This window comes from Ptychodera flava, chromosome 14 (genome assembly GCF_041260155.1).
Source record: "Ptychodera flava strain L36383 chromosome 14, AS_Pfla_20210202, whole genome shotgun sequence".
In the NCBI taxonomy this organism is placed as follows: Eukaryota; Metazoa; Hemichordata; class Enteropneusta; family Ptychoderidae; genus Ptychodera; species Ptychodera flava.
The window spans coordinates 19,260,384-19,529,001 of NC_091941.1; the positions used below are offsets into that span (position 1 = coordinate 19,260,384).

The 268,618-nt window shown below is 37.2% G+C and overlaps 11 protein-coding genes and 1 long non-coding RNA gene across 18 annotated transcripts; 5 read left to right on the top strand and 7 right to left on the bottom strand.

Moving 5' to 3' along the window:
* Positions 1-713: 713 nt before the first annotated feature.
* LOC139149644 (uncharacterized) lies at positions 714-11,547 on the top strand. The gene is made up of 8 exons (XM_070721489.1): positions 714-1,234; positions 1,921-2,569; positions 3,026-3,366; positions 4,483-5,763; positions 7,341-7,712; positions 8,716-8,797; positions 9,842-9,972; positions 10,334-11,547. The coding sequence occupies exons 1-8, from the start codon at positions 874-876 to the stop codon at positions 10,804-10,806; spliced, it is 3,690 nt and encodes a 1,229-aa protein (XP_070577590.1). The 5' UTR covers positions 714-873; the 3' UTR covers positions 10,807-11,547.
* On the bottom strand, positions 11,496-25,376 carry LOC139149645 (WD repeat-containing protein 74-like). The gene is made up of 9 exons (XM_070721490.1): positions 25,225-25,376; positions 23,461-23,567; positions 21,383-21,568; positions 20,446-20,589; positions 19,690-19,791; positions 18,963-19,063; positions 18,146-18,344; positions 13,700-13,756; positions 11,496-11,740 (listed from the first exon to the last, which is right to left on the bottom strand). The coding sequence occupies exons 1-9, from the start codon at positions 25,277-25,279 to the stop codon at positions 11,558-11,560; spliced, it is 1,134 nt and encodes a 377-aa protein (XP_070577591.1). The 5' UTR covers positions 25,280-25,376; the 3' UTR covers positions 11,496-11,557.
* Positions 25,377-29,940: 4,564 nt separating this feature from the next.
* LOC139150616 (potassium channel subfamily K member 4-like) lies at positions 29,941-77,056 on the bottom strand. Its single transcript, XM_070723051.1, has 8 exons — positions 76,800-77,056; positions 65,475-65,621; positions 51,965-52,632; positions 44,477-44,821; positions 43,055-43,374; positions 34,149-34,515; positions 32,171-32,515; positions 29,941-31,253 (listed from the first exon to the last, which is right to left on the bottom strand). Exons 3-8 carry the CDS (start codon positions 52,266-52,268, stop codon positions 31,012-31,014), a joined length of 1,923 nt encoding a protein of 640 aa, XP_070579152.1. The 5' UTR covers positions 52,269-52,632; positions 65,475-65,621; positions 76,800-77,056; the 3' UTR covers positions 29,941-31,011.
* A 2,180-nt stretch (positions 77,057-79,236) lies between these two features.
* LOC139149646 (potassium channel, subfamily K, member 16-like) lies at positions 79,237-87,184 on the bottom strand. Of its 2 annotated transcripts, none has more exons than XM_070721492.1 (3): positions 86,730-87,184; positions 86,030-86,448; positions 79,237-84,466 (listed from the first exon to the last, which is right to left on the bottom strand). In XM_070721492.1, the coding sequence occupies exons 2-3, from the start codon at positions 86,331-86,333 to the stop codon at positions 83,670-83,672; spliced, it is 1,101 nt and encodes a 366-aa protein (XP_070577593.1). In that variant the 5' UTR covers positions 86,334-86,448; positions 86,730-87,184; the 3' UTR covers positions 79,237-83,669. The 2 variants fall into 2 exon arrangements, with proteins under 2 accessions (XP_070577593.1, XP_070577592.1); XM_070721491.1 differs by lacking the exon at positions 86,730-87,184 and adding an exon at positions 86,571-86,650.
* Positions 87,185-90,625: 3,441 nt separating this feature from the next.
* Positions 90,626-121,364, bottom strand: LOC139149648 (potassium channel, subfamily K, member 16-like). Of its 2 annotated transcripts, none has more exons than XM_070721495.1 (4): positions 121,342-121,364; positions 103,151-103,276; positions 96,579-96,945; positions 90,626-95,088 (listed from the first exon to the last, which is right to left on the bottom strand). In XM_070721495.1, the coding sequence occupies exons 3-4, from the start codon at positions 96,889-96,891 to the stop codon at positions 94,406-94,408; spliced, it is 996 nt and encodes a 331-aa protein (XP_070577596.1). In that variant the 5' UTR covers positions 96,892-96,945; positions 103,151-103,276; positions 121,342-121,364; the 3' UTR covers positions 90,626-94,405. The 2 variants fall into 2 exon arrangements, with proteins under 2 accessions (XP_070577596.1, XP_070577595.1); XM_070721494.1 differs by lacking the exon at positions 121,342-121,364 and adding an exon at positions 107,232-107,372.
* Positions 107,588-120,441, top strand: LOC139149647 (spermatogenesis-associated protein 7-like). Its single transcript, XM_070721493.1, has 10 exons — positions 107,588-107,746; positions 110,242-110,307; positions 111,753-111,842; positions 112,146-112,193; positions 112,642-112,769; positions 113,342-113,742; positions 114,617-114,976; positions 117,026-117,064; positions 117,553-117,688; positions 117,985-120,441. The coding sequence occupies exons 1-10, from the start codon at positions 107,710-107,712 to the stop codon at positions 118,045-118,047; spliced, it is 1,368 nt and encodes a 455-aa protein (XP_070577594.1). The 5' UTR covers positions 107,588-107,709; the 3' UTR covers positions 118,048-120,441.
* Positions 121,365-125,782: 4,418 nt separating the features above from the next.
* LOC139149649 (uncharacterized) lies at positions 125,783-139,809 on the bottom strand. Of its 2 annotated transcripts, none has more exons than XM_070721497.1 (5): positions 139,638-139,809; positions 138,219-138,260; positions 136,885-137,149; positions 131,230-131,384; positions 125,783-130,271 (listed from the first exon to the last, which is right to left on the bottom strand). In XM_070721497.1, exons 2-5 carry the CDS (start codon positions 138,256-138,258, stop codon positions 129,649-129,651), a joined length of 1,083 nt encoding a protein of 360 aa, XP_070577598.1. In that variant the 5' UTR covers positions 138,259-138,260; positions 139,638-139,809; the 3' UTR covers positions 125,783-129,648. The 2 variants fall into 2 exon arrangements, with proteins under 2 accessions (XP_070577598.1, XP_070577597.1); XM_070721496.1 differs by having other exon boundaries at positions 139,596-139,809.
* Positions 132,007-135,017, bottom strand: LOC139149651 (uncharacterized). Its single transcript, XR_011556129.1, has 2 exons — positions 134,954-135,017; positions 132,007-133,276 (listed from the first exon to the last, which is right to left on the bottom strand). It is a non-coding gene; the product is annotated as an uncharacterized lncRNA (long non-coding RNA).
* A 1,988-nt stretch (positions 139,810-141,797) lies between the features above and the next one.
* LOC139149652 (neutral alpha-glucosidase AB-like) lies at positions 141,798-178,660 on the top strand. Of its 2 annotated transcripts, XM_070721498.1 has the most exons (27): positions 141,798-141,906; positions 146,273-146,374; positions 149,310-149,546; positions 154,189-154,371; positions 155,891-155,962; positions 157,836-157,887; positions 158,383-158,551; positions 158,786-158,882; positions 159,263-159,364; positions 159,684-159,762; positions 160,140-160,313; positions 160,929-160,990; positions 161,436-161,513; positions 162,044-162,119; positions 162,579-162,705; positions 163,510-163,733; positions 166,013-166,109; positions 166,464-166,565; positions 167,193-167,251; positions 167,610-167,794; positions 171,104-171,168; positions 171,832-171,908; positions 172,170-172,244; positions 172,941-173,054; positions 174,060-174,169; positions 175,061-175,164; positions 175,748-178,660. In XM_070721498.1, the coding sequence occupies exons 1-27, from the start codon at positions 141,836-141,838 to the stop codon at positions 175,852-175,854; spliced, it is 3,000 nt and encodes a 999-aa protein (XP_070577599.1). In that variant the 5' UTR covers positions 141,798-141,835; the 3' UTR covers positions 175,855-178,660. The 2 variants fall into 2 exon arrangements, with proteins under 2 accessions (XP_070577599.1, XP_070577600.1); XM_070721499.1 differs by lacking the exon at positions 155,891-155,962.
* A 5,072-nt stretch (positions 178,661-183,732) lies between these two features.
* LOC139149694 (calpain-3-like) lies at positions 183,733-235,226 on the top strand. Of its 3 annotated transcripts, none has more exons than XM_070721565.1 (20): positions 183,751-184,177; positions 184,552-184,743; positions 211,586-211,655; positions 213,389-213,641; positions 214,195-214,447; positions 215,143-215,240; positions 216,062-216,139; positions 216,407-216,573; positions 217,138-217,310; positions 218,286-218,497; positions 219,104-219,149; positions 222,367-222,450; positions 224,591-224,668; positions 225,634-225,691; positions 228,705-228,763; positions 229,477-229,545; positions 230,383-230,461; positions 231,318-231,434; positions 231,779-231,837; positions 232,826-235,226. In XM_070721565.1, the coding sequence occupies exons 2-20, from the start codon at positions 184,576-184,578 to the stop codon at positions 232,850-232,852; spliced, it is 2,148 nt and encodes a 715-aa protein (XP_070577666.1). In that variant the 5' UTR covers positions 183,751-184,177; positions 184,552-184,575; the 3' UTR covers positions 232,853-235,226. The 3 variants fall into 3 exon arrangements, with proteins under 3 accessions (XP_070577668.1, XP_070577666.1, XP_070577667.1); XM_070721566.1 differs by lacking the exon at positions 222,367-222,450 and adding an exon at positions 222,073-222,129 and having other exon boundaries at positions 184,016-184,177; XM_070721567.1 differs by lacking the exon at positions 222,367-222,450 and having other exon boundaries at positions 183,733-184,177.
* Positions 235,227-239,499: 4,273 nt separating this feature from the next.
* Positions 239,500-257,723, bottom strand: LOC139149695 (axin interactor, dorsalization-associated protein-like). The gene is made up of 10 exons (XM_070721568.1): positions 257,196-257,723; positions 256,765-256,828; positions 255,871-255,924; positions 250,810-250,864; positions 242,508-242,574; positions 241,904-242,079; positions 241,473-241,598; positions 241,115-241,237; positions 240,527-240,644; positions 239,500-240,401 (listed from the first exon to the last, which is right to left on the bottom strand). Exons 1-10 carry the CDS (start codon positions 257,300-257,302, stop codon positions 240,305-240,307), a joined length of 987 nt encoding a protein of 328 aa, XP_070577669.1. The 5' UTR covers positions 257,303-257,723; the 3' UTR covers positions 239,500-240,304.
* Positions 257,724-257,941: 218 nt separating this feature from the next.
* Positions 257,942-267,235, top strand: LOC139149696 (peptidyl-prolyl cis-trans isomerase FKBP3-like). The gene is given in 7 exon segments (XM_070721569.1): positions 257,942-258,126; positions 260,767-260,982; positions 262,329-262,470; positions 263,939-264,003; positions 264,292-264,386; positions 266,990-267,003; positions 267,006-267,235. Coding segments are annotated over 7 exon segments (675 nt in total). The 5' UTR covers positions 257,942-258,021; the 3' UTR covers positions 267,044-267,235.
* Positions 267,236-268,618: the final 1,383 nt, after the last annotated feature.

The window sequence follows — 268,618 nt, forward strand, 5'->3', positions numbered from 1 at the left end:
TGTGGATCCAAACACTCAATTTATACGTTGTGCCTCCTTAACTGTATCATTACGTTGCAAATGTCAATAAAGAATTGCACTCGCTGCCTCCAGTCTTCCTTACACTCCTTCAACTCTTCACGGAATACGAGCCTTGCCGGCTCCGACTGGCAACCAAATGATCGACGATACCATAATAACCCGGTCACTTCACGTTGTTCACGTCAAAACATTAGTGGAATAAATGAAAAAATAGACGGGCTGAAGCCGGGTTGGGTTGGGCACCCAATTGGGTACAGAAGGTACCTTGGAAAGTTCAAAGTTTAAACCATACAGTTCTGCATCAAATAGGGGTTTAAAAATCTACATTTTGGCCAAATATCAAGGTCAAAACTGTACATTTCGTACAAAGTGGGCCTACGTGGGATCAAAAGTTGGCCATACGTCTAAATTTTATCAAACTTTCATTGGTCAAATTTCTACATATGATGTACACACTTCCTGAAGCAGTATCCCCGGTCGAAGAGGCGTAAGGCGTTCAAACTTTCATAACCCTATGAATTTTGCCGTAGGTTTACTGTGACAAAGACACAAGAAATGAAACAGCGCGAAATATCGCGTTAGTTGCGCGTAATTTCTTTCCTCAGAAGAACAAACGCCCGCCGTCACGCGCTTGATGTGCCGAGTGTCACGTGGTGTTGCGTCATCAATAACTTTCAACCAATGAACAGCGCGATCGTCACAAAACAAATCACATTGTTTTCGTAGGCCCAGCATCACTTTTCACCGGTACTTTGCGACAGCAACACGTGAAAACTACCATGTCCGCAAACGATTTATACTCTGCTGATACAGCAATATTCAACATGTGTGAGTACTCGGACCTTGTCCACAATGCCTAGCGCCGGCAGTACAGCGGTCGTGAACTTTCACGACTCGGCGCATTGGCGCAAGTACTCACCGCGAGACTGTGCGATCTTAGTCCTCTCGATCATCTTCGTTCTCCTTGCCATGCTCTTCGGGGCGGGCATCTTCGTCAAATACGAGAGCGAGCCCGAGTTGGAATATCGCCAGAACCTCTCCGCGACATACGACATCTTAGTCAACGAGTACAGCGTGTCCACTGAGGACAGAGACCTGCTAATCACGGATCACGACAATCGATGCAAGTTTATGGAACTGAACGAAGAAGAACATCTACACTGGGATTTTCTTGGCTCCTTTTTCTTTGCCACCGAAGTTATCTCAACAATCGGTAACTACATCGTTTCACTCAATCACGTTTGTTTAATTGATTAGTCCGCTTGAACATTTCTTATGAAAGCGGTTTTGACTTTGTTGTCTCCGCTAGATGACTGGGTGCCGTATATTTGTCGGTTCGAATCCGATCGAAAATCTACTGAATACACTTGATGCGGAGATCTGCGTCGATTTTGTTTCTGTTTTACCATTTTTATGCCATTTTAAGAAGTCGCTTTCGATTATTTTTTGTGTGACTAAAACTTATGACTGGCAACGCAATAACAGAGCGAAAAAGCAAACAAGGGTAATTTGAAGTTGTCGGTTACAGATACACTCTCACAAGTGTCAGACAGCTGCAATGATTTCCCCAAGCGTGCCGCGCCTTTCTTTTTTACGAATTGTCTCGTAGATTGCCAAGGCCTCATACATTATGACCAACATCCCACAACTCAGTTTCAAAGTCTCCGAGTTCACCTATTCAAATTAGTTCTATGATGATGCGATAAATGCAGCCATGCAATATTCTTCGCTACATGCTTGTTTATAACAGAATAGCATTCCACAGGTAGGCGAAATCTCTCTCTCTCTCTCTCTCTCTCTCTCTCTCTCTCTCTCTCTCTCTCTCTCTCTCTCTCTCTCTCTCTCTCATTCACAATAGTATTATTAATACAATTCGCCAATCATTTTCCCCGACTACAGGATTAGGACGCACGGCACCTCGGACATTCTACGGTCGCATGTTCACTCTAATCTACTGCATACCCGGCATCGCCATCATGATATTGCTCGCTGTCACCATTCTGGAACGACTGACCTCCCTTTTCACTTGGATCCAAAGCAAGCTACTGATCTGCATCAGACGTTTGCTGAAGAGGGACCCCGTCGCTGGAAATACCACCAGGACAAGAGCACCCTATGTGGTGATCGCCTTCTGCATGACGTACGTTCTACTTTGCTGCATGGCGGGGCTAGTTTACAATTACACCGAGGAATGGACCTACTTCGAATCGTTCTACTTTGCCGTCACCACGTACAACACCATAGGATTCGGCGACTACGTACCGATGAGTCAGGAACACTACGGCAGCCAAGATACACTTTTACACGTACTGAACATCGTAATGACGTTGGTGGGTGTCAGCATCGCGCTTTCCTATTTCACCTTCTTGTCGCGCCTCATGAAACACGGTACAATGGGACATATGATGTACAGGCTTTACACGAGGCCCAAGAAGCAGAGGTCAAAACTCGGATTCAGACAACGCGGAACGGACGACGATGTTAGCAGACGAGAGGCTGTGAATAGAGGCAACTGTCCAAATTGTAAACGGAATTATGAGGAATCGGCGTAAGTTTATATTGTCATTACTGCTACATGCTGTCCACAATTACCTAAAAGGCTACTTTCGCTGTACAATGTCACAACTTTTTACAGTTAAAAAAAAGAGGCTTTGGTCATTTCCTACAGAAAAATAAGATTTTTAAAGTCTAAAGAAATCTATCATATCTCGAGATTTCTTTGGGCCGTCAAGTGATGTGACGTGGTTCGAAAATCAAAATTCATTCTTTACCCGAAGAATTGGTATAAGAATAGATAGCTACCATTTCAAATATCGACACATAGGTAACTTTAGTGCTATCTGTTTCTTTAATAGGTGAATCTAAAATTTTGCATGGTTGGAACCCGTGAATTTTTCGTTCTTGACTATAAAAATAGATCAATAGACTGTCCATGATCTCCTAATGTGCGCTTGTCATATAAAACGCTCGTTTTTGAGTTAACGTCAGTTTCTGATTTCTATAGACAAAATATGGTGCAGGGAAAGAAGATGGGCTTCTATCCCTCAGTGGTCACCGAGGCGAACGTCCGATTGGTTGTTCTGATATTCTTGACTCTTGTCTTCTGTCTCATCGGCGCTTTTGTATACCGTCATCTGGAAGCACACACCGTCGAGGAGCACGTGGACGAGCACGAGACCGAACTCTCACGCCTGGCTGAACATTACGACCTGCCGAGCGATGTTGTTGAGATGATTCGTACCACAGCCCACGACGCTTGCCACCATGAGGTCTTTCTTTCCCAGCAGTTGAGATGGGACTTTGGTGGAGCGAATTATTTTGTTATCACCGTCCTGACAACCATCGGTGAGTGAGTGGCCTGGGGAAAAGTAACACAATTTATCAGAAAAATTACACCGCGGTGGCAAAGCATTCTAAAATACGCTTCGCTTGATAACTCCATCATTTTGTTATTGTTGTTGTAGCTATTGTTGTTTATTTGGGTTTTTTCACCTTTATTGCTATGTACAAATTTGATCATGGGAGTTGCTTCTAGATTATCGTTCAACTTGTCTCGTCGACGTGACGTGAGTACGAGTAGGGTGGACTTCTCGGCATCATCATGTACGGTTTGTTCCTCTGATTTGAGCCGCCGGGTCACTTTGCATTTCAAATTTTGCGAAAAGAGGAACTTGTTTTCGTTGTCGGCTAGCGGGCTATGGTAGAAGGTAAGGCTAGAAGGTACGTCGGGGACAGATATCCGGACTCTCAAATTTTTACAATACTTCTCTGACGCACCACGTGTGTGAGTTCAATTTGAAGCTCTTGGAATAACGAAGTTTTCAACGTCTCATTTTTGTGAAAGTAGAATATTTAATTTTTTCCCGTAGAGTTAACAGGGATGATGGCTACTTATGCATCTCAAAAATCAATAAATTTCAATCAGTTCGTTTCTCTGGTATAAGAATTTGCACGGTGACACCAACTTTTTGCTCTTGATATGGGAATTGTTAATAGTCTTCTTGAGGAAAGTTTCAGCAAATGTTTAAGTCTTTCAAATTCGAGGCGCATATTACCTTGATAAAGATTTCTTCAGTACTTTCTATTTCCCTTTCTATTTGTTTAGGCAGTTCGGCAAAAGATGATGTAGCCATGTTGACCCCGAATCAATATAATCTAGGATTGGTATCACGCTATGATCAACTAAATGTTACTGGAGCATAAAGCTTTCAAATTCAAAGATGTATAGTCTCCTTCATATCAGATGCAAGATCACTTTTCATCTGATGATGATTAGAAATAGATTATACTACACGTCTTTGATAGCTTATGCTCCAGTAACATTTAGTTGATCATAGCGTGCTACGCAGTTTATATACGGCAAGTGAAAAAGATCTTCGCACTATATGGTAAATGTCATGGACAGATTCAAAGTCACGTAAAAATGTTATACAAAACCCTGCTCGTATTTTTTCTTTGTAGGCTATGGAATGACCGCGCCACTTGACCCGAGATCCCGGGTATTCCTGATCTGTTACGCAGTGGTTGGAATCCCGCTGATGTATCTGTTTTTGAGTCTCCTGTCTGAGCACCTGGTCGTGCTGTTGGTCTGGTCGGCGAGATTTGCCAAGTACACGATTTGGCATCGCTGCCTAAAGCGTGGCAACCGGCCGGATGGAAACGACTCTGAGCGATGCGATATCAAAGTGATTGTCCAGGAAACGACTGACGATGGAGGAGTAGTTGAAATGACTGGCAGTGGCCAGGTGATCAGGGTGTACACTCCCAGACTCGAGGCCCGTGCCGGCGAAGAGGCTGGCACTTCTTCATCTTCGAGTAGCACTGAGAGCGCCAAGCAGGAATCAAGCTCTCAACTGACCGACTCCGACTCCGACTCCGACCAGATTGTCAGCATCGTCAATGTTTCTTCGTCAGAATCAGTGTCTCTGTCTCAGTACGGCATCAGTGTTGACAAAGACGACAATGTTTCCACAAGGGTTCTCCCTCCAACCCCGTTTGCTATCAGTCGATTGACTGGACTGAGTGTTGGCACAGACGATAATGCTTCCACACGGGCACTTCCACCAACTCCGTTGGCAAATGGCAGATTGACTGGACTGAGTGTTGGCACAGACGACAATGCTTCCACACGGGCACTTCCACCAACTCCGTTGGCAAATGGCAGATTGACTGGACTGAGTGTTGGCACAGACGATAATGCTTCCACACGGGCACTTCCACCAACCCCGTTGGCAAATGGTCGATTGACTGGACTGAGCGTTGGCACAGACGACAATGCTTCCACACGGGCACTTCCACCAACCCCGTTGGCAAATGGCAGATTGACTGGACTGAGCGTAGGCACAGACGACAATGCTTCAACACGGGCACTTCCACCAACCCCGTTGGCAAATGGTCGATTGACTGGACTGAGCGTCGGCACAGACGACAATGCTTCCACACGGGCACTTCCACCAACCCCGTTGGCAAATGGTCGATTGACTGGACTAAGCGCTGGCACAGACGACAATGCATCCACCAGGGCACTTCCACCAACCCCGTTGGCAAATGGTCGATTGACTGGACTAAGTGTTGGCACAGACGACAATGCTTCCACAAGGGCACTTCCACCAACTCCGTTTCCAATTAGTCGATTGACTCCAAAAAGCAACGGTTCTACCTTAGGTTCATCATCATTTTCCAGTTCAGATGAAGAGTGGGACCATCCATTCGCTGTAAATACGCATGATCCACGACGAACAGGTAGGAAGGCATAACAGCATCTTCGTCAATGATAATTTGGCAAAAATTCAAAGTCAAAGAGACTTTGAAGAATGTCTTTAGATGGCCACCAAATGTGCATAAGCTATACTAACTTTTGATATATTTTTCATTTATATTTGTGATGTTTGTCAATTCCTGTGTATTGTTCTAACTCCATCCTCGATAGACCAGTGCCGAGTTTGTATACACTCAGAATGAGCATTAGACTGAAAGATCCGTCGCACGAGGGCGCTCTCTACGCTCCCCTTCTTAGAGCGGCCTCGAGCGAAGGATCTTTCAGTCTAAAGGAGGTGCTCATAATGTTAAACAATATTGTTGACATTCCACTGAATATTAGTCCGGCCTAGAATTCATTTGTCAACCTGAAGTATTGCATATCTGTACGCAATGAACTGTGTGCTAAGGCAGTACAAGCCTTGGGGGCAGGTATTTAGACTCTAAAATTTTTACAATAATTCTTTTCTACTCTACCACTCAAGTTGTCGGGGCGGGGCTCATTTTAAAGCTCTTGGTGTAAAAAAAATCACCGTCCTACTTTTTCGAAAATCGCAAATTTTGCTCCATAGAGTTAACATAGGGATGGTGGCCATTTCGAATTTCAAATATCGGTAAATATTGCATTGGTACTTTGTCTCTCCAGTGCCAAAAATTGCACGCTGACCCTCGATTTTATTCTTGATTTTGAAAGAGAATGTTCAGGGGCTTCCTTGAGAAAAGTTCGAGCAAAAGTTTAAGTCCTTACATTTCGAGGCGCATACTACCTTCTACCTCTGACTTGTACATATACATTCGAGAGAAGAACAAAATTTCCTCGTTCTGAGGAAAAGATTTTGGAAACTACTGTCCGAACAGTTACAGCTATAACAATTAACTCGTTTATGTCTCCCAATGTCTGAAACAATGTTGAATAACTTGTCATCTGTCAATGTATTACGTTGGCTGCAAAAAATATATCTAATCCAAATTTTGAAAATGTACGTGTAAATTTCAAGTGAAAAAAAATCTGCAATCCCACTGTGAACTATACTTGTGGGATGCCTAGTGATGACAATAGGTGTACTCATCATTATAGTCGTAATTTGTTTTCCTTTGTGTGCTTTTCATCATTCGTCCATTCATAAATAAATAAATAAAATATATAAACAAATAACATTGGGACAAGTTCTGCATTGTAATACATCTTGAAAGTTGGGCCTAGCATTTTTAAAATGTCGCTTTGTCTTCCGTAGAATTTTTCTTTTAGCCAGTCCATTAATTTTAGGCCCAGAAGTTTCCGTAGAACCAACCTTTCTAATTAGCTCCGTGTACCTCTGTTTCAGAACTTTCCTTATTGTTGTGTTACTGTTTCATGTACCCATTATGTATAAAATCACCGCCAACAGTATGAAACGCAAGCTTAGGTCTTACCCCATGGTAACATTATCGACATGTAGTTCAAAGTGTGTCTTTTGAAAAACATTGGTTTTCTCGATTTTGTTTTTGTATTTTTTCCCTCTCCATGTTGCGTGGATGTCCCCATGTGACGTCCCTCCTACCTCAACGTCTCGACAACACAGACAACGCAGCCGGGACAGCAAATAAGAATGACGCAAACAGATTCGCTCCATCCCCCGTGAACCAGACAGGCAGACCAGTCATCCTGCAACCGTTGCCGCAGCCCAAAATTGCCACTGACTCCACCCAGGGTAGGAGCCCCACTCCGCTGCCACCAGTCGGTAACGTCAACGGAGATGTTATGCAGCCACGGACACTGACACCTCTTCCTCCCACAGGTAACATGAGCCCAACGCCGACAAGACACACGCGTCTGACCCCCCTGAAGGAAGCTCCAGTACCAATAGGGGTCCTAAGCGGGCCCAGTGGAATAGGTAAATTGCCAGAGACGACTTTCTTGAAACCAGTGCTTGGCGCAGAGCAAGCAAAGAAAGGTGAGTATTGCGGCTTGTAGACATCAGTGAAAGTCTCAAATTTTGATTATCTTTGCAAATTGAGGGTCCGGTATGGTAAATATTTTCGGACTGCAGCATATTTCAAATAGGTGAAACGTCTGATTTGAAGCAGAATAAAGTTACTCCTGTATTCTGAATGAGAAAAAACATCGCGGTAAAACTGATTCTCGGTATATTGTATACCTGCTTTTTCTTTTCTTTTCTGACATAAAATTTGGTGATGCTTGTAAAGAACTGTGGAACTAGTAGGGAAGTTGTTAAACGTCATTCACAAAAGGATCCAGAGAGAGGTTGGGGTTGGTGGCTGCCCGCAGCGCCCTCACAAAGTTACCAATGCCTAGTCCATCGATTCAACTTTCATCGTGTATAACCAATTGAATGAATTTGTCAAACATGCGCACAAATCCCGTACCCGAAAAAATTATACCTTCAGATGAGTTTAGCATCCCTAGAAAAAATAATTTCTGTTTGTCTTGTCGGTTACAGAGTTTTTCAGGTTGTACTTGCCTTGAAAGTGCAAGACTAACTTGTGCTCAAACTTCCTACAAACGGACTTTCAACCATTCTTTTACCAAATCGAGAATAATAATCAGGTGTCACCGTGCAAATTTTAGTACAAGAGAAACAAAGTACCTAACATTTATCAATATTTGAAATTCAAAATGGCCGCAATCTCTGTGTTAACTCTATGGGGAAAAAATAAAATTTTTGATTTTCGAAAAACTAAGAAGTTTAAAATTTTTCTTACTCCAAGAGCTTTAAAATAAGTCCCCACAAGTGGTAGGTCAGAAAAGAGTTGTAAAAATTGAGAGTCTGAATGTCTGTCCCCGAGGCGCATTCTACAAAATATCATCGTCAATAGAATATGGATTACACGCAAGCTAATACCTAAAGATTTTAACTGTCCAATAGATGAGGATCATTAAGGACACTCGATTAAAACTCTTACGTAATAAATGCATCTGTTTTCTCACATCTTCAGCACTGCCTAGAGGCAAAGACCATACAGTGATTGAGATGTTTTCAGCAACCCGCGACGACTTGGAGATCATCAGTGAACGAAGGTGAGAAATTAGGAACTGTCACATGTTTGTCACATGACACTAACAATTAAGACAGCGGCGCAGCTTGTCTAAGTTCAAGCAGCATTACAGCAATTTTTTACTCTCTCGGTATTTCTTTGAAGCGATCTTTCCATACTTTTGTTTTTAACCAAGTACATATTTTGTTAAGGAAATATGTACATAAAGATAGTCAGTCTTTAGAGCAAAACTTCAGGGATTGGAAGCATGCATGTTCAGATGCTACAGAAAAGGCATCCCAAATACTTCCTGCATAAAAACACTTTATTCATGTCAATAACAATGAATGAGGAGACGCTATAATAAACTTGCTGCCAACATAACCAGTGGTATAGTATCAGTAAGCTCAGGGACAAAAAAATAAAAGTTACAGGGTTCTTCACAAGGGGGTTTTTAGGGGTTGGCCGCTGCTGTTTTTGGAGCAATCTATTCATATGTTCATAACTGTACAAATGAAAACATTTTCACAACAAAAGAATATGCAAATGATGCATTGCTATGTTAAAATGGCCATCCCTGTTTTTCCAAGCTGTGGAGAACACTGAGAAGAGTGTTTGTTCAATTTGACATGAGGCAAACCACCAAACCAACTTATACGATGGATATATGAGGAAAAACGAAATTCACATAGCCAAACAACATGCAGCTGTGACAAACAGAACCGTGCATCCCCAATATTCTCTGAATATCGATGTGTGTCTGTGTGGCTTGTGTTGAAGCAGAATCAACATCTATTGTCTTTGAATAGGCTAACCTTGCAAACACGGTCAAACCACATTCAGAAAGAGTAACGCACATTCCATAAAGACAGATTTCTGTGCTATCTTGTCAATGAAGCTCTAATCACAGACGGTCAATGCACAACTGCTACACAGTACTACTGATTCAACACATCCCTGCTGAAAATCCTCCACAACAAATGGTTCAGTGCATGTGTTTCCGGATCTGCATTGTTCATAGTGTATGCAAATGAATGTCCTGGGTCTGAAATATTGGTGTTTGATATCAAACTATTTTTACCAACAGCGGGTCAATCAGTTTGTCAGCAGACGAGGACCGGTCTGCCATCGTCCAAGAAGAGGACGCTGTGCAAGAAGAGCAAGGCGGGGCTGAAAGAACTCAACCTGATGGTGGAATATGCGGACATATTTGCACATGTGAGTTGCATAGAGGGAGCGAGGTCCCACAGCACCACCATTTTTTTCTGGAAAGTACTGATGGAATCAGAAATTCAAATCCAACAGGAAGAACAAAACAATGTGTGTACGTGCATTCCCATCAGCAGTTACTGTGTGCACTAACTACAAATATGTCATTTCCTTTTTTGGGTTTATGTGCACGCAAGAATACAGCAGACAGCTTGTAGCTCTGGTATTGGCCTGTGGCCCGACATGTTAAAAAAGTGATGGGGATTTCTGATAAGCCAAAGATTATGAATTGCTGAGCCAGCAGTTCTGTAGATGCAGTTGACAGCGGAGTGAAATTATTGTTATTTCCTGTTTGTTTTTTTGTACACAGGGGAAATTATCCTGAGCGCCATGGTGCTCTTCCTGATCATGGTGATTGTTGGAACGATGCTGTACTCCAAAGCCGAGGGCTGGACGCTCTCAGAAGCCTGCTACTTCTCCATCATCTCCTTCACCACCATCGGTTTTGGCGACTACATTTCGGCGGCCCTCTCCTTGGAATTTTACAAGGCCAACCTGGGAGAAGCCCTTGCCAAGCACTACGGAGCGCTGAACGTACTTGTCCTGCTTGTCGGAGTCAGCGTCACCATTCTCCTCATCCAGTGCCTGGCTTTCCTCTTGAAGAAAGTCATCGATAAGGTGACCGACGGTGTCGTGTACAAGATAAACAAGACGCTGAGTAAGCGATCGGTCACCCCAGGTCACGCACAAGAGAATGCAAATCCGCCGATATGTCCTGAGTGTCATGATATGGCTGTTCGCATGCGATCGAGCAGGACTCTTTTCACAGCGTTCATAGAATAGTTTTGTTGCAAACAAAAATGTAGGAACTGAAGCAGACTCCTACAGAGGATTTCCTCACTGAAGGAACCGAACTGACTTTATACACAAAAATACATTTATATGCGCATCACACCTCGCCCTAATAGGCAGGGGAAAAAACCACTAAAAATTGCCTTTCGCAGTACAAATCAGACATTCACAATTAACGAATTGGTGTACAGAATCAGGGAAAGCCACTACCCAGTAAGATACTGTCTCTCATCGCCACTTGACGGCAGACATCAGAGCAGAGCGCTCTTCAAGCCGCGGAATCACAGAGAGAAGCAAGCCGCCTTTCAGTACCAGGTAGCAAATGACACCCGAGGCAAAGATGTGTTCAAATCTGTGAAACTTTTGAACAAAACAAGTCTTGCAGGAAATATAGACAGTGATCCTTTCATCCTGCTTGTAATCAGACTCAGAGATACCTTCCTCCTAGTCATCAGGATGGGCGTCGACACAGAAATTGAGTGACAAGACCAAGTCATGTTATTTTTTTCAATCCTGACAGCTACAAATACTTCTGACACAGAAATTGCGTGACAGTACAAGAAGACATGTTTCTTTTTTCAATCCTGACAGCAACAAATATATCAACTAGTAGTAACACCAAAAGAACACCACATAAAGTAACAACCATTTGATGAATGTAAGGAACACACAGGGAGAGCTTGACATCAAAAACTGCATTAAAGGTTTATTGATTTATTTACACATTAAAAAGGCTTCGTTCTCAATGTTTAGTTTTAACTTTTTTCCTTGTTGAAACTCTTCTTGGCTGTTTTGCTGGGGTATCCCTTTCTGTTACAGTGTCCATCTTATTCCAAACATCATCATCGCTGTCAGACTGAGCAGAGCCCTCCCTGGTATCAGATGCTCTTTTCCCGCCTGGTTGGTCGGACTCTGTTTTTTCGGGCTGTAGAGGAAGCCAAATATGTGGTTGTATATGATGTATGGTTAACAAGTCATTGACAATGACATAGTCCCCACTTGTAATAGGAGTATTAGTCTTGAGGGGGCAGGGAAATGAGGTCATAAGAAGTATCACTAAAGTGTATATGTTCAGATCTATGGACACATAGGTCTATGTCATTGTTCCCAATTTGAAACAAGAGGCATGTCTAAGTTATGGTTCTAAATCGGGAAAAAAGATCAGTCCTCTAGCTGTATTGGCCAGCCAAGAAATACAATATGTGCATAATAAATGAGGTACAAGATGTGACATCTTAAGGTCTATATATCCTATCAAAATTGAAGCGTAAAGAACTTGTGGTTACTGAGTTATGCATATATATGCATATTCAAGGTCAAAGGTCATCAAGGTCACGTGACATTTTGGAAAAAACATTGTATTGCTAATTAATCCATATATGCCAAAATTCAGACCTCTAGCTCTATTGGCTTGCCCACAATTATATATGGGCATAATTAACGAGGTAAAGCATGTGTTGTCATAAGGTCTCCCATCCTACTAAATATAAAGGACATAGCACTTGTGGTTACTTATTTATTGACATAATCGTGTATTTTAGGTAAAAGGTTATCGAGGTCACATGACATTTTGTCAAAAAATCTATCCTATAGTCTATCCCTATATACTAAAAATCATACATTTACCTCTATTGGCTTGTTCAAAATTAGATATGCACATAATGAATGAGGTACAATATGTGGCGTCATAGGTGTCCCATCATACCATATATGAAAGGTTTACCACTTGTGGTTACTGAGTTATGGACAAATATGTATATTCGAGGTCAAAGGTCACCAAGGTCACATGACATTTTGTCAAAGTGTCTGAGATATCTGCGTGAACGGATGGACTCACGGACTGACATGACCCAATCTATGAGCCCCCTGGACTTTATCTGTGGGGACTAAAAACTGTGTCACTGCATCCTTTTTGCAATATGAATACGATGAGAAACTAAATTTCTATTTATCTTGCCCTTATACATGGGAGCCTATGTACTGCCTTATACATGGGAGTCTATGGACTGCCTTATACATGGGAGTCTATGGACTTCCTTATACATGGGAGTCTATGGACTGCCTTATACATGGGAGTCTATGGACTGCCTTATACATGGGAGTCTATGGTCTGCCTTATACATGGGAGTCTATGGTCTGCCTTATACATGGGAGTCTATGGTCTGCCTTATACATGGGAGTCTATGGAGGTGAAAACTAAAAAGTCCTCTACCACGGCCAAATTTGATCGCATTGTGAAACAAATCGACGTGCATCTGTATGAGGTATGGTACTATCCTTGTACCAAGTTTGAACGAAATCGCTCCAGGCGTCTCTGAGATATCTGCATGAACGGACGGACGCACGGACGCATGGACGGACGGACGCACGACATGACCAAACCTATAAGTCCCCCGGACGATGTCCGTGGGGACTAAAAATTACAGAAAGATTTTAAAAACTTTAAAAATGGAAGTAAACATCAGTAAGATACAAGTGAAGATTTTCTCTGAAAAGCGCAACGCATTGTGGAGGAAACTTGTCCTGGTTTTCCAAATTTGGTTTTTACAACTGGACAAAAATAAAAAAATACTGAGACGGTAGCTTTGGCGGTATGGGAGCCTTTGTGTGTGACGGACATAACTCCGCACATACATACCCACAAATATACAGACATACAGACGCCACCGACTCATCATATAAGCTCTTTTTGGTATTTATATATAAAACCAAATATGAGCTAAAAAACCACCGAGGTATAGCAGATAATTTTGGTTGGCTTGGATGACATTTCTGTCTGACAGATACAAAAAACATCAAAAATTTATCTGAGGATTATTTGTAGTTCACCTCTGCGAGAACTGAGATGAAAATGTCAGAGTGTAAACAATTTGAATGGACTCACCGTCGGGGGATCTTGGCTAGAAAATAACAGACAGTTCAGCCTTGACTTGAGGTACACCTGAACAAAGTTAAAAATTTTGATTAGAAATGGCAAAGGATTGTGCTTTGCAATCAGAATCTGCACTACAAGCTGAAATTGGGCGCATGACACCATGAAATCAGAATCTGATTCTGATTCTGATTTCATGGTGCATGACACCATGAAATCTTAATCAGAATCAGAATCTGAAACACTTTAGATTTGAGATGTAATACAATATGTCGCTGGCTAAAAGAGCCCCTTGCAGTTGTCAGACTGGGAAATTTTGTAACTATGGAACCACAGACATAATTACCAGTACACCTTTTTCCAAGATATTGATCATGCGTTGGAGAAGTGTACCTCAGAATGAAAAACAGGATGTAAATTACTCAGTCCACAAACATCAAACAGTTATTTCTGTTACTTCCTTCAGCTTGTAAAGCTTATTCAAATAGAATGACCTGAAACCAATCAGATTTGATGCTGAACTTATACCAGCAAGGATAACAGTCAGATTCTGTTTCAAATACCGAGTGGTAACTGAAAATGATTCCAAAGCCAAATTTGTCTCCTACACTAGTTGCAAAACTTTGAAATCACACTCGGTGCTATTTGTTGATGGCTGAAACTCATTTTGTCCACTGTGTGATGAGGGAAAATTTTTAGATTCCTGTCTACACATCAAAGTCTGCATGATCTTCATTTAGCACAAATTCTGACACTGACCCTGGGGTTTCATTAAGTTTTGAAGTAGAGGGCTAAAATGAAAAAGTAGGTGGCTTGCAGCTACCATGACCACAAAGCGGTCGTCGTTGGGGGAAAGGGTCCTCCCGGCCGAAGGCCGGAAACCGTGGAAGATCAGTTAATTGTCAGTAGTGTTCCAGGACAATTTGTGTTCGTATCATAAAAGCCATTTTGCTGGGATATTAGGCCTAAATATGATAATTCATAATTAAAAATGATTATTTTAGGAGGTAAATTATAATAATAATTATTATTAATGATATAAATTTGATATTGTAGATGATATTATACAGCGTTACATCTTGACAGGGGGATGGGGATTCCCCCTCTGTTGAAATGTTAGCACCCTCAATTAATTTGTCAAGGGGGACCAACCCCCAAGAAATGGTGGCAGTCACACCTTAGAGGTACAAGTAGAACACTTGAACTGGTGAAGTCCCCCGAAATTTTCTGGTAAAGGGGAAAATCGCCGTTCTTGATGCAATCCTGGATTAAACACTGATATTTTAAGCACTGTAAACGACAAACTTTTCTGTTTTGCTTTACATAAGAACCCTGATGTTGGGTATGGAAATCTGTAGATGAAGAACTTTTATACCAGTAGGGAGGTAAAAAGGAAAATTTATTTATCAATAATGATAAAAAATGACAATTATTACCATATTTCGCGAAAGACCCTCAAGGTTATTTGACTCTATGTGTATGCAACGTACGAACCTTGATAGAGCCTAGGATATGAAAATATGTACGCTCAGAAGCTCACATTTACACATAATAATAATAATAATATTTATTACTTTAAAAAAAAAACGCTTTACATGTAAAAACATCTCAAAGCGCAGTACAAAACTGTTCTAAAAAGATCTAAAAATACTGTTTAAAAAGATGTGTTTTAAGATTAGCTTTAAAACTGCTAAAAGAGCAACATGAACGCAATAAAAATGGCAGCCTATTCCACAAACGTGGAGCACAAACGGAAAAAGCCCTGTCACCGTAAAAAGCTGTATTACAAATGGGTTGATAGAGCATATTTGTACCATGAACGGAAGAACGTAAGGCACGACCAGAAGAGCAAATGGTTAATAGTTCCTGAAGATATACAGGGGCCATGTCATGTAAAATCTTGTATACAATACAGAGAATCTTAAATTCAATACGTTTCTGTAGGGTAACCAATGTAATCTACTCAACACAGGGGTAATGTGATCTGATTTCTTTGTTCTGGAAACTACACGTGCTGCCGAGTTCTGGATTAACTGAATCTTATTGAGTAGATTGCAAGGCAGACCATAAAGAAGACTATTACAATAGTCAAGCCTAGATGTTACAAAGGCATGGACTAATTTTTCTGTCGAGTCTTGATCTAAAAGATGTCGGATTTTACTTATTCTCCACAAAGCAAATGACGCTGATTTACATAAATTGGAAATGTGTGGTTTCATAGACATACATGATCAAATAATACGCCAAGATCACGGACTGTAGGTGAAGAATGGACGACGACATCACCAACTTGAATGTCGCACTCCCGTGGTTGATTCCCCTTCACAAACTTAGAGGAAAATCTGATAACCTCAGTTTTACCTTCATTGAGAGCAAGCATGTTATTGCTCATCCACAGACGAATTTCCCGGATACAACTTTCAACCTGATCATAGCGGAAATTATCACGTGAGCAGACGACATACAACTGGGTGTCATCAGCATAGCACATAGTTTCCAGCTTGTGTTTAATTATAATGTCCTCAAGAGGTGCTGTGTATAAAGTGAATAACACGGGTCCAAGTACGGAACCCTGGGGGACACCACAATCAAGTGATTGTACTCCTGACACCACCGACCCAACACTCACTTTCATTGTTCTGTCTTGTAAATATGATTCAATCCATTTAAGAACAGTGCCATTAAAACCAAATCTGTGACGAAGTCTGTATATCAGAATTTTATGGTCGATGGTGTCAAAGCGGCTGACAAATCAAGAAGAACTAAAATAACATTATCCCGCTTGTCAAGAGCCCTCAATACGTCATTTTGGACCCTAATGAGAGCGGTTTCGGTACTATGACCTTCTCGGTAGGCTGACTGACATTTCGCAAATAAATTATTGTTGGCCAGATGTGAATTGATTTGAGTTAAAGCAGATTTTTCAATCAACTTAGATATGTATGGTAAGTTCGAAACTGGTCTGTAGTTTTTCAAAACATTTTTGTCAAGACCCGGTTTCTTCAATAAGGGACGTACAATGGCTGATTTACACAACTGTGAAATTCACCTGATATGAATGAGGTATTAATTATATGCATAATTATTGGCGATACCTGGTGTATACACTGCTTTATCAAAACTGTTGGTACTGGATCTACACTTGATGATTTGGAGGTAATGAACTGATTAGTTTCTCAACAAACTCAATGGTTACTGGTTCAAAGGAACATAAACCGAGTCTAGCGTCAACAGAAATGTCAGATGGTGGAACAAATGACATCTTCTCACGAATCTGCTCAATCTTCGAATGAAAAAAACTTAGCAAAGATATCAGGTAACTCAACAGGATCCAATTCCGGAATGGTTGAAGCTAGTGCACGCTTAGTGCCGGCAATGTCATCGATGATTCCAAACAGATCTTTAGTGTCAGCATTAGCAATACGACTACGATGAAACGATGAATGTGTTTCTCGCAGTTTGGCCGTGTACTGATTCCGAGCAGATTTAAACATTTCCCCATGGACAACAAGACCAGTCTTCCTCCACTGTCTTTCAAGCTGACGGAGATTCCGACGTTCCGGTAACAGATCTTCAATAAACCAAGGAGCACGAGCTTTATCCAGGACATACTTGTTAACAACAGGCGCAACCTCATCAATGGCCCATGTCATTGCATTGTTGTACATCTTCACATTTACACTTAACCTGACGATCGTTTTTGAAGTGAGTTTCGAGGTCTGATCGTATTTTAAACCACTCAGGGCGAGTTCTTATTGGCGTCGATAGACCGAAAAGCAGTACATACCATACCTCCAGCTGGTTATATACGTTCACATTTACGCCTACCAAAGTGAATGCGCGCATGTCGGCTTACTGAAATTCGAACTACAATCGGGAAGTTTTCGTGAGAATCAGGTCATTGCCTTCAAAAACAGTTTAAATCTACGTAATTATCCTTCTCTTGTTTCTTGGTGCACTTCAAAATAGAAGATCGTACAGCTATTGTGATCGCTTCTTCGTGTGTTCATCGGCCATTTTGAATTGAGGCTACGACGGCCGACAGGTGTAGTACGCACGTTTTCATTGACGAATAGAAAGGCCACCATGTAGGAGTCATTAATTCAGGTAGCCAATAGAATTGTCCGTTGCAATTCCGATTTTTATTGAGGTAGTATACGCAAGAACATAGAATTGTCCGTTGCAATTCCGATTTTTATTGAGGTAGTATACGCAAGAACATGTGACACCGTAGTACACGGCGATCGTAGTAGCTCGTTTTCTAAACTTTGTTTCTCATAAAAGCCGTTGAAAAGTTTGATTACACAGCGTGTGAAACTTGTCCGTATCATTTCAGAGGTAAAAAATATTTTAGCGATGAAAGAGTTAAAATTTTCCAAAAAAGTAGCCGGCGAAATCGTGAGAGTAACCGGTCAATTTCGCCGGCTGCCGGCTCTTAATGAAACCCCTGACACTGACCTTGTGTTTCAACTCTCCTGAGTGGACGTTATGTATCCTGAGGTGTCTGTCCAGTCCACACGATGCAACCAGTGGTTTAGTCTGATGGCACTGTATACTGCGTATACTGCCAGCGAAGCCTTTGAAAGCCTTCTGCACTAGACCTTTGCGCAGATCTATTTTACCCATCCTGCCTTGCGAGTTGCCCACTATCACTGAACTGCAAGGAAAGAGTGGAGACATGTTGAGAACCTATCCAATGATTTGCCAAGCACAGTGGCTTACACCAGGAGAATGCCTGATGGATATTATTAAGGGGGTTGTTGAACTTTTCTGGAAGGTGGCAATATTGCATGACATATTACACGCATCAAACAGCAATATAACATACGTAAAGGATGGCTAGACTGCAGCATCTACTTAAACAACCCATAGTGTGACGCTCAACTCTTAAATAGATTCCGGGTCAACAGCTTTTGTGCAGACTCAATCGAAAATTTACACAGACAATACAGTTTTCGTTGTTTTGTGATTGTAAAAACATAGCATACAAAACACAGAAGAGTGGCCATTTTGAATTTAACATCCATAATTTGGAGGTACATGTCCTCCTCTAATCAAAAGAGATGCATCGCGACACATAATTTGTGATTCTAGACAAAGATGAGACCATAGTTCAAGAGTTCTCTTGAGTAAAGTGTTCATGAAATTTCAAAATTTCCATTAATGACATTTATGTTTCTTTATATACACCCATCATTTGTTTCGCAGATACTTTCAGTTTCTCTATTGTAGATTTTAAGAATCAATGCATAAAAATGTCCAGAAAGTGACTCACTTCGCTCCAGGTACAAGGGATAATGCCATCAGTGGATATTCATCAAACTCAACACTCAGCACAGGGCGTCTTTGAGGTGTGCTGGGATCATACAGTCTGACCTGCGAAAAAAAATGCACACATTACAAAGAGCATGGGGATAGTATCAGCCTTATTGGCAGGGTATGCTGCGGTGTGTTGTTATGTGACCATGTCTGAATAACACATCCATTTTTTTTTTGCTTTAGTTTTATGCACCATTTAGACAATGAACAAAATCTTTACCAGCTTTACAGAGAAAAGGAAGATTTCAAAAGACTGGCCAGAACTTAACATTCATGATGCATATTAAGTATAACACACAAGTTTGATTCAGCTGGATATGGCGCAATTGTAGAATGACTGTTGAATTAAGATGAAAGATAGAGATGCCTTGAACAAGAACTTCTGAGTATTGGAGATACATTTTCACATGTATTTATTTTTACTCTAGAGTTTAGGGTTGTGTTGATAAATACCGTAGGGATATCTAGAATTTGCAAGATGCCCTTATTCCCGATAACTTTAGATGTTAAAGATTTTTTTTAAGTACTCCTCCAGTCTGCCCCTTCCCTTCAGAACGCTTATGAATACGGCCATTACAAAAGGTTAGAGTTCAAAGGTTAGTGAAAAATCATTCAAACAGTACAATGATGATTGATTTCAAACACTGTTGTCAGTATCTGTGTCTCTAAAGAAGACTGCTTACGTGATGATGTCCTGTGCAGGTTACAATTTTTGAAGATTCTGGCAGGAACTGCATGTCGCACACCCAGACTGGTACTCGGAGGTCAAGAAAGTCATTCCGAACCTTCGGCATGAAAGACAAAATATATATATGGAAAATGGCCTTCATATTCAAAGTAAAATGCTTACAGCTATTGCCATACCAGTAATATACAGGAAAGTTAAAAGCACGTAAAGTTATTTCTATAAAAGATATACATATGTTGGAGCTCAAATGGTTGAAACTTTTTCAATGTCATTCTGTTCCATCTTTTTCAATCACAGTAAGGCGCATTAGGTTCTCTCAGTGATTTGCACATCATATCTATTTAGAAATCTGAGAAATATGATGAGATGAGAACAGTTATGAAATTAAAAGCACGTTGCATGCTTTGCTGTTACAGTTCCTGATATGAACAAAAGAACAATTGAAGTTAACACCGGTGGCAGTCTAACACATCTTGAGCATGACCCATTGACTCACTGGTATGCGAGATGTACACATAAATTAATATCAGCAGCATATTCAGAGGCAGCAAAAAAGGCCGAGACAATATTCGCTGTGTTGATGGTATTAAGACAGCTATGATTATGCAAATCCTCCACTTTTGTATTCTAAATTTTTCGCCAGGAGAATGTAACACACGCAGGGAAACAGACACTGGGAGAAAGTGAGAGAAAATTTCACTTGTGAAAACATCACAACAAGTATCTGAACCAATATCCCAATAGAACTTACATTTTTGGCTTTAAATATAGGCTCTGAATAATTTTCAAGGTCCCAAATTTTGAGGTCATTTTCTTTTCCACCTGTTGCTAGGAGATTTTTCTTGTCAGGGTTTTGTCTCATCTTGCATATATTTTCCCCAACGTTGATTTCAATCTGAAAAAACAATGTCAATAAAAAAACATTAAGAACAAGGTTACGCTGGAATTTTGCTATGGGGCTACACATGCATGGCCAATATCCTGAAATGAAAGAACAAAGCAGTAAACTCACGACAGACAGATGACGTTTGTTGTTAATAGTGTTTTGACTATGCTAAATAATGAAATAGTATCTATCATTCCTGAACAGTGAAATAGTTGATGCACAATCCGATGTTGAGCAGGTGATATTTTGGTGGAGTAACTTTGATAGAAGGTTAGAAATGATCTAAATGAAGCTGGTTCTATATTTCTGCAGTCACAGTATATGTACAAACTCTACACAGTCACTATGTCTAGTGAGTAAAGTGCCAGCACTGGATTACTTGGGAGATCACACACAGTCGCCAAACATGAGCAACTGTAAACTTCTACAGTCTCAGTTGATATTGATATTGATAGGTATACCATACCATTTAAAACACTCAAAAAGTACTAACAGTAATACAGAAATTAATGCAGTACCATCCGAGGGTTTTTACAAAAGAGACAATATTGGTGATCCATGCCATACGTGCAACATGTTCCATGGTATATATAGGGTCATATAATACAGTCAAAGAGCAAGGTTAGCCATGACTCGACAACAATCTGGTCATCAGGTCTGAGAAGCTCAATAATCAAATGACAGTCCTTTGGCCGAATTCTGAACATGCACAACCACAAAGAAATCATGAAACAGATGTTGAATTTTCATGTATATCATACATGTAGATGTAAAAAGAAACAACGATAATACATGTACTTACATTCTGTTCTGGATCATCTTTCCAAACTGTCAATAAACCTGATTCGGTACAGGTTATTAAATGGTCATCTATCTTGGCGATGCCTTTAAATGACCCTTGACCTCCAGAACAGTCGTCTTCTTTCGTGTACTCACCTGCTTCCAGGTCAAAGGTTTTCACTACACCATTCCGTAATCCAAGACATATCTGTAGAATTTGCCGGTAATGAAAGTTATTACTGTACAGAGGAAATGCATTCTTTGACTGGGCCATCCAGCTGATACATGTTTGGTTGGTAGATAGCGGAGATAGGGTAAAATATTCGACTGGAGTGCAGGGTATCACATTGAAACCTTCCCAAACAAGCCCTGTGTTTTCCCAGGCCCTTCAAGCATCACGTCTCCGTGACGCTTGCCTTGATCGCAGTGACAATGCTACAATGCTGTGACACTTCAGATTTTCCCGACACCCTTGATTGACAGCCCCACTTGACAGCTCAGTGTATTCATTGGCATGGGACATCTGCCAAAACTAGCCTTATCAACATCGTTTTTAGTCCTGAATAGACTTTTTCGTGTCGATTGACGAGTTTACATTAACCAATTGACACGTACATAGGTGTTGAAAAACACCGGCCGAGCGGCACATCGGTGGCCGCGACTTTGATCATGTTGATCGAGCGCCGTGTCAATGGCCGTTTATCAAGTTACGTGGGGGATTACAGTGCCGTGAAAATGCTGGTGGTCAAAGCTATCGGTCAAAATTGCGACCCTCAAAAAAGTTTATAAGGCGTCTATACCTGATGACGGTTAATCTACATGAAATCTCCATGGCAGTATTACGAATGTGCATTTGTATTTTAATTGTTTTTCTGTTCTTGTTGTTGAGACAAACGGTGAAATTATCAGAGCAGGAGAACGCCAACGGCAGGGTTCGTGGGCTGCACATGTTTATGTGTGCGTCATATTACCTTACGCTGACTTGACCTAGTTTCTCGATGTTGGGGTCACTGTCATTTTACAAGGTTTTTGGCTAATTGTGCAATCGTTCTTTTGCGTCCTTGTCATCTTATTTTTTATTTCGCGCAAAGTTTTAAAAATATGATTTTGATTAACTTTGTCGCGAAATGATGTCTACAGTGCCATGTGACGTAAACAGGTCAGGCGATTTCCAAGATGGCAGTCGATGTGTGGGCGTTTAGCGTTTCGTGCTGTTTTCAAGTTCAGGTCTCGTTTCAGGTTCGCTAAGGAGGCAAGTTACTAAAACGACAGGGGTTTCATAAATTTTGGTGACGATCATTCATGAAAATACGTCTGAATTTTCTGTTATGGTAAACCGTAACAGTCCCTCTATTCATTGGGACCGTGACCGTAATGTGTTTATGTGCTCAAAAACTCACTGGGGTACACAGCCCTGTGATTGTGTGGCTTCGTTGCTCTGTATAATTTCGTAAACAAGTGATGCAATGTTTCATCGCAAATGTTTCTCCATGCAATGAGAGTACGAGTTGAATTTTTACAACTGAAGTTGGACTGCTGAAGAAAGCAAGATGTGACCGTTCAGTTTTCATGTATGAATTTATTGCAGTTCATGGTGCCAACTGTAAACTTAATTGTTTATTCCCCGGATATGTATGTTCATGCAGCAGTGTGTAAGTAAATAAAAGGCATATTAAATGACTACAATTTGCAGTGACTGTTTTATTTGTGTGTGTATTTAAATATATGTTAATGTATGCAAATTAATTATGTAAATTTTATGCAAATTTCCGACATGCTTGCCCTTGATCCTAGGGAGAACACTAAGGCCCTGTCATTCAGAGCGACTTTCAAACCCTTTTCCCCAGCATATCAATCATTTAACCCTAGCCCCTTCCCAGTCCTAGGTCAAAATCAAACTAAATTGCTGAAAATGGGCATTGTTGTATTGGTATTCTGTGATGACAGTGTCGCAGTAGTATTCCTGAATAGAAGAAAGCTTTCAAATACCACAACTGCAGCATCATTGGTTCTATTTGATGATGTTATAGCTGCAGCAATTACAAATGCACAAATGCAATTACAATGCACAAAACAAATGAACAACAAGGAAATGTCTACCTGGTTCTCCTTATCATCTCCCCAACACATGGCTGTGATTTCCTGCTCTTTGCTGAGAGTGGACAAGTTTGAATAATTCGACGCCAATTTCTTCTCCAGATCAATACCTGTAACACATATGTCATACAGAAAAAGGCAAATGTCATGAATAGGTAACTCCACCTTTAAACCCTGTCACAGGAAATTTGTGTTTTTCCTTCATATCCATAAATGGTTTTCGAATGGATTGGAGATCTCCTGATCAAAATTTCTTAATTGGAAGAAAATCTGCTGATCAGGTAACATCTTCAAAACACAATCTCACAATTAGGAAACAATTTTCCAGTCAAGAGAATCTCCCAATCACAATGTCCCCATCAGGAGACCTGTTCCACTCACAATCTTTTAAAGAAGGCAATCTCCCAATCAAGAGACATCTTCTGATCTCAATCTCCCAAACAGGAGATATCTCCTGATCACAGTCTCCCAATCGGGAGACAATTTCCCGTTCAGGAGACAATCTCCCCATCAGGGGACAATCTCCCCAACGAGAGACATCTGCCAATCAGAATTTCCCTGTGGGACACATTTTCCAGTCAAGATCTCCAAATCGGGAGACATTCTTCTGATCAGGAGACAAATTTCCTTATCAGCAGAATTTTCAGATCGATAGGAAAAATGATCCTGACAATGCTCAGCTCCTCTATGCTTATGCTTAACAGTTGGCTATGGTGGTAACTGATAAATTCATGCTGTGACCAAATGATGCAGTGTCACAGAAAAGATTTGTATTAAAATAACATTTGTAAATTTAATCAATAATGATGATATCTTAAGTGGAAAATATATACAGTGAAACCTGTCCTTACGGACACCTCTCTAATCAGGACACCTCTTTATCAAGGACGGACTTATCAAGCCAAAAGTTACACTTTGAATAGAATTTTACCCATCGATTAAGGACACCTCTCTGTTAAGGACACTTTTTCTGTTCCTGTAGGTAGTAGACAGGATTCACTGTACATTGTATACAGTGTTACTTGTTGGTTGCATGCAGTGTGTATTTTAGCCACATGGATAGACTCCACGTGCACTTTTACGTCAAATTCATGTCAAGGAGTTCAAATGTTGATATTTTCACAGTGTTTAGAGTTACACTTCCCGGCATTCTTAAAATCAGGACATTTTTTCATAAAGTGAGAAATTTGTATTCCAGGAAAAGGTAATCCCGACAGTAAATCCTGTCTATTAAGGACACCTTCAGGAACAGAAAAAGGGTCCTTACGAAGGAGTTCTTAATAGACAGGTAAAATACTATTCAGCATATAACTTTTGGCCTGATAAATCTGTCCTCAATAAAGAGGTGTCCTGATTAGAGAGGTGTCCATGAGGAAGGTTTCACCATGGATGTAAAAAATAGACACTGTATCAAAACACGTGTAACATGTTTAGGTTGTCTCACGATAAAGGCTGTCCCTCGCTTGATCCTGTACATGCAGTGTGCCTTGTTGGCCACGGAGTATACAGAGCCAAGGGGTGAAGTAGCTGCAGTGCTGTAGCTCGAGGTTTCGCCTGGGTTTAAAACGGCCCTCTGGCTTTGCTGTCCGAACCAAATTCCCATGCAAAACCTCGACCAACTGCCGCTTTTGCTGCAGTCAGATTACACCGGACAGATAGTGTTGTCGATGAAGTTCCCTTGGCAGTTGAATGTACCTTATTCGTTTAAACTATCAAATTTATCGAAAACAAACGTTAGATCGAATGAAATCTGTTTTCATGACTTGCCTTTCAGTATGCCCGTTTCTGCTCCGACCCACACGCTGTTCATGAACGCAGCCATGTTTGTTCAAGCGGAAGTGGCAGCGCTCTCACAGGGTCATATTTAATACTGCTTCCGTCTCTGTCAATAAAAACAAATGAATACAATAATCGTGACGAATGATTGTTGAGGGCGTAAGAATACTGACAAAATTTGAAGAGCCCACTGAGGACGACGACTCTTTTGGGAACTCCACCAACAACAGCATGATGAGTTCAGTTCAATCAAAATATAGTTCGTAATGCCATGTTATATAGTGTAAAGTGAATTCTTGTCGTTAAGTTGCACTGAGATGAAAAGTATGGTATTTCAGGACGAATACTCAAATATTCACGTGAATCTAATAATATACTCAGCTCTATCGTGAATTACTGTGATGTCCTTTCCTCAGTTCACGAAGCAAGACGTTACCCGAGACTCAGCGCAAGAATGATAAGATGTGCTCTGTGTAATATGTACGTGTCAGTGTGACAACAGCTTTACATATGATCACATCAGCAGAACTGTGTTTTGTGAAAGCGCCGTGCTCAGGCTGAACAACTTGGCACACGTACGTGTGTCGACAACGCATGCAGTGATGCACCGCTGTCGGAGAACGACGAAAGCGTGACCATAAATATTGCATAGATTTAGGCTACAAACAAGCATTCAGGATTTAATCTCGTCGTCGAATAAGATATAAAAAATTCATGGAAATGAAAACGGTCCACTCGGATTTCACTGAATTATTGAAACTCCAGTGGTGTCGATGTTATGCAATTCTCCCTTTTATAGGACATCGGTTAATTTCTCTCTCATTGTTAGCGAGATACAATTATATCACTGCAAGCTGTATCAGTGATGATATGCTCATCACGTAAGGGATATCGATCCAGTATAGTTTCTAAAAATAACAAAAACAAAACCTTTCGAGCAGTATTGCTGAGAGAATAAGAAAGGATCAATTTCTCATAATATTTTTTGTTGTTTCCATAGAGGATGCTCTCCAATATTGAATCTTCATTTATTCATACATTTGCTGTTCAAGTGTAGTAGCAACCACACGTCATTCAATGAGTACAGTAACATAACTTTAGTTGGAAACTTTTAATCATGAAAATAATGCGAAAAGATACAACCACTGAAGCTCGAACGTAAACAAATTGTCGAATACATATGAATTAAAAACGAAATTGAGAACAAAATCCCAAGAGAATCCGTACATCGGGATGTGATTAGTGCATTCTCATTCGTATTACATTTCCCATATATGGTAAACAAAATTTAATTATAATTAATAGGCAAAGTCGAATCGGCCATTTTTTTCAGTTTCACAAGTGGTTACGTCATCAGCTTTTGGGCTTGTATGTAAAGCAGAACATTTCTCGTTTAATGAAATGTTGTAAAAACATAGGATCATGGAAATAGAGTTTTGCACAGTCCCCACCACCGCACCGTGGTTTACGAGCATACATACTGTTTGTCTATGAGTTATCAGGTAACTAACTTCAGAATATACGCACCAGCAACAGGTCGTTGTGAAAACATTGGATCATGATCTGGCTACGCAATTGAAATAAACTGGACGAAGATTGAATCCACAAAACGATCCCCAAGGATTAATTTTGACTCTACCTTCGTATTTGATTATTATGAATAGTAAAAATCAAACGCGTGCCATCACTACAGGTTCCTGAGCGTATAGTACTGCCTTTCTGATAATTGTGTTCATATTGAGAAAAGAGAAATTTTCCAGAGTGGCTTTGGATATTCGTATATTGATGAGATACTATATTTACTAGTAAAACAGCTGTTTAGGACCCCTTTTTTAATTTACCGATTTGGATCAACTCTGAGTTATCAAGGGAAACACACTCGTCCTGTTTTCAGACTATAAAAGATAAGACTTCAACACAGATATCAACTTACAAAAACAACATCGTCTACAAGAGCTGCTGCTATTACCGCCATAATCTCAGATTTTCCTAGGATGGGCTGTAACGAGGCGAGAATAGATTTTTCTCTGTTCATATCGTGTAAATTTCCGATAGGCGCTTTAAATATTTTTTTGTTCGTCGTCCGCGTGCTGGTAGGTTTTCAGAGAAAATTAAGAAAACAAGCACAATATTAACACTATTACAAATAAAAAATATTATTTTTTCCAAGAGAAATCAAATAAAAATTGAGCTTATGTTAATACACTAGTGTTTTTTGTCTGTCTTTGTTTTTTCCCCTGGCCGGCTGGTAGGTTTTTCGAAAATCAAAGGACGGCAGACAAAGAATTTTCTTCAAATGGCCTTATTGGACTCTTGTGCACTGATCGCTTTCGACCACTTTAATTGGATTGACCATTGTTGTAAACACAGATTTTGTCTTGAACAAGCGCAATGGTTACGTAAAAATGTCACGTAATTTCGTATCTTAAGTCAGTGCGATTTTCGATTTCAGGTGTCACGGAGATCGCGGTCCCTCCACAAAATTTTGTGAAGGGACCGTGCGGAGATGACTCACATCTCCAGAACTTTCCTCGCTCATTATGTCATGTCGTAATTACGAATGTCAAGTCTTCATGTCCAAATAATCGCATTTTGCAACCTCATCATGTCATGTCGTAATTACAAAAGGCATGTCGTAATTACAAATGGCACAGCTTAATTTTGGCAGGCATTCAACGCCATAATGCTTTCTTGTAAACCGTCGATACATTTCACGTGAGTCAACTTTATGAGTTAAAACAGTCATAAATTAATTTAGAACAGTAGCAAACAGCACAGGTTGATAGTGAATTAACACCATGGTGTAAACCAATCTACATAAAATCTAGACATACGCCAAATTGTCGGAACATCCACAAAGACATCCCGAACACGTCTTCGTAAACAAGCTGAAAGTTTAAGGGTAGATATTTCTAATAATACATGTTGTTTTCAATAGTTGTTAATTAATTTACGAGAGTGCGCGAAAGTGTAACTTCGATGAATACTATCATTTATTAGGAAATGCAAATTATCGCCCGCTTATTATTTTTTAGGGTTATTTGTGTAGTCACCTTGAGTTATCATTAGATCGAAAATAAAGAGTATAAAGAAGTTATAATTTAGATAGAGAAGCCCTTTGCTCGGAGCAGCCTCTAGTCATTACCGGCCACTTCTTTGATGAGCGTTGTTAACGTATAACTTACACGCCTTGCTAGTGAGAGCATCTTTTCTGTTTCTTGCATGGTAACTCTCCCGATAGGAGACACTTAAGACAGAAAAAGATAACCTAGTTCCAACCATAACCCTGATGCCGACCGGCGATTCCTCCAGGAAGACAATGAGAACTGTAATATAGGGACTAGCTGCGATAATCTTTTCTCTTTGAAAATCCTTTCATAGTATGCAGTATCAAGACACAACCTTCAGGAACCGCTGACTCTCCTTGTGGTCTCTTGGATTTCCTTTAACAATTTTGCATGCATAAACGGGCCACACTAGCATCTCTTTCTAGAAGACGTGAGAATTTCTAGGAGAACTAGTAAGATACTCACATATAAAAAGAAGCAAGTATTTATTACAGATATGTTTATACCAATCTATTGTAGTATTCGTGGTCTTACAAAACATATTAAATTGGCGACACTTCCCATTGGCGATATGATACTTCTGATATGATCAGTACCAACCAGATATCATCATCATATGAATTTAAAGTTTACCTCAAACTCACTCCCCAAACTTAGAATTTCATCGGTAAAAATATGCGATGGAAAGAATTCTGAAACCCCACCCCCACGTACAGTAAATAACATCTGTTTTGTAAGATACGAACTTTTTAGAAGACAAAACTAGCAACGCTAAATTTTTAGCTTTTTTAAAATTCAGTAGCAATTATTTGACGTCCCTCGAGAGATTTCGACCTATTATGCGCGAATAATGACATTTTAATAACGACGATTGCTTCCCGCAGTGTCTTCTCACGCGTCACAACTGTAAACTTCAATTTTTTTAATTGCATTCTGATAATGGTAAATAGCCTCGAAAATAATTGCCAAGTCATTATATCGCGATCCACTAGGAATATATACGGTCATACATGGAAATTGTCCATTATGTTCTACGCAATTTCAGACAGGACCGAAAACACGAGTCGCACATTCAAAACCTTACAAACGTTTGTTTCCATCAATTAACGCAAATTTGAATTCGTAGTTCTCAAACTGTTATAACAATTGAATTGTCGTAGAATATATAAGCTGCAAATTCCGAAGAAAATGAAATTATGAGATCTCGCGTTTTCTCGTCTGGCATATGATAAATTGACATCATGCCATAAATGAGCAAATATGGACGGGAAATGTCTTGAATATAAAAAAAAATCAAATATGAAAACAGTCTGTAATGAATATCGTTGAAACACGAATCTATCGATTTAATAACAGTTAGCAGTATTCTTTGGTCAAAAATATCTCATATTCAGGCGAAACCCGAATTTTGAATCTGATTTTTTGTAAATGGAAAACTGAAAAACGAAAACCGCGATGTTGCTAATCAGGTCTTTAAAATGTTACGTGAGCGACACTGAAACTGCTGTAAGTGCTATCCGAAATAAAAAGAAGTATAAACATAATTATCACATTTTTCATCTTTACAGAGAAATTTATTACATATTACCGACCAACAACAATTACACGTACCAAGTGACGAAGTCATTCACGTGTTCAATTTTTCCTCTGCTTTTAAGCACATATAGTTTATTGTTTTGTTGCAAAGTGGTGATAACATCGAATAAGTAAAAAACACCAGAAAGAACACTTTATTACAAAAAAAGTAAAACAAATTAAAAACAAATCCCTTTGAAGGGTAAGTAATAGCAACTAAACATCACTGTTCAGAAACTCTATGGCCAAAAATTCCTTCTTCATGGCCGATCTCTTGCAAAAGTTGTGTTGTGACTCGATTTCGCTTATTTTATTTAAATTTCTTTTTCGTCTTTGTGTGTTTTTTGTTTGTAGCTGACAGTATCTCGTATTAGACCCCCAATTGTACAAAAAATGTTCCAGTGCATTGATCGGTACATACTACACGAAGCAAGATTACGGGACAACTTCACTTCAGAGCACAGTTGCAAGTGCGTATGGTGCATCTAGTTGACGCGGCTTGTCCGGATAGACGCTCACGAGGATGGAAATGATAAATTTTTCTTTTTTTTTTGTCTTGCAGCTCAGCTTTTCAGGACAACAACCTTTTCATGACAACCGCCGATCAACTTTACAATTGACATTGACATTGAATTGACAGGGACGTACTACTGACAGTATTTATTTAACGTATTGACGCAGGCTCGGACCGACCTTGAACGTCTTTTGTCCATTTGGTCGTAGCAACTTTTGCAGAGTGCAGAAGAAGCATTCTATGTCACAATACAAACGACATGAAGGCAATTGTGGGGTGAACTGATATGCGTATACTGCATGAATAAAATAGCAACGGCAGTTTACTCATAGACCCTCGTATTTCTCGAGGGTCTATGGTTTACTGTACTGCGCATGTGTAATAAAATCATATCGCAATATATGTTCAACGTAATATGATACTGATCGGACATTAGGAAACTCGTTCAATCTTTATGAAATAGGTATACGATCGAACAGAAATCAGTATTCAATATGATCCATCATATTATCATTTAGACATTCCTTCTTGATGCACGTCTTAAGAATCTTGACATTTTTTTCCATCGTTCTCATGATCGGAGCGCGCTTTCTCCTACCCTGTACAAATACCGTAACTGCATCACTCAACGTTTGTTATCACTACTCCGGGGTTCTCAAGCTTCAGAGCACCGTTATCCTGTCCATCCGGTGTCCGTACGGGGGCGGAAGTAAAATCGACATCACTGCCCGTCTTCTGGTCCCATTTCTGTAGAATGTCGCCGATCATGTTGATAACCAACGCCAAGTAGGCCAGCCCAACAATGATCCAGACGTACCCAACGACCTTGTACAGTGAAGGATAGCTTATGTCTTCGTTGTTAGCTGAGAATTAACAGAAGTAGAAGTTAATGATCTTTTAATGTGATTTTGAAGGCATATCGGTAAAGTTTCCCCGAGCAAATATTGTTCCACCTGATGAAATAAAATTCATGAGCAACCCAGGTTATTATCCATGAAATTGTTCTGCGAAGAACTGCAACAAGAGAAAGAATGCAACTCACTTTCTCGACGGTGTTTACATTTTCAGATTCATTCAAATCAACTTTCTTCAGATTCGAATTCTGTTGGGCGATGACCTCTCGTGAAAGAGATGCATCATTATTACACCTGTAATTTTTTTTATTGCAAGATTTCAATGAAGCCAAAACCAGCTTTTGCGTTATAGAGACTCGCATAAATGCAACTGTCATATATGAAAAAAGGCCTGTTGGTGTCTTCTGCGTGCCTATAACTCATCCACATCAGTTCACAAGTTTAATTTGATCAAATATTCCAACTCGCACGGCACTTTTTTAAAAGCAGATGTTGGACATTCGTCTTTTGCACACGTAGAAGTAGCTTATGAATATTTTTATGGTGACAAATTTTACAGACTTTTATCATTCTGTACAATGTCCGTTATTACTTCAATGAATGATTCAGGGTTTTTTTACTTCTTAAATGTCTTATGTCGATTTCACGGTAACATCATCGTCTTCAAGAAGTTGAAGTCTCTTATCAGATCTTCTTTTTCTAATACCTGTTATATACCTTACGAGTAATTCTAAGCCTTTGAAAATCATGTCTTTTTGTTAGATTGCAGTTGATTTTTGTAACTTTTCTTATTGATATCAATAAAATTAGAGTAGAAAATTATGCTTCTGTGCGTTCATCACTTATTCATGTACTCCTTTTTTGACTCGAGGAGTTAATAAGTTCTTGGGAAAACTTAGAGATGTACGTTTCATCATTGGACTTACCCATAACGAAATCTCCGAATCCTATCGTCAGCAAGGTAACAAAGCAGTAATACCAAGACTCGGGATATGTCCAACCTTCCACGGTTGAGATTACTATGCTTGGTAGCGTTATGAACACAATCGTTCCAAACAAAACCACCCCCGACAAGAAAACCAGTCGGGCTAGCCTGGGATACCTTGCAAAGCACTTCGACTCTGTGACGAATTTTTCAAAACGCCTAGCGCGATTGCCAAGTCGATCGCCGATGGCCTTCAAGACCAGACCACAGAGTGGAATGCCGACGAAAGCGTAGAAAACACAGAAAGTACGCCCGGCACGTGTGGACGGAGTGATGTTGCCGTAACCTACAGAAGATATCAACCGGTTACACAAACGTGGCATCATACTCAATGAATGTGCACGTGTTATGATTAAAGTAATTAGAGTTCGGCATATTTTAAGGTAGTTTGCGTCTTAAACTTAAAGCCTTAAACTTCTGTTCAAACTGTCCTTAAGGAATCTTTCAACCATTCTCTTTCAAAATCAAGAATAAAAATCGGGGGTCACAATGCAAATTTTGGTGATAGAGAAACAAATAACCCAAGATTTACCGATATTTGAAATTCAAAATGGCCGCCATCCCTGTGTTAAGTCTATGAAGAAAAATAAATTTTCGAATTTCGAAAAACTAAGTTGGTAAAAAGTTTTTTTACACCAAGAGCTTTAAAATGAACCCCCACAAGTGGTAGATCAGAAAAGAATTGTAAAAGTTTGGAAGTCCGAATATCTGTCCCCGAGGCGCGTTCTAAACCGTACATAAGCGACGATCTGTTTCAATCACACAGAACAGTATGGTTATGATTATTTATAATTAATTTGAGACAACGAGAAAACCATCTGCCATGACAAACAAACAATAGGGTTAAATTCTGAGAAGGGAAGACATATGACGTATGCGTTTGTAATGGACATAGAATAATTTATTGTTATGTAAAATGCATCGCAATAGGTTCTTTAGAAAAGACATAGCGTTAATTGAGAATTATATGACTACTCTGTGACCCCCGCTATCTTTGCCTGGCATCTCGCACTGTCCCGTTGAATATCAATTATGAAAATGCTGCATATTGGATTAAATTTTCATTCACCTCACCCTCAAATTTCAGGAGTTATCAAAACATAGCTCGTGCATATTTCAGTTCTCGTGACAGAAAGCTTTAACGCATCCGACTAATCCTTGTTTGTATGCTGTATCTGCTCTAACTGTGGCTATCCTGGATCATTATCCTTGCAGTTAACTACGTTTACATCGCTACACAGGTATAGAATGCGCTACGGGGTTTTAGTTTTACGAACACTCAGATTTTTAGATTACTTTCCCGGTCTGAAGCTCGTGTACACTCGCTTTGAAGCCTGTAGAGTGAGTGAACCTTTCACCGTCTCAGTCTCGTGAAAATTGAAAATTTATAAGATTTTCCCCGAGCAGGTAACATGTAGAACAGGTCGAACAGAGGCCATTTTGAATCATCAAATATTAGAAAATCTTGGCTGAGTTGTTTCTGTTATTCCAAATTACATTTTGGACGGTGATCTCTGGTTGCCACTCTTGATTACGAAAGGGAACAGTTTAAATCTTCCCAGATGAAAATTTGAGCAAAAGTTTAAGAATCTCTCGTTCGGGGCGCAAATTACCTCACGTAATAGACATGAAGAAATTATTTTGGACAGCAGCAGAAATTGTTGCTGGTACCTTTAGCGATGCCAAAAATATGCTTGGTGAACGTGATACTTCCAATGCTAGATGTTCTGCGAAACGCGAGAGCAATTATTTCGAATGTATATCTGAACTCCAGCTGACGTTTTATAGTTCCGTGTTTATTTTGACATGCAAAATTACATATGGACTGATAGCTATATACAATAAAAGTTCGCCATGCAGAACATGCGTGGGTTAATGGCGTTGGGCAACCGTACACGAATTCGTTTTTATGAGCTTACCTATCGTTGTAACCACCGTGAGAGCGAAGAAGAAAGCGCTGTCATAATCCCAATCAGGTGGACTTGTTTCATCGGATCTTGGAGACGCACTGACATTGACAGCAGTAAGGACATCTATTATCAGCCGGTCTATGGCATCGTCGTCAAGGCAGGTGTAATTGTCCCACTGTTTCTTCAGTTGGCTAAAGTTGACCCTCGAAAGCTGGTCCAGTTGATCGCCTCCGAGTCGACCAACATCGCTTTGAGCAGAACTACTGCCGTTGGTTGATTCTAGTGCCTGGAACACTGCCGCCCCGAGGAACAGGTAAATAAACATGGACAGCCCGAGAATTGCCGTCCTAAACCCATGCATCTCTGCTTCTGTAAAATACCGTTATGAACCCAGCCGTGTTGTACGCCAAGAGTGCAACAACCTGGTCTCCGTCAACGCTGATACCACGCTCGCATTTTTTTTTCAAACATCAGTGCTCCTGTAAAACAACTGTTACATCATAATTGTAAACGCTTGTTTTTCAACATTCGCGGATCCTGTAATAAAAACCCCGGCTGCATACAGTCGGTGTATCCTTACACTGAGAAGTGGCGTTATGATAATGCGAAATTAATAACACTGATCACCGGCTCTTTCAACTGGCATCGCCTGGTTACCTGCATAATCTTGTTTTGTCGATACACAAAAGCCGGCAAAATGACTTGTCACTAATTTGAATGGCTTGAAATACTCTCAATCATAATTAATGCACGTTTTTAATATTCATAAGTTGGCAAGGGCGGTGTGATACTAATGGCGGGGTGGGGTTGAATTATTCCTCTCGCACCGCTTGGATTGTCTAGCTCGGAATCAAAACCCGGAGGTGTACTCGATTAGAAGGGTTAAACGACTGCACAATGCAAAGAAGTCGGCTGTATCAAGGAATTGAAGTTTAGTCTAAAGAGAGTCCGATTCTAGCAATTTTAGAGAAGTAGGTTACGTTTAGGCAGTATCCTTGTATGCCTAGAAGACTTCAACAGCTACTGCTTGAAATATGTATGGTTGATTAAGCAGCCCGTATAATCTCTATATAACCTGGGAGGTACGCCCATACGGTTAATCTTCAGTAACATCTTCGGTCATTCAGCTCATTAAACAGCGAAAGATGGTGACCCAACCCATGACATACCCATAACCGTGACAACCCCGTCCCTATAATAATTAAATTGAATAAGTCGATGATGGCAGTGGTAGAAAAAAATGCAGTGAAGTTCATGGTGATTGATGAGGGCATGTTAAATAGGAATGTCATGCCTGTCAAAAACTAAACCATACACGGATACGCTGCCCTCCCCTGGATAATAGTGTCTGTGGTCCCCTTTCCCTTGGGAGTTTTACTCAAATAAAGGTATCCATCAAGAAAATTGGTGTATTCCCGAGACGCATATTATGAACTTTACCTGTCTGCGTTGTCAAACAATGGTAAGGCTATTTTGAATTTGTGATAGTCAGTCATCCGTGGATCTCGGCATATATCTTCAACACCTTAAAAAGGCATGCGGCAGGTTGAGAGAATTGAACATGACTTGCACAATTTTTGAAGCGCCGGGGAAAAATATCTTATGGAAGAATTTTTGCGTGAGAAAGGTGCCTTCCCAAAATGCCGCGAGAAGTACTGATGATAACAAATGTCTCAATCAATGCACGACTCTAAAATGTGCACGATACTGTTTTGGTCTACCACTTGAGGGGCTCACCTTGAAACTCATGGGGTAAATAAAGTCCCCCCTCTTATTTTTATAAAAATTGAAAACTTGTTTTAACCCATAGAGTAACGACTGCGTTGTGGCCATTTGAATTTTAAGTTTCGGTAAACAATGGGTAATAGGACCAAATTTTGAGAGCGACCCCTAATTTTTATCATTCTTGATTTTTAAAGGAAATGGTATCAAGTTTCCTCACTGTAAAGTTGGGCAAATATTTAATTATTTCAACTTTGAGGCACACGCCACCTATGTAATAGAATGACATAACGGTCAACAAAAGAGTATTACTGTAGAAATGTGTATGGATACTATACTAAGAGCATTGGGGAAAGAACTTACAAAACTTATCCAGTTATTTTCTATCACCTTTTGTTAGTTTTCTGATGTTTTAAGTTTATTCTGTGTATTTTTCGTCCACGACATTTCTATAAACAAAACTTGACAAAAATATCGCGAGACTACGTGCAAGTGAAGGGAAGCACGAAGCAACAATTGGTCTAGACCCTATTCTCCGCTTTTGACCTTCATCGGATTGTGGACCAAGGCCAAAAGCAGAGAATAGGGTCTAGGCTAATCAACAATCACAGGAGACTTGTTCAGTACGTGTGGTACAATGTGCTAAATTTACATGACTTGAAGTCTTTATTAGTTTGATATGCCTTCATTTATTACAGACACGATTGGAATTAATTTGGGATAATTGGATCTTCATATTTTTCAAATTTCTTAGAAGTGTTAGGTGTCCTATAGCTAAATGTTGGAAGATCACAAATTACTCATGAAAACAAGTGTGTAACTTAAAAAGAAAATCTAATGAGATTACGTTTGCAGATTAAACAGACATTACTTCACCATCCAATTATCCCAAATTAGTTCCAATCTTGTTTACACAAAAAAATTTAATTGAAGCCATAATTTCATACATACTAAAACGTAATAAGTAGTCTTCAATATTCATCTAAATAATGTATTTTGTTCAACATTGTTCACAACAATATGAACCAGATTGTCATAACAGAGTTGACACCATCTGGGCAAAATAAACAATTGGTATAAACGTCCAACACAAAGGATGTTTTGTTAAATATGTTTCATAGAATATCAAGTCATGTTTGCTTTAGCTTTCACTTTACAACGTCTATTCGTAAGATGAACTTTGGGGTCAGAATATGAAACTAATGTTATCATCAGACGGTCCTTGCTTATGGTACATAATTACTTATTTATTACTTCTGACTTACTATGCATGTATCTCCTTTTTTGTATCCTGTTACCTTGGTATAGAAATCGGGACAGCAGTACGCAAACTGAGACTCGTCGTGCGAGGGCGCGCTTGTATGACAGAAATTCAAAGCGAGACATCGCGACAATAATATCGTTCATGTAACCTTTATTCCAAGCATACGGTTAAATGCTATTTTGGGAGGAGGAAATATTGAAGTGTAATTCTGTCTTCATTTACAAGACAAGTAAGAGTTTGACTTAAACAGCTCCTGTCATTTGAAAGTCTAAGTAGGGGCCTAAATAAATATGCATCCGGAGACTTGTTCAGTGGTTAGTATGTTCAGAATTATCCACGCAAGACCCTCCGCAATTTAAACGCATGTGATGTAAAGTCAACCATTGTGGCAGCCTGGCAAACACGGCCAGTCATCTGAATGACAGACACCTGCTAAAACTTCAACAACCGCTTTGTTTCAAATCATTACGAAGTTTTTGTAATTTGACTGGTATTGACTAGTATTGAAGTTAATTTCCACAGCAACTGTACTCACGACAAACACATTTGCACAGTGTGTATCTACATACATCTGCCGATGAACACATAGATGAAGGCCGATATTCCCAGTATATACATTCTACACAAAAGTAGATGGCACATTTGTGGAATGTCCACCGGGAATGTCTAAGATTGCTTGTTGAAGGTCTGTTCTTTCGTCCTCTTCCATGATTTGATAAAAAATACTAAAGTGGGATGTGAACTAGTATTTTTTGTTCACTCTGTGCTATTAACCCTTTGAGTGCTGTAAATTTTCCCCGCCAAAATTTTTGTGCACGATTTTATCAATTTTTTTACGAATTTTGTGTAATTTTTGACACTTTAAGACCGAATGGACATTACTGTTCATTGGCTACAGTTTTTGATCAAAAATTGGGAAAAATTCTGAAAAATGTTTGTGTTGGTAACATGTTTTGACTTTGGCGCTCAAAGGGTTAAACATGTATCTATCTTGAAATACCAGTATTATGAGTATACTGTTTTGTCGAACTTCTCCATCGATTCTACCGTGTCTCTTCCTGGTGAAATCAAGAAACTATTACACTTTAGAAAATATAAATCACACACAGTCTCTTTGAAACCATAAGACCTTTATTTCTTCATGTTTCATTTGTTCTTCGAGGATGCATGATTTATTAATTTATGAATGAAATAATTTCCAACACTTTTGGACATCAAATTGCAAAATTTCTAACGGTATGCATAGTGACCATCATCACTTTCTCGATCATTGCATAATTTAAGGTCCTTAACCAACAACTGGCCTTTTTATAATAAAGTCCACGCTTGATGTATGTCTATTTATGTTTTGTTTGGCTGGAAAAAAAACAATCGCCAATAGCCTGAAGGCAGTCCTTCACGTAAATTCACTATTTAAGAATGGAGCTGATCTGTAATACTGCACCAGACTGCTTCTAGAATTGAGTCATTTGCAGTCCAGATCAACATGATTTGTTTTGTCTGTATTTTCCTTTCCTTGTGACTCGTATTTACTCGCAATAATCCCAAATCACTGATCGATATTTCAATTTTACGTCATTGTGCAGAATCACCTGTTGGCACTCGGTAAAAATCACACAATCAGTCTGGAACTTACTGCCTATCTTGTTTCAACTGTTACATACATTTACATGGCACATGCCAACTTGAATTCACATAGAGTAACAAGCCTCTTAAAATAAACAGGACATAAACAAAAACTTCACGAACTAGCCAAAGAAAAATTGAAACAGCACTCATTTCATGAATTTAACACTCAGGAAAGTGGTAAAAGTCTGGGAAGAAGACAGCAGTAAATGTTCTCAGATGACAGCCTTCAGACACTCTCAAAACTTGAGGTATAAAACTACAGTAGTTTGATCTTCAGATAACATTGACCAAAACAACACGATCAATTCATTAATGGAGGTAAATAAAAAAGAACTGCATCAATAATTGTGGGTAAAATCTGCTAATAGGAGAAAAATTTGAAAAATACAATATATTTTATACTCCAACATTTTAGTTATCAACTCGACTAAAAACAGGAGCGACCTCGAACCTCTGTCGTCAGAGGGCGCTCTTGCACTTTCCCCTATTTTCCCTGGCTCCTCACACGAACTGTTCATACGATTGTTCGAACTATTCATTTCATGGGGACATACTTGCTTTTCAACAAATACTGAATGACAATTCTTGTAAAATTCATGATGAAAAGATATTTTATTCTGCTGCAGTCTGTACTGACAAGGGAGTACATATTTCAAATCCATGATGGAAACTCGATGCTCGATATGTAAGGAACTATTTTAATTAACTCTTTGTGATTCCTATATTTAAAAGTAGTGGATAATAGTGCTTAACATCAAACAAGCAAAATATACTTCAAGTAAAACAAGAGATAGTTTTAATGGTAGAAAATAAAACATCTAGGTAAATGAAGTTGAAAAGAACTTAATCCCATGTTTTACAGATGAAAAATAAATCTTCAGTAAATCTTCTGATTTTGTAAGGTGTTCTCATCTCGGACCATTTCCACTGATATCAGGGTCTGTTCACTGGAACAATGCTTGCACTGATGAGAAATTACTTTTTTTGGTTTAATACCGTTGTGAATGTACAAATTTGATGAGAAAACCCTGGATGGCTGTCAACTCAAAACTGATGCAACAGACCCAAAAGTCAGAAATGATGTTGTTTCTAGAATTACAATTGGCTTGAAATCTCCTCACTGAAAGGAGCGATGAAGATATGAACATAAGCTACCAAAACAATATAAAGCTTCGTTGAAAGTTGTCTACAAAACCAACACTAGTCAACATATTTCAACGAACAAAACTTAAAATCCTTCGAACTTTATAAAATTTGACAGAAGTACTTTTCTAAAAACTTAAGACACTTTGGAATATAAATATACTGTACATAAAAATTCAAGTAAATACCGCCTTTCAATAAGGTGTCCTTAAATAATTTCAAGACAATGATAAGGAAGTGAACTATGGTATCGTTTGAACTGTATAGAAGTGATACTCTCACTCACACAGAGACGAAAGAAAACAATGGAGTTCAACTGTTTGCCAAACTAAGGCACTTAAAGGTACAATCTTGTCATGGGATACTATGTTGGGATGATTGTGATGTGATGGGACGTGATGTGACATGTTACGTGACGTAATGTGACGTGACGTGATATGTGGTGTGAGTGACGTGACGTGATGTATCCTGTGAAACACCATGTAACATACAGGCAGGAACGCACACCTACAGGCTATGAATGTAACGTGGTGTGGTGCGACATGATGTGATGTTATGTGGTGTAGTGTGACATGATGTGACGTGACGTGATGTATCCTGTGAAACACCATGTAACATACAGGCAGGAACATACACCTACAGGCTATGAATGTAACGTGGTGTGGTGCGACATGATGTGATGTTATGTGGTGTAGTGTGACATATATATGATGTGACATGACGTGATGTATCCTGTGAAACACCATGTAACATACAGGCAGGAACACACACCTACAGGCTATGAATGTAATGTGGTGTGGTGTGATGTATCCTGTGAAACACCATATAACATACAGGCAGGAAAGCACGCCTACAGGCTATGAATGTACAAAGTGCTAAAACAATGGGAACTGGATATTGGCACAGAGACTTCAAATCCCTCAATTAGTTCATTCAATGTTGGAAGGCCCTTTAGTTTTTTATCCCGTTTTTTGTTGAGTCACTGTAATTCCACCCTGTACTTTGTTTTAATGCGCCACACTGAATTCATCCATGAACTTGTTTGCATAAAGGCACATATCGGTGACGGTCAATTTCAGTTTGAAATTTACAGCACTGGTGGCAAAATCATCTAAAAAACTCATCGTTGATGACACAGTCCCCACTTGTTAATGGGTATTTTGATTACAGGTCCTCAGAGAGGATAGAGTCCTCTTCATTAGGTCTGTGATAAAAATACTTTTGAATAAATTCACTTGATACATGTCTGAGTTATGGTTCAGGACATGAAAAAATCGTAACAAAGTGGTCGCACAGTGGCCATAAAGGATCGCATCACAAAACAAATTGATGTGCATAGCTATGACATTGGTCGATGTCCTTGTACCAACTTTGAATAAAATTGGTCGAAACATGCAAATATGCCTGAGAAATGGCTCTGTACATGAAAAAATCGTAATAAAATGGCCGCCTGGCGGCCATATTGGATCATATCACAAAACAGATTGACTTGCATATGTATGACATAGGTCAATGTCCTTGTACCAACTTTGAATAAAATCGGTTGAAACGTGCCTGAGTAATGGCTCTGTACATGAAAAAAATCCTAATAAAATGGCCGCACAGCGGCCATTTTGGATCGTATCACAAAACAAATTGCCGTGCACAGCTATGACATTTGTCAATAAGCTTGTACCAACTTTGAATAAAATCGGTTGAAACGTGCCTGAGTAATGGCTCTGTACATGAAAAAATCGTAATAAAATGGCCGCCTGGCAGCCATTTTGGATCGTATCACAAAACAAATTGACGTGCATATCTATGACATTGGTCAATGTCCTTGTACCAACTCTGAATAAAATCGGTTGAAACATGCCTGAGTAATGGCTCTGTACGTGAAAAAATCGTAATAAAATGGCCGCTAGTAATGGCTCTGTACGTGAAAAAATCGTAATAAAATGGCCGCCTGGCAGCCATATTGGATCGTATCACAAAACAAATTGACGTGCATATCTATGACATTGGTCAATGTCCTTGTACCAACTTTGAATAAAATCGGTTGGAACATGCCTGAGTTATGGCTCTGTACAATGAAAAATCGTAATAAAATGGCCGCCTGGCGGCCATATTGGATCGTATCACAAAACAAATTGACGTGCATCTGTATGACATATGAAGTAATCCTTGTATCAAGTTTGAATGAAATCGCTCCAGGCATCTCAGAGATATCTGCGTGAACGGACGGACGGACGGACGCACAGACGCACGCACGCACGCACGGACACACGCACGCACACACGCACGGACATGACCAAACCTATAAGTCCCCCCGGACGGTGTCCGTGGGGACTAAAAACTCACAGTATAGTCTGTGATATAAAACTATGGGTCGAACTTGGAATTCTAACAGACCAAACTACAAAAGAAACCAGGTGCACAGACACGTAAAAAGTTTCCATACACATTTTTACCTGTTGGTTTGTGTGTACCACAATCATGTGATCTCTTGGGAGTACTGAATCGCTGAATACTGTGTGTCCGTTTCTTCCAGAGTAGAACCATTGTTGACAACTTAAGTTTGGTTTCAGAAAAAAATCTACTGCGATTATCAAAATCAATGGTATATATTAAGTCATCCATTCTGTGAAATATGTAGTTTTCCTGCATTTATGTTAACTATGCTTATTCTGAAAGATTGTTAAGAGTGAAAATGATATAAAAAGGGGACTTTGTGCACCCTATAGTTTGATATGGTGAATGCACCCTGTCTTTCAAGGTATCATGTGAACACCTGCTGTATAGCTGCATACATATTGTTAGCTTGTACCTACTGATTTGATTAGAATAGCAAATTATTCCTCTGTGCACTACGTATCAAAGTATGGCTGTGAGGATCTGAAGGTGCAGGCCATCTAACAAATAATTAAGAAATATGTTGATGCAACTGATAGGAACTCATCATGGCATTCATTCAGAATTTTTTTGGTATTCTTGAAATGCAATCTAGTGGAACTAGAATGTTGTATGTACAGTACTGAATGGAAGTGCTATGCTGGTGTACGTTTATTTCAGTAAAAAGACAAAACGTAATTTAGAATCTACTATTATTAATTGGTGAAAATTTTTAGTACATGCACCGATACTAAGGTATGTAAATGTCTGCTGCACTTTATTCAGCTTGGTCATTTTGGCTCGGGGTCACAGAAATCAACTCCACCGACTGATTCTGTATTTTGTCTGAGTTCTGTTTGGCGCCGTTTTGATAGCTGTCCACAATCATCGGAATGTCGTCCATCTCCGTCTCTGCAGGTTTGATTTCGTCTTTGGTTGTATTTGCAGAAGCATCTTTCTCAGTCTCTTCACCTATGTTAGTGCCCCACTTTTTCATGATGTTCGAGACCATGTCAACCAGAAGCGCCATGTACGCCAGGCCGATGATGATCCAGGCATAGCCGGCCCACTTGTAAATCACATGGTAGCGTATGTCTTCATTGGTTCCTGTTGGGAGTTATGATACAGGGGTAATCATCACATTCAGACCAATTTTCATGACTCATACAAGCACGGAAGATTATGTTTTTTAAGGTAGTGTGCGCCTCAAAAGTGAAAGACTTAATCTTTTGCTCAAATTTTTCTCAAGGAATATTTCAATCATTCTCTTCAAAATCAAGAATAAAATCGAGGGGACACCATGCAAATTTTGGTACTAGAGAAACAATTTACTCAAGATTTAATGATATTTGAAATTCAAAATGGCCGCCATTCCTGTGTTAACTCTACGGAGAAAAATGAAATTTTCGAATTTCAAAAATCTAAGCCAGTGAAAAGTTTTCTTACACCAAGAGCTTTAAAATGAACCCCCACAAGTGGTAGATCAGAAAAGAATTGAAAAAGTTTGAGAGTCCAAATATCTGTCCCTGAGGAGCACTCTACCTTAAATCATTATGTTTAAAAAAGTATGACATAATTAAGAGTGGAACTGAAATTTAATATTTTTGGGGGTACACATCTTTAGCTATGGTCCGGTGATGAATAATATTATAAGTTGAACTTGGACATGATCCTGGAGTGACCACTTAAGCTTTGTAAATTATGTCTCCAGGTAAGAATTTTTTTGGACCTGTACAAACAGTAACAGCATTGTTTCCGAAGGTACAGATCTACTTTTCATAGCATGTAAATATATAGCTACACTTTGACATCAGCACATCCGTTTCTTGTATGCAAATGTTAGAGTATACAGCTCAACTGCAGAACAGAAAAATTACTTAGCCTGATGAAAAAGGATACAAGGTCACAAATTTTGTACATTTCCCCATAACCACAATAATCATAATAATAGTATAATAAAGGTGTGTCATTTACTTCATAACTTTTAGCAAAACATGGTCTAACACTGCAGGAACAGAGCACAATGTGGATGAGGTATTGCTCAGAAAAAAAACCAAATGATATCAAACATGTACGTGATCCCATACTCCAACACAAAGGTAATTGCATCTTTTCAACTTTCACAACCATACAAACATGTGTCTATGGTTGTGAAAGTTGAAAAGATATTGTACTAGAATGTCAGAAAGAAATATATTATAACACTGACCCATTACATAGTCTCCAAACCCTATTGTAAACAGTGTAATTGAAGCGTAGTACCACGACTCTGAATAACTCCATTTTTCAACTGCAGCGATGATGAAACTCGGAAAAGTGATGAAGAACAACGTTCCTAGAGAGACCAAGAGCAGCAGATACAGCACACGGGCTGTCTTGGGATGTGTTGCCAGGCACTTCCATTTTGATACCCTGTCTTCAAGGCGCCGGGCACGCTCACCGAGTCTGTTGCCGATTTCCGAGAGGAATATACCGCAGAGCGGTATCCCGATGAAGGCAAAGACGATGCAGAAAGCTTGGCCTCCATAGGTTGATGGGGAGATGTTACCATATCCTGCAAAGTAAATGTACAGTGGATGAAATGAGGTTTTTTAATCATTAAGCAAAAATTTTTGATCAACATCAGTACACTTAAGTGCTGGTAAAGACTATGTGTACATTGAAATGTAACCCTTACATTGAATTAATATTTATAGAATAATAAATTTTCATCCTAAATTTATTGTATATATCTCTTTCATATATTTCACAAAAGTTGACCATTTATATTTCAACATATGTTTGGATCTTATTCGTGCATATTTAATTGAAGTGTTGACTGATTTGTAAAATTTAGCTGTGTCGGCACAATTCCTGTAGTTTGGTGTAGCTGACCATTTCTCCAACATCAAGAGGGCAAATGATCTCCTTCCTTGAGGGTATATAGTCCTTTGTTTGGGCTATATTATTTTTATTACCTGTTTCTCTTACAAAGTTTTCATTCAAATACGTTTGGGTTTATTTGCAAATGACAATAATATGCTTTATTTCCATGTTAGCCGAAAATCCGTATAATTAGAATGATAATAATCATCGTCGAATGGCGCATTGATAAATTTAAATCACTGTTATAGGATTTATTTATTTTTTCATGCATTATTTTCTAAAAACCAGATTTCCTTTGTAACCTTTAATTTGTAACATTTTCAAATCCCAAAGTTGTCAAGTTGAAAATAGTTCCACTTCACTTTCAGTCAAATGATGACCATGCAGGCTGTGATGTCATTGACCAGTTAACATTGAATCCTATGGAGTGCACAACGTTCAACATGGATGAATATGATGTGAGTGCTTACAATATAGCCTTAAAGGCAGTATATGCACCTCAAAAGTGAAAGACTTTAACTTTCCCTCAAACTTACCTCAATGAAACTTTTAATCATTCTCTCACCAAATCATGAATAGATCTGGAGTCATTGTGCAAAGTATGGCACTGGAGAAACAAATTACCAAATTTCTACTGATATTAGAAATTCAAAATGGCCCCCCATTCCGGTGTGGTGCATCAGAAAAGAATACTGATAGATTAAGTCTGAAGATTTGTCGTTGAGGCACAGTTTACCTTAGACTGGTGCAAGTTAGCATATTAGCCACACCCCTGAATTACATTTATCCATAGAAAATTCATCAATATGTAAATGAAGATAGATTAATTATGCATGCACAGTGAAAAGAAAACTGAAACCTTTTTCCAAGTCACACAATTTATTTTTTAGAATTTTTTTAACTAATCTGATACACACTCCTCTAAGACTTTAAACTGTTATCACCGAACCATTTCTCCACATCTCGGATGTCCGTCCCACACAGATTTCATACAAAAGAAACTTGGAAATGTCCACAGAAACCAGCACGATTTTACTTTCAAGGAAAGACATCTATAGCACAGACCATTTCTCAGAGATACAAAAATCTACCAGTGCATGTTAGGTGCATTTACAATACTTTTGAGGACTGTAGTTGCAACATGTGAAATCTCTCACAGGTAACCTTACATACATTGTACATGCACATATATTTTGAAACTACCTACTTTCACGTTGTCTCTTTCACACTTGTATATAATGTATAAAAAACAATCTTTTTTCATAAGCTCTCTTCTGTCATAGACACTGACATGAGTTTGAGTTATGGTCCATATACATCTACTGAGTTCAAGTGGCTTGCTGCGAGAGCTGACTGTGACCGGAGTGTAAAAATATACCTAAAGCTAACTATAGAGGGCAGACTTTTGGCTAGACTTGGTTCAAGTCTGTGATTTGTGAATGTTTGAGTGGAGTGAACGCAATGATTTGTATTTTGCTTTCATGTGAAACGCGCGCGTGAGTGGACGCGATGAGTGGGGTGAACGCGATGAGTGGAGTGAACGCTATACAGCAGAGTTTCACCCGGAATTTCCGGCAGAAACTAACTCACTACTGCGCAGACTCAAACGTGACGCATTCAATCGCTGGGAAAACCTGGCGTGAGCTGCCAAATTCCGGATAGGTTTGTACGAAATAGGAGAGACACAAGAGAAACTGTTACAAATGATTTTATTTTTTTAAAATTCACCGACTTGAACCAAGTCTAACTTTTGGCCTAAAGTCTTGTCTCATGCCATAATGATAATTGAATACAAGTAGAGCATGAACATATAGAGGAAATTATTAAAAATTCATTTTTAATTTTAAACGGCGAAATTTCTCTGACTATATAAAATATTGCAAGAAATGTTTACACTACTTGAAGTTTCATTTTCCCACCAGCTGTCAAATCTAATGATTTATCATGTACTAAATGAGTAAAAGTTATTAGGATATCAAAATCCAATTCCTGTGAAACATAATCTACCATGCTTATTGACTTTATCTTCGAGCCAGAGTGATTCAAACTGATCTAAAGTCTCAGCTGTAATAGAGTGAAAATGACACAAAATCTCCAGAGTTCTGAGTGTTGCCCAATAAGAGGCTTTTATCTCTAAAACATACGTCATCTACCTCACAAGTCAGCACTGCACCCAACCACAAAAAAATCCATTTCAATGACAATTTATTCATCAAAATTTGTAGTAATAGGAGCACAAGCCTAAGCCTGCATCAAAGCAAGATTTTTTGAAAATTTGATCAATCTTACAATTGAAGACATTTGTCGATAGGAGCCTCTCTCATGCTTTAATAATTCTTTTTCTTGTTTTGGTAGAAAATACATCGCACAGGTGCACAAGTAATACTCCGTGACGAATAAACAGTGTAAATAACATTCAACATTGATTTGTGAGACACAAACCAACCAGACATGAATAGATGAATTGATGACATATGCAAATTGGATGCACAGGACATATCAAATGTGTAAAAAACATAATACTTGAATTTGCTTGTACACTTTATCAAACATTTTGAAAAAAATTTTCGACAACAGTAAACCACTGAGTATGAAATTCTCAAAGTTTATATCAGATGCAAGTCTTCATTCACAGACACTGACGGCACATTAGGAGACTGGAAAAAATTTAAGAATTCCCTTTGATTCACAAACTTTTAGGGTAAATTCAAGGATTTCTTGAAATTTCTTTGCATCAGAGCTGTATCAGTATACATAAAATGCATAATTTTATCATGTCATAAAAACTTTGTCATTGGCACTTCACATTTGCCTAAAAGGGAAAGTTAATCACGTCTGTTCACTACTCATGGCTCTGTATCCATCAAGAAAAATTGCTTCCAGAGCATATCATGTCTGAGTTTTTTCTTTTCCTTAACGTCTGCACATGCGCATCTGATTTTTACACTTTCCTATTTCTCTCATCAACTACAGTATTTCAAAAGTTAGTTTCAACACAGAGGCCATCCTTTCTGTCCATGTCACAGTTAAAGGAGGTTTCGTCAAGAAATCTACACCTTCCGATGAACTGTTTGACATATTCAACTCCAAGTCCATGACCCTGATGGCTTATGCTTGCAGGCAATGCTGAGCTATACAACTTGGGCTCATTGCTGGTATGGTCCCGATGAAAACATCTATCTAACTTGGACAGGCCAGAGTCTATGGACATAGCTCTACTCATTCTACCGAATGCTTGAGACTTCTTCATTCTCTTGTTTCTCTTTTCGCCATCTTCTTCTCCTTCAATCTTCTTTTTCAATGACTTTTTTATCGACTTATAACTCTTCCGTTCTTCCTTTCTGATTGCCATTATGATGACAGCAAGATAGGACAGCCCGAACAGATACCAGACTGCGACAGAAATGTCGTAGAGCCACTGGTAATTATCGGAGAGCTTCAAGTCCTTTGACGCTACAAAATCGCCAAAGCCGATCGTTGACAAGGTAACAAAAGTATAATAGTGAGCGATGTGAAAAGGCCAATTTTCAATGTACATAAAAACAAAGGCTGGAAGGACCACAAAGAAGAACCAACTCAGCACACCCACTGTGAAGACCTGGACCAACCGTCGCAGCCATCTGGGTGTTTTACGCGGTAGAGACTGACTTATCTTTTTGCAGTGTCTCCGGAACGTCGCTTGCCAGTGATCGCCTATTGTGCCGAGCGTCCAACCGGTCAATGGTATTCCTATCAAGCCATAGATGATGACCGCATTGCGACCCCACCACGTCCTCGGAACAAGCTCTCCATAACCTAGACGGTGGTGGAGCAGAGGCAGATTGGAGAAAGCCGATGTGATGAGATGGGATGAGATGAGATGTGAGATGGGATGAAAACGGTGGTTGTCATGGTAACATGTCCACCAATGAATTACTGACTGAGACACTCTTGTACCAGTACAGCATGCACTTCACATGCAAGGCATCATGGGATTAGGTACATCACATGCAGATAAGAGTACTGTTAATCTGAGTTCATGCAGTGCTTGGGATGTCATCTTTGCACGAAACAGAAAGTTGCACCACAGTTCTTGCTGTTAAGCTGCCACTTGCCACTGCCATTTGAAAAAATAACGCAGGAATATGCAGCATACTAAAAATTATGTCAAGAGAGAAAAATTAACCTCAGCTTTCTGATTATGTTTTCATTATCTTTGTTCTTAAAAACCAGTCAATTATTTGTATTTTTCTCCCAAAATTATGTTACGTACTGTATCACATATCATCTTGGAAAACATATTTTGTAAATACATACAGTTGACGGATGAACTCTAGTCTTGACTTAAATTCAGCAATCAATAATGACATTGAATGTATGCCCTATATATAGACATGCTCCGTTGACGAGTTGGACAGTGGCCATTTTGACATGATTTGAGGGCAGAATTAGAAATTATAATTTCAAACACCTCAGAAGCGATGGAAAATACATCAGAGGTAACAGCTGTTGTCTTCTGAGGTAAGAACTCTCTGTAAAAACACAAAAATTATACCAAATGGTGTTCACATCGCACAGATTACCACTTCCAATGAGAAAATGTGTCATATATATAGAAGGAGAAATATTGACATTCTAGCTGGCTTAGGCTTTGATTTGGCAACCTGACTTTTTTTTTTAAATTCATGATATTACTGTATATTAACCAGAGCAAGAACAATCTCTGTAATATCATCCCCCTTCAAACTCTAAGCTTTCCATGTCATCGCGACAACTATTTAAGATTTGTGTTTACCACAGGCAACTGAGAAATCTGGTTGTTGTTGTTATTGTTTGTATTGTTGTTTATGTTTATATCAGTCATGTTGTTGTTGTTGACCAATTAAATTCCATGAACATAACTATTGAGTTGTTGTTGTTTCAAATGTAATGTAGATGTCATAAAAAACACAACTAGGATACTATCATTACTTGACCCAATGCAACTCTCTCCCAACGTACCAGTACACTCTCTGTTTAAGTAGAAGTAGAGAGTGTAAGTTGGGAGAGTGTTGCATTGGTTCAAATAATAATATCAAATAATGATAGTATCCTAGTAGTGTTTTTTATGACATCTACATTACATTTGAAACAACGACAACTCAATAGTTATGTTCGTGGAATTTATTGTTAACAACAACAACATCAACACAATGACTAATATAAACACAAACAACAATACAAACAACAACAATAACAACAACAACCATATTTCTGACTTCCTTGTGGAAGCTACATGTATTTAGAAATATGCATGTACCTAAAGCTTGCTTTATTATATTATATAGAGAGATGACATATAACATTGACCAAATTTGAATGAATTACTTTTGACATTTCAAACATGACAGCACTAGAAAGCAAGGAAAAATATTTTTTGAAAGAGATCGAGGGCAAATCAAAAATGTTTTCATCTACAGTTACTGTGCACAGATACATTTTTCAATTCTTAATTTTGACCATTTGAGTCATTTTATTTGCTATTTTACACTTTCATTGCAACAGATTCACATCTTGAATTCAACTGGTACACCAAAAAACCACTCATTGAAAGTGGTACATATCGACAATTTCAAGATTAGACTGTCAGGGGGATAATAGTGTACTTTATATAACAGTTCTTCTAACTATGAGGGCTGTACGTGACAGAACAAAAGCTGTCAATGCAATGTAACGATGAAAGGAAAATAGTAATAAAATTCACCGAACAACTGGAAAACATGAAGTGCAAAAGTGAGCAAAAGTAACATTACTTCCCAAAGAGCAAGTTTTGAAACTGCTGAACTGCGAAACAATGACAGTAGAGTCCCGAAAACCTTGATTTCCCTGATTTACAATTCTATAGCCATGACTGCTGCTCATTAAGCCGTCAAATGATAATTGAACTGTGCTCTGGTGTTGTCACTCTTACAGCACATTGGAGGGGGAGTGTGTTGCCCTTTTATTGACATGCCAAATACACCAAATCTGTGACACGAACACCGAAGAGTGCAGTTATTCAAATAACACATAATTTCACTTTATCAAAAGACTGATACCACATAGAAAATTTATCCAAAATTACATGTACATCACATTAATCATACATATATACACACAGTACAGGAATGAATGAAAATGGATGACTGATAAAAATAATATTATTTCAACTTTTTCAAAGAATAATTAATAAACCAAAACCCATCTAATTAATATCATTCTAACATTTAATTTATTTTCTCTATGATTTATCACAAAAGGAATTTCAGAATATTCACATATCGATATAATTTGTGTGCATCATTAATAATTGAGTTTTTAGTTAATCTACCACTGGTTCATTATAGCTAATAGATATTGAAGAAGAAATAATTGTGTCAAATTTTTTGTTTTTGAAATTTATTTCTTGGATATTGCCAGTGTATAAGAGAAATGACCAGTATTTGACCCAGTCATATGACCAGTGAATACATGTTTTCCATCCGGCTTTATCAGCTTGGCCCAGTGACCGCAATTTGACGCTTAATAATCGTGTAGCAACATTTGTGCCCATTCATTATTCTTAATGACTGGTTGGAATTTACACTAAGAAGAAAACATGTTTTAAAATTTGTCGTATAGTGCAATTTTGGTTGTCATTGGTCATTTTCTCATTGTGGCGAAACCATACACTCTACATGTGGAAATGATGATGAATAAAGCATATAGGCACCTTCGCAATTGCCTAGTTCAGCAACATCCACTTTTTTCATTTCACTTCTCAGGTCAAACATTTGTTTGCACATGTGGCTATTAAAGTGGATAACAATTGGCATTTGTAACAGATGTACCTTACCTATCGTTGTGACCACAGTTCCGGCGAAAAAGAACGAACTACTGTAATCCCAATTGGACGGACTAGTGGAATTGTAGCCCGGCGATACACCATTGTTGATGGCCGTAACAACGGCCGTGATCAGGCTCTCCATGGCTTGCTGATCAACGCAGGAATAGTTGGTCAGCCATATTTCCTTGAACCGCCGCATGTCCACGCGGGCTGTCTCTTCATTGTCTGACTCCAACGCCATGAAGACAGCGGCGCCAATTAGTAAATACACAAGGAAGGAAAAGCTCAGAATCAGCATAGATACCCAATGCATGGTTACAATTCTCTCTCCGGCACAGCTATGACAGTGTAACGGGTATAGGTCTGCCTACAGCAGGCTATCCACAGGTGTGTCTATGTTCTTACAAATTAAATTTAATATTCTTCACAGGCTAGACAATGCAATATTTTCCAACTCAGTGACCATGAATCCCATGAGACTAGATATAAACCATCAAGTGGATTAATTTGCATCAAGGGTTAGCAGTTTCTCTTCTAATTGGCTGATTAGGTCATGTGATCCAAGCGGCAGATGAAAGAAAAATTCTATACTTGTGTTGTACTAGATGCAGTATTCTGGTAGCGAAAAAGCTTAGTCTTGAGGGTCTCCGATGATATTTCTGATACTTTAGCCAGATCTGTGAAGAGAGGATAAATAAGTGAATTTTTTTGAATTATAAACAAGGTAAAATTTATTTCCTATTCTTTTAACAGTGTGTTTTTCATGACAGGTTTTGCCTGCATTGATGAGCAAGTTGTATTTTCAAGTATTTATCTAATTCAATGAGTTCCCAGCTACTTGGCTCTGTATTTTACAATTTAAAACAACACGGCCTGGTCTAAAGTCCCAAATTCCACTTCACATTATAATATTGCAGTTTTCAAAGAATGGTTTATCAGCACAAAATATCATTCATGTTGTACACAATGGAAGGATTTTACATTATCTGAATGTCACTCGAGATGGTTTAATTGGAAATGTGCAATTTAAAAGTTTCTTCACGGATGACAGACGCATGTTCCATGATGTCGTGAGCATTTGGCATTAAATTTAAATATACCAAAGAGCTGAAGATCATTCTCTTTTCCACTGGCATTAACCATCATCTCTTACAAGCGTATGTAGAAGGCTGGTATACATTTTATGTTAATCGTAACTCACAATATTTGCTGACTGACAACAGATGTCGATAAAGAAATTTTTATGAGGAAATTTCTTTCTGACATATGCAGTTGTAAAATAGGATTTTTTTTAGACGAGAGATGGAAAAGTACTCCTTTCAGGTTCAGAATTTTTCATCATCAACTTCAATACATTCTTGCCATGTTGTGTACACATAACTTTCAGATTTTCATCAATCAATATATGATTGCTTTGATAGGATTAATTACCTAAAAATATCTTGCATTGAATCAGGAAATTAATCAGCACTTACACATTCTTGTGGACGTAAACTGGCCACATTTGCTCACAGACTGATTTGACCCAAATTTGGTGAATCACTCCCAAAGACTGTCACATACGCTTTGCGGATCACAGGAAGCTTCAACACCGAAACGAATTCTATACACTCCACAATTTATCGCTACCCAAGCACACAAACTAAGGGCAATATATTGAATATTGTGTACGCTAACCAGCTATATTACACATAAATATTTTATGAGCTTTCTGAATGGTGAATGCCACGGTTGTATAGTCTGTGGACTTGACAATATACCATGAAGGTCAATGGCTCGGAAGCAATACAACTTCATGCGATATCGAATCAAGTGGCAAAGAATCTTGAAACAACTGATAATTGTAACAGCAAATTGACATTATCATTACACCTGAGATGCCGTCACTGAATGCTATAACTGATAAGCTTATCTACTTTATTGCAGTTAAATCAGGCGGAATTATTCCATGAAAATTCAAATACCTGTGAGTTCTTTAAAATTACAAATTGCACTGGTGCGTTGATATTTTTCAGTCCAACACTTGGGACTTTGTAACATAGCTTCTCTAATATATCAGTCAACCATCTGTTGTTCTCTCAAATATTTTGAATATTCTTGAAATGGAATATGTGACATTCACCTCAGTTTTATGTATTGATAATTTCTATAATTAAGCTATTAAATTTGCGCAAATTCATACATTTTAGCTATTTTTATCTCTGTGCAAATGTAATTTTGATATTGAAGAAATTTATGATCCACTTTATCCACATACATCTGATACTGTTTTTTTATTGCTTTTAATTCTGTTTAGCCTTACAACGATGTGTTTGTAGATAAGCATTCTGTATGCTCAGGAGTATAAGTGTCAAAGTGATTTATTAAAGACACATGCATATTATTTAAAAATGTTCATATCTTATACCGTGCCCATGTGTGGTTGTGTTTTCTTTTAAATGGAGATAGATATATTTGTAAGAAGCCAATTTGATGGCTCTGTCAAAAAAACAACCTGACTGTACAAGCTGAAATACACCAATTGTCTTGTTTGTAACATATGACTTTAGGCAGTTGTGGCATGATCATAGATATGTTAAAGGGACAAAGTCGCCCATTTTTCATGAATTTTGTTTGATATGAGATTCAATTGTTTGACATATTGAAAGATACTGAATGAATGAGTGACTATATGTTCGAACCCAGTTTTAGACAAATTAAATGAAACCAGCGCGAAAATGAATTAATGGTCATGACCATTAATTCATTTTCGCGATGGTTTCATATATCGTGTCTGAAACAGGGGTCAAACATATGCATAGTCACCCATTCATTCAGTATCTTTCAACATGTCAAACAATATAAGTATAGTATCTCATATCAAACAAAATTAATGAAAAATGGGTGACTTTGTCCCTTTAACAGGATACACACAAAATTAAAACATTTCAAGAAGAATTTGGTGCAGTGTGTGCATGAGACTACGTAAACGCAACGACAGAGAAAACTGACCACAGTTTGACCCTGAAACTGAACAACTTTAATGGAAATAGACATTATTTGATATGTCAGAGTTCTTTGATATTATTTGATATATGTCAGAGTTCTTTGATTTCAATTGGGATTTATTAGTATTTGTTGACAATAAAGCAATAAATTTGTAAGCTGGCACTAATCTACAAATGTGAACTATGATTCACAAATCAACTTTGCCGTCTGATAAAAATGTCAAACATGACAACCTTTTTACGCTGATTCTAAGAGCGATGACCTCATTTGAATACTCTCGTTGAAGTTCGCACCGATATGGAAACATCAACGTGCTGATCTAAATTCAAATACGGCACTTTAATCTGCCATCTGTACCAAAATTAACTTTCAAAACGAGTAATTTTTGACAAATTAACAATATTGAAACAGTTTCATCAGAAAGTATGATTTATTGCAGAAACTAAATAATTCAAACGTACACTCACTTGTGTTTTATTTTCTAATTTACTGTGTGCTCATATAGTTTCCATGGCATTTATTACAATCTCAGCTCACAACGCAGTTCCACTTCCACATTGACTGAATTGGTAATTATGTATCAAAGTCAGCAACCTTTCATAAAATCAGAGTTTTAAATGAAAAGTCAACAAACTTTGATGATGACAACTAATATATTAAAGCACCTGAAAATTTTGCCCCTTACACACATCTGCATTATAGTCATTTTGTAATTTCAATCATCCTTTGATAGTCATGTAAATTCAACAAAAAACTTAAGCTTTCTTTAAATGGTGTCCGATACATTATGCATTCTCAATCTATTCATGTTGTCAAAAATTACATTTGTATGTTGTCAGACAAATCAACTGAAAACAGTCACTGACAGTAACTGTCACGCTTCAACACAACCTGTACAGGAGTCAAGTCATTGACATCAATGGAAAAGAAACATACAGCTATTACAACACTAATATGAAGTTTGTAAACTCACTGCTGTATAATTTTAGATCGATAAATGGAGAATTAAACATGGATGGGGATGCAATCGGTCATATTTGTGGCACTGCTTCATTGCAGTAGGTCAATTTATTATCACAAGTAGAAGGTAAAAATATACACGACTTTCCTTTTAACACTCATATTCTATACATGTATTTCCTTTTAACACTCACACATACATAACAGTTACAATCAATCATGTCATGTTTTTGATTAATCTTCCTTTTTTCAAACCACATTTTAACATTTGGTCGGAGTGAAAAAAGTGATGATAAAATATTGCAATGTTGGTATCAGATATTTTTCAAATATAATCAAATCTAAAGGACAGGTATTAATATTTCTCAACACTTCTCTGATCAACCACTTATAGGGGCCCATTTTACAGCTTAGTTATATTCAGTAAAAGAAAATTCTTTGCTCCCTACAGAGTTAACACATGGATGATGGCCATTTTGAATTTCCAATATTGGGAAATCTTAGGTAATTTGTCGCCCTGGTACCAACTTTTGCACGTTAACCCCTTATTTTTATTCTCGATTTGGAAAGAGACTGGCCGAAAGTTTCATTGAGGAAAGTGTGAGCAAAAGTGTCACTTTCGAGGCACATACAACCTTAACCCTTTGAGTGCTGTAATTTTCTTCCCATCAAAATTTTAGTGCAACATTTCACAAATTTTTATGAACTTTTCTCTAATCATTTTGATAATTTTGGACCAGATGGACATCAGATTTCATTGCTAAAGCTTTTTATCAAAATTTTGGCAAAAATCTGCAAAAAATTACTGGGAAATACACGGCAGTTAACAGTAACCACACCCACACATTTGCAGTAAGTAGGATGACAGTATTCCATAATTTCCACAAACAACACTTTTATGATAAAATTCCTGCTGGATTAGAAGTTCACCTTATAGATGAGTACATGTACTGAAGATTAATCAACAAGGACAAGATACAACTTTCCTACTTTAACCAACAACTCTTAGGATTTTTTCCTAAACACAATTTAACTACTCCAACAGGTTTTCCTGGAAACTAAATTTAACATATTCAGGTCAAATGTTTTAATCAATGCAACAAAATGAAAATCATGTATTATTGCAAACAAAATGAGCAAAGAACACACATTTTATAACGTGCTTAAAATTTCCTTTGTGCTTGCAGTGTACTGGTACATACATGTATAGTTGTAATTATCTCATTGTGTTATTCAGAGTACGTAGTGATTTCATTGCCTAGGGCTAGTGGAACAAGCTTTTGCCATCTAATTTAACATAAATAAACAACCTCTTTTCTCAATAATCACCGAACTCCTCATTAAAACCACTTCATTCCAAAAAAAAATAATTCTCAGCATATTGCAAAGAAGTTACCCATAGCAAACAGGGAAAGATACATCATCTACATTGGCCACTGTGTTTTAAATTAAAGCAACTGGAGATTACATCAGATCGTGTACAGCATACATAATGAAAACGTATCAAACGCTATGGCAACACGTCGTAAAAGTTCACACACATGTACCAGCATAAAGGCTACAAATACAGCCTTATACAGTACCTACCTGCTATAAAATATTTAACACACAGCATAACTCATGATATTCACGTCGCTGCATTCACAAGACACAATGAATTAGTTACCTGCTGGTAGGGTAGATCTCACTGATGAAGCTCTGCTGTTTCTCCAAATTTCAGTTTCACTGTAACAAACACAATCCCTGAGCACCAATTCCAAAATATACTGCACCATTCTTGCCAACCTCGTGTCTTTGATATTGAACATGTTATGAGAATTTCCACATTAGAGCACAACAATATGTTACCATATTGTCCTTGTGAGACTGGAGCAGCTGTCGAGATCTGGCTCCACTACTTATTTGTCCATATTTTTTTTGCTCTAAGGTACATCTTACTTTTTCTCACTGCAGGGTATACTCCCCATTTTCTCTCATAGTTCTGTTGCTTTGGCAAATAAACTGCATTTGACATGTGTGTAGAGTACCTTGTAATGATCTGTCTGCTTCACAGACACATACACAGACTGATTTCTATGAGAAAACACCCAGTATTCATCAATATTTCATATGTAAAATGAATGGCTGTATAGCATGGGGAAAATATCAATGTTGCATCTGTTATATACAGGTCATATGCCCTGATTTATTGATCGGCTTTTAAAGGTCCATTAACGATGGCGTGCATTGACACGGCTAGACCTTTTATAGTAAAAACTCTTGAATTTGAACAAACAATGTTACACAGAATTGGCAATATTAGAACATCAAAATTGCAACGTTTATGGTAGAATCTTTTGAATAATTTAAATATTTTCAAATATGCATTTCAAATATCACCTGTTGAATATGTATACCCAATGTTTGCGTTCATGATCTACATATACTGACAAACTGTTAGCATTTCAAAATGTTGCTTTGTGGGTACATGCAGTTCATTGTGATTTTTGTACAATATACATTGCAGCACAGATCAATTTATCTTCCCGCATATCACAAATTGGAAATTTGAAAGAGAACTGAAAATTACTGCCAAGGAAGCAATGTCAATCAAAATGTTTCCTCACCGCCATATTTTATACACCGATAATTTTCAGTCGTGGCAATCAATCTCAATAAATGCTAATGAACAGCATGGAGGATTTTTTAAATTAGCATTTACACTACACATCAAAACATTAATGGATTTTCATCAACCAACTTTATGAAATTATGAAATCACGCTGATGCAGGGTATGAAAAGATCTTTTTAACACAGAAATGCAGTAGGTTAAGAGATTTTATAGAGATTTTGGGTTGCAACTGAAAGTACTTTATCTGTTCACTTTTCAAAATGTTGATGAGAAAGGGAAGGGTTAAGTGAAATTTGAATACTTGCAAGTTGTTTGATACCAGCAATGCAGCATTTCATATGGCAACAAATTTCCAAAAGAAAAAAAAATTCAGCTTGTCAATATTCCTGAATACAGTACATGCAACCTGTAAAAAGCCTTTCAAAGCTTATCCATACACAGCTCTGGCATTTTTAGGTAATAATTTCCATACTTGCAATGTGATATGCTATTGGTGTAGCTTTAGACAACATCTTTTTTTTCCAATAATGAAATTATAATTGAGAAACCTTCAGGTCAAGGAAGATGGTCACAGTGTTTCGATGAATATCATGAGATGTACTTCTGAAAGTAAAATTACGTAATTCATATTTTCCGTACCACACCTCATAGAAATATCCATCACAATAGCATAACTGAATATATAGCCATCTGTGCCAGCTAAATTCAATTATTACTCTATATATTTTAGACTGCATAATTGCATTCAATAATTGCATTCAATTATTGATTTTTGCTCGGTAAAATAATGGTACTTGGGATAACATTACTTGAGTGGCCGGATGTTTAATCTGTTTAAATAGACGTGAAAATATTGTATGTTTAAATGGAATTTTAATCTTCCTGAATGGCAATGACACTACTGCGTGAGTTGAGAATTAATCCTATTGTACAGTAGCAGCAACTAATAATACAGGCTGAGGCATCTGTTAATTACTGCATCCATTGTAACGCGTGGCAAAGTTTATTAACCTTTTTATGGCAGCACATTTCTTTACTTTCCAAATGAATATGCCCCCTGTTGTGGCTTGTCAAACTGTCCATAATTTATCGGTCCTTATTTCATAATTTGCTGATCAGGATTGACAGAAAAGGCATAAATGTTTATGGTTTCTTTTTCAATATCGTTAGAACATTTAGTAACCCAATGCACTGTAGTGATTCTTGCGGTAGCATTATGAATTGATAGCATAATGGACACAGTGTGCAGGTCCATCAATCAACTAAATTCACCATGGCATGCAGTCAAGATTGACGTCAATGAATTCCTAAACACTCATGATTACATTGTAATGGTATTAAAAGTCACAGGCTAGCATGAGGCGTATGCTTTTATTTCAATTTTAATTTCTGTGAAATGTACAAATGTACAACAATAATTTTGATTGATATTAACAACCATTGCAAATTTATATGGCGCCTAATATCAAAAGTTAACCAATACTCAGTAGAAGACACACACCTTGAATAATAAGAAAAATGAAAATGCTCTCTTAAGGATGTCTTTTTAAGTTTTTTTTGAAAGTGTTGACACTGGGAGAGGTTTTTATATCCATGGGTATGAGAGAGTTCAAAAGGACAGGAGCTGCTAGTGCTGAGGAGAATATGCAGTGACCGTAGGAAGTCAGATGTCATCTCGATGAGAGCAGAAGGTTATCTGATGAATGAAGAGCATGTGATAGAAAATGCTGTGTAATTAAGTTCCTGAGATACTGTAGAGATAGTCCATTGAGGGCCACTGTGGAGAAGATCTAATTGAGGATCTTGAAAGTAATTGGCAAAAGATGCTGTTTAATTGGTCTACTGGCTCCATTAAAAAGACAAAGAAATATAGTTTGATTTTCCCTAGCATTAAATAATTCCAGGAAAAGTCTGATAATCGATCAGCTAATTAGTCTGCATAATAATTGAGGTCATCATTAGGGAGCGTTCAGTTATTACGGCTGGGGTGCATGGGCCAGCAAAATCCAGGGGGGTCACCTTAAATTTGAAAACTGCAAAGGGGGGGTCATGTATTTTTCAAACAGCTCAGAGGGGGTCACTTAATTTTCATAAGTATCCGTCCCATCAAAAAGCAGTATCAGTGTTCAGAAATATTGTTGGAGATAAAAATGATTCGCTGCGTGATTTCATTCTCTGAAGTCATTTAACTGTAAATCTGAACAAAAGTATAATCATCTGTCACATGAACATCTTGCCCTGGCAATTCTGAGGCTTGTCTTACTCTAAATTGAGCTCACTGAGGGCAATGAACAATTCCTATTACTTACATATTAGAGATATAGCAAGTTTTGTCAGGGAAATTACTTAACAGTTACCTGTAGACTACTAGTACCATGAAAAGTGAAATTATACTTTTAGGTGAAATTCCAATATAAATATTGTTGTCAACATCTGAACTTTCAAATACCCTATTTAAATCAAGTTCATTTGTATCAATTGTCAAACACCTATAAAAGCACAAATTAATTTAGTTTAGCATTGTAAAAATGTTATTCATAGTTTACTCATAGACTCCAATGTATAGTGAATCAACATTTCGGTGAAATTCCAAAATCCAATTTCTTGCACAGATATCAACCTTTAACCATTCTAATCTAACTAAGTACTTTACAATAAATTATCAAATATCTATAAATACACAGATTTAGATAGTTTTGTATTGGAAAAAAATTATTCATAGTTTCTCATACATGTAGACTCCAATGTACAGTGAAATCCAATTTCTGGCGAACATATCCATTTGTAGCGAATACCTGTAACCACCCTAGTCTAATTAAGTACATTAATATTAATAATCGAGAGTACATAAATACACATGCAGCTTTACCTATTTTTGTATTGGAAAAAAAATTATTCATAGTTTCCTCAGAGATTCCCATGTATACCGGTGGTGGATGAACATTTTTGAGTGAAATTCCAAAATCAGATTTCTTGTACTCATAATATGCACCTTTAACCATCATATTCTAATCAAGTACAATTATGTTAATTATTCAACATCTGTATGTGCACAAGTATAGCAAGTTTTTTTCATCGGAAAAAAATTATTTACAATTTATCATAGACTCCCATGTATAGTGGATGAACAGTTTTGGTGAAATTCTAAAGTCAAATTTTTTGTCCACATACCAGTTGTAACAACCCTATTCCATTATCAAATATCTATAAATGCATAGATATAATTTTGTATTGAAAAAGTATTACATAGTTTTGTCACAGACTACCCCATGTATAGTGAATCAACATTATCAACAGCTGATTATCAATTTAATCCAAATATCAAAATTTTGTACACACACGCTTGCGCAAAAATATTGCAATCCACCTGTAATTTCTATCCAATCCTTTGAGGGGTAATGTCAAAATTATAGCAAGTCAGAAGGGGAAATTTGAACATAAACACCTTGTGAGTTTGTAAGGGGGGTCATTTGAAAAAATCTGAGAATTTTATTTTGATTCTATCGGCCCCCTCCAGAGGTGTTTGTGTGTGCAGCTTTACGCAAGCAAAATGGGAGGGGGGGGGGGTCATGAAATTTTTGTCATCTGAAAAGAAGGGGGTCATCATTTGGTGCAACAGGTAGGGGGTTCACTTATTTTGACTGATGCGCAGGAAGAATTTGTCGGCCCACCCCTGGCCATAATAACTGAACACTCCCTTAGGAACCTTAATATGAATCAAATTTGTAAATAATTAATTTGAGCAATTTCAAAGATCTTTTGACTAAAAGTCCTCTATTTCACATTCATTATAAAATCACAATAAATGTAAATTTTAAGTGAGTTCATCCCTCTAAACAAAACAATCTCATGGCTATTAAAAACATTTGACATATATTTGGTGGGAAAAGAAATGGAAAATCCTAAAAAACACAAATATAAATTTCATCACACTTTGAAGAATCTCAATAAGGTTGGTATCTACAGAAAATTGTTTATACTGAATTTCAGTGAAATTGGACAGGCAGGAGTTGTTTGTTCAATCATTTCACTCCATTTTTTTGCTGTTGCTGTGAATTTTCCAGTATAAAATTCGAACACTCTGACCTTGTTCACTGTTTTTTTCAAGCACTTAACCCAGCATAAAACCCATACTTGTCCTAATTTTCTAAGCCTTATTCTAACATCTCTATTTGGCAACCTTGAGCAAATTTCTTTCCCCACTTCCTCAGAAACCATGCCAAAGTACATCTTAAATTTCATGCTTTTCCTTCAATAAAGTAGACTTTTAACCTAGCTTGATAATTCTCAATCCACATGGGGCAGAATAATGTAACAGTTATACGAATTAACAACCAAACAGTTTTGGATGATTGAATATCAATGTATGATAGTTAAATTAGTCATGGTATCACTAAACAGAAGGGAGACGTAAATAAAGTATTTAGATAGCTCTTTAATGTCATCAAGGACGTAGGACATGCTAGTTTACGTCTAAGGTTTTTGCAAAAGATCCAACATCTAAGGAAAATCACCATCACAGGATTTTTGTCATAAAATCTCTGCCCTCAGATCTTCACACCTACTACTTGGCCAATAGTGAAACGTTCAATCCTTTGCCAGACATTTACACAGGCGTTCCATGACCTATAATCTGATATACAACATGACAATCTCTTCCTCGAAATCTCTCTCAAAGTGAAAATTTATTGCAAGCAGTGACGCTGATTCAATACACATGGTGCCACTTTAAGTACATACTGCTATTAGCCATAAGGATATTGCTGTCTACGATGCTCTAGAGGCTATTCAGTATCAATTGAATTTAAAGAGTATTACCTGCCCATTGAGCCCTGACCATACCCAGTACAATTTTCCGTAAAATCTGTACTGAAATCAACAACAGATGAAAGATTTACACACTCCCTATCAGAATTTCCAAGAGCAAAGTACACAGAATTTAACGGTGTACATAGAAAGCAACACCACCAGTATGAGAAACCAAGACTTGAACTTTTGTCAGTATGTAAATAATGGACAGGAGAGTCACTCACCATCAAATTCATGGTCCATCCCCGATATTCATTAGAAATTACAGACTATGATGTATTTTACATTTATTACTAATCTATTTATTAATCTCATTATTATTAGTAATCTACCAGCCAATTTTGTCCTCCTTATTTATTCATTATTCAGAAAGTAAGAAGGGAGAAGGTTCCTGGAAATTTATGGCTGTCTGTAACCATGGAAACAGTCAGTGTCTTATTTACTCTTTGTACGCCTTTCATCAAATCATTTCATCAGCTGATCACTCTAGATCAACAAGGGTGTGTCTTACAGAGATCTATGAAAAAACTAAGGGCATTAATTCTCTCTGAATAAAGGTACCAAATAAGCCTGGAAGTTGAATCTATATGGACATGTAATGTAAAGATGTTGTTTGTAGACGAATTCATTTATCTTCTGATGTAGTGTAGTGTACTTGAGTGAAATTGGTATTAAAGCAATCGCAGACAATTTGGAGGTAAACGGTTCTGTTACAGGACACACTCAGTGACTGTCCCTAAAAACTACAGAGAAATAAGATTGAATTTTGTTACAAAGTATGGTGCATGCATACTTTAACATTATGACAGCAATCTGAAACAATACATTTATTTTCTGTCACATAGAATACGAACATTGTAATCGTTCAACGGGGCACCCAAAAGTAATGAGAATGCATAATTTCAAGGTGTTACTTGTATGGCTGTCATGTCCTGCATACATACGTCACAGGCAAAGCTGTTTGCTATTATTTTACCTCACACAGAGGATGATGGATCTATCTGGACGGAATTCTTCATACCAACCAACATTTAGCCACTGATCGAAACAGTTAATTCTTTCACTTTTCATTTCATTTTCATTTCTGTGATACATCAGAAAATCATTACTGCTGCATTATGACGGCAACCCCTGCTGTTAATACGTCTTGTAATTAACTTTTGATAACTTTTGATAACTTTGTCCTTTTTAACAAGGTTGTTGGGATCTGATGAAACGGATTGAGGCAGGTGAGGAACACCGAAAGTGTTGACAAGCCTTCGCGTTTTAACTGTTCAATTCTATATGATGCCTTTACACTCAGGATGACTGATGAAAAAAGATTTGGAAAGACGACATTGAATTCCGTATCAATGTTTTTTTAAACGTGTCCAATTCTATATGATGCCTTCACACTCAGGATGACTGATGAAAATAGATTTGGAAAGACAAAATCAAATTCCCTAGCTGTCAATGTGCATGTTTGTAGTGGCCTACACCCCTTCCCTTATTTTGGGGGCTCTCCACACACTTGATACACAGGCAGTGATCATTTCTGCATACACGTGAATGCTGGGACTGTTAGTATGTACATGTGTTTGCAAATCTACAATCATGGATACAGCATTGTTGTGACCTAGCTAGTGTATGTGTACACACCTACTGTACTTCATCATCAATCTACCTGTTTGTACAGCTACATATAACACAATTGCAAAAAAAAGGCCTCTTGATTTCATCTGGAAGCTGTCCGACAGGTCCAAACAAATGGGACCAGTTCAGTTCTCTCAACAGGGAACAGGTTGATGGTGCAGTGGTACTTGTTTGGCGGAAGTTCTATCAAATTAGAGTTTTTTGGTGCTTTACCTGTCCTCATATGACTACGAAAAGCTTCGTACGAAGACAATGGAGGAATGGGCAACGACGCACAAGCAATTTTCAAGAATAAAACAAATTTTACAAAATCAAAAATTTAAAATGTTCCAGTACTTTCACTTTTTTCCCTGCATTTGATCTGCATCACCAATATTTCATTATTTCTGTAAATCTACCATCCTGAAATTCAACTCAATGTTATCATTATAGTGGAAAGTTGGTTAATCCTTCTGCTAGACAAAGTCGCACTGACACTTAAACGACGATGGACAAATGTGATTGTGAATTATACCTACCTTACAACTTTTGAAATTTCACAGCAAATTTTTCCTCTTCGTCAGTGTATTTCACAGGTCTCCACACTCTGACAAATTTTACAAATGTGAAAGAACACCTCTTGTATAATTGTACCACACTGGAACGATCACACACACTCTCTTCACCTGCAACAAGTATTGAGAAGACTCTATGCATCAGGACAATTTCTCCTGTAACTATTTTTAGTAACATTAGTAAGATTTGACATCAGCCCATCAAGCGTACTGATTGGCTCAGAAGACGGCATATCACTGAGAGATGTCACTCCCTGAGAAAACATGAGGTGTGGTCCGAGAGTTTGACGACCACATAATTAGCATTCTCTGATGTGAGCGCGCTTTCCATTTCTGGCAAAGTGTTAATGACATACCTGAACTCTGACCCACTAGGAACAAAAACTCTGTCACTGTTGACACATGTGAGACACTCGTATCTACTTCTCCCTACGCTGACTGATTACACACATAACAAGTTCCATTAAGATTGTGACTCAGCCTGTTATCGTAATTCACAAAGGAAAACCTGCTGAAATTTAATACATCCTTAAAGTACTTCCCACCATTGAATTTTTCAACTGATATATTTTAATGGTTTCACATGATTTTTAAACAGGTATGCCAATGTTTTCACAGGAGTGTTTGCTCTGAGATTTGCAGGATGTATTGATGTAAAAAAAACATTTGCATAATATGGTAAGTACACCTACACAGGTAGGCAGATTCACTGATTCAACACGTCTCTATAAAGTAAATATTTTTTTTAGAGAATGACAGAACAAAGTAACCAGCAGATTGATTCAAAGTTGTAGGTAATGAGTGAGATATTCTATGGCTGTGCCTGAAGCACTCATGTACTACAAATTAAAGCCAAGAAAATCTTATTATTCTGAATTGAAGTATATACATTGACAAGTAGTTATGTTTAAACATCACTTTCATTAGCCCATTGGTTTCTGTAACGAGTAACTCACATGCTCACTCTCGCTGATGTATTGTAATAAATTTTCATTTATTATTATCTTTTTAATGTTACTGATTGGTAACAAGAAAATTTTATTCCAGTTTGTAATTTTATGAGAATATTTCTTGCAAATCTTACTAAAATGGAAACCAAAAATTGTTTTTTTATCAAAACCCCCAGTTAAATTTATTTTTTTGATATCCGTTAAAAAATTTTCCAATTTGCAATGTAAAATCTAAGAAAAGTATAACACTGAGTTATTTGATTGATAGATTTTAGAATGACATAAATGACAGTATTGTTCTGACAAATTACGACAATCTGCAAAATTTCTCCCAATCTTAAAGTCAGTAACAGAAATTTCCTGTGTCTTTACATTTTGCCAGTTCTTTGCTCCTCTTGTTCTGTTGTTGTCATGGCTCCCTCGCTAGGCAACCGGAGGATGACATCTACAGTCAGTGACGGGGGAAGCCTCCGCCAACAAAGCTGTTTGTGTACCGTATGTCGAAAATTTCCAGGCAAATCGAGGGGCTGGCAGTTTTTCCAAATCATTAGGCAGGGTACAGGCAGGATGGCCTTTTTCATTAGAGGGTAGAGATCATTTTTCTTTTCAATAGGCAAGCTTAACAAGGCTAAGTGGGAGCTCGGGCAGTGAGTTTGATGCAGGTGCTTTCGGGAGTTCACCAAGGTTGGAGAAAAACAGGTCTTTTGTTGAGGGGAAGGGGCAGATGAGAGTTTTTTTAGCAGAGAAAGATGAACGAGAGAGATTTTCTGGAGGGAACTTGGAATAACACCTGGGGAAATTCTGCGATTCATGGTGGGAGGGTTGAATTACAAACAGCTATTATTTTCTCCTCTAAATTTTAATTTTGTTTGAAATATATTATAAGAGCATAATATATGTACAAACATCTATTGACCATTTCTCAAAAATCAGTTGGTCGGCTGCCCCTGCACGACACATGTACACAAATACAGACACACTGGTTTATACACCTGATAAAGGTTGACTTCTAAACACTGCTCAATAGCATGCGTACCTTGATCCCACAACACTGAGAAAGGAGGCTATAAAAACCATATGCCGTGTTCAGGACAAAAATTCCTGGATTTTATCCTATAAAATTTAACCATTATACACAAACTGGGACATGAATCATACTTTGATCCAATTCACAGAAAGGAGGATGAAATACATGTATGTCATTATCCTTTAAATACTCTCGGATTTCAGGCTAATCAATTATTAATTGAACTTGTAAAGTCATTATCACTTTGACTGTTCTAATAATGATATCATCGGTGTAATTGAAAGTCAATACACAATGTGTTCCTTCTTTCCTTTTTCATCAGAAAGATAATTTTCACAGTAGAGCAGGTACAAGTTTGCTCAACAAAAGATGAAATGAATAAATACTGCCAATAATGAATGAAGTGTGTCAACATTAAGCGATGTCAACATTCTCAGGCGATATTCAATGGCCCTATACTTCATTATCCCACTTTATAAGTATCATCACACAGTGGGGATAAATTTTTCACTTTAGTTTTTATCAGATGAGCAAGATTGATCTAAAACACAGCCGCAGTTCTGTGAACACATGCAAACTGGAAATGACCTTGACTCAACCAGATGTACCAGCTCTCATATTCAGAGTGGAAACCATAATATTTTAATAAACGAATGATAAATTGCCATCTGTTTCTGTATTTTCCTTTAAGACTTGTTTTTATAGCTACTATAGACTATAGTCTATAGAAGCTATTGGGATGGGTATCCGTCCGGCGTCCGTCGTCAGTCTGTATGTATGTATGTATGTATGTCCGTTTGTGAGGCGTCCGTCCACTCAAATATCTTGAGAACCGCAGTACTTACTGATTTGATATTTTGTGTAGATTAAAAATATGATTTTGAGAAACTATTTTTTTTAATATTTTGATATTGTTGAAAATAGGCAAATTATGCCAAAAAAGGCGTTTTTGGTAAAAAATCTTCTTCTTCATAACCACTGGTCAGACAGCTTTGTTATTTGGTAGACAGGTCCCTAGGGATACACCAACTTAGATTTGTTCAAATTGTGATGAAATATGCAAATGTGTTTTTTTAAGGAATTTTTTTGTCATTTTTGGTCAAAATTTGACTTACATTGTATGTAATATTCTTGTACTGTATAAACCCTATCAATTCACCCAGAAAAAATAATTAATATGATTTTAAATAAATGAATTAATTAGGAAATCATCAAAGCCAAAATAATTTTAGTGTAGAATTATCAGAAAGTTCAACTTTTTTTGACAGTTCATAGTGAAATGCTTACCATCTTGGAGGATTAAAACATGTAAAGGCAACTTTCCTGAATCCCAACTTTGATATATTCTGAACCACCATTTATGTTATCTAAGAGAAATTGCTCATAATAGTTTGTCATGATAGGGTGGTCAAATAAATAGAGATAGAGAAAGTTCTAATTTCCATTTATGGTTGACTTGGTAAGGATAAAATAAGATTACTTTGGTCAATTAGAAGAGTGGTCAAAGTGATAGGGTTTTTATGGTAAAGCGAGGCTGTAAGATTTCTCGTGCTATTTATAGCAATTATGCAATCTGTGTAAACAGTGCAATGAAAGTGTAACATGATTCTTTATAATGCTTTTGATGACCTTGAACTTCTTAAGTTACAAACATTTGTCTCTTCAGTGTGCTTTCTCTGAGTATGTACAGTCTCAACTTATTCAACAAAACTTACTTACAATGTTAATTTGAAAGTTAAAATGTGCTTGGTTAATAGGATGAAAATACTGATATTACAAGATAACCAGCTCAAGATTCTTTATAACCTGACAGATATGCTGTTTTATTATGACGTACATCTTGATTTAAGCAAGTCTTGTTTACTTTAATTAGAATGTAATTAACTTTCGTTTATTTGCTATTATATACTAATATAGTCTGATGAAATATGCAAATCTGTATTTTTACAGAATTTTTTTCAATTTTTGGTCAGGCCATCCTGAAATGAGCTATCAAAGATATCCACCTTCTTCATCAATACATGTGTCACAAAAGGTTATTCTCTACATAACACAGCAGAGCTCTGTCAACTGTTGAGTCGCTTGTTTTTTCAAAACTGCTGGTCAGACAGCTTTAATATTTGGTTTACATGTCCCTAGGATGACCTTAGTGAGATAATTCCATACAGTCAGGAAATACTTAATTTTGTATCCATGTCTATAGTAGCTTCAGGGACTTTGGCCCTATGTTTATAGTTTCCACAATGCCAATGATGGGATCCTACACTTGCAAGAAAAGAAGTTTTGATTAAAACGAGAGACATGCCGGATCCTCACAATTTACATACTTACAATGCAGATATATTTGGTTATATATATATGATTTGAAAAATCAAAATGCATGGATCAATATCTTAGAGAATCTACAACCCAAATTTGAAAGCTTTTGGACCTGAAATTTCAGTCAAGATACCGTTCTGACCTAAAAAATTGAGAGAAAAGCCTCTTAATATGCTGAGCAAACTCTTTCAGAGAGAATTGAAGTTACTAGTTCAGTTTTGACCTGTTCATTCATCAAGATGGCCAGAATCAACAACGAACACACATATATTCTATTGATGTCAAACTTCTCGAGTATATATATACGCGTAGACTTGAGAGTGTTGTTTCCAATCTATATCCATTTACTTTTCCGTCTACTCCAAATGTCAAATACATAATATTTACATATCATCCAAACTTCCTGATTTACCAGGTCCAGCTGTTTGCGCATTAATTTCCTATCATATTACATAACCATTACTTCTGATTTATCAGCCCTGGCCATTTACACAATAATTTCCCATCATATTACATAACCATTATTGGATCTGGGTACTCAGCGACACCAAGGCCAGCATCTGCAATCTGTGGAATGTTTGCCTCGCGTTGAAATTGTGGCAAATTAATTCTCAATAAACTGAACTGCTCAATACAAGTGTAGTATACTGGCCCTTGTTTTGAATTCTCCTTGTTTCACACTCATCACATCACAGCCTTTAAAGTTTAAGTTCAACACTGGAGCTAAGATTCTAGGACTAGTCACACTGCAGCTACATTGAATCTCAATCACTCCAACTGCCCTTCCCTCGCAGTCACCATGGCAACAGTCGCATCCAGGCTGATGACAAAATTCCCCGGGGATGAAATTGTAATGCCTGGGAACAGCAAGTACAGTAGACTGTACTCTTGGAAGGCAACAGGTGGTATAAACCGTTCCCTGGGGTGAAAGACTCGTTGCTCTGCCCTCCACCGCGTCTAAAATACAACGCGTAGAGCAATGAATACATGATCGATAGATCGAGCCGCTAGACAATCGATCAATCAAGTAGACTACCCAGCCCACGAGCGCTGGTGCAAATTCCACTTACCATTATTATGACTACAAGCACCCAATCTGTATGAAAAATATTCACATCTTGATACGCCAACAATTGCGATAATGATGATGCGGACGATGAAAAGCCCAATTCTCTCATGCAAATACTGGTATTGAATGTATACTGTTGCCAGCAATTCTTTCGAAAAGTTCAATCCACAAACCTCTTCAATCTAATCTGGCTTGTCAAAATATAGCATACCTGTTACCGAGGCAACCAACTGTCCTCCACAAAAGAGCTAAAAATAATTCCATAGGTTAAGTAGGTGCCATCACCGTGTTGCTTCAAATAATGCAAATAAATGTACAGTTGAAAATTTTCAAAATTTCATGGTGGTAGAAATTGATATGAATCCATCAAAATAACGACAACTTTTTTTGTTATATATATAACTATGTTTGCATTTGGCATGTTTCTGTATGTTTTGGAATTAAACATTAATTATTGAAACAATATTCAAAGCTGCAACGACCTTTATCTCAATTTTGAAGTTAGGTATGGGTTTACATTGATATGACAAATTAATAAATTAATAAATTAACAATAAATTTGGTGCCAGTTTTTATTTAAGGTTGTATGTGTCTCAGAAGTGAAAGACTTAAACTTTCGCTTAAATTTTCCTCAAGGAATATTTCAACCGTTCTCTTTCAAAATCAAGAATAAAATTTGGGGTTACCCTGCTTATTTTGGTACTAGAGAAACAAATTACCCAAGATTTACCAATATTTGAAATTCAAAATGGCCACATCCCTGTGTAAAGTCCGGAGAAAAACAAAGTTTTCGAAATTCGAAAAACTAAGACAGTGAAAATATTTATTACACTAAGAACTTTAAAATAAACCCCAACAAGGGGTAGATCAAAACGAATCGTAAAAGTTTGAGAGTCTGAATATCTGTCTGTCCCCGAGGCACATTCTAATGTTAATAATAATGCTATTCCTCACTTTCCTTTCTGATAAACGTTTTTTTCTTTTTACTATAAACAGTTTTTTCTTTTTACTGCTGAACCGAATGAAGGGAAAATCAAATTTCTTTTTTCTCTGTCTTAATGAAAGTGACTGAACCACATTGCAGCAAAAAGTGACTTACCTCTACACTTCTACAATGAGAAATAAAGGACAACAGAAGTTTGGTGACTACTAAATGCACCAAGAGAAGTAGAATTTCATTTCCTTTTTAGTTTCATTTGTAGCTTATGGATTCCTTCGGTCTCATATTGAAGACAACTGTGTTTCATAACATTCAATATTGGATCAACTGTGTCCGTTCTCATCCTAAATTAACTTTCACTGATTGTTTCATTGTATAATGCATGCACTAAGAATTTAACTTCAGGATTGTTTGTTAAATATATGTTCCAAAATTATTGAGTATGATTAAAATTCAAGAGTGAAGAAGAAATAGATGTTTGGATGTGCTAAAAATCGTACACTTGTTAAGATAAAGTTATCAGCAACTAAGATGGTCTCATCATACCACCTGTGAGACATGCAAATTTCCTTTGTCATGAACATTAAAAAAATAAATACCCTTTCTTTTGACAACACAGATGCAACTTATTCCCTTAGTTTTCTTGAAAACATTGTGGGTGGCTGTCAAAAATCTATGTGGACAAAATTACAAAATTGCCATCTCCTCCGCAGAAAAGGGGTTGACCTTCTCATTACTCACAGTGGGAAATCAGAAAATTATGATTATCAAAACTATGTTGCCAGAATTTTGAAATATGGACCGAGCTGTTCTGTGTATGCTATATAGAGGAAATTTTGCTTCAGTTCAGTGAGTGATCTCTGTGTGACAGTACGGATCATGGAGAATTGTGGGTAATCTCACTTACTGTGAATCGGTGATTTTTCAGAACCAGTAACTGCTATAGTACCTAGGGGTGGCAAACAAAGCTACTTGTGGAAAAAGATGTTGAAAAGTAATTTCCTCACAGGCTAGTGGACAATTTTTTCCCCATAACATTTGAGGGAATGGATGGGTGTGTACTATTTCTCATCCATGGATGGGTAAATTTTCATTTTTTTTTCTCAAATGGATTGGCAGGGAGTAAGATTCTTCCAGGTTTAGGGCAAAAGTGTCTAGCAAAGAAGGGGTACTGAGGAGCCTTTGTAATTGGTGAGATGTAAGTAGGGCGTTTACGGTGGAAAAAAGGGCAGGCATGGAGTTTTTTGGTGGGGAGTTGAGGAAAACCGGTGGGAGTGAATATTTTTTTAATTTTTTGGTATTTGTGACCAGTTTTACATTCCCCTCCATATTTTCAATTTTATTTTCAAAATACATTTCAAAGGCATATGAACATGTAAAAATACCGTCAAGGACAGTGTGCTTATATTTGGTTTGAATTGTCCATCAAGAAATATTTAAACCAGTAAAACAAGAATGACAAAAGTAATTAAGGTCTGAAACTTTAGGTACTGGAGGTCAACTTTAGGAACAGGCTTAGCAGAGGAATGTTTCAACACAGTCCTTCTTGGTTTCAGCAGGTCTGCCAATATGTATCAGTTCATGAACAATGACAGGAAATGACTCAAGGTCAGTGGAGTAGCCTGTTTCAGTCACTGCCACCACTCCTACACATAATAGGTACACTGCATGCAAAGGTTAGAGATTTACAGAATCTCCAACTCACATGTATGGGCTGTTTCAGTTATTGCCACCACTCCCCCACATTTGCAGGATTTCCCCTTTTTCTTACCTCATTTGCATATTTTTGACACTGACATCTTCATTTGGCAACGTCACATCTCAACCCCTGGGTCTACCTGAAGACCAAATACTGTGATGGTAGGTGAGGTGGTTTGGGAGCTTTTGCGTGTGACGGACATACATCTGCACATACATACATATATACAGACATACAGACACCACTGACTCACCATATAAGCTCTTTTTGGTATTTATATACATACCAAATATGAGCTAAAAAAACACCTCTAGGTCACAACATCTAAGATGGCTGCCCCATCAATACCTGATCATTGAAGGGTGAAGCCCCTTTATAAATACAGCCAACTGCCTGAGGCATGTACAATTTAAATTGTGGAAAAACAGCATGGATGCAATTACTGCAATATTTGCAATGGCCTCTAATCTGTTAATAAGATATAGAAGAGAATTTTGTACAAACAATTCACTCATAGAAACTGAGTTCTGCAATCACACATCTAAACATTATACATGTACTTCCCCCTGTTTCCTGTACAGGAGACTTGTTAAGCAACACACACTTGTAACATCAATTTTAGCACTGATTAATATTTAATAACTATCAAAACACTATATTCAAACAGAGTATATTTGCATTCGCCATCCATTTGGGATTGATGGTGATGAAAATATTGCAATTTCAGTGGAAAGGCACTTTTATGTTATTAAAAGATGCAGTAATACATGGTTGAACTGGCTTTTTAATATATTCATTAAATAGACGTTTTGACCTTAAAAAATATGATTAATTACTTAAATTCTGCCATTCTTTCTGTCAATGATATTAATTTTCTTACTTTGTTGTGAGAAAATTTTGGATGAATGGCAGAGCTTCATATGGAATATAATGTCATCCACAGTGGTATGTGATTTATCAATGAGAGCAAATGCCTTGACTATTCAATGCTTGACAATTCCTTAAGAAGTTCTTTAAATTTTTATCGGTTGAAGATATTCCAGATAAAACCCTTTAATTTTTTTTTTCCTAGAGCTTGTCCATCTTGTGTTATGGATCTTGTTTCCAGTGGTACTGCATACACGTATGTGGTTTTTTGGTAGCATGTGTACAAGCGTACATTATGCCTATTCTAGTGTCTAAACTATTCACTGTTCATCTGTTATTTGTTAAGGTCATCACCTTTGACCTCAAAATACACCAACAAGCTCAGGTCACACAGAGCTTTCATTGTCGGACAAGACGCTTGAGACATGCCTCAGTGGCCGCACATACCTTTTAATGTCTAACATGAATTTACCTTTATAGGGTTTAGTAAATTGGTAATGGCTTTTGAAGTGCTTTTGCTTGTATGTACACCTGTATGAATTTTTCTCTTCATCAGGAGATAGTGGTGATGATTTTGGTGAGCAAATCAGTCAATGATTTTAGTTCCAATGCTAATTTTGCCTTACAATTAGGCAGTACAGGCAATGATGACAATGGTGTCAGTTTTTTGTTTGTTTGTTTGTATTTTGTTTTACAATGCTGTCCTAGGCGGTTGGAAACTAAAGTGTAAAAATTATCGGTGGTGAATTCCTTTCACCGGTGTTTCTCTAGTATCAGTCATTCACTATCTGATTAACTGAGACCAGAATTTACAACTGTTCATGAGGTCTTGGTAGAATGGATGTGAACACTCATATTATCTCCATGTCACCAGGCCATCCATTTCACATGTGAAAAGTCAACATAGTTGACAGGATCAATGATTAGGACAAAAGTGCTGATCAAGATATTGCAGGTTTGTTGCTAAATATAGCAATACGTGTATGAGATTTGCCGCATGCTACCGACAGAAATTTGGACAAATTTTGTCTCTGTGTATACAGTTTGTGGTAAAAATTCTCTGACATATGATTTTTTACAGTTCTATCAGAACACTGGTATCGATTAAAGTTCCAATTTCTCCATCCCTGTATATTAAAAGTTCAAAAAGTCTTGTCAAAATTGAATGACACAAATGGTGGAATTCTGGCATAGTTACCAATCAGTCCTGTTGTGACAGGCTGCAAATATAATGATCAATGTTCCTGGTAAAATTATATGGTAACACTGTGGCACCCGTAATTGTAACCGTAATAAAATGTTTACTTCATTTGTTTGCTTTACATCACATTACACTATGACTAATGGCTACCAAAGACAAGTGGCATTTCATTCTATTCGCAGTCACCAAAAAAATAGCATGCAAGCAATTTGATCAGAAAGCAAAAAGACAAATTTAACTCCACAGATTCAGATGATGGCTTTTATGACTTTGAAAATAGCTGCCTTTACCTTTATTATGAAGAACATATGTTTTATTAAAATTAGAATGGGTTCATTCTTCATATGGGTGATTGCCTACAAACATTTCATATTTTACATTAATTTTTCTAAACCTTGGGTACAAAAAATACTGGGTGTCTTTCTTCATTACATTCATTGTTTCAATTAACCAAAGTGGCGGGGTCAGTGACCTTTATTGGACTGTTGGGATGAACTTCATCAGAATGACTTCACACCAAATTTTACACACACCGTGCACGATGTGTTGGCCGTGTGATCAGATTAGACTGAAACACATGTTGGATAGGAAAGGAAAACATTATACTAGACTTCCGAAAAAACAAATATTGTGTTGGTGACTGTAATTTGGAACTTTTTTTCTGCCCAGACTTCGGGAACACAACATAATCATAATTAAAACGTAGTTGAAAATGAAAAGTGCGACTGCAAAGACACGTAGTTGCTGGCAACTTGTGCACATGTTCAGAAGATTTGAATTAACTCTCTCTTGAACATGTTGAATACCGGGACAATCGACAGAAAACCTAGCACGGCCAGTACGGAGGTGGACGTGTGCGATAAAGCGACCGTGTCCCTCCGGCGAGTGTTACGCACAGCTACACTTTAGAAGCTGCGGTTGACAAGTCGATCCGAAGTGTGAATAGAAATGCTATCCAGTGTCAGTCTGTACCTCTTCAAGATAGGTCCAAGACTTTCAACTGAACAATAAATGTTTGTTTATACATTTCATCACTTAGCGGCGACAACCGCGCACCCCTTTTCAGGGTCTTTTCGTCGTCCTACGGTTCATTTTGGGTACAGACATACACCTTCAACCCCATTCCGACAAATCTTAAGATTCGTCCATACAACAAAACTGGACAAACTTTCTGAATGTACCGATATAAACAACAGAGTGTAGAAACGTGTACCTACATGAGACGCACAGCGTTCCACGTAGCTGCGGTTTGAAAGTACCGTATTTTGGCTTGGCAGTACGTAAAGTTCGCTCAGCTCGGTCTAGGCCTCCAACACTCAGGTCCAGTTTATCCTATTATACACTTCTACAGTCGTTGGCCCTCTTCGCATGCTGTAAACCGGCCGCAGACACGAGACACCAACAAGAAGAGTATAGGCGTATCGATTGACAGGTTACGTTCAACGCGAAAGTTGTCAGTTGTTAGGTTCACAGGGTTAAGATGTGCGGGGGCGCTTTGCTGAGAGCCCTTTTCTCTCAGGCAAGCGGCGCATGTATGTCGCTCAGTTCGTCGTGATACCTTGTAACAATTCTATTCATGGCAACAGGACATTGCCTCCTATGTGACATGTGCTCTCTTCAAAGCTTTATTGCAGGCTCTGTCTTGTTGACGCCTCCTTTACTTCCAACTGCAAATCTAGTTTTCGAATAAAATGTAAATGAGTGTTTGGTTCTCAGCAACTTAGGCCTACTCCCGGAAACTTTTACTTGGTGCCGAGCAGTTTTAAGGCCTGATTACTTTCAAACTTTACATCACATATTACAAATAACGTACATTCGATGAAAACATAATACTTGAACTACATACAGAATATTATAGGAATTTTAATGGTACAATGATAAGGCGGCAGAGCTACAAGAGGTAACACAAGTACTTTTGGGGGATATTGCCAATGGTGATGCATTATATGCTTACATATGTTAGTTAATAAAAGCCAGGGTTTTCTCAGCTTCAGCTGTAACATTGTGTGAGGTCAAACCACACTTTTTGAATAAAATTTCTCAACCTTCATCAAATTCTCTTACATGATAACAAATGCCACTCATCATCTATTTCATCATCATAGTTGAAATCACATCTACGACAAACTCTTTTTCTGAGTGGAATTTCGAAGCTTCTATGTCTTACCAATTCAATTTCCAAGTCATGATCACTTAATACGAAATTTGGTGAGATAGCATCTCATGCTGAAATTACCTAGAACTTGTTAATATTTTGTTACTTTGAAATCTTTTTTGAAACTTCTGTATGTGCGTGACATATTTCAGTTACCATTCAACGTGTTGTCATCAAACAAATGATACTTCCAGGAATCTATAGTCTAGTTTTACTCTAATACTCTTGAATAAATGTGACCTTCTTTCCTCTGCAAAAAGATTGAAAAAAATTCTGAGACGAACATTCACAATCTGTACTGAGGGTATTTAATGTTTTAAAGAAATTCTTTCTTTAAAACTTTCTGGCATATGGCTGGGGGTTTTGGCACCCGGCAACGTTTTCCCACAGCACTGATTATAATCATGCGACCACAATGGGTACGCATATACTTGATCCGAGACTTGAAGCGTAGTTTACCCTAAACGGAATTCATAGATATTGTAAAGAATACAAAGTTTTAAAAAAAATCACACTTTGCCAATTATTCCAAAATCTTCAGTGAGATAAAAAAGTGACTTCTTTTCCTCCTCAAGTTGGTGGTGTGGTCCATCGATCCCTTCGAAGTATAGCGCTCTCAACGGCCGGACCATTGCAAGGGAGCATGATAATATGCCTCCTATTTACATAAATATGCAATATATAACTTATTGAGGAAACGCCAATATGTAAGATGACACGGCGGATACTAAAATAGTTCTTTCGATCCCCGGCTTCTCAAATGTCCAGACGTTATATGTACAAACGTTTTGCTATTTTGCAGCTGTGACCGTCACTCCGTATCGCAATACAGTGTGAGTACTCTGAACGTTACAAAAGTAAAATTTTTGCACCCTCAAGCTACCTTCCAAAGTTTCTGTGGAAGGAAATCCGTCAGCTTGCATTGCTGCAATGGATTGTTGAAGTAAAGCTAGCTACACCTGAGAAATCTGTTTGTCTGTGGTCTAGTCACTGAGGGCGCAAGGCGGTTCAAGAGTCGATGTTTTCAAAGTATCAATCGAGGTAAAACGTTTTGCTTCAATAGACAAACAAAACTATAGCAATGAGAAATATGATTCTCCAAGAGTTATGCAATTCTTCTCATCTACCTCTTTGTCAAGTGACCAGTCCATACAAACGATCAGTCCATTATTAATGTTCGCACACCCTGACAAATTATGGGAAATATTTAAAGTTCGAAAGAAGATATTGAATTAATTTGTTACAACATTTTCTATTTTTTCTCATCGCTATGTGATGTAAGATTGATCATTCGTTCTTCAAATTGCATTTAATCATTCAAATAGGGAAAATTTCAGTGACAAAATGGAAATTTGACATCATGAGTCAACACTGCTCGAGGTTATATTGATTAACTACTGATCAATTCTCTGCATGCATGACGTAATTTAATTGCATTCATAATTATAGAGCAATGATATTATTCATTTATTTATTAAGGAGACTAAAGGCCCGGGCACAAAGTCCATTTATAGGCATCTCAGGTTATTAAAACACACAAAAGATAAAAACTATAGAATGCAATGACAGATAAAACGTGACATAATAATCAAAACAAACACAAAAATCAAAACAACAAGACAGGTAAAAAAAGTAAAATAACGCACTCTGCAGTACACGCCCAAAGGAGGAAGCAGACCTAGATAATCAATGTGCGGATTAGCTTTTAAAACGTCATTTACAGTGGTTACACATCTTAAAATGGGAGAATATTTTCTCAGATGAATTCTGGAGGCGCGCTGGGGCGGAAAATACATTTATTACGTAGCTGTCTGCTCGGTACATTAAAAGATACTTTGTACAAAATGACCGGACGATTAGAGTGTGCATTGACCAATCTAATAACAAAAGCAGCATCTAAGAATATACGCCTTCTCACCAGTGGGGGAAGCTTAAACCTGGTACATAGAGAAAGTGTACAGCGAAAAAAACAAACATATTTTTTTTCGTTTTAAATCAAATGTGCATTATTCTTCAGTCGTATAAGAGATATCAATGGATACAATGAGGAGGTGGAAGTTTGAGGTAGCCTGGACTCGGAGTTGAGTTGCACTGCATTTGGTTTTACTCTCGTTTCCATGTGTTTTGCACGGCATTGAGGGTACGTAGCGAACACATGCCTTCTGAAATCGTGTATGGCAGCACCGCGGCGTGCTGGAACTTGAGGACTTTAATTTCACCCGTATTAGAGATTGACATCTCTGCGTTTCCAATCTGTGAGTAGCGTTGTCATATAATCTGCCGATATCCTTCCGACCATGAAAAAAGAGCCATAGTAAGTGTTTGCCAAGGGAAAGAGAGGCACCTCCGGTGGATGTACGTGTCATATCATCTTCACTCAACATGGACACAGTAATCAGTAATGTAAGAGTAGATTCGAATCAATGGTTTGTACTTGCAATTGAATCGTTTGTTTCTGATCTCGCGAAATCAAACACAAAATATTATAGATTGATATCATAAAACAAACCAACCGTGAAAGTCTCTATAAACCTTAACTTAATAACTTTTGAACTTAACGTACTTTACTATCCATTTCACACCCATTTATCTATGCGCTAAATGACTTCGATATTGCTGTCAAGTTTGTATTCATATGTACCCATCGATTTTGACTCATTAAATTTGCTGATTGATATTTGTATTGAGTTAAATATGGGAATCAGCGCTCAAAGTCATATCGCAACATTGCGCATCGAATTGTTACCAACGTGTACAAAGATTACATAAACTTAAAATGGAGCTGTGAATGTGATACCGGCACCCGCTCGTTGCGTAAGCCAATTTATATAAAACAATCGTTGATGTCATAAACGCATATCATCGCGCATTTAGCACCTCAAATGAAAGTATACACATTCGGATGCAAGTATAACTCGCGATCGCGTGCAAATGGACGAGAGAGCGTGTCTACACACAGTTTAAACTTCGACCGTAACATTTACAGCGTAAGAGTTACCTTTACCGAACACGAATGTATAGGTCAATTTACAATTTGCACAATGCTTGAAATATTAATTGTCGTATATTGATGAGTTGCTCATTTTTAGCCTGGATTCGACAACTTACATTCAAGATAAAATAGATAACAATCGAATCAGCAAATGATCCATTGACTATCATATTTTTATCATTTAAAGTTTATTTATTTACGACATGTAGCTTCACACTGACGTAGAAGCTATCCTTGACAAGGTGTGGGCAGAAACGTACATATTTCGTTCACTGTCTGTCAAGGCCGGCTTCTTTCGGCAGAGTGGCAGGTAAATTTGCATATCATTAACCTTGCTGCCGTCCGTCTGTCACCTGTAAAGCCAAATTCACTGTTGTTGAACAGTCACCCTCACAACAGCAAGCTTATAAACAAGATACGTGCATTTTACCTTCTGTCAAAATTTCCAGTTACAACAGAGAACTATCTATCAAACAAAGTGGATTGGAAAAAAATATAGTTATCTATTATAGCTAATGTACAGATTAATCGATCGACCGAACTGCGCCATAGGGCACATGGGCCTGTATAACATACTAGTAAACTGTTATTCTGTTGTCTATGTACCAGGCCCTAGTACTTCTCTGTCCGGAACTCTATCAGATCTCTGCTAAAATCAATTTCTTCCTTCGGCTGTAGCCTGCATCAGTACCTGACTTCAATGACAGCCGTTTAAAAAACAAAAATATGGATTCCGGGCAAAATTAAAATAGTATAGCGGGACTTTCACTTGAACTTCATGATGGCGGACTTAAACACGGCTCAAAGTTGCAGGGAAAAAATCTTATTTTACATTTGTACACCAAGATGGTTCATGATTTGCGTCAATTGCACAGCAATATAACATAATATGGTTTAAATCATAACACGTTCCCCTTTATACCTTTAGCTGCTCGACAGGTTGATTTCGCCGCTAGCGTGGTATTTTGTTTCGCTTTGCGTTCATGAACTCTACTCCGTTCAATATTTATTTGTACATTGTTGACTGTGAAGGTTCTGCATCTGAAACATTATATTTGATTGCAGGTGGTAACTTATTGGATTATGCATATAACCAATCGATAAAGTTGATATTTGCTATATTGGGACTATAAAAACAGGCAAGAAAGTGCATGTACCAATCAACATCTGTGCATAACACAATCACATTTCTGATGTATGGTTCGCAAGACCACAAATACGTAAAACTGAGTGCAAGCAATTGACCATGTTTGCTTCATCTCGCCACTCATCCTCCGAAATTGTCATTGTCGAATTGTCAGTCGTGATCATCCGAAATTTATCTTGTCGCACTGAATGTGATATTTTATATCAGTTTTAATCGTCTTTTTAATGTGTAGCGTAGAGGATAAACAATTAAGTCCAAATAAGTTTATCGGTGTGTCGTTTTGAGAAATGGACGTGATAAGTTTGGACATGTAGGCCTAATTCGGCATCTGTTCAGCCCTTTTATCAAATGTTGCACAAACTCACTCGTCATATGGTTCTAATTTAAAGCGGTCACTTATGGTCACTTAAAGCGGTCATTTTAATAATTACAGACAAATTTCAAAGCGGAAAGTAAGACGACAAAATTAACCTAGATATGTTTTTCTTCCAAAAAGTTGTGCAAAGCGAAGAAAGAGATCATCCCACAATTGATAGTAAACCCTCCGCCAAATATTGTGAAAGTGGATGACATTGTTGAAACTACACTGAATGAGTATAGAACGCGCCTCGGGGACAGACATTTTGACTCTCAAATTTTTACTCTTTTCTGATCTACCACTTGTGGGGGCTCATTTTAAAGCTCTTGGCGTAAGAAAAATGATTATTTTGTTAGTTTTTCGAAAATCAAATATTTTGTTATTTTCCTCATAGAGTTAAAACAGGGATGGCGGCCATTTTGAATTTCAAATATCGTTATATGTCAGGTAATTAGTATCCTAGCACCAAAATCTGCACAGTGACCCCAGACCTTTGTCATTGACTCAGTAAGAGTATGGTTGAAAGTTTGATTGAGTAAACTTTAAGGAAAAGTTTAAGTCTTTCACTTTCGGAGACGTGAACTACCTCAATGTATTTACTCGCGCAATAATCGATTACGACTTTGTTCAGTTGCGACACCCTAAGGAAATCTAAAATTCTTCCGACCCGTCACATAATTTCCCCGGGGTTTGCCTCGTGTATTCGAATAATTTTACCCTTGGGAAATCGAGTCATTGTAAATCAATTATACTGCACCTCTACTCTACCCTTTTCTTTCAAAATGTCCTTTTACGATCTTAAAAAGGCAAAGCGATAGCCCATTTTCATTGAAGACAGATGTGGCGAACATGCGAAGTGTGAAATCATAATTTGTGAAGGTTTACAGTAATCATAAACGTATGATTGGCCTGTTGTCTTCCGTTAATTAGTGTGCCATAGTCGAGTATGTGTAGTTTTATGGATATTTTTAGATTTTATGTTTTGAAAGACGTGACAAAATGCTGACACAGCAAAATTAGTGATCACTGAACACACATGGGCAGCAGATGTAATATAAATATTATAAAAATACAGAGGTGTAAAAAGCGATGAATAAAATAGTGTGTGTAGTTTTATGGATATTTTTAGATTTTATGTTTTGAAAGACGTGACAAAATGCTGACACAGCAAAATTAGTGATCACTGAACACACATGGGCAGCAGATGTAATATAAATATTATAAAAATACAGAGGTGAAAAAAGCGATGAATAAAATAGTTCACGACGTTAAACAATGATGTTGATATTTTCAGCGTGATATTGACTGAATGACTGATGAAATTCGTTCATCGTGCATGTGACCATTCAAATATTAAAAGCCTCTCATCAAATGAAATAGTTTACCGACATTTAGTATGCATAAAAAGAAAACTGGATTTTTTAATTAATTTCAGTCATTGTGGTTTGTGACGATACGCTGACCTTGAACATGCTAGACCGTTATCTAGCAATGATCCATCATTCAATTTTCGAACTGCATGTCGCTCGCATGTAATACTTGGCAACGCATCAAAGTGGTTGGTTTCCGCATTTTCGACACACAAACAACAATTTCCTAATGTTGACAGGCCCGAGCCAAGTGAGAGAGATCTTGTCATTACGTGACCTTGAAATTTGGGCTGGTTCTGATGTTGAACTCCTTCTAATTGGTACAGCTCAGCCTTGCCCGATTTCTGCTTCTTACTGAACACATTTGATAATTTTTTGACCTTTTTCCAATCATCTTGTTGCTCCTTTGTGATTGCTGTGACGACGACGGCCAAATACGACAAACCAAACAAATACCATACGGCAACCAGTATGTCGTAAACCCACTGGACGTTACCGGGCAGCTGGCTATCCCTCGACGCCACGAAGTCGCCGAAGCCAATGGTTGTCAAGGTTACAAAGGTGTAATAGTGGGCGATGTAAAACTCCCAATTTTCAATGTGCATGAAGACGAAAGCAGGAACAACCACGAAGACGAACCAACTGAGCAGACCGACGGTGAATAATTGCAGCAACCGTCGCAGCCATCTTGGTGTCTTGCGAGGCAGTAATCGACTGATTGCCTTGCATCTTTTTCTGAACTTTGCCTGCCAGCGATCACCAATGTCGCTGAGCAGGCATCCAGTCAAGGGTATCCCTATCAGTGCGTACACGATGACGAAATTGCGACCCCAGAATGTTTTAGGAACACTTTCTCCGTAGCCTGTAGATGAAACAGATCATTCCTAAATTACACTTGGTGATAGAGAAAGCCGTTTGCAGAATTACAATCTCTCTTGATATAAATTAAAATGCATTCGATAAATGTTGATCTGTTGTATAGGGTTTGAACAAAAGACATAATGATCCGATTCACATTCTAGTTAAGAAAATTATTGTAATTTTGTATGGTCGTAATTATTCCTTACTAGGGTTTGACAGTATGATGCCCCCCGCCCTCTCTCTCTCTCTCTCTCTCTCCTCTCTCTCTCTCTCTCTCTCTCTCTCTCTCTCTCTCTCTCTCTCTCTCTCTCTTTGAAGGTATAGGATGCCGGGAAATTTCCCTGCACATTTTTTATCTAGGCAGTTTTCGCATTGAAAAGTACTAAGTTAGATGAAGATTTTAGATGAGTATGCATCCAAAATTCATGTGCGGATATGAACTTCAATTTTCAAACCGAAGTTTCTCGATGAATAATTTTCGAAAACACGTGTTTTATAACCGTTGAAAGTCTTCTGCAGCAAGGTATAGGCCTACTGCTGAAATATTCAATGTAGGTCCTCAATGGGATATAAGTAATATATGAACTACATTAATAAAACAGAAAGCATATACATGTAGCGGATGTTTATCGATGTGAAAGTTGTTAATCAGTTGTCAAATCAGTAAAGAAACAACGATCGCGGACGAGTCACGTATAGGCCTATATCACCATGGTGACACCATCGGGTAATAATGCATCGTTTGCATACAGATCTCAATTATAGGCTATCATGCAACACAAAATTATAAGATCGGACAATGTCGGTCCGTTCTGTTTTTTAAGGAAATTTTGAAGTTTGGACATGGAGACGGTACCACACTATACGCAGATATCTAAGTTAAAAAAACCAGACAAGTTTTAGGAATACTATTCTGGCATTCATCTCCCCAGGCCACCTTGTATATGTACAGATCTACCCTTTTGTCATAACTTAAAGGAAAGAAGCTGGAACTGACAACGAGTGTTGACGTACAACTGGCACTTGAATACGGAACCATGGCAAGGCCTCCCGGCCCAGCCGCTAATACATGGGGAGATCGTGTCACTTTCATTGAAATTTATCAAACTTGCAAAATGTAAATGAACGGGCACTGTGTGGGCTATCTTTTATTGTTTAGAGATTATTCATTTATTCCACAGCATTTAATTGAAGTTAGTGAAAAGTCCAACGGTACATGTACAGAGCATAGCATGTAATACAATCTTTGCGTCTGTCAGTCATGCGCCATTTAATTTGACACCGATCGCATTGGTCGCATTGATCGCACGCGACCTTTGTCAACAACTAACTGAAGCTCTTTGAGCACAGTGTTAGTAAAATTTAAATATCAAGTAAGTCATATTATATTGGAACAATTTGTGAATCGCTGACAGGTATTCACAGTTTTATTTGGGGTACGTCATATTTGATATTCAGAATATCGCAAGTTTCTGCTGCAAGTTTTTTTTTCGCAATTATCTTTCCACACCATTTTATTGCATCAAGTCAAGGAGACAGGACAAATTCTACAAATGCATCTCACCTATTGTTGTGACCACGGTACCAGCAAAGAAGAGAGAGCTGCTGTAGTCCCAATCGGTCGGGTCCGATGAATTGTAGCGGGGAGAAACGCCGCTATTGATGGCCGACACGGCAGCCGAGATCAGGTCCTCCATTGCGTCTCCATCAACGCAAGTGTTGTTGCTCAGCCATGTTTCTTTGAAGTGGCGTATGGTCTCTCGAGCAGACTCTTCGTTGCCGGCCTCCAAAGCCATGAAGATGGCGGCGCCGATCACCAGGTACACAAGAAAAACGATGCATAGAATGAGCATAGATACCCAATGCATGGTTGTTCACCAAATCTTCTCGATCAGGAGTGTTCGTCAACAATGAGACTGATTGAGGTGTCCGCTATACTCTCCAATACCGATTGACTCCTTGTAACCGCAGCTATACCGTAACCTGTAAATAGATGGTAAGGTATTAATAGACTCAGCACGGTATTCCTCGATGTAAACGAAACTTGTCACGGTCAACTAACGCAGTCTGACAGACATTAGCGTGCAATATCGTAAGAGATATACCTTGCCAATCAATACAAAAATTGATGTTCTGTGGGGTTTTTTTCAAATAAGAGTGGTTCAAAAAACTGTATTTCAACCAGTTGTTTCTATAATTATCAACATTACATCTCATGAATAAGTGAGTAAGTAAAGTAATACAATTATGTGCATGCACCTCACCTCATTAGCTCCTGCTGGAACCAATTGCGTTTTCACTGTGTTCTGAATTCTCCCTATAAAACGCTTCTACGAAGCAGTTGCGCAGTCGCTCCACCATTAATTAGGCCCCCTGGCTTTACCGCGCTCCGGTTCATGTGTACATCTGAGAGTTGAATGCCTTGTAACACCCCATATATTTCTCCAAATATACTGTCCCCCGCGATCGGCGACAACATTCCGTTTGTTAGATGAAACAACACGGAATGATTGCAATGAATGCAGTGGTCATTTGCAATCGAATGACACGTCCTTGAAATAAGTTGGTGCTGTGTGCCCTATTTATTCATACGGGTAGTTTGACGACCACGACTATGATTCTGTATAGGCCGCGATTTTCATCGACGTATTTCCCCTATTTATAGCGACACTGAAAAACATGACGCATATACAGTCACAGAGCAAATTGTGTCTCTATCAAAAGCACAGGGAGCCGTGGAACGTCATGTTGTTGGTTTTTACGTTTTGTTTAAATATGAAATATGAAAGTATTTACATTTAAGGCCGCGGCAACGAAAGATGTTGTACAGTTGTTGTTCGGTATGATTTCTTGTATATTAACTTTTTCGCGACAGATAATGTTAAAGTCTTAATGGTTCTTTTTATTGTGTTGAGGGGAAAGATTTGCGGGCAAACATCCTTGTGTCTGCATGCATGGTGAACTAAAGATAATAAATTATTGGGAAAATATGGTATACCTCTTTTCCTTTATTTTATTTTTATTATAAGGAAACACAAGCAAAAGCAGAATGAACAACGTGGTTTCCCCGAACTCGACGCGAGTCGGAGCTCTCTGTGTCCGAAATATAATAGTCACCTGTCCCTTAGCCCATACCAACGCTTTAACGAAACAAACTGGCATAATATAGGCTGGAGATACCGTAGTCATGAACATCAAGGTACGTGCTGTACATAGAACTCTGCGGATAAACAACGTTACAAACATTAAAAAGAACTATTTCACTTTTACATTATACGCTTCATGCTAAACGAATTGAACCTGCACTTTTCGATCGTAACAGTCATTGACCTCGAACTTAAACGGATGGCGGTAAGCAGACTGCGCCCTTCACGTATATACGTTTGCTGCCCGTAAAATTGACATTTTGGCATGAATATCGTTTACACGTACTCCATTGAATCTCTGGAAAACGAGTTCAGGGTTATTTCTACTCGAAATCAATACGGCCCTTTCCTGACTTTCAAGGCAAAAGGTCGTCTACAAGACATCAGGGCCGAGACTCTCAGGAAGGTTGTCTTTGCTTATTGTAAATGTAATTTACATTTCATTTCATTTCATTTTATTTCTCGAAATCAATTTCATGCAATTTCTAAATGAACAAAATTTAATAAATTCAAAAAAAGTAAAAACAATAAACTGGAACAAAAACGCAAGCAGTAAGAATAATTAGTGTATAAAGAAAAAAAATGTTAAAACAGCGCCAGAAATTAGAGATGGCAAAATGGAAAACAATATTAAAGTCGATAAAAATTAGCATCACAAAAAGAACAAAAACAATTAACTTGAAAGCAAAACAGCCAAACAAAATGAAAACATTTTTTGACAAGGCTGTACTTTTCGGGGCAGGAGGCGAAGCGCGACTATGTAGCCTTCTGAGCTTACCGACGGCAAACACAATTTGGTAGCCAGCATGGTGTTTTAGGAATGCAGAATGCAGAAAACTGGTCATCTCATACATACACTCATTCTCCGTCCCGGCACCAGGTTCTGCCTTCGTTATTTTGACAGTCGTCACTCCCTTACTGAAGAGAAGAATAATCAACCCGGCGCAGTAGAATACTTTAAAATACTTTACTGCGAACTACTTTTATTTATGATCAGTACGAGGAACGATTCAGGGCCCTATTGTACCGATATGATATCCGATCATTACTATTGAAAAAAAAAAAACATTTAGCCGTCACCAATCTTTAAAATATCATATGAAGTTCAACTGTTACTTTATTACTCAATTTTTGGTAATTAATTCATTTTTTTTCATTTTTTTTTCAAGTTTCTGCTCTTCTTTCATTTTCTTCCAAGCTAGCACACGCATGCCAGAGAATTACAACTTCAGCTATCCACAAAACAATGGGCTCCATTTCCAAATTTCAAACGATCAGGTGTTTAAAAATCAAGTGGCCATTTGAGAGTACCAAAGCAATCTTCTCTTGGCTCGTGAGGCACACTGTAACTCAACATTTAAGCTTATATGTGTACGTGACAACATTTTCAGGTTTTTTGTGGGGAACATTTGCTTGTCTGACAGTAACAAACTATGAAACTACGTGACTTAATTCGGTGCAGTACGTATATTAGCTCATTCTCGCGAGCCAAAGCAATAATTTCCACTCCGCTGACCTACGCAAACGGGTAGCGCTGAGCTGTTAATGTTGCCGTAAAGAGGCACGTACTTTACGACGATGATATTAGCTTTGTTTGACAGGGCTGTATGTTGCCGGCTATCGGCTTTGGCGGCCAATAGCCGGTAACAGACAGCCCTGCCATACGTATATAAGCTATACGTATATAAGCATGTCAGGTCATTCATTTATTGGAATAAAGATATTGTGAAAATAATACGGGTTTACGAAAAAACATGTCTGACAACGGCCCTGTAAATGAGATTTTACTCTACTTTTCATTTGTCCACCTCACAAATATTCCTTCTGTATAAGTTTCACTGTTTTGCTTCGCAGTACACTCACTTCAGATTAAGACCATATGTTTTTTATTTATGAATAACCATGGCGACGATGCGTTAACGGGCCTGTGAAGTGACTTGTGTCAAACGATGGCTACTGGCGGTAAACAAAGGCAACCGCGTGGGGGCGCTTTACTTGTCAGGGCTACCAGTAATTTGTGAAAACGAAAGTATCAGTACTGTCTCGTTATTTTCCAGTAAACGGCGTCTTTTCCGGACTACCGTAATATTATTCTCGTATAGACGAATGAGATTCCAAATCAAAGTATCAAAGGATTAAAAATTTTGTCCTGTGTTGGTTTTCACAGTAAATTTCATCATCATCATCTTACTACTTGACATACAACAACCTGTTTTTTTCCGAAAAAGTTTGACATTGTCATTGAAATATGGAAACAATTGCTGATAAATTAAAGCATCATGCAGCTCATTTCTGTTGGTCTGGTCAAGTACAGTCTTTGCAAAGATTGTATCTATTCATTTTAATTTCAGGAAAATAATTCCAGGTGAGAAGTTGAATTCTAACAGTCAACATCATTATTATGATAATTCTAAATTAATCACTACTATTTAAAACACAGATGTATTGTTTGAAGAAATTTTCACTTTTGTTTTTATTTTCTACAAGTTTTCTTGTTCCTACTCCCCTAGCATGTTAAGATCCACATCGTTCAGCTTGTTAACTCATAGACAATATAGGTGGGTGGGGCAGGGGCTGTCTATGGTGAATTCAACCTGTAAGCTTACATGTGTAGACTGCATCGTTATTGTACACAAGCAATCTGGTCCTAACTAGAATTCAAATGTAAACAATATCAGTGTGTTTCACATGCTGTGTGGAGAACTGAGTTGGTGTTTCAACATGCTTTCAGGGAGTACAAAAACTTGCAATTGACGTACAAAAACAAAATCAGTGTAAACAATCATCAAAAGTCACAGCTAATGGCTCATTGAGGTCACCTAAAACACATGTTAAAATGTTACACCACAGTTTTGAAGCCAGCTATAAGAGTGGATATGCCAAACAGTTGTTTGCATTTAGATTATTAAACTAATCAAGACAATACTTCATGGCCACTCAGATGACCTGGTTGATAAAACTAGTTTCATAAATCTTTACACCATGCGGACAATAATTCACTCAAGTCAAACTGATACAATTTCAGCACCATGTTCTTTATTTTGTGTAAACTTTGACATGTGAAGAGGCAAAATACTGGCCATCAGGATGATATGATATGAAAAACAAGGGAATGGTTCCCATGGTTCCAAGGAATAGAAATAAACAACAGTAGATTTGTTAAAAAATATCGGCAGTATTGTTAATGAAAACCATACAAAAATACCAAACTGACTGTAACATGTCAAAAACCAAAGTATTTCATTTCTTATAGTATTTTTCTTCTGATATTGTGACGTGTATTATTACTATTGCTGTACAAGTAGATGAAATATCAAGTAAATGTATTTGACTACATTTGCATTATGGTATTTGACATATCAAGGATTTGGCAATGCATTTGTTAACACTGTGACGCTGGTTCAGAACAATTGTAACTGAACATGTAAAAAAAATGTAAAAAACATTAAGTTACGCATACTGCAAAGTACAATAATTCACAGAGTTTTTCAAGCAACTTCAAATTCAAAGATGTTATTCGGTTCAGAAATGGCATTGACAGCCACTATATGAAAGTCAATTTTGGCATTGAACCATTTACATATTGTGCTCTTTGTTAAAGTTGATAACAAATATAAAATTTGAATTTATCATGGAGCAAAGCAGTAAGGCCACAGCTCTATTCTAAGAAGAGAAAACATCCTTCAAACCAGATATAGAGGCTGCCTGTCACGGCAAAAGCTGAAACTTGTCCAAAAAAGTCTGGACTGAAGGCGGGCAATGAAGAAGAAAAAGTAGTTTTCCTATGCTGATCAACACCACTTAAGATTTGTTTTTACCTTTGCCTTCTGCTATTTCACAAGTTTGTATGTTCCCTGCCATAAAAAACATGATTAATGACATACATCTCTCAATTCCTCAAGAGAGTTCTTGACATCAACACTGATAAGCACAATAAAGATTTCCGAAAAACTAAGACCATAAAAAGTTCTCTTACACCAAGAGCTTTTAAATGAACCCCCAAATGTAATGGATCAGAAAAGAACTGTAAAGTTTGAGAGTCTGAATATCTGTCCCCGAGGTGCGTTCTACAGTAAGTGATGGGCTCTCCAATCTTCAAATATCAGTGTCTGCTGAGTATGGACTCTGCCAAACATATTTTTGAATTTGCAATGTGACCTAAAAAGTCCTTGAGGTCACAAGACACATGCGGGCAGGTCTTAATTGAGATCTGTATTGTCAAAAAGTTGGCTCGGACATATATTTTCTAGATAAACATACTTCATGATCATCATAAAATATCTCTGAGGTTGATGAACCCTATCTACAAATTTTTATCACTAGCTATTTGAGGTGGGCTAGACAAGAATTTTAAAAATCAAAGCAAGATTACTAAAGAAACTTTGTACTTTGCAACCAAGTAAGTTATAAACCTGGCCGCGTAATCTGGATGCATGAATGTTTGCAGAATTTTACATTATAGCCTCATAGCTTGTCAAATGTCTACCAAAATCCTCAAAGGTCCAAAACACCTTAACAAGCCCTTGCTGCAGCCTCATTGTTATTCAGGAAATAATAACATATCTTTTTGAATGCACACAAATAGATATAACTACTCTATGAATATTAAATATCATAAGTGTGTTATTCATGAAATATTCACACATCTTTTGGAATTACACACAACCACTCCATGAATATCATTTATCATAAGTGTGCAAAAAGCAAAATAATGGAGAATAAAACAGCCTCGTGTGTTTGGAATATTTGAAGAGATAGTTGTACATAAATATTCAGTAAATATGTTTTCCCCTCACTGGATATCATATAAAGCCCAATTAGGCCTATATTTATAGTATATTTGTAAATCACATGGCTACATAAAGTGTCACAGAAAACTGCATTCTTGCACTGCAAACAATAACTCTCTCAAGGATAAACTTCATCCTAACCTCAAATGCTGACCACCTGACAAAATCAAAAAGTCACCTGCAATCGTAATCCCGTCTTGAGATCTTATGGTTTAAAACACAATGCCAATATTTACATTTTAAGTACATAATATTATTCAGTTCCCTAATCGATCATATCGAGGTCAAAGGTCACACAAAGTTAAACCCTTCCCTCTCATCATGATTATGATATGTAACTTGTGCGTGATTTTATTAATCAAAATATGCTCCACATTATAAAAACATGTATAAAAAATACATGGTTAGTAAAAAATATATATCTTAGCTGTATTCAAGTGTTACTTATTATACTGACATTTTGGCTTTATATATATGATGAAGCAGTTCCATTTACCTTGTCAATAAATCCATTATTTACCCTAGTTCATTATACATAGTATAGAGTTCTCCGTATTTCTTCCTTAACTGATCCTTTGACAATTAAATTTTGGACTCATTCTTACTTTACACTTTGAACTCTGACCCTCTGTTAACCTTTGACAGCTATCTAACTGTAGGAACTTGCTGTTTCCTATCTGTTTTGTGACCAGAAGATACATATTTGTCATATTTAAAATGACTGCAACAATCAATATCAAAAGTTAAAAACGTTTTGTTATATTTTTTGTCAATTGTTTAAATGGTGAGATAAATGGACCTGCATACATAAACAATTCATTGCATATTCTTCAAATTAACAAACGCTACTCATAAAATGCCTGTATATAAAAAAGTTTAAAACTACATGCATAATAAACATAAAATGACAGTATAAGCATACAATTATAAAATTCACAATGGCACCAGTAAGGACTTACTTATCATAGAACGGCAGTACAATATGCCAACAAGCACACAATATGTTAATCATTTTGAATAACGCACACAAGTGTATGGCATTAGTAAAAAGCACTCACAAACCCTGATAAAAATATCAACATATGTCTGCAGAGACACAAATAGCATTCAAACTAACAAGCTTTTTGAAACAAAAATGCTACTGTGAGAAAAAAATCTACACATTCACTAAAAATTGAAAATTTCATAAAGGATCTAGATCAGCACACTTTTAATTGTACATAAATGTTTTGATGAATTAAGAATTAATGTCTGAAACAATATAACATATATGTTATTAGGAAATTCATGGAAACTTAGCTCTACCCACAGTCCCTCCACCACCCCTGGGTGGAGGGACTGTAGTGCTCTACCACAAAGACCTGAGATTTTCTCTTGATGTACAAAATGTTTTCTTGAAAACTGTTTGTGACACAAAGCTATGTTTATCACACCTGTGAAGTTCATGATATGACTTTGGAATGTTGGATCCTGCATTGTTATAAACAAAGTCAATGCTAAATGATATTGCATTCGCACTGTACTCTTATTGAGGTAGTTCTCTGAACCTAAAGATCTACTGAGAATTTTCAATACACCGCAAACTCAATTTCATAGATCTCCATACATTTTTTCCTCAGTTTAGTTAAAAAAAATATTATTTCCAGTAACCTGTTCTTGAAATTACAGAGATATAAAAATCCCGTATATCTATTTTTAATATCAAAAGTATTGCAAATTTTTTAGACTTGATTTGGAAGAACTGAGACACTTTCCATCAAATGCTGATATGATTAATTTCTTTTAAATTTGAAAAATATATGAACTATTGATACCTCTGGCAGAGTTTATATTTTTTCTTGAAGATATTGTAGGTATCTGGTAAATGTGTTAATGCTCCTTTGTGTAAAGAGTTATTCTTTTCTGTATTTCATGGAAAATGGCCCAACACTACTTCCTGTTGAATAACAATTGAAAAATGCAATTCGTACGTATATCAGAAAAAAATGTCATTTAGCTATGATTCTACAGATCGGTGCTTTCTTCAGTTGCATTTTCACCGACAGCTGTCATTTCTTTGCCATTTTCGACTAATGCAAGCTTACTGTATGCTTCATTTTCCGTTTCATCTTCCACAGATGCCGAGTCCCTGTCTCCATTATCCTTGGACTGTATATTTATGTTTTGATTCTTGTCACTTTTCTTCTTTTTAAAGACTTTTTTCAGCGTGCCAGGCTGCTGTTCCTGAATCTTCTGACAGAATGCAAATATTCCGCTGACCAAAGATATGCCAAAGAGGAAGTAGATCGCAAGAGCCAGCTTGTAGACAATTCTCCAGGCGCCGGTGATCGATTCACCGTAGGAGGCCACGTAATCACCAAAGCCAATGGTGCTCAGGGAAATGAAAGCATAATAGTGAGCAACGTCCACGGTCCAGTCCTCGACCGCCCAGAAGATGACCGTTGGTATGACAATTAGTGACACATACAGTATCAAACAGAACAGAAACTGGATGAAATATTTCCGGAATTTTTTGTACTTCATCTTGCCGAAGAGACTCTCTAGCCGCTCAGAAAAAGACGTGTAGAGTGATTTGTAGAGCTCTGCGATGGAAGCCAACATGATGTAGGTGAGCGGGATTCCGATGGTGGCATAGAATATGCAAACTGTCTGCCCAAGCACAGTATTTGGTGATAAGTTACCATAACCTGTCAGAGAGTCCATGAACAAGTGTGTTTAGATAATATAAAGTGTGGCAAAACATCAAAACCAGGATTATACCAGACACCAATGAATGATTTAAAAATTTTTAGGGAGACCAATGCATAGGAACATTATGGCAAAAATAATAATACATATTACATGTATAAGATTTTAAGTTTCATTGCATCTTTATAGTTTTTCTCCTTCCCCAATGAAGCACCTGTGATATGGTGCAGCAATATCTATACAAAGTCCTTGCCTTCAGCATCTCTAGATGGAATTGAAATAAAATAAATGTATACACACACACAGAGAGACTCACAGACACATAGACACAGACAGTCACAGACACAGACACAGACACAGACACAGACACATATATATATATATATATATATATATATAATATATATATATATATATATATATATATATATATATAATATATTTCTTTTTTTTTTTTTTTTTTTTTTAAACAAAATCATGTCATTTCAGCTGCAGTCAGTTCTTTACTTTTCATACAAATTAAGTACACTGACACATTCTTTTTCTATCCCAATGCCAAACACCAAGTAAGTCATGAATTATTTGGGGAAATTGATAGTTGTTATGCTTGCGTAGAGCAATTCACAAATTGAGTCAAGTCAGTGGTTTGACTTTTGACCATCATAAAAGATGACGTTTACACAGCAGGGGTTTTCAGTTGGTCACACAATTACCTGGAGTATCATCTGCTGATTAATATTTCTTCATAGAAATTTGTAGGTACATGTTCCGAAGGGAGTACTTAATCCATACTCATGATCGATCTATCACGTTGACTACCCTACGCTATTACCCCTGTTATGACGGCATTAATGCAAGGATCTCAGCTCTAACATATGGGACATATTTTGAGTGCTTGCAAAACATATGTTGTATAAACTGAACCATACCAGAAAGCCTTCCATCTTTTCATTTCATACTGTCATTACTAAAGACATCTAAGGAAAATAAATACCATTTCATCTCACACTTGTATTTTAAACAACAGCAACAATAACAGTAACCATTATAATGATAATAATAAATTTCTGATTTTATTTCACACGCTTTTGAAAGTGTGGGATCTCAGACATTAAGTGCATGCATGCCTAGGAACACACACATGAAGTATTTGTTTTCCTCTTCGCATAAAAGGCATAACAGACCTTACACTGTGCACAGCTTGTCAAATCACTGAAGCACATGAAAAGTACATGAGACTGTTTGTATTAACATTCACAATTTCCAAACTGAATACAAGGAATGGGTTAATTAGCATGAGAAAGCTGTTAAGGACATGTACGACAAGAGCGGGTTAATTAAGGCTTTATGTATATAGGTACCCCTGTGACTGCTAGGTTGTCTAAGTGTATATAGTACAAATGGTATCAACAGCTAGTGATAGTGGACTTGATCTTGTAAAGCTGTTTTGATTTCAATCTTATAATAAGCATTACAATATCATACATACCTATCGTGGTGACGACAGTTGTCGCAAAGAAGAATGAATTTGCAAAATCCCAGTTGCTGGGTAGCTCCTCGGTGGAATTTATCAGAGGATTTACACCTTGATCGTATATATTGATTAATTTAGTTACCAGGGACCTCAGATCTTCCCTTTCAACGCATGTATTGTTTTGCAGAAAGTCCATGACAATTTCTACGACATCAACGCGTACTTTGGTTTCATTGGGTCTTTCTATTGCCATGAATATCAGCGCACCAATCGCTATGTAGCCGATGACTACAAACAGGAGGATGGACAGTCGTACTCCAAACTTCATGGTTGTGTTTTTCTTTGGTCTGGCTCAGGTCAAAGGTTTACATCTGAAGGGGACCTTAAAAATAGAAAAGAATTTGTCTCATAAATTGGCACAAGTGATTATCAAATGCTATGAATACCTAATTTCAAATTACTCAGCTTAGGTGTCAGAACAGCAGCATGACACACTGGTTGGTTAACTTTGATAACTATTGCTCTCAATAGGGGTCCACTTTAATCTTGTAAAACTTAAAAGTAAAGTAAGCCTTTATTGAAATCGTATCCCAGTTGGGATCTTGATCATAAAGTACAATAAAGCTTTTACAAAAACAACAATGAAAGAGTACATATATATATATATATATATATATATATATATATATATATATATATATATATATATATATATATATATATATATATCTATATATGAGGTCAACATATTACAGGTTCATAAATAGTTTACTTTGTTTTTTTCTTTTTCTTTGTCTGAGTTTAAAACATGTATGTATGTATTTTCCCAATTCACATAGTGATGCTTTATCTGTCCTTGAAAAGATGCTTACAAGGTCTTGTACGTGTGCCTCTGAATGCGTTTTTACAAATGTTTAGTTTACTGAAAAAATCATATCTAATGTCTGTGTAGTCTTTGCAATGAAAAAGAAAATGTATCTCATCTTCTACTTGTTTGTTTTGGCAAATTGGGCATGCTCTGTCTATAACATCAAGGTTTCTATATCTACCTGTTTCTATGTGTAAGGGATGTGTGCACTAATACGTAACTTGCACAGGGCTTGTATTATATAGCATCATTTCTAGGTCTTGATTTGTAAAAAAGGTTGTTCTGATTTTGTGACCTATTCTTGCCATTTATTAACCTGGTAAATCAGGCATTCTCAGATCATTGAAACCCCTTTTGTAACATAATTATAACATGTTATTTATGCAAATAATATTAACAATTAAAAGCATAACAACAACAACAGTAATAATAATGATGTACATGCAATGCCACTCATGCTGAAAAAGTTTTTTAATCAAATAATGCATCTCAAGATCAGTAGAAATAAAAAGCTTTACAGACACATGTTTCACTCTTGAGAGATCAAGTTTTACAATATCGGTAATTCATTTGAACAATGAATCTGAAAGAGGTCATCCTAAATCACCACATTAAATGGCTAGACTGAGTTTCTGTAAAGGTACAATAGTTGCTACAACAAACAACACATAAAGATAACCTGCTGTTTGTTTCTGTCTGTAGAGCTAAAATTCACAACTGTGTCAAGATCTGTATTCCTAATCCACTGGAAACAGGTTCGGAAAACGGGGATGGGTAATGCCCAGAGATTTCAGAAGTCTGTGTATTTGCAATCGAATAATGACAAATTGTAGTTCTCTTTTTTTTTTTCAAAGGAGCAATTTCTTTCAGCTAAAGAGGACACTTAACAATAACGTCATCACAGGTGACTGACCTGTCATAAAATTTATAACACCCTGCTACATTTATAGGTAATTCCTGTTTGTTGAAACAGGGTAATAAAAATAAGGGAGACTCCACACAGGTAATATCACACCCAAGATTTACACTCCTGTGGTGGGATGAAAAACATACGAAGAGGGAAGAACCAAAAACCAAATGACCGTGTAAAGGATTTTATTGAATATACTGGGAAGTGATTTCTTTGTTTTACTGAAATCCCTGACATTCTCATCAAGGTCCTACTTCCATTTTTAACGTCAGAGGGTACACAAACAACACAAACTACAAAGTAAACCGACCAAGCTGTTGCTCAGAGCTTTAAACATAGCCATAAAATTTGCACCAGATACTGAACTCATAAAAAAATAGAGAAGAAGGGTTTTTGGTGAATTATCATGTTGAGAAAGCTTCAGAGGTGGGGTCTGCCAGAGCCCTTTAAAGTACAGTGAGGCCAATGAAGTATAACTTGTAATGGCTTGTCGTTTCCATTAATTTGATAGGGCAGACTGAGACATCGAGAAAGGCTTTCATGTTTACATACAAAGAAGTGTCTTTATTAGCACTGTGCACTGATGCCTGCCCACTGTGGGCACTCATGTGTTACAGGCTGGTGAGATTTCACTGTGGTTGGACAATGTGTAACAATGAACAATTTAGGCAGTTCAATTCTTATCTTTTATTATGCTGCATGTAATTTACCATCAACTTTGAAAAGAAACATTTGTCAATGGATCAAAGCCTGCTCAACTGACTTACGCAAAGATCCTTGACTGTTGAACAAACAGTACAGCCACTCCAATTCAGTGACATTGTATGTATTTCTCATACATACACATGCTGCAGAAGTTGACTGTCACGCTACAGGTATATAGTATCAATGTCTTAAAAACTATCTACTGTTGATTGACCAATCAGAGTGCTCAATTCAGGGTGTTTTATCTACTCATAAAGCCTTGGTCACCAAATTCCAGAAACGAATGACAGCGCCGTAGTAAAGTACTGTCCAATCAAAAGTAAACATGTCATATTCTGTAGACATCTGGTACGTTTTAATATTCAAATTTGGTAACACAGCGGAAACCAGCTGCAACACAAAATCTGCTGTGCCCTAGGGCATTTATATAATGTGCCCTAGGGCATTTATAGGATGTTCCATTACATTGGAAGGCTATTTCTCAAATAAAAGTTTTAATTCATATCCTAAATATGTTACATTGACAAAGGGGACGGTTGACGTAAACACATTGAAAACAAAAATATATCAGTTAGGGGCGATAGTTTTTAAGTCGGATAAAACCCTCGTACTCGGGCTCTTCTGGTATATAAAGTCCAACCCTACGATAAAATGTCTCGGCCTGCGGCCTCGACATTTTATCGTTGGGTTGGACTTTATATACCAGAAGAGCCCTCGTACTCGGGCTTTATCCTATACATAAAACAATTTGGTATTACAGCTTGACAATGTAGCATTACTTGATTCATTTAATTACTGGATGCCAAAATTTGAAACGCTCTATATTCCTTGAAAGATATTATCCCTGGTAATACACAAACTTATCAATGACTCACTTCCATGATATTGTATGAGACTGGCTAATAAAGTAGGTCTTCAAGTCCTGTGGCCTTCCTCTTTCCAACTTGCAAGCAAACAACATTTGCTTTACGTAACAGAGTTTGTGCAGATCACTTAACGGCATTCCCGTTTCTTGTGCAAAAGTTAAGAAAAAGGAAAGAAATTGCAAGTAGCTTCCACAAACGTGTCAGAAGTTCTCAGAGTCTTTCAGAAACAATACTATTTTATGTAATTTCCTGCGAATAACTTTTTGGAAAGGTATATTTGTCAAAGTTATGATTTGTAATGTATCTATGTTTAACAAAGTTGGAATGGAAACCTGTGAATGCAACATAATTTTCTCCCTGTAATAATAATTTGTGTGTGATTCATCAAGCTACAATGCAAAAACATCAAAACAAACTATCTAAGATACTTTTTACACTTTACTAGGTGCGTGACTCATCATTGACAAAATAGTCTCTTAGTAGATAGTCAGACTCTCAAATTCGTACAATTCTTTTCTGATCTAACACTTGTGGGGGCTCATTTTAAAGCTCTTGGAGGAATGAAAACTTTCACCATCTTGGTTTTTCAAAAATCCAAAATTTAATTTCTCCCCAATAACATAGGATGTCGGCCATTTTGAATTTCAAATATCACAAAATGCTGGGTAATTTGTTTCGCTAGTTCCAGCAACTTTGCATGGTGACCCCTGATTTTTATTGTTGATTTGGTAAGAGAGTGGTTGAAAGTTTCATTCAGGAAAGTATGAGCAAAAGTTTAAATCTTTCACTTTCGAGGAACATACTACCTTAATAATAAAGAAACTGCTTTTATCCATCACTGGACTTTATTAGTAATCTGAAAACTGCTTTATTAGGCTGTTTGCTCATTACAAGAATTCCAACTTTTGAATAATCGTTATTGCTCTGAATAATATTTCATTAAGTGGTTATCAACGTACATTTATATTAATTTCATTAATTTGTTATAAATATTGACAACATAATCAGCATTTCTTTCTCTTGAGTAATTCAATTGTATATTTGATCTCTAGCTTTACGTTGATGTAATAATTTCATTAATTTGTTATATATATTGACAGTACAATCAACCTTTCTTTCCCTTGCTAATTCAATTGTGTATATTCACTCTCTTGCTTTATGAAACCATAAACTTTATGACGCAACACAGTTACGTGACTGAATATCAGGCAAAATTGATAATACTTCACTGAGTCCAGGACTCATTTGAACAATGAACACTTCGAAAAGTTCTAATTCACCACTAACTTGTTTGCGTTTAATACCTGCTTCTGTTTGACTAGCCCCAACTCCTCAAGTTAGTCTGTCACAACACTTTTAAAAAGTGACCTTGTTTGGCAAGAAATACCACTGCTTATTTGAATTTCAACGAAAAGAGGAAGAGAAGCTTATTCACATGTTTCCTTTTCATCGCCACAACTCAAAAAGTTTTGCATGTTTTGAAAGCTTCCAAACAAGTGTTAATTACTACACACAGATGTATAACAATATTCACAATAAAGTTCAGTGTTGAAACAGATCCATTATCAGAGATGTTTTGTTCCACAGTGATATAGGCCTGTGACAATAAAAGTCTGATATACTCAGCATCATCATTAAATTTAACATGGAAAAGATTCTATATAAAGCTTCAATACCTTTTATAACTTATTGCTATTGTCTTTTGATAACACAAGAAATCTGTTCAACAGGAGAATTAATGTATTCTCTGAATGGATATAACTGTCACGTTTCAATTCCATGAACACAATGCAATGGCACACACAATACGGAATGAAAATTCATCTATTATCTGATCTCTATTAAGTGTAATAAGTTTTGATTCAATTAGTGACATATATTGTACTTTTTGACCGATAAAATGGCAAGAGATTGACCTTGGCTCTACAATAGTCTTTAGATACTGTATTTCCTCTGCCACTCTCAAATTCGTAAAATTACTAATTTTTTAGATGATTTACTAATTTTTTTCATTGTTGATTCGTAAATATACGAATGCAAGGAAGCAGCTGGTTGATTGAGAGCTCAAGGCTCCCAAACCTCAAAATAGTTCTGTCTAAGCACATGTTGTACTTAATATGAATTTGATTGAATGATATTCCGTGTTGGAACAGTTAACTTTACTTATGAATTTCAAAATTTACGAAAAGTTTCAATACCCAATTTCGTAAATTTACTACAAAATTTCAGAAGCCAGAGGAAACACAGAGATAAAAAATCATTTTAATTATAAACTGAAAATTCTAATGCCCGACAGAGTTCATGGAATGTAAATGATGAGAAAAGACATTTCTCATTATAGTGTTACTTTCGTGGCAAGAAAGAATCACCTTAAAGCAATAATCCCTGAGAATGCATAGACAGATACACAACTTGGGGACACTCTTTCAATCTTTCACAAAGCCAATAATCTGATAAAGTCAGACTGCTGCAATGAAAATAACCCAGAATATGGTTCATATTTTGTGTAAAACGTGCACCATATTTGAAAGAGGCAGTTTCAACCATGTAGCATATCGTGGCAAGAAAATCAATAATATCAACCCATCAAATTAATTTTTCATTAAACCTACTTTTATTCAGATAGAAAAGCTGATAAATTAGTGCAAAAAGTAACGGATATGGGATGATGAATGATGTATGCCATGTCTAGCCGGACAAATTCAAATTGCTATACCTCAGACCACTTCCGAAAACAAAGGAAAAGGACAGGTAAAATGACAGTTGTTAATTACATAGCACTAAATATTATGTAATAACTATTGTCTCAAAGTAAATCAAAAAGCTATTTAATTAAAAAAGTCTCAAAGCAAATCAGGGAGACATGTACAGGATGGAACCACCGTGTGGAGAGAGATTTTTTTACACCACTTGGATCCTCTTTGTAATTGTTTGATGGTTAAAAGTTGCATTTTATAGCTATTGGGTGCATGGGTGTGTACGTTGATCGGGACAGAGTTTGGTAATTCAGTGAACCCATACCACACATGGATTAGGTAGTTGTGCTTGCAACAAAAACTTACCTCTAATTTTACTCAGTGTTTCATAACAGTGTAGTATCCGTTAATGAGATGGAATGATCGAGTCAGGGTACAGACTGATGCTTTGTCCCAGTCAATCCCAGTAGGAGAACTGTACAGTCACAAGTAACACTATACAGTGTGTGTTGAACCATATAGAAACATGATGCAGTACTTACCGCAAATTTCAAGGCACGTACAGTCTAGTTGAAATTTTCTGCACTTGATCCACGATGTCTCCATCAAGCCAAGAACTTCATTTTCCTTGGTTCCATGTGAGCCTATATGTCCCAGTCACAGAGCATCTGCCAAGAAATGAAAAGGTTGGTTTGTTTTCGTTGTTCTTAAAGGGTATCTACGTCACAGAACCCATTGAACGAATTTCGCCATTCATTCATATGCCAAATAAAGCCATTGTATGGGCTGTACCTTTGGACTATACCATTCTACTTAAGGGGATGGGCAGGTATTTTCAGAAATGGTGTGCACCATTCATGAATTCAGACTAAGTCTGCCATACAGGAAGTTTATACTACATACATCAGAGAGTACCAAACATTTTATATATCATCATATCTGAAAAAGCTACACTTTTAACTCTATAATCCTTTATAATCCTAGGAAATATGTAATAGCTTGGCTATAATTTGACTACATTTTATTAGTACTTTGCAAGTCCTGATGACAACAGATATGGTTTATATCCCTCAACAAAAATACCATGGTGAAGTCTATGCATGCTCAAAGTTCAGACAAATAACTTAAATATGTAATAAAATATGGTTACATAACAAGCCATTCCACAACATCATATATACATGTACATAACAACAGAAGTATGCATGCAGTCCTGAATTATTCCTTTGCAAACAGATCTGCTTCAAAGCATTGCGCCTGGAGCAAGAAAAGACAAGCCAATTTTATTTTTATTGGTGATTGGAAACAATAAACATTTGCCATTTGAAACTTTTTAGAATAAGTTGGTGGAACCATGGATTTTTTTACATCCATGGTGGAACATTTAAAATTCAACTACAGTCCGTGTGAGCGGTCTGTGATTCAACTTTGAGACATAACAAGATTAGATGTGTTTGAAACTTGTCTGTCATTTTAAAGATGTAAGCACCGGGTGGAGGGACGGTGATGTAAGCAAATGATGTACAATCTGTTACCTAGGAATCCGGGACAAAACTAGGACAAGACTCAAGTTTTCATTAACTTTGATAGTTTTTGTACATCAACTAGCAACATCTTTTTCTAGCAACATTCTTGTTGTCCAAATAGTGACACCAATTCTGCATGTGATTTGATTCCTACCCTGGCTGGAACATAAAATAGTTATGATGATCATATAATGTATATATTGTAAGACATCAATAGAGGAATTTTGACCTTTAAACACCACCTCATAGCGGCTATTATGTTACACCTATTCACTATTTAATATCTTCATTTCCTTCATGGACTTGACTTCACAGCTTCTAGCATTTCACATTTTATTACTTCCTATGCAGCTGAAATTTCAAAATCCATTTTTTCTTTTTTTACCCAATGTAATTGATTAAATTTCTTTCCTTGTCATTAAAGCGGTATTTGCAAATAGAAACCCACACAATCTTACATGGTATTACATACTTTTTTCATTTTCTTGAAAAGCTAATCAAAGTTTATTGCAAAAAAGGTGACTAACGTATTTAGAAAATCAATGAAAAGTGATGCCCCTACAGATTTTAACCATTTTATGATTAGCTTGCCATTCTTGGTCTCACTTTCTTTACTTTTACATTCAAAAAGTTTTTATTGGGAAAACTTTGAAAAGCATTTATTGGGGAAAATCCGAACTGCAGAGGAAATGAGAATATTTCAAACTTCACTTTTTTAATTGCTCATGGGTGACATAAGGTATGTCAGAACTTGAGTTTACACAGAAATGGAAAAGCTTTGGTTCTTGACACTTTAAATTTACAAATAGCTAACATGATGATTATTGTTTTATCAGAACATGATCTTACTTACGGTCCACAGACCCTCCAGAAAAACAGGACAGGCAACTGCGGTGAGGCTCAAAGGGACTTTGGATTAGCAGAGTATGATCCTAGTTGTGTTAGTGGCTCAGGGACAGAATGAAGCTTGATGTGACAACTGCACACATCCAGTTCGTTTTCTGGAGGGTCTATGCTTTGTAATTGTGTTGGAAGTTTTTGATCATTGAAGAAGTAACCTAAGAAGTTAATCTTATGTCATGGGCATAACTACTGAGAATATTTCAAGAGCTGATGTGCAAAACTATATGCAGTTTGGTCTGAGTGGCTGCATGGGAGTAAACAGAAGTTTAGCAAACGGAAATACTAGAGCCAGGTCAATATGATGCTTTCTGAAGCTTTGCTCAGAAATGTGGTCTTCCACAATTGTATTACTACCACTTCATTTGTATGAAGCAAGATGTTGAATGGTTGATTTAATCCTTGGGTAAGGTTGCATTGCTAAGCCATTTATAAGTAAGTTTATACAGTGTTTTCCAGAGCTTGTAAAAACAAAGGGCTAGTACATTTACATAACAATGTATAATTTGCATATTCTATTGTTGTGAAATGGCATTTGTATGATTTTTAACATATGAATACATTACTGGCAAAACAGGGGTGGCCCATCCCTCAAACAGTAATGATCAGAGAAAGCGTTCAGTAATGAATAAGGGGTTTTGTTTCCAATACATGTCTTTGTGTAAGAATGTGGCTTTCTACCATTGCATATAATATAATGTCCATCATCAGTAGCATGGTGAAAATGTAAAATCATTATTTTTCACAGGTAATTGACACTATAGTGAAACCTGTCTAAACTGAGCCTTTTTTAAACTGGAAACCTGTCTCAACTGAACCCTTTTACCAGTCCAATTCCAATAGAGCTCTATGTTAAAATGACCTCTATAAACCAAACAGTTTGATGTCCTGAGTCCCTGAACGGTTGAGTTTAGACAGGTTTTACTTTATTTTGTATTTTGATGTTTTAGACTGGGATGCATAAGTCATGCACTTGTCAGTCAAAATACAGAATCTATAGTAATAATCATTTTCACAGATTTCATCTAATCATTGTGAAAACTTTGAAACTAATCCCCAAATGAACAGTGTTGTACTTCATCATACGTGATTAAAAACCACAGGCCTTTACTGGACTGGCAATAGGTATTTGCATAATCATAAACTTAGAGGTTTTGAGGTGGTTCGTGTAGCAGAAAAACACTCTGACTCGCAAGAATAGAATGATATACTTCAATGCTATGCACCATCATAGAGGGGGGGGGGGAAGACTGTGGTACGTACAGTGCTATGCACCACAGACATCCAGACAGCAGGCGCCTGTCCAGACAATGGAGAAAACATGTTAGTTACGTCATTGGCGCTGTATGGGACATTGGCCTATACACAGATACACTGGTTCTCACACAGCGTTGTTTGGACCACGGTCCCTCGGATAGAGGGACCGTGTTTGGACAGTCGCCCGAAGGCCGTAAACCCCAGATTGTGAGGCTGAAGGCCGAACCTCGGTACTACCATGGATGTAAAAAATCTATTTTTTACATCCATGGTACTACTGAGGTGTTAGTTCGGCTTCGGCCTCTCCAAACAACGCTACACGCACCTGTGGTTCTGAACATGGTGTGCAATGTGGAGTCACAAAATTGCGTTACTTTCACGAAACAATATTACAATAAAGCCTTGTTGCCTAAGCAACTCTACTTCTGCTTGTGAATTCTAGCGCACCTGTAAGATACCGAACAGGCAGTCACCATGTTTTGTTGTACAACCAGAAGCTGAAGGCAGTAAATAGGTGCTTGACCTGTCCATTTGCATGTGTATAGCTTTCCTTTATTTTCTTTGACAGACTTTATTAAGAAAAGAAGACACAATTCTTTTGTTTTATGTACCAATAAGTCACTCAGTCGGGCGCGTCACTGTGATAATTTGATGATGATACTCATGCAATAAAATATTACAAAAGCGTATGACTGTAGATACGTGCGAACGGAGAAATTGTAGGAGTTTTCTTTATAGAACTGTGACAACAAAGCAACAATTACACGCACCTGTCCCCGCCGAGTGCTGACGCGACTGCAACTTTAATTTAATTCGCGAATTAAGTGCTTAAAGTTTATGCTACAGAAACTTGCTACACGCACAAACAATAAAATCCTATCATTTAGCACAAAGTTCCACCTTATTGAATTTTAAAAGAAAAAATAACACTTTAACCTACCTTCTAGTACAACCTCGATAAAGTTTACTGAACCGTGAACGGTGTAGCCAGATCACAATCGTGTAGCTCGACGCGGCACTCGGCACCCGTAAGTATATTACTGACGAGAACGAGGTTTTCCGCGAGAACGAGGCTCTCTAGTGTGCATTTTGAATTTCAAAGATTCCACTTGATTGGTTAAAATTTTAAATTGTCACATGCCAAAATTCATTTTTGTTTCTTACAAGAAGACTCGGAAAACAATATGACACCCTTAAAAGAGGCTTTCAAGTGGGATTTCTATTTTGCATGGTCAAGATATGTCGAATATTTGCACATTGTTCGTTTTCTCAATTTTTACTGAACATATTGTTAAACTTTTATCCAACCAAATCGTTCGTTTCATACGTTGATGTCAACATCCACTTCGCAAATAGTCAACATGGCGGACCTGGAAGCCTTACAATCATAATATAGATTTTTTCGAGATTCAGTCCTCATGGTGGGGGGAAGAAACATGGAGGGTAAAAATAGTGGTGAGTTGACATGCCTTTATACTCGTTTTCGTCCTGGTGGTCAAAATCATTGTATTTTTGCTTGTTGTTTGTGCAATCTCGTACCCGTTCTAGTTTCACTATAGCAACAGGACGCTGGTTTCAAGTTTATTTACGGCTCGTCAGAGGTCTTCTTCTGCTGGCATGACTACGTTTATAATTTGCGATCAATTGTTCATTAGTGTCGAGATAATAGACACTCGAAGTGCTGTAGTCATTATATTAGGGAGCTTTCAGTTATTACGACGGGGGTCGGGCCAGGGGAAATCGGGGTGCCTGTGGTCCATCATGAACTGATGATCCCCCAAAATGACCCTTCTCTCTGTTCGAAGTTTGAAAGTTAAAATACGTGTATTACTTAACTTTCCAATACCCATATAGTGATAGACGTTCATGTTGAACATGTGATGACACCCCTTCGTTCGTGCTCTTATCATTCGCTCATAGTTAATACAATGATATTACCTGTACTAACAGTTAAAAGGCAAGTATATATGCTAACTTTTAGGAATTTTTTTCACTATTTTTGTTTTTGTTGTCAACTGTAATTTCTTGCTCTACTCTAAAAATCATGTTGATATACACAGTATTCAGCTTGTCAACTAAGTTTGTAAACTGTGTCGTTCTTGTTGACAAATGAATTCTGGTCCAGACTAGAATTCAATTGGAAAGGATTTCAGACAGTACACACAGATGGTCTGTGTGTAAGTGTTTCAACATTCTTTCAGGAGTATGAAATAAACTTGCAATTTGCGTACAATATAAAAAAATAGAAAAAAAATCATCAAAAGTTGGCATTACTGGCCCTGTGAATATTTTGTTATTTTCTCCTATAACAATTATTTTTCTCTAATCTTTTTTTATATAGCTCACATTTGGTTATACCAATGTGAGTTTATCGTATAAGCTGAAGTCGATGGCGTCTGTATGTATGTGTGTATGTATGTATGTATGTATGTGTGTATGTATGTATGTATGTACGTACAGTATGTCCGTCAACATCAAAAACACGCAAACCGCTGCACATTTCAGCTTGGTATTTTGTGTGTGGATGCATCCTGGGCTATAGATAGGATTTTGTTCAAATGACGTCTGCATTGCCAAAATTATGCAAATGAGCTTACAAAATGTGAAAATGGTCAAGAATTAATATCTCGAGAACTGCTGTTTTGATTGCTTTGAAAATTTGTGTACAAATACCTTAGGTGTACTTCATACAGTTTTATGAATATTGTGAAGATATCCTTAATTTTGTATTTTTGCTGAATTTTTTGGTGATTTTTCTCATTTTCAGTAAAAATTCTTCTACTCTGAAAGCGCCAGCCCAATCGCTCTCAAATTTGGGTTGGATCTTTGAAAGGGTGTTACTCTTCTAATTTGTTAAAATTATGACAAAATTTGGAAAATTACTATTTTGGAGCAATTTTGTCATTTTTGGTCAAAAAATCTTAAACAGTATTTTGTTTTTAAAACCCCTGGACAGACAGCTTTTATATTTGATACACAGATGTACAGAGATGACAATAGTTAGATATTTGGAAATTGTCCTGAAATATACAAATTTGTATTTTTAAGACAATATTGTCATTTTTGGTCAAGAAAACTTGTTCTCAAAATTACTTGTTTGATAGCTTGCAAGGTTGTAAATACATTTCCTGAGGGATGTTATTTGATACATTTTCTGCTCAAAGTGTTAGGAAACACCCAAATTTGTATATTTTAGGTAATTTTCTCAGTTTGTGACCTGAAATGACCTACACCAACCCAGGATATGTTGTGAGACAGTTTCGAAGGCTGTGAACATAATTTTGTCATATTTGATATCAATTTGTAGGAAAATTTGATACAGAAAACAAAGCTGAGGTGAATTTTTCATTGCGGACCAATTGGATCGAGGAAAATTCCAGATGTTGTAATCACCGCGGACAGTGAAAGGCATTTCACTATCTGTAACTAACTTAAGTGCTGTTTACATTAGAATGATAACACTCATCACATTAATTAAAAACTCCCCAAGGTTATAAATACATCCCCCCCCCCAATCTGGCGTCATGTATTACCAAGGGATGGAACATTTGATATTCAGGAGGGGTAGGGTCTAGAAGATTGATGAGGTAGCATTACTTTTTTACTAGATCCCGTGTACGTTTTTTACCCACTCCTATCTTTTCTTTTTATCAAACCTTCTCTGTCTATTTTTTGTTGTTGACATTTGCTTATGTATTTAGGATCTGCTTGTCCCATTGATATGCATGTTCCTAAGATGACCTCCAGTACCTAAGTTTGAGACCTTATTTGCATTTGTCATCTTTGATTTTCCGGGTTTCAATATTTTTCGAATGGACCAATTCAAACCGAATGTGAGCACACTGTCCTTGACGGTATTTTTATGTATATCTTGATTCTTTCTTTAGCAAAGATGTAATTTATGCATAATCTATTTACTTAATTGCCTTCTTTCATTCATTTCTTTGTAGGTCTGCAATTGGATAGCTATGGATTAAAGGGGCCATTCAGGGGCCACATGGCCCTAAAAAGCAGTCGTAAGTTTTCCAAGTTGTAAACTACAATGTATGAATGAATCAAACTGGTTCATGTACCCATACATTATACGCATACAATGATAGTTGTCGTTTAGCACTGGTTTATAATACCAATATCTACTATTATGTGTATGCTGTGTCAAGGTATATCAGTACTTTACAAAATTTATCTGATGATTGCTGAATAAGAGTCATGTGGTGTTTTGTTCTCAAACGCAACGTTTGACCGCGTGGTGTTGTACAGTTTTTTGCAGCGAGTATTACACTAGTGCTTATTAAACAATTCACAGGTAATACAACTCATTGCTTGTGTTTCACTTGGGAAAAACCTGTCTTCATAATAGCCCCTTGAATGTAGCACAGTGTACATGTACATGTAATTTATATACCTTGTTTCATTTTCCGCCCAACTTTCTGTACTTGAGTGAATCCATTCATGAGAGGATTCATTGATTCTCCGGTTGCAGGGAAAATTCTCATGATTATACATAGTGTTTTTAGCCTGACACCAAACAAACTGACCAGCAGTTCACAATTTTGGCGGGCTATTTTTCTCTTCTAGAAATATGTCAGTCATAAAAATAATTACATCGAGCTCAAACCCTTGTCTTGCCATCCATGAATCATAATTGTTTCGCTTATTTGAAAAAAAATTAACACTCAGCCATATGACATTGCAAAGTAGAAAGTAAATTTAAACCCATGACCCATTTAATGATAATCTGTTGATAAGCCTAGTCATTGATACAATCTACATAGTACATCTAATGACAATAAAGTGTGATTTGAGTCATTGATACAATCTACATATTACATCTAATGATGATCAGTGAATGATTCAAGTCATTGATGCAATCTACATGGTACATCTAACAATAAACAGTGTGATTTGAGTCATTGATGCAATCTACACTTTACATCTAATGATAATCTGTGAATGATTCAAGTCATTGATGCAATCTACATGGTACATCTAACAATAAACAGTGTGATTTGAGTCATTGATGCAATCTACATATTACATCTAATGATAATCTATGAATGATTCAAGTCACTGATGCAATCTACACGGTACATCTAACAATAAACAGTGTGATTTGAGTCATTGATGCAATCTACATATTACATGATGCAATCTACATATTACATCTAATGATGATCAGTGAATGATTCAAGTCATTGATGCAATCTACACGGTACATCTAACAATAAACAGTGTGATTTGAGTCATTGATGCAATCTACATATTACATCTAATGATGATCAGTGAATGATTCAAGTCATTGATGCAATCTACATTGTACACATAATGACATATATGTCACCAATACATTCTGTCAACATTCATTTTTCCATTCTATCATTACACGGTCTCACTTGTACAAGTTTTACACATTTTCTGTTATGATGGACTTAACATATAGCCGTGGTTTGTCTACATACAGCATTAGCTGCTACCAGCACAAGACTCACCAATCAGTATCTTGTACAAGATCAAATGGCGTCCCATTACAGACGAGTAAACAGTGCAAAAGGTAAGCATTGGAGGGAAGAGATCAGTTCAGTTGGTTGTAACACTACCACTTGTGCCATTCTTTGAACCAAAGAATAAAAATATCCTTCATTGGATTTTACTTAATGCTGTATTTTTGGAATTTTTTGTTCTCATGTCAGTTCTATCAGTTTAGAATATTCATCAAAAATGAAACCAGCATTGCCCCTGATTTGTGTCTGTATACCAACAGTGTTTGAACAGTAAAATTTCATAAAATGACGAAATTCAATGAATCTAATGACCTTGAAAAGTTTTAAAAGTGGTGTCTGCTTGTCTCTTTCAGCTGCTGTGGATACAAAACCACCAAAATCAATGCAGATAAGTACAAAAAGTAAGTTTTTAATGTGACTTGTGGAAGTTTTCTTTGATCTGACGACAAATTCAATAATTGGTGATGAAAGTGGAATAGTATGAAGGAACATGTATTAATTTAAAATATATCTGAGTGCAAACAGTGTGGAATTTCTCAACCAATGAAGCTTCAAAATTATTAATTAATTTTACATGTATTTTATCCAGGCAGTATAAAACAATTTTGGTTTATTTGAACAAGAAATATTTCATAGCCAGATTTCAAATGCAAATAATTGTGCATTTTACATGAGTTCTAGAAGAGTTGACAAGATGAATAATTTGTGTGTCAAATATTCTTTTTGGTGTAGTACGAGAAACTGTAGTTGACGTTCAAAACAAAATTAGTGAAAAAAAATTGTCAAGAGTTGCATCTGCTTGCCCTTTATTGCTAACGTGTTACCTTCTGGTGCTATTTTTGTCTGTAGCAAGAGACAGACAGAAGAGAAAAGAACTAGAGAGAACGTCAAGGATGAGTTCAAGGGCAGGTTCAAGAGCAAGCTCCCGTGACTATACACCACCAAGATCATCAAGACTCAGAGATGATTATGAAAAAGTATGTACTGCCTGTATGACTTCGGAAAATGTATTCATACATTGTCATTCATCAGTCAAAATTCATGGCAAATAATACTATGTATCTTTGGTAAAAGTTTTGCATACTCTTGTCAGTGAATTTGAAGTCATGAGTAAACTTTCCAAGTTTTTAAATATCGTGGTAATCAGATGGGATGTGAGTGTTGCATGCACGTGACATGTTCAAAGTCATTTGACAGTGAATCTCTGCTCAAATATTGTGTTAATTTGTATGTGAACTAGAATTACATCTACACATTACAAATCCTAAACAAACGTAGGAATTCAAATGAGTGTCATCAAGGTTGTACATACATGAAATTTACAAGTGATAGGGATGCAGTTGTATGTCATCAATGATCAAGGTCTTATATACATGAAATTTACAAATGTAATTGACAAAGAGATTTTAAGGAAGGATTATTTGTTGAAAGGTTAAGTGTTGTTTGTCCTTGATCTCTATTGAATTATCTCTATTGAAACTCCTATCAACATCGGGAGTGACATTCATCACATTCACCTGTAAAGCTTCTGTTCTTTACACCTTCCAAGGGACTGACTGACTATGACTATGACTTTGTCAATGACATGGTTGAGGACACCAGGTATTCACCGAGCACTTACAGAACCCCTCGAGTCATGAAATCCTCCGTCCCCCCTGGATGGACACCCCGAACCAGGACGCTGCAAGAAGACCACCCGATGCAAACCATGAAATGGGACAAGATGGACCTCCTGGACACTGCACAGCATAAATTCAAGGAGCCGGACAAACCGTACACGCCGAGGACACTGAAACGAGAGGCCAAGTCCAAGATCGCACAATCAAAGAACTATAATCCCCCCAAGAGAAAATCACAATACAATGGTGATCAGAAACTGGGCCAAACTAAACAGAGTGAATTCTTGTCTACTGTCAACACAATACCAGAGTACAATGGAGACATTGAAAGGTGGGTATGTCATTGTTTGTAGAGGAGAGAATAATTATTTTAGTTTGTGTACAGAGAGTACATACAATATTTTTGTCAGAGGCAGTTTCTTATAACCCTGTTAGCTGTATCTTTTTGCTTTTTTCTCGATAAAGTTTGAAATCAAATGCAACTTATGTAAAAATTCTTACGAAAATGTGACCACAGAACATTTTTCAAACATTGGTGAGAACACAGGACGAAGATTTTGGTGACTGAATAATTTTCAAGTCGTAACTCAATTATGGTTACCGCAAATATAAGCATAAATGCGTGAATTTAATCGACCCAATCTATCACCAAGGATAGAAATAGTGACATTTTCAAAGACAATATGGCCTAATAACAGGAATCTAAAATATCTCTCCAAAGATTGGATGGTATTTGTTGTTAGGTAAAACACTGAAAAATATAGCTAACAGGACTTTAAGGCTCCATTAACTGTCATATTTGATGAATTTTCCAAACTGAATTTTTGTTCTTTTTCGTAAAATACAGATCTTATTCAATTCCTGAAACCACCTTTTCAGATTGCACCAGTGTTCAAATTGTCAGCATAGTCTGTGTGTAATGGTGTGTAATGTCGGGTGTTATTGTTCACGACTCAGTTCTACTTCAGATTAAAAATATGTTTTGACCAAAAATAATAATTAATAGTTATAGCATATGTCCCTTTAATTACATTGTGTATCAACTGTATAATTCAATAAAATATGCTCAATCAGTGAGGGTTTTTGTCCAAAAGTCAGAATCAATACCTCTAGAAGCGTGAAATTATTTTCTTTGTTTTGGTAAACATTGATTGCTCACTTCTGGTCTGTTATCCATGTTAATTATATTACTGACTTTATCATAGAACTGCAAGTACCAACATGGAACTGAATACAGCCATCAGATACAGCGACATTGAAAAAACCAGGAAAGCCATACCAACTCTGAAAATCAAACGAGACCAGGATCACGCCAAATGGGTGGAAGACCAGGCGCAGCGTGTGGCAGCTATGAATCTCAATGAAACTGGCGATTATGATGATTATGCGATGGATGGTGTTGGCGATTCAACTATGAATGAAGCTGGTAAGCTTGAAGATACAGCAGCATTTACGACGATGAAGAGTGAAAAGGATGGAGCAGCTTTTACGACGATGAAAAGTGAAGTGGACGGTGCAAATTACTCCCTTAGACACCTTAGTACAACACCAACACAATACCTAAGGTGAGAGATTATGTACCTCTGCCAGTACTGGTCATTTTAGCCCCTGTGTGCCAGAGGCACACTAAGGGAGCCAATGTCATCACTCTGTAAGTTTGTGTGTGTGTCAGTTTGTGTGTGTGTCAGTCTGTGGACCAAATTTGTGGCGCTCATAACTCAAAAAACAGTTACACCAAATGTGACCAGCTTTGATATTAGGAATGTTTAAATGATTATATGGGACTGAGTGTAATCTCATAGATGTGGTTTTGCAAAATTATGAAAAAAATTCATGGTCTTTATGGTTTGATTAATTTCAAAAACTTCCATTTATGACAGTTATTTCTATGATAATTGGTACATATGTTGGTAGGAACAATTTACTTAATATTTTACTCAAATAAGCAGAACATTTGTAGATTTGCATTTTCGAAAATTTCTGGGGCATTTTTTGTCAAAAAATTTTGCTTCAGGACCGACTGATCTGATTACTCCTGATTTGAGGTTTTTAGGATGACCTGATAAACATACATCCAAATAATGAAGGAATTTAAATATGTATGGCCTAATTTTGTCATTTTTTTATCAAAACATAATTTTCAGAACTGCTTGATTAATAGCTTTCAAAGATGTAGATGGCCCCCTAAGAGTGATTTAATTTTGACTGGTGAAAATTATTGTGCATGCAAATTTTCTTTTGTTAGAACATCATATTTTCCGTAAAATGATAGTCCAACAGCTTTCAAATTTAGTTGACAGGTTCCTAGGCATGTCAGCTTTATGTACTGTGCAAGTGATGATGAAATTTTGCAACGCTGTATTATTTTTTGTGAAAAAAGTCAAGATATACCTAGTGCAGTTACAGGGCAAATTCATATTTCATTTTGGGGTGCCATGGGCTGGTTAAGTTCCCCCCAAAAAACATCTTTTTCAACTTAGTGGGATTCTTTTTTCATCATCGAAGTCATATAACATGGGGGCCATGAAAGTTGTGTTTTGATTGCATTTGCCTGCCATCAACTGCATGCTTCTCATGGCTTCCCTTCTATTTCATGCATGTTTACTTGTCTAACATAACTATGCTATAATTATATTAAGCCATAATATTGACTGTTCTTCTGTATTTGGGGCCTGGCCCATAATTGTGTCACAAGATTGTCTTTTGGTTTTTCCATTTCTTTGTATTTCTTTGCTGGACCCATCTGTGAATTTATACTATCCTTGAATTTATACTGGTGCACAAATTTGACCACCAAATACAGTACATCTTCTGGCACATTGTGGGCTGCCCCTGTTTTTGACCATAAGTTGGCTAACATTAGTTAGAAAATGAAGTCATCAAATGTTTTTCCGCATGCTTGCATTTAGGTGCGAAGCTGTTATCCATGCATTTTCTGTAATCAGTTTGAGTAATAAATACGAATTTTTCAATATTCATTTCCTTTTAAAAGTTGGATACCTCTGAGAAAAATATCCTGAGGGAAACCTACAGGACAAAGCCCCACAGGAATGCCATAGAACACCTCTGAACGTTTACAGGTTGTTGGTGGTACTTTTTAACCCTTTGAGCGCCAAAGTCTATTTTTGTCACCTTTACAAAATATACCACAGTCAATTTTTTTCTGATTTTTGCCAAAATTTTGGTAAAAATCTGTAGCTGATGAAATGTGATAATCATTTGGTCCAAAATTATGAAAAAAACTTACAGAAAAATTCACAAAAATTGGTAAAATGTTGCATTAAAATTTTGGTGGAAAAATTACAGCAGCCAAAAGGTTAACATATAGTCACACATGCATGACCTTATGTCGTAGAAATCCTGTAGAAATCTAGAAATCTTATGGCCATCTTTTGGAATAGTTTTACAATCCAAGGATGATTCCATGGTATTCCTCTGGGATAATTTTACAGAGGGGCAGCTGCCTGCGTTAAATGCTTACGCGTGTGTAAATGGTTGTATTCTAACATAAAATCCCATGGTACTAATCTAGGACTGTACAGTAGCCAGTAGTGGAAATAGTATGGGTGTAAATTTTTGTTTTAACGCACATGAATTACAACATTTTTTTCTAGTTATACACGGAGACTGAATAATGCAAAGGTTAAGGAAGAGTAAGTTATCTGTTGGTTATTGAAATTTTTTCAAGAAACCAATAGATTATTTTTTTTTCCGTTTTCTTTTCTCATCCTTCCTTGAAACAAATATCAAAACAAGAAGACGACAGTTTTTTGTGTTCAATGAAGTGTCATTTTTTCTTCAAGCAACGTCAAAGAAAATGATGAACGTCTTTTCTGAGCAAATATTTTCTCCAAGGCATATATTCAGACAGTTTTTTTCAGCTTTTCATCTGAGTGATCTTCATGCTTCAAATAATGTTTTCGTGAGTGAGAATTCACTTCTTTATATGGAATTCCCTCTAACTATCAAGTTCTTTGAGTTCTAGATGAAGTTTATACATTCTAGAAACTGCATGATCGCAAAAGAGTCAGTGCTGGTTACTCCCATGAAGTGATGAAAATTCTTGTCACTCAAGGGGTGTATAACCAGCCATAGCTGTGCCACCGGTAACACTAGTTTTTGTTTTCAATCACCCTGACAGAGAGGAGGAGTTGAAATACTTGGAGTTCGTGACGGACGTTACCAATGACGTTCTGAACCGGGGTATCTATTCAAACCGTGTGCTCAAACAGATCTTTGAGAAGCATATTGAGAGGAACAGAGGACAGCTTGACGATGTAAGTTAAGCTTTGTGAAGGGTTGGCTCCAAGTTGAGTAAGCAATTATGGGATGGCACTGAATTTGGTAGTAGAATGCTTGAACCTGTTCATCCCAAATTACATGTGCGCAGGTCCACACTCACCATTGATGACAGTGGGTTTGGGCCAAACCATGGTGGTGAAAGGGTTAGTAACATTAACAGATATTAAATACCTCATCAGTGGATGTGCAACTACTGCTGTTGATGCATTTTATCTCCGGTGACCTTAAAACACTTCTTTCATTGGCTGTATCGTTGTTCTCTTGCACACAGCGTCGCATGCGAAGGCTGATGGAACAACTCAGGGTTGATCTGGGTATACCAGATTATGATTGATGAGAAGAAGAGACGCAATGCCTATGGAAGTGTGAGTTTGATCAAGGTTTTACCAGAGTATGATTAATGAGAAGAGATCGTGCATATGATTAATGAGAAGAGATCGAGCATTGACAAAAAAAAAGAGAAATTATCAATTTGGGAAAACTTCCCCTCCAGGAAGAGATCACGTTGAGATGTATCGCAGAGAAGAGATGACAAATTCAATTTCTCTGGTTATTACTTGTCAAAACTCATTATTTTATGAAATCACAGCACAAAACGAAATCCAATTTACTCCATAGAATATTGATTGATTCATCAATTGAAATATGCACAGCACTCAATTCGAATCATTTGATTTATATGATTTACGAAATTGACCAATCTGATGTTAACTTTCAGTCTTGTTTGCACTAGGTTGAATTATCTTTCTGTTTTCAAACATTGTAAAGTGACTTTGATATGCTGTTTATGTCTCCCCTCATTAAATTTAATGTAACGTTAAATTTATGACAACCGTCATATTGTTATATATGGTCAATCAGCTTACAAAAATAAGTTGTTTTCTTGAAACCAGCTTTCCCGATACTTCCTGATTTATATATTTATGCCAAAGATACCGATTTTTGAATACAAAATGTGATGGGTTTGTGGCCACTGTTGGCAGCAATTTACATTACACATGATTTCCAGGGTGCCGATGTTGTGTGTCGTATTCATTTGCTTGGTTGAAATTCTTCTATTAATCCCAGCAACAGTGGATTTAAAGCTATACAACAGTCCAACACATGTGTTGCGCACTTGAAATTTTTTCATAAGCAACTGTCTGGTTGAAAGTATATCTTCTTTGTATTTGCACTGGTTTGAAATCTTTTACTTCAAACACAATATTTCATATTATTCCAAACACACGAGTACTCTAGAATTTTTTCATGATTTTTAACATCTTGTCACCTTGATCTGATCTGATTGGCTGAAATAATTTGCCGTCATGGCGTATGAACCACCACCTACCGTCCTTACTATTCCATCCAAAAATTGTATAGAACTCTTTCTTGTAGGAATTTTTGATACCTGTCAATTTTAATCATCGACTGACATGAAGAGGGTGCCTTCTAAAAAAATGATATTCATAGATTCCTCAATCAGTAGGAGGGAATGCACAAATTTCTGTAGCTCAGCTCCATATATTCTCAATACACTGATATTGACCCCATGCAAATATGTTGGGGTCATACTCATTTGCATCATACAGGTTTAATGGAGACACACTGAAAATTCAATGAAAATATCAGGGTATATAATAATCCACCGTGTATATAGCTTCAAAGATGCTAACAACGTTAATTACATTGAAATGTACAATTTTCTAGTTCATCCCAGTATCTTTTCTTCTTGGGCAAGTTCAAAGTTTTTACTTCTTTTATGATAGCTCTGTTTGAAAATGATTCGTCACCTTGAAATTCAAACTTTTACAATTTCCTGGCATAACTGACATCTCTTTAACTTCACCAGAGAATTTCTAGATCCCACCAAATAGTTACTTCTTTACTAAAAAATAGAAAGTACTGTCATTTTGGTATGTGAAATTGCTGATTTGTTTTCCATCATGGCCAGCTCATCTTAATGGAAAATTTATTCTAATAGTCTAAAATCTTTCTAAATCATTGCTATTCAACTCATTATAAATTTCATGATGTCAAATAAATTCGAATTTCCTTGTTCTTTGAGCAATCTACATCACCAATTCTTCATCTTATTTTTTAGTGTGACGCCATGTTTTTGTTTTGAATGTTCAGATGTAGTGGTATGTATTTTGTAAAACTTACGAAATGGAGGACAGATGCAGTAAGAATAGTGTGTTATTTGCATACTTAAGCTTTCCATTCTCAAAAAGGAGAATTAAATTTCAAAAGTAATATTTTTTTTCAGGTTATGACTAAACATGTTTTGAACCAATAACACTTACCTCTACATCCAGTAACTTCTATTTTTTGGATTCACAGCAAGCATACGGTATTTTAAATTGGTAGTGGTTTATTATATGTATATATTTGCATATGTCCATATTTGTAGTTACCCAGCATATGGTGTTTTTGAAATTTTAGTAAAAAATAGAATAAAAAATTCTTGCTCAGGTCAGAAATTTACATAAATGAGAGGCTTAACCTTTCACAAATTTTCCCAAAAATTCTAAATACTTATGTCAGTCATTTATAATGGATAGCTACTTAAAATATGTGATTTTGAAATTGTATGCAAAGTTATATAGTTTTTTAACAAAGGAAATTGTACTGGGATGGAACCATTTGCTTCAATAATGTAAACTTTGATTTGCATTTCTATGCATATGTATATAGTTGAGATGTGCATATACAAGAATAAATATTTTGAAAAAAATTTGCAAAAGAAGACAGTAGGTTTGGATGTTGTCGTTAGTTATTTTCATCACAGCCCCAATGCCATAGAACTCTAAGTTGTGACCATTTTAGTTTCATAGAAGTGCAAATTTTAGATAAATGTGCGTAACTTCTATAGTGCACAGTTCATGACCAGTTTTGGCAGCATTTCCATTCTTTTCAATTCTTCCAAAAACGAATGTAGCGACAGAAAAATGCAAACAGCAAAAATTAAATTAAATTAAACAGCAACAAGGTAGAAACTATGAATTATCCCCCAGATATTGGATGTACAACATTCTTTTCAATTTAGGAAATATTCCTATTGTTTGGTGTTACCCTGAAGAAAAAAGGAGTTAGGATCAACTCAAAAGTATGACAACTTAAATGGTAACTATTTGTGCAATAAATATTTTGTGTCTACAATATCTTGTGTAAAAACGAGCATTAAGTCGTGCCAGCATGGTAGGATAAGAAGAAAATTTTTGACACCGTAGTCTTCACCATTGCTATTTTGTGGTTACGTCATCGTACTTCACAGCCAAGCTTCAATAGAGTTTACTGCGAGCAAGATTTGCAAGCAATTAAGTTATAAAACTACTAAATTAACAGAAAAAATGAAAACAAATTGAAAAGCCATGATATATTTTCATTTGGGATAAAACATCACACCGTTCGAAAAAATCATGCAGCAGTGAGGGTGCTGCATGTTTGCAGCCCTCTTTATGTCAAGGCAACGGTCACCCCATACAGTACGCTGCACCAGGGTGCCGAGTAGTCCCAGTCATCTCGGCAAGCTGTCACATGCTGGCTTCAAGGCTACAAACACCTGTGACCAAGAGGAGTATCTTCAAAATATCTTTATCCAAAACCCATCTACTACAAACAGCCAACTGTCATTGAAATTACATACCTGTGTGAGCTTATGGGCCCTGTCCCGGAATGGTATTATTATATAATTGACGATTTTCAGTTGTCTGACTAGACAAGAATTCCAGACGTTATGTATGCAGTGTAAACATCATCCTGCAACAAATTATAATGTGAATAGACACGTCTGCGCGCTATTCATTATCGTTACCTGTGGCCATCATCCGACAGGAAAAACCAGATTACTCACACACTCATCAAGAGTGCAGGAAGTTTGCAAAAACACTCGTGAATAGAGCGTTGACCCTCCATTTCGACTGAGTTCAATGAACATTTGGCTACTTAAGCTGAAATGGTAATTACCAAAATAGCTTGTTTTGGTCCAGTGTCAGTTAAAACACGGTCCTTTTGTCCTTTTGTGGAGGGACCGTGGTAAAATGGTTCTATAAATGGGAAATGGGGAATGCCCTCTGACAGAAAATTGATGATTTGCTGCTCATCTTGTGCTCACTTACCCAAAATGTGTGCAAGTTGATGTACCTCTATAGACAGTTTTGCTTTTTAAGCAGTGAGCCAGTGCTGGGCAAGTTGTTGCGTTTCTCTGAAAAAGTGTAAAGTCACACTTTAGAACCTGGCATGAAATCATTACAGTCATATTGTTGGTTTTCTTGTTGTCATTATAGGTATTTTTTGTCTTAACATTTTAATCAATGCTCATGTGAAAAAGGCGACTGTCGTTGATATATAATTTCTAGAGAGATTGATCATTTGAAGGGATACACCAATACAAATATTTGGTTTCCAAATTTCATCACCACACATAGGAATAAAAGTAACGTACATACCATCATTTCCCATGTTTGCCAAAATGAAATGATGCACTTGAACAGGAATGTGGTGATGTTCACGGAATGACAAAAGATATAACAATGCCTATAGAAGCTTTGAATGGAGATTTGTACACGTAACATATACTCAGCACTATGTTAGCCAGCTATTCAAGCTTTGTTCTGAACACAGTGTACGGGGATATGCAAGTTATAAATGTCCTGAAAAATAATAGGTAAAAGATTTGAAAAAGTAAAACTGGGCAAAGGTTGTCATCTGTAACTGTTTTCTCTCACAGAAGGGAAAATGAATCATGAAATTAGCAAGAACAATAAACTACCTTTTGTAGATTGTAAAATTTTACTATTCAAGATTGCCCCAGAATAGCCTCAATAACACTTTGCTTTCGTGTCATTCAGATAAGTGATTCATATTTCTTTAAAAAGAGATTAATATCATTAGAACTCCTGGCTCCTTCAGGGAGCCTTGCACAATATTCGAAAAAAAAACTACACATGTGACATGACCAAACAACAATTCTAACAAACCAGAATGGAGATATCCACAGAAACCTGAGAACTAAACTTCAAAGGGGAGAAGAAAGAGATTTCCTTAAAGGCAATTTTTCACCCCAAGGAACACAAGTGCAAACCCTCAAACGTTGAAATTTCTTCACAATTTGAAGAAGTCTGAACATGGCTAATCCAGGGAACTTGTACATCTAATTTCAATAGCAAAGACAGGTTTTCTGCAAAGATGGGTTATCAACCTCAAATATACTCATATACATATGTTTTCTGCAAAGAAGGGTTTTCTGCAAACCAAAAATTGGACAAAAATGCCCAAAAGTTTCTTTCAAATTAGAAAACTGCCGACATACCGTACTGCACAAAATAATCTATATAGACTAAACCTGGTAGGTACAATAAGATCTTCAAAACAATCTGACCAGTAATGTCTGAACTTTTTATTTTAATACTGTTAATTCATTTGCAGCCATTTACTCTATCATATGATGGGTGCACACCACATCTCCATGATAAGGATATTTACATGCACAGACAATGGCTTTGCACATCTAAATATTCATGACATTGGAAACCAGATGGATACCATTCCTGTATTAAAGCTCCTACTTACGTTCCAGATAATGGCGAATGGAAGGCAAAAATAAGTACTGATGTGATAGCAAAGTTGTGAAGTAAAGACGTACGTAAAATGTTGAGTTCATTCATATCTTACTTATAAGCTATATGTATGTTTGCAACTTCTGTCCTAGCATTACTTCCTTGGTTTTAGAATACGATGTAATAAAAATAATATGTGTTTGGGTACACATAACAAATTTCTCCAGATCATAGCTCACTTCCTCTTTATAAAAATATTGAACTTTCACTGTCACTTTGAACTTGGTCAAATGACAGACCATCGTTTTGGGTTTCTCCTTGTATGAGTGTGTTGGTTTACCCTTGTAATATACAACTCCAAGACCAAATTGCAACAAGCAATGTATGACTGTAAAAGTACACTTACCTATGATCTCAAACATGCAGACAAAATTAGTTTCATATACAACCAAAAACCCATGGCAAAGACACTGGTGGTAAGGTGTACTCCATATAAAATCTTCAATTGCAGATTGAATGCAACTGCTTGAAGAAAAAGATGAGAATTGACTTACCAGTTAATGTATTTTGGACACCTGTACATAAGCTAGAACTGTTGTGAAGGCCAGGCATTGCAGTCTGAGCTTATAAACGGATGTAAATATTGTACTTTTATTTTTTGTTTGCTATTTTGTTTTGTTATTTTTTATGAGGATTATTTATGATGAAGGACGATTTTTTGCTGCAAATTTTAGAAGTGAGGTCAAGGCTTCATATGTGAACACTGAAGTTCATTGAACATACCTGTCATGTTCCAGCATGCCAACCATTCTGTGACAACCAGCAGTGTAGTACCAGCAACCTTTTTCATACCTCAGCAGCTGGTATTTACAACTGGGCACTTTTCAGAAAAACTAGGATGTACTTGGTATCAAATATAGTCAGTCTAGACGGTAAATGATATCAGCACAGAGGACATTGAACTGCTTCAATTTTTTCACCTGGTGAAAAAAAAGGATGAAAATTCTCAAAAGCAGAAATATCTCACCACATTTGGGGAAAATATGCTTCACTGTAAATGCTTCAACAATGCAAAATGTATTTGTTGCGCGACGATGAGACATGGACAATTTTCAACATTGCAAAAAGTATTTGCTGTGAGACGATGAGACATGGAAAATATGAAAGTATCAGACAGGAAAGATGTTATAACTATGAAATTCTGCCACTGAGGGCACTCTTCGGATACTCAGTACTTAGGGGCCGTCGATAATAAAAGCTGATGCATGACAAATGTACTTCTTTCAATTAAGTGGGTTTAAGGGGGGGGGGGAAGCTCATTTTGTTTTGTGTGTTTCAAAATAGCACAAGGATTTTTGTCTATTATTTTATAAACCATGACCACTTGCGCTTGTGAGAAAAATGCGAAGCTGGATTTACTGCAGGATTGTAGAGTTCAAAAAAAAAGTTCAAACCTGAATTTACAAAAGAAACACTATTGCAATTTTATTTTTGAATTGAAATTGATACACTTTTCTGTATAGAGCTGCGCAGTGCAGTGACACATGTGGTACGTGTAGCGGTCAACCGACATTTTGAGTGTAAAATGTTCTGTGTCTTTTAAAAGTGAAACGCATAAAGTGGAGGTTTATTTATTAATGTGCACTTTCAGTATTTTTTCATGGGCGCGCCGATCGGAGAGATGCGTGTAGATTTGTCAGAAACTTCATCATAATACAAAATTGATTTTGCATAAGAGCTTTCGTTTTGAGGGGGGAGGGAGGGGGTTTCAAGTAAAACGAAGAAATTACGTTTCTTGTGCATCAGCTTTTATTACCGGTATCAATGGCCCCTTAGGCAATTGTGTTAAAGGTCAAATGTGCCTCTGGGGCTGATATTTGTACACTCAAACTTTTACCTTTGGCCTTCCACTTATGGGGGCTCATTTTGAAGCTTATGAAGAAAACAAAGTTTTTAACATCTTAGTTTTTGTGAACATCAGAAATTGTAGAGATTGCAGCCATTTTGAATTTCAAAAATCAGTATACTTTAAAACCATTAACTCTTTTGGTGATAAGGATAAGCTCTTCAAGATCTTTTATTGAGGTTTAAAAGGCTCATGCTCAAACAGTCTACATCAGTTATTTTGGCTACGCTGAATACTCAACCTCAACTTATGAGGAACATATTTGTTGATGTGATCAATAAATATATGCGAAGGATAAAACCAAAGTAATCTGACTGGCTAATAACAGGGAGATCGTATGTAGACTGTATGGGTGTTCTTCACTTCCACTCCTGTATGCCCATGTGGTAAGATTCATTCTTGTGCAGTACTGTGCAACTCCACCCTTAGACGACTGAGTAAATTAGTGCCATGCTTTGGACTTGGTAGAGGTCTTTCTACTGCATTTCAATGAATACCCAGGTACTCCCTCATGCAGCAATCTACAGGAGAGAAATTAACACTCCCTCCTAGACTTCACACACACACACACACACACACACACACACACACACACACACACTGCGGCAAAACTTTCTAAGATATGTGTAGGATGACATTTATTCTCACTTACGAAAAGTATACAATTCTATTTGCAAATATACATACATACATATACAGAATATCAATTGCACTAAAGTTGCCAATTTTACAACATTTTCAGTCAACTACATCTAATGTGAATATATACATCACTGCCTATCTATTACATGTACTTTACAGAATCGACAAATATTTTAAAACAGTTACTATGAGCATTAAATACAAGCAGTTGCATGCAATATCATACACAAGCATTTTGACAAAAAACATGTAACTATGGTAAGTAGATGCTTTATATATATATATATATATATATATATATATATATATATATATATATATATATATATATATATATATATATATATATATATATATATATATATATATATATATTATATATATATATATATATATATATATATATATATATATATATATATATATATATATATATATATATATATATATATATATATATATATATATATATATATATATATATATATATATATATATATATATATTTTGATTTGTGGTGAAACCTTACTTAATACACAGACATGAGTGAATGTGAGCAGGCTGCACTCATGCCATGCATGCTTATTTGTGGAAGGGTGGTACAAGACTGAAAGATTCAGACGCGTGCGGGCGCTCCGGCGCACTGCGACCTACGACCCTGTGGTAAAGGGTCGTAGGTCGCAGTGCGCCGGAGCGCCCGCACGCGACTGAATCTTTCAGTCTAGGGTGGTACATGTGAATGAAATTACACAGTACACAACTTATGTCCAAGCTTTCACAAACAATACAAAAGCTACTGTTTTTCTCAGCTATGGGAAAGGATATGTTAATTTCTTTTTCATGAAAAAGCTGCCCATCTTTCTTTCCTGTAAATTCAGCATCTTTTTTTTTTAGCTGCCAACATATCAAACTCTTGGTCTCGTAAAGATTGTTAAAAAAAGAAGCGTAGAATCGCTAATGCAATAGGTAGGCACCTTATGTACTCTGTGTTCTGTTATCATATCTTTAGCTAGGATATGCGGTGCAGAAACCCTTGCATGTAATGTGTTACAAAAATGTGATGTCATTACAGTGTTCTCCCAAGAGTGGCCACTACTCTTTAATTATGGTAAAACAATAGAAATTCATTTACATAACAAATAATTGAATTGTTATGAAAATTAGCTGCTATGCCATCACAAATTTCTGGAAATTATCAGATGTAAACGTGATGTTTGAAAATGTCATCACAATCACTGAAGCCAGTTGCATTTACCTGTAAGATGTGGAAAACACACACATCTACTGAAGTCTCTCATGTAGAGCTACAAGTCTGGACATATGGATTTAAAACTAGAATAATTAAGTTTTCAACCACAGAACTAAATTAATTATAAAATTTCACTTGAAACAATCTTTTAGCAAGTAACAAAGTTAGGATAAATATAATTTTGTTTTAAATATTGCAACTCTATGAATTGTATGACTGATTAATTGATTAAGTGTTTAAAGGTTACATAACTATTAGAATGTCTCAGATATGAATTGTCAAAGTAGTTATAAAATACAAATTGCTGAGAATGTGGACTATAGACTCTCACAGCCCCTTGACAGCTATGCCTCAGCCCTCAGCTTGCTCAGTGAGCCTCACTAGCTAGAAAGACCGTTGAGGACGCATCACCATATGGTTGAAGATAGTCAGAGCTGCATAGCAAACGAGGGACAGTGAGAGAGTCTAGATGGACTAGTGTTCCCTCCTGAATGACATTACATTTCAAAGGATTAACTTATGAGAATAAACTACACTTATGGTGGGCCCGACTTAACGGTTGATACAACGTCATACACAATTCATTGATTTTTGCCTACAGCATCTTTCGTTATGGAATGTTACATCCCCAGAGGTACACTAGCATCATAGTAAAAAAATACTCATACATAGAAAACAAATATGTAACTGTAAAGTCCATGGACAATATATACAATATACAGATAGTTGTATAACATAAACTAAATTGTAACAAAATGTTTTCATGGGAAATTTAAGGAAAGACATTCGCTGGTAATTAGTTATTACTGCTACACACTAAATGAACTAAATGATTGCACACGGTAAAATCATCAGATTTGAAATGTTTACAAAAACAGAATAAGTTTTTTGTAAGAACAGCTGAGAAAGATGGCTTAGCACATTTTTTGTTTTTTTCAAGAAAAAAAAATGTTAGTACAATTGACGATGTTGATGTTTGCACTATACTGCCATGACCTAACTTGATTAACAGCCTCATCCATTATACAAAATAAAATGTGTGTCACAAAAGAAGTAAGAATTCAACAGCAAACATGCAATGGGAAAGCAAGTGATATAGCCACTAAAAAAATTAACAATCGCTTCTGGCAAGCTGGTACAATGTTTATCTCAAACAGAGCAAAGACAATAAAATAGCGATAACCAACCAACACTTGTAAAATACAAACATGTAGAATGGTCTAGTACAGTCTTGAGAGGTGAACTGGTATAAATTAATTTAGTGACAGGTAAATAGCAAGTGTATATAAATAGGCAGCAAAAACTTCATAATAGTTCTCCTTGGATTGTCAAGATAGAGTGACAAATTTTGTCGTGTAGCATTGAACTACCATAAAAACCCCTTTAGTTACAAGTTTGATACATTTTTCAGCATTTTTGCTCTGTCTGCATAACACACTTTTTTTGTTTTATTTTCCCAAATCATATTGAAATGCCGACAGTTCAACTCATCAACATAACTTTGACATGTGTACTGAAATACACCATGTTATTATTGACCACTGAATTTCAGTCCCGGCTTGCATTACTTTGTAAACAATAACTTTGTACACACACACCATGCACAACATTTTGTGTTGGCAATGCTGGTAGAGTACTTCATTATGATTCTGAAGAAGAGAAAAGTAAACTCGCTTTCTAGAAGCAAATTAATTAAAATACTATCAAACAGAAATTACATTATCCCTTTGGCAAAAGAGTGTACATACATTCTTCTGAGATGGATTCACATATTTCTGGGAAATTAAGAAGTTTTTCCACATAAACAGACATCTATGTTTTGGATGAGAAAATTCTTCAAGTTGTGAATTAATGTAAATTCGTATGTGAACCTTTCATTACCATTGGACTCCACATATGACAATTGAATGGCACAGAGATTTGGGTATATTGTTTTGAATTACATCAGTAACTGGTAATGGTTATAAAAATTGTCAGCCTTCAAGTAATTTTCTCACTTTTGTACGTGGCTTTCCTCTAAACTATTGAGACTTGTATAGTAACATGACCAAAATTTGTTGTGTCTGTTCTAATTCAGTGGTCAGACAATCTTGGAGCAGTAATCAGCATCACAGAAAATATTTAATTCCATAAGTTTATGCCTCGAAGCTGACCACTAAATGTCTTTATATTGACCATGGCCTAATTTCAAAGACTTAAAAATATAAAATGGCTGTAAATCAAACAGGCAACCATGAAGACCAAGCCAAACAACCAACAACTACGACCAGTGCATTTTTTTTCCTAAAATGGTCTTCTGATGGCATCAATTTACCAATCAGGGTGGTGAACCCTTTTGATATATATTTAAATATTATGCAATTGTGCAAATATAGAATAAAAAAGTGTCGTTTCTTTAGCATCAATATATACAGATATATGCAACGAATAGTTGCTCAATACACAATTATATAAGTAGCTACAGGTGTGATGTGCCTTCTTTCAAGATAAATTGGAAAATTCGATATTTCACAGAATTTCAAAATTTTATGCAGTATGTTGCATGTTTCCAATAATTTGTAATCTTTGAGAGGATAATTTTCCAGTGCAGGACAAATGTTATCGACAATATACCTCTTTTTTGTAAATATGTTTGACAAATAAGTGATCCAAAGAACAATGTGCATAAAGCTCATTAAAAGTCTCCCCCAAAGTCACCCCCTCCAAAGTCATCCCCTCCAAAATCTCCCCCGAAGTCTCCGCCACCAAAATCATCCCCTCCGTAGTCAGCTCCCCAAAGTCTCCTCCTCCATAATCGGCTCCACCGTAGTCCTGTCCGCCATAGTCCTGTTGTGCATCGTACTGCTCCATAGCACCATCATGGTTGTGTTCATGGTAGTGTTCGTGGTGATGTTCATGGTGGTGATCATGAAACCCGTGGTGGTGATGTCCCCAGCCGTATCCCAGACCGGGGCCATGACCCCAACCCCAACCCCATCCCCCATACCCGTAGCCCATTCCCATGCCGTAACCCAGCAGCATGCCGGTGGCCAAGCCGTCGTCTCTGCCACCCCTGTCTTGCACTATCACAGTCTGTTGTTGGGGTCTGTGTCTGACGGGTCCACCCTGCTGTACTGGGTAGGCTCTCCCTGCCTGCTGCTGTGGGTAGGGCTGGCTGGCTCCATACTGTGGTCCTGGTTGCCTAGCGCCATACTGTGGTCCTGAGTATGGTGGAGGTTGACCTGGAAAACAATTCAGCGTTCCAACTCAAAATTGCTATATTTTTGTACAAGATGTAGATTGTACTCAGGCATATCATGTGCAAAACAGCATAAATACAAAGTAACAGAATAACATTTTGGTCATTTTGTACATTTTGCTGATTACAATAAAATAACCATCATTTTGAGGTAGAGCTTATTCAGACATGAATGGGTCTTCTTTTTCCAATTAACATAAAGTATAGACCGTATTACTCTTGGGAAATTAAAAACGTCATCCTGTGCTTTGTGTCAACTGAACTGTGTAAAATGAGGCACACTGCCAAGAATGCTACCGCATGTCACCATAGCAGGCTATTACAATAATAATCATAACATTGGAGATTTTGATGCTGAGGCACAGCTGTGTGTTTGTTGATAACTAGAGTTAGTTTGCAATATCAGTCTCAGCAGAGCTGTCTGATGGAAACTGCTTTATTATCCTATCATAAGCTGTCAATTTAAACGTCAGTGGCATTGCGCTGATCGTTCTGATTCCAGCCCGTACACTAAGTAAAGATATGCTGAAGTTGTCTCTGATGGTTGGCGGTCATATTAGCCCTTCTTGCGCGTAAAATGAAAAGTATGAACAGTACAAACATCGTGATGTTATCTAAGCTCGCCATTTTGAACTTTAAAAGGTCAGAGGTCAGAGAGCTAAAGTTATGCTGGCATATTTTTCCGTTGCAATCATGTCTTAATGGAAACTAAATTTATACTTTGGTCAGGTACTACTTCAGATCAATTTAGCCCTGGATAAATTTGCTTGAGTATAACCAGGGTAAAGACAAAACGGGTAAATTTGGAAACAAAGTACCTATCCAAATCTACTAATTAATACACATACAGATGTACCTCAGAATGAAAATCTTTAATGTAATAACTGTAAAAGATACACGTACACACACAACACACAAGTACATCCACAGGAAGTTGTTACCTTGGGTGACACCTGGCTGAAAACCAGGTGGTGGTGCTGCCGGTTGTTGAGGCTGTGGCATACCAGGACCACCAGGCTGACCTTGGCCTTGACCTTCGGGAGCCTGACCCGGCGGAGGAAGGCCTCTTGCTTGATGGAAAGCCTGCAGCCAGGATCTGATTAAAGCAATGAACGACTGTGGTCAGATGCAACATCCTTTCTTCAAGTACTGGTTTTTGCAGTGAATATTACTTACTGGAGAACTTTGACCATTAAAAAAGACAACCTTTTATTGTACTCTTATAGCCTTAGTATTTAGCGTTGTCTGGTATGTCTCTGAGTTACATATTCACTATCATGTGAAAATGGATCCAATATTAAATATATTCAATAACCGAAAGGCTCAAGAGCAAAAATTGAGTTTCACCTCCCATATTCTGAGAGGGATAGAATACCAGATAATCCCCCAATTAAACGAGACTTACCTGAAGTCGAAGTTTGATGGGTATTCTATGTAGTCATCTATAACACGAAAGGGATCACATGAGAATGCACTGCGCATGCGTAACTTCAGATTTTAAAGGTTGAATGAACACGTCCAAATGTATTCCATGGGAGGGGTCCCAGAAAAAACCAGGGCGGGCATGTGATCCCTTTCGTGTTATAGATGACTACATAGAATACCCATCAAACTTCGACTTCAGGTAAGTCTCGTTTAATTGGGGGATTCTATTACGTCATCAACACTCTAGGAATCACATGAGATTTTAAAGCAAAGACGTGTGAAATGAAACAGAATAAATGTTTCAAATACGAACTGTATTTAATACGGCAAGAACTTTGTCCGTACAACACAAAATACTTGGAACGAAAACACCAAAAAATATCTAAGCCTTCAATACACTATGAGCAAACAGATCAATGTCTGTTGCGGTGGGCTTATCATAAAATTTCGCAAAAGTGCAAAGAGAAGACCAGCCTGCAGTGGCAAGTATATGTTCTATTGGAACAAAACTCTGTTTTGCCCTTGAAGTAGCAACTGCTCTCACACTATGAGCCTTGAACTTGTCAGTGTCAATACCAGATCTAGTCATTACCTCACGAATCCAGCGACTTATGGATGCTTTAGAAACAGCCTTATGTGGTTTCACATAACTGATGAAAAGTTTAGTCTCATTGTCACGAAAATTCTCAGTACGAGACAAATACTCTTTAAGAGTATCACAGACACACAAGAGTTTATCAGGCGTGTAAGGCCGTAAAGTTACAACGGGATTCACATATCCTGGTCGACTCTGCTTAAGTAAACCGGTGAAAATAAATGTATATGAACTCTCTTCTGTAGTCATACTGGACAAGTCTAATAGATGTAAAGATTGACTACGAGCAGCTGTTACTAATGCTAACAGCATTACCAGTTTTAAGGTAAGAGTCTTTAGCGAAAGCTCTACAACTGGAGAACAAGTCTTCAGATAATTCAAAACTTTGCGAACATCCCAAACATGTCTATATCTGGAAACAGTAGGCCGCAGGTTGAAAACTCCTTTCATAAACCTCACAACCAAAGGATGTGCGCCAACAGTCATATGTTGCTTAGTTGAACATAAGGCAGACAAAGCAGATCTAGCTGTGTTCAGAGCACTATAACTGATACCAGAATGGAACAGTTCAGTCAAAAAATCAAGCACTTGTGTTATATCTGGATAAATTGGATCTGCCTTGATTTTACTACAATACTGAAACCATCTCCTGGTGTAAGTTCTGTATTGTCTCTTAGTACTCTGTCGCCATGATGCCATAATGATAGTGGCTGCTCCTGCAGAAATGTTTCGCTTTTCAAGGATTGCCGGACACACGACAGGCCATAAGCTGTAGCTTCTTCCGTAATGGATGAAGCTTCTGAACATTTAGAAGCCTCAACAAGTTGTCTGTCCTTGGTAGTAGCAATGGTAGATCCACTAACATCTGCATCAGTGGTGTGAACCATGACTGTGTCGGCCAAAGTGGTGCAATCAAAATGCCAGTTGCCTGATCTGTCGCAATTTTCTGTGCACACCTCCCCATGAGACTGAAAGGAGGAAAAGCATAAAAATGATAAGATTTCCAGTTTAATGTAAATGCATCAACATGCATGGCATCGGGATCTGGTCTCCATGATATAAAATTTGGCAGCTGAGTGTTAAGCCTAGAGGCAAAAAGATCAACATTTGGAGTTCCCCAAATATTAGCAAAGCGTTTAAATAAAGATGGGTTTAATTGCCACTCAGTCTGTTCATTAAACTGTCTTGATTCATAATCAGCTTCAACATTTCGAGAACCAGGCAAATGTGCAGCAGTAAGCATATTCCCCTCACTTTGCACCACAACCAAATTTTCCTGGCAATATCATTGCAGGCTACTGACTTCACTCCACCCTATTATTAATATAGGCTACAGCAGTGGTATTATCACAAAGTATCTTAACATGTTTGTTTATTACACTTTGCTCAAAAGATCTTAGAGCAAAATATATAGCCTGCATTTCTAAATAATTGATATGGTGTGTGGCTTCCTCTACAGTCCATCTGCCCCCACCTCTTTTTCCTTCACAGCTGACTCCCCAGCCTAACGTGGAAGCATCACATGACATACATATTTGTGGATTACATCTACAAATTTGACGTTTTTCATAGGGTAAATTTTGAACCCACCAGTTCAAATCATTTTTCATTTCCAGAGAAATGACCATTGTGGCATCAAAGTTACCATTCTGTGACTGCAAAGCTCTTATTTTGGCCAACTCAAGAGACCGATAAAACAGTGGGCCAAATTCAACTCCAGAGAAACTGGAAATCATCATGCCAATGACCTTGGCAACTGCACGTATTGTATGAAAGTCTCTAGCAAGCAACTTCGTGCATTGCTCAATCAAATTTTCAACCTTGGCTTGAGTTAAAGTGACAGTCATTGACACAGAGTCAATATCAAAACCTAAGAAGGTAATTCGTTGTGTTGGAACAAGAACAGATTTTTCTGAGTTACAAGTAAATCCAAGCTCCCTTACAAGAGCAACTGTGTCAGACACATTGCGAGTACATAAAATGAAATCATGTCCAACAAGAAAAGAATCATCAATATAACCCATAATTACATGACCCATTCGACGAAGGGTAGCATACACTGGTTTCAGAAGTTTAGTAAACATGCGGGGGGCAGATGCCAATCCATTTGGTAAGCAGGTATACTGAAACAACTGTCCTTTCCAAAGAAATTTCAGATACTTTTGGTGTTCCTCAGCTATAGGAACAGAATAATAAGCATCCTTAAGATCTACTGATGCCATATAACAACCAGGTGTAATAAGGCGTAATGCCGTTTCAAATGTGTCCATCTTGAAATGATGATACTGGACTTGCTCATTTAATTTCTTAAGATTTAGAATCATTCTAAATGAACCATCTTTCTTGGGTACAACAAAAAATGGTGAAACAAAATCATCACTAGAATGCTGTGATTCAGAAATAACACCCTTTGAAAGCAATTTCCTTATTTCTATCTCAACGTTTGCTTCTTCAATCGCACTGAAAGAAGATAAATTTGGCCACTTAATTTGCACAGGTGGTTTATCATCGATAAACTCTATATGGGCGTGAAGAGCGATATCAATAATACGCTCATCAGAAGTAATATTACGCCACTTGCTTTCAAAATGTTTCAGTCTACCTGCTTGAAACGTGACATGATCAGAAATTAATTTCGTACTCACAGATAAAGCAGAAGATGCACTTCCGTTACCAGTCTCTATTTCATCTGTGACTTGACTTGGGTTTCAAACCCTTGGATAGTTTTTTGAAGCCTCATTCAATTGTCTGAAGTTGCCACGACCTCTACCTCTGAAACGGAAACCACGTCCCCTCATTCTACCACGGTTATATCCACCTCGCTGTTGCCATGTGCTGATTTTATTACCAGCCCTATTCACTTCCTGTATGTCCTTTACTCTTTTGGTGATATCATCACCAAACAAATGCTCAGTGAAAGGTACTGTAGCAGAGCATAAATGTAGATAGTCGTGCTTGAGGTCTGCTTTCATGCAATCCCGTCTCCTAAGATTTAAAAGACGGTTCGTATTACCAAGAAGCGCTAGAGAGTCTGTACCAAGTCCATCAGCTTTCCTAAATCGATCTTGTCTGACGGACTATCTTTCAACTTGGCTAATTCACAAACAAGTTGAGTAATGCAAATGGCACCCTTGACAAGTGATGCTTGAACAGACTGGAATTGGTGTCCAAACTTCTAGTTTCAGGACGTATGATGTCCCATATCAGTTGGTTACTCTTACACTGGTGAGGCCATCACAATTTTCAGGTCGATTGAATTTCTTTATCAGGTCATTATATTTATCATCAGAGATTCCATCTCTGAAGAGAGCATTAATGATCTTGGCAAAATCGTCATCAATAGGATCCTCACACTGCTCTTTCACAAGAAACTTGCTAGCTATGTCTTTGAACAAACTAGGCTTGTTGACGTCACTCTGCGAGGCGTCGGCAGCTGAAACAGATTCCTCGGACGCGTCCGAAGTAGAGCGTTTCACTTTTACAGGTGGCTCGATAATCTCAATTCCAGTGTCATCCACAAATTCATTGTCACCACCACAGTTGCTCGAGAGTTATTCAGCTCTGGGACTATTCGCCCCATAGACGAGTATTCTGTATACTCGTCTATGGGGCGAATAGTCCCAGAGCTGAATAACTCTCGAGCGACTGTGTCACCACCTTCATAATAACAATCATTCTCAAGTTTGTCCATACGAGCAGTGAGCTTACCCTGATTGTCCTTTATCTCCGTCAGTAAATTCAAAATGGCCGCCGTATCTCCACCAGTTCTGACGTCAGTTCCCATAGAGTCTCTAGTATGACTACTGCTTGTCGAGGCTATGGCATCGCCACTGCCCAGAGTAATAGTATCACGCTTACGTTTAGGACATTTGCCCTTATCTGGACTGGTTGCACAAGCTGCAACATTGCCTGAATCCTTAGAAGCCGAGTCCGTCATTGTCTTAGGTTTAGACGGCATTGTGAAAACACGAACTACTCACCAGTCATAGTAGTAAACAACAACGTTGCTAATAAAAAAGAAATGTTCGAGTAATGGAACTGTAAACTATTACAACTCCTGGAACAAAACGCTGAATGCAACACACCACGTGTATCGCCAGCAAGCTACGCAAAGAGCTACGGAACGCTGCGTGTTTCGTAGCAAGGTCAGCAGCACAACTGAAGTTACGCATGCGCAGTGCATTCTCATGTGATTCCTAGAGTGTTGATGACGTAATAGAATCTTGTCCGGTGGTGAGCACTGTCATAAACATTTTCGGCTTTTTGTGACCTTTTTCAACTACCATGACAAACGCATCTACAATGTTCACACTGACAATATGTAGTTGAGAGTTTGTGCACTAAAATTACGTAATGAATTCCGTTTTCAAATTTGCAAGCTACAACCAGCATATAATCCGCAATAATAATAATAAATTGAAAATTGCAGCTATTCAAATCAAAATATTATTCTACATACGTGAACCTCAATTTTATATGCTATGTATATAAAAGTTCCTGAAGAGAGAATAGATCTGAAATATCAAAATTAGGACCCCTGAAGAATAAATAAATAAACAAAGTTGGAGGAACATACATGAGCTCAGTTTGATCAGCAGCCAGAAAGAAATATGTCTTCCCACCAACTGCAGTCATTGCAAACATATGATCGATTCTGTCTCTATGTGATGGCAGCTTGGGCGCATCGGATGCACACTGTCCTCCGATTCTCAACATTGACACTTCCTGTTTCAGGTTGAGTAAATTCTCCCTGGAGCCTCCTGGACTTTCATACCAGGCTAACTGCCCATCTTGATACGCCACCAGGTACCGCTTTTTCCAACTCTTGAATAGGAAACCCCCTGCAAGTGAATTTAGTCACACACCAATTATCAAGTTGCCTTGGCAAGATTTCACTTTATTGAGGATCACATCATAATAAAAATGTTGTGTTCCCCAAACACTTATGCTTTTAATGAGACAATAACAGAGGATGCTCGTCATGTTAAGTTTCAAGAGTTAGTGTAGAGAGAAATCAACAAACTTGATACTTTGTGAAAATTCATAAAATTTACAAGTTTTGCTTCAGAGAATGAAAATTACATGGCTTTTGGAGGCAATATGAGGTCTCTCTAGCCTGAAAGAATGTTAGGTGAATTGAAAAATTCTGCCAATACCGGTAACCGATTATCCCCTCCCCCCCCCCCCACCCACTAGAATGATAAGTATGATGAATATTTCCTACACTTAACAACATTGTTATTTCCTCCAATAGGAAAGCAATTCCATAGTGAAATATTACACCCAAGCCACAAGTATAGACAGCATTTATGTCCAATCTGCACTTTAATAAACAGCTATCACCGGCTCTGGTATCTAAATACCCACTCTTGATATTAGCTGTTGCCATCAAAGATCATGTATCACACTGAACAAGTACTTTGATCAATTGAATTGGCTGACCTGTTGGTGACCACCATCAGATAACAATCCTATTAAGTTTATTTACACAACATTCAAGCACTTAGCAGCTTTTTAAGGATGCAGATAACTCTGTTGGCTAGCTACCTCATTGATGATAGGCACAGTGTTTGCACAGACTACACAGCTGTTATTAATAGATAAATATCCACTGACACACACATTTACCAATACTATTCAACAGGTTTAACCCTTTGAGCGCTGTAATTTTTCCCACCAAAACTTTAGTGCAACACTTTACCCAAGTTTTTGAATTTTTCTGTAATTTTTTTGATAATTTTGGAGCAAATGGAAATCACATTTCCTTGGCTACAGTTCTTTATCAAAATGTGGGCAAAAATCTGAAAAAAAATTTGACTGAGGTATATTCTGTAAAGGCAACAAAAATTGACTTTGGCACTCAAAGGGTTAATATCCAGTTAGTCCTGTATGTCAATACTCTATGCTTACCATAACGTCGGAGGTATCCTTTCTTCAGTTCTCCTGACATATCTAAAGATAGTAAAATGATACAAAAAATTAGGTACGTTGTTAGCTTCACGTTTCGGATATGTTGCAGTGAATGCTCATGATCCCTTACCCCTACAGTTGAACCGTCCTTAATAGCCATGGAGGTACAATCTCTGCAACTACCTCCATGTTTTGAGCAATGCTACCTCTGGTTAGTGATAAACTTTTATTTGCACAAGGGGATAGGAATGGACCACCCTTCTGTTTTTTGGAGCAGTCTGTTCATATATCGATCACATGTATTTGTTGATATGTGCGCTATAGTGCGCTATACAAGAATGCATATTATTATTATTATTATTATTATTATTATTACTATATGTTAATATATATACAAAAGCACACATTTTAAAACAAAATATATGCACGTTATGAATTCTTACGTTAATCACCTGACCTTGTTTTTCAAATCTGTGGAAAACATAGACTGAAAGATTTGTTGCTCGAGACGCTCTCTACATTCCCCTCTTCTTATGTACGAGGGGAGAGTAAAGCGCTCCCATGAGTGACAGTTCCTTCAGTCTATGGAAAACGCTAATACCATTATTATACTATTTTTACCAGTGAAGAGTGATGAGCGTACAAGTTAGTTCCTGCTGTCTTTAAAATAAAAAAAAAGCCTAGTTGACATTGACTTTTTCATAGTTTTGATAATAGTTGTACATTATCAGCATCAGTTTATCAGTTGATTAACTGAGGCTTGTGGAAATGCTTAGAACTCCACTTGTCAGTGTAGATACAGCTTGCATCATGGGCATTGTTAGTATTAAACACAAATGAACAGAAATTACACATGACAGTTAAATTGGCAGATAACTAACTGGGTACACAATATGCACTTCTTTTCCCGAAAATAATGAAATTTTCAATTTCATCCGATTCTATGTTAAAAGGCTTGTGAAGCCTGTTTGTGCATTCAGAAGTGTGTTGTTGTGTAATAAAGTTGTTGTTAATATTAGTACTGTTAGCATAACAGTAATACCGGAAGTAGTAATAGTAGTAGTATCAATACAGTAGTCAACACCAACCGTAAATGTGTACACGAATAATATTCAATACTGACACAAATGGTTGAAATTATGCCATCCCATTGCTATGCAAGACAGATAAAACTTCCAAACGAATTATCATCTCGCACTTTGGACGAAAAAGTTCGACATTTATATAAGGTAAGTCATTTTAGCCCACGGTCCGGGCATAGGCGAAGTGTTCGCAACGGCGTCGTTACCATAATAATACAACGTACTGTGTACTACACATAACATGTCATAAAAAATGCCGAGTCGGCGACTGGTGATTACAGTACGAACAACATACTTTCAGTTTGAACTGAATTTGAGCTTCCGCAGATCATATTACCGAACGTATTTCGTAACCTATCTCCTCTTCACAGTGTGTTCTTTGAAATGTGTCGACTTTTCACATTGAGGAGGCTGCTGATAAATGCTGATACCGACGACACATCGCCACCTTCGTACCGATGCACCGCGTATCAGATCCCGTTCACTGACCGAGTCGTGTTTGGCTGTTTATTTTCTCTCCTCAGCAGTACATCCGGGTACTTTTCTGAGGGTCCTTTCCTTCAGAAGAAAATGCAATATGCCCACAGGCCCGTGTGGAATCCATACATATTGCAAACACATGTTGACATATTGAAAGTCATTCGGTAAAAGATAAATACACTTTCTTTCGGAAAAACAAAAATAGTATGCATTGTATATTAGCTCACTTTTCAAATGAAACGGCACAAGTTAGGCCTACATACTCGTTTGGGACAATTCTACATACATAAGTTAGCCTACTGTCTTTGAACATTTGTTTCGCATGCTAGCCGACATCAATAGTGTCTGATGTTTTGAATTCTCACATAACAGATACTGCCGCGATGACATATACATGTAGTAGGCCTATATGTTTGGCAAACAAGTAGAGTTACTCGATTGAAATCTATTTTTTTTTAGACCCCCTCAATACCCCCAAAAATTTCAAGTAGGCCTACCCCCGTCCCTATATCAAAATTTTTCAAGTCCACCAGCCAAATCATCATATAGCCGCATATTAGTTAGGGATGCACGCAAAGGAAAAATAAACACGTATTGGGTATTTCTGCTCGCAGATGTTCAACACTACCTGTTATAGCAGTTTGTAGAGCCATATTCCCAAGGCAAGTTCTTAAATTAATTCGTTTTTGAACGCATCAGTGTACTTTTTTGATTTATCAGTCAAAGCCTACATGTGTTGCTCCTCTGGCCTGAGTGTACAAGTATGTTTCACTGTCATGAGCGTCAAATGACTCAAACTCTAATTAACGGTAAGCTACTTCATAGTCGGAGCCTCTCTCTGTCACTGCCGGTATGCAACGACAGTGACACTGCCCGTAAGCAGTAGCAGGAGAGTAGGAACTTTTAAGTCCCCCTCTACTACAGCCAAAATTTTCGAATCCCCCTGAATTCCTCCAGCCCCCCCCCCTCCCCCAAGCTTAGCAGTTCTGACGGCATGATTTCGGACATGAGTGATAAAGTGTTCCATAAAGTAAAAAAAACCAAAAAACAAAATAAAACAATTTGTACATTCCTTGCAGACCTGTAGTTTTACTGCAGATGGAGCTTCGAACGAAACGCGTACTGAAAGGAAGGACCCATATAAAGATATAAACCTGATTCGTTGAACTAGAGGAATTAAAACGCCATACATCACGTGTTATTAATATTCACATTGTATAAACGAATTATGAACATTTGCTTTCTAAATCGAAAGATATACTTCGAATCAATGCAAACATACAGGAATAAGAGAAAATTAAAAGGAAAACATTTGGCAAAACTAAAATGAAATTTCCTATGTTGTAAAGTGCAATGTCGTGACGAAGAATCTGCAACTGTTGTTTATGTTTTACATTTTTTTCCCTTTGTGCTTATTACAAACTGTAAGCTCAAAGTCTACTACCAATATAAATGCTGAACGTTAAACTTCAAGTTCAGCTAAATTTTGAGCTTTTCAACTTCATGCAGACAATCCCTATAGCATTGTCACTGTTACAGTAATACTAGTTGAAGTTTGGATGCGAACTCATCTTGGGAATTCGAATTGTAGACTAAAAACTTCAACTGTCATCAATACATGTATGGCTGTACATTTATAATGTGTTCACAAAAGTGCTTTACATTTCAACATATGCCATTTAAGGTATCATGCACCTCGAGAATCGACGTCTTAAAAGTTGTGGGTAATTTTGGTGTCAGTAGGGCGCACGGTAGGAAAAGGGGACTTCAAATTTTTGCTAATGTTGCGCTTTTTCAAATTAATTCGTAGAGTAAATCATCAATGTGAATGCCTTTTCATTTTACTGTTTTAGCTTAAACCAAGTTGTATCATTGTCAATATTATTTTCCCTCATACCCTTGATATGACGCCTAAACTTGTTATTACAATTTCTACCTATTTTATCTCTTTGGAAGACGGAAGTATAAGGCTGAGCTTGTTCACGGAACCTCGACAGAGCAAGATGTTGACACCTCGACAAAGAGGGCGCCATTTTACTACAAGTGGTGCCGATCATGCCCCTGCCTCACGTTGAACTGGACGGCATCCGGGTGGTAGACAAGATGGCAGCGCCCACGGGTACAAGGTCTGACGTGGATTTCTTATTATTATTCTTTCACACTTTACTCTTTCTCTTGCCATGTTGTTTCGCTATTGATCTTCATTGTTGTTATCACCATTTTGTATTATATTATGTAATTATACACCGGGATGTGTTGCATTTAATAGCAGCAGAGATATCACTGCCTGGGTCATGCGATTTTTTGCAAATAACAATAGCCCATCCATCACTCACGTGTGCCCGGAACACTACATTCAGATTTCTATAATCCTGGCGAACGGGACAGTTACATGTAACTTGGTACACGATTGAACAAAAGAAGAGTTAACGCGTAAACCGTTATAAAATTCTAACAAGCATAACTGCGAAACTCACAACCTTCCGCCCCTGTGGTTGGCTTTGTCCTTAGTCATGGTTGTAAAACGTATTCACTATTAGAGCCACAGTCTGAGAGAACCATAGTCCAAGGTTCTGTTTGAATTACTATGTGTATCACTGGTCGTCTACGCATGGATGTACAAAAATAGCCATTGTCTACGCTCGCTCTTTGACGGTTTTCAGCCTCCGATTTTTGATGGACAGAGTGCAGTCAGACTCAGGGTTATTTGTCCTAACTTTCATCGAAGTCGAGCAAGAACTTTGTGCTAAGTGGATTGCTGGTTTCATGCCAGCCATCTGCGAGTGCGAGTACCGATGTGCGCGTGGTCAGCGTTACAAGGCCACCAGCATGCACCACAGCCTCCAACTTTCTTAGATTAAACCTGCATGTGCAACTGTGCGGTTCCAATTCAGACTACCAGAGAAAAACATTCTCTCAATTCTAAAGGTTGCATCACTGGAGACATATCCTGCCTCTGTCCACTCAGGGCCACAAACAGCCTGCTAGCCACACCATCACTCATGGCATCAGCCAATTGAGAAAACTCAAAGCCAGCTAAAGTAAATTCATTAAAACTTTGAAAAACTCCCTGAGAAAAATCATCAGGTCCAAGACTTACAGGGATATGAGGATGATTTGGATGTTATGTTGATGATAAAATGTTACACAAACCAAAATACAAATGATCAGGTACAAAAGATTCTCACTTGATATTAGTATAAGTGTGTTTAATTTTGTTGGGTTTCCTCATTGAAATTGTTACTTAAGCGGGAAACTTTCTGATAAGGTAAGCTGCATAATGGACTGAAAAGATTGTTTAACAGATAGTGTCTCAAGTACAAGTGTTATTGGTGATAATCTTGAAACCATTAATTCACCAGTTTTACCGTTATTTCAAGTGTTTTCATCATAATTGGTTAGCTGGCGATGAGGTTACCAGGTAGCTGGAACCTTGCTACCTCTATCACTTAATTTGGTCCCTCAAATGATACTTCTAAAGGTACATGCTGACATTCGGAAGTGCATTGTAGATAAGGATAGGCTAGTGACGTTTTTGTTTCCATTTTGGATGAAGTTACCTATCAACTTTTGTAACATGTAGTTAGTTTGTCACGAGAAGTAAATAAAATTCGTTTTAAGACAGATGCAGGATTCATGTCATACAAGGCAAGATGTCAGCTGAAGAGAACTGTGTTTCTGTTGTTGAGCCAATACTTTCTAAAACTGAAATGTTTTTGGTTCTTTGTATCAATTCCAGCTATTATATTGCATCAGTCCCATCAATACCTGTATTGAAAATTTTTGAATAATAATGACGTGTCACACTGGAGATAGATAACGCATTGATTTTAAAAGACAAATATGGACCATACAAAAATGAGAAGTGAATAATTTTTGCAGCATATATACAATGTATGTACACGTTTTTTGAAAGTTAAGCCCTATTATGTATTGTGTTTGACATGCTCACTGTACACTATGCCATTGCAATTCCATATAATTGTGTCACTGCACAGCAATGTAGCAGAAAATATTGAAATGCAAAACAAATAGTGACTGTATAGCAATGTAGCAGAAAATATTCAAATGCAAAACAAATAGTGACTGGTAGCTAAAATTATTTTTATAGGTTTGACATACGTTTTCAAAACATTTCACTTTATCAATATGAATCCAGGTCGTCCTCTTGATATAACAGTATTCAAACCTGTATACATTTATCCATAGAGAGTTCCATTCACTGTGGGGGGGGGGGGAGTGGAATCTTTAATGAATGAAATTTGCTAATGAATTTATTTCTTAAAGGTAAAGGGTTGTGATCATACAAGTCATAGCGATGTTTTGCTAATCAAAAGTTTTATAGGCTTGCTGTTTGGAAGTCCTTGAAGGCCCAGTATTCCCAGGGCATGTTGTAGATCATACCACCTGTAGCTGAGGATACCATTTTCCTTCTCCCCCGAATATTTTTAGGATGGATGATTTTGTTCACAATAATCATGAACTGAACACCAGCCTTAGTTCCTTTTATGAATCAAAGCATTCCCATTGGAATTTCATCAATTTGATGTTTGGCAGATTTTCCGAGGAATTCCATTTCATTGTGTGGGCCTCCTCGCCTGACACATTTAGTACGTTCAGACTGACGACTTTGCGTCGGCCCAGGTCCCGACCAGGGCCGAGGCCGACGTAAAAAACCAATGTGGACACGCTGAGTCGGCCCTGGGCCGACTCAGTTTGGTCCCGGTTAGAAGGGGGGGTTCAGGGCCGACTCAGGGCCGACGCAAAATTTGGTCCGATGCAAATCGCCAGTGTGGACACGTTATGTCGGCCCTGGTCCCAGTTGACCAGGCCTCCGCTATGGATCGAAGTTGAACTAGTCACACTATTCGCACAAAACAAACGACGTTTGAAACTAAAGTTTACACCTATCGAAAGTTTTCCATCCAGTCTTTACATTTTAATATCATCCCATGTACGCTGAACTTCCCACCAACCTTTGTTCCGCAAACGAGACCATGTCATTCGATTCCACAGTGCACGTAATAGACTAGAGAGGCATGTCAAAGATGCCGCGCACTGGTTATTTCTCCACGGCGGTCTTATATATACCATATGCTCATCCAATAAATGGTGAAGATCTCTCCGATGATTAAAAGGGTGAGTGGTAGTCATATTTGCCCTTCTTGTGCGTAAAAACACAGGAAAATCATGAACAGTAGAAACAGCATGCCATATTCAAATGCGCCATTTTGAACTTTGACAGGTCAGAGGTCACAAAGGAAGGTAAAGTTACGTCGGCCCTAATTCTGGTACCGGTAGGTGTGGACACGGACCAAATTTAATCCCAAAAGGACAATTATTTTGCGTCGGCCCAAATTTCAGTTGGGTTGCCAATGTGAACAAGATAATATTTCCTTGTACTTGCTTGTAAGATGCCAATGAGTTGGTGCCTCATTTGCATGGTTTTTGATAACGCTTCATCACCTCCACTTGTGGCGTCATCTTGCCAGCTGTTGTCGATACAAACTTTGCTAATGCGTGCCTTTGGAGTTGCTTTTTCGATGCAATGCTCGGTGTGAAAAAATAAAAATTATGTTTCCTATCTAGAGGCTGAACCATGACTATCTTCATATCTATGTGATATTTTCTCATTTGAAACCAAAACTTCCCAGTTATCTTTGTTTGACATGTGATATTCAGTTGGAATTCCATTTGATTTTAGAATTTAATATTATTTTTAATGCTTTGGAGCATAAGGAACATGATCATTGCATATATTTAATAGCCATACAACCATATGGTCTTGTCATGTACATTGAGTTTTACAACAATCTCATTAAAACAATTGATGGTATCATTATTTACATTGTTGGCATTTCACATTTACAACCACCTGCTTTCCATCAGGTCTGCGTCTTCAATATTTCTATCTTGCAAATGCCTTCTCCATTGTTATTCTTTCGTGAAAGGGAATCATATGTGTCAGCTCCAATGATAGAATCTCCATTACAACATGCAACAGTGAGCTGGAGTTTTTATAAAGTGGCAGTGTTATGATTACTGATATGGACAGTGAATGTATACGCAACCTAACAAACAGAATCCTACTTCCTTTTCATTTACAACTGTAAGAATTTACATTGATCAGCTACAATCTTGATTGGTAGGATGACAGTGTTCAGTGTTGCATAGTAGAGCTGTACTTCTGAAGCTACATACACGTTTCACATTATCAGTTAAAATACTTTGGCGTTGATGTATCACACTGACTGAGACCTTATCACACTCACTGTGACCATAGACAGTTGTCTTCCCCCTCTACTGTCTTTACTACGACCCAAAACAATGTAGAGTCGGCTCGACATGGCTTAGTGTTATAGGGTGTAAGAGTTTCCCAACAGTAGAATATTCTGCACATGGATAATTGTAAATTTGGAAAAAAAATCAAAAAAAAGTACCAATTGTAAGGCATATTTTCATAACTTCAATAAATTCTTCTTGTTTTTTCAGATATGCAATGAAGATTCTTATACTACTGCCAGTTTTGCTGTCGGCTGTACACTCAGTTGATGTTGGAAATTTTAAAAACTGTGGCCAAAGTAGCTTTTGTAGGTGAGTTCCATTTATTACAGCAAGCCAGAAACTGGCAAAAAAATAGTGCTGTTTTGCGATTACAGGTTTGTTACTGAACATAGCTGTACACACATGGCATCGGACATTGCTGCTTGAAATGTGGACAAGTTATGTTGAAATGATGCTTGTGTGGCTGTTGTTATAGCATAGACATCCCACTCTACTGTCTAGGGTTGTAGCTTGTAGTCTTAGCTTTTCTTTGTAATATTGGCAGTTACCAACAGAGTTGCATTTTTGTCGATCTTGCATGCGTGATTTCCAAAAATGAAATCTTAACTTGGGAACAAAATATTTACTTTTGCATATTGGGGACAAATATTTACTTTTGCATATTAATAAGAGAGCACTGACATTATTCGTAAACAGCCATAGTATTTTATTCCCTTAGTAGTTTCAGTGTTGAATATATAGGAACATGTTTACAATATAGAGTGTTCTGACTTGATGTTTGAAGTTTGTAGCATTCTCCAGCAATTAAGTTGTTGGAGAATTTAGGTTCAAAACATTGAAACTCAAGGTCGCTCAAAGGGTGTGTTTTTAGCTCCCATATAATATGCATATGTATATATGCAAATGGGAGGTTTTCGTATAAGGTGGAAAAATGTCGTCTGTATGTATGTATGTATGTATGTATGTATGTATGTCCGTCCACATCAAAAACTCCTAAACCGTAGCACCTACTGTCTTAGTATTTGGTGTACAGGTGCACCTAGGGGTGGAGATGTGAATTTGTTCAAATGAACATGTCAGTGCCAAAAATATGCAAATGAGGGGAAAAAAGGAAAAATCCTGCAAATGGCTAAAACTCAGTGAGCAGTGGTCAGATTTGGTTGAAACTTGGTATGCAGATTTCTTTAGGTATTCTAAAGTATATGTGCAAAAATTGGGATGAAATTTGCATGTTTGTATTTTTAGGGTATTTTTTCAGTTTTTAGTCAAAAAATCTTGTTCTCTGAAATCGCTCGTCTGATTGCTATGAAACTTCATATTCATGTTCCTCAGAATGACCTCAGTCATGCTTGTGCAAATTGTATTGATATTGTCATATTTGTAATTTTGGGGCAATTTTCCCAATTTTTGATAAAAAAAATTTTTATCCAAAAACTACTGATTTGATAGCTTTGATATTTGGTATACAGGTATCTAAGATTAATCCCAATATAATGTATTGAAGGTATGTTGAAACTGGCAATTTTTTTTTATTTTTGGGGCAATTTTTGCCTTTTTTGGTCAAAAATTTTTTCTCCTAAAACTTGTGATCTGGTAGCTTTGATATCTAGTGTACAGGTTCCCAGGGTTTATGTTAATGAGATCTATTTAAAATTTGGATGAAATCTGCAATTTTGTATTTCCGGGGCAATTTTTCTCATTTTTGGTCAAAAAATTTGTTTCTCAAAATTTATAAGTCTGATTGCTTTGATATTTAGTAAATTGATTCTTAGGGTTTTTGTTAATAAGATAGATTGAAATTAAGTTGAAATCCGGAATTTTGAATTTTTGGGGTCAACTTTGCGAAACTGTCAGTTTTACTGGGATATCTTTCATTTTATATTTTTAAGATTTTTTTTGGTAATTTTATACCTACTGGAATTAAGAGTATATAATGTGTTGATTTAGTAAGCATTTGATATGGTTAACTTTATTTGGTGTTGAAATGCGGTAAAAAAATCCTTGCAGATTTTGAAAAAATTCCAAACAAATGCCAATAAAAAATTCAGCCAGAGAAGGTTTGATAAAAAGAAAAGGTGGGAGAGTGGGGAAAAAAGAATGTACAATGGATCGGATAAAAAAGATGATGTACCTCACTGATCTTCCAGACACCATCCCTCATCAAATGGTCCACCCCATGTATTTTTAACCATGCAGTGTATTTTTTTAAGATGTCAAGTTAGATAAGGATTTGAAAGGAATAGTCAAGTTCACCACAGTTTAACTTTATCTCTTGTGTCATCATCCTTGTGTACTTGGTTAAGTTTGTAAGTTGTTCCAGATGTGGATGCACCAGCTGTTCTGGAAGAAAACAATGTTTACTTTTCCCTGTATAGGGTTTTCTGAGTAATGATTTTATGTTGAAATTTCTCCATGTATCTGGTGTATGGGCAAAGCGTAAACATTGGTTGCATGTTATGTATTTCAGTCCATGTCAAATATTGTAAATGAAAAATCAAGAACAGTTTACTGTGTGCATGTAAAAGATAACATATTTGTCAATACATAAACTGCCTTGCAGATTGATTGTCTGAAAGATTATCACAGAAGTAGAAAAGGAACATATTCACTCTCAGTGCCTGTATAGGCCTATACATAACTATTTTATCATAACATTCAGCTGTTTGTTATATCTTTATCACTCTCCATGGGCCAAGGCACACTTGGGGTCAATGTCATCACTCTGCATTCTCGCGAGCCAGAGCAATAATTTTCGCTCTGCTGACCTACCTTTTCGGCGTTGGGTGATAAGACTCGCCGAAGAGGGCGTGGTGTACGACGATGTCACTCTGTGCCAGTCTGTTGATGTCAGTCTGTCTGTACATGTATGTCCATGTTTCATACAATTGTTAACTTGTTTTGATAACTATATGGGAGCAAACAGTGATGTTGCCACTATTTTTATCTGTTCATCTGCTTTCTGGGTTACGTATATCTCAATTGTCGAGATGTTCCTCACTAATATTGCATGTGTGCCCAACATGTGTTGATGAAAACTTGGATTGTACAAAAACTGTTTTGCTACCAAGTACAATGAGGCCATAGATACGAGAAGGCTGCAAGCCATGCAGGCAAATGTGATAACAAACGGGAAAGATGGAGCCAATCTCCTGTTTTGAACTCAATCGGAAAGTGTACCCTGAAATGCAATACTATATAACGCAGTGGTTCATGCTTTTTTCCCTTTTTTTTTTTTGACAAACAGGCGAAACAGGAAACAAGAAGAAGGGGAATCAGTCTATGTAGCAAAACTTAACACATTGGAAGTTACAGGTAGCAAAGCAGCAGTGCAGTTGTTGAACACTGAAAACAATGTGGCATTGAAACTAGAACTCATATCAATAGAAAACAACATAGCTCGGATACGAATCGATGAGGTGGAGCCGTTGAAGCCGAGATACGTGGTGCAAGATGTCCTCATGGAGGAACCCAAACAAACAAGGTCAGTATTTTCACTTATTATCAAGTTTTATCCAGATGGGGTGTTAGATAGCTGACATAGAGAAAAGCACTGGTATCATGATTTGCTGATGCTTAGCCTTGAAATAAGTGTATATGGGTAGGATCAGCGTGTACATTATGTAAAGCTAATTAGTCCCCACGGACACCGTCCGGGGGGACTTATAGGTTTGGTCATGTCCGTGCGTGCGTCCGTGCGTGCGTGCGTGCGTGCGTGTGTGCGTGCGTCCGTCCGTTCACACAGATATCTCAGAGATGCAAGAAGCGATTTCATTCAAACTTGGTACAAGGATTACTTCATATGTCATACAGATGCACGTCGAATTGTTTTGGGATAAGATCCAATATGGCCGCCAGGCGGCCATTTTATTACGATTTTTTCATGTACAGAGCCATAACTCAGACATGTTTCAACCAATTTTATTCAAAGTTGGTACAAGGACATTGACTAATGTCATACAGATGCACGTCGAATTGTTTTGGGATAAGATCCAATATGGCTGCCAGGCGGCCATTTTATTACGATTTTTTCATGTACAGAGCCATAACTCAGACATGTTTCAAGTTATTTTATTCAAAGTTGGTACAAAGACATTGACCAATGTCATAGATATGCACGTCAATTTTTTTTGTGATACGATCCAATATGGCCGCCAGGCGGCCATTTTATTATGATTTTTTCATGTACAGAGCCAAAACTCAGACATGTTTCAACCGATTTTATTCAAAATTGCTACAAGGGCATTGACCAATTTCATAGATATGCACGTCGATTTGTTTTGTGATACAATCCAATATGGCCGCTAGGCGGCCATTTTATTACAATTTTTTCATATACAGAGGCATAACTCAGGCATATCTCAACCGATTTTATTCAAAGTTGGTACAAGGACATTGACCAATGTCATAGATATGCACGTCAATTTGTTTTGTGATACGATCCAATATGGCTGCTGTGTGGTCATTTTGTTACGATTTTTTCATAAACAGAGGCATAACTCAGGCATATCTCAACTGATTTTATTCAAAGTTGGTACAAGGACATTGACCTATGTCATACATATGTACGTCGATTTTTTATGTGATACGATCCAATATGGTTGCTAGGCAGCTATTTTATTACGATATTTTCATGTACAGAGCCATAACTCAGACATATTTCCACCAGTATCATTCAAAGTTGACATTGACCTATTTCATACATATGCTTGTCAATTTGTTTCACGTCATGTAGCAGTAACATGTCAATTATTGAAGTTTCGTAAGTAGGCTGATATGTCAAGAAATATGTACTGCATCAAATTCATGAAACTTTATACAGATGTTAACCGATGTTAAGCTCACATTGCTTTAACATTGAAAAAGACATTTATCAGTGTCATTTTAATTAATTTAATAGCCACAAATTAATACAACGTTAAATGTGATGAAACTTGATACAGATGTTGATCTCATAGTGTTGTAAATACTGCATCAAACTTTATGAAATATGGTACCAGTGATAATCTGTTAAGTGTTAGAATTGTATGCAAAAATGTTTTGCAACATTCTGTTGATTAATTCCTAGTTGACTCATTTTATGAACTTTAGGATGGTGGCCTACATTGGTTTTATGTTTTCATCACCATGGAACTCATTCTTGGCCATTGAGCACCATCTGTATCAAAGTATTTTTATCACAGACCTAATTAATGAAGAGGACTCTATCCTCTCTGAGGACATGTAATCAAAGTACCCATTATAAACAAGTGGGGACTGTGTCATCAACGATGACTTGTGTTATATGATGATTAGAGACAGTGGACAGGACGTTAGAATCTCACCCTAGAGAGGTGAGTAAATCCTATGGTTTCTTGTCATTGGTTATTAGTCCCCATGGACACCGTCCGGGGGGGACTTATAGGTTTGGTCATGTCCGTGCATCCGTCCGTGCGTCCGTGCGTCCTTCCGTCCGTGCGTGCATCCGTCCGTCCGTTCATGCAGATATCTCAGAGACGCCTGGAGCGATTTCGCTCAAACTTGGTACAAGGATAGTACCCTACCTCATACAGATGCACGTCGATTTGTTTCACAATGCGATCAAATTTGGCCATGTTAGAGAACTTTTTAGTTTTCACCTCCATAGACTCCCATGTATAAGGCAGTCCATAGACTCCCATGTATAAGGCAGTCCATAGACTCCCATGTATAAGGCAGTCCATAGACTCCCATGTATAAGGAAGTCCATAGACTCCCATGTATAAGGCAGTCCATAGACTCCCATGTATAAGGCCAAGAAAAATAAAAATTTAGTTTCTCATCGTATTCATATTGCAAAAAGGATGCAGTGACACAGTTTTTAGTCCCCACAGATAAAGTCCAGGGGGCTCATAGATTGGGTCATGTCAGTCCGTGAGTCCATCGATGTGAGTCCATCCGTTCACGCAGATATCTCAGACACTTTGACAAAATGTCACGTGACCTTGGTGACCTTTGACCTCAAATATACATATTTGTCCATAACTCAGTAACCACAAGTGCTACACCCTTCATATTTGGTATGATGGGACACCCTATGACGCCACATATTGTACCTCATTAATTATGTGCATATCTAATTTTGAGCGAGCCAATAGAGCTAGAGGTCTGATTTTTGGTATATAGGGATAACTTAGCAATACAATTTTTGAAAAATGTCATGTGACCTCAACGACCTTTGACCTCAAATATACATATTTGTCCAAAACTCAGTAACCACAAGTGCTACACCCTTCATATTTGGTATGATAGGACACCTTATGACGCCACATATTGTACCTCATTAATTATGCGCATATCTAATTTTGAGCGAGCCAATAGAGCTAGAGGTCTGATTTTTGGTATATAGGGATAACTTAGCAATACAATTATTTTGAAAAAATGTCATGTGACCTCAACGACCTTTGACCTCAAATATACATATTTGTCCAAAACTCAGTAACCATAAGTGCTACACCCTTCATATTTGGTATGATGGGACACCTTATGACGCCACATATTGTACCTCATTAATTATGTGCATATCTAATTTTGAGCGAGCCAATAGAGCTAGAGGTCTGATTTTTGGTATATAGGGATAACTGAGCAATACAATTTTTTTGACAAAATGTCATGTGACCTTGGTGACTCTTGACCTCAAATATACATATTTGTCCATAACTCAGTAACCACAAGTGCTACACCCTTCATATTTGGTATGAGGGGACACCTTATGACGCCACATATTGTACCTCATTAATTATGCACATATCTAATTTTGAGCGAGCCAATAGAGCTAGAGGTCTGATTTTTGGAATGTAGGGATAACTTAGCAATACAATTTTTTTGACAAAATGTCACATGACCTCGGTGCCTCAAATATACATATTTGTCCATAACTCAGGAACCACAAGTGCTACACCCTTCATATTTGGTATGATGGGACACCTTATGACGCCACATATTGTACCTCATTAATTATGTGCATATCTAATTTTGAGCAAGCCAATAGAGTTAAATGTATGATTTTTAGTATTTAGGGATAGACTATAGCATAGAAATTTTTTGACAAAATGTCATTTGACCTCGATAACCTTTTACCTAAAATACACGATTATGTCAATAAATAAGTAACCACAAGTGCTATGTCCTTTATATTTAGTAGGATGGGAGACCTTATGACAACACATGCTTTACCTCCTTAATTATGCCCATATAATTGTGGGCAAGCCAATAGAGCTAGAGGTCTGAATTTTTGCATATATGGATTAATTAGCAATACAACGTTTTTTTTTCAAAATGTCTTGTGACCTTGATGACCTTTGATCTTGAATATGCATATATATGCATAACTCAGTAACCACAAGTTCTTTACGCTTCAATTTTGTTAGGATAATAGTCCTTAAGATGTCACATCTTGTACCTCATTTATTATGCACATATGTATTTCTTGGCTGGCCAATACAGCCAGAGGTCTGATCTTTTTTCCCGATTTAGAACCATAACCAAACATATACACTCCAGTGATACTTAGACATGCCTCTTGTTTCAAATTGGGAACAATGACATAGACCTATGTGTCCATAGATCTGAACATATACACTCCAGTGATACTTCTTAATGACCTCGTTTCCCTGCCCCATCAAGACTAATACTCCTATTACAAGTGGGGACTATGTCATTGTCAATGACTTGTTTTGAATTTTATACTTATGCTTGTGAAATTGTGACTCAACTGGTCTGAGACACTGGAGATTTCTAGACAAGTTTTATCATAAAGAGTGTATTGTACGTAGGGCTGTCAATTTATACTGCCTAACTGTTGTAGTTATGTTGATACACATGGTAAAGTTCAGTTTTTTTACTACAGAAACTACTCTAGTCCACTCTCATATTTACACTCTGTGTAGTTTTCAGTAACCAATTTTTTTTTTTATCATTAGTGTTTATATCTGTCAGTGTGTGCACATGTATGTTCCAAAGGTCTTTAAATTGAGACTTTGATTGTAAGATTACAGTAGATATTGTACAAGGCTAAAACACTGTAATTGTCAACTAGATGACATTTTTGTATGTAATTATTTCTAATGATAGATATTTTCATGCTTTTACTTTCCCTCATTCACCAGTCTGATAAAAGGAAAAGAAGATGCCAATTCTGTAGAGTTTAATCTCGGTGACAGCGGTAAATCAAAAGTATTACTCACTGCCAAGCCGTTCAGGATGGACTTCATGGAGAACAATGAACTGGTGCTGAGTGTCAACTCCAGAGGGCTCCTTTCCTTTGAACATATCAGGGAGAAGTCCCCAAGGTTTGTCAGTCATTTTTATGAAGTTGTGATGAATGACATTAATGAAAAGCTCCATGTTTAGTCCAGTAGCTTTGTCAAAGGTACACTGTGCACAATCATGTCCATTTTCCTACGATGATCTTCTAGTAATTGAACCATGTCAAATAATGCAACTCAAGCACTATACAAGAACTTACACATGTCAAGAGTAAATATAATTTTGAGTGCACTAAGGGGCGACATCAAAAGTTCAATATCTGATAAAAAACTTAGTTCTTTAAGTTTGGCACACACCCCCATGAAACTTAATTGTTGAATGTTGATCAGAGGTTCCCATTAGTTCCTTACTGTGATACTTCCACTCATACTTAAACATACTCAGGATGGGTGATATTACAAAAGACAACATCATTCAAATGAAAAACACCTTTATTTCATTCAAAAACTGTGTTATAATGTATCGTTATAATGTTTCTGTCAGATAGAAAACTCTTTTGGGGTTTAAACCCCATCCCAAAGTTAAAAAATTAATATTTTATCTTATATCAATCTTTTGACATTGTCCCCAACACTCCTAATTTGTGTTCAATGAAGAAAATGCGTTCCGCATTGATGATTGCCATTATAAAGAATATGGTATGATAGGTGGGCTATGCTCTATTTAATCAAATGTGACACCATTGAAGATTACCACAATTCATGTATCGTCTTGAACAAAAATGGCTTTGTAAGTTCTGTGTTCTGCTGTGAACAAAATTTATTCATGAGAATCTTGACCTGAAACCTACCATAGAGGGCAGTAGACTAGGCACCCTCACCGCACTAGCACTATGTGCACTGACACTGGTATGGTGCATTGTGGGATCGTTGCACAATGTAATAATGTGTGGGCAGAACACAAGTTTTTGTCTTATCAATTATTGATGATTAAACTACCTGATGCATGAAGAAATGTCTGTTTGCAAACGGAAATGAAATATGTACAGGGTGATAAAATAACAGTTTACGATGCCATTCCATGGTCAGGATTGAGATATTAGGATATTTTCAAATAAATGTACAACAGTGTCTTGCTAGTGTACTGTCCTAGTGCACATTTTTGTGGTGCATTTTTATAGTCTAGACCATGGGAGCTAGTAGTATTGTAAAATGTCATTTAATCACCTAATGCATATGTGATGTGCAGAATTCCTACTCGCACAAACTTGATGCAATAAATGGTTAGATAAACTGCGGGAGGGGGGGTGGGTATTCATGACATGCTGTATCATTAAAACAACGTCAAAGTTTCCAAGATTCTTCACTTAGGCACCTGACACTAAATTTATCAAATATTCAATTAGGCTCAGTAATACACTATTGGATTGTAGAATATTGTAGAACCCTGCCATTGACTTTTTGCTGGAATGATATTGTTTCCGGCATTGTTGTCAGTATTTTAAGTTAAGTGATAAAAATGTTAAATAGTCCCATATATAATTTTGTGTCAACTACAGAATAAAAACTTCTTTGTATTGCTTTCTCGTTTTACCGTGGTCAGACTGATGACAAAAATTGGAAACGCGTTGAATTCGGCAGTGTCCTCCATTGTAAACACATTTATGCCTGGAAGGTGAGTGGAAAGCTGTAATTTAGGCTCTTCCACTCATAGCGGATGTGTCTATGTGTTGGGGGGGTCTGCCAAGTTAAGCAGGTAGCTATCTTGATGTAGAAACTTCATATAACAAATAAGCTTCATGAGTGATGGAGCTTTGTACAAACTCTAAAAGCATTTTTTGGTCCTGCTCAGTTTGTAAGACTGGTCATAGGAACTTTGAACTCTGACTGCAATACACTGCAGAAAGTCTAACATCTGAAGTTGGTGCAATTACACTTCAGCACAAAAATTCTGACACAAATGGTCGTGTACTTTATTTTTTGCTACGCCATGGCTGTTTCTACATCATTTCGCTACTTAAGCCTTTAAGCCTTGTGCCTGCAGGTGTGTTTGAACGTTGCTGAAAATTCTGAGAACTAGTCATCAATAAAATGGGTAATAGTGAACTTTAATGAACAGCTATCACTTATTTGTATTGATCAATTTATATGCATGTACCATGACCCACTGTCGTAGCAGTTTGCCGTAGTGTTTAATTTTTAATTTTCAATCGGCAATCTTGTTCTTTTATTCTACTGGATTGATACTGCAGCATTTGCAGTTTTGAAGGAGAACAGTCAAATGTGACAAGAAATACAGCAGATTCATTTTAGAGAAGATTAACCCTTTGAGCGCCAAAGTCAGTTTTTGTCGCCTTAAAAATGTACTTCAGTCAATTTTTTCAAATTTTTGCCAAATTTTTGATAAAAAACTGAGTAGCTGATGAAATGTGATGTCCATTTGGTTCAAAATTATCAAAGAAATTACAGAAAAATTCACAAAAATTGGTGAAATGTTGCACTGAAATTTTGGTGGGAAAAATTATGGCATTCAAAGGATTAACCCTTTCACCCAATTCAACTTTACCATTGTGAACAATAGGATTGGTTACAAACAATAGTGGTAAAAGGGTTAAGGCATTTCAGAGTTCAATGGAAAACACAAAGAATCAATTCTGCTTGTGTGTTTCGGCATTCAAAACTTTCCGATTTCAAATTTTATTCAACAAAGTTGTTTAGATAGTGGAAAAATTCTGAGAAGAACACTATAATATAGCTCACATTCAATACATGAATTCAATTATTATTGATATTCCAGATTAAAATAGCTTAACCCTGTAATCACTTGAAAATTAATTTTATTGATGGAAAAACATGATTTTACATGTAGGAAACTCAGTGAACATGTAGCGTCTCATGCTGTCAGAAAGCCAGTCGTCGGCAGACACATGCAGGCCCTGTAATACGAAAAGTAAATTTCATGATAGCAGATTGATTGGTGCCGAAACAGTTCACATATTTCACATTTGTATTCATCACTCTGTTACGCTCATTAATCAAATAAATTTGATATGCAGTGTCGGCGTTAGATCATAGTGAGATGGGCAAGCCACAGAACACAGATACAGGAGAATGTTGCTGGTTGTTCATTGCGCTCAAAAAATTGACACACATAGACACGTCTACAAGCTTGCAATGATAATACTCACTGCTTCAATTTGTCTTCTATTCGTGCTGCCATTTATGAATTATACAAAAAAAAACCCCTGCACTCGGTGAAGCATGTCTGCCATCCAATTATCTGGTGCTGGTCATACATAAATTGAAAGACAGTATTAATTATAATGGTACCTATTGCGCAGAGAATAGTAATATCAATGGATTACACACAATGAAATAAAATCTGCTTTCTCGTCATGGAATGTATAATTCTTGTCTTACATTTATCTGCACTTCAAGTCCGTGCTGGATATGTATATTGTAGGCAGATATTTTTTGTACATGAATTATGTGCTGGATATGATTTCTTGTAAGTGACAAGCACATATTTTCTGGTTCTAAAATGACAGAAACAACCCTCCAGTTGAGGAGAAGGAAGAAGAAGAAGCTGAAAATGAAGAGGTTAGTCTTGATATGATCCATGTTACTATAAAGTGTGTGCACTGTGCAACTGTGTAGTTTTACCATGCATCTTTTGGATTGATGAAGTTTTTTAAATCAATCTTTCATTTGCCAGATGGGTAGAGCTCTTGTTGCTTGAAAGAATGCATATGTGACAAATAATTTGCAAAAAGTTTTATGTAACTTAGGTTAAACAGTTGTGTCAGCACATTTCAAATTTTTCACGTTTTCATCTACCAGAGTTATTATCACATCTACAATAAAAAAAGGGTTAAGGAGATTTCATAGCTGACAATGAAGCATGATGAATGTCGCCTACAGCTTCTCTGATGCGGAAGAATTTGGCAAATTTGCCTGGAAAATCAAGTATTGCTCAGGTTGAGAATGGTAACTTCAGTCACGATGTATTGATCAGGTAGATTTCAATGTCATGTATTGATATCTGTGTCATGGCAAAGTAGATTTACTCAGAAGTGAATTTTTCCACATCTTCAGGAGGTTGAAGATGCTGGTGATGAAGAAGATGATGAAGATGATGAAGAGCGGTTGTTACAAGAAGAAATTAAGAAGAAGGAGGAAGAGAAAGCTGCTGCTGCTGCACCAGCAGAAGACCCAGATCTTTGGGAAGAAAAATTCAAAACCCACCACGACAGCAAACCAAATGGTATGTGCATCAACAAGGAAACACTCATTCTGAGAAAGGTCTACCCGCTGCAGCAGTTTTGTTTCATGAAAATGATAGTACAAAGAGCGACTGACATCTATTGTGTAAACTAGGTGATTTTTATCCAGCTTTATGAAGGTTTCTTCGGCTTTGGTGCTATTATAGTATGTTATGATAAAGTAGGTGATGCTCTGTTAATAATTTACGAGCTATTGTTATATTTTTGTCATCCAGGCCCAGAGTCAATATCGTTAGATTTCTCCTTCGTAAATTTTGACCATGTCTATGGCATCCCAGAGCATGCTGATACACTGGCTTTGAAGACAACTACGTGAGTATTATGAATATAATTGATTTAATTTAGTGTTTGAGAATTTTTATGGAAGTTTCCCAAGAAAGAGTTTGACTTTTTTGAAGGCAGTTGCCTCGGTTGAGCTTTTTTTACTGATGTCTATGCTATCATGTATGAAATGAGGTGATTTTTATGTTTGTGAATCTTTAGGGTACGGATCAAATTCACTATGTATGATAAGCATAGAATGTACCTGATAGTGTTCTATTAAAAATTCTGAATATTCGTACCATCAAACTTAAAGGAAAGTACTGGTTTGAAATTTTCCATTTGACTCTAAAACTACCAGAGAATTAGGCAAAAAAAAGGTGGTTTATTGCATAACATTAATAAAGTTTTGATTCCAATTGTTTATCCAGGAACACTGATCCGTACCGCTTGTACAACCTTGATGTATTTGAGTATGATCTACACAACCCAATGGCTTTGTATGGATCTGTTCCGTACATGCTGGCTCACAAGTAAGTGTTGTTCATCATTTGATGTCCATAAACAGGAAGGCTGGAAGCATATTTCTTGATGAATTTAGTCACCGGAACTTTACTGGAAGTTTCTGTGACCACAAAGAAATTATAAAGACATAACCCTATGATGGGCAGAATGAAAACCTCATTGATTCCTGTGAATTTCTTGAAAACCACTCAACCATGTTGATTTTCATCTCCAGAAAATGGAATAGACAGAAGTGAAATTTGCATTCAGCTGAAGTAATACAAGCAGTTTTGATCTGTGATAATGATAATGGTGTTCCAGTTTTGACATTGTTTATGTTTATTACAGTGCCAAGAGAACGATGGGTTTGTTTTGGATGAATGCAGCAGAGACATGGATTGACATCACTTCCAACACTGCAAGCAAGGTGAGTGATTGGCTCAATATGCAAAAAGTTAGTAAAAATCCTTGTCATAGATCAACAATCTTACAGACAAACTTGTGTTGTAAAGCACGATAATGTAAGACGGTGAAAGTTTAGCCAAATATATGGTTGTTTGAGATATATATTTTTAGCTTCAAGTTATGGTAAATAAATATGACAAACGAGGCAATAGGTGGTAACTATCCAGGGTCTGTTTGTATGTAAATATGTTTGTGTCTGTATCTGTTTTAGTGTGTGCTGCACCAGATCACCAAATGCAGGGAACTTTATCACTTTCCTTTTCATTCTACTGGTACCTGTGATCTGTTTACATGTGCAATAACCTGGTTTTCTATTTCATGCAATATTTTCCTCCACAGAACATGTTTAACAAGCTTATGGATTATGCTGCCGGTGGAGGAGATAGCCCACAAACAGACACACGCTGGATTTCAGAGAGCGGTATCATAGACACATTTGTATTGTTGGGGCCAACACCAAGCGATGTTTTCAAACAGTATGCAAGCTTGACAGGAACAACTGCTCTACCTCCAGTGAGTGCATTATATTTTTGTCGACAAGCTTACATACATTAACAGTCTTGGATCATAATATTTGACTGAATTCAGGCTTTCCTAGTCAGTGTTGAATTAGTCGAATCTCTGTCTTTCTCTTTCTTTTACATGTCTCTCTCACAATTACCTCTTTCTCAATCAACCTTTCTCATCTGCTAAAGGAAACACTATCGTGAAATAAACTTCCAGCATCAAGACTGTATGGCCTTTTGGTTATTTGAAATATGACTTAGATATTACAAACTTGTGTTATGTAAATTTTACACCCAAGTGTAACAGTTGCAGTAATGAAAGTTGAGAATGTTGAAAATTGTGAAAATTTCTCAAATACCGTTGTGCCAGATATTAGTGAATGGAAACAGGCTTCTTGAATGACCGATGGCATTTGAACCTTGTTTGGAGTGCTGTTTGAAGTATTGCCTGCATGATGATGTCATAGGTCACAAGAGGTCAGTTTGAGGTAGTTGCCTGCATAATATATCATAGCTAGGTCACTAGGGGTCAGAGTTCAAAAGGATAAATGTACTAGTATTGCAAAATCTGTATCAAAATTCTAACAAATGTTGATATTGCTCAATATTTTTCTGTTTCCAGCTTTTCTCCATTGCATATCACCAATGCAGATGGAATTACAATGATGAAACAGACGTCAAGACGTAAGTACTTCTGGCCAATAAATTTACTTTCCCACCTGTTGTCCTACTGATTGCTTCAAGGCTAAATCAAGTTAAAGTATCAGATTTGATAAATCTCCATCCCTAGATACTGTCAAAGTTCACCTGTTAGTGCTGGATGCTAACATTGTCAGATACTTGTAAATGAAATTGTACTAAGCTCTCAGGCAATGTTTTTTGATGACACTTCAAACACGTGGGCATGTAGTGTCTGATTTTGAGTGTCCCTAATGTTGAAACAGTAGTTGTATGTTTTCTTTGCAATTGGTTTTTATCCAACACAGAATTTTTAATATTGGGCATTACATGAATAAGTCACAAAATGACATTTGTTCCCAAAGCTTTGTTTTACACAATGAAAAGGTTAGTGAATTTTAGTTATTACAATAATAACTAATTTTGAATATTGATTATTTGTATATTTCAGTGTGGATTCCAAGTTTGATGAGTATGACATCCCCTATGATGTTCTCTGGCTTGATATTGAACACACCGAGGGCAAAAAGTAAGCGATGGCATTTTTCAAATTATTTTACACTTGATTAGCAATGCAGATCTTCGCTTATTCCATTATTTGTTGTAACAATTGAAAACATCTAAAATTCACATCAATTCCCATTTAAATCAGTTAATTTTTGTCCACTATTGAAAGATGATACATGTATTTACCAGCAAATCTTTGAGCAGTGCCCTTCTCTGACCCATGTAATGTATATCTCAAGTTGCCTTTAAAGTTCAGTCGACCATAACTTCTTATGTTTCGGAAATAAATTGTGTTAAAGAGTTGCTCCTGTTTCACTCAGTAATAGAAAAAATCCATTATATATATATATACACGCATACACATGTGCGTGCACACACACATATGTTTGTATATACTGGTATATATGTGTGTATGTGTGTGTGTATGTGTGTGTCAAGCAATTGATACTCCTGAAATTATAACATTCACTTATTTTCTCAGACATTGGAGGCGCAGTTCTCTGGTAACTTTATACAACATGAACAGTATCTTTTTTCCATCTTTGCACACAGATACATGACTTGGGACAAGACAAAGTTTCCCACTCCACTTGATATGCTGAATAATTTAGCGTCAAAGAGCAGGAAGGTGGGAAAGCTGTTATTTTTGCAATTTAAAAGTTGATGCAGGCCTTACTTTGCACTCATCGTACATGATCTTTCTTTACACTATGTGTTAAAAGTGAATTGTCTAAATTAGTCAATGTTTCGAAAGCTAGCCACTTTGTACTTAACTGCTGCATTTAGCATTTAATGTTTTGTCTCTAAAATATGTTTAACCAGCCTTTTTTTACTCTCAAAACCCAGAAAGTTGAATAATCACTTGCAAGTTGTGAAAATGGTCCGCACTGCTGAATAATATGAATTCTAATTATTTTTTTGCAACATTTGGTGTCCTGCACACTATACATTAACCACACATATACAAACTCTGGTGTGAAATCGTATTTGAGACCCCCAGGAAAACTGCAGGGAAATTGTGAGATTTTCAGTTTCTTTGGAGTGGTTTATTATAATTGTAGATGTTTTGTGTGTTGCGAATTGCCAGATGGTTACCATAATTGATCCACACATCAAAAAGGAAGATGGTTATCACATTTACAAAGAGGCCAAGGGTTTGGATTACTTTGTCAAGAACAAAGACGGCAATGATTACGAAGGATGGTGCTGGCCTGGTGAGTTCTTTAGCCCCATGTTCATTCCAGCAATTAGGGTTACCTGTATTGTGTATGACATGATTGCAGGGACTGCATGCTCCTTGAAAGTCCTCGAATTTTAAAGCCTCCTGAAAAGTTCTGGAAAAGGCCTGAAAAATGAAATTCAGTCGTGGAAAGGCCTTGAAAATTGATAATCCACCCACAATTTTCAAAAATGACATCATGATCAGCTGTGATGTCGTTAAAAATGTGTAACATGATGTATAAAAATTATAGATTTTCAAAATAATATCTGGAAAATGGTATTTTGGACCTTAACAAGTCCTTGAAAATTGACCAAAAACTCCTTTAGTTTAAAGTCCTGGAGTTTTGGTGACTTTAAGTTTGTCGACCCTGGATTAGAACAGTCCACTGGGATATGAAATGAAAAAGTTAGTGAGGCTCTTTTAATAACACATTGTAGTCCTGTTCTTTAAATGTATTTTACGAACTGCATGAATCTTTGGCCGCAATATGGTGCCTAAACATTACAACTTGAATAGATATTCTGCAGAACATTATGTTTGGACCCCTATAATCTTTATCTCCTATCTGGAACTTAATGTTTCTGTATTCTACATAGTTAAAAGCGAAAATACTTTTAGCTGCAGATGAAGTCTCATGGCATTGTTTTATGACATACTTGTGAGACATGTGTATGGATACAAGTGGATGGAATGGCTAGAGAGCTGATGAAAAAATCATCAGTACATGTAACAAGGCATGATGATTCCAGTCTCTACTCTTCCCATTTTCTATCATAATCATTCCAATTTTTTCAAGGTACGTCTGCTTGGCTGGACTTTCTCAACCCTGCCATCCGTGACTGGTGGGCCAGTAAGCTCTCCCTGGATCAATACGAGGGTTCAACTTTGACCCTGTTCACCTGGAATGACATGAACGAACCGTCCGTGTTCAATGGACCAGAGGTCACCATGCACAAGGACGCCAAACATTTTGGTGGCTGGGAGCATAGGGATATTCACAACATCTATGGAATGTATCAGGTACAGCTCAAATTACTCCGTGGTTCTGACTTTCTTACTCTGAGGTCGAAATATCAAACAACCCATAGTACTTTTGTAATTTCCGAAACAATACTGGATAATGTGAAAGCTCCCATCACACTGATACTGAATCATTTCATTTCATCAAATACTACTTCTTGGACGGTCAGTCATTGAACTCTGTCGTTTCATGTTTTTTGAATACTTTGTTCAAAGAAACGAAGTAAAATTTCAGAGAGGTTGTGTGACTGCAGCCATATACCAGGGTATATAACAGTGTAGAAATGATGTAATTTTCTCCAAAGTGTTAGTTGCTATACTGTGATGATGATTGAACTTCACGGTCTGTGCTGATTCCAAGCAGGATAAGTGATTGTACTCTGAAGTTCTGAACAGTTTACATAACTCATACAGGCAACCCTAACCCATACAAATGTCCTAGGAAAAAGTCATGTAGCCACTCGTACATATATTCTGTTGTCCTCATAAATGTAATTGTGCGGTCTGGTTAAATAATCTGAACCCAAAATATTGCTTGATTAGGGAGATGCAGATGATTTATAACATTGTAATCAAATTGTCGGTGAGATTTAGACCCACAACGTACTCAACAGAACCAGAGAGACGCTCTTAAGATATGACAAAGTCACTGGCTGGTTTTTTAGCTCCGCTGTCAGCGACACGGAGCTTATCAAATAGGTTGATTTTCCGTCGTCGTCTGTCGTCGTCCGTCGTCGTCGTCCGTCGTCGTCCGTCAACAATTGCCTTCTCCTCTGAAACTGCAAGTCCAATTGCTTTGAAATTTTATATGCAGTTCACTTGGGGTGACCTCACTTAAGTTTGTACAAATTGTGGTGAAATTTGCATATTTGTATTTTTGGGGCAATTTTTGGTGTTTTTGGTAAAAAAATCTTCTTCTCTGAAACCACTCGTCCGATTGCTTTGAAATTTGATGTACAGTTTACTTAGGGTGACTTCAGTCAGATTTGTTCAAATCGTGATGAAATTTGCATATTTGTATTTTTAAGGCAATTTTGTCATTTTTGGTAAAAAAATATTTAAAAATCTTCTTCTTCAAAACTACCAGTCGGATAGCTTTGATATTTGGTACATATGTCTCTGGGGATGATTTATTTCAGATTTGTTCAAATTGTGCAGAAATATGCAAATTTGCATTTTTGAGGTAATTTTTGCCATTTTTGGTCAAAAAATGTGTATTTCCAAAACTACTCATCTGATAGCTTTGAAATTTGGTATACAGGTTCCCATCGATAAACTCAATGATATTTATTGAAATTATGATGAAATCTGCAATTTTGTATTTTTGGGGCAATTTTTTCCATTTTGGTCAAAAAATGTGTATTTCCAAAACTACTCATCTGATAGCTTTGCAATTTGGTATACAGGTTCCTACAGATCACCTTAATGATAATTGTTGAAATTATGATGAAATCTGCAATTTTGTAATTTTGGGGCAATTTTTGCCATTTTTGGTCAAAAAATGTGTTTCTCAAAAAGTACTGGTCTGATAGCTTTGAAATTTGGTATACAGGTTTCTACAGATGAGCCAAGTAATATATATTGAATTTCTGATGAAATCTGTAATTTTGTATTTTTGGGGCAACTTTTGCCATTTTTGGTCAAAAAATGTGTATTTCCAAAACTACTAATCTGATAGTTTTGAAATTTGGTATACAGGTTTCTATAGATGAACTAAATGATATTTATTGAAATAATGATGAAATCTGCAATTTTAAATTTTTGGGGTAATTTTTCCCATTTTTGGTCAAAAAATGTGTTTCTCAAAAAGTACTGGTCTAACAGCTTTGAAATTTGGAATACAGGTTTCTATAGATGAACTAAATTTGATCTTTTGAAATTATGATGAAATCTGCAATCTTTATTTTTGGGGGCAATTGTTGCCATTTTTTGTCAGAAAATTTTGTTCTCAAAAAACTACTCATCAGATAGCTTTGGTTGACATGTTCTTAGAGATGATTCGATGTGATATATTCAAAGTATGATGAAATCTTAAATCGTGTATTTTTGCAGCTTATTTTAGCCACTTTTTTCTGGCCATAGCATTGAGCTATCAAAGATTTCCACCTTCTCCATCAACATGTGTCAAAAATAGTTATTCTCTACATAAACACAGCGGAGCTATATCGGCCGCTAGGTCGCTTGTGTAAAAGTTTGGAATTCAGATGCATACTTTCTGTTTGTCACAAAGGATTAATCCTATATCACTCTCAAACGTGTGACTTTTGATATGATTGCAGCAAATGGCCACCGGTGAAGGACAAATCAAAAGAAGTGGAGGAAAAGCCAGACCTTTCGTCTTGTCAAGGGCATTTTTCGCTGGCTCACAAAGATATGGTAACCCATCATTTCTCTGAAACCTTTTCCAACTTCTGCAAATTTTATTCATTCCTGTTTCACCTCACTCAAAATTTGATTTTGCGTGAAAAGTCTTCATGATGTATTCATAAAGAGAATAAAATGGATTAAATCAAAGTTTAGCTTGTTGATAGTCTGGCATAATGCAGTGTCATCTTCATCTTTGCATTTTGTTCTATTTATCACTGAGATCATGAATGTCTTTGAGAATATCACTTCCTCATTGTAAAATTGTTGACAGTCTTCTTGTCCATTCTGATCAGAGCAATACGACAAAATACAACCTTGTAACTACATTTATGGAATTGGTGGTTGTTTTTCGAACTCTCACAGGTGCAATTTGGACAGGTGACAACACTGCTGAATGGTCACATTTGAAAATGTCATTGCCAATGTTGATGTCCATCGGATTAGCCGGTATCACATTCATTGGTGGTAGGTACTGACTTCTCTTGTATTGGTCTCATTCATGTACTCAAGATTTTACACCAGTCTCTTAGGGATGCCACGATGTTCTAGAGCTCTGCTTTATGGTGTAATGACTGATCAGTTGTACAGTATTGCACGTCCAGTTGATTTGTGGTTTCAACAGCCCGGCATGAAAGTATTACTGAAAAATATGCCATAAATTCTCCTCTGCACATGTACTGGTCATATTCCTTCATGTTTTTATGATCTTTTGTGGACAAAATTCCATAAATTTCTGTTTCTTTTTTTCAACTGGGCATATCTCCGGAAATCTTGACGCAGTCAACAGTCCTTTATGAGGATCAGTTCAGGGCCGATTCATTGACTTGTTTTGAAATTCTTCATCTACCAAGTCACAGCAGTGTCATTAGAATGTGCCATCGCGTAAAAATATCCAGTGCTTGATGTAATCGTTTTACTATTCTGTAATCAATAACCTATCGACTTGTTTTGAAATTCTATATCTTCCCAGTCATGGCCTTGTAATCAGAAGCTAGGCACATCTTCTGCCATTGTGTTCTAAATATTTTGCGTGTGATGTAATGTTTTTCTTCCTTTAATCAATCTCTCAATTTCTTTGCCGTGTTTTTGCAGCTGATGTTGGTGGGTTCTTCAGGAATCCTGACTCAGAATTGCTGACCAGATGGTATCAGGTATCAATTAACATACATTTACATTGTTCATAAGACGGGCACAGTTTATGTTCTCATCATAATTTGCCAATCCAGCTTTTTTCTGTCCGAGAAAAATAAGAGAGACTATTTTGATCTGTTCATTTTGAAAAAAATAACGTATTCTTTCCCCCGCATACCATGAGGCCGCTTTTAATGATACCTACATGTATATGTATTAGGTTGGTCTGTGCCTATTCATTTTGATGTCATGAAGTCAGAAATAGCGTTGTCGATGCATATGTAATTCAAATCACAGAAAGAGATAAAATAATGCAGCCAATCTTTATTCGGTTATGTAGAAGTGTTGACCAGCTACACTTTCACCTTGACCTTGCAGGCTGGGGCATATCAACCCTTTTTCCGTGCCCACGCTCACCTGGACACAAAGAGGCGGGAACCGTGGTTACTGCCGGAGGAGAACATGCTGGTTGTGAGAGAAGCTATAAGACAGCGGTATGCGTATCTGCCTTTCTGGTACACACAGTTCTACAAGTCTTCTCTCGATGGGAAACCAATTATGAGGTATAAGGCAATGCCCTCAGATCTTTCTGTTACCTGATCAAGTATTTTTGTATGCGAGTGTAATTGGTACATTTGTATAGTTTGCAGGTTGCAATGTTCTTAATTTTCTGGCAGCCACAGGCAAATTTGCTGAAAGCATGCATGTACATGTTATTGACTGGCATTCTTGTCCAGCTTTCAATCCTAGATTAGGTCAGTGCATGACCCTGGCATTGTGCTCAGGAAAATAACAATACAGAACACGACAAAACAAATAAAAAATATGTAGACAAATAAAGGAAAAAGAATTGGAATACACAAAGAAAAAGTATGTGAATGCATTCACTAAAACAAAAAAAATACTTAGTCAAAATGATTTGGCACTATGCAAATAAGCACAGGTCAGGGGCAGAATAGTAGCCTTGAATAATGTTAACCCCACATTCAGAATGATGAAATATGCAACAAGCTACATAAATTTGACTGTACTACACTACCCAGGTGTACTACTGTGTTTTTTATGGACAGAAGTTACCCATACACACTACCAATTAAAACAAAAATTATCATGATAGCATATAGTGTCTTTATTAAAGTCAAAATATTGAGATACAACTATACTTGGTATCAAAGCAAACTGTCAAAACTCTTGACTTCATTGAAGCTGTGTTCTCAGTGGTTTTTTCCCCTGCTGGAATGGAGGGACAGTTATTACTACTGTTGCTGCTGGTTACATCTATCAGTGTTGCAGCCAGGACACACCCTTACGTCAATGTCCTCAAAGTGGTCCCCCTTGTCCCACATTCTCGTGTACTGTGGGCCACCTTGGGTGCACTCATGATTCAACTGTGTTTTGTGTAGTCCAAAAGCAATATCTGTTACTGACAATTACCCTTGTTTTGCATGATTATTTTGAGGCTTATATTTACATGCTTTTGGAGCTATGATTAAAAGTAACTAGAACACTGCACTTAGTATCATAACTTGCCTGTAGTCTAAATGAGCCCAGGGTCTGAGCTCTGATTAGCGGCAGATACGGTATACTTGCCTGAAATTCAAGCACAGGTGCACGGTCTCGATAAACTGTACCTTTTTTGTGTGAAACTAATTTGTTACAAAATTTATAAAATTTGATTGGCAGCTGCCGCATGTAGTCCCCAAAATGTACAAAATGTCCCCCAAAATAAATACACTGTGTCCCCTGAGAGCTGCCCCTGATTCAAAATTCCTGACTGCAACACTGCATCCATCAATCTGATTATATAATACATGCTGACGGCATATTTTCTGCTATCGTGAAATTAATAATGTTATGTTTTGCTATCTTTCTGTAAATTCTTGTCTTAGACTTGGAATGAAGAGACCCCAAATCTTACGCAGTGGTCTGTGAAATTTCACTCATCTAGTTTCTTAATATTGCCAGGAGCAAACAGATGTCAAATACTGTACATTGCGCAAAGTGGTGTTAGTTTCAGGATGAGCCGTCACTTTTCAGCTTGCACACATCACAAACAATAATTGTGTCAGTTGTTGTGTCAGGGTGACACACTTCTTCCCTGACTCTTCGACCTCAGGCAGAGTTGTACGGCAGATGTTCTGGTGTCTCTCGGCGAGATGTAAAAACCATTGAGACGTTAATCGTGTGTTGATTTGCCGGCATGGTCTTTCTACTGGAAATCTGTGCACATTGCAAGGACTGAATTGAAATTCCTAAAACAGACTTTGCCATTATGTCTCTTTCAAGAATTCCAAGACAGATTTGGAGTCAGTGTCCAAGTATCTGTTCTATGGACTCTCAAGGCCACCAATGTTACATGTCCAGTTGTTATTCTTGCAGGACCACAAACAAACATGTACAATGTATCTGGTTACATGTACTCGGTCGCAACGAAGTTTCTCTGTTGAAAACAATGTGGATGATCAATACGTGTCTCATTATATTGACCATAGGTATCAGTGATAATTTGTTGATGGTGTATCAGACTGTATTGTCATCATTTCACTGAAAGTGACAAGGAATAATTTTCATCTTGACAACTTTTGGATTTAAAAATGATCAAATTAGATGTTTAACATAAAAATTTCAGTTTTTATGAAATTATGCAAAAAAGCACATAAAAGATTTAACAGAGGGATTTAAGTACATAAATGTGTTGTTTGATGATGAAAATTGCTTTTTTTTATTGGATATTTGTCTATCATGGAAATCAAGTATAAGATTATCATTTGCACAGAAACTGAGAGTGAAAACTATGGAAGAGCGGCATGTAATAGTCGCGCCAGCGGCTTACTGACTACGCATGCGCTTATTCATAATATACTATGCGAGTAACCGGAAGTGTACCCTTCTTTCATGGGCGCCGCCATGTTTTTTTTTTTGAGTACTCGTAAATAAACAAAAAACGAAACAAATTACTGTTATATAACATGCCTTTTATAAAATATACCTCTTTTATTAGCCAGTAAATGTTATTATGCACCTTGTCGCTGATACAAAATATCGTTAATATAGATAAGGGGAGAAAACTCGTGCATATGAACGGGGGCATACGCAAAGAATGCTGGGATTGAATTATAGAAGAGCGCCCCCTGTGTCAATAATTAGATTCAAAAATTGCCAGTTTTTAGACGGAACGCTATAGTTTTCAGCTTGCAAGTGGAAGGTGGGCAGTGTGGTTACCATTGCAATGATAATGATTGCATAATACGTCTCTTGTTTATCGCAATAGGCTGTTATCATTGTAAAAATTGCCAATTTTTGTCCAAAATTTTTACACGCATTTTTGTCCAAAATTTTTACACGCTACAGAAAATCTATACCTGCCCTGCTGCAGGGTTTGACGTCGTGTACGTACATGAACTGCTTTCATCAGAGGGAAACTGGGCATAGTTGTCATATAAACGTTTATGAAGTAACAATTACAGTTTATCATGAATCAATACAAATAACATTGCCAATCTTTAATAACCCCTGGCGCGACACCAAGGGCTGAGCCCTATATAATATTAGAAACACTATAGCCCAAACAAGGAACTATGTATCCTTGAGGGAGGAGGCCATTTGCCCTCCTGACATTGGACAAATGGTCACCTACTGTCGGGCACATAGTCCCATGTTTGGGCTACAATATCTTACATGTGGTATGACTAGAGGTGAAGTAGGCAGATCTGGGGCAAGATTTTGCAATACGTCATACACGTACATAAAAAATTGAAACCAAGGAAAGTGTATAACAGTGATAGTATACATAAAGGCCAGTAGTTTACCACTTTACTCAACACAAAGTAGCTTCAGTGTTTAACAAATGTTTCAAATTTATCACTTTGCAGGCCTTTATGGGTAGATTTTCCTGATGATACAGAAACCTTTGCTATGGAAAACCAGTATCTCATTGGTGAGTATCCAAATGTACCGGTAACTTAGTCAATTAATCACTCTATAAAAATCAATTTCAAATGACAAAGCTTTATGTGTGGTCTTGTAATATATTGTGTTTATCATTGAAAGTCCTTTGCTGCTGTGGATTCTGTCAGTCGTGATTGAAGAGATTGTAATAAGCCAGGCGTACTGTAATTCTCCTGCATCATTAGTTCTCTGGCATCATTACATCATTCTGACATTTTTGAACATCTTGTAATTCAAGAAAAATGAGCAGTAGGTGTCTCTGCTGGTGTCTTGTTTCTGGAATAAACTGTTCCAGGTGTCATCATTCCTCAGATGTTTGCCAACGCCCTCGTGGCTAGAATCTAGCTGGTCCTGTGGTTTGCAAAAGCCACAAAACCACTGGCTTGATTCTAGACTGGCATCCCACAATGATGTCACATGACGGCCGCACTCACTTGTACTTGCAGGTTACTTTGACTACTAAGGTCTGTGTTATATTGGTGTGATGTGCGCCAAACATGTCTCAGTGATAGCCATTTTGAAAAGCCATTGTGTGAAGCAGAAGTGTGTTGAGAGACAGGGAAGCTTCCCTGCACTGTATTGCGTGATATTTTGTTATTATTATTGTTTACTATGTTCTTATTTACATCATACGTTATGACCATCTTTTCAGGTGATGCGTTGCTGGTGCATCCAATTTCGGATCCAGGAACCTATTCAGCAAAAGTGTATTTTCCAGGAGAAAATCAGGTAAAGAGTTGTTGGCTTGTACAGACACCAAGAAATCTCAACTTTGCATTTTCTTACAAGTATTGTCTTTTAATTCATACATCTAGTTTAGTGTTGCAGTTACAAAGCCTTATTTTTTCAACAGTCCATACAGACAAAGTCTATACAGACAAAATTCAATATTTTTATGTGAATGAAGAGCCTGAAATGAAACAATTGTAATGCCCCACAGTGACATCCTATGTGTGTTGTTTACCAAATTGTCTTCATTTTCATTCCCAGCCATGGTATGATGTGATGAACTGTATGATTTACACTGGTAAACGCTACACCGGTGTCAGTGCCCCTCTCTCCAAGGTAAAGTCGTAAACAGTTTCAAAGTATGTCATTGCTGTGACCCTGAAATATTTCAAAGTAATGGGGCCCCCTTATTGGCAGGTTGAGTCGTGTCCCAGCTGAAGATAAACTTTATGCAACTTGGCTCACTACAAGTGATATTTATTTCAGATAGATAGAGTTATGAACTTGCACAAATTTCTAAAAATAATTTTACATCTATGTCAAAGTTTGAACCATTTGTGCACCTCAAAGGGGAAGACCAGCAAGTTACAAAAGCTAGTTCTGACATCCTTCATTGGCTGCAGTTGACCTCAAAGTTGACCTATCACCCAATAATGGCATGTACAGCACGTCACTTATGCAGACATCAAGCTGAAAAGTAATCATCCGCACCAGCCCTCTCAGTGGGTTGGATGACGGGGCAGTCATTTTGTCAACCTTGCCCTCCCTCCCCCCTCCAGCTCCTCCCCATATCACTGTCAAAATTTAATCTCTGATATCTGCCATGATGCTACAATAGAGTTTCCTCCTCAGCAAAGTTATGTGCAGTGGTTATGAATCGCAGTCGGATTTACTGTAACAGATATCTTTTATAATTTAAAGAGAACTGCTGACAAATGACATGCAAGTTGAACTACATCTTATGTCTGTAAAGCCTGCCTGTAGTTTCTGATGCTCTGTGCTTAAACGTTTCCCTGTTACATCTTATCACAGATTCCAGTGTTCCAACGTGGAGGCACCATAGTTCCTCGAAAGGAACGTGTCCGACGTAGCTCATCATTGATGCAGGACGACCCATACACACTTGTTGTCGCTGTTGGCAAAGATGTAAGTATCCCTAGGCAATTACAAACATGTAAGTGTCCCTAGGCGCCTGTAAAAATGTATCCCCAGGCACCTGTAAAAACATGAAGTATCCCTAGGAATGTGCTAAACAGCTCATGAAGGCAACAGCAGCCAGTGTTTTCCAAGTCACCATTGAAAAGCCTAGGGATGAGTAACAGTAATGAGTTTTTCAAGTAGAGGTAGTAAAGTCACTGTTTATGTGCTTTATTACATGGATATACAATAACACAGTTGACAAGGATTTGAGGATTTGTCTGTGTGTTCTTTTTTTGTTATTCATACACATTTACAGACTGTATCATTTCATAGTACAAATTCAATTTAATATTGATTATAAAAGGACATTTTTGTGTGTGTGTGCTTTCCAATCCTACATACATTAGCAAAGTCCGGAGTTATGAAATGACTGTGTCAAATATCACTTTATTGAGGAGACTTTTAATAATCAGAGAATATTACCAAACTTACACATATATTTATGCTTCTTTCTCATTAAGGTAGAATGTACCTCGGGGACAGATATTCTGACTCTCAAACTTTTACAATTCTTTTCTGATATACCACTTGTAGGGTTTCATTTTAAAGGTGTTGGTGTAAGAAAACTTTTCACCATCTTAGTTTTTCGAAATTTGAAAATGTTATTTTTCTTCATAGATTAACACAGGGATGGCAGCCATTTTGAATTTTAAATATCGATAAATCTTGGGTTATTTGTTTCTCTAGTACCAAAATTTGCACCGTGACCCCCGACTTTTATTCTTGATTTTGAAAGAGAGTGGTTGATAGATTCCTTAAGGAAAGTTTGAGCAAAAGTTTAACTCTTTCACTGTCGAGGTGCGTACTACCTTAAGCAGTCTTCCCATTTTCCAAAATTTATTGTCTCATTAATGTTTCATCATGTGTGGATAACTACTTAGAAATGTTATCAGATGTGAGCCAGACAAGGTGATATTTCCTTCTCTTATTAATGATGTCATTACCCTACAGGGTAATGCCCGTGGTGATCTCTACATGGACGATGGACACAGTTTTGATTACAAAGAAGGAAAATATTTACTCGTGGAATTTGAGTATTCACAAAACAAACTTGTATCTAGGTAAGTGATACCTAATATCTCCTTTCTGAAAAATTGTAATGGAAAGATAATTATTTATATGGTATTTATTTAAATTACTCTTTTGAATGTGTCATACACTATTCAATTTTAAGACATTACACTTATCTGTTGCAATACAGCAATATTGAATTTTTGAATGGTAGCTTATGCTGGCAGCTATAGCATGTTGAATTACTGAGTATGCAGTTTCTGTGTTCCATGAATCAAGGTGCTCTTCATGCTGTTTGAAAACCTGTACAATCAGTAATTTTTAGTTCGAAATGGTTTGAATTTCGGTGGTACGTTCAGACATTGCCATGGATATTAATGTTGAGTGTGGGCTGTGAGGCTTGACCTGGCAGCTTCAGAGAGTTTGAAATACTTAAAAATTATAAACGCCTCTGTATTGCTTTGATCCATACAAATGTCAAAATTCACCCCGTTGAACACTAATGGTGTCCTGTGTATTAAAATTTAAAAAGTCACTTTTTTAAGGATTTTTCAAAGTCTGTTGTAACCATAGACATCCACTTGAATGGTGTGACACAGTGCCATACTAATATCACCACACAGTCAACACATCGTAAAACCGCATTTTGCAATATATTTTTCTTGTATTTTGTTAGTGTATGGAAGCTATGTGTCCAGAATGTGTTTACTGAAAGTTAGGCACTCATAAACAGCGCAGCAATGTTATAATTAGAATCAGGGACATTAAATACTGCAATAAAATGGTTTGGGGTCAGTGAGGCCTCCAAATGCTGCATTATATTCACCTCACATTGTGTTGTTTCTTTTGCTGCACAGCAGCTGTATTTCTCAGTACATGTTTTCAAACGTTGCATCTGCTTGTGTAAATTGTATGATTTTCTGGATTTTTTTTGCATATAGGCCTGTAGATTACAACCACACATTCACCACCAAATCCTGGCTTGAAAAAGTTATCATAATGGGTGTACAGTCCCAGGTTGTCAATGCTGAAATACAATACGACGGTAAGCTGTAGTTTTTTATGTGTCCAATATGAAATGGCTTTTAGTTCGGGCCTGTTCATTGGTGATAAGGACATCACCCACAATCTAATTACAGAAGTGTTCCACAGAGGTGTTCCGTGTAGCGTAAATCACTACAAACAGAGTATCACACACAGTCAAGTACTGTCAGAACTTCAGTGATCTGTCATGCTTTTGCCCCAGAATCTCTTTTATGTTTGAAATCTAAATAAATTTGCATAATCTATAGCCCATTGATCCATTGCAGCTGATTTTGACCTTTCACTTTCATATTCAAATTGATTATTTTTTATTGGCGTAATTTCTCAACACACTTGTGGTGTCATTGACTGTTAGTTTTGACCCGTTGCAACATTTCAAAACAGCTCATAAAACCAACAGTGCACCAGCGGTCATATTTTAAAAGTAATGTTCTGCATGTATTCACATTATTTGCTGGTACATTTTATATTCGAAACCACTTAAAATATTCATATGAACATATGCACTGTCTATTTGAAAAAAAATGTATGCATGCAAGTGGATTTCGAGAAGAAACCTTGTCTATCCTTCCATTATTTTTCAGGTTCCTCTGTAAACCTTGGCGTGACCACTGATCCTAAGACACAGTCTACAGTTATTCGGAAACCGGGTGTAAACATGTCGAAAGAATGGACAATAAACCTGAGATAGATATGAAAAATATTTGCAAATTTATAAAAGGCAGAATGAAAAAAAAAATTTCAAAAAATTTTGGAAAGGAAGAGATATTGGAGAGATATTGGTAGGGGGGGGGGGTAGTATCAGATTGTTTCTAGGCAACGAATGAACATTTTTCAGTGATGTTTGGGACCATTGGAACGTCCTGTGTGATATTGTGTTGGCAAGGGTTGTTTTTCCTTCAAATGTTTACAAGGAAACAACATCCAGGTGAACTACTTCATGAAATAATGGTTTCATTCATGTGAGTAATCCATACCTGTTACCGGTATGTTTGCTGTGAATTTACCAATAGGAGGTAACTGAAAAAAAAATGAAGAAATTCATTGTTCAATCTGTCCAAAATCAAATTGAATTTTCATTAAAAAAAAATTGGTGTTTCTGTTGTTTGTAAAATGTTTACATTCCAAAGGGAAGTCAAATAAAGCCAGAGAGTCAACCAGGGAGTCAATATGAGGAAAACTTTTAAATCATGAAAAAAAACCCATGAAAATCTATCAAATAGTGTCAACACTTTAATTTGCCACTTTTTTTACAACTAACTAGCCCCTTGCTTTTTGCTTGTGGAAGAGGACGCCAAAAAAACAACATTGTATACAACGTTATTGCTATTAAAGATGAAGACGTCCATTTGAGACAAATTGAACAGCTGCACTCAATGAAGATTTGCACTGTTGTTGAAGTTGTTTATCTATATCTGCTATATGATGTATTTTCCGCTCAAGAAATAGCTTGTCCTTGCTCCAGCTGTTTGAGAGTTTCATTTTTGATCCAAAATCTGAGTTGAAATAGAGTAGATGTTGATGTGTGTGGATGATGAGTTGAAAATGACATTTCATCTTCCTTGTTCAAATTCTTTTCAAAGATAAGACAGCTGTCTTGCCTATGTCAATTTCTGTTAGCTTCAATAGGGTGATATTGCTTGATGCCAGATGTGCATGCTTTCTGTTTTGATGAGAGCATTTCAATTTTTCAACACTGATTTCTGGTGCTGAGGTACCCTTTGGTCTGATCAAACACACACTTTTCTTTTTCCAATTCAAGAATTTTCAGCATTTTCACATTGTTTGCTCTCCACTTTGTACAGTGTAAAGTCGGCATAAAAATTACTATCTTGTTGAAATGTGTGCGATCATAACCCTTTTATAACCGTAGTTTGACCCCATCCTCTTGTTGCCAATGATGAAATCGGATAGGTCTACATAAAGCAATGGGGGGTGATAAGGTCATACAGCAAGAAATTTCATACAGGCTTGGAAGGGACCAAGGCAGCTACTTGAATTTTTACATCATTTGCTAGCAAGTCATGAACGAATAAACGATATGTTGAGAAATCTCCAAAGCCATTGTGGAAAATATTCACCGTGAGGGTTTACATTCGTGTTTTCTTAGATGATTGACACCTTGAAACTCATATTTTCTGTCATGTTGTATTTTACATATAGCATCTGTGTGTAAGGACTATGCTTTTCTGAAAATAAACAAATCATTCAGTGTTACTTCAAATATTGAAAAGCTCAAGAGTAAAGGTAAACCAATTTACACCTGTCTGGTCAAATTTCATACTGTCATTTTTGGAAAATTTTCTGTGATACTATTACACATGGCATTACTCAGAGGATTTGATTTTACAGTAATCATTAAGAGGTGGAATTTACGATAGTTTTAAATTTTTCACCTCGCTTCAATCCATTAAAGCCAAGGGGAGAAAGCGTATCCACGTTTCCTGCTAACTCCAACAAAGCTTCAGTTCATAAATATAGAGATGTTTGTTTTTTCACAGTGGTGTGGCAAGTAAATGCCTGTCTGCCTGCCCAGCAGGGCAAATAGTTGACAAGGCAGGTGAAATTTTGCAGTTACCAAGCTGATGGACAGGTGGAAATCATTTCTGATTTTTTTGGTTTGAATTAAATGAGAGACGAAGCGTACAAGCTTTTAAACAGTATGTGAGACATAATTATCAGGGCTGGTGCTATTTTGCTCGGGCAGACAGCTTTTTGAAATGACCTGCCCGGATGTCTACTTGTTGCTTTCCACAGATACCGTACACATTGCATACTCATCAGTTACCCAGCTGTAAAAAGCTGACTGATATAATGTCGTGTAAATTTGATTTTATAGTGGACCAATTTTAGTATCGTGCACCATGTTGTCCAAAGTTTTAAAAAATTTTTCATCATTAGTGCACTCTTCATACCATAGATTGTTAAAAAATCCTTGTAGTATACAACAGTTATTCATTGACTGACAGTGTGTGGACAGTTCAAGAATTTTCACAGGGCATTCTCACGTTGTATGAGTTGTAGGTATGTCAAAATAATGTTCTCCGTTCACTTCACTTAACCTCGTGAATAGTACGATCTTCCCGGTGCCTGAGGACAAAATTAATTAAAGAGTACGCACAGAGCAGATATGAAGTTTGATAGCAACCCGACCCACACCAAGAGATTCTTCATCAGGACTATTTTTTTTGGTCTGTAATTTGATGCAACACTCAAAATTATTTCAAACGGCTTGTGCATGGTAAGTGACTGATGCACAGGTAGTGAGCAGTTTTATTTGCCAGGGATATAATGTCAATACTGTTCTTTGCATTGACTGTCAAATACACCACACTGTTGTACTTGTTAGAAATTTATAGAAGTACAGTAATATTCATTTTGTCAACAAGATTGTCTTATGGGTTCCACAACATCCGTTGTAATATGCAGTAAAATTGTTTGAATTGTCAAGAGACTTTTTGGGGGAAAAAAGCAATAAATTTATCAAAAAAATTGTATTATTGTCTTTGCTGTGTGTCATTTTGCTTTTCTCGATGAAATCTGAACAATTTCCAAGATGTGACATCATGGTGGTACGGCAGCCATCCCAGAGGAGTCTTTTGCCAATCTTGTATTTGAATGTTGGTAACACAATTAAGTTGTGCTGTTCCAGCTCACTATTCTGGTAATACCATGTAATCAGCCAAGTTCTTGTTCAAGTGAAGTGGTATATAAGAGAATATTAATAAATGATGGTGGCTTTCACGTATAAATGCTTAAGTTTTACACAGATTGAAAGTCTGTAATTTGCCGGTGCCCGCTGTTCCGGAGACAATTTACTGCTGATGTGCAGTATGCTCAGGTTATATCTGATTGGTCGATCGTCACTATTCAGAGCAGCTTAGGGAGTCTATTTGTATTCTTCAATTATGAGGTCAAGATTCAACCACCCAATTGGATAACAGCTTCCGAGATGCTGCACATCAGCCCATTATTAGTCCCCACGAACACCGTCCGGGGGGACTTATAGGTTTGGTCATGTCCGTGCGTGCGTCCGTGCGTGCGTGTGTGCGTGCGTCCGTCCGTTCACACAGATATCTCAGAGATACAACAAGCGATTTCATTCAAACTTGGTACAAGGATTACTTCATATGTCATACAGATGCACGTCGATTTGTTTTGGGATACGATCCAATATGGCCGCCAGGCGGCCATTTTATTACAATTTTTTCATGTACAGAGCCATAACTCAGACATGTTTCAACCAATTTTATTCAAAGTTGGTACAAGGACATTGACCAATGTCATAGATATGCACGTCAATTTTTTTTGTGATACAATCCAATATGGCCGCCAGGCGGCCATTTTATTACGATTTTTTCATGTACAGAGCCATAACTCAGACATGTTTCAACCAATTTTATTCAAAGTTGGTACAAGGACATTGACCAATGTCATAGATATGCACGTCAATTTGTTTTGTGATACGATCCAATATGGCCGCTAGGCGGCCATTTTATTACGATTTTTTCATGTACAGAGCCACAACTCAGACATGTTTCAACCGATTTTATTCAACGTTGGTACAAGGACATTGACCAATTTCATAGATATGCACATCGATTTGTTTTGTGATACAATCCAATATGGCCGCTAGGCGGCCATTTTATTACAATTTTTTCATATGCAGAGGCATAACTCAGGCATATCTCAACCGATTTTATTCAAAGTTGGTACAAGGACATTGACCAATGTCATAGATATGCACGTCAATATGTTTTGTGATACAATCCAATATGGCTGCTGTGTGGCCATTTTGTTACGATTTTTTCATATACAGAGGCATAACTCAGGCATATCTCAACCGATTTTATTCAAAGTTGGTACAAGGACATTGACCTATGTCATACATATGTACGTCGATTTTTTATGTGATACAATCCAATATGGTCTCTAGGCAGCCATTTTATTACGATGTTTTCATGTACAGAGCCATAACTCAGACATATTTCCACCAGTATCATTCAAAGTTGACATTGACCTATTTCATACATATGCTCGTCAATTTGTTTCACGTCATGTAACAGTAATATGTCAATTATTGAAGTTTCGTAAGTAGGCTGATATGTCAAGAAATATGTACTGCGTCAAATTCATGAAACTTTATACAGATGTTAACTGATGTTAAGCTCACATTGCTTTAACATTGAAAAAGACATTTATCAGTGTCATTTTAATTAATTTGTAATTGCATAAGTAATGAACTTTCCTAATTAGGGTGATATAACCACAAATTAATACAATGTCAAATGTGATGAAACTTGATACAGATGTTGATCTCATAGTGTTGTAAATACTGCATCAAACTTTATGAAATATGGTACCAGTGATAATCTGTTAAGTGTTAGAATTGTATGCAAAAATGTTTTGCAACATCCTGTTGATTAATTCCTAGTTGACTCATTTTATGAACTTTAGGATGGTAGCCTACATTGGTTTTATGTTTTCATCACCATGAAACTCATTCTTGGCCATTGAGCGCCATCTGTATCAAAGTATTTTTATCACAGACCTAACTAATGAAGAGGACTCTATCCTCTCTGAGGACATGTAATCAAAGTACCCATTATTAACAAGTGGGGACTGTGTCATCAACGATGACTTGTTTACTGTGGTACTGGTATTCGTCACCACAGGGGGAGCAAAAACCTATTTTGTGAACTACTTATATAAGGGTTTCTCTTGACTGCAATTGCGCAAATTGTGCATTTGAAGTCATTTTCTGCCCTTTAAAAGTTACTGATGGCGCAAAAATCGTGCATAAAACACAGCAAGCAAATACCCCCATAGGATGGTGACTCGAGCGCATAGGGTAGTGACCTTTGAATTTGCTGTTGTTTCTGCCCACTAAAATGTCAAGTCTGCCCCCTAATTTTGATGAATGGGGCAGAAATTGCCCTTTTCAGTGAACATGCAGAGAAAACACTATATCATTAGCCCGTGTTCTCCGGCCCAAGAGAAAAACACTGGAATACAAGGATTATACCCACCGTTTGTCTGCTTGCCCCAAATTTTCTGGTCTGTTTAGCGTACAAATTGAATATACTGAAGGGAGATTTTCAGGTAAATCTATCATGTTAGTGGTAGTGTGATCTTGTAATAGTGGAATGATCATGAATTCAGCGCTTGGCATGCCACCAACTCCTGTGGATACCCAAACAAGACAATTACAAATGAGAGCCGTGTATGGCCACTGAAAACAGTTCACACAAAGAAGTGGCAGGTGGGTTAGTCTTACAGGTTGTGCAGAAAAGATGGTCAATGACTCGCATATGAGGGAGTTGCCTACCTAACATACAAGTGGTACTTTAACAACTGGGGGAAAAAAGAGCAGGGGTTATCTTTTTGACAATAAAATAGAAATAGATGCCAGCTGCAAGCAAATGGTTATTTTAGAATGTGTATTGTATGAAATGGTGGTGGTGATTTCTGTTCAGTTGACTAGGGGAGTTAATGGATTCATTGTTTGATACTTTGACCTATTTCATGATATGCTGTTAGTTGTAGCTATCAGTGCAGGACCTTTTAGATAGTTTCGTTTGTGTCCGACCAAATAGGGAAATTTTGAAACATGAAACATCGTCGAAAGGCAACATGTTTTCATGTTTCTGTCATTCTGCGGTGTGTCCTGCATATTCACGAAATTACAGTCCCAGGAACTCTTCTGGTCTCAATTTTGGCTGTAATGATGTAAATCATCTTGTACATTAAAATCTCTTTGGAATGCTCCAATCTCAGATGAATGAATCACAAATTCTACAGAAAACTTATCAAAATATTTTTTCTAAACAGGATTAGACAAATTTTGAAATAAATAAATGCATCCAGTCTCTCTGTTTCATAAATGTGGAATTGTTGTAACTAGTTTTAGGAGAAATCGCAAAACCAACCAAAAATGTAATCTTTTTATTAAAAGGGAAGGTATTTCATCAGACTTTAATATTAGCCTTTAATACAGAACTTCCCAAGATATTCTATTTTCATCTACAAGTTTGTATAATCCTGGTTTTCTTGATTTGAATTACAGAAAAAAGTTCACGTATATCTTTACTCACAAAGATAAACTACATCTTGCCAAATTTATTTCTTGTACTTTAGTTCCTCCCCCAGCAGCAGCTTCATCCAGTATTTGTTGAAGTCTGCATCTTTGAGTTTTGTAACTTTTGCCTTACCACACTCCTTGAGTGTGTTGTCGAGCAATACAGTAAAGCAAAGTAATATTATGAGCAAACTGATTAACTGCACAACTTCCAAATGAAAACGAGTAAAAATCACACTTAATCAGTCAATGTCAAGTAAGGGATTTGTCATAAAATGACAATGTAAACATGATATTTACTTTTATTAAAAGAGGTCTGTCATCATTTTTAATATACATATACCAAAAAATACTGACACAGTTCAATTTATCACAATTCTTGTCAAATCTTACTGCATAAGAAACTTGACATTTTTGCCATTCTTGTAATGTTTACACGTTAAAAATACAATGAAATGGTTTACTCATTTTTTCCTGCAATCATAACTGGTGACCGCTAGTAAAGGTAAAATATTAACATGCCCTGCATCCGATGGCCCAGGTTTAGTTCCTGTTCACACCTGCCAGTGTTGACTGTGACACTTCCTAAAATTCCACAAAGTTATACAGTGAGTACATGTTTACATGACAAGATAGCTTGACAACTGTGCAAAGTTGTTCAATTATTAAAGCTGGGGAAACCTGGATAAAATAAATTTCACTGGGAATTTAGTATTATAAGATTACTAAAATATTTGAATGGTATTATTGATTTGCTAGGAGATGTTATCTGCCGTTTAAAGTACATAGATAGCGCCCGGGTAAAGGCGATTCTTCTGCAGGTCATGTAACACGCCTTGGTCTATCATTAGTATTCGATAATATTAAGGGTCTCCATGGGAACTATTGAAGGTTTGGCAGATGAGTGAGAAAAACAGGAAAGAAAAACTAAACGATCGACCAGCGGAGAGACATAATAGCAAAATATTACAACAACTGGAAGGTAGGTCAGTTTTACATATTATAAGGTTGGTTTTGAAATTATGTCATTTTTAAGCCTATGTCAATCTTCAGCTTTCGGAAATTGAGATACTGAAACGCTTGGGAGATCCTGGACTACTAGCTGTGGGTCCATAGCTGTGGTGTCTTCAGACGGGATTCATGCCTTTTACGGGCTGGTTTTGACTTTTACGATTTTAACCCCGTCACCACAATCGTAAAAGTCAAAACCAGCCCGTAAAAGGCATGAATCCCGTCTGAAAACACCACAGCTATGGACCCACAGCTACTGGACTACCTGAATGGTTTTATTTCATCAAAAAGGTGAACAGCTAAATAATAGCAAAACGCGTTGCAGTTCTTTTGAGCTTCCTCGGATGTCACAGCTTTAGTGTGGTACGTACCTACGGAGCCACAATCCAAAGAATCCAGTACTTTCCGCTTCGGACACACCGAAACCAACACGCCCCTTATTGTGTACACACTGTACTATCAGAACAAGCATCAAGGTTTACTATGATATCAATGAATGAGTTCAAGACTGGGTACGTATACCAGACTGTATACCGGGTTGGCGGAAAAGGTGGGACAGCAGTACTGACATCATCGTTCATGGTGGGGTAAATATTACTTTGCGGTTGGCTTGTGTTTGTTAATGACGTCGTGCATAAAGACGTCAAGGGCGGGTGTACAGGCGTGGCTAACCTGTAAGACGTTTCGTCAGAGGTTGAAGGCTTGGTTATCAGGGTATTTCAGATCATGTATGTTATCATATTACAACGTCCCTGCCATTTCCGTCAGACTCTCCCATTCTGAGAATAAGGTGAACTTGGGAGCCTCGTTTTGAGAATTCATATAGCACAACACATACATATTCAGCAGGGGTAGGGACTGTGTTGAACCACGGTCTCTTCACGGTGCAGCGCTCTCGACTGACTCCTCCAGGGCCCGATAGAAGGTACGTACAATATGCGAATGGATTTTGACGATGACATTCATCATGGTTCAAGTTGGTTTACTCGTGGTCTCCCATGAAGGGAAATGCTTGACAGTTTGAAGCTTGCTAGTACTTAGATGGCCTCCGATTAACGGTGTGCCAAATGCAAGCAAGAGCTCAAGTTCACACAATTTGTACATAACCCGCGCAGGCGTGGCACATTGCTGAGGCCTGGAATACGATGTTAGGCTCCCATGACAATGGTGCTGCTGTAAACGGTGCGCACCAAAACACATCGCGTGATTTCATCGCATTAGGAAACTCATCATTAAAGTGCTATTTTTGCGTTGTGGACCGGATCTCACGCGTGCTTCCCCTTTCTGATTTATACACAGCGAAAGTGACAAGTACTACTCACTATGGCTCCGAAACGCGGACAATACTACAGCAATCAAAACTATGAAGAGATCAAAAGAAAGTGTTTGGCCAATGGTGAACTATGGGAAGATTCCGAGTTCCCAGCCGTCGACTCGTCAATTTTCTACAGCAAGATGCCACCAAAGAAATTCGAGTGGAAAAGACCCGGGGTAAGTTTACGAACGCGACATCAAAGATCATGTGAATCTCAAATCTCTGATTCAGATTCACTCAGTTCAAAATCCTTGTTCTTCATATCTATGTATTCCAGCCAACTTTGGGTACGTAGATTGTAGGCATTTCCATGGATACATCATGAATCTCGAAGGTCAACCGAGGTAAAAGAGGATATGCTGTTTTAGCCACTCCTGTCGATTATAACTCATACTTGTTGCAACAGAGTTACAGAACAATCATTAAGAGTCACTGCTGTCAGTTTTTAATGAAGAGATCATCTGCACTGAATTTATTAATATTATTATTTATTTATTGTGCCTACAATCTACGTATTTATTACAATTCTTCACAAAAAGTTTTCAGTCCAACGTTACGGAAAGAGCAAAGAAAGAACATGACTTGAAAATAGTTTTTGAGCAGGGGAGAAAGTCTCAAAAATCATGTTTGAACCATTACACATATCTATTGGATTAGGAAGAAGACTCGTCCCAAAAATAAGAAAAATAAAACAGGAGAATGATACACCGACGACTGCACATACATGTAAAAAAGCAACATAGACTTAAAAAAAGTGACACTAGACCCTGACAAAAACAAATATGGGTACAGGCCCAAGAAGATCTCCCTGACATTAAAGAATGCAAATTATCAAGATGCCAAAGTCTACAATCGTGTTTTCTGGTGAAATATGGTTGTTGGAGTAATGCCGTTTACGCAATCACAAACTCATACACGTAAAATGATAGGATCGGATGGATCAAATAAATCATTTCAGCAGACTTCGGCAAGTCTACGGGTACAGTGGAAGTTGTCTCGATATTTCTTAATGAGAAATAGACTGATGCTCACTCGATTAATTTGCTCTGGATTCCTCTGGTCTCCCAGCCAGCTTATAGACTTTTAGCTTGCTTTGTAGGAGATGGTGAGCGCCATTGTTCGTAACTACGATACTTAGGATTAAGATCAGCGGTACCTTGACTTCTCCTTTATTCATGTGTACAGTGGTGCCAGCTTTGTTTGCAAAAGTTGCAATATGCAAACACTGGGGGACAAAAGTTTTTTTAGTGATATGTGAATGACCAAGGGTGTTCGTTTTTTGAACTCCATTGTTAACTTGCTTTTGAAATATTCCGATGGCAGTCAAATCAAGAATGTATGGATGTAATAAAACCGGAGCAAGATGTTTGGAATTTAGGTCACATAGAAATGTTCAAGAATGAATATCATGTTGGCTATCTACACAAATTCATATGTAAGATCTTGAATTCATAGAAAAAATCTGTATGCCATTTTCTACCAAAAGATTGTATGTATTTCACAAAATTTCAGCCGTTCATTTCATTTGAAATCTACAGTTTTTTTTTCTGTTCAGCAGACTTGGTCTTCCGAACCAATTGAGGTATCAGTTTGGCATTCTTAGAATGCCTGAATGTCAAGTGGTTTTGATCAGCAGGGTCCTTGTGTGCCGTATATAAACCTGTCTCAGTATATCCTCAGCAAGACAAGTGTTCAGCTTGATGAAATACAGTTGTCTTAGTGGTTGACATTGACCTTTAGCCTTTATCAAATATAGTTTTCGTTATAGTCATACCAAAAGACACAGAAAATGTTCTTCGTATGCACTGGAGATTTTCATCATATGGACATCAACTATGGGGAATATGGATCCTTAATATGGATCCTTAATGTTCTTTACAAAGGAAGATCTTTAGTATGAAGCAATGTGTAAACAATGTTTCAAAGGGACTGTTGTTGTTAACTTTTGATGATTTTTTCTCAATTTTTGTTTTTAATGTAAACGACAGTTTCTTGTTCTATTCCCCAAAGCATGTTGAGATACACAGTATTCAGCTTGTCAACTCAGTCTATACGTGTATATTTCACTCTTATAGCAACAAGTAAATACTGGTTAGGACTAGAATTCTTTTGTAAACAATATCAGTGCATTTCACAGGTAAAGTTACTATAGAGGCTGTGTTGACAAGCGTAATATCAGGTGATTGAACATTCTTTTAAGAGTAGAAAAATAACTTGCAACTGACATACAAAGCAAAAATAGTGAAAAAAATCATCAACAGGTACAACCGCTTGCTCTTTAATCGTTACATAACAGTAGGCGAGGCTGTGTGTGTTCATGTTTTGACTGTTAATATCGTAACTTTCTGTCTGGTAATGATCATCATTACCGTTCTAAAAATTGGAAGGTCTAAAACCACCAGTAACCAGTCAAACTCTGGTTGTTGTGTCCCTGAAATAGCAGGCCGTCACTGTTTTGAGTATTATACTATTCCTCTGCATTTAATCTCATGAGACCTATTCCTGTGCTATCAGTTTCCAGCGGGAGGGAGGCACCGAAACCAGTTATTTCAGAGGGAACAAAACAGTTGCGATACCGTCTACTGTTACATAAGTTTTCCCAGGCCACCATTATAATGTAGATAGGCAAACAAGTACATGTCAAAAGAGTAACATTTGGCAAATATCCACTGCAATTCAAATGATTTCATGGCTCATTTGCAAGTAATATTTATCTTCTAATTTCACAAACAGTGTTGTCTTTATAGGTGAATACTTATCAGTGACTGCCAGTTGCATTGAGTACAATGTACCGGCACATACCATTATGAGAGAGTGCCATGAGAGAAAATATATCGCTCTCCCATAATATCAATGGGCTAGTTCACAATACACCCTGTAAAAGGGCAGACAACATTCCTTACATACAGGTTTTGTTGCTGTTGTTGATTTTCATAAAGATATTTTGAATGTAATAGAGCCCTCTATTCCTCTGTGCTGGTACTAGAAATCCTTGGTACTGTTAGTGGAAGGTAAATAGTAATAACACTTGTTAAGTCATGTGTGTTTGTATTTCTGTCAAAAGGCCTGCAGGAAATGTCTTCGACATACTTGCATTATATACCTATATACAACCTGTGACATGAAATTGTGGCAATGATTTTATTTCTTAGTTCCGCTACCGTCATGGTAACATCTCCGCTTCCAAATTTGTCCGGTCTTTAATGATCCGTGAACCTTGTACAATTGGTACTTTTACCGCCATGCATGTAGTTAACCAGGTGTGACAAGGGTGTGTTTTCTATTTTACTGTAACAGTGCAATATTTAAGCCGCCCATGATTCTACCCCAATGTCAAAACGATACGAGTGGTTTGCCTCGTAATTTTGGAAGTGAAAATCCTCTGACTGTACCAATCAGTTCCAACTGGAGTAATGGTAATCCTACCTCTCTGCATTGTTAGAGGTCAAATGCAAGTGCAGAGAACTTGCAGTACCGCTTTTGATCAGTTTTTTTCTTACAGGTTTTTAGTTTTAAAAACGCAATTATTTCCTCACTAGATTTGAATTATGCAGTTTATGGCAGCGAATGACATTTCTTAGAAGCGGTATCGCAGCAACCTATCTAAATTCAACAGTCAAAGTTCACTACGCCAGTCGTGATAAGATCGGAAAATCATTGGAGTTTATAATCTCAGGACTTGCAGTAGGATATAAATTCTGATAGCCCTACATGTGCTGCTATGAAGTAGGGTAGTTTGTCATGCCCAAACTATTTGTCACTGATAAACCATAGGGTGTGGACCTTGAATGGTATGCATGAACAGCCACCTTTACATGTAACTTTGCAGTCTGACCATAAATGAGAATCTGAAAATTTAAACATACCGGTAATCTCCAAACTACCTAGCCTAGAGGAAAATTTCCTCAGTAGAGCATGTAGAAGTTCACAACTAAATGTAAATATCATTGATATCCATCACTGAGAATTTCATCTGGCAGACGGAAAAGGGACAGTAACCTTTTGAGTTCTGTAATTTTTCCCACCAAAATTTTAGTGCAACATTTTATTGGTTATTATGAATTTTTTGGTAATTTTTTGAATATTTTTAGACCAAACACACATTACATTTCATATGCTACAGTTTTTTATCAAAATTTTTGCAAAACTCTGAAAAAAATTGACAAGGGTGTATTTCATATGGGCAACTTCAATTGCCTTTGGCTCTCAAAGGGTTAAAATTGTGAATGATATATAATGTGCAGATCTTCATCCAGCCTGTCTAATCCATATCAAATTTTTTATGAAGGAATTTGATACTGAGGAATCGCAACATTCCAGTTTGCCCCTAAGGCAAATATAATGCCACTTGATTTTCTTTACAAAAGTTGGTATCAAAAAGAAAAAGATATTTATCAACTTGAGTACCGGATTTTTCAATGTATCGTGTGGTTTCATATACATGTTAATTTTCATGATTATTCAATTGTTAAGTTTCAATGCAAAAGCAAAGATGTGAGGTCATCTTACGTTGGAATTCTTTAATGATTGAAACTCAAGCCCCCCAGCTGAAGTTACACTCGACCTTTTTATTGTAAAACTTGACCTCATAAAAGATGCAATTAATAAAACACATGTGAGAGATGATTCGTTATGTCCTGGGGACTAGATGGGATTTGGTAAAGAATTAACATTGCAAATTTTTGTTCTGTAATGTGAAATATTAAACTGGAACAGGGGCCCGGCAGTCGCAGGAGTAATTTGCAATAAGAGTACAAATCATATAATACAGTTGAAGATGCTGAGAGATTTTTATCAAAGATTTCAAGCTTGATTTATAAATTTCAGTGTAAGCAAAAATGTGGAGATGAAGTAAGCTGTTGTGCATCCATTGCAAAACTTTGGAACTGTGGGCTTGTAGATCACTGCTGTATGTCTTCAGTTTTTTGTATGTAATGCTAAAGCGAAATTTGTCATTATTGTTGATACCTACTTACCATAATTAAATAGGAAATTATAATTTCAAGGAATGATGATGTCAGTTCACACTGTATCAGGGCATGGTTGATTGGACTTGTCGGTAAAGTCTTTTCCTGTGAAAATCCAACAAGTTGGCTTTTGTTAAAACTCTGGAAAACTTGTAACATAGCAATTATTGAAGATTGATAAGCTTGGGAAAATAGATATCATATCCTTGTTGTGTTACTGTAGAAATGTAAGTCATGTTAAATGCTTTAACCCTTTCACCACTATGGTTTTTCCCAAATCCATTGTTTTCTATGGTAAAGTTGGACCTGTACACAGGGAACTGGGGGTGAAAGGGTTAAATAATAACGGGTGTCTTGTGTGTGTTTGTGTGCTAGACACCCTGATGTGTGCAGGGGTTGAGATACCACACATAATTCTGACCTGTTGTAACCAGATATCACACAGTCCCCTACTTTCTGTTATGAATCAAGTTTTGTAAGTCAACACTGCTCTCTAGGACATTTCAAAAATGTAGAGTCATTTGAGTGACCTGAAAAACAGCTAAATGGGTATTCATGTTTACAGCGCAGGTCAGAGGTGCTTGTGGAGTTTAACACTCCTCTCTGCATCTGACTTTTGTATGAAGTGGCACTCAGTTAAACTGTGAAAAGGCCCATTTAAGGATTTGTGTCGGAGGGCCAATCATACAAAGTGCAAAGTTCGTTGAGAAATAAATAATTCATGAGGTCTATCCAAAGATTTGCAAGGGTTTCATTTTCATTCCTAATTTTCCCTGTGTAACTTAAATTTTTATCAGTTTGAAGTATAAATGATATAAAACACCATCTGAAGGCCATGCTGTGCTCAGATACTGCCGTGTCCATCTTCTGTATCCATATAAATGTTTGAATAAACTAAAATGAATTATTTCTCAATTCTTTATCGTCCCTTGTGATGTAATCCCTTCAGGCCATATCACAAAGATTCTCCCATGGTGATTTACTGAAGGATATACTTTTATTGCATAACACTTTGTGATCGACCTTCATTGTGACTTTTTTTACATAATGAACAGCACATGCTATTTTATAGCGTCTCTGTGAAAGAGAGCCTGAGTGTAACCATATAAACCAACTTTTTGTTTTTTGACCGTGAAGAAACGGAGTGGACTTTAATTTGAGATCTGATTGGTCCATTTGAGATCCCATTAGTCCATTTACTCCATTGCATCTCACCAAGTACTTTTGATTTGACTGCTGCCGATATCTCTGAAACAACCAGTTTGTCATTTTAGTGGCCTGATGTACTGTAGACATGTACAATCATCCACCTGTTCGTTGGCCTCGCTAAGACTGTCAGCATCATACCGGGGCTAGACGTAATCTGACACTAGTTGTGCAAACATCAATGCATACAAACTGCCAACAGGCTACCTACACTATGATGTAACGACATGGTTTCCCATTTATTCAACATCTGTGCAATGACAAGAAAATGCCATTGATTGGAACTGTGTAAAAGAGAATGTAAATCTTCCTGTACCTGCTGGCATATCTGTTTTACATCTGTCAAAGAGATCCCTGCCTGATGGTCCTTTCCTTCGACAGCGTTCAGACGATCTTTCTCCTGAATTTCCATATCTGCCTTTTCCCTTACTCATTTCTTACATGGGATCTGTATTCAACATCTATTGTCTGCCATAAATCCTCTTTACCATCATCCTTGTACGTATATTTTGCCCCAAAGGTTCTCTTATCCACTCACGGTGCGGTTGCTCAGCTCCTTACCCCATATCATGACTTGATGCTTGTCGGAATTATCTCCAACTTCTACTGGCGAGTCCAGGTATCAGATATTATCTTGTCATCTACCCATCGTCTGTCAACCCCTTCAATTGAGGTTCACTTTTGATTCCTTTTCTCATTGTGTTTTTCTCGTATCATATTTCTTCTTTTAGTAAGAGGGAAAATGTTTCCAAGGGGAATGCACAGAGCAATTCACAGGGCTACAGTAAATCATAGAGGTACAGTGACTGCATATTGAAAACTTCACTGTTGTTTCTTAAATTCAAGTCAGTTTGTGGGCCCAGTACTCACTCTCTTGAAAAGCAACTTGTCTGAACGTCGGTATTAAAATTAGCAGGTAATTGAGTGAGAACACTACTTCAAAAGTCAGTCTATCTATGGAATGTGTTTTCAGTGTTGACAAGGGAAAAGGATAATTACCAGGGTAGTTTCAGGCTGAATTTGTCAGCTTATCTGAGGGAAACACTAGTCAAGGTTGACTTCTGTCAAGAATCTTGTTTCTGACACGATCATGAGTTGCAGTTTGGTTTTCTCGTATTTCAAATTCCAACCTGTATGAGTTACGTGAGTTGATAGGTGACTTTGCAAGATGTGAATACTGCGGATGAAGAGAAATCGTGTATTCTGACATTCTGCAATGAGATGTGATTGGACATTCTTAAAATTTGCGAATTCTGAGGATGGGAAAACTTGTCCAGGTGAGGAAAGGGATTGCTGCAGTAAGCCACCTCGAGATTTATCCCTGTTTTATGATGCAGTCGAGATTTAGAACAGAAAATGCAATTGTTATAAAGATACTTGACCTGAAGAATAAATCGATGTGTGACAATTATAGGCACCAGGGTGAATGCCTTACATAGGCTCCCACTGAACTGAAGATTCTCAGGAAGTTAACGACAGAGCATAAATTTCCTGAATGTAATAGGAGCATCTTGACCCAAATAAAACATGTACTAGTAACTTCATGTACACACTGTCATGCAGGGAGCTTATTATCCATGATAACAAAATGTCCATTAAAAATTCCTCTTTTATGTTTTATGTTGCAACTCTTGAAAGACAATTGGCAAAAAATAATAGTGACAGGGGAAAATTGGCTATTTGGTATGGAATTTCAATTTGGCATGTGACAGTTAGTTTATGATATCGGGTGGTATCTTCTTTGCCGAGATAATATGTAATATAAGATAATTGCCATTTTTGGCTGAGCTGTCAGTGTTTTACTTGCTGTCATCATATCCAATATTTTTCATCCTTTGAGTGTGTGAAATTCAAAGAGGCTTGACATTCTGTATGTATTGCCGGGTGAATTAAAAAAGGAAAAGCATAGCATACATTGAGTCACAGTTTGTATTGTTACACTTTTTTTTTGCTCCGAAAGTTAGAGTGCTCTTCTTTCGAGCATCATAAAAGAAAGTTTACAAAGTCGGGACCTTCAAATGGGGCTTTGTGATTGGTCAACACGCGCATAATAGCTTGTAAATATAGCACTCCGAAGCATTTAGCAACCATATCTGTGGTGACCTGTGCAGTTGATCAGTTGGCGGTGTTTTGAGGTCATCAGGTTTAACCACTACAAATAACAAACACAGTTTATGATTACCTATTGAAATCTCTTGTTGCACAAATTGAATTGCAATTGACACAAGCAAATCTCAGCAGTGCTCAAACAGTCACAGCTCTACATCTTCTGAAGATGTTTATTTAACACGATGACTTACATTTAGTGAAAGTTCTGGCCAATTCTTCAAACTCAATCTCCCTGCAACTTGCCTTCTCGTGGTTTCAAAGATGAGTTCTCAGGATTTAGTTGAAATTTTCATTTAACAGTTTAACTGTAGGCTGTTGTATTGAAAATGGCATTTTAGGTGAGCACATTATTTGCAGGACATGCTTCTGAAAACAAGGGCCAGATTTAATTGTCTTGTAGTGCCTTTTTTATCGTGATAAATGGTGGTCAGACATTATCTTATTTACATCTACAATCAGAACGTTTTCCATCTAATCAAAACATTGGTGGTAAAGAGAGTACAGAAATTGGCGGTTTTGTAAACTTGTAATATCCAAGGATATCATATAAATTTCTCATGGTCCACTCATTCTCATAGTCCTAGTCAGGACAGTAACCCCTAGACTTTTACAACCTGGACATGTCCCAGCTACCAGAACTACTAGGCTTTAAAGTATACTATCAGGGAAAAAGTGTCCGGCAATAAAATATCCGTTGGTATTACTGTCCTTAGAGCCTTGTCATTGCAGTAGGAAGAACTTCATTCAATGAAATGTTGATATATAGTTTGACAGCTAGATTTCAATCCTCTGAATACCCTTCTGCTTCTAGCTTATCACAGCTGGTTTTATCTCCAGCCAAAAGTAACGCTTTACCGTCTCCGGGCAGTGGACAGAGTAGTGATATCTTGACCTCATCGCTTTATGGCTGGTTTTATGCTTTCAAGCGGTTTACTTCTTTCTGCCAGGCCATTAACAATCAGATTTCCAACTTTGAACGCACCCTTGTTTGTTGATGTGGACACTTGACAATTGAATTTCAGTCAGAAATACAAAAGAAGTAACATCAGTCAATTATGGCCAGTTTCTTTACAGAACGTCAGGTTCAGAATTGTGAAAAAAAAATCCAATTTAAAAAACAATTTAAGGCCTGCAAATCTTTGATTATCATAAAAAAATTTTGAATAGTTCTACGTAAAAAAACCCAATATTTTATATCTCTTGTTAGGTCACCGCACATCCAGGGCTCCAATGTAGAGACTGGAATGTATTCTCTGCTGGCTATGACCACATTTCTTTGTCAGTTGGTCCCAGGCAAAGCATTTGGATTTTCTGTTGGAGTCACGTTTGAAACCTGATACATAAAGATCCAGTATAGCAGATGATATGTCAGCTCTTCACTTTGGGCACGCGTCTGTCTAATAAATATAGCAGTGAGTCACTTCAAGTCAGATGGTCGAATCAAAGTGAAATATTGCCTCACCATAGGCATGGATTGTTTTAAACATTCAGTAAATTTGATACCTTTTGAAGATGCCTGCGCTACTTCAACTATCTGTTACCGTATAATGTCCAGCGCCATCTTCATAACTCACTCGCAGAAAGTTGCAAACTGATTAGCTGTAGCATTATTCTTTCTTTTTTTTTCTCTTCAAGTTCAATACAGTCGGTAAGACTTACTTAGATTGCATACAATGGTACAAATTCAGTATTTTATCTTTCACAATCACATGTCTTTTGCTTTCAAAGTATGGACAAGGTCATACCAAATCCAGCCTCAACAGAAATTACTGGGACCTAGAGCGTTGATTTAATTCCTCGGTTAAACCATGGGTAAGATTGCACATTGTTCCAGCTTGACTCATATCAGTTCTGTATAACACATCACTAGTCACAGAAAGTCTGGATTAACGGGAAAAAAATACCTGTATGTCATGCTTTATGATTTATGGTTAAATTTTTATTTCGATAATCGCATTGCAGCATATCTGCACTGTAGCGTATGAGTACAGTACTGCGTATCTGTATTCCTTCTAATACCACGATAAGTGTGATAACCTCCAGGCTTCAAAATGTCTGAACAGTGATGTTGGCACTAGTTTCAGAGCAGTATCACATGTTGCCCCACTGGGTTGCCAGCTGGTTGGCTTAAAAGTCATGGGCGCTGTCCCGTTAGATATCAGAAATTCAACCGCTTGACATCTGCGTGCAAATGTTAATGAAGCAGCAATTCTTACTGCATCCCCAGTTACATGTTTACCATTAATACTCTTAATTTCAAGGGGTGCAGTCAAGTGAAACAGACATACTACACTGGTATACCAGCCAGAAGCCAGTTATTCAACAGCTGCAAATGATGGTAATAGCCTCTTGTGAACTCTAGGTGACCCGTATCCATCACTGTACCAACACTGTTGTATGGGAGACACATTATGGTATTCTTGGTTCCCAATAATCCCCTTTCATCATCACAATATTTGCGTTTGATCTCTTTATCCTTATCGGCCTTAGTACACAGAAGTGACCGTAAGAGAGTCCATTGCCCAGGTTATGTTCAGACTAGCTGCAGACTGATATCTCACACAAAAATCACTGTATTATAACAAATCACTGATAGAGTGTTCTTTGTGATTTACAAATATGCTTTGCGACCCATTGCTGAGAATAGTCTGTACTGTGACTGTGTGAGAAATACTGCATTGCTGTCCAGAATCAGAGGTGAAACTAGGACATGCCCCTATGGAATCGATGTTCATATCCTGTTTCTTTTAAATATTGTATAGGCTTATCTTAAAAGGACTTAGCTCACCATCCACACACGCCTTGCCAGGCTAGAATAATTCACATTTCAGTACAACTGGGTTGTATAGTTCGTGTATGGCCCATACATGAAGTAGGTCATCAACAATATCTCCAAGATATTTACAAGTAGACTATCAGAGTACTCTATCTTGTGATCCAGTAATAATAATGCCTTTTTTAGCTCCGCTGTCAGCGACGCGGAGCTTATCAAATAGGTTGATTTTCCGTCGTCGTCCGTCGTCGTCCGTCGTCCGTCGTCCGTCGTCGTCGTCGTCGTCGTCGTCCGTCAACAATTGCCTTCTCCTCTGAAACCGCAAGTCCAATTGCTTTGAAATTTTATATGCGGTTCACTTGGGGTGACCTCACTTAAGTTTGTTCAAATCGTGGTGAAATTTGCATATTTGTATTTTTGGGGCATTTTTTGGTGTTTTTGGTAAAAAAATCTTCTTTTCTCAAACCGCTTGTCCGATTGCTTTGAAATTTAATATGCAGTTTACTTATGGTGACTTCAGTCAGATTTCTTCAAATCGTGGTGAAATTTGCATATTTGTATTTTTAAGGCAATTTTTGTCATTTTTGGTAAAAAATCTTTAAAAATCTTCTTCTTCAAAACTACCGGTCAGATAGCTTTGAAATTTGGTACATATGTCCCTAGGGATGATCTATTTAAGATTTGTTCAAATTGTGAAGAAATATGCAAATTTGCATTTTAAGGCAATTTTTGCCATTTTGGTCAAAAAATGTATTTCTCAAAAAGTACTGGTCTGATAGTTTTGAAATTTGGTATACAGGTTTCTATAGATGCACTTAGTAATATATATTGAATTTCTGATGAAATCTGTAATTTTGTATTTTTGGGCAATTTTTGCCATTTTTGGTCAAAAATGTGTATTGCCAAAACTACTCATCTGATAGCTTTGAAATTTGGTATAGAGGTTCCTACACATGAACTAAATGATATGTATTGAAATTATGATGAAATCTGCAATTTTGTATTTTTGGGGCAATTTTTGCCATTTTTGGTCAAAAAATGTGTATTTCCAAAAGTACTCATCTGATAGCTTTGCAATTTAGTATACAGGTTCCTACAGATCACCTTAATGATATTTGTAGAAATTATGATGAAATCTGCGATTTTGTAATTTTGGGGCAATTTTTGCTATTTTTGGTCAAAAAACGTGTTTCTCAAAAGTACTGGTCTGATAGCTTTGAATTTGGTATACAGGTTCCTACAGATGAGCTAAGTAATATATATTTAATTTCTCCTGAAATCTGTAATTTTGTATTTTGGGGCAATTTTTGCAATTTTAGGTCAAAAAATGTGTATTTCAACAACTGCTCATCTGATAGCTTTGAAATTTGGTATACAGGTTTCCATAGATGAACTACATGATATTTATTGAAATAATGATGAAATCTGCAATTTTGAATTTTGTGGCAATTTTTCCCATTTTGGTCAAAATATGTGTGTTTCTCAAAAAGTACTGGTCTAACTGCTTTGAAATTTGGTATACAGGTTTCTATAGATGAACTCAATTTGATCTTTTGAAATTATGATGAAATCTGCAATTTTTATTTTGGGGGGGCAATTGTTGCCATTTTTGGTCAGAAAATTTTATTCTCAAAACACAACTCATCAGATAGCTTTGGTTGACATGTTCCTAGGGATGATCCGATGTGATATATTCAAAGTATGATGAAATCTTCAATTGTGTATTTTTGCAGCTTATTTTAGCCACTTTTTTCTGGCCACTGCATTGAGCTATCAAAGATTTCCTCCTTCTTCATCAACATGTGTCAAAAATAGTTATTCTCTACATAAACACAGCGGAGCTATATCGGCCGCTAGGTCGCTTGTTATTCTTAAGTGTTATTTTCAACATTATTTCGATATTGTTTTTGTCGTGAACATCAATTAAATGAATAATTTTACATGATTTCAACAAAAAATATAAATTCACAATGCCTTAGTAAATATAAGGTGTGGAGAAATGATTAATTTGATATTTACTGATGACATTTCTGTATGCCATCTTGGTTTTCAATTTGCATTTTGGTATGTGTCAGATGTTTCTCTGAAAGTGAAGCCAACATTTGTATGGAAAATTGAAACTTTGTCATGCTGTGTGTGCTAGGCAGTGCCTCAGTCAGAGAACTTGTTTACAACTTCTTAGCATTCTACATGAAACTTTAAGAGCTGATTTAAGTGTCAGTTTTTGCAAATGACTCGCCTAAGATGTTTTTTAGAACCATAGCAAAATTGCCAGCTAATACTTGAACCAAGCACAATATCATTGTTGACCAGTGAAGTGGCCTTGGTCATTTTCCACTGAGGTTCATTGGTGATGATAGGTTACAAAACGTTTGCCATGAAAAAAGAGTTCTATTGGGAATATTGGCAAAAGTTACAGTGTGGATGATGCTCTCTTGAGAGTACATAAGTCATTTTGTCAGTGACAGCATGAATTAGATTTTGATGGTTTCAGTCTATACCCTGAGGCAACTATAAGCATGAATCAGTTGTCGTGCTGTCGCATTTTCAGATGAGTGGCTTTTTCACAGTGTAATACAAACAAGCGCGAGTGACCATTGGTTGACGTACTACGTGTTTGCCGTTTCGTGTCATTTGAAGGTGTGTAGATGGCCAAAATTTCATTCAAAATGTGACACGTCATATGTAATGAGAAACCAAACACACACACCACCAAGCAACTTGACCCATGGCCTTGAACATTTTTGCTGACACAGAGTCAACCAGTAGCTTCGTAGTAATTAGGCACAACTCACTGGCAGTTCAGATAGAGTACAAGGACATCGTGTAATGAGCAAAAGAGGAAGAGAGACGGGCAACACCCTTTCCGGTCAACACACTGTGTTCTGAGAGTTGCAATAAACTTTAGAATTCTGATTTTACATTGTCATTAAAATGTATAATCTTTCTTTCACAAGTCAAAACTATTGACTTTCATATATTTGTATTGTAATGTTAGTGGTACGTTACAAATTTACATACAAGTCATTCAGGAGTATTTATATATGTACAATGCCCTTTGCATACAAGCGATACGTTATTCATGTATTTCCCTAGGTCTCTCTGTCCACTTCCATCTTTCCATAAAAGGGGATTTTGAAGTGTGCAATTTGAGCTATAAATTTCGACTCACAGCCAATGTACGGAAAAGTTTCCAAAGGTATGAGGTGAAAGGCAAACCTCCCAATATGAATGCCATCCACCATCTATGCAGGAGAGTTTCAATTTTATCTTGTGTGTGTTCGCCAGATTCTGTGTACACAATCTGAGTAGTGAAAATTTCTCATGAATGAGGGCAGTCCAGCAGACATTTGAAAAGAGATCTCATGATGAATGAATGGGGGTTGCAACGGTTCAAAAGCTGTGGCTCAATTGAGATCGCTGCCCTTCGTGTATTTTGTCATCTGTTCAATCTATGTACAGTACTCTGAATGCACAGTAGACTACAATGCCTCATTCATGTGACATAATTTTCAATTCAGGAAAAACTCAGCCGACATACTTGCTTGCTTCTTCACAAGGTAGAGTGCACTTCAGGGTCAGATATTCAGAAACTCAGACTCGTAAACTTTTGACAACACTTATCTGGCCCACGGCATGTGTGGAGCAAACAATCTCTTTTACCGTCTTGTTTTTGTATCAAAATTTTCAGTTGTCCCTCATAGAGGTAACACAGGCGTGTAGTGACCATTTTTAATTTCAAATGTTGGGAAAGTTTAAGGTAATTAATTTCTTAAATACTACATTTTCCAGAGAGGGACTCCCTTATTTTTAGTCATTATTTTTAAAGAAAATGAATTGAATTTTTCTTGGTGAAACTTTGAGCCAATGAAAATCTTTCAGTTTCTGGATTGCACTACTGAAATATCTGTCACTCTGCCGCCATTTGTTCCCAAGTCCTGAGCATGCTCAACATGACCAAAAAAGGACAATGTGTAATATACCCTTTGCAATGTTGCATCTTCCAATCATGAAACACCAATATCAATATTGATACAAGTGATGCATTGAATGCTATGTCTGCCAAGTTGATCAACCCAGGAGACAAAAAGTATGCAAATGAAGACAGTGGATGCCATCGGTAGGATCCATGTCGGCTCTTGACCCGTGAAAGAAAGTCTTGTATTAAAGTTTAGTATTCTTCTCACTCTGTTGTCATGCAAAGCATTTTAGTATGTCAACCCAAGTGTAGTATTACTGGTAAACAAGCCAATAAAAGCAGAAAGCATGTTGTGTGTGGGTTTTGTAAACATGGCCAGGACAACGACAACTCTGTCCTTGGTCACAGGTGGTCAAGTTGTATTCTCAAGGATGGTCATATGTATTATGGATTAATGCTCATGCTTTTACAGTCTTCAAAGATGTGTTTGTGATAGTGTTATCACATGTAGTCAATAAGTTTACATGGAATGTCAAGGAAATTAGTCAATTATTATTGACGATACCCTTGTAGTGTAACATTCTTGGTATATTATTAAAGTGACATTGACCTTGTCTTTTTCATTACTGATTCATGATAAATTTTACATCATGACAGATGCTTTGTAATAAGCTTCGAATGTTTGAACTTTGAACATTATTTTGATCACAAATCACCCAGAAACCATAGTTGTAGCCATGCATTTGTGAATGACATAGCACTTATCAGATATTAAAAATTTGAGAAAAAGTTCTCGACAGAATTTAAGTATGATTAGGGTGGCTGGTAATGTTTTGCATTTGCAGGGCAAACAGACATCAGATCCAGCCTGATGAAAGTCACACAGAACTTACAAGTACATATATAGGCAACATTCCATGCATGACTCAAGGACAGTCTAGTCCCTGCGTTATCTTAAGCTTATCATAAAAAGAGGTCGGGTCATCTCATGGGGTCATTTTACAAATTTTGCATATAACTGGGTGGTCAACAGTGCAACACGCTTTCATTCAGCATATATCATATGATGTTCAAAGTTGAATTTATTACAAATTGTGAAAATTTATTTGACATGAAAGATAGGTGTCAGTCTTAAATGTGAAAATGAAATTTTCATGAAATTTCATATTTTGTTTCCTAATGGATCACGTAAAACACGCTGCATTAAATGTCATGATACAAATAGGACTTCCTTTGATAAAATAGAAATTGATATAGTAGGCTATTTGTTATATTTAGATTTTTGCTTTTAACTTTCAGAGTGCGACACTTCAGTATTATAATATATACATGTATAGGCTACACTTTGCTGAATTTTTCAATGGACTATTAAACTAGGCTACAGTCACCGTGTGGGTGGATTTTGTAAATTTATCAGATATGGCACTTTTTCTCTTGTCAAGCTAGTGGGAAATGATCTCTGGCAGGTGAGTCTCACCATCTTGAGATCTGAGCTTTCATTACCCAGATCAGCTTTACTGGTATGTCAGCCATGTGTGTAGTCAGAATTGACCTTGACGTGTCCAGGTCAATACCCTCTGCGCGGCCGTTATAAACATGCCCGTTTTAGCTATCTGGGGTTATGCGGCATCCAGGCACTGGCATAGAATGATACGCCTATTTAATATTTGATGGGTCACGGCTTGCAGAACATGATTGACCAAGCATCATGAATTCCAATGTCATCAAAATCAAAATAAAAGGGAAAAATTTGTCATGGCTTTCAAATTTCAAGGTTTTCATAGTCTGATACAGTGGTAAAATTATAAAAGAACGAAAAACAAAAGTCCTCTTTTGTACAAAACAATTTTCATAACTCTTGCAACTTAAAATCAAGGTTTCAACATCACAGGTCAATGTCTGTCACATTAGTACAGTTAATATCAATGTTACATGTTTTTTTTCGTAAAGGTTAAAGAAACAGCTTAGATGCTGTTCCCAGTTGGAGAAGGGGGAAACAACCCTGTATTGCGTAACCCAGTTTATGTATTTTGGAAGGCAAGTAGTGCCTGAAAAATTCTCACAAAAATACTGATTTGCAGAGATGATGTTCAAACTACAGGGTTAACCCATTTCTGGCCTCTGAGTAAAATGATACAGTGAGAATGTTCCGGTCAAATTTTATCGCCGCGAATTTACGAACGATTCTTTAATGATACATATCTTCCCCAAATCATTGAATTCGATGCAGAAAAATTGAAGCGTGTCCAAGCAATTATAATAGTCTTCAGCAATCATGTCTTTGCTAATGAGTAATATTAACCTCATTAGGTGATGTAATATTTGAAGTGATGAATGAACTGGTTGTTGAGGCTCTGATGAGTAATTAAATTTCTTCTGACTTGAAATCCAAAGACACAGAGGTAGAGATGTACACAGGTGTCTCATACATGTATCCGCATAGTGAATTATGAAGTATGTGACTGACATCAAAATGCCACACGCATAATTGTTGACTTTGATCTCTGCCTGGATATTTATAGCAGACATCAGAAGGACACTGAGTCATAAAATTTGATCTGTGAGCCACATACACACTGTGGATAGGCAGTGTGTGTGGGAATTATATGAGGGTATATTTGAAAAGTATGAAGAATGATACAGCAAAAATATGTGAGCTACTTTTAATTTTATAATCAGAGTCCCGGACAGGAATTGATTGACACTCATCTAGAATTAATCATTAGAATCATGCTGTGCAAAGGGCAGATTTCATCAAATTAAATACATCAGAAACAGGGACTATATTTGCTCTCAGTGTGGGTATTTGAAAATGCCGCTTTGTTTGATATTAAGCATCATGCAGACTTTTGAGATAATCGCTAGAAAGTCGATTGTACAGAGCTTATCTCAACAGAGGAGGAATTCTCTGCAAAATTACATTGCGGGGGTGATGTCTTAGCCACTTTAACTCTGGGGAACTTAGCTTGCCAAGATCTTTTAGAGCGTTTTCATTTCAACATATTTGTATTTCGAGTAACTGTTGATGGGTTACCACTGAAGTAGGTCTTCGTATAAGACTTTAATTAAGTCTTTCCATAAAGCCAGGGTGTCTTGATGAACTATGCATTATTTATTTTCACTGACAGTTGCAATATTCATCACCTAAAGAATACACCGAGTATGCCATTATATTTGTACAAGACATTGTAATATCGTCCATCAGTAATGTGAATTTGATGGATATATGAAATGAACAACTCTTTTGCATAACTCAACAAGGCAAAGATACTTGAAAACATGATACACCACAAAATTGTAAAGTGAACCAGAATGCAAGGTGGCCTGGTATGCTGTGCATAGCGTGAGTGCAGAACTGGCCAATCACAGATGTTTGAAATACTTCTGGTAGTTTTTGTATATGCTTTGGCAATCGATACTGGCTTTTGCACTCAATTCACACAGTTGGTCTAATGCAGGTATACATGTACCTCTGCTACCGAAGATGGCCTTTTATGGGCTTCCCACCTTCAATTTTTACAATTCTGTCAATGACAAAATGGATTACAGCTAGTGTGAGTACGTTATATGGCCTTCTTGAAAACTACAGTATTGACTGTATTCAAGTGTTCTGGTCACAGATATCGATGTCCTACTCCTGAATAAGAAGTACTGAAAGAGTTTGACAAGCTCATTACACCCAAGAGATCACGTGATTGTGCTACATAATGAACAAACATGGATGGAAATACATTATTTTTACAGGCTTTTGTGCATGTGTTTGTGTTTGTGCTGTGGTCCATTCACATTCGCCATGGCATACCACATCACTTATCCGCACTTAAAACCACAAGCCACAAAATTTAACATATAAAAGTCATCTGCTAAGTCATCTGCTGATCAGGCGTTCCTGCCATATCATGGTCCATGCAAATAGAATCCAATCTGTCTGAAATCTTCTCACTGTACAAAAAGTAACAGAAACCAATCTTTGACCTATGTCTCCCAGCAAAAGCCAACATCTCATCTTCCAGCCAAGTAACAAGTACTTCCTCAATGATGCTGATGACCTTTATGCAAAGGAAACAGCAATTACATCGTGGCTGATATCCTTCAGACCAATTGGAGCCACTACTTCCTCTATTCATCGTATTCTTTTCACCAAAATTGTGTTTGGATTGAAAAACACCTTGAGTACACAATGTACCTGTGCAAGGGAAAATCTTATATTTCATTGTGTGTGGGACAATAACTTGCACCCTGTTCGTTGTTGTGTACCGGTAGTTGATGTGGTTATTGAATTGCAAGTACTTCCTATCGAAAATTTGAATTCAAGTAATTGGTTTTAAAAGATTTAAAAGAAGATCTTTGAAGGCCTGGAATTAAAAACCTGGAGAATGTTGACCTACATGTAAATTTGGTGTTTATTTGAAAAAATGAAGTTCTTCCACTGCAAGAAAACTACTCACTTAACCTTGAACAGGAACTTCCCCTATGAAAGTCGGATTATCCTAGTTCTATGCAAATGTTAAAAAGCCACGCCACTGATCGGATGTGCTGTGTTCGGTCCCAGAATCCCATAAATTTTGCCATTTTTTAGGCGTTTTTTGTCACTGAATCTTGCATTATGATGTTTCTGAATATGTAGCGACTAAACGTGAGTCGAAAATAAACTGAAAAAATGTTCCGTTTTTTGTCTGAGAACGCATATTCTTCATTATGTGTTCCCTGTACGACCATTTGACCCCTCTTTGCGTATGTCATGAAAGTGCCCATCGTGATTATTTAAATTTATCATACAGTCAAAGCGATGCAATGAGAATTCAAAAACTCCCGTCCAGTGTATGCAAATAGCTGCGTCATCAGTAATTCCCCAATTGTGCGCCCACGGTCCTGTAACTTAATTCCCGTTTAAGGTGGAACTGCACATTGCCAACACAGATTCCTTTAAATTTAGGTCAAAAACTTGATACACTGTACCATTTTTTAGCTCACATTTGGTGTACCAATGTGAGGATATCGTATAAGCTGAATCAGTTCATTCTGAAATGTAATATTTCACTTGAACAAGAGTATATGTAGGAAAAAACAACTACTGTGTATTTTACTTTGCAATATTTATCCTCATTCATATGGCATGATTTGGAAAACTGACACTCAAAAAAGTGATTAAAAACACAATAAGCAAAATTAAAATGACTTCTTTTCAAAATGTAAGAATTTTTTTGCCAAAAAAAAATAGTAGTTTTATTATATAGCATTTAAAAGAACATAATATGAAAATTTCCGAAAATTTGACCCACCCAGAATGGAGTTAAATTCTTTGGAAATCTTGAAATTGGGAGAAAAGAGAAGCTAGAAAGTCGGGTGATTTGCATAGGTTTGCATAAATATTAACATTTGTTTATCACACAAGTTACAACTGCTTGACAAGCTGAAAGGTGAACCCAACCAATCTTTTAATCTTTGGTGAACAAATTAATTGAGATTGAATAAATATTTGCAAAAAGTGATTTTTAGCAAAATACGGTGTGTTGGGTGCACCATGGATGTGAAAAATAGTTACATCAATGGGTACACCGCCCCCATAGGTGATGTCAAACTCAATATGTTGTACACCATTGGAATAACACCCCTAATATAATCTAAATGCAGTGTTTTGATCAAGGACAGTGTTAGCTGTGAAGGTGCTATGGACATTCTCAAGTCATTTTACCTGGGTTCAGATCGGACTGTGTTTGTATGATATTATTGGAGGACAGAAATGTTTTCATAGATCCCAAATTATTTACGGTGTATATTATGTAAGGTTCCCAAATCTATGCTAATCTCCCTGTGATCATGTGAGCTTTGGGGTTTTCATGAACATTCACAGAACTGAAGATGATCTCGCAGTACTACAAAGTGAAACTTTCAACAGTAGAATACTTGTACCTTCAGTAAGGAAAAAGGTTTTGTAGGAAAATCCTATTAAAGGGACAAAATATAATTGCTCAAATGGAGGCTGGCTAGCTGCAGTAATTATAGCCCACAGGCCATGTGCCGACTTTTTCTGCTGTGTTAGCTGTGTAGCCGGCCCGTAAGGCTACAACCACGTCTGTCCAGTAGATAGTGTTGAAATTTTGCACAGCAGATCTGCTGTGCACTGAAACAGTTGCACGGGCGGGGGATTTTCCCTTATCCCAATGGAAGGTTTGCCATAGTCTTGCTTCGTGATAATGAACGATGCCATATACCACTCCAAGGAAATTATCGACAGTGTATATTTTTGACTGGAAAATGATGGTTTAATCATAGACAATAGTCTCGCTGCTACTGTCTGTGATCGCATACGGCGAGATCAGGGCAACGTACAATTGTACAAGATGGCTGGATATTTGAAGGAAAATGGTTCAGGCGTCAGATTGTCTTGTCAAGATATTTACTCACTAGCTAGCTAGATTACAATTTCAATGGAAAACAAAAGGCTATGACACTTTCATAATCCTCTTACAGACTAGAACAAACCTGATCCCTGGGATTGATTCCCCTACCTTTAAACAGTTGTTTTTCAATGTAAAATATACACTGTTGACCATTTTGTTAGCATAGATGGCATCGCTGATGACCAGGAAGCTAGACTATGTTAAAATTCCCATTAGGTAAAATTAGGGAAGATTCCCCGCCCATGCCCGCTTCTGTGCAGATCTGCTGCGCAAAATTTCTGTGTTTTCTATGGGATGGACTCACTACACAACCAACACGGCAGAATTAGAGCCTGGCATGTTTTAACCCCTTGAAACTTTCACAAGTGTCAGAGGTCATGGAAAGTCTGAGTTTAATCAACTGTAAACATTTTGGAGTGAAAGCAGAACTACCAAACTATTAAAGTGATGATTACATGTGGTGGCAGCCTTTGGTGGTGGCGTGCAAGTAGTTTTGGTTTTTGTTGTCTTCAAGAAACTTTGTTATACCATGTAATAGAACTAAAATTCAGTGATCAAACCAAGTTTTAATGTAAGTTTTGACATAAAGCTTTATCAAAATGTTTGTACCAAATAAAACATGTCAATTGAAACATGCAGACTCTGTGGTTTATTATCTGTTCTGCTACATTCACTTGTCACTTCTTAACAAATTCAAATCGTAACATTTACTATAAGCACAAGTGTGTGCTTTCAACTCTGCATATCTACATTGCTTCAGTAACAACCGATAATGTGTGGTTCCTATTGAGTTTTTATCTCGTAATTCAAACTTAGGCATGAGCTGATTGTGTCGTCTATGAGAAGGTACAAGATGAGTTATTTGCAGATTTACAATCGGTATCAAATGTTTGGTGTATCTCTTCACCATCTTTCAATAACTTGAGTTGTGATAACATTATGACATGACATGTGCATTGATTGTGCAACCTACCCGCATATCTGATAAACTGGGTGTCAGAATTCACTGTAATGCTGAATGAGATACCAGTAGTAGAAAACGTACTTTGTCCTCACAAAGACTGATTGTAAAACCATCAGCTTGATTCTAAATCACTAGATGTACAGGAGATAATGCAATTAATTTCATTCTGTGGCTTCTACCTTTGTGATATGTGTTAAGGTAATGTAAACAGAAAGTTTTAGCCTTTTGGTCTAAAAACTTTTCTCAAGGAAAGTGTTGACCATTTTCTTTCATTATCAGGAATATAAATTATTTGTCACTGCACAAAGTGGCGCAGAACACACACCTATCACCTAGAATCTTCCAATATCTGAAATTCAAAATGGCTGTCATATCTTATGCTGATATCTAAAATTCAAAATGGCTTTCATATCTTATGCCAATATCTAAAATTCAAAATAGCTGTCATATCTTATGCCGATATCTGAAATTCTACATGGCTGTCATATCATATGCTGATATCTGAAATTCAAAATGGCTGTCATATCTTATGCCGATATCTAAAATTACAAATGGCTATCATATTTTATGCCGATATCTGAAATTCAAAATGGATGTCATATCTTATGCCAATATCTGAAATTCAAAATGGCTGTATTATCTTATACCGATATCTGAAATTCAAAATGGCTGTCATATCTTATGCTGATATCTAAAATTCAAAATGGCTGTCATATCTTATGCCGATATCTGAAATTCAAAATGGCTGTCATATCTTATGCCGATATCTGAAATTCAAAATGGCTGTATTATCTTATGCCGATATCTGAAATTCAAAATGGCTGTCATATCTTATGCTGATATCTAAAATTCAAAATGGCTGTCATATCTTATGCCAATATCTAAAATTCAAAATGGCTGTCATATCTTATGCCAATATCTGAAATTCAAAATGGCTGTATTATCTTATGTGGATATCTGAAATTCAAAATGGCTGTGATATCTTATGCTGATATCTAAAATTCAAAATGGCTGTCATATCTTATGCCAATATCTAAAATTCAAAATGGCTGTCACGCCGATATCTGAAATTCAAAATGGCTGTATTATCTTATGCCGATATCTGAAATTCAAAATGGCTGCCATATCTTACGCCGATATCTGAAATTCAAAATGGCTGTATCATCTTATATGCCGATATCTGAAATTCAAAATGGCTGTCATATCTTATGCCAATATCTGAAATTCAAAATGGCTGTCATATCTTATGCCGTGATCTGAAATTCAAAATGGCTGTCATATCTTACATGTGTGCCGATATTTGAAATTCAAAATGGCTGTCATATCTTGTGCTTATTAAGCTCTACTGGGAAAAATAAATTTTCAATTTTCAAAAAAATAAGACTGAAAATGTCATTGACTCCCTTGACTTCAAAATGAATACAACACAAGACCGGGAAAATGCATCGTCGTAGACCACGTGCCTCTTTACGGCAACAGCTTTATAGCGCTACGCAGAGCGGAGTGGAAATTACGCTCTGGCTCGGGAGAATGGGAAAATGCCATAAAAACTGTCCCAAAAAACCTATGTCAATGTCAAGGCATTTGCATTTTCATGCCTTGTTTTATCATTGAAGTGTAGTGAAGTAATTCTAGGCATAGATGATATCAAATAAAAACATGTTCAAGCAAATTACTTATTGTATTATGTTTCTGTTAATCATTAATTAATAGTATTATCCAATTTAAACAATGATAAGACAATGAATGGCAAAAAGATGTTAATCAAATTAATGAAAAGATATGAGATTACAGTGCAAATGCATTGTTATTAAATATATGATGCCACTATATTGTTTTATCCATTATAACCAAAATTTCAGTGGAGATCATGGTTTTGAAAAGCATGAATATCAAAATCTGACACACCAGTACACAATATAGCGAGATGTATTGCTGTAAAGTGTAGAGTATGGAACATGCAGGAATGTAGATCCACAAATTAAATGTTAATGCTTTCAGTGTAGAGAGGGGCGAATCCAAGAATTCATATTCACTGTTCATTTTTTCATAAGTCAAATAATAATTGCAAAATACACAAGTAATTTACAACCCACAAATATAGTTGACTCAAATATGTGATGCTGTCTACATTGATATAAATTGAGACGTAAGTGGTTCATAGAACACTACGTCAGTGAGGAACTTGCAATTTGGTGTGTGTGTCATAGCGTTTTTCTATGGTTTTTTATTAGAAAAATGAGAAACAATTAAGAAACAACAAAGAGAAAAATTCACTCGTAACAAACATTGCATTTACCCTGAGAACCTAATGTCTTAAGAGCAGATGTTGATAGCTTCTCATGATATACACTGTTGATATAAGAAATACACATCGCAGATTTGTCTTATAATCTTCACTGTGATGCAGACTTTTATGAGCGTCTGTAAATAATATCACTGTTCTCTCATTAACGTACAAACACGAATATTTGGCCGCATGTTTTGGAAATAGTGCGTGGAAGAATGACAGAAATATAACATGTTGGGTGACTAATGTTATGATGGATACTAAAAGACACATTAACGGTTCAGACTACAAGCTGCAACAACAGTCGAGCGTGCAACGTTGACAAACTTTCATGCAGCAGTGTCTGAGGTCGCACGCATGCGGCTATATTTCATAATGAACCAGTACCTGTGAACATTGCTAATGCATTTTATGAAATTACCTGTGAATTTTTCATGATTCTGCTTTCATCAGGTAGATCTGATAATATTTATGTAGTTTGATGCAAGTACAGTGGCCTAGTAAAAGACAACAATTCTGCTTTCCTCTCGAATACATCATAATATTTGTGCTGTTTGATGTAAGTGCAGCGGCCTGTTAAAGACAATAATTCTGCTTTCATCTCGAATATATGATAATATTTGTATTTTTTGATGCAGGTGCAACAGCCTGTGGAAGACAACAATTCTACTTTTGTCTTGAATATATGATAATATTTGTGTTGTTTGACGCAAGTGCAGTGGCCTATTAAAGACAATAATTCTGTATAGTTTCTGATGATTTTTAATGCTACTCTATTGTCAATATGCACTCCAGGTTGAAATTCATCTTATATTAGAAATATATCAAGATAAGTTGGTAAGCTGAATAGTGATTATGTCAGTGTTCTCAAAGAAACGTAAAAATATATTTTATCATATCAAATCTATAGAAGAAGAATTATACGTGACAGCTTGCCTCCCATGTCACATCTCTCTTGGCCCTACTTCTACTGTTAATAGGCTGTAAAATGAAAGTGGATGACTTGTCAGAAAATCCCAGTTGGCCTGTCATTATTTACACTGTAGGGATTGTACACCCAAGTATGGCATTATCAAATATCTGTGGCTTTATTCTGTTTGATGTTTGAGGGCACACTTCCTGTCACCTAGGTCAGGTAATTCAAGAAGAAAAATAGACTTAGCCGCAATATGAATTGGGTTGGGTGGGGTGGGGTCGGAGGTGAGGGCTAGTTTAGATAAAGAGGCAAAGTTTGATTTAAATTGAAATACTCAGATTGAAATTGAAATTAGCAATGTAAATTGAGCAGTCTGTTTGACATCCAGTTGTATATGAGAATTCAATGTTATGTAACCACAAATGTTAATAATTTACTTTATTTGCTTTGTCCAGTATCAGAGGGTTTTTGAAAATTAGGTGGGCTTTATGTGAATTTATCACCATGCCATCTCCTCTGAGTTTATGCCAAGGACCTGTTCTTCATAATCCACCGACGCTTAGCGAAGGGCCTCACCGTAACCATAATTGTATTTGCTTAAAGACATACTTTCAGTGAGAAGTCCAGCTGATAAGAAAAGGGTTGTTCACTTCACAGCTATTGCGCTTTGCATTAATATCTGGAGAGCTTTTACATTTATCGTGGATGATGAAAGTAGTTTTACGACTTCAGATCAAAGAATATGTGTAATGAGTCTGACGTATGCTAATTGATGTGCCCTCTGAGCCAATAAAACACGCCACGATTCAAAGATATTGCCGATGAGGCAAGCAAATTTTTCTGCTTACGAGTACATATTGGTATAGAGCTGATGCAAAAATAATTTCACAATTCCTCAAAATGACCCAAAATTTCCAGAAATACATGTTTGTTAGAGGGCACACTGATGTAATAGGTCCATTAATATTGGTTTAGAATACAGTGTGGAACACCGCGTGTGTATTAAAGAGGAAAGTATGATAACTAGTACATAAATAATGGAGGGTCATTGTATCATTGAAATGGCGTTCATGATAATCTGAATATTAATATGTTACGCCTATTCACTTTCACAAGAATACGTGACTATAAATTTGCAAAACTACCGTCTTCTTCTCTTTACCAATACTGCCCATCACTTTTGTACTTTCCTATCAGAAAAGATTAAAAAATACAAGTAATGACAAAAGAATGGTAAATTTCTGTTAACCCCTTTGCAGGTAACAGTTGAGTACGGTAAATCAACTGATGTTTTCAGATGGATGAAATAATGAAAATTTTTCCATGTAAAGAGAAAATGTGAAGCAAGAAACGAGTATGGCACTGTAATGAAATTCTAGGAAAATTGAATGGTATTAAAATTTGAAATTTTTTGCAGTCAGGAAATAGATGCTCAAATTTTAACTTATCTTGCATTCTTTCCCCTTTTAGGAAATTGTTTCTGACCCTCAGCTGTTTGTTGGTGGCGCCAGTAGATTTGATATCGCCCAGGGAGAACTTGGTAAGTTGAGTTACTGATCAATCAATATACTATTGCTTACAGTTATATCCCACTTGTCTCCGAGGTTTTATGCATGGCTGACCGACATTTTATGGTTTGAATTGTTCATTTATTTATTTCTTATAATGGGAAAGGAAATATTCATGGACTTATTGAATAGATACTGTAAAAGGTACCTAGTATCAGAGAGGGCCCATACCATTTCCGATTGACATGAATATCCTCAATGCCAGCTTCTAAACAAATGCCTTTTAAGACCCGGTGCATCAAGTGTAATTATTCATTTGCATTCAAATAATAGTTTGGATTCACTCTTTATGAATAACATATCCGCAGCTGATGTCGAATGTATTTTGGTGATTTTGTGATATGTCTTTTTGGTCCCATTTTCCACTAATTTGCTCATGGCAAATAGCTGTCATCGATGTGGAAAAAAGACTGAAATCATATTGTAGTGCCAAAAACATGAAATATACCATCAAAATTTGTCCAGTATCATCATCTGTTCTGTGATATGAGAAGCTATAGGCATGTTGCTATTTAAGGCGATACCGAAGGATTCAAATCGCTAAGCAATGGTTGCTAAGGGTAATTTCCAAAATCAATCAAAATGCAAAGTTTTCATAGTTTTCTTTGCATAATAAAGATTTACAGAGCCACACTATTCCAAAATACGCAGGTTGTCGCGCGATTGGTCAGTGACGTCACACATTTACAAATTTTCACAGCTCTATTTTAAAACGTTTCAGCTCCCTCAAATCTGCACCAAATTTTCCAAAATAATAGAATGTAACACATGAGATACCTGTTTAGAGCCCCTAGCATGGATTAGGTTATCTGTTCAAGTACAAACGATTTTTGAACAGGAAAATATCTACTGTGTCATTTTGTGAAATTTTGAAGGGTTTTACGGCGATATTTCGTAAAAGACCCAAAACTTTTAGAAACCTGTATCTATATTCTCATGTATGACGTCAATAATCCTACCAAAAGTCAGCTAAATTGGTTTATAATTGAGAGCGTAGAAAGGTTTTGAGCATTTTCAAAATACCGGGAGTCGAAAATCCATAGAAAACAACGGAACGGTAAGATTTTGCTTGTGCAAAAGTTCGCGTTTGGAACGTTGCCAGCGATAGCAACCAACGCGTGCTTTGAATCCTTTGGTATTGCCTTGAGGGACTTAGACAAATAAGTTGGATATCTCAACAAGAGGCGCTAGGTAGTTAATACTCATTACGTTCAGCCATTCACATACATGTAGCTAAGGATCCATTTTCTACATGTTAAGATAACTACTTTTTCTTTTAACAAAAACTGTATGTTGTGGTACCTTATTTTTCAGTTTACTGACAAAAAAATTTGTTTTGATTCGATCAGTATGGTGGATGATAAATCACAGCTTATAAATATAAATGCCTACACCTTTATGAATACTGATCATATCTAAATCAAGACTACAGGAACAACCTACCAGCTGATTCTTATAAATTACTTGACGTAAGCTCAAAGTGATATTATGTTGCATAAGAAATTAGTTTCTTGCATAAATGAGAGCTCTATCAGTTTGTGGTGCATAGTCTTAATATTGGACCACGCAGCATAAAAGGCTTCAACATAGTCTGCATTGGACTCTTATTCATGTTTGTGCAGATTCTGTACAGTGTCGTCTCATTCTCACAGACGAAGGTTGAACAGTGTTTTGTATGTCTCTCTCTCTGCTTTCCTCTTGCCAGGTGATTGCTGGTTCCTCGCCGCCATAGCCTCTCTGTCTATGCATGAGAAGCTGATGTACCGTGTGGTACCCCCAAATCAGAGTTTCCAACAAGACTACGCCGGAATCTTCATCTTCCAATTTTGGAGGTTTGGCAAGTGGGTCACTGTTTGTGTGGACGACAGACTACCAACTTACAACGGTCGATTGGTCTTCCTGCATTCGAAGGAGAACAATGAGTTCTGGAGCGCCCTCCTGGAGAAGGCCTATTCCAAGTAAGATTCCTCATGAAACTCTTGTTTTCATGTTATCTATAAAATATAGTTATATCCTGTAAGTTTTGTTGTTAACTTGCTACATACTTAAAGCAAAGACACAATACATATGTTTTCCAAGTTAAACCACATTGTCCCTTGATCCTTTCACTTCCTGAGTTTTGTTTAATTATGGTTTTGTCCATGGCAAAGTTAGGCCACCACACAAGCAAAGTTAGGCCAGTATGCAGGCAAAGTTAGGCCACCACGCAGGCAAACAGGTGAGACAGAGTTGAAATCTGAAGTTACAGTATCATTAGTTGGAATTCCAAAGTTTTTCTGCCAGCTTTTGACCACTTGACTATTACAGTGTTGTAAAATTGCTGTTCAAAACATACTGTGAACAAATGCAGGATCTTGCCAAGACAGTCAAGGAAGTCAAGGGGGTCGATACAAGTACCATTCTTGATTTTATGTCACGCATGACAACATTTTCCACATCTAACTTATACTGTACTGAACACACTTCCTTATCAACTAAAACATTCCATCTGCTTTTCCCACTTCCGAACAGAATGCATGGCTCCTACGAGGCCCTAAAAGGTGGCACCACGGTGGAAGCCATGGAAGATTTCACAGGTGGCTGCGCTGAACTCTACGACCTGCGAGGCAAACAACCGAAGAACCTCTTCAGTATCCTTAAGACCGGAATGGACAAGTGCTCCCTCCTTGGCTGTTCCATCAACGCCGATCCTAGACAGGTGGAAGCCAGGTTGAGCAACGGACTTATCATGGGTCACGCTTACAGTATCACTGGTCTGAAGAAGGTGGGTAATTGGTTTTTCCCAATGGTAGGAAGTGGCAGAGCATTGGTTCACCTTGTCGTTACAACCCACCGTAGTATATATTTGCCTTGCATCCGTCAGATTGATTTTGAATTCTGCCGCAGACTATTGTATCATTGGCAGTGTTTACTCATCCATAGAGTGAGCAAAGCAAAGAGATTTTTATGGCCCAGTGACCAGAGCAAATCTTTCAGTTCTTTTGTAGCCCAAGAACCATCATTTTGTGACATAATCAGTGTTTTTCCAGCCTACTGTGATGCTGTATAGGACATTTTCAATTTCATACCACTTGACTGAAAGTGATGTTCGTTTGGGTCACAGAGTGTATTTTCCTCCGTTGCCATGGTGTTTTACAAATGATTGCTGTTATCTTCAGGTCAAAACGCCCAACTTTGAAGACACCATGTTAGCAATGTTGCTACAGTGTGCGTACATTTACATTGAAGGGGCCACTCACAAGCTGCAACTTTTTACATTTTCATTTTTTTGTTTCATGAAATACATACAAGTTCAGACAAGTTTATTACCAGGCGTTTTGACTGGATTGTAAGAGTAGAAGGCGAAACTGTTTGTATACTGGCAAAACAAAAATAGTAAATAATACAGGAGCGAGTTACTGCAAATAAACCCAAACTTTATAGGCAGTTCAATATGTTTGATCTTTGTCGATTTGACAGGTGACAGTGAATACCAGGAGAGGTCAGTTGCCCGTTTGCTTGGTGCGTGTGCGTAATCCATGGGGCCAGGTGGAATGGAACGGTCCATGGAGTGACGAGTAAGTGATGAAGCATGAGTATCTCCTGAGATCCGCATGATAATGATTGTCACAAAGCAAAAGCGCTGGATAGAATTCAAACTTTGACAGCTGCAAAACAGGTGTTATTTGGTACATCACTAGGATTACACCTGGGGCACATCAAAAAGTGTTGATCCCAAAGGAAATCATGGCTGCCGAACGTCATAAACTTGTGTAGGAGTTATGTTTCCAAATTGCCATTGCAGGCCCCAGACAACACCATATTCAGTACCTTTATTAAAATGCTCTTTACAAAATTCAGTACTGTAGGGAGGAAGTTTTCGTTTTTTTTTTCCAAACTTAATTTTAAGAGGGACATGTACTTTACAGTATGAAATATATATATATATATAATTTAACTTTCCTTTGTATGGTAATGCAAGCAAATGTACCTGATTGCAGCGGAAAGAGTTCCTTAAGGCCCCCTCCCCAAATTTTTTTTCTTAGGTAGGATATACAACACTTTTAAGTATGCTAACCCTAAAACTAACCCTAACCCTAATTCTAAACCCCTCCAAAAGTTGTATTTGATGTGCTTCTTCCAAGAAAAGTCTGCGATTAAAGTGATTTCCAGGTATAAGGGGGTCTAAAGGAACTCTTGCCATTGCCCCACCTTTTATAGAAATTTTACCATGGTTTGTAAATTCAATTGTAAGGAGTAAATTGAGATTTGCATACAAAGTTTAGTATGTTTTATCGATCACACATGTGTGACAATCAAAGGGTGAGAGAAGGTAATTAAGTGAAAAACCACTGTTAACACATGGCGTACATTTGTATTTTCACTCTTTCACAACCAGTGCTGGTGAGTGGGACTACATTACAAAAGAAGAACGGGAACAACTTGGACTGGTATCGCAGGATGACGGCGAGTTCTGGTGAGAATTTTGAAATAATCTACCCGCTGGCGGCGATGGGATCTTGCACAGTTGTAGAAGTGAATGCATTGCTGAATAAATCAAATAAAATTATTCGTGGGGTTCATCATGTGCATATCTCAACAAAGGAGAAAAAGCCCACCAAGAAAGCCAGCCACTGAAAACCGTGTGTCCGAGATTGATAAATGTCTTTTTACGTTGTAAGCTGAACTCCCGATAATCATATCGCTTTCCTCTTGTAACGCCTCCGAATTCTTGTGCCGGCAGGATGCAGTGGGAGGACTTTGTGAAGGAATATGAACGTGTTGAAATTGTGAACTTGACCCCTGATGACATCACCAATGCAATGTCCAAGGGGAAGAACTGGGTGACAAATTCAAATGACCTGAGATGGCAGAAGGGACTGACGGCAGGTGGCTGCCGCAACTTCCCAGGTAAAGTTTCCATTTGGACATTCCGCAGGAAGTTAGGTTACCCACAATGCTCCTTGATTTGTCCACTCAGACATTATTTGCTAAAGGCTAATTCAATTTTAGTAATTTCCAAACAATGTGAAACTCAACACAAAGTGAACACAAAGGACAAAACACTGGAGTGTATGCCGCATGTAAAATCATGTGTGTTGGTATTAAGTGTTTTATTTTGTGGATTCCGTGTGGGTAATGATTCTATAACACAGAAAGTTTGACAATTAAATACAGCACTACCTTGTCTTGTTGTAGTGAACCCCTACATCATGGCAAACAGCCTAATTGCGCACTTCAACACCATTTTGGAAATGCTAGTTTGGAAGACTGCATTTTAACTGGCCATTTGGGGTGTTGAAAATTATTTCCTGTTCAAGAAGCCTAAAGGTCAAGTGCAAGGGAAAACTCATTGTCCTCACAAGATATGCATACAGAAGTCATGTGCATCTATTTCAGATTTTTCAATCATGAAATGGCCTTACACTTATTAAAACTTCATAAGTTTTGTTTTTTGTTTGTTTGCATGAGCAGATACCTTCTACATCAACCCCCAAGTCAAGGTTGTCTTGGAGGAAGAAGACGACGATGATCCGGATGATGATGACGAAGGCTGCAGTTGCGTGGTCGCTGTCATGCAGAAGGACAGACGTCGTCAGAGAAAGCTTGGCAAGGAAATGTTGACCATTGGCTTTGCCATATACCAGGTGATGAATCATCTAATATTCAAAATGAAAGAAAAAAGTAAACAACCCAGAGTGCCGGATGTCAGTTAACTAGGATTTTGTCATCAGCGGCATCATATCATGCCCTTGTTGTAATCTACATGCGGTGTGTAGTTCATTTCTCTGTGTGGGAATATTTAGGGACATTGGTATTACATGTAATTTCCGTTGGTTTTCAACATAATTGAAACTGCCTGAAATCATTGGAGATGCAAAGTTGCCCTGTTATTTATTGACAGTCTGCATAAAGACCTGACAGTCATGTCTAAAATTCCAAAGGCTTTTCCTTGAAAAAATTGAAGTTTGATTGAGAAATTATGGTCACATATCAACCCTCTGAGCACCAAAGTCAATATTTGTCGCCTTTCCAATAAATTTTTTTCATATTTTTGCCGAAATTTTGATAAAAAACTGAAAGCAATGAAATGCGATGTCCATTAGGTCTGAAATTATCAAAAAAAATTGCAGACAGATTCATAAAAAATGTAGTTCACCATTATCATCTGTTTTACATTACAACCAAAATCTTCATTGACTGACTGTAGTGTAGGGGCCATAGACCCATGCCACTTGCATCTGTGAAGTTGTGAAAAATGTCAAAGGGGTACCTTGTAATGCTATCCCATAGGAACTGCTCTGTACTCGGGGACTAAAAACTGTTACACAGGATTGCAATGAGATATGTATGGAAGTGTGTTCAAAATGATCACAGAATCTCTAAAAAATTCTGGTAGAATTAAGTAGTTGGATAGAGGGGTAACAGTGTCATCTTTCATCCCCCCCAGCCCGTATCCCTCTCATGAGGTCCAACTTTACCATAAAAACAATGGGATTGGTTCAAACCATGGTGGTGAAAAGGCTAACCGAGTTTTCAAATTTAGTTGCAATTTGACTTCCACATGCCATATGCAGTGTTACCAGGTTCATAATTGTGTGCAAATCTTGTTTTCTGCTCAGATTGACGAGAATACACCAGTGCCACTACCCAAAGACTACTTCTTGTATCACGCCTCCAAGGCCAGGTCCAATACGTTTGTCAACTCCCGAGAAATCAGCGGCCGCTTCAAGCTGCCAAAGGGTCACTACGTTATTGTGCCCTCAACCTTTGACCCCGGTGAGGATGGAGATTTCCTGATTAGAGTTTTCTCTGTGAAGGAGAGCAAGGCACAGTAAGTAGAGATGGCCTCTTCTCTGTCGTCTGCTGTTTTCCTTTAGGGGAAGCATGACAAATAACACACCATAGTCTCTATCTGAGACATAAATCAAAAATCTTTCAACAAAAAAACTTTTTTATTAACAAATTGTGTGCGAGATAAGATTTAAAAAAAAGTATATTCATAAGCTTCATATCATTATTAATGTCATACCACTTTGATATAATTCACAAACAAATCACCATATCTGGTCAGTAAAGAAAAACCCAGGAACTTGAAGACAAAAGAAAATATCAGAATGATGAGATTATTTTTACAAGGGCATATATGTGTGTGACGGGACATCAATGCATATTTACATGCTGATTTTAATACACAGGTAGCTTTTACAACAAGCTATTATACACTTTGTAATTCAGTCCTCGTGTTCAAATATCGAGGCTGCAAAAGGCAACGTATGTATGGCCATTAAAGAGTTACCAGCAGAAAATCTTGTTTGTGCATGCTATAAATATGTCGATGTTTTACCAAGGAAGGCGCATTCTGTTGCATGCATGTCTGTACTGCCCATATACGCATTTCTGATTTACCGTAATTTCTGCATTTTTTGTGTTTCTTTAGGGATGTTGATGAAGAAACTGGCACAGTTGATGTGACCGGCCCTGAGGTAAGTTGTTAAAGTATATTCACTTACTGTCATACAACCCTTTTTTCTTTCAGCGAAATTCAAAATGGAAACCATTTGGGTACCGAGTACTGTAATTTGAACCTTCTTCGTGGCGCTGTTTTGGCCCACCTCAATTCTGTTCAAAGATGTGGTTGGGCCAATACACAGTGCATTAGGGGAGAACAGGCAGATGATTATTTCAACGGTTGTGCCGTCTGATCAAAAAAATTCCAAAGCAGTGAGTGCAGAAGAAGCAGTATGATCTGAGGCTGTGATGCAACATGAAACTATCTTTTAAAACAAAATATCTTGTAATTAATACAAGAGTTTTATACGATGCTTCAGCCATGCTTTGCATGTGTTGTGTTCCAGAAGCATAACTTTATTTTTTTTTGACTGCATTAGTGAAATTAATTAGATAAGTCATTTGAAACATTATTATTCTGAAATATAGTTCTCTCGATGTCTTCGTAAAGGCCATGCCTGCATGCTTCAAGCCAAAATTCTACCACTTTTTCTCATGGCGAACTTTTATTTGAGAAGCTCCTTCCTGTACTGTCCTGCATTTTCCGATTCATCATGTTGCACTGCTATTTAGAAGCCTAAGAAGCCATGGAACAGCATTCTTTCAGTGTTTATCATAAACTCTTTTAGGAGCTGTTGTAGGATTCCGCAAGGTAGAATGCGCCTCGGGGATAGATATTCCAACACTTGAACTTTTACAGTTCTTTTCCGATCTACAACTTGTGGGGGCTCATTTTATCGATAAAGCTCATTGTTTAAAAAAAATTGTCTTTGTTTTAGTTTTTTGGAAAATCGAAAATTTTATTTTTCTCCATAGAGTTAACACAGGGGTGAATTTTAATTGAATTTCAAATGTTGTTAAATCTTGCGTAATTTGTTTCTCTTGTACCCAAATTTGCATGGTATCCCCCTGATTTTTATTCTTGATTTTGAAAGAGTACGGTTAAAATATTCCTTGAGCAAGGTTTGAGCAAAAGTTGGAATCTTTCACTTTCAAGGCGCATACTACCTTAATATCATTGCACAAACTGTTGACTGATGCTGACTGCTAGAGTTCGAAGGAGTTATGAAAGCAAGCAATTTAAGCTAGACTTACTTCAGCTCATTGCATTTTGTATTTTGTTCCAGTGAGTTTTTGTGCATTGTTAGCTCTTACAGTCTATGTGCTTGAAAATCCATATTCACAGGTATCCTTCCCTGGATTGTCACCCATTGTATGAAAAATTGCAGTATCTGATAAAAATAGTAGTAGCTAATGCTGCATTTCTTAATGTTTTTAGGATATTTTGTGCTAGCAACTAACCGACAATCTTCACCCAATACCATGTCCATAATTCTGTTCGGTTTAACTTCATTGTTGCTGTTTTAGTACTGCTGTGAGCAACCTGCATCTTACTAAAGGGGTTGTTTTCAATGATGATGTGCGTCATTTATTGTCCTGTCGTCCATCAAATTATAGACAATCTCTAAAACCACCCACACTGATTTCTTTTAATTTCCTAAAATCGTCTGTACCCATCAATGCAGTTTCAGTTGAGCAAACTATAATGAATATTTTTTCCATATTTTTGCCAGTTTCTGTTGAAAAGATCTTTAGAACTGATAGTTCAACTGCTTTGATATTTTATTTTTAGGTGATCTCATCCAGATAAATTCAGTTACAACAAAATTAGCAATTTGTAGATTTTTGTGTCAAAAAATATTTTTTTGAAATTCTCTAGTCCAGTTTCCTTCATGTCTGTTGAGATAAATGTCATCAAATTTTTTCTGACTCTTACAAAATAAAAAAGGTGATATTTTTTAGGATAATATTATGTTTCATTTTTATAAATTTTTTTTTTCAAAAACAGTGACGTCTAACTATGATATTAGGTTTGTTAGCAACTGTTGGTGACTGTATTCAGATTTATTGGCAGTGAAATAAGAATTTTGCCCTTTTAAATATAATTTATGTAAAAATTGCAAGGCCATTGAGTTTCATATAGGATTAACTGAATCAGCTTCCATGACATCGTGAATTATTTAACAGTCGGAGAATCAGATTTAAATATTATTATTTTCATTATTACGTGTATTTCATAATTAATATCACAGTCGTACTATACAAAGACTATTGTTTGTCTCTGTAATTACTCCTTTTAAGGTTATGGGATAAAAAATCCCCAATTCAAATATTTTCCAACACAATGACATAATTTTGAAAAAACTTGTAATGCCTCTGTATTTCGTTAGTTTTAATTGATCACAGAGTCATTCTTTGTACAGCAATAATCAAACCTCTTCAAAATCAGTCCAATCATCTCCTATGTAAATATGAAGGGAGATTTTTGAATTAAATTTGGTTCATTAAAAACCATCTCCCAGTGTTTGAAAAGTGTATGCTAATTATCCGGTTGTGTGGGATTTAATTATACAGACTATCAACCACCATCTAGAACACATTGTTCTGTTGATAATGCAATTCCGTTTTACAAAACTATGTAGTACTTTTTAAAGCAAAACAAAGTGGAAAAACTAGGAAAACATATTATCACGAAAGTTGCAGAAATGTGTGGAAATCTATTAAATCTAACAACTTTAACAGGGACTCCTGAATAGGTTTCAAAACTTTCTAGTGCATTGCTTTCAATGCAAGCAGTGACATAGAAATGTTCATAAATGAATATTTTCCCAAAATCTACATTTTTGAAAGATTTTGATGTATAAATGCTTTGGTAAGTTAAAAGTTGGTAGGAATATCTGAAAGAAGTTTTTTCATTCCCATAAGAGTCTACTGACTGTAACTTGGACTATATTAGGATAAGACTTACAATTTGACCCTGCATTGCTTTATTACTGCAGTGTGTGTGTGTGTGTCTTGATATGTCTGTCCTAACCTGCATGTTCCTGTCTCCTACAGAAAGCTCACAGCGGTAGATCCGCTGCCAGCAGGCACCAACCTACCGGTAGACATAGTGTATGTTATAGTGTAACAGTTTGTGACGTATTTACACTTCCAACCGCTTTATGAACGCACTAAATTGTATTTCTTGTGTCCATTCACCCATTATCTGCTCTTTTTTATCACCTTCATGACATGTATCACCTTTTTTCGCATCGACTTCATCCATCCATCCATCCATCCATCTATTTGCTTCATCACTTTCATCTCCGCGTCCACACGTCCTCGCCACCTTGTGCTCCTTGTGTTAAGGCTGTTTTGCCGTCGGGTGAAGGCGGTGCACCGGGTGAGAAGCCATCTGAGGATGATGGCGATTTTCCTGCTGTACCCGGGGAGGTAAACAAGCAAAAGGCTTGGATATTTTTGTTTTTGAATCAACCAGTATCCTAAACTTAATAATCTTCTGAGAACGTTTAAAGTAAAAAGTTTAAAAAGTTGCTATTTCTGTGTATACTAGACCCTGAAGTTACTTACCCCCTTATTTTTGTAAAATTTCCTTTCTTGTATGCGTGTTTGTTAGTTTTAAATTCTGTAGTTTGTTTAAAATTGTAACAGAGATTGAAATGTGATAACTATCTCAAGGTGCAGTCTTTGGCACTTTGTGTGACACTGTCATCAACAATCATATCATTGTTTTTTACAATACATGTGTATGTACAAGCCATGAAGCATGCCACAGCTTCAGTGAAGACCCATCCAATAATATCATCATTAGATTCACTTTGGTAAAGTTCACATGCTCTCTGCCATTGATTGCACCTTGTTTTCAAACGAAAAAAAAACAAACTTGACTTTAACATTCTGTGAAAGGAAACCCAGAAGAGATAATGTTTTGGACTTTTTCTGCACGGATACTGACATCATGTGTTTGTAACAAAGAAACAGGTGTGTGCCCGGCAACACTGGTGCACATGGAATGGCATGAACATAATACAGTACAACAACATTGATTTTGTGTTCATACCGAATACAATGTCGCTTGTCAAACATCAGCAACCATATGACATAAAGCCTTCACATTGTTTTCCAGCCTCCACAAACTCAAAGTTCAATCATTACAGAATGTAATTGTTCAAAGTATACATCCATAAACACTTTGTAAAGTAAATTTTTATATCAGAATCATGTATTTAGTGTAAGTTGCTGGTATTCAACTTTTATGCCAGTGTAAATACAGTGTAGAAACGCTGGTCCTTTGCCACGGGATCAGTGTTTTTACATCACATTCCATGGTTTTAAGGAACCAACTCATCCACATATGGGTGTGTTTTAAAGTCTGGCAGTGTTTGAACGGCTTAACGTACACTGCATTCAGCGACATTGTGTCACGGAAAAATCAACGCATCTTTAATGCAAGCAGTCACATGTGTGAGATACATTGCATCCGTGTACATTCACAGTGATAATGGTTGAATCAGATAATTTTGTTAACCCAGATATACTGCTATAACTCATAATGTGATGTGTCTGCAAATGCTCAGATTGACGTAGACGTTGGAAATGAGCTGTCTCATAATGCCACCCCTACATTAAATATGTCGTATTTTACCATGTTCAGAAAGTGTAACAGCTATCCAGCATACAAAAAATATCAGATGCCACATGAATGAGTCTGTAAAATCGAAATCCGATGTACACAGTTCAAATATTTATCATGTATGAGATTACTGACTTCTAACGTCTATGGCAAGTTATACATACTAGTAGTTTAGTGACAAAATTTCTCAGCTCACCCATTTCAGGACAAGACTACCACAACGTGCACACAGATGCCAACAATGAATGACATATACTCAACAGCACTCTTTGTGCCACATATCTCAAAAACACATCTACATGCATCGTGGTATGAAATTCAACAATGCAAATGCATGTCCTTAAAAACCTAAAAGTTTGAATCTAACAATAGATTTCCATTTTCATCTGAGTGGCATTGCGTGAAACCTTGATGTGGATGCAACATAAAAGTAATCATTATCTTGTCCATGTTTAATCTATTTCAATATCACAAGTGGCTCGTGAAAGTCAAACAGAAAAAAATAGAAATTCGTTCAAAAGATAAAACTATTTATTCTGATTCCCTGTGAAATGAATTACAGTATTTATGAAATGTATTCAGACAGAGGTTTTAAAATTCAGTCATAGATAAATTTGTAATAGATTGGAATGTCTCAAAATCATATTGAGAGGTTTAGTTTCACTTTGTTTGTTTCTATCAGCTGTCCAAATGATTGACATGGAGATACTGAAATTTGCTTTCGTAAAGAAAAGTGTGAATTTATTTGCTACTGAAAGCATGTACAGGCTCTTCCATAAGTGAAGGTAGCCTTCGTGAAAAAAAATTGTGCAAAGTTAAAAAAAATTACTTCATGAAAGCAGCGTAAGCTACACAATTATGGCACTTGTGACATGAAATGGAATGGACAACACTTAGATACACCGTAGTATTAAACTAGTTTTGTTCGTCCTTACGCAGACTGGTCGTCCACTGACTGAGGCAGAAAAAGCACAGGAGGAGAAATTTAAGGAATTCTTCTATAGACTGACCGGTCCTGTAAGTACTCTGTGTCATGCTGGTGTGGTATCTTTATGCTTAAAGTTAGGCAGTGTAAAAGGCGGGTGATGTGTGGGATTGTGCATACAAGCAGAAAAAAATGTTTTGAACCAAGTTTGCCTGGTGATTTAAATATATCACTGTGGCATTCGATTGATGAAAATTGTTCCATTTTTTCAACAGATTTTCGTCTAAAATGGAATTAAAGCATGTAATTGTCATTTGTACGTAAACCCAAAAATTTGGAGAGAAAATTTATGTCAGAATGGCATGTAACAAAAATATTACCCCCAATCATTGGACTATTTACCCTTGTGGAAGGAGACCATTTGCCCTCCTTACATCGGGCAAATGGTCACCTACCCTCGAGCACATAGTCCCATGTTTGGGCTGTAATGTATATTATGTGAAAGTTCTACATGGTACGTCAAAGTAATCATGCTAATGGACAGCAGAAATTAGAGCAGGGTTCCAAAATTATTTTATTTGGGGGGGTATTTCCAACACGTCAGAGTGTTCTAAATCATTTGTTGTTTCCAAATCCTAGACCTGTTTCCCCCAAACTTATTTTTAGCTCATATTTGGTTTTATATATAAATACCAAAAAGAGCTTATATGATGACTGTATGTCTGTATATTTGTGGGTATGTGCGGATGTATGTCCGTCACACACAAAGGCTCCCATACCGCCAAAGCTACCATCTCAGTATTTGGTGTACACAAATAATCATTTTGTGCTTCATTTTGTTCATGAAAAAGGCCCTTTAACCCTTTCACCACCATGGTTTGGCCCAACCCCATTGTTGTCACTGGTGATTGTGGACCTGTTTACAGGGAATTGGGGGTGAACAGGTTAAACAAAGTTATTTGTGTGCAGGCGCAATGCTGTGCCATCACCCATCTGTAGCGCCCTCATTTCTGCATGTATTCCCGTACTCACTTTACCAATCTATCCTGTGTTTCAGGACATGGAAGTAGACGCATGGGAACTCCGCGAGATCTTGAATGCAGCTCTCAAGAAAGGTAAGGCAGAGATACAGAGTAATAAACTTGCAGAAGAGAAGAAAGAAAGATATAGGAACTGATAAATAATACACAAGCAAAACTCTGCTATGAAAATTGAAATTATCGTGGAAAAAATACAATACTCTTGATTGTAATCTGTATTGATTTGGCAAAATACTGATGAACTCTTCCATTCACAGGACACATTTCCACCATATTACAGCCTTCTTTGCCATAATCATATCATGTTTACTATCAAAGCTCCATCACTTGTGGTTTTTCAGACCAAAACATTTCTGATATAGTTCTTTGATAATTGTCTTGGCCAAAATTAACCATGCAATATAGATTTGATAACTGGTAACAAGATATTTAACGTTTGTGCAGTTTTTGAAATGCAATAAAGATGTCATCCTTTCTAAATAAAATAATTAATGTAATTTGACTTTTTCCTTCCATCCCATAATGCCATGATTCATAACACTGTAACCGTAATTTTCTTTCTAAATGAATCATTAACATTTTATTTTGTTTCTCTACTACTTTGTGTTTACGTTCAACCCTTCTGTGTGCCGATTCCCGTTAACAAACCCTCCTGCCCTATGAATGTGGTGTTGCGGAAACAAAAAATAATTGTACAACCAGAGTGTAAGTTTTAAAGGGATTACCCATTGCAATCATCCCAGCGCAAAGTATGAACTCTTGCTAGTTGTCCCTTCAATCTCTCTTTCATAGTTTTTCTATGTCCATTTTATCTAACACCTCAATTCCCTCCTGCAACCCCTCTGAGTGAGTAGTCTAGCCTTCGAGGGACGTGCACGAGTGTGTTACACTGCGTGCAGGGATTTACAGGATTGGTCATGAAAACGTACAGCCTTATCCATACATTAATCAAAGTCAACGACATTTTCACCTTTTTCTAAAATTTCCATGCATGCATTTTTTCATCTCTCATGATCTGAAGAAGCCGGTGAGCATGTAGATCAACCAGTCTAATTAATGGATGTATCCTGCATCGGTGTACGCATTTTGTGGCCTGGTTTTTGTGTCGTTAACCATGGATTCCTATATTTGATAACTGTCTGTCTACCCATCTTAACGAAACTGTGAATTGTAAAACGTACTTGAAGTTAATATGCAAGGGAGGATGTAGTAGGGAGTTCGATTGTATGATATGCCTTGTGTGATTACATTAAACGTATGACTCCTGATTTGTTTTCTGTCATCAACTTGAGAAATTCAGTATAAATTTAAATTTTAAGTGTGTTATTTTTTCCTATGGCAGCAGGTGATGTTTACCTGTCCAAAGTTTGAATTTCAATATTGAAAGCCATGTGCGCTTCAATTGCATTACATAGAAACAAGTACAGTTTCTCTCTGTCTGCAATCACATTTATATTGTGTATATCAGTATTGGACTCCACGCCATCCTTCCTTCAATGCTTGCCATGCCTATCAATGGTCTAACTAAAATGGCTCCACGCAAAACCGCGATTTTTTTTCTTCAGTTTTTTGTGATCTATACATTTGCTCAAAGCATTGGGTCAGTCCAGGTCATGACCTGTCCTGACCTCAGCCAAGAATCTGAATAAGAATGAAGAGCATTGCCATGGTTACAAGATAACCAATAATCCTCAGAAATCACCTATCATATACACTTTCAATCTGAAACAGTTGACATACCAGTACATATTGTGTCGTATGTTGACCATAAAGTTCTAAATGTCGCAGGGTGACGAAAGGATTCTTACAGAATCATTAAAGTGAAACACTGCCTTCATTCTTATATTATTTGTGTATAGCTATTGTGCGGTGCAGTTATTGTGACCAGCAGGTCGAAAATTTGTGTCTCAAGTTTACTGTTCATTATGGTCAGAGATATCGATCTGATTTAGCAAACTAAAAAGATCGATACTGTTTATACCAAGGAAATTCTTGATATAAAGCAAAAAAAGACTTTCTTTGAAATATATTCCAGAAAGGAAGTTATGAGCTATTCGCCCTAGATGCAGACTGTCTGCTAAGTGTGCATAAATGGCTGCAACTATTTCTATTGATGATGCTAGTTGAACGTTTAGGTTGTAGTGATTGTGTGTTCTGTGATGCGCAATTAAAGCAAGGGCAAAAGCTAGCTATCATGTTTTACCAGTGATGTAATACAACTTCAATATCAATTGTGTTGGGGAGATGCAGATCAAATGGGAAACTGCATTTCCAACGCCACAATTTTAAACCGCTTTTGATAACTCTCAGGGGAACAATGTAATAAAAATGAATACAAAGCTCTATGCTGTGTAATAATTTCACATGCGCAAGCTGCAGGTTATAAAAGTTCCACTGCGTTGCTGAACAGATGAGCTATAACACATTAAAAATAGCACTTGTGCTTATGTGTGTCAGTAATACAATGCTGCAGCAGGTACTTGTAATATGCTGTGTCTTTATTTGTGGTAATGAAAAGACTATGTGTCATATTTGCCCAGTGGTCATGTATTTATGGAGTAGTGGCAGCTGAGCCTAGGAAGTGGAAAGTAAAAGTGTTTGATGTTCCGTTTTGTACACAGTTTCGAGTGGAGTGATACGTACCGGCCGCCGCGTACTATGCATATAATTATTATATGCATAGTACGCGGCGGCCGGTACGTATCACTCCACTCGTAACTGTGCATAGTACGCGGCGGCCGGTACGTATCACTCCACTCGTAACTGTGGTTTTGTACATAATGTTGCCGTTCAATGTGTGAAACTTTGTTATATTGTGTAAGCAAATATGTAAATATGTAGTAAAGCGCTAAAATTTATTCGTTCGTTGTTCTGATTTTGTCAAATAAGCTAAATTGATCAGTTTTTTCAGTATCCCCATGTCTCTGCAAAGTGTGGTCTGATCCCATGTATTCTGCAAGGCTAGTGTGTATTTTTTTCGTAGTCAATTAGCTAGCAGTGGACATAGTAAATGTTGTGCATATCCAGACAGGAATAACCAATGAATGCATTGTATTCTTACACTTTCCCACAATGCTTCTGCCAACAGATCTGAAGGGGGAGGGCTTCACCGTGGAATCCTGCAAGAGTATGGTGGCGCTATTTGACGTATCCTTTATGATGATTCAGTCAAGTTGTGATGTTATGCCACTCAAGAAAACAAAAATAAACACTAGCTAAACTTGAGGTGGTACAGAAACTGCTCTTTCATTGACACACCCATGCTGCTGGAGAGCTACCAAAACGCGTACTTCGCATTTTGTTGTAAGTTATACAACACTACGTTTCTATGGTCTTCAGTGAAGCCATTTAATATCATAGAGATACATGTACTAAAAATCACAATGCTTTCAAAATCCCAGAAGAAAAAATTATCAGAATACAATTGTTATCCTGCAATTAATACAAATTTACTTCAGATCGTCAAAATCATTTAAAGCAGCCGTGTAAAAAAATTGGAGGGGAGAGACAGAAATGCAAACAAAGGCGATAGATTTTGCAACTGTTCATTGATTGAGAATGCAAGAATACATACTGAGTAAAGCATTCCTGATCGTTCATGGAGATACATCTAATACGAACATTTATTAATGCTGTTTTAACCCTTTTACCAGGGCACTGTGGTTCGTGTTGTTCTGGACCTGTGTACAGATACATAACATAAGGTTACAATTGGTTATAGTGATTGGAGCTCTTTCATCCTTGTATGTCCCACACTGGGATAGCACGTTTATCATGTGTGAAAGTCTGTCCAAGAGAGTTCTTTTGATCTGTCATGTGCTTTGCGTTGTAGTGCGGTTTTCTTTAACACAGCGTTCTAGGATGACGGTTCTGGCAAGCTTGGCTTTGACGAGTTCAAAGGTCTCTGGGGTGACATCAGATCCTGGAAGGTAGGTAATCCTGCCTGCATGAAGACGCTTGGCAGCCAAGGGCATCTTATCAAAATTCATTCACATGGTCATGTGATGAAAAGGAAAATTGATTAGCAATTGCAAGAATGATTGAAATGGCAGAGGGATAGCACAGTGGCAGGTTTGACATCATAGATAGAGAAACAAGAAACACCTTGTGTGAAATAGTTCTGTACATGATGTGCCGCATCTCATTAATTTTCTCTGAAGTTTTCCCAATATTTCAAGAGATCTGAAACCAATCCAGATGTAATAATTGATCTCATTTTTCAACGAAATACACGGTTTCAAAGGGTTACCAAGCACATCTTTAGAAGTTGAATTTTGGTTCTTTTCTCGAAGTTTGTTTTCAGTAGGAAGTCAGCAAGATTTTAGTGTCTACATGCTCTTATATTGGCCCAAAATACGTCTTGGTTTTGCAGGTTTCCAACTGAAGTGATATAATAATAATCAAATTCCGCAATCGTTCTCAAGTAGTCACTGTAAAACATTTCCACAGAAAGTATGCATGTTATGAACGCCAATAACAGGTTCTCGAATTACATCATGAGAAAAAGAAGTTCTATTTTCAACAAATTTATCATAGTCAAACACAAGAGCTTTGATTCTGAAATTCCAAAGTGTTTCTAATCTTAGAGGGGCGACACATCACAAAACAAATAGTTCATTTTTTTGGTGCCCTTGACGATAATATTTTGATCAAAATTTTTATTTAAACTCTTTGTTAACTGCCTGTATTTAACTGCATTTGTAAAATAGTCCAAACACTCATTCTTTATTTTGTATGTCTGTTTGTATTTTTGAATATAAATGCAGATGATTTTTAAGACATACGACAAGGATAATTCCGGATCTTTCAATGCATATGAACTTCGTGAGGCCTTGCGTAGTGTTGGTAAGTTAATTCGAATCTTGAATTCATTGGTAATAGTTACATCCTCTGGCCTCTGATAGTTCTGCAACATTTTTCATTTATAAAACCATTTTCCCCCCTATATCATATTAGCTCCCATATCTTGTATCACTGAGATGCCTATAGAATTACTGTCGATGGTTTAGTTTTAAAATTGTTTATTTGCATTTTAAAATCATAATTTATTCAGTGGTCGCTGCACTATGTAAGTATAGAGTGTTTGATAACACAGTACTTTGGCTTTTCTGTGCACTTCTTCAACATGAACAACCTTGGACACTCTCGCACAGTGGGCAGTAATGACTATGTGACCTCCACTCTTGTAACTTGGATAAGCCTCCATTTTTTTCACTGTCAAACTAAACTAAACTTAACTACGGTAAACTACTCTCTCTTAGCAAGAAGTGGGTTATAATAGTTGTCTATTGTCAGATGTAACTCCTCCTCGCCGCTATTTTAATAAGTCGTGCGGTCATAGAGCTTCTTCGGTATGTGCTCCTTTGCTGTTGAATGCACTGCCCTCAGAAATTCGCTGTCTTTTGTATCTTTTAAACAATTTTGTTCAGCGCACTGATACGTTTGTGGAGTGCGTTTTTTAACCCTTTCACCACCGTGGTTTGGCCCAGTCCCATTGTAATCAATGGTAGTAGTGGACCTGTTTACAGAGAATTGGGGGTGAACAGGTTAAGAATTAAAAAATATTATATTATTAGATGATATTTACATGATTTGTCCCAACAAACACCGACCAGTGCATGAGGGCGCCGTTTCAACAGTCTAATCGGTATAATTGTCATGTGCTTCTTTAAACATCTTCCTTGTAACTCTGCTTCATCAGGTTTCAGACTGAGCTTCAAAGCCATCAGCTCCATGGTGCTGCGCTACAGTGAGAAGGACGGTAAAATTGATTTCGATAACTTCATTCACTGTGCCATCAAACTGAAGGGAATGTTCAGTGAGTATGAATTCCCGTTGTTTTTTGCTTGAATTTTTGTGTTTATCAGTTAAAAAAAAATGAACTGCCACTGTTGTTTTTTCTTTGATGTTAATAATTACTGGCATCATTTGCATTCAGAGTATCCAGTGTAGAGCAATGTAACAAGCAAAACATATACAAAACAAACCCTGAATGTCTATGACTAGCATCGCCTTGCTTATGGCGTATGGCGGTGTCTTGCATGGAGTTCTTTACAGGCAGATTTTTCTTCTGTGATAATTTTGTTAACCACCTTCCTAACAGAAACAATCCATGTTTTTTTTAAAGCCACTGACGCTGTTTGATTCTTTTACACCTTACAGAAGCATTTAATGCGCATGATTCCGGCCGAACTGGTACCACCAAATTTGGGATTGATGACGTAAGTGGACATAGATAATTTGGTGATGGCTTCAGAGTAGACTCTCTCACAGTCCCTGTTTCATTACGTGGTTCACAGTCTTTGCTGTATAGAGATATGCCATCGATGGCCTCTTGTAATCACTAAGCTACGCAGGAGGCAACACATCATGAAATCTTGCTGGCTATGCTAGCTTACCGAGCTTTGCTGCTCTGAGTGTAAATCGTGAAGAGGAGAGAGAGTCATGTTGAATACCAAACAAAGGGATGTGAAAAGAGGCTAGCCCCAGCCCTATTTGTGGCTAACTATACTTGATATCCATTGCCAGTGTTAAACTACAGGGGGGGAGCTCTTTGTTCAGTGTATGGCTGCTGTGATGTCATCACTTTATGGCTGTTCCACTTTTTGAGTTTGCCCCTCCATGTAAGTAGGAGTTAGGGAATCAGTATCTCATTAAAGAGAGTGGGTTGTCGGAACAGCGCCTATGCGACTTTCTTGATTACAATGTATTTCATGCACGATATCCAGGTGCATCATGTCAACATAGCTGCAACATTTAAATTTTACGATATTCATCGTTCACAAATATGTTTTAACTTTCATTGATCGCCAACATACCCTATATACAGTGTTTACATTGGTCATAGGGGTGCCTGGCAACCTTTGAGCAGAGTTTTGACGACATCCTCCCTGTAATTGAAGAATGAAAAGAATTATTGCTGCTAAACGTCATAGGTTGATACTTGCCGTTTTGCAGTTCCCACAAATAATTTGGTATTGTGACTTTATAACAGTGCAGTTATAGATGATTTTAGAGACGTATGTTGTTTATTTCAAAGTATTAAAAGCATGCAGCCCAACCAAGAGTACAGCTCTTGATACGCTCAAAAGAGCGCCCTCAGTGTCCTCTAGCATTCATACTGTTCTAAAATGATACGTCAGCATAATCAGTACAAGCAAAGGCCTCTTAAGTCTTACTTTGTTTGTTTTTTGTTTGTTTTCCTTCTAGTTCATCCAAACCACCATGTACTCTTAAGGAGGACGCATCTACTCTCTGGAAAGTCTACGCCGAATTCAAGAATGCACAAATCTCATCAATATTGCTGATGTTATGAAATCCCTTCCTATGGATTTATGCTTGATTGAAGAGCTTTTTAAAAGTTAAACCATCAAATTGACAAGTAAAATCAATCTTTGCCGCTAAGGTTTTGAAAATTTTACAATAAATTACAGTTTTAAGGAGATCATAGTTGATTGATAGTAGATTTAGGGAACGGTAATTCTATAGCTTTACAATGATGAAATAATATTTAGCAAATTTCTTAAGTGTCATAATTATTATAATTACTCTCTCTTCATCTTTGGTTTGTTTTTATCTTTTTATTTATGCTTTATACATAAAGTCAAGTTATTGTAAGTTCCTAGCCAAAAAGAAATCAAAAGTACAGCATTTTTCACAGTTGTTGGTTTTTCATATTTCTATAGTTTTTACGTGTCGTCCACATGTTTAAATATATACTTTGTCGAAGTCAGATATGAACAGACTTTTTCCAAAACTCTACACAGTTCTCATTATAATGTATTATTTTGACTCTCCATCATGATCATCTTCCTTTGTTTATTTTGTCCTCGTCTTTCACGATCAAATTTTCATTCAAACGCATTATCTGAAAAAAATACTGAAATATAAGGTGACAAGGACAGGATAAAGCTTACTTTATGGAAGTTTTGTACAACCTTCTCTCCTGGCTAAATTTACTTATAACGTAAGTTTTCATTATGACATATATACCACCGTGAGCATTGTAAGTTTTCAGTTCAGAAACCACCGCATGCCAAAAATGAAATGGCCTCAGTAAACGTAAAACAATCCTTGCAGAGACCCTGACAGGATTTAACTTTTCCAAGCATTTATTCACAGGATAAAGTGGGTAGTCTCAGCGTGATTGCATGTAAACGTCGACCCCTCTATGCCAGTGGTTTGGTCCAATGCCATCGTTGTACAGGGTGACAATGGACCACTCCATCGGTAATTAGGGTGACTAAACATGACGTCAAGCAGAGATACAATTCCACGGAAGTCAAGTTATATTTCCAACTCTCGCCTACTGTATAGGCTTTCAAACAATAATAAGTCTCAGGTATACCTCATATTTTTTTTTGCATTTCTTTCATGAATAAGTCGTGAATAAATGCAGGAACAAAGACTCTGCCATTTGAAGTGATGTAGCCAAATGAACAAATTGATGTTTTGTCCACGAGATCTTAATATCTCATAATAGCTTGAGGTGAATTTCGATTGTTGTCGAAAAAGTCACGTGATTTGTAAATCTCAATAGACAGAATCATGATACAGTAATTTTCATCAAACCAAATCTAGATAAAAGTTAGTGAGGGTATATTTCCGAAGGGTAAGTAATGAAATATTCGCTTTTATCTAATTATACACACATCTTCCACAGCACGATTCTGCACAGTGATTCTCTATAATCATGAATATCCATGGTCAAATCATATAATTATGATATTAAATCAAGATGCAAACGTGTAGGGAATGAAGATAGGAACTGAGCTAGAACACACACTCACCCATCACTAGTGTTTGGATGCGTGTCCATATTTGTATTTGTCGTTGAAGCTGTGACTTCTGCAGCAGACGCATAACATTTTGTTCATATTGCTGTATTTGCTTACGGTGCCATCAGCGACACTTATCAATTCAGTTTAAGTGAGTCAAGTACATTCAAAAGATTGGATTTTGAGTGAAAAGGCCAAGCTCCCAGACTAGAACAAAGTATGACAGAGCAAAGTTCAAGGTCTTCTCCATTTGGTGCATTTGAACTCAGATGACAATTGTCCTTTGACCTCCAAAGAATTGTTCGTTTGTTTATTAATTATTTTCAATGGTCTTCCACTCAATGTTTTGAATGGGAATCTGGCACCACATAGTCTGTTGCCTCGGCTGAAATGCACGTAGCTCAAAATGATTTTATTGGAAAAGAGAAAACAGCAGATAACTCGAGATAGGTGCTATTGGTCAGGGCATTTTTTAATTTCAGTTGAAAAAGATACTGCACAGTTGCCCTTGACAATTAAACATTCATCCAAGTGCTGAATTAAATACACAATTTTCCACCACTCTAGACATTTTATCCAGTTCACATACTTCCATCCCAATGTAGAGTTTTGTGCACTTTGACAAGAGATAATTGTATTTAGTCAGTGTTCTTGAAGACAATCGGTATGTTTTAGAAGTATAGATCTATTGTAGATATTACTGGTATGTTTGAAGAATCAGCTGCCTTTAAGGTAATTACGAAGTTTAATTATGGGAAAAAATCAAAAAACAGATTTGCACCTTTAACGTAATTTGAAAATCTAAAGAGATTAAAAGAAACATATGAAAGTCATTCTTGCCTTTGTTGTGTCTCTGGCGCCTTTGTGCTTTATAATACACCCTAACTTATTCTATCATCAGAAAACTATATATCTGTGTGTGTGTGTTCAGGAAACTTGTGTCCCTTTTATTCAAAAAATATTGTTTGGTTGCCACACCTGAAAAACTCCAAACCATATTTGTCTACTGGGATAGAAACTGTTTCTTGTCTGTGGGCCGGATGTGTGCAACGTCACAGTGAATAAACTTAATACATAGTGTGCATACCCCTTATGATAATGTTGAATTGTAGTACAAATTAGCAAGGGCCCATGATCTCCAGTCCTCCCACACATTTTCCAGAAAATTTTGTACAATGATAAGTGTGGTCTGGTTACATCTCTCAAAGAAAAATTGAGCATGGTGCATCAATACAGAGTTCCTGATGATTTTTGAAAGAGTACTGTGTTTCCCACTTTGCTGCGAAGGTATTTGGAATGGCGCCCCCAGTGTTCTAGTGTGCTGTTTTTACGCAAGGGATTGGTCCAGTTTCTTCAGCCAGTGGAGGGGGGTTACTGTTTTTGACTTTGGTGATGGATTAGGGGAGTCACCATGTTTTTGAAATGCTCAAGGAGGGGGGGGGGGGGGGGGGGGGGGGGGGGGGGGGGTGAAATGTGTTTTAGAATTAAGATACAGGCTCATGGTTGGACAAGCGACCTAGTGCTAGTTGCCAATATAGCCCTGCTGTGATATTTAAGATACCGTATTAAAGTGTGGCTGGTTTGTCAACAAAGGAAATACTGATGAACATATCTGGATTTGCATACTGAAAGTCTGGTTTGCAAAGCAACAGATGAGCCTCGAATTGCATTATTCAGTTGCAGTCTGTTTTATGTCGAATATATTTCCGACCCTGGATGACAGTTGTGACCCTGGATGACAGACAACTGTTACCCGCTCATGTCCACTTTGAAGATGGTAAAACTACAGGGGAAAATTAGAGGAATGACCTCGAGACATGCATGCACTATATACTCTGTTAGTTTATTGTCCTTTCTACTCAGAAATGTCTGAAACTTTTACAAAAAGCACTCATTTTGCTGTATGGCACCGCAAACTCTGGTACCTTGTGAGACCGTGGACAAGAAGGAAATTGCCTTTTCATTATCACTAGATACATATTAGACTATACTATTCTTAGATGACCTGCTGTGTATCAGAGACGATAAGCTGAAATTTTGATCTTTTAACCTACTCTGAACATCGCTCTGTGGCATGAGCAATATTTCACCAAAAGCATTTTTTGCAAGCTGTACACCAAGTCTAGCTTCTAAAACAACTAAAACACTTCAGCATTTCAGTAGTAACAGTGTTCCGAAGTGCATCTTTTCTCTCTGGCTCTCTCAATAATGAATATGATCGATTTGCGCCCTCTATAGACAAAAAAGGAAGAATTCACCATGGAAAAGGCTATGTATCTCTACTGGTTGATTATTTTAAAAGAAGTTTACATTACACTGGGATGCGCTTTGTAAGAATTGACTGAATTACACCCAGAGCAGTGTTCAAAAGACTACAGAACCCTGACAACTTCCACAAACCTATCGATAAAGGCTGTAACCACTGCAAATTGTACCTTTCTACCTATAAAAATTCTCTCAAAAATACCATGTTTTGTCATGTCAGGGAAATAAGCCATAATATATTACATTACACATTTGAAACTGTAGCAGTTTATAGCAGTCATGTGCATGCATAAAAGTGAACACATTGCATTCTTGATAACCAAAAGATACCAACCTGGATCTTTCTAAGTTTCTAAAAGTACTGCTATCATTTCTTGTTCCAAAAAATAGACTGGAACATTTTAATCTCTCTGAATTGCAAGCAGCAAGTTTCTATTTTCATTATTTCAGTATAAAGTTTCATGTCCGAGGTAAGCCACTTAAAATGAACCCTTTCACCACCATGGTTCAGCCAAGGCTCATCGTTATCAATGGTGAGTAGAGTGTGGACCTGTCTACAGGGAATTGAGGGATGGACAGGTTAGAAGACTTCAGCCACCAATAAAATTGAATGCTGCATTAACTATGGAAAGTGCCTGTATGCTCGGAAATTAAATATGTAATGGTTTGCAAACAATAATATGTCTACGTCTGAGTGGCATCAGCAAATACGTGATGCAAACGTCATCAAATGGTAGAAGCCGTGCTACCTCCATGCTACACAGATCATAAATACCATGGTGGAAAAATATGTCTGCTTGCAGATATTCAGACATGGTGCCGTTATTTCACAGCCTTTGCAGTGGAATAAGCGGCTTGGTTGCACAGCTGCAAAGCAAAATAAAATTTTGCCCCTGTGACAGGCATGTACAGACCCTGACACAACCCTGTGGTACAGGTCTGTGTCAGCAAAGACGTCCCATTGCTGTGATCAGGGTTGGTGTACAGGTCTGTGGCCAGTGCTGTGATGACATGGCTACATACAGTGCTGTAGACACAGTGATGTGACAGGGCCTGAAATTTGTGCCTGTCCCATCTCTGTATTTGCAAGTCTGTACACAGCAATGTGAAAACAGACCTGTAACAAGATTGAGTTTTTTTTAATGTACACACAATTATGCCCGTATTCATTTCTGTCATCAAAATTGGCCCATTTTTCTAAAAATATACACCCCTGAAATCTGAAAATTTTCAGGCCCTGTAACAGGCCCCGTAAACTCAACACTGATACACCACTGTTTGTACACCAGTATTTCAGTCATGTGGTCACAGCACTGGATATACTCAGAAACAAGTCATCGTTGATGACACAGTCCCCACTTGTTAATGGGTATTTTGATTACAGGTCCTCAGAGAGGATAGAGTCCTCTTCATTAGGTCTGTGATAAAAATACTTTTGAATGAATTCGCTTGATACATGTCTGAGTTATGGTTCAAAATGGCCGCACAGTGGCCATATTGGATTGCATCACAAAACAAATTGATGTGCATAGCTATGACATAGGTCAATGTCCTTGTACCAACTTTGAATAAAATCGGTTGAGATATGCCTGAGTTATGGCTCTGTACATGAAAAAATCGTAATAAAATGGCCGCCTGGTGGCCATATTGGGTAGTATCACAAAACAGATTGAAGTGCATATGTATGACATAGGTCAATGTCCTTGTACCAACTTTGAATAAAATCGGTTGACATATGCCTGAGTTATGGCTCTGTACATGAAAAAATCGTAATAAAATGGCCGAACAGCGGCCATTTTGGATCGTATCACAAAATAAATTGCCGTGCACAGCTATGACATTTGTCAATAAGCTTGTACCAACTTTGAATAAAATCGGTTGAAACGTGCCTGAGTAATGGCTCTTTACATGAAAAAATCGTAAATAAAATGGCCGCCTGGCGGCCATATTGGATCGTATCACAAAACAAATTGACATGCATATCTATGACATTGGTCAATGTCCTTGAACCAACTCTGAATAAAATCGGTCGAAACATGCTTGAGTAATGGCTCTGTACATGAAAAAATCGTAATAAAATGGCCGCCTGGCGGCCATATTGGATCGTATCACAAAACAAATTGACGTGCATAGCTATGACATTGGTCGATGTCCTTGTACCAACTTAGAATAAAACCGGTTGGAACATGCCTGAGTTATGGCTCTGTACATGAAAAAATCGTAATAAAATGGCCGCCTGGCGGCCATATTGGATCGTATCACAAAACAAATTGACGTGCATATCTATGACATTGGTCGATGTCCTTGTATCAACTTTGAATAAAATCGGTTGGAACATGCCTGAGTTATGGCTCTGTACATGAAAAAATCGTAATAAAATGGCCGCCTGGCGGCCATATTGGATCGTATCACAAAACAAATTGACGTGCATCTGTATGACATATGAAGTAATCCTTGTACCAAGTTTGAATGAAATCACTCCAGGCATCTCAGAGATATCTGCGTGAACGGACGGACGCACGGACGCACGCACGGACGCACGCACGCACGGACATGACCAAACCTATAAGTCCCCCCGGACGGTGTCCGTGGGGACTAATCACATCACTGTATTTACATTCCTGTAATACCAGGCCTGATACACACCTGTCCATACACCCCTGATACCTGACCAATTTTACAAATCCTGCAACAGAGGTTATTTCTTAGGGACTGTTACAGGTACTGATCAGACCCTGTTTCAGGCATGCACTGAAATCTGCCTGTGGTTTTCTAGCTGTGTAGGACATAAAAATTGTATTCTCTACAAGGATTGTTTTATCAATAACTTGCTGGCAACAATTATTAATCAAGAAGTGACTTGTCACCACAGAAACATGATCTTATTTCTATGCTAGGTTTACAAGACGACCTGCTGCAGTACATAGTTCCACAATATCTGATTGTATTTATGAAGATATTAGTTTTTTACACTGGTCTCATATATCACTAGCTTATGGCACTTCAGTTTGATTTGCGGCATTATCAACCAAAAATTTTTTTTCAGAGCAGTAGATGAGGCCATAGGCCTTGTCTATTTCAATATTGATCAAAATATGATAAAACTTGTCATATTACACTTGCATTGTCTGTGAAGTTAACGTACAACATTCTACTTGACATTGAGGTGCTGACACAAGCAGTCACCTGATAACATACCCTTTGAGACAAAAACTATTGGGTATCTAAGACACTTGAAGACAACACAGAAAGATAATTCCTGCCCATTGGTCAGGTGTTTTTTTTGGCAGTTATTTAAAGTCCTTTAGAGAAGAAAGACAACTTCTCATCTCTTTGGACAGTTGTGATCACATGACGTAAACCTGACAAATATTGAACAATCTTGTGATTTTTTTTATATGAGCGGCACAGAAATGACAGCACTTCATTAGAGAGTTACTGTTGCCATGACAACAACATTAACGGTTGCTAGGTTCACCATGACATAAAGACATGAATATAGAGAAAAAAATACCACAGTTTTCCTCATAAAGAGTTCATTTTCAAGGAAGAAGTACTCCATAAGGTGATGTAGAGTTTATGTCTGATGTCACAGCGTTGTTTTCAAGCCATGGTTGGGGTCATCAGAGGTCATGGACACATGTGTCTACTCCGTGTGCAGGGTCAACCTGAGATGGAGGTACAGTGGCTTGGAGGTCAGAAGACTCAGTTTCTTTCTTTTGAAATCTGTCGGTTTTTTGTATCTGTCAAGGAAACACAGACAGGTTTCAGTGTTAGTGTTCTGTTGACGAGAACAGGTTCTGCAGACTGAATGGCAGTTTTTAATGTCATGACATACTGGGTGTTTCAATCAGTCGGGGATACTTACAACTCAATCACACATGGACCAGGTTTGATTTCGTCTAGTTCCATGAACGCAAAACACTTTGTGCTGGTGAATTTCTTCTTTGGTTTGTAGTGCTTGAATTCGAAGAAGATTGCCGTTCCTGTTAAAGAAAGAAAAGTGCGGGAAGAGTTTACAAATTGATACAGCACAATAGGAAATCCTTTAAGGATGTAATATGGTAATATGAACAGTAATAGTACCCTGGTATATGCATATACCACAATATCAATTTTGAAACTTGTGTCTATTTTTCAATGTGTAAACTAACAGTAATTTGGTCAAAACCTACAATTGCCAGGTGGCTGGAAAAAATTCTCTTGGCAAGTTCTAGAGCTCATGTACATGGTCAAGTTCAAAAATCAGCTTGTGAGCTCATGTACTTGGTCTGAATACATGCCATGCGTGCAGTGTTTAAATAGCAATTTTGAAGTCTCATTCTTTGGACAATTTGGACATATACTACAGTTGATGTTTCTCATACAGGTTAATGTTAGGTAACAACAACTGTGGAAGTTGGCTAAATGGGGTACAGTGTACACACTGACAGAAAAGAGTGTTCACTTCATCTACCTTTTGGCAATTTTTCTATCGGTTTTTGAACTTCAACGTCTGTGTCAAAATAGATGTAGAGGTCTTCTTTTTTTATTGACACTGGCGTTTCTTGCACTGAAGTGACATCAACACCACTCACATCTGAAAAGAATAATCATGTGTTGTGAGCAACATTGCTAGTGTTTGGTATTGCAGCCTTCATGGCCAGGAGTTGTGGATTGGCATGGCAGGAAGACAGCGCCCCCAACAGGTGGGAATTGCTGCGAGCTCACGCAGACTATGCTAGATAGAGTTGAATTCAATCAAGTTTGTTCACCTCTTCTTTCTCCTCAAAAAGAGACAATAAACAATGAAAGTCAGAGAGTCACTGTCTTACCTTTCACTGATACTGTAATAAAGGGATCCACATGTGATATGGCGTCTTTGAATCCTATTTTTTCAATGTTTATTGTCAGCAAGGTCATGCCGGGTTCATTGGGAATTCTGGGTAGAAGAATACCAGCTGAAACAGAATGTAGATACATCAATAAGTAAATGACTACTTTGCTTACAATATGAAGTTCACAACTTTTATATGACAATGATTTTTTGTTATTCTTATAATCTTGTCAAGTTCAACAAGTGTAGATACAATCATTGATACAGTAGCCTATGGTCACATGAAGAATATTACTTTTGCAATCTTCAGCACAGAAACTTCATATAAATAGATAGAAACGAAATGTCTTCGCTGACAAGTTTTGCATCAAAGCACACAAATTTCAGTAGATGACTTCATGGGAAGAACTCATCTCATTTTTTACTCACATCTATAGGATGAAGTTGGCGCTGTGAAAGTGTGACCTGAACCACCCGTGGTTGCTGAGTCTCCACCGCTTCCCTTGCTTCCTCCCGTTGCCCCAAGTGCAGCGTCCTCTTCTTCATCTTCCTCATCTTCGACATCAAGATCATTTATTTTGCCACTGTCAAGCATCGGAGGCGGCCTGTGAAGAAGCATACATATACAGCTATCTTTCTGGGTTGCTTGTTCAATAACTTTAGAAACATATCCATGATATTAATGCAATACACATTTCGCTAAACGATACATATGCCACTCTGATGGCTTTGGGATCAGTTTCCCAGCAAAACACCTCTCGTAATGATGATGGAACAAATATGACTCCTGAGGGCGCTGTTCAAAAGTAGAAATTAATTTGGTGATTGATTCAACATAAGTCTATCAAATTTCCGAAGTTATAATGGGAGAGTCAGATCCCCATATCAAATCCGACAATTTAATTTTAATCATTTGTGAAACACTGAAGGAAACTCTGTACTTCAACATAAATGAACGGGAGTACATGGAACAAACAGCATCATCACTACAAGACAGCAAAGCTGACATAAGAAGTAGATTGGATTGACTTACTTCAGCGGTGTTGAGGGTACAGCCACTGGAAACTCTAACTGGCTCTTACTAAGTAGCGCTGGCAGAACTGAAAAGAGAAAGACAGCCAATATCAAGTCTCAATATCACAAAATTTCTTGAATTCTACAGTTTTGTCTTTTCTGAAATACAGTACACTATTCAGGCATATTTTTGGATTAATGTTCTGATGAACATCTGAAGAAAATGTCAACTTTTACTATGGTACAAGAAAGTAACTGGTGAACATAAGTTTGTAGATCTCAGTCCAAACAGACAATGTACTTTTGTTATGGGAATTTTCTGCGGTGACCGGTTGTACATTATTACAATACCATCTCATGAAACTTACACCTTTCGCTTCAGTCTTTTGAATCTAAAATTTTACGACGAGAATGTTCGTCACCTGCAAACACACTTAGAATTGTTCTCAAGCAGCAGAGATTATCTCAAACTGTCCTTGAAGTCACAAACCACAATTATGGTCACTATCCTACAATACACAGAGTATGCACATATGGTCAGCACATTGTGTCCTGAAATAATCAAACATGCGTACACCAGGACACAGGAATGTGTTTTACTCCAACAAAAGTACAATTTTCTACTGGTTACTTATTACATGTTCGATTCACATTGAAGAAGTTCTAAGCACATGTCAATGTATTTTCCGTCACTTCCCAAAGTTCTGTCTCATAAAATATTTCACTTCAGAAAATTTGTTTGAGTATGCGTGTAAGCGTGCTGCAGGCTGTCACTTGTATTTCTTATGATTACATATTTAAAGCTGACATCAATTTATCAATCTCAAAAATTTTCGTGCATAATGATGATTATATTTTTGCATGTTATTTTCTCTGTAGTTGTCATTGCAAATAATATGCTATTGGGTACTGATGGATGCCAGAAAGACAAGCGGGCAGTTTGACTTGACTGTTGTCCTCTTGAAAAGGGAAGTAACATTTTAAAAGCACCACCCTCATTCATCAATTACTGGTCCAGTTCTGGTTTGAAAGATGGATCCCTGGGTTGTGAAGAAGTGACGGCGATTCCCCGTGTCCAAACCAATCAATATTACATTTTCCAAATAACCCAAAAATATTTTCTTCGAAAGAATGCACTTCGTAAAGATGAAAAGATTGAGAAAAAAGAAGTGACGATCTCAGTAAACCCTCCACTCATTTAAGAGTCGAATAACTCAATGCACCAGTCTTCATTTTCCACACCAGCAAATTAATAATCCAAACATTCCTTCACAGAATGTGAACCTTCATCAACAAGTAATTAAAAGCGTATACATTGCTCATTTAAGCATTCATTTCCCATAATGAAAAATTTCTAATTGGAATTGCCACTGCCTGAATCTGACTCAATGTAATACTTGGTAACTGCACATATGCTATTTAAATATACACAAACATATAATTAGATAGGCACTTTTTTGTTATTTCAATGGGTGTGGTCACTCACACAAGCAAGAGTCCATATTAATCAACTATCTACATGTAGGTTGAATGGTGGCATGTCATTATACGTGGCTTTCTCCTTGGCAGTTTAACAGTTACTGCCAAATACATAAATTTAAATTCTAATCTGCATTCCCCCATCACCCTCCCAAAAAAGATACTCCCGAAATGAGCCCGAAAAATGTTATTTCCTAAAGACTCCTTCTATGGCGATTTCCTTCAGCTCTTTTTACAAACAGGTTCTGACAAGTGTAATTTCACTCGTGGGAAAAGGTTTGTGCTTTTAATTGACTATTGTTTTAACTTGTGATGATTTTGCATAATGTTTTTATCTGCTGACAAAACAAATATAAAAGCTTATTATCATTTCATGTTTGAATCGCTGTTGTAATCTTTCTATTTTTGACAATTCATTGTGCAGTCCATTATAAAAATAGCGTCAATGATGACACTGTGCTCCTCAGTGCATTTAGCAGTAGGGATGCAAGGAGAGAGGTTTGGGGAATGTTGCTGAGAAAGATGCAAAGAAGAAAGGGTTGAAATGTGAAACTGTAATAAAACCTATTGTTTTTTTAGCAGTGAGCGTCCAGATTGGTAAACATGCCATCTTGTACATGAAGGCAAAAAACATAATTTTCACATGTCCACCAAACTTGGAATTTGCATAGATGTACATAGATCATCCAAATTGATTTATCTGCAAGATTTTGTATGTTCCTTGCTACAAAATTCTGACCCGATTGAATTATAACAGGAAAACATGCACGCATGATTGGACAGTGTGGACTGTGTATTGCATGCACTACATCTGCCGTGATGATGGATTGCCAGACGACCACACTGCATCAAAGAACTGTAGTTTAAAACGAAAATATAATTCTAAACAAGTCATTGACAATGACATAGTAATAGCAGTATTAGTCTTGATGGGGCAGGGAAATGTGGTCATTAAAGCCGCACTTTTCAATCCCAGGTTCTCGCATTAGTGGAGTTCTCCTCCCATTCAAACACATGGCCAGTATGATGTTTGATTTCTATAACATTAATTACACAAACTGACCTCAACCTTTTGTCACATTTTGCTAATCCTGCAAACAGAGTTTATGCAAGCTTTATTTTCTGATTGACGGTCAGTTCAAATTGCCAACGGTCATTGATTCCCTGCCACAAACGCTCGAATTTTCGAAAAACTTGTCTTCCAGTTGCGTTAGACATTGAATATAACCACAGAGTTCGATCGGCAGCAACTTAACAATGACCGCTTGGCAGTCTGTCTGTGTTTTTTGCAGCTGGGGAAAACTATAAAGTGGCATTTTCTGCAGCGTGTGCCCGCGTGTTGCCTGTTTGGTGTCCACTTACACAATGAACGCGGCCATACCTTGGCGTCCTTTTAAAGGGAGGCTCCGCCTTTAAGAAGTATCACTGGATTGATATGTTGAGATCTATGGGCACATAGGTCTATGTCGTTGTTTCCAATTTGAAACACATGAGGCATGTCTAAGTTATGGTTCTAAATTGGGAAAAAAGATTCAGACCTGTAGCTGTATTGGCCAGCCAAGAAATACATATGCGCATAATAAATGAGGTACAAGATGTGACATCTTAAGGGCTTATATCCTATCAAAATTGAAGGGTATAGAACTTGTGGTTACTGAGATATGCATATATATGTATAATCAAGGTCAAAGGTCATTGAGGTCACGTAACATTTTGAAAAAAAAATGTATTGCTAATAAATCCCTATATGCCAAAAATCAGACCTCTACCTCTATTCGCTTGCCCAGAATTAGATATGTGCATAATAAATGAGGTAAAGCGTGTGTTGTCATAAGGTCTCCCATCCTACTAAATATAAAGGACATAGCACTTGTGGTACTTATTTATTGACATAAACGTATATTTTAGGTAAAAAATCAAGTTCACATGACATTTTGTCAAAAAATTTCTATCCTATAGTTATCCCTATATACGAAAAATCAGACATCCAGCTCTATTGGCTTGCTCAGAATAAGATATGCACATAATTAATGAGGTACAGTATGTGGCGTCATAAGGTCTCCCATCATACCAGATATGAAGGGTGTGGCACTTGTGGTTACTGAGTTATGGTCAAATATGTATATTTGAGGTCAAAGGTCATTGAGGTCACGTGACATTTGTATAAAAAAATTGTATTGCTAAGTTATCCCTATATACAAAAAATCAGACTCTAGCTCTATTGGCTCGCTCAAAATTAGATATGTGCATAATTAATGAGGTAGAATATGTGGCGTCATCCCATCATACCATATATGAAGGGTGTAGCACTTGTGGTTACTGAGTTATGGACAAATACTTATATTTGAGGTCAACGGTCACCAAGGTCACGTGACATTTTGTCAAAATGTCTGATATATCTGTGTGAAAGGATGGACGAACGGATGGACGAACGGACACAATGACCCGGACACCATGACCCAATCTATAAGCCCCCTGGACTTCATCCGTGGGGACTAAAAACTGTGTCACTGCATCCTTTTTGCACTAGAATACGATGAGAAACTAAATTTTTATTTTTCTTGGCCTTATACATGGGCGTCTACGGAGAACTGACTTATACATGGGAGTCTATGGAGAACTGCCTTTACATGGGAGTCTATGGAGAACTGCCTTATACATGGGAGTCTATGGAGGTGTAAACTAAAAAGTCCTCAAAGTCTAACACGGCCAAATTTGATCGCATTGTGAAACAAATCGACGTGCATCTGTATGGGGTAGGGTACTATCCTTGTGCAAAGTTTGAAAGAAATTGACCAGGGCATGTCTGCGTGAACGGACGGACTGACGTACGCACGCAGGCACGCACGGACAGACGGACATGACCCAATGTATAAGTCCCCCCAGACTTCGTCCGTGGGGACTGACAAACTTTCTTCGTGTCATTGATAGCCTTGATTTTCTTTGGATATTGAATGGACACATTTATTAAAGACGTCACTTTAGCTTGTCATTGACAGTGAAATGATTTTTTGCAGAAACTTGATCGGTCCAGCCAAGTAAACATGCTTACTCATAACAGCTGGACTGCGATGATGACAACATTGTTTTGTGATATTCCGATACAAAATTAAAATAATTTTATTTATATGTCGCATTGACTATAAAGTTGCAAATGTTTCCTTGGGTGTTGAAACATGTTAGCATAGTGTACGTGTTACAAATCAACACACCAAACAGCAATGTTCATGTAAGAACAACCTGCTTGATTTCCATGGACTCTCTGGTCCGCCCATCACACTGTTATGTCTGTTTCCCCTCTAGCTTCCGAAAATTCTTAGTAAATTTACAAATTCAGTCTCAAAAGTATTGAGTAAATTTCAAAATTGATTGTATTAATTAAATTGTCAGTTATTAACAAATTCCTTTCGATGCCAATACAGCTCATCTCAGAACCGGACATACTTATATACACACAAGATTTGGCAACACCCTGACAATTAAATAATCTTCAACAGCACTGATTTACATTTACAAATTATTCTATGTGAAGTAATTCTCCAATTGCAGATACTATGACAGAACTGAGAGTTCAGCACTGCCAAGATATGAGTAAAGCACACTGAATTTTGAACCAGAGTTATGAAAATGACTGAACTGTGTCACAATAAGTTTCTTTTTATTAAATTAAATCAATCGTTTCATTTTTTTTTCTAAGATTGTAGAGACTAAGGGTTAAGGATATTAGTAACTTTAAACCAGGAAAAAATACCAATAAGTGGAAACGATCAAAAGAAATCAACTTATTTATTTATTTACATATTACAAAACCAGAAGATAACACATAATTCTAATTTAAGTGATTTAAGGCTACTTTTACAAGCTTACTTGTCAATGTTTGATGATGGAAAGAAACACAAAATATAACTAACTTAAACAATAATTATAAAAAAACAAGAATAAACCTCAAAAGCAACAAAATTCCAAGCATTACATTACACGATGGTTCAGAATGTTCATTTACAAAGTTCACTCAAAATGTACTTTGAAAACGATAGTATTTTGACCGGCTACTTACTATAAAAAGTCTGTTGAAAAAGAGTACTAAATATCGTTGTTTTTCAGGTCAACAAGTGATTGAATCAAAAACGTGTGTCATGAAACAGTAAAACAACAACTGATAAATAAGTAACTTTTCTCAAGAGTAACTTGAAACGACTCGCCTGAAAGAAATTTCATCCGTTTCACAGAAACTGACTGCGTATTCGAGCGCCACAGCAATGAACGAACGGTCGGGGAATCCCCACGAAAATCGCTCACACTACGTACTCGTCCAAAACATTGATTATTCACTTTTTAGCTGCATGATTCACTTGCCTAAAATATTTTTATTTGTAGATAAATAATTGAATTTCTCAGATTTTTATTTCGTTTGTTAATGAAAAGTCATTTTAATGTTTGTAGATGCTTTAAAAATTTCAAAACTCGCTAACGAAAAACACGAAAACCAAGCTCGAATCATGGGCTATTTCTGTAAGAATACTCTCAGTCTCTACTCTCGCCAATGCACGATTTTTTCATCGAAATTTTTCACTCATTTTCGTTGGTATGACTTTGAAACTCCAGGAAGCGATTGAGAAGAAAGGGTTACCTTGAATTATTGAGGTTTTTGTTGATAATTTGCCAAATTAAATGAGAAAAAACACTACGAAAATTTCCACACGCTTACACACTGAGTGTTTCAGAGGCCTTTCATGTTCGTGTGGTACAACATGTGATCATGGAGCCTCGAAGGTAGTAGGAGACTGAGGTTTCTTGCACGGTCGCGCCGATGAAATGGGAAGCTGAAATTTTCGCTCGTAAATTTGCAAGCGAAATCGTAAATCCACTCAAAACTTCGTATTTTTTTTTTACATATTTGAAACCCATGAAGAACATAATTCATTCTCCCCTGCACAGTAAAAAAAGAGATCGAAACGACATGCATATCAGACAAAGACCAAACGCACGCAAGATGTCCATCCACATCCACCAATCTCGTAATTTGCACTGACAGAACAAAAACAATTTGATCGAGCATGGACGTTCTAACGTAAATGCATCATTGTCTATCGCATTTTCATGTAAGCCAATACACTCACACGTACGCTCTAAGTTCAATTATATGTCAATCCAACACGATACTATTTTCGCTGATAGTGAGTGTGCAGGGTGAATGGTATGCTATAGTCGTTAGATAACACTGATCACGTGGTGTGACAAAATAGTTTTACGGAAGTGGTAATCACGTGGTGTGACAGAATAGTTTTATGGAAGTTGTTGACGGAAATGACGTAAACTTTGCCTCTCCCAACTCTATAAGCTACCTCAGTTACGTAACTTCGTCGCTAATAATGGTAAGTGTCATTTGTCATGCATTTGTGCATAGCTCGTACAATTGACCAGTGAAATTGAAATTGTTGCACATATTTAATAGAAGTATACAATGTAAGTTAATTTCAAAACAAAATCAAATTTATACAAATATCAGAGACTATCAAATCAAGTCAGAGTGTGCATTAAGGAATGTATGAGTGAATATCAGCTTCTCAATGCTTCGAACAGTTGATGAGTGAAAGTTAGCGAGTAAACTTAAAGGTATACCAGTCACCTGTAATCTAAATATGCCCATATATGGTCAAAGGGGCGCTCCTTGGTATTCAAAATGCCCATGTGAGGGTGCTGTCTTTAAAAAGCGGCCACCCGCTTCAAATCTGTGATTGGTTAGTTTTTCTCTTTCCATGGTAACTGTGGCAAAATTGGAACAGGTGACAGTGTACCTTTAAATGCAATATTTAAAATAATTATCAAAAGTTTGAGTCATAGTCCTTTCACACATCACAAAGTAAATGTTAATGATTCACTGAAACCTGAAATTGTTATTGAGTGTTTGATCGGTTACATGTCATTTTTTTTCCTAGATGGAATGATGTGGTCATGGTTTCCCCTTGTCAAATGCTATTTTGACTTGTCCAATCAGGCATTCCTGGCACCCTAAAAAATTTGTGAAGTTTACATCTGTACATGACCCTTGCTTTTAAGTGGCAGCACTGAGTTAAGAATCAACATGTACAGCAAGACCTGACTCAGTCAGTGAACAAAGATGCGGACTTTGGTCATTTTTTTTTCATTTCACCGAACACTGCATTATTCTCCGTATCAAGTTTTCCTGGGAATTAACTCATGGGTTTGTTAACTTATCATTAATGTATTAGTGTGGTTTAGACATTCAGCATCATAGAGCAAAACACTGTTTTTGGATTTTGGCACTAGATAACTTTGCTGATTGATTGATTGATTGATTGATTGATATTACCCTGAACGTTTCCCTCTGACACACATGTACCAGAACTGAATTGACAGATCAAAGATTATTGCAACATCTGCATAAACTCAAATGTTGGAAATGAAATGAACTCTGGTCTTTGTTTTTATTTTACCAACCCTTGTATCAAGACAAATATTCTTGGTGACCCATGTGTCATTCACCTGAATATGTCCCTGGGATATAACCATGCATGTATACTAAATCAATATTGTAACATGTCCAGTGTAACTCCACTGCTGCAAATTGTATGGACTTTGGTTGTGTTTCTACCGGATGTTTCACTGAGCATTATATTATGACCGGTCTTATCAGGTTTCCCTGGCAACAAATACATTTTGTTAGCTTACCATTAGTACATTACCCTCAGTGTGTCCCTACATCATGCACTGTGTGACTGTAATCCACAAATCAATTTGTATTGAATTATCGAACTTTACTCTTAATTTTGCTCTATTTTTCAGTGCTTTCACAGTGGAGAGGATAACTGGATAATTACCTGATTCAACCTTCTTCAAATCTTGCAACTCGAAACCATCGCTAGAATGTGGAGACTGGGATAAAGATAAAAAACAACAACAACATGATATTAAACTTCACCATATGTACATCCTGATAACACAAATAGCGTGAAATACGATCAAGAATGAAATTCAGAAGTGAGATGACAGATTTGTCGCCTTCAGTATCTGCTCGGTTTATCTCACAAATCCTGGAAACTGGCTGGAAACATAAATCATCAATTCTGTCATAAAAGATGAAAGATATTTCCTTCCCATTGTGTAAAACAGTGGGCGCCGGATGTTTTGACTGCAAACCAAAACATCAACCGAAACCGGGATAGCTCACCAATTTTAAAATGTACTGGTCTACCTGTTTAGCTTGATCTTTGAATAATGCACAAGTTATTGGAAAGAAAACATTCAACTCAAATATTGCAATTTCTTTTAAACTCGTGTAATTTTTGATTCATGAATATGATTTTTTGCAAAGAAGTCCATTACACAAATCAACACCTGAATAAAAAAAAATTGTATTATTTCAGAATTGATTGAAATATGAATATGGTGAGTACAGAGAATACAGAAAATCTGGCTCAATTTACAAGTGACATTTAGAAAGTGTATACGCTAGTTCTACAGACTTACGGGGATATGTTGAACAGAAATTAAAACATTTAAGGAATTTGTTAACAGACAGGGTGAAGGCCAGAAACCATGATTTACCATGATCTGATGTTTATACACGGCAGAAAATGTAATCAATATGACATGATTGGGATGGACTATGTGGTATGCTATCAAACGTTGTTTGTATATGCAACATGTTAGTACATTTTTCTGTAATTTTTTTTTATAAACATTTCATTTGAACCTTTTTTGGGGGCTTTAAAATTGCAATTTTTGCATACTTAAAACACTCAAATCTCGTTTCCGTTCTTTTGAATGTGGTGAGCTACCATGTTGAAGTTCTCTTTTCACAGACTCAGAAGTCTTCATATTGTAGATGTGTACCTGTAGCTTTCTGAGGGTGTAAAGTTTAAAATCAATTTATAATTTGGTATCCCTGATAGAAAACCTTAACCGTTCCTTTGGAAAAGAATATGTACATGATATGCACCATGAGTGAAGCAGGCAAGAATGGGGTTGAAAATATTGGTTTGTTCTTGTCGCCTGATATCTCGAGGACAGCCACTGGGACTGATATGATATGTGGTGCATAAATTAAATGTAAATGTTGGTTCTCTTCCGCAATCGCTAGAATTGAGAGGTTTTTTGAATGGTTGGAAAATAATTCAGGTGTATTTGAATGATTATGTCATTATTGACATCGGAATAATTTCCTAATGGCTGTTCCAAAAAATGGAACTTGATGGGAACACATGTACACCACTTGCATCTCAGTTTCAGATGATCAGTTAAAGAGCAAATCATTCAGGAAAAAGATTTACAAAATTACCAAATGGGCAAACTTTTCAATCAATGATTTCAAACAAAGATTCAGAAAAGGTTTCAATTTATTAGATGTTTTATCTTCAAATATATGGCAACACCTGGTTCATGCACAAACCTTTCATGTTCAATTTTTGCAATAAATTGAAAATGAACCAAGAAAATGTGTGATAGTAAAAAAATTATCGTTTAGGGGGATTTCAATGATTTTCAAAGATTTTAAATGAAAATAGATTCTTTACATGTAGTATGTCCTGTTGGTTTGACTCCAGGCCAGATACAATCAAACCCCACCAGTACTGGAATTGGCACTGCCACTGAAATCTTCATGTTATTTGCGAATAATAAATCTCAGCTGGCAAGTAATAGGTGATTGCCTTATAACAGAAATAATTAGTCTATTAAAAATGTAAAATAACACTTGTCAGCTACGAAGTACTTACTTCAATCAGTATCATGTATGACAGTACTGGTAAGTACCAGTAATAATATGAGAAACAGAATCTAAACGCTCTGCCCAATCATTGGAAAATTTGATGTCATCTTATGTAATGTTTTGGGAGATTACTTTCAAAAACTCTTGACAAGATCAACTTACTTATTTGATTATCGACTGGCTGCATCAAGAATTCAAAAAGAGATGATAAAAATCTCACACTTCATGCACATGGTGTCTCAAACCACCACATGTCCTGTATGTGATAGGTTAATGCAACAGACTTAGTCATGACCAGGTCTGTATTACTACAAATTTTAATTCAATTTGACAGTAACAGCCTTTCTGTGGGCCATTCTTTATTTTCTTTCCTCAGACAAAAACTCACATCAAAATTACACCTTGAGTTTACAACTATAATTTTGATAGTATGCCTTACAATCAACGAAATTCATGCATATAAAAATTTATCATTTCTAAAGTTACAAAATTTCACAAGTAACTTTCAACCAGGAACTCTACTCCCATGGTATTTTACTTCAAGACTCAATGATGTCATACTATTTTTAAATCTGAGCGCATTCAAATATTTTTACACTGACCAGAGATTTGACCGGGTTCAGTTACCCTGAACAAGTATTGACTACACAGATTTTCTCCGGAAAAAAATCAATCGACCATGCTGTATGAATATATATATATATATATATATATATATATATATATATATATATATATATATATATATTATATATATATATATATATATATATATATATATATATATATATATATATATAATATATATATATATATATATATGTATATATATATGTATGTATATATATGTATGTATATATATATATATATATATATATATATATATATATATATATATATATATATATATATATATATATATATATATATATATATATATATATATATATATATATAGATGGATTTCATAGCAGAAAGATAAGATTTTAAAGGAGAACAGTCAGCTCTTATTCTCTACTCATTTGATCATCCGTAAAGAGTGTGGCATTTTTTGGCAGATCGTCCATGTAGCCGACACGAACACGAAGTGTGTGTTACCGGCTATCAAAAACTATGAAAAATAGTAAAGAATGAGCTACAAAATCACTATCAGTTTTAAGTTGCAGGTAGAATAAGTCTGTGCCTTTGTAAAAAATACTAAAAAAATAGTAGAAAGTGAAGAACCAGCTGAAAGTTAGTTGAGGAGACCTTGACCGCATATCATTTGCATCTCATTGTCGGCTACATGGACTGTGTGCCCATTTTTTAGACTTTGACATAACTCTGCAGGAAATGAACTAATAATGACATCACTCTGCTGGGCCAGCCCAGTTTTGATTGTGTCCAGTGCATGTGTACCCTTCTTAATCCCTTCTTATACTAGTGCACGTATGAAGTACTCATTAACGCTTTGTTGATCTTTTGTTCTCAATTGAAATTATATAAAGTAAATAAATTTCCTGCTAGATTAATCTGATGATCAAGTGTGGGGGCCTTCGAGTTACATTCATGATATCACAAAACAAAGAAACTTCTCTTTGATGTAAGAAAATTTTACATGCGAAAAGTGCACGGATAGGGTTGATGCCGATAAATTTTCGGAAATTCCTCAATTGACTCAAAAAGTTCTGCAATGTCATCCGGTAGAGGGTACACTGATCTGTTTCAGTGGAAGACAATCCCCGCTGTGCTAGCTAAGCCCACTTTGTGAAATGTGACACTCCTTAAAATTCACCTCAAAAGTTGTGCAACAAATGAACTGTCTTGATTATATATATTCCCCTCTTTAATGAAATCTCATCTCAGCGCGCTATTTCCGGACTTCTCAATTTGCAGGACAACAGCTGGGGAGTGAACAAGGACAGTTTTGGAAGGAACAGTAGCGAGCGCCATTAAAGTGCCAGTGTGGGACCCTTAGTGGGTGGACTGTATCAGTAATTGGCTATGCAAACAGCTGGAAAAATACACTACTGATTAGATGGTAAATATATCATTTCAAACAGTTAGGCTGGTTGGCCTGCTACCTTTTGTGGTATGAAATATATGTAATTAAATGGATGTACAGTCTTCTACTGTTATATTTATAATCATGAATCAATGTGAAAAAGTGTCAGTGTCATTCCTAATGCAGTTATGTGAGACAATGTATGGCAAATAAATATTATTTTGAGGACTCGAAGCTCATATCACTATCAGCCTTTTCCAAATTCAAACATTTGTAGATTGTTTTGCAAGATAGCTAAACATTGCTGGTATCAGTAAGTCGGGAAGATGGAAAAGTATCCAATGGACAATTTAAATCTACCAATACTGGATTGTCAGCAATACATGCACATAAGAAATTTGAAGCTTCAATGCTTCCGATGCAGAGGTAACAGTATGATAGCTTTTGTTTCATCGGTGTTCAGTTATGAGAATTCGCATAGAATACAGTGTCTTTCCAACCATGTTCAAACTAAGACAAATCAGGTCATTATCAGAATTGTACATTTCATATGTCCACAGGTTGTTAAGGACGGATACAGTAATACAAACAAACCATTGTAGTGAGAACTCCTTAATGTGTTTATCATGTGATTACAAAGTAATCACTGATTTGTTTCCATGAACAGATGATCAGAATAAATGTCATTTTGACTCACTGACAGTACATAAACTTAAAATTGAAAACAATTATGACCAAGGGGTCTGTACTTCAATTTGTCCCGGCCCTCCTTTTGAAAAGGGAGCCTTTTGGTTATCATGATTAGTGCAGAAATAGGATGTTTATATTGGTATTTGTATAGAGCTTGTTAGCTTTCCTATACGGGTACTTGACCATTTGGCCCCAGGCCAATTTGGGTGTGTTGTTTGATTAGAAGGAAGGATACAAACCGTTAATTGGCTCAGTGCTGATTGCTAAAGTTGAAGAGAAACATGACTATCATGGCATGCTGAACCAAGCCCTGGAGGAACAGAAAGTTCTCCAAGAAAACTCTGAATAAAAGCTTTACAGGATACATACACATAACCAAGAAGGAAAATCAACATTAAAAAAAAAAAATTATCAATTTTTGTTTAATTATCTTGACAGAAAAATGGCAAAACTTGAAGAAATGATTGAAATTTGTGTTCAAATTATTGCATAACTTACCTGTAAAGCCCTGCTCCTCAACTCAAGACACGAAGCAATCTTGGACAAAGTTCTCTGAGAGGAAAAGAAGGAAAAAAACTCATTGTATTACATAGCTCATTCAATTTAACATATTTGCCTCTATCAAATTTGTTGTGACCATCAAATCATTCAAGCTACCACAATAAGAACGTTTTCAATATTGCTTCAGTACAATAAAAATGTTAAAATATTAAACTGCTAAAAACATCTTTCTGTGTCATTATAAATACAAAATTTTAATATTTATGTCAAACACAACTCTTTGTTATTTATACAGTAATTGAGAACTAAAGCATTTGTGCAATATTTATATGGGAGCCTAATAACACTGAATGTTCTTCCAAACATCTAACAAACACTCTCACAGCTGAATGACATCTTGGAGGTTCCGAATAATAATTTTCATCATGACAAAAAAACCCAACAACATCTGTCTTTCAAGACAGACTACCCACTAAGAAATGATCATACAAATATTACGTGCATGGATCATGTATCCAGCAACTCAGTACAGAGTGAAACAGCTGTCCCTGTTTGGCAGGAGATGCACTCCACAGGCTTCTGTATAAGTTATAATAAGTATGTAGGTGTCAGACATGCCCATCTTTACTTTATGAATATTGAAACTAGTTTCATTTATTTCTTTTTAAATCTTTCAGCTTAAGGGGTACAAAAAGACACAGGATTGACAAAATTCTAACTACTGAAGCAAAAGCTAAAATAAAGTTGCATTTGCAAAAATGGTCTCATTATATGATCTACATTGACAGAAATCTGATAAAAATAAAAATGAAAGATCCCATCCATGCTGTGTTATAACTCATTCAGATTCGAAGCTATCTCAAAATAATTCAGTATTTTCTTTAAGTTTACCTTTTGATCATCTGTGAAGGGACTTGACGACGACGTTGCTTCCTTGTGTAACTGTCTTGAAAGCCTGGAATTGCAATTGAGAAACGGTGATATGTAAAAATATGGTGTGAAAGAGTAATATTAATCTTTTCGAATACCACAGATTTTTAGTTTCACAATAATTCCTTTTTACCAAATAATTTCAATATTGTGTATCTCTCTACTTGCAGTTCAATAAATGTGACATCTTCCAATCATTGGCCCAACTCTTCAATAGGCACAAACTTGGTTAAGTGTGCAGCTATACATACTCCAGACAGTTATTTATTTATTATTTATGATTAAATATTTCCCTGGTAACACACGTTTATTTATACCCTTAGTTCTAAAGATTGATTTACAGGTACCGTAAATGACAAGACTGATTTATTGTAAAGAGTAACTATACTCACATTTGATATTCGTCGACTGCTTCAACCAGCTGACCCCAGGAGTCAAAATCGGTCCCCTTCGTGAAGGAGCCCTGCCACCGCGAAACCAACTTTCCCTTTTCACTCATTTTGATAAGAGGTCGAGTGAAGGTGTTTGATTCCTGTGATTGCACAGGAAAGACTTGTCAACAATTCAGTCGGACTCCGTCGTGCCGATCCTTTGACGCGCCTGCGAAACTTCTAACAAGAAATGCTCTCGCTTGTATCCACGAGTACAACAATGCCTTCAACGGACTTCACAAGCGCCACACCATTTGTTTGGCTGCTACCCGAAGCCAGCGAACAACATCGGCGGGTTTTAAACGGTTAGCCTCCGAGTCTGGGGACAGGAGTCGGCACAAAGATAAAGTGGGTTGATTATGTGCACCTGGCACTGTCTGTTCGATGAGATGTCGTCTGGTGCAGCAGAAATTCACTAATAATTCTGAATTTGGGTGGGTCCGTTTTAAAGCTTGACACCCTGCAACTTTGACCCGGAAGAACAAACTTGAAGCTATGTCACTGAACGGAAGTAGCAGAAATCGGTAATGCAGTTTTGACTAACAAATGAGAAAATAGTGTTACTTATATGCATTACTTCATCAAAGAGCCATGATTTTACACAAATCAACGAAAAATACTCTTTTCAAAATTTTCCAATATTATTCGTTAGTTTATTAGGGTTCGCCTTCGTATAATTTACGAAATAAAAGCAGATACTGTATTAAATACCCAGTTCCCGCGCCGCGCAAGTGTTTACCAACACGCGTCCAACCGTGTACGTGTGTTCGCGTGACTCTCAAGCAATATGGGGGACGAACCAAGCCCTCCGTGGACTGCAGAGCAACTTGCATCCGAAGAGGTGTCCAAGAAAGATATTGTTCAGTTCTTACAAGAAAATGCGAGCCATGTGGTAGGTTGCTGGGTTTCAAATGTATAGGACATTCTCTCCCGAGCGCTAGCGCTGCGCGCTGGCTGAAAGTGGAACCCACACATACACATGATGTGGCGGCCCGGCGGGCCACAGGGTGTTGTCTAAATGTCCGTCCCCAGGGATGGGTAGGTGTTTCGTTGTATTGCTAATAAAGATATTCTACCAACCTTTGGTGTTTTGGTCTTAAACTTAGCACTGCCCTTGACAATCTTGCGTTAACGTTTTATCAACATGCTGTATCTATTATCTGATGAGTTTGAGTGCCTAATTGGCCAAAGCATGGAGGTAGTAGCCAAAGCAAGCAAGGGTAAATTACTAAGCTGTGGACGCTGTCACCAGATTATCACCGGATTAAATTTGACAAAGTCAACAACGAACGCGCCAGTAAGGTATAACAGTTATACCTTACTGGCGCGTTCGTTGTTGACTTTGTCAAATTTAATCCGGTGATAATCTGGTGACAGCGTCCACAGCTTAGTAATTTACCCTTGCTTACTTTGGCCAATTAGGCACTCAAACTCATCAGATAATAGATACAGCATGTTGATAAAACGTTAACGCAAGATTGTCAAGGGCAGTGCTAAGTTTAAGACCAAAGCACCAAAGGTTGGTAGAATATCTTTATTAGCAATACAACGAAACACCTACCCACCCCTGGGACGGACATTTAGACAACACCCTGTGGGCGGGCGCACAGAGGATGCCATTCCCCCAGTTATTCATGCAGGAGGAACGGCGCGTACTTGAAAATTGATGAGTAGTTTTTGTGCTTTGATTAACTTGTTGTAAATGTATGTTGCCCTTCTCGTCAGCAAAACACCTGGTTAGTGCAAATCGGAAACATTGACTCGTTTTCTATTTACCGTGGCGTCAATTACCCCAAAAGTAGGTCATAATGTCGTGCATAGTTGAACACGTCTGCTGTAGGTTTTGCAAGGGTAACGATATCAAAGCCTTGTCACGATATGAAGTCTGCATGAAAATTTCTTCAAATAATAAAATACGCAACTGTTTCGTAGCGATCGTGACAGATTTCACTGCTCCAAAAAATCACCTAGTTATAGGTAACACTCTTTGATTTCCCATATTTTTATAGATAAATCATTAAAGGCATTTACTGCGGTTCCGCAGCCCTGCCACTCCCTGGCTGGTTGTGTGCACTCCCCCACACAACCAGCCAGGGAGTGGCAGGGCTACGGAACCGCAGCAATAAAGGCCTGTGTTGGCACCAGATTGTCTCATCAGAAAATTTTCCCGCAAGATTACAATTTCAATAGAAAGCTAAGAGCTATCACACCTCCGTAATCCTCTTACAGACTAGAACAAAAGCGATCCCAGGGATCGTGAACAGTAACTTTAAGGTGGCATTCTAAAGGTGGTGTACATTTATAGACGGTAGAGAAACTGTCTATGGTATATTCAGAGACCCGTGGAAGTGAATTATCAAAAGCCAACTGGCTAAAACATTGCTATCTTATTGAACTCTTGAAAAAGTAACTTCAAGCTTACTGATTGCATGTCGTCAAACAAATTATGAAAGTTTTATTATGTTTCTAAACATCATTTCAGGTTTATATATTGACATAGCATTTGGGAAATCCATCAGACCAAGGTTCTTGTCAAAGATATACTGTCAGGGAGCGATAAAAAGAGCTAGTATTGCAAACTTTGAAATTGCTGTTGGCCAATAGCTGTGGTGTGTTCAAACGGGATTCCTGCCTTTTACGGACCAATTTTGACTTTTACGACTTTTACGCCTCCACCAAAGCTAATAGGAACTTCCATAAACAAATGTCTAAATCTGCCTATAAGCACCCTGTGCGCAAGCTTGATGATATTTCGAAAAGTTTACATCCAAATTACAAATTGCCTACACTCATCAACAGCTTTGTTATTAGGGACTATCACAACCAGAAATCTGTAACAAAATTCACCAAAATATCAACTTTTTTCTAGCTGTACCCGATATGACTACCCGGAGACCACCATTTTTCACGCGTAAAATGTGACTGTAGTGACATGCTTTATTTTTCTAGTGTAAAATGTGACTGTAGTGGCATGCTCTGGGTAGTCATGTCGGGTAAAGCCGGAAAAAGGTGATATTTTGGTGAATTTTTAGTGGATTCCTGGTTAGGGTGAGTCCCTAATAAACAAGCTGTCGATGAGTGTTTGCAATTTGTCATTTGGATGTAAACTTTTTAGAAATATTGTCGAACAAACTTGTGCACAGGGTGCTTGCGGGTGGATTGGGACGTTTGTCTATGGAAGTTCCCATAGCTGTGGTGGAGGGTAATAGTTGTAAAACACCACAGCTATGAACCCACAGCTAACTTTAAAAGTGTCTTAAGTCAAGTCAATGTTCAAAATAGATATACTGACCATCATTTGATATTTTTTTAGCTCCATATTGAGAGAGACTGCTCATTTTTTTCAGTGTTGATCACCTTATGAAAATTATTCTCGCTTTGAAAATGCCATACTGTCTTTTGCAAGTGAGAAATACAATGACATAGATCAGTGTTCAATGCATGCATATTTTTCACTAAAATTTATCTGAAAATTTGTCACTGGACAACAGGAAGTGTCCTAAATCTGGCTCAAAATGTTCAATATTCACAGTTTCTCCAAGAGAACAAGATGAAAGGCCAGTTGAAGAATGTCGTCAAGACTTCCAAGAAGGATCAACTTATTGTCGTCTACAATAAACTGTTTGAAAGCAAGGCCTTCAAAGGCAGTGCTGAGGAGGAAGCAGCTGCAGTGGCTGAATCAGAGCTTGCCAAGGTGACAGAGAAAACGGAAAAATTGACTGTGGATGAGGGCGCCAAGGGGGATGAAGTAAGGAAATTTTTCTGCTGATGTGCAGTATGCTCTTAAGGTTATATCTGATTGGTCAAGTGCCACTTTTCTCAGCAACTTAGGCAGTCTAATTTTGTCATTTAATTATAACGGTAAGATTCAGCCATCCAATAGGATAACAGCTTCCGAGAGGCTGCACATTAGCCCAAATTTTTTTCGCACACATTTTTGCAATCTTGAAATACACTCCTATGCATGTAGACAAGTGGTTCAAGTCGGTGAATTTTTCAGAAATAAAATCATTTGCAACAGTTTTTCTCATCTCATCTTTTTCATACAAACCTATTTGCAATTTGGCAGCCCATGTCAGGTTTACCTAGCAATCGAACGTGTTAACTTTGAGTCTGTGCAGTAGTGAAAACAAAACACAAATCACCATGTTCACCCAACTCACACGTTCACGAATCACAGACTTGAACCATGACTACTACACATTCAACGAAAGTCAGCGGTACACTAGCACTGATCGCAAATGACATCATTTATTTCCTCCTTAATATGCATAAATCTATATATTTGTCTGCATTTTCCGCATAAACGACGAAAATAATACCTGCTACTGTTACAATGGCTACTAAAAGTCACACTAATTCGTATGATTTTATGGCTCAGACTACAAGTTACACAACAGCTGCACATGCAATAAAAAAATTCTTCCGAATTTTAGGCTGCGTTGTCAGAATGAAGTTGTGCGCGTGCAGCTATATTTAGTAACAAACCTGAAATAGCGATCAACGCTATTTGGTTGAACAGAACATTTGAATGTGCTCTCATGGCATTTTATGTGAGATATTTAGCAAGGAAATTGAGATGAATAGATACACATAAACAAATTCAATGGTTTTCTTTAAGTTGTGTAGATTGTATATGTGAAACATACGTATTTAGTCTAACCTGTCAGATATACCTGTAGAACTTCAATCGTTACCTGGGAAATGGAGCCATAAGCAGCTCACTAGACTTACAGCTGTAAATAGGATTTCCTGTTCAGACGCCATTCAGGCATGAATAACTCTTGCAAGTGCCATAACAGCAGTGTCTTGTGGCTAACTTACTTGCCAATGGCGACCAGTTACAGAGTGGTGTATGCTTGGTGGCGAAATGAAATGACCAGACTACCATAAAACCCTGTTGCTCACTTGAACTTTTTTCTGCATTTCATGCTGCTGTGATGCATGCGCACAAAAAAATTCAGTCCACCTTTTAGATTGTGTGCAAAACCCAGATCAATGCTGTTGAAACACATAACAAAAATAGTGTAAAAATCATCATAAGTTAACAGGTTCCAACATAAAATCTAAACGCTCCACCTTTCAATTCATCAGGTGAAAGAGAAACCTAGATACATGAAGAGAATCATGAAGAAAGGAGACAAAATCAACATACCGCAGAAAGGAGACAATGTCAAAGTCTGGTATGTGGGCAAGCTGCAAGATGGCACTGTCTTTGACACCAACATCCTCACAGGTATCTTGTCATCTTGGTATTAAAGAGAAGTATTTTGTGCATTTGCAAACATTATCTACCCGGGAAACTTGTTAATATGTAAACATTTCTGAGTGTGAAAAACCTGTTTGAAACCATCACATCTGTGCTGTCACACAGTTCAGGGAGTGTAATTTCCATTATACAAACAGTATGTAGCATAACTCATCATGATAAGGTTCAAAATGGTATCGTAGGGTCACACTGTAACTTATCTGTTTATTGCATACGTCTGCTCAAAGTCCTACAGTTATCAAAAAAATACCCAATAATTTTAGTATTTTCATTATTTTTGTTCAAAAATGTTCTTCTCTCTACCAAAAAATTGTGTGCACATTATGCACTGATATTGCGGACAAATGAATTCTTGTCTGGACTAAAATTCAGATGTCAACAACAACTTTGGACTTAATCCTCATACTGGCTATATTCACCAGATGAGCACTAGGTATTTCACAGTGATTTCGGGAGTATTTCACACAAAGAGCACATCCAAGTCATGTTTCAGCAGAATTCCTAGGGAGTAAGTAGTCCTCAGGTGTCCATTAGTCTGCCCAGTAAAACTTTTCAAATCAAGGTGTAACTAATATTACTGCTACAATCAATCTCACTGCTGTAAACCCATAAATTAGTTTCCATCATCAGTTGACCTGAACGACACTCAAAACAAACCTTCCCCTTTGATACAAATAGTCCAGTACAGTCCCCCCCCCTCCCCCCACCTTGTCATCTCCAGTAAATTACGAAGTTGGATCTATAGATTTGGAACAGGGTGAAAGAATTGATGTGGCAAGCCATAATACGGTAAATGGCAGTTAACTCAACAATGACATGAAACCGCACATGCCTTATCAAAGTTGACAAATGTATTGTAACCGTAGCTCACCACTACAGAAAACCTGCATAAATCCCAAGTAGTTGGTCTATAGTCAAACAACATTTGTATTCATGATGAGGTATTCAGTACTGATGCAATTGCCACAGAGTACCTTTTATTGGTCTCAAGTAACAATGTATGTATGCCACCTTCATGAAAGTATGTGTTCTTGAATTTTGACTAGTTCATTTATCTATGAATTCAACCCAACCATTGGCAAGTCTATTTGATTACCTGTATATACTTGTTGAAATTGGCTGGAGTCCTGGCTGTGAGTGCAGATCATGCTGTGCCTCTTTGATCATTACCAAGTCTTTTGCCAGTGTGTCCCTTTATCTCTCAACTTGACCATGATCATGGTAGACAAAAAGTTATCGCTGACTGCCAAAAATCAAAATCCAACTGTGAATATTGTTTCTTTTGTAAAAGTTTCTCATCCACTGTGCCTGAAACACATCAGACTGCATGTACATCGGTTGAAAATCTCAGTTTCAAAGCAAAAGTTTTTTTCCCAAATGTCCTATCTCAAGGTGTTAGTTATATCTTTTTGAATAAATTTTTGATTTATTCAAGGAAAAAAGAAAAAGTCGGCTCAACCACTGAAATTCAAAGTTGGAACTGGAAAGGTCATTCGTGGGGTAAGCAGATATCTTGTACAGATAATTGATAGATATGTGTTAATTAATTATTATAAAATAATTAGAAGTCAAATATTATTTAGCCTTCTGCAGTTAATCATAGACTGTAGAAATGAGACTTTATGTTTAATTACTGCTCTTTGTTCATTGTTTACCCACTGGATATTTTGATATTTGTGAAAAAAAGAGGCAACATATATTGTAAGAGTAATAGAAATAGTACTGGTAATGATGATTTTCCCATAGGTTTATGCACTGATAACATTATTGTCACCTTGTTTTGTACAGTGGGATGAAGCTGTTTTGACAATGAGCTCTGGGGAGAAGGCTGAGCTTACTATTGAACCAGAATGGGCTTATGGCAAGAAAGGACTGGAAGGAAAGTATCCTTTGAAAATTGGTCATCATTGAAATGTTGAAGTGCTGGAGTAGACTGATCAGTAGAGGTTACTGAAAAAGAGGACCATGGGAAAGTGTGGAGCAGGAGAGTGGCTGGTTGTACTGGTTGATTGCTTGATATTGATCTCTCAATGGCAGTGAGTGCTGTGAAGAGTGTGGTTGGAAACTTGGTTAAAGAGAGAGAGTTATGTTAAGAGTAGTTGTAAGATTTGCAAGATAATAAGATAGTAAAGGTGGTGTGAGAGAGAGGGGGCATGGAAGAGGTGGGAGGGAGGGGAGAGGTAGGTTAAAGTGTGAGTCCTGCCACATTTTGAGACTTTTTCGTTTGACTTGGGGCATATACTATAGTTCTGGTTGTCAATGAAATTGGTATTAATAAAACATACATTTACACACAAACTGAAGCTTATTTGAGCGGTTTTTAGACGGTTGTATTATGTTATTTCGACGAAAACACGGGAAAAGTTGCACTTTTCGATTTCCATCATGGCGACATTTTCCGGAAATTGCCGAGCTCGCCCCGTTTTGGCGCAAGTAGCTGTGACGTCACTAATAGAATGGGTGATGGTGACTTCGTGCATTGACTATGGAGATAGTGATAATTTCATGAGTGAAAGCAGTGCAACTGAGAATATCATCGTCACAGAAGATATGACAAAGCTGTTCAGAATTTACAGGCCTGCAAATTTTAACAGTCGGAACCTTAACCTAAACGAGAACAAGAGCGGAACTCTTGTTGACCGTCGCGTCAGTGACAAGCCCACCGTGACCACAGTCAAACACACCAGTGCACTACCGTACACACAACCGCAAGCTAACAAAATATAAATATAAGTCTGGAGTTGCCATCCCACCTTATTATTACTTCTCAACACAAATTGCCTCGTTCAAAATCTGTATATAAAAATTTGAATTACACCATGACGTTTGTAGATAAATGTAGTAGAGATCAAGTTGAAAATTGTCCACCGTTCATAACACACATCTTTCTATCAACAGCTGGAAGTGGAACAGGCTGAGGGTTAGCATAAACACCAAAGGTAGTATTCTCGCCGCAAAATCTTCAGTTTGGCGTTATAAAACCTCACATGAACATTGGCACTTTTAAAAATATGTGACCGTAAAGACATGTCTAGCCAAATTCTCGGGAAGAGATAAATTAAAATTGACATGATGTAAATATCGGGCACACTGGCACCCGAGGCCGCGCCGGGCGGCTCAGCCGGCCATTTCTGTGACGGAGTGATCAGCTACGCTTCCGCAGTTTTTTCTTGATTAAGTGTCAGCGATATAAAGCACAGTGTTCATTGTTTCATGACTGCGAAATTCTCAAAGAAGCTAAAATATTTTAGGGGAGACTTAGTCGAGCAGAAGGGAACAGATGACGACAACGCGACTGCTTCGTCAACAGTATAAACTTCTTTGCCTGCTACACGTTGTGTCACTGTTACTGGCAGCGCCGGGCTGTATTATACTATTATACACAACCTATCGTTCAGTCTCGCAAAGAGTCAGTCAATCACTAGGTAAACTTTTTAGGAATATAAAATTAGATATCTCCTAACGTTACTAATTATAGAGTCACACATGCATGAGATCTAGTACTTGTATTCATTTATTTATTTACAATCACTTTCGTAAAGCATCTGAATCGGCGATCAGTCTTGGGGGATGTAAACACGGCCATACTTCTCCGCGGCCCCCGCATCCTTGACATGTTTTGGGCAACCTGTCGCAGTCTTGCTGCTGTTCTCGCTCTTGTCCACAGTTGATGATGATACACGCGAAGCTTTCTGGTGACAATGGTCGTACTGGTACAGCATTGCGATTACATAATCGATGTAGTAACTCCAGGAATTAAAGTCTATCTTACCGTACATCTGGCTTCCGAACCGTGTTTATTATAAGTCACGGCACTCGAAAATGTGCACCGCAGAAAACGCTTGTCTGAATGCCTCTTTTCCGACCCTTTCTTGTAATTTTGTCAAACGCGGCTAATACATCATCCTACAATGCAATAAACTGACAATGGCTGCAGTTACTTCAGCCACCAAAGGCGTAACTTCTCACCATGTTGAAGCCACAGCGGTAAGCATTCGCTATGGCCGAGGTGAACACACTCACTCGTACATTCTATTAGTTACGTCATTTCCGGTGGCAATGCCCGCGAATTCCGAAACGACCCGAATGGTAGCTATAAACTTCAAAGTCGCACAACATATTGCATTTTAATAATATTTAACCGCGTCGTTTCATTGGGGCGATGCATTTATTTGATAAAGTAGGGGTGGCAAAATCATATAGCATGGCTCATTTTAAGCAAGATTAACTTTGAATTTATGCGGGACATACACTTTAATTGTGGGCTACAGTTGTTGAATATATACTACTGGTAGTGGGAGAAAGGAACTATAAATGTGTCATGTTCTATTTGCTGACGTCAAAAATCACACGAATAGTATATCTGAAAACTAAATGTATGTCACTTGTCCTCGATGACTTGCCAAGCTGAGCTATGTGAGATGATCCTTCATTGCCTTGCATTTCCATTTTCAGCTGTAGTATTATCCTTGACAGCCTCTCACAGAATCCCACCAAATTCAACATGATATTTGAAGTTGAACTGGCTGGCATCGAGTGAAAATCACCAAAAGGGGAATGAATCACTGTCAAATCCGGTCAGCTTCAACTACATATTCACAGAGCTTTTGATATTGTTTCAGCCAAAAGAAAATTGTTAACTGATGAGGAATGGTTGATTTGGTTCAGGTGTCATGTTTTAAAGGTCTTTATTCGTCACCATGCTGAACGATGTTCTTGATCGAGATCAAAGATAATTTTGATCATTTCACTAGTGAGAATGTAAGTTGAGTGGGAAGGGCCTCACATTGCAGAGTATATAGGAATAAGTTAAGCTGTCATAAAAATAAAATATCATATCTATAATATCAGCCAATTTTGATAACATTTTCATTTCATGAAACAAAATACATTTTCCTATTTTTCTTTCAAAAGTATATAGAAACAGTATTAGCTTTGCCAACGTAACGTTCAGTGCATGTACGATATGCAATGTTACCATTGACAGATAAATTTAAGTCTGGACAAAACAACTGTCAACAATAACATCCGACATTAAAACATACAGCCTGTATTGACAAGCTGAACACTAGACATTTTGATAGGTTATTGGGAGTAGAACAAGAAACTGTATTTTACAGTCGTGACAAAAATATTGGAATATGCATCATAAGTTAGAGCTAGTTGAGATTTATACACATCTCATATACTACAGTACACTGTTTTCCACTGTTCATTTTTTTATGGCCATTGTTATCAGAAGCCTCTCAGAATTTACTGTTAACTTTCATTTGCTGCATACAGAGAAAACTGTACATCAGCCATTGCCCTAACCTCTGACAGACTCTGTATTAATGAAGTGATTATTACAGTGTGGCAAGACATTAAAAGTCCTGTAGCTGTAACTTTTGATGATTTTTTGACTGTTTTTTTATTGTCGACCTCAGTCTCTTGCTGTACCTCACAAAGCATGTTGAGATACACAATACTTAGCTGGTCAACCCAGCGTGTACATGTACGGACTGCATTGTTATTGTTGACAAGTGAATTCTGGTTCGGACTAGCACTCAAATGTAAACACTAACAGTGCATTTTCTACACCTAGAAGCTGTGTTGACGAGCTAAATAGCAGGTGTGTTAAGATGCTTTTAGGGGAGAAGAACAAGAATAAGGACTTTGAATTGAGATACAGCTACTATATTGAACAGAGAGCCAAAAGAGAGAGAGAGAGAGAGAGCCTCATTTATTAGAGTACAGCGTGTTCAATTACTGTATGTTAGGTTTTAATCAGAACGTTTCTGTTCATGGAACAAGTCAAACCCCCATTCCAGTTATATATGCAAATTTATGATGTATTTTATCTGTAAAGTGAAATTTTATCTTTACGTTTCAATGTTCTCTTCATCTGGTCATAGCAAATTTCAAATGTTGAAGTAAATCATTGTGACAAATCATACTTTGATATGTATTTTGACAAAATCTCGTTTTATTTTTTTTTTCTGTAAAGTGAATACAGATTAGCTGTCCAAGACTACTTAGAAATTCATCAGCTGCTTCTTTCATCTTTCTTTGTTTCCATTTTGTTGTATTTCTTTGCATTGAATAAAATTTGTTCACTCTGATAACGACGTGGTTG

Bases quoted from the DNA above. Each gene is read 5' to 3' on its own strand.
- LOC139149644 (XM_070721489.1), top strand. From the start codon at position 874: ATGCCTAGCGCCGGCAGTACAGCGGTCGTGAACTTTCACGACTCGGCG. The intron at 5,764-7,340 runs GTAGGAAGGCAT...TCGACAACACAG, and splicing joins GCATGATCCACGACGAACAG to ACAACGCAGCCGGGACAGCA. The intron at 8,798-9,841 runs GTGAGAAATTAG...TTTTACCAACAG, and splicing joins GAGATCATCAGTGAACGAAG to CGGGTCAATCAGTTTGTCAG.
- LOC139149645 (XM_070721490.1), bottom strand. From the start codon at position 25,279: ATGGCTGCGTTCATGAACAGCGTGTGGGTCGGAGCAGAAACGGGCATA. The intron at 20,590-21,382 runs GTAAGTACATGT...TTGTTTTTTCAG, and splicing joins AAGATGATCCAGAACAGAAT to ATTGAAATCAACGTTGGGGA. The intron at 19,064-19,689 runs GTAAGCAGTCTT...TTTTTTTCGCAG, and splicing joins CCTGCACAGGACATCATCAC to GTCAGACTGTATGATCCCAG.
- LOC139150616 (XM_070723051.1), bottom strand. From the start codon at position 52,268: ATGCATTGGGTATCTATGCTGATTCTGAGCTTTTCCTTCCTTGTGTAT. The intron at 43,375-44,476 runs GTCAGTGTTATA...AACTCCCAACAG, and splicing joins GTTTGGAGACTATGTAATGG to GAACCAATGAAGACATACGC. The intron at 34,516-43,054 runs GCTGAATAAAGT...TCATAACGGTAT, and splicing joins CCCCGAGCCAAAATGACCAA to TTTACAGAAGCAGAGATGCA.
- LOC139149646 (XM_070721492.1), bottom strand. From the start codon at position 86,333: ATGCATTGGGTATCTATGCTCATTCTATGCATCGTTTTTCTTGTGTAC. The intron at 84,467-86,029 runs GTGAGATGCATT...TTTCATCTACAG, and splicing joins TACCGTGGTCACAACAATAG to GCTACGGAGAAAGTGTTCCT.
- LOC139149648 (XM_070721495.1), bottom strand. From the start codon at position 96,891: ATGAAGTTTGGAGTACGACTGTCCATCCTCCTGTTTGTAGTCATCGGC. The intron at 95,089-96,578 runs GTATGTATGATA...ACTCTCTGACAG, and splicing joins AACTGTCGTCACCACGATAG to GTTATGGTAACTTATCACCA.
- LOC139149647 (XM_070721493.1), top strand. From the start codon at position 107,710: ATGGTGGGGGGAAGAAACATGGAGGGTAAAAATAGTG. The intron at 112,770-113,341 runs GTATGTACTGCC...ACACCTTCCAAG, and splicing joins TCAGAGATGATTATGAAAAA to GGACTGACTGACTATGACTA. The intron at 117,065-117,552 runs GTAAGTTATCTG...TCACCCTGACAG, and splicing joins AATGCAAAGGTTAAGGAAGA to AGAGGAGGAGTTGAAATACT.
- LOC139149649 (XM_070721496.1), bottom strand. From the start codon at position 139,632: ATGATCTGCGGAAGCTCAAATTCAGTTCAAACTGAAA. The intron at 131,385-136,884 runs GTATGTTCCTCC...TGCTTTAATCAG, and splicing joins GCTGATCAAACTGAGCTCAT to ATCCTGGCTGCAGGCTTTCC. The intron at 130,272-131,229 runs GTAACAACTTCC...ATTGTTTTCCAG, and splicing joins TCAGCCAGGTGTCACCCAAG to GTCAACCTCCACCATACTCA.
- LOC139149652 (XM_070721498.1), top strand. From the start codon at position 141,836: ATGCCCCTGCCTCACGTTGAACTGGACGGCATCCGGGTGGTAGACAAG. The intron at 154,372-155,890 runs GTTTGTCAGTCA...TACCGTGGTCAG, and splicing joins ATCAGGGAGAAGTCCCCAAG to ACTGATGACAAAAATTGGAA. The intron at 158,883-159,262 runs GTGAGTATTATG...TTGTTTATCCAG, and splicing joins CTGGCTTTGAAGACAACTAC to GAACACTGATCCGTACCGCT.
- LOC139149694 (XM_070721565.1), top strand. From the start codon at position 184,576: ATGGCTCCGAAACGCGGACAATACTACAGCAATCAAAACTATGAAGAG. The intron at 184,744-211,585 runs GTAAGTTTACGA...TTCCCCTTTTAG, and splicing joins TCGAGTGGAAAAGACCCGGG to GAAATTGTTTCTGACCCTCA. The intron at 229,546-230,382 runs GTAGGTAATCCT...ATATAAATGCAG, and splicing joins GTGACATCAGATCCTGGAAG to ATGATTTTTAAGACATACGA.
- LOC139149695 (XM_070721568.1), bottom strand. From the start codon at position 257,302: ATGAGTGAAAAGGGAAAGTTGGTTTCGCGGTGGCAGGGCTCCTTCACG. The intron at 242,575-250,809 runs GTAATTATCCAG...TTCTCTTTTCAG, and splicing joins TTTGAAGAAGGTTGAATCAG to TTCTGCCAGCGCTACTTAGT. The intron at 241,238-241,472 runs GTAAGACAGTGA...TATTCTTTTCAG, and splicing joins TATTACAGTATCAGTGAAAG to ATGTGAGTGGTGTTGATGTC.